General features: G+C 43.0%; 3 protein-coding genes and 1 long non-coding RNA gene across 7 annotated transcripts in view; 3 read left to right on the top strand and 1 right to left on the bottom strand.

Annotated features, from left to right (window-relative positions):
• The first annotated feature begins 3,470 nt into the window (after positions 1–3,470).
• On the top strand, positions 3,471–8,788 carry tsen54 (TSEN54 tRNA splicing endonuclease subunit). 3 transcript variants are annotated; one of them, XM_021625433.2, is made up of 11 exons: positions 3,471–3,713; positions 4,110–4,268; positions 4,483–4,546; positions 4,722–4,805; positions 5,020–5,118; positions 5,203–5,255; positions 5,375–5,476; positions 5,609–6,234; positions 6,431–6,491; positions 7,343–7,456; positions 7,635–8,788. In XM_021625433.2, the coding sequence occupies exons 1-11, from the start codon at positions 3,658–3,660 to the stop codon at positions 7,783–7,785; spliced, it is 1,569 nt and encodes a 522-aa protein (XP_021481108.2). In that variant the 5' UTR covers positions 3,471–3,657; the 3' UTR covers positions 7,786–8,788. The 3 variants fall into 3 exon arrangements, with proteins under 3 accessions (XP_021481108.2, XP_036794529.1, XP_021481110.2); XM_036938634.1 differs by lacking the exon at positions 3,471–3,713 and having other exon boundaries at positions 4,218–4,268; positions 4,719–4,805; XM_021625435.2 differs by lacking the exon at positions 3,471–3,713 and having other exon boundaries at positions 4,238–4,331.
• A 15,189-nt stretch (positions 8,789–23,977) lies between these two features.
• Positions 23,978–26,778, top strand: LOC118937897. The gene is made up of 3 exons (XR_005035306.1): positions 23,978–24,180; positions 25,970–26,128; positions 26,273–26,778. It is a non-coding gene; the product is annotated as an uncharacterized LOC118937897 (long non-coding RNA).
• Positions 26,779–44,671: 17,893 nt separating this feature from the next.
• LOC110538549 (transmembrane protein 104) lies at positions 44,672–120,473 on the top strand. Its single transcript, XM_036938635.1, has 10 exons — positions 44,672–44,865; positions 45,415–45,487; positions 56,039–56,160; positions 56,853–56,934; positions 58,148–58,235; positions 59,768–59,854; positions 65,152–65,251; positions 66,961–67,057; positions 97,684–97,777; positions 116,485–120,473. Exons 2-10 carry the CDS (start codon positions 45,443–45,445, stop codon positions 117,246–117,248), a joined length of 1,479 nt encoding a protein of 492 aa, XP_036794530.1. The 5' UTR covers positions 44,672–44,865; positions 45,415–45,442; the 3' UTR covers positions 117,249–120,473.
• Positions 120,474–175,751: 55,278 nt separating this feature from the next.
• Positions 175,752–223,152, bottom strand: part of LOC110538550 (glutamate receptor ionotropic, NMDA 2C) — a 79,255-nt gene continuing 31,854 nt past the window's right edge. The window contains exons 3-13 of one of the 2 annotated variants that reach the window (XM_036938636.1): positions 215,108–215,706; positions 212,363–212,477; positions 208,014–208,225; positions 186,446–186,614; positions 183,417–183,570; positions 182,766–182,966; positions 182,405–182,634; positions 180,164–180,324; positions 179,799–179,986; positions 179,142–179,374; positions 175,752–178,105 (exon numbers count right to left, since the gene is read on the bottom strand). In XM_036938636.1, coding sequence (XP_036794531.1) covers positions 176,477–178,105; positions 179,142–179,374; positions 179,799–179,986; positions 180,164–180,324; positions 182,405–182,634; positions 182,766–182,966; positions 183,417–183,570; positions 186,446–186,614; positions 208,014–208,225; positions 212,363–212,477; positions 215,108–215,706 — 3,891 coding nt within the window. In that variant the 3' untranslated portion in view covers positions 175,752–176,476. The remainder of the gene's footprint in view (positions 178,106–179,141; positions 179,375–179,798; positions 179,987–180,163; positions 180,325–182,404; positions 182,635–182,765; positions 182,967–183,416; positions 183,571–186,445; positions 186,615–208,013; positions 208,226–212,362; positions 212,478–215,107; positions 215,707–223,152) is intronic. The other variant, XM_036938637.1, reaches the window with a different exon arrangement.

Here is a 223,152-nt window from a genome sequence, read left to right on the forward strand (position 1 = left end):
TGCTTGGCTCAGCCAGAGCTTTCTCTCAGCACCCCTCCACGGCTCTGTCCCTCCATTCATTGGTGTTGCCTCTCACCCCCAGCAAAGAGCACAGCGGTTTGCATCGGGTGCATCCACTAAATGATTTGATCGGAGGAGACGTGGGATGGAGTGAAACAGAGACCTCCCAGGTCATTTCCCACACCACATTACAGCCCCCAGTGTGAATGTCTGGGTCTCCCTTTCCCGTTTCATCTGTCTCTCTCTCTCCCCCCCTTCCATCTGTCTCTCACTTTCTACCTCTCCGTTTTCCTCTCTCTCCATTCTCCTCTCTCTGTCTAGGGGTGAAGGTAGATGTAATTTCTTACCAAAATACATCAAAGGGCTCCTTTACTAGGCTACCCGCGCACGTTCATCCACTCGCAACATATTTCCAGCCTCCAAACAGTTGTGAATGGAAAGAGACATCTGTTCCACAAAACACCACAAAGTGTAATGACATTTTGGTGGTCATTAGGCCAGAATTTATGCATCCACTGCTGTCCTTGCATGTTTCAGTGTCGGCCATTCATCTCTGCCTCTCTCTCTCTCCTCATCTCTGCCATCACTCATTTGTAGTGTGGTGGTGTTAATGGGACTAGGTTGATTTGTGTGTGACGATGGGAATGCTTTATTACCTTTCCGGTCAGAGCTTGTCAGGTTTTCACATTATTTTTTGTGCAGAATTATAGGATGTGTGTGTACTGTTCAAAACAGGTCAGAGGATACAAAATGAAGCATAACATAGGCCTACGTTTACTTTTAACTGCTGGCTTTAAGGTCATTAGTCAGTTGACAAACGGTAGCTGGCTTGATGTATCAGCTGTGTAAAGGAGTTGATCAAGCATTCAAACTGTGTGTGTTTGCGTGTGTGTGTCAGAATGCCGTTGCTACACCTGACTGGCTGTGGTAAATCGGATCTGGCCAGCCACCTCTTGCTGCTGTCTTTACAGTTTGGCCATGGGAGGGGCCAGGGTGTTTGCGTGGGTGATCTTTAGCCTCCTGTCAGGGATCAGACAAACACTTATTAACTGAGAGGAATGCAAACAAGCGAGAGCTAGAGCTGGAACACAGGACAAGACAGGGATGGAGGAGTAGGAGGGGTGCCCCCATCTTGTAAACTCCCCACATATGGATTCATCCAGAACATTCTAGAACAATGGAGTCCACTGGGGGAGTAGGTCCTAGGACACTGTGACCTTTTATATGTTACAGAATACAACATATTACACAGCATGTTGCTCTTACATAGTTTTAGTAAGTTGCATTTGTACTCTTTTCTGTTACTCAGGTTAAAAGCATCTAATAATTGAATTCATGTTTCATATGTTATCACATGACACAACTTAATTTATAAGGCCACAAAGGTACTGTTCTCTTGTTGCAAGGTACCCTGTAGACTGTTGTGAGAGGTGTGAGGCAGAATTACGACCTGTTTTGTCTCTACATCCCTATAGTCACCATGTTATAATTTGTGAAAGTGGCTTGGGACTAGAGCAAGGAGGAAGGGCCATGGGTCATCCCCTTGTCACATTGAGAGGGTGCCAATGTAAGTGCACTGAGACTGAAGACAAATGACAACAGATTTAACAGATTAGTGCCAGAGGACCCACAGCACTTGGATGAGACTGAGCGTAATGTTGAGGATATGAGGTGTTAGACCCTCTGTGGTGTGCCTTTGTTTGATAATGGTTGAGAACTAGGCAGTCAGTTTTACCACTGCCCTCAATATCTGTTTGCAAACAATACTGATTCCTGGATATGTGTAGCCTATAAACAGACATCCTGAACTTTTCTTTAGTTTGAATGTGAACGTATGTTTTAGTGGACGGTAGTGAGGTTGGTACATTTGGTTTAGTATTTCATTGCAGGGGGCTGGATTATTTCCTACATTTTACTCGTTACATCTCCACAATTTTATTTGACTGGTAACTCAAGTAAATTAAATGTAAAAGGCCCAATGTACCATACCATAGTAAATACTGGATGTTGACTTTGTGTAAATTCCTCTGTCTGTGTTTTGTCGTTACATTTGTCTATTGCTGGCAGCACCACATCACTAAGTCAAATTCTGGGTATGTTTAAATGGACTTGGTGAATAGAAGTGATTCTGATCCTAAAGAATTGTAATCTTCAATCTAAACTTCTACTTCTCTACATTGAGCACTATAACTTTGCAAGCAAAAAGGATGACTTTTTAGTGTGACCTCTGGCAGTCAGCCCCTCAGTGTTACAGTTACTGGGATCCTTAGGGCGTGTTTTGCAAGTCAGCAAACCACACAAAGCAGGAATACCCTGCTCTGGCCGATTGAGAATGCAAAGGCCCAATTCAGTGTGTTAAACAGCAGATTAAAGAGTCAGGCCAACTGAAAGGCCACAGCGCAACCCCAGACCCAGGAGTTAAGGACCCATGAATAACATGTGGAGACTCACACACAAAGGTACTGTGTCACTCACACCAGAGACGGAATGTTGACCTCATGTCTCGCACAGGAATACGTCAAGGTGTAAAACATGCTATGCCACGGTTGACTGAAACGTTTTATTACATGTTTGAAGTATGTCCACAAATATCTATATATGCAGCTCATTGTTGAGGATTTTTTATTTTACTCCAGACTACAGATGTGATAGCAGCATTACGGAGCTTTAATAATCTGATACATATTGTTATATCAGAAGTCTTTCCGCATGGGTGGTCTAGTTAGGCTAGAAGACACAGCATTGTCAGCTTTGGTAGTGGTCACCATGGAGATGGGCTAGACTTGGGGAGCTATCCGGCTTACTGGAAACGTGGTTTATTGTTGACTTTCAGGGAAGGGGAGGGGGCCTGCTTGTGAGGGGTGGGAGGGGAGCATGGTCTCTTACTTCCTGGTAGTATTTTCTCAGCGGGGCATTCTCTCATTGTCCATGCATCTAAATGCATCTCTCTCACCTCTCACGTCAGGTGTGATGACTCGTGGCCAGGCCTGTCAAAGGGCAAGTCGTAAGAAGGTTGCACATATAATACATGCACCCTTCCAAGAGCCCTTTCATTCACAACATTGGTAAACTATTTATATTACAAAGTGAGAAAATCTAAATATGATATGATAAAAATGCAGAGAAGGCATTTATCAATATTAATCAAAAATAATTCAATAATAATTCACATATGAATGACATACCAGTGGTACTATGGCGCAATAAGATTGTGTTTAACACTTGTCTATTTAGAGAATTGCAGAGACTGTTTTCCCTGTGGCCTTATCACAGCAGATAAAAAGCCTTATTTCCCAGACTTCATTAGCATCAGTAATATACGAGTGTATTGTGAAATAAAAATGTAAAATGTTGTGCTTTGCTGCCCTCTTGTGAACTGTATGAGAACTTCTTTCAAAAATGTACAATGGCGTGCACTAGGACCCGGTCGTCACTAGTTACCACAGCCACAATTATGGCTAACCCCCGTCTATTTCTACAATGTATCTTGTTATAATCAGATTTTGAACCTAACCTCATGCCTAACGCTAACATTATATTAAGACCCCAAAAAATAATGTTAGTTTAAATAATTTTTTTTAAGATACAGACAATTTTGTCTTTGCGGCTGTCTATTGGAAACCCTAGGAAGATTTGACAGCCGTCTACCTATCAAACATGGCTGACCAAAACAAAACATCAGCTGAAGTAGAATTCGGCAATGAATTACTAAAGTAAGTGTACAGTTTAAACGCCGTGTCTTTGAATAGGCACCGGGTGAATCGTTTCTTACATAATAGTTTTTGTCACATAAGTTAGCTAATTTAGTACAGTTTTGTTGTGATATTCGAGCTGTTATAAACGTGTTAGCAGCTAGCTAGCTAACCCATTCATAGACGCTAACTGCTACGGACAACGCTAGCTAGGCAATCTGAATGTGGTTGTCCTGTCTTTATCAGCGCGGTTAAATATTTTAATGTTTTTCTAACCGAGCTCATTAAATGGAAGACCGGCATTTTTGGGGGGTGATTTCTTACCATATATAGTGCAAAAGACGTGTAGCCAGTGCTGACACCAATTGTAGACAGAGTCAGTCCTTGTAACTTGTTTTGCTTCTGGTTCAATGACAGCCCATCTGAGCTGTTCGAAGCCCGCACGCGCAGCCACAAGATCCCGGTGCGCGGGCAGAAGGATTTCATTCCCACTGGGTCGGATCAGCAAAGGGATAGGCTTCAGCAGAGTTTGGACGAGCACTGGAATCTAGTATCTGAGGAGCGAGTGGAGAGGTTGTGAGTAATGGATGGTGGAACCAAGGACGACTAGAGTGACGGCTCCTAGTAGAATTAGATACTGTATGTGTCATCAACTTTAGACTGTTGGTGTGGTTAGATGATTATACCTAGTCCATATGTATTTGCAGCTAAACAAACATGTCAATTCATTGGTATTACTGTGCTTTACAGCTGGTGGCGTGACTGACTCCTTGTATGTTTTTGTGCCCAGGGGGAACCTGGTGAAGGCAGTGTGGATTCCCAGTGACATGATAGTGGAGCTACAGTCACCAGCAGTGAGTAATGGTCCATCAGAGAGAGCGAAGGACCTTGTCATGACAAGCTCTCTGCCTCTGCTGATGTCTATTCGAACTCACCAAGAGCTCACCTCTCATTAACATTTAGTATAGGCTAATGTCTAAAGCTTTCACATGAAAACTGACATTACATTCATTCTCTGTTCTGCTGTAGGGGAAGTTTTGGCAGACTATGGGGTTTTCTGCCCATGGTAAGCAATGTCTACATCCAGAAGAGGCTCTCTATCTAATGGAGTGTGTAAGTGCATGGGCTCCGCGTTGCCAATAAACATGTTAATCGGGGAATTGTTACCAGCTCACACCATTCAGGTTATAATTATCCCTGGTCGGATTGTTGTTCACCTAATAAAGACATTTCCATTAGTTTGATACATGTGGATCCAAATAAGACAAACACAGTTTGTCATTTTTATCTTAGAATTGTTACCCCTTGTGATCCTCAAAATGAATAGGGAAACCTGCAAGTGTTCTACCAAGACCTGCCACTGTCCATCCAAGAGGGCTATGAGAGATTTCTATACTCGAAGACAATGAGTGTACAGCATTACCAGGTATGAGAAAAGACAATATAATACAATTCCAGCAAGTCTAAACTTATGATTTGACGTAACGGGATGATTTTATTTCCTCTAAAGGTTTTTGGCCATTTGAAACGACTTGGCTATGTGGTGAACAGATTTGATCCCAGGTAATTGTCTCCCTCATGGACATGACCTAGTCTAGATTCTAAGGCCATTCCTTTCCTTTTCCTTAGTTGCATGCAAGCGACTGTATTTATGATCTGAGGATTGGTGTTGTTCCCTGTAGTTCTGTGCCATCGCAGTATGAGAGGCAGTTGAACCTGCCCCAGTCCCGAGACAGATCAGGAAGACTTCCGAAGAGGAAACGCAGCCACAGCCCCACCTCCAGGTGAGTGAGCAGACACAGACACACCCAGTTTATATTTAGACATGGTTTAATCACTCAGTCAACCCACACGCCTCAAAGCGATTACTGTCCAATGGGAAACCCTGCCTTTCTGCCTCTTCTAATGCGCTCCAGGCACACAGGAACACAGGAGGGCCCCACTTCTAAGAGAATGGAGGAGGAGAAAGACTGCAACAGAGAGGAAGAGGACAAGAATCCTGACTCTCTTCCAGATCTTTCAGCCCCAGACATTGACGAAATCCAAACAGCATCACACGTTGACCCCACCACTTCAACCGAGGGTGGCCAGGGCAGGAGCTGGTGGTCAAAGGAAGGCTCCCCAGACCCTGACTCTGAGCTGCCAGGTCAGCCCCAGAGCTCCCCTCGCTGGGACTTTAGCTCCATCCCCTTCCCAGACCTGGGCTCCAGAAGCTGGCTCCCCAGCAGTCTGACCTCCCCAGACCCCTGCCTGCTGCCCGGCGCTGTGGGGTCAGTGGGGGCCTGCGATGTGGCCCCCTGGCTGCAGAGGCTCAACCTGCGGGAGGTGAGGATGTCCCGGCGTGAGTGTGAGAGGGAGCGGGACAGGGACCGGTACCGGAGGGACATCAACCAGGACAGAGAGGTACGACGTTGCAGGAACTGGGCGGAGTACCAGGAGCTACAGGGGAGAAGGATTCAACGGAACCGCAGAGATAGGCCAACACACCTGTGGGAGGGGCCGGTCACACCCCTACATGACCCTGCACAGGTCACTTCAACTGGTAAAACTAATCTGGACTTCATTGCTGTCAATGACAAGTTCCTATAAGTTCCATTATCTGTTTACTCTCTGATTCATCGTTACATGAACCCATTATCCCATGTGGTTTATCGAAGTTGAATTACATTTTTCATAAGCAGCATCTTGAATGGTTAAATGTCTAAATGGTTTTGATGTTTATTCCTTCTTGGACGCAGGTGAGCTGCTGGACAAAATCAGTGTGATCAAATCCACACGGCTGCTGGAGGGAGCATCCAGGTATTCCTCTTTAGTATCTTATCACGAACCCTGAAGTGAATTTAGTAGGAAATGCTAGCTGAGTGTTCCATCCCGGTTCGTGGTAATTGTATCTCCCTGCTCATTCATAATAACATCTATTAAGATGAGTGAAATTACAGTTAACAAAAATGTACGCTTAATCCAGTATAAACTAATGTATAGGATTTATTATACAGGAGACAAAATTCACTAATTCTACAGCTCACTGGCAGTCATGTCTTAAGTGTAAAACTAATAATGACTCAATAATCCATGCTTTCTGGGAATGCTGTAAAGTTGTGGGCAGAGCTAGAAAGTTGACCTTCAGAAGTATTACAATATAAATGTACTTTTAATCTGTCTGTCTTCATATTTCAAGACCATTGCATATGGGGGTGTAGTAAGATATCCAATGGGTTGGACAATTCTCATCTTGAAAAAATCAGGGAAATCAATCCATCCGCCATAATTAACACAATGGAAAAATCTAAGGATTTATTATGTAAATATTTAAATAGTATGGGCAACAGAGAAAAACAAATTGATACAATTTCAGGCCAAGTGGCAATCAATAATACAGGCACTAAGGATGGGGGTGTGAGCATGCTGGTCTGGGCAGATGAGATGTAGTCACTGTTTGTGTGCATCTGTACATTTTTGTTCATTTTGTATATGGAGTGGAAAAATGTATAAATAATAAGACGAGTGAAACCCTATACTGTGGGTTTGTTAAATATGATTAACATTATGTCCTAGGATGATATATACAATATGACGTAGAGGTGCATTTTATATATTACATCTATTTCTATGCTGCCTGCCTTGTTTGACTTTGGGCTTTGTCTTCTCAGTTTGAAAGGTTCAGAGGAGTGGAGAATCTGTTTCAACATTTACCAACCCGACACGGTCGCTGAATTCAAGAAGAGCGCTCCTGGAAAACCCTATTCCCGCATGTGTGTGTGCAGGTAAACATCCCAAAACTGGCAGGGTTTTTTTGCATACTTTATAATCAGTAAAAATAATACATTAAAAAATAATACAATTTTCAAAAGAGATGTCACAAGACCACCTGCCATCGAAATCCTAAATGCACTATTATCAAATGCTACTGCATGCTGAATATTGTCTGCTGTCTTCTCCCAGTTTCGATGGTCCAGTGCCTGACTTGTGGACACTGAAATTGCTGGCTTTCCAGAGTGGGGACGTCCCGGTCACCTATGCAGTGGTGGACCACGGGGACATCTCCTTCTACTCCTTCAAGGACTTCCAGATACCCACAGACACGTCCTTCTGAGGGCCTGACCACAGTAAACAGTCACACAGCCCTGGTTTAACTACTGCACCATGCCAGGGCTGCCTGCGGTGGATCTGAAACTCTGCAACTGGAACTAATGCCAAAGAAATGAACAAAACGTAATTCTCTTAGTGAATTGATGGACTGCAGTCCTCACACTGTTTGATGCTGTAGTATGCCTTCCTCTTGTGTTGCAGACTTCTTTTAGTGGCATATGATCATCTGCATCTGAAGGCAACCTACATTGTCACCTCTCCAAACAATGTCATCATGTCTTATACCAAGCATGGTTTTGTAAAGCCTCTGAAGATTTTGAACCGAATTGGCTCGGTTTTCTTCTGCCTTTATCTCATCACCACCATTAGTTTTCTGGTATTCATATACTGTATCACGAGTGGCTTCACTATGTATGCACTTAGTATAGATGTGCTATGTGTACATCATGCGTATATCTCAGCCCTTTATTTTTGTCTATCTGCCCATATTTTAGATCCAATCAGCTTTACTGACTGGCCTTTTGTTGTTGTAACCTCACATGTTTAAGTTACCTAACTCCCGATCTCTTGTTTTTTTGTTTCAAATTGCTTGTAAATGATTGCCTTTATCTTCACATTATGTCTTTGTGGTTGAGTTATTGGTGCATTGTTCTCATTGTCCTTCCTAACAAAACCAATCCCCCCAAACCCAAGTAGTGCCTACCATACACTTCTGCCCATTACATAAAGAAAACAACCTTTATTCTACTTTTATGACATTCTGTCTGAAATCTATGGGACTAGTAAGCCTGTGTAATAACATTTTCTTTCCATTTCCTTTGTGTGGCCTAATCTGAAGATGTAAAGCACATACTCTTCTCTCTTATATCAGTCCACAAACTCAGTGGTGTTAAAACATTGAGATGAGGTTACTGACCACAACCTGCTCCTCTCAGCTCTAGCTTACCAGCAACCTTGTCCATCAGTCCTTCTGTGATGTGCAGTACAATAAATACACTGGATTTCCACCCTTCAGGATCACATTGTCTCTAAGTCAATAGGTTAGGAGGAGATTTGATCCATCATTTTTTCACCTTTATTTAACCAGGTAGGGAAGTTGAGAACAAGTTCTTATTTACAATTGCGACCAGGCCAAGATAAAGCAAAGCAGTTTGACACAAAACAACACAGAGTTACACATGGAGTAAAACAAACATACAGTCAATAATACAGTAGAAAAATAAGTCTATATACGATGTGAGCAAATGAGGTGAGATAAGGGAGGTAAAGGCAAAAAAAAAAGGCCATGGTGGCAAAGTAAATACAATATAGCAAGTAAAACACTGGAATGTTAGATTTGCAGTAGAAGAATGTGCAAAGTAGAACTATAAATAATGGGGTGCAAAGGAGCAAAATAAATACATTCAGTAGGCGAAGTGAGCTGCTCTGACAGCTGGTGCTTAAAGCTAGTGAGGGAGATGTGTTTCCAGTTTCAGAGATTTTTGTAGTTTGTTCCAGTCATTGGCAGCAGAGAACTGGAAGGAGAGGCGGCCAAAGGAAGAATTGGTTTTGGGGGTGACCAGAGAGATATATATACCTGCTGGAGCGTGTGCTACAGGTGGGTGCTGCTATGGTGACCAGCGAACTGAGATAAGGGGGACTTTACCTGGCAGGGTCTTGTAGATGACCTGGAGCCAGTGGGTTTGGCGACGAGTATGAAGCGAGGGCCAGTCAACGAGAGCGTACAGGTCGCAGTGGTGGGTAGTATATGGATTCTAGATTTTACTTTGGATTGGAGATGTTTGATGTGAGTCTGGAAGGAGAGTTTACAGTCTAACCAGACACCCAGGTATTTGTAGTTGTCCACATATTCTAAGTTAGAACCGTCCAGAGTAGTGATGCTGGATGGGAGGGCAGGTGCAGGCAGCGATCGGTTGAAGAGCATGCATTTATTTAGTTTTACTTACATTTAAGAGCAATTGGAGGCCACGGAACGAGAGTTGTATGGCATTGAAGCTCGTCTGGAGGGTTGTTAACACAGTGTCCAAAGAAGTGCCAGAAGTATACATAATGGTGTCGTCTGCGTAGAGGTGGGTCAGAGACTCACCAGCAGCAAGAGCGACATCATTGATGTATACAGAGAAGAGAGTCGGCCCAATAATTGAACCCTATGGCACCCCCATAGAGACTGCCAGAGGCCCGGACAACAGGCCCTCCGATTTGACACACTGAACTCTATCAGAGAAGTAGTTGGTGAACCAGGCGAAGCAATCATTTGAGAAACCAAGGCTGTTAGGCTTGATTACCAACAACGACGAGACGGCCTACAGGGAGGAGGTGAGGGCCCTCGGAGTGTGGTGTCAGGAAAATAACCTCACACTCAACGTCAACAAAACAAAGGAGATGATTGTGGACTTCAGGAAACAGCAGAGGGAACACCCCCCTATCCACATCGATGGAACAGTAGTGGAGAGGGTAGTAAGTTTTAAGTTCCTCGGTGTACACATCACAGACAAACTGAATTGGTCCACTCACACAGACAGCATCGTGAAGAAGGCGCAGCAGCGCCTCTTCAACCTCAGAAGGCTGAAGAAATTCGGCTTGTCACCAAAAGCACTCACAAACTTCTACAGATGCACAATCGAGAGCATCCTGTCGGGCTGTATCACCGCCTGGTACGGCAACTGCTCCGCCCACAACCGTAAGGCTCTCCAGAGGGTAGTGAGGTCTGCACAACGCATCACCGGGGGCAAACTACCTGCCCTCCAGGACACCTACACCACCCAATGTCACAGGAAGGTCAACCCGGTTATGTGAACTGAACTCTCATTTTTAATATGGTGAAACTATTCCTTTTTAAATATTTTTCAAAAGAAACACATGAACATATAATAGTCAAATCAAAGCAGGTTAGCTGGTTCTACTCTTTTTTTTTCTTTTTTTTTTTGCTGTTTTCTGGTGTTTTGTGGTGGAAAACTGAAAATTTCATTTTTATGAAGGTTGAAATAAATTGCTACTCCCTGTTTCACCCAACAAGCTTCCATTCCCGTCACAAGGGTATTTATGGCTGATTTAAAATACAGTGCCTTGCGAAAGTATCCGGCCCCCTTGAACTTTGCGACCTTTTGCCACATTTCAGGCTTCAAACATAAAGATATAAAACTGTATTTTTTTGTGAAGAATCAACAACAAGTGGGACACAATCATGAAGTGGAACGACATTTATTGGATATTTCAAACTTTTTTAACAAATCAAAAACTGAAAAATTGGCCGTGCAAAATTATTCAGCCCCTTTACTTTCAGTGCAGCAAACTCTCTCCAGAAGTTCAGTGAGGATCTCTGAATGATCCAATGTTGACCTAAATGACTAATGATGATAAATACAATCTACCTGTGTGTAATCAAGTCTCCGTATAAATGCACCTGCACTGTGATAGTCTCAGGTCCGTTAAAAGCGCAGAGAGCATCATGAAGAACAAGGAACACACCAGGCAGGTCCGAGATACTGTTGTGAAGAAGTTTAAAGCCGGATTTGAATACAAAAATATTTCCCAAGCTTTAAACATCCCAAGGAGCACTGTGCAAGCGATAATATTGAAATGGAAGGAGTATCAGACCACTGCAAATCTACCAAGACCTGGCCGTCCCTCTAAACTTTCAGCTCATACAAGGAGAAGACTGATCAGAGATGCAGCCAAGAGGCCCATGATCACTCTGGATGAACTGCAGAGATCTACAGCTGAGGTGGGAGACTCTGTCCATAGGACAACAATCAGTCGTATATTGCACAAATCTGGCCTTTATGGAAGAGTGGCAAGAAGACAGCCATTTCTTAAAGATATCCATAAAAAGTGTAGTTTAAAGTTTGCCACAAGCCACCTGGGAGACACACCAAACATGTGGAAGAAGGTGCTCTGGTCAGATGAAACCAAAATTGAACTTTTTGGCAATAATGCAAAACGTTATGTTTGGCGTAAAAGCAACACAGCTGAACACACCATCCCCACAACCTGATGGAGTCTGCAAAAGACCTGAGACTGGGAAGGAGATTTGTCTTCCAACAAGACAATGATCCAAAACATAAAGCAAAATCTACAATGGAATGGTTCAAAAATAAACATATCCAGGTGTTAGAATGGCCAAGTCAAAATCCAGATCTGAATCCAATCGAGAATCTGTGGAAAGAACTGAAAACTGCTGTTCACAAATGCTCTCCATTCAACCTCACTGAGCTCGAGCTGTTTTGCAAGGAGGAATGGGAAAAAATGTCAGTCTCTCGATGTGCAAAACTGATAGAGACATACCCCAAGCGACTTACAGCTGTAATCGCAGCAAAAAGGTGGCGCTACAAATTATTAACTTAAGGGGGCTGAATAATTTTGCACGCCCAATTTTTCAGTTTTTGATTTGTTAAAAAAGTTTGAAATATCCAATAAATGTCGTTCCACTTCATGATTGTGTCCCACTTGTTGTTGATTCTTCACAAAAAAATACAGTTTTATATCTTTATGTTTGAAGCCTGAAATGTGGCAAAAGGTCGCAAAGTTCAAGGGGGCCGAATACTTTCGCAAGGCACTGTACATATTAAACCCTGTTACAGTTCACTTTGTTACTTTATTTAGCCCTTAATAAGCACTTACTCTAGTAATTTATTTAACTTCTTTAGATGAGAAAATACTTTTTATGAAGTTGAACATGTGCTCTTTATGACAGATTGTTAAAATGAGGTGAAATCAACAAAATCATTTGACTAAGTTACACTTCTCAAATAGCAATGAATTTGTGGAATGACCCAGAAGGTTTTGGCTTGAACACTCTGTACCTCTGACAATGGCCCTGAGTAAAGTCGACTAGCCATGTGATTGGGCCACACTCACATAATATTCTCACACACATATAAAACACAGCCCTCTCCCACTTGGACACCATTCGGCTGGACCTGTGAGCCTAAACATACAGCAATGAGCACTCTGTGGCTTCTGTGTTCACTCGCTCTAATGGGTGAGTTCTCATTTTTGATTTCTCTCAGCTCCTCTTTCTCCTTGTTTGTCTTTGGCTTCTAAGAAAATAATACATTTTTTGACACAATATTGAAAATGGAACTTGCATATGAGTCCCATATTCTACCACGTACGGATAACCCATCCACTGTGCCACTATTTGTATCAGTTGTGATCCATGTCTTCTGTAATCTAAGGTAGGGTCTACTCTCCTAAGCAGGTGGTGTCTCCACTATGGAGGACTGTTCCTATCATCGTCTTCAGGATCACTTGGGTCTGTCACAGATAAATGAAAGTACAACAGGTCTGCGGCCTGTGGTGCACTGGACCAATTCTACACTAGTTATGGTAGACATGATTCTGTTTGGTATTATGGATTTGGTAAGTGTTTGTCTTTAAACCATCTGCCAACATTTTGTTGGGTGAGCTCTGCCCTGAAACTTTTATATATATATATATATATATATATATATATATATATATATATATATATATATATATATATATGTACAGTGAGTAAACAGTATACAAATATATGATATGTTGATATCAATATTATAGTATATCAACAATTAATATAAAGTATAATAATAATAATGATAATATAATATATCAATATAAATAATGATATCAATCTGATACCCAACTGTGCAGTTCATAACATGGCATACAACCGTTGGTTGATGCAATATAGTTGGACTGGAACGAGACCTGTTTGATGCAACACTTGGAGGATCATCCATACAAGTTGTCTTACAGGAGACACATGCTGTGTGTATAAGGACAGAAGTATTTCAATATTTTTTTTTATGACTACGTAATCTATACAGTGCCTTCAGAAAGTATTCGCACCCCTTGACTTTTTCTACATTTTTTTGTGTTACAAAGTAGGATTAAAAGGGATTTAATTGTCATTTTTTTGTCAACAATCTACAGAAAATACTGTCAGTGGAAGAACAATTCTAACATTTGTAAAAACTTTATGAGAAAGAAAACAGTAATATATCTTGGTTAGATACATATTCAACCCCCTGGGTGATACATGTTTAGAATCACCTTTGGCAGCGATTACAGCTGTGAGTCTTTCTTGGTAAGTCTAAGAGGTTTCCACATCTGGATTGTGCAACATTAGCCCATTTATTATTTAAAAAATCTTTCAAGCTCTGTCAAATTAGTTGTTGACCATTGCTAGACAACAATTTTCAGGTGTTGCCATAGATCTTCATGTGGATTTCAGTCAAAACTGAAACTCAGCCACTTAGGAACATTCAGTGTCTTCTTGGTAAGCAACTCCAGTGTAGATTTTGCCTTGTGTTTTAGGTTATTGTCCTGCTGAAAGGTGAATTAATCTCCCTGTGTCTGGTGGAAAGCAGACTGAACCAGATTTTCCTCCAGGATTTCGCTTGTGCTTTTTTTATCCTGAAAAACTTCCCAGTCTTTAACGATTACAAGTTTACCCATAACATGATGCAGCCACCGCTATGCTTGAAAATATGGAGAGTGGTACTCAGTAATATATTGGATTTGCCCCAAACATAACGATTTGTATTCAGGACAAAAAGTGAATTGCTTGGCCACATGGTTTGTAGTTTTATTTTAGTGCTTTGTTACAAACAGGATGCATGTTTAGGAATATTTGTATTCTGTACAGGCTTCCTTTTTTTCACTCTGTTAATTAGGTTAGTATTGTGGAGAAACTACAATGTTGTTGATCCATCCTCAGTTTTCTCCTATCACAGCCATTAATCTTTGTAACTGTTTTAAAGTCACTATTGACCTCATGGTGAAATTCCAGAGCGGTTTCCTTGCTCTTCGGCAACTGAGTTAGGAAGGACGCCTGTATCTTTGTCGTGACTGGGTGTATTGATACACCATCCAAACTTGAATTATTAACCTCACCATGCTCATAGGATATCCAATCTCTGCTTTTGATTTTTTTAAATGTACCAATCTACCAATAGGTGCCCTTCTTTGGGAGGCGTTTGAAAACCTCCCTGGTCTTTGTGGTTGAATCTGTGTTTGAAATTCACTGCTAGACAGATAATTATATGTGTGGGGTTCAGAGGTGAGGTAGTTATTCTAAAATCATGCTAAACACTAGTATTGCACACAGAGTGAGTTCATGCTTATGTGACTGGTTGAGCACATTTTTATTCTTTAACTTATTTGGGCTTGCCATAACAAAGGGGTTGAATACTTAATGACTTAAGACATTTCAGCTTTTCATTTGTAAAAAATCGAAAAACATAATTCCACTTTGACATTATGGGGTGTTGTGTGTAGGCTAATCTGAAGTTAAGTCAATACTTGCTTTGAACAAATATTACAAATAAATAGCAAAAAAACGTATTTTCAACAAATTACATTTTAGGCTGGGGGTACAAAAGATTATGATTGGATTATCATTTGTAAGCCCCAAACCTCAAAAAACAAGAGCTAAAACATGTTTTGGATGAAAAACAAAAAGGCATGCAGTATATGGTACTGTAGTGTTTATAGCTTAATGTGGTTATTTCAATAATGTCAGCAGTTTGTTAGGAAGTGTGCAATTGCATTTCTGTTAGTACAGTGCCTTGCGAAAGTATTCGGCCTCCTTGAACCTTGCGACCTTTTGCCACATTTCAGGCTTCAAACATAAAGATATAAAACTGTATTATTTTGTGAAGAATCAACAACAAGTGGGACACAATCATGAAGTGGAACGACATTTATTGGATATTTCAAACTTTTTTAACAAATCAAAAACGGAAAAATTGGGCGTGCAAAATTATTCAGCCCCTTTACTTTCAGTGCAGCAAACTCTCTCCAGAAGTTCAGTGAGGATCTCTGAATGATCCAATGTTGACCTAAATGACTAATGATGATAAATACAATCCACCTGTGTGTAATTAAGTATCCGTATAAATGCACCTCCCCATAGGATAACCCTTTGAAGAACCCTTTTTGGTTCCATGTAGAGCCCTTTCCACAGAGGGTTCTACCTGGAACCAAAAAGGGTTATCCTATGGAGACAGCCAAAGAATCCCTTTGGAACCCTTTTTTCTAAGAGTGTATGTACTACTACCACCACTTATGAGTAACTGCCAAAATAATGGAAACACTTGAGTAAATGAGGAATACAAAATATTTTGAAAGCAGGTGCTTTCACACAGGTGTGGTTCCTGAGTTAATTAAGCAATTAATATCCCATCACGCTTAGGGTCATGAATAAAAATACAGAGCAGGCCATTATTTTGGCTACAATGGCTATGCCCCAATAGGATGACAATGGACATTAGTGGTCACTGAATGGTTTGATGAGCATGAAAACTATGTAAACCATATGCCATGCCAAGCCATCTCAGTCACCAGATCTCAACCCAATTGAACACATTTGTGAGATTCTGAAGCGGCGCCTGAGACAGCATTTTACACCACCGTCAACAATACACCAAATTATATTTATTGTGGAAGAATGGTGTTGCATCCCTCCAATAGAGTTCCAGACACTTATAGAATCTATTCCAAGATGCATTTAATCTGTTCTGGCACCCTAATAAGACACTTTATGTTGGTGTTTCCTTTATTTTGGCAGTTACCTGTACATCAATTTGAAATTATTCATTTATGATTGTCTGCAGAATGAGAAGTCCTCAACTTTCACCAGCTACGTCTTAATCTCAACAGTAAGTACAGATGCTGTTGATATTTATTCACTGATATTTATTTCCCTTACAGTCTGTTGTAATAATAATTGATTTTCATGTACATTTACTTCTTAACCCCTGTATTATGTACAGGCCTGGGTGAATTACTTCATAGCTTGGGAACCAAAGGAATTTTGTGGAATTTCAAAAATGACTGTTCCGCGAGAACGGGTCTGGATACCAGATATAGGTATCCAAGAAGAGTGAGTACCATTCATATGTCTCAGCAATATTTCAGCAGTCAACACATTTTCACTATGGATATTTTTTCCCTCCTTCTGTTTCCTTAAAATGAAATGCATTTGAATAGCTTTGTAATTATACTATAACATGATAACAAAAGTGATCCTTCTCTACTTCATCGTTAGCCTTTATGTACAGTCCATCACAATGAAATACCTTTTATCAAAGAGTTTCCACAATTTGTATGTTTGATAAGGGGTCAAATAACACTAAAAGTGGGCCTCCTGGGTGGCGCAGTGGTCTAGGGCACTGCATCGCAGTGGTCTAGGGCACTGCATCGCAGTGCTAGCTGTGCCACCAGAGACTCTGGGTTCGCGCCCAGGCTCTGTCGCAGCCGGCCGTGACCGGGAGGTGACGCATGATTGGCCTAGCGTCGTTTAGGGAGGGTTTGGCCTGTAGGGCCTCCTTGTTTCACCGCGCACTAGCAACTACACTGGCGGGCCGGGCGCAGTGCACGCTAACCAGGTCGCCAGGTGCACAGTATTTCCTCCGACACATTGGTGCGGCTGGCTTCCGGGTTGGATGCGCGCTGTGTTAAGAAGCAGTGCGGCTTGGTTGGGTTGTGTTTCGGAGGACTAATGGCTTTCGGAGGACACACCTTTGTCTCTCCCGAGCCCGTACGGGAGTTGTAGCAATGAGACAAGATAGTAACTACTAACAACCACGAAATTGGGGAGAAAAAAAACAATAATAATAATTTAAACTTAAAAAATAACACTAAAAGTGCTTGTCTCAACTCTATATACTACATAAATAAAACACCTGTCGTTGCTGTAAATTTCATTGCTGCCGTCCAACAACGACGAGACAGCCTACAGGGAGGAGGTGAGAGCCCTGGTGGAGCGGTGCAAGGAAAATTAACCTTAACCAACAAAACGAAGGAGCTGATCGTGGAGATGGCCGAGAGAGATTGCACCCATCCACATCAGCGTGGATATCACTGAGGACCTGAAATGGTCCCTCCACACCGACACTGTGGTGAAGGTGCAACAGTGCCTCTTCAACCTCATGAAGCTGAAGAAATTTGGCTTGTCCCCTAAGACCCTAAGAACTTCTACAGATGCACCATTGAGAGCACTGTCGGGCTGTATCACTGCCTAGTATGGCAACTGCACCACCCACAACTGCAGGGCTCTCCAGAGAGTGGTGCGGATAGCCCAACACTTCACTGAGGGCACACTGCCTACCCTCCAGGACATCTACAACACCTGGTGTCATAGGAAGTAGTCAGAGATAGATGAGCCCACAGCTAAATGGATATCAAAATAATGTGTATTAGAAATGTGTTTTTTTTGTTTACATTTTTTGATGTTTTGAATATATCTTAGGACCTCAGCCACCTGAGCCACAACCTAGTCACCCGCTACCATCTAGCAGGCGGAGAAAGAACAGGTGCATCAAAGCTGGGGCCGAGAGACTAAAAAGCAGCTTCTTTCTCCAGGCCATCAGACTGCTAAACAGTTATCACTAGATGGTCTCCGCCCAGTACCTTGTTCTGCACCTAGCCGGCTACCACAGGGTACTACCCTGCACCTTAGAGACTGCTTCCCTATAAGTACATAGTCATTGAACACTGGTCACTTAAATTATGTTTCATAATGTGTATTGGTCAAAAATTGTTTGTGGTTAGAAACAGATAAGATTAACACTCCTGCAACATTATTCTGTTAATTTTATCTGAGAAATTAAGTTATCTCACTTTAAGTACTGAATTATCAACATAGCTCATTCATTTAACTACTGTTGTACATCAATTTGTCCTACATATATTGTTCATACTGTCTACACACTAGGTATTTATATTCCGGACTCTGACATTTCCCTTTTCGATATTGCTTGATCTGGTATCTTAATTTCTTGTTTCTTTTTGTGTATTAGTTTTGTCCTGCTAGATATTTACTGCATTGCTGGAGCTAGAAACACAAGCATTTTGCTGCACCTGCTTTAACGTCCTGTTCTGGAGACGCAGGTGCAGTTCGTGAGTTTGCTATAAACGAACATGGCGCGATACAAAACAAGCGACGCGTCTGACATGAAAACAGAAACAATACTGCCTGGTGAGAAAAACTACAGATTGACAGATATAGGGGAAGTAATCAGGGTAGTGTTGAAGTCCAAGTGTGCCTAATGATGAGGCGCAGGTGTGCATAATAATGGTTGTCAGGTGTGCATAATGATGGGTTGCCAGGACCGGTGGTTAGTAAACTGGCAACCTCGAGCGCCGGAGCGGGAGTAGACGTTACACGACCGCTAATCTGTGTACGGGACAAATACACTTTGATTGGATTATTTGTAGTTGATTGTCAACCATAGAAACCATGACGATATACTGATAAAAAGGTATCTTTCAGATAGCCTTTGTAGGGAACAAACAATGGGCATTGGAGCTGAATACGAGAACCCTATGTCTCTGTGTGTTTAATGCGTTGTTTCAGGGGAAAAATACAAAGCTGCTTTTATGAAAAGTCTGTTTGGTGTCCTTTGAAACCGGATCTCAGTCTGGGATAAGATGAACAACATTTTTTGCCTTTGCACTGTCCCACTAAACTATACTTCTGAACTTGACTTCCTTTACCAATTTCCCCATTAGATGTTTTATATAATGTTGTAACTTTGTAAATCTTTTAATTTTTTTTCATAGTAGCTGAAGAGGTCCATCAGCCACTCCTTGGGCTACAATACCTATTTTGATAATTGGCCTGGACCCCTTTTACTGTCGATACAAAAGCCTGCCGATCCCTCACGACTGGTCTACCGACATAATCCGCTCGAGGGGGTCTTCAACAGAAATGTCGTCACGACGTCCCCCTAAGGCCCTTCTGCTATCCCCGGATCGCCGTGTCTCCAGCCTGCCTAGCTACTCCCTAGACTCAATGATCACTCGGCTACGCATGCCTCTCCCTAATGTCAATATGCCTTGTCCATCGCTGTTTTGGTTAGTGATTATTGTCTTATTTTACTGTAGAGCCTCCAGCTCAATATGCCTTAGTTAACCCTTTTGTTCCACCTCCCACACATGCAGTGACCTCACCTGGTTTAAATGGTGTCTCTAGAGACAATACCTCTCTCATCGTCACTCAATGCCTAGGTTTACCTTCACTGTATTCACATCCTACCGTACCCTTGTCTGTACATTATGCCTTGATTCTATTCTTCCGTGCCCAGAAACCTGCTCCTTTTACTCTCTGTTCCGAACGCACTAGACAACCAGTTCTGATAGCCTTTAGCCGTACCCTTATCCTACTCCTCCTCTGGGGATGTAGAGGTTAATCCAGGCCCTGCAGTGCCTAGCCCCACTCCCATTCCCCAGGCACTCTCATTTGTTGACTTCTGTAACCGTAAAAGCCTGGGTTTCATGCATGTTCACATTAAAGCCTCCTCCCTAAGTTTGTTTCATTCACTGCTTTAGTACACTCTGCCAACCCGGATGTCCTAGCCGTGTCTGCATCCTGGCTTAGGAAGGCCACCAAAAACCCTGGAATTTCCATCCCTAACTACAACATTTTCAGACAAGATAGAACTGCCAAAGGGGGCAGAGCTGCAATCTACTGCCATACTATCCAGGTCTGTGCCCAAACAATTTGAGCTTCGACTTTTAAAAATACACCTTTCCAGAAACAAGTCTCTCACCGCTGCCGCTTGCTATAGACCACCTTCTGCCCTTAGCTGTACCCTGGACACCATATGTGAATTGATTGCCCCCCCCATCTATCTTCAGAGCTCGTGCTGTTAGGTGACCGAAACTGGGACATACTTAACACCCTAGCCGTCCTACAATCTAAGATAGATGCCCTCAATCTCACACAAATGATCAATGAACCTACCAGGTACAACCCCAAATTCGTAAACACGAGCACCCTCATAGATATCATCCTAACCAACCTGCCCTCCAAAAACACCTCTGCTGTCTTCAACCAGGATCTCAGCGATCACTGCCTCATTGCCTGCGTCCGTCATGGGTCTGCGGTCAAACGACCACCCCTCATCACTGTCAAACGCTCCCTAAAACACTTCAACAAGCAGGCCTTTCTAATCAACCTGGTCCGGGTATCCTGGAAGAATACTGACCTCATTCCGTCAGTAGAGGATGCCTGGTTATTCTTTAAAAGTGCTTTCCTCACAATCTTAAATAAGCATGCCCGGTTCAAAAAATGTAGAACCAGGAACAGATATTTCCCTTGGTTCACTCCAGACCTGACTACCCTTGACCAGCACAAAAACATCCTGTGGTGTACTGCATTAGCATCAAATAGCCCCCGCGATATGCAACTTTTCAGGGAAATTAGGAACCAATATACACAGGCAGTTAGGAAAGCAAAGGCTAGCTTTTTCAAACAGAAATTTGCATCCTGTAGCACAAACTCCAAAACATTCTGGGACACTGTAAAGTCCATGGAGAATAAGAGCACCTCCTCCCAGCTGCCCACTGCACTGAGGCTAAGAAACACTGTCACCACCGATAAATCCACGATAATTGAGAATTTCAACAAGCATTTTTCTACGGCTGGCCATGCTTTCCACCTGACTACCCCTACCCCGGTCAACAGCCCTGCACCTCCCAAAGCAACTTGCCCAAGCCTCCCCCATTTCTCCTTCACCCAAATCCAGATAGTCGATGTTCTGAAAGAGCTGCAAAATCTGGACCTCTACAAATCAGCCAGGCTAGACAATCTGGACCCTCTCTTTCTAAAATTAATCGCCGCAATTGTTGCAACCCCTATAACTAGCCTGTTCAACCTCTTTCATATCGTCTGAGATCCCCAAAGATTGAAAATCTGCCGCGGTCATCCCCCTCTTCAAAGGGGGAGACACTCTAGACCCAAACTGTTACAGACCTATATCTATCCTACCCTGCCTTTCTAAGGTCTTCAAAGGCCAAGTTAACAAACAGATTACCGACCATTTTGAATCCCGCCGTACCTTCTCTACTATGCAATCTGCCTGTGTATATTGGTTTCTGAGCTGGTCATGGGTGCACCTCAGCCATGCTCAAGGTCCTAAACGATATCATAACCGCCATCGATAAGAGACAATACTGTGCAGCTGTATTCATTGACCTGGCAAAGGCTTTCGACTCTGTCAATCACCACATTCTTATCGGCAGACTCAACAGTCTTGGTTTCTCAAATGACTGCCTCGCCTGGTTCACCAACTACTTCTCAGACAGAGTTCAGTGTGTCAAATCGGAGGGCCTGTTGTCCGGACCTCTGGCAGTCTCTATGGGGGTGCCACAGGGTTAATTTCTCGGGCCGATTATGTCGCTCTTGCTACTGAGGATTCTCTGATCCACCTCTACGCAGATGACCCCATTCTGTATACTTCTGGCCCTTCTCTGGACACTGTGTTAACTAATCTCCAGACGAGCTTCAATGCCATACAACTCTCCTTCCGTGGCCTCCAACTGCTCTTAAATACAAGTAAAACTAAATGCATGCTCTTCAACCAATCGCTGCCTGCACCTGCCTGCCCGTCCAGCATCACTACTCTGGACGGTTCTAACTTAGAATATGTGGACAACTACAAATACCTAGGTGTCTGGTTAGACTGTAAACTCTCCTTCTAGACTCACATTAAGCATCTCCAATCCAAAATTAAATCTAGAATCGGCTTCCTATTTCTCGCAACAAAGCATCCTTCACTCATGCTGCCAAACATACCCTCGTAAATCTGACTATCCTACCGATCCTTGTCTTCGGCGATGTCATTTACAAAATAGCCTCCAACACTCTACTCAGCAAATTGGATGCAGTCTATCACAGGGCCATCTGTTTTGTCACCAAAGCCCCATATACTACCCACCACTGCGACCTGTATGCTCTCGTTGGCTGGCTCTTGCTTCATATTCGTCGCCAAACCCACTGACTCAAAGTCATCTATAAGTCTTTGCTAGGTAAAGCCCCACCTTATCTCAGCTAACTGGTAACCATAGCATCTCCCACCCATAGCACGCACTCCAGCAGGTATATTTCACTGGTCACCCCCAATGCCAATTTCTCTTTTGGCTGCCTTTCCTTCCAGTTCTCTGCTGCCAATGACATGAACAAATTGCAATAATCACTGAAGCTGGAGACTTATATCTCCCTCTCTAACTTTAAGCACCAGCTGTCAGAGCAGCTCACAGATCACTGCACCTGTACATAGCTCATCTGTAAATAGCCCATCCAACTACCTCATCCCCATACTTTTTTTTCTTCTCCTTTGCACCCCAGTATCTCTACTTGCACATTAATCTTCTGCATGTCTATCACTACAGTGTTTAATTGCTAAATTTGAATTATTTCACCACTATGGCCTATTTATTGCCTTACCTCCCTTATCTTACCGCATTTGCACACACTGTATATATACTTTTCTATTATGTTATTGACTGTAAGTTTGTTTATTCCACGTGTGTTGTTGTTTGTGTTGCACTGCCTTGCTTTATCTTGGCCAGGTCGCAGTTATAAATGAGAACTTGTTCTCAACTGGCCTACCTGGTTAAATAAAGGTGAAATATATAAAACAAAAAACAAGCTTTAATGTTATTCAGAAGTAACATATCATTGTCTTCCTTGGTAAAGAAAGTACATTCTTACAGTGGCCAAAAACTGATATATCTTTGTCTGCACTTTCAGCATCTCTGATACAAGTAGTACCATATTGAGCCCATATGTCCAGGTGCATCATAATTGGTTAGCTCAAGTGATTGACCAGCGCCGGCTAACCACTTCCTGCAAGATGGATCTTTATAGGTTCCCCCTTGACACCCAGAGCTGCAGCATCACCTTTAAGTCCATGATACACAGAGGTAACCCCAACCTCACACACATGTCTTTGTACCTTAGCCTCTTTCATCAACTCCTTTTTCTCAGCTCCTTTTCAGAGGGCTGTACTATAAAAACATGTAACATCAACAAAATATTTTATCTGTTCAGCATCAGAAATAAAATTGCGGGCATTCGCCAGCGACACTGCAGTGAACCACATAACTAGGGAGAGCATGACTACACTGGATGAATGGGACTTCCTGGGCATTGCTATGACTGAGGAAGAACTAAATTATGGTGGTGATGAAAAATGGCATCAGCTAATATACAAGGTATTAATTGAGGCAAATGACAGCATGATCTTTAAATAGAATGACTGTTGTTATGTTAGGATTATTTCATAATTTGTAAGAGACTACTACAAACTGAAGGGATCACACTTGTCCCTTTCATAATTATAATGAGTATTTCGACAAGTATTTTTTGTCTATTGTGCATTCTAATTTATATGATCCTTTTCCCCTTCCATACAGATCACCTTACGAAGGAGGCCACTATTATATATAATCAACCTTGTGGTACCAATTGCCTTTTTTCTTGTGTTGGATTTGGCCTCCTTTTTTGTCAGTGAGGCCAAAGGGGAAAAGCTAGGCTTCAAAGTGACCATACTCTTGTCCATCTCTGTCCTATTGTTGATTCTCAATGACATCCTGCCCTCCACAGCAAATAACCTGCCAGTGATAGGTGAGAAGTTACCACATTATAGGTTTACAGCATGGTAAATACAAGAACACCCCTCCAAATTGTATTTAGCCTCATGTCATTTGCACAGTCTTATTCTCATCTTTATTCTGAATATTTCCCCATAATTTCCTAAGTGTTTTCATTTTACAGTTAAGGTCGGAGGTTTACATACACCTTAGCCAAATACATTTAAACTCAGTTTTTCACAATTCCTGACATTTAATCCTAGTAAAAATTCCCCTGTCTTAGGTCAATTAGGATCACCACTTTATTTTAAGAATGTGAAATGTCAGAATAATAGTAGAGAGAATTATTTATTTCAGCTTTTATTTCTTTCATCACATTGCCCATGGGTCAGAAGTTTACATACACTCAATTAGTATTTGGTAGCATTGCCTTTAAAATGTTTAACTTGGGTCAAACGTGTCGGGTAGCCTTCCACAAGCTTCCCACAATAAGTTGGAAGAATTTTGGCCCATTCCTCCTGACAGAGCTGGTGTAACTGAGTCAGGTGTGTAGGCCTCCTTGCTCGCACACGCTTTTTCAGTTCTGCCCACACATTTTCTATGGGATTGAGGTTAGGGCTTTGTGATGGCCACTCCAATACCTTGACTTTGTTGTCCTTAAGCCATTTTCCCACATCTTTGAAAGTATGCTTGGGGTCATTGTCCATTTGGAAGACCCATTTGCGACCAAGCTTCAACTTCCTGACTGATGTCTTGAGATATTGCTTCAATATATCCACCTAATTTTCTATCCTCATGATTCCATCTATTTGTGAAGTGCACCAGTCCCTCTGCAGCAAAGCACCCCCACAACATGATGCTGCCACCCCTGTGCTCATGGTTGGGATGATGTTCTTTGGCTTGCAAGCATCCCCCTTTTTCCTCCAAACATAATGATGGTCATTATGGCCAACCAGTTCTATTTTTGTTTCATCAGACCAGAGGACATTTCTCCAAAAAGTACGATCTTTCTCCCCATGTGCAGTTGCAAACTGTAATCTGGCTTTGTTATGGCGGTTTTGGAGCAATGGCTTCTTCCTTGCTGAGCGGCCTTTCAGGTTATGTCGATATAGGACTTGTTTTGCTGTGGATATAGGTACTTTAGTACCTGTTTCCTTCAACATCTTCACAAGGTCCTTTGCTGTTGTTCTGGGATTGATTTGCACTTTTTGCACCAAAGTATGTTAATCTCTAGGAGACAGAACGAGTCTCCTTCCTGAGCGGTATAATGGCTGCATGGTCCCATGGTGTTTATACTTGCGTACTATTGTTTGTACAGATGAACGTGTTACCTTCAGGCGTTTGGAAATTGCTCCCAAGGATGGCTGATTTATTTTGGTCTTGGCTGATTTCTTTTGAATTTCCCTTGATGTCAAACAAATAGGCACTGCGTTTGAAGGTAGGCCTTGAAATACATCCACAGGTACAATTCCAATTGACTCAAATTATGTCAATTAGCCTATCAGAAGCTTCTAAAGCCATGGCATCATTTTCAGTTATTTTCCAAGCTATTTAAAAGCACAGTCAACTTAGTGTATGTAAACTTCTGACCCACTGGAATTGTGATACAGTGAATTATAAGTGAAATAATCTGCCTGTAAACAATTGTTGGAAAAATGACTTGTGTCATGGACAAAGTAGATGTCCTAACCAAGTTGCCAAAACTATAGTTTGTTAACCATAAATATGTGGAGTGGTTGAAAAACGAGTTTTAATTACTCCAACCTAAGTGTATGTAAACTTCTGACTTCAACTGTATATCATTGACATCTCCCGTTCTCCAGCTATTTACTGCATCGTAATCTTTGCCCTTACGGGCCTCAGCCTCCTGGAGACCATGCTAATGAGCTTCCTGATTGATATGGACAGCAGGGTTGATCAGGACGTCCAGACCTCTGCTAAGACCTGCGAAGAGACTCAAGAAGAGACTGAATGCCGAAGAGGTGAAATCTGTTATTTTGTCATTTTCATAAGAGATTGATAATGATCCAGGACATTACTGAGGCCATAGATGTAGAATATAATACCCCCAACACAATTGATTAGACTTCAGAAACTGCAAGAAAACCTTCCAATTTTCTTCTTAGAGCCTGAGAGAGATGTTGAGAGCAGCCTGGAGAAGGTGGACACCTTTATCAAGAAGGACCTCGATGGAAACTGGCTGAACAACCCCTACCTGCTGCAGCTGATCCTAAAGGAGGTGCAGAACGTGCGGCAGGAATGGTTCTCTGTTAATGTGAGATGTGGCAAGAAGAAGCCGGGGTACTGGGAGAAAGTGGCCAGACGCATTGACCAGGCTTACTTTTGCCTTTATCTCATTACCACCATTAGTTTTCTGATATTCATAAGTTTCATGTGGCTTCATTAACTGTGCACAGTGCATTTACAATATATGAGGATTTTTAGGCTCTTTGGGTTACTTATATGCATAATATTGGTACTTAATGGTAAATAATACTGGTAAATTCCAATAAATTATTCTTTATAAATAGCTGTTTCCCCGCAAGACCTGTAGACTAAAGCTTTTAATATATTTTACATTATCTTCATTACCTAACCTGACTTAGGTTCACTTAGCTACTGCTTCTGTTGTTAAGGCTATTGTTCATGTCTGTGATTGAGCTAACTGAAATAAATCAATTACTATTTGCAACATATTCATTAAGTTGTTTCCAGTGGTGCATGGGAAACATCCATGGGCAAGCCTCCCCAAAAAATAATATTACAACCTGTGTTGTGATAATTGCGTTGTTTGCTCTATAGCCTGTTAGTTCATGTGCCTTGCCACCGTGATATACAGTGCATTTGGGAAGTATTCAGACCCCTTGATTTTTTACAGCTTTATTCTAAAATGTAAAAAAACAAAAAAAATCTCAATCTACACACAATACCCCATAACGACAAAGTGATAACAAGTTGAGAAATGTTTGCAAATTTATTACAAATTAAAAACTGAAATACCCTATTGACATTAGTATTCAGACCCTTTCCTTTGAGGCTCGAAATTTAGCTCAGGTACATCCTGTTTCCATTGATTCTTCAGATGTTTCTACAACTTGATTGGAGTCCAGCTGTGGTAAATTCAATGAATTGGACATGATACGGAAAGGCACACACCTGCCTATATAAGGTCCCACAGTTGACCGTGCATGTCAGAGCAAAAACCAATCCATGAGGTTGAAAGAATTGTCCGTAGAGCTCCGAGACAGGACTGAATCAAGGTACAGATCTGGGGAAGGGTACCAAAACATTTCTGCAGCATTGAAGGTCACCAAGAACACAGTGGCCTCCATTATTCTAACATGTAAGAAGTTTGGAACCAGCAATACTCTTTCTAGAGCTGGGCCCGGCCAAACTGAGCAATCTGGGGAGAAGGGCATTAGTCAGTGGGGTGACCACGAACCCAGTGGTCACTCTTACAGAGCTCCAGAGTTCCTCTATGGAGATGGGAGAACCTTCCAGAAGGACAACCATCTCTGCAGCACTCCACCAATCAGGCCTTTATGGTAGAGTGGCCAGACGGAAGCCACTCCTCAGTAAAAGGCACATGTCAGACTGCTTGTAGTTTGCCAAAAGGCACCTAAACACTCTCAGACCATGAGAAACAAGATTATCTGGTCTGATGAAACCAAGATTGGACTCTTTCGCCTGAATGCCAAGCGTCAAGTCTGGAGGAAACCTGGCACCATCCCTACGGTGAAGCATAGGGACTGGGAGACTAGTCAGGATGAAGGCAAAGATGAACGGAGAAAAGTACAGAGTGATCCTTGATGAAAACCTTCTCCAGAGAGCTCAGTTCACCTTCCAACAGGACAATGACCCTAAGCACAAGGCCAAGACATTGCAGGATTGGCTTCAGGACAAGTCTCTGAATGTCCTTGAGGTGCCCCGCCAGAGCCTGGATTTGAACCTAATCAAACATCTCTGGAGAGACCTGAGAATCCCAGAACAACAGCAAAGGGCCCTGGGAAGATGCTGGAGGAAACAAGTATCTATATCCACAGTAAAACGAGTCCTACAGTGGGGCAAAAAAGTATTTAGTCAGCCACCAAATGTGCAAGTTCTCCCACTAAAAAAGATGAGAGAGGCCTGTAATTTTCATCATAGGTACACTTCAACTATGACAGACAAAATGAGGGGAAAAAAATCAAGAAAATCACATTGTAGGATTTTTTATGAATTTATTTGCAAATTATGGTGGAAAATAAGTACAGTGCCTTGCGAAAGTATTCGGCCCCCTTGAACTTTGCGACCTTTTGCCACATTTCAGGCTTCAAACATAAAGATATAAAACTGTATTTTTTTGTGAAGAATCAACAACAAGTGGGACACAATCATGAAGTGGAATGACATTTATTGGATATTTCAAACTTTTTTAACAAATCAAAAACGGAAAAATTGGGCGTGCAAAATTATTCAGCCCCCTTAAGTTAATACTTTGTAGCGCTACCTTTTGCTGCGATTACAGCTGTAAGTCGCTTGGGGTATGTCTCTATCAGTTTTGCACATCGAGAGACTGAATTTTTTTCCCATTCCTCCTTGCAAAACAGCTCGAGCTCAGTGAGGTTGGATGGAGAGCATTTGTGAACAGCAGTTTTCAGTTCTTTCCACATATTCTCAATTGGATTCAGGTCTGGACTTTGACTTGGCCATTCTAACACCTGGATATGTTTATTTTTGAACCATTCCATTGTAGATTTTGCTTTATGTTTTGGATCATTGTCTTGTTGGAAGACAAATCTCCGTCCCAGTCTCAAGTCTTTTGCAGACTCCATCAGGTTTTCTTCCAGAATGGTCCTGTATTTGGCTCCATCCATCTTCCCATCAATTTTAACCATCTTCCCTGTCCCTGCTGAAGAAAAGCGGGCCCAAACCATGATGCTACCACCACCATGTTTGACAGTGGGGATGGTGTGTTCAGCTGTGTTGCTTTTACGCCAAACATAACGTTTTGCATTGTTGCCAAAAAGTTCAATTTTGGTTTCATCTGACCAGAGCACCGTCTTCCACATGTTTGGTGTGTCTCCCAGGTGACTTGTGGCAAACTTTAAACAACACTTTTATGGATATTTTTAAGAAATGGCTTTCTTCTTGCCACTCTTCCATAAAGGCCAGATTTGTGCAATATACGACTGATTGTTGTCCTATGGACAGAGTCTCCCACCTCAGCTGTAGATCTCTGCAGTTCATCCAGAGTGATCATGGGCCTCTTGGCTGCATCTCTGATCAGTCTTCTCCTTGTATGAGCTGAAAGTTTAGAGGGACGGCCAGGTCTTGGTAGATTTGCAGTGGTCTGATACTCCTTCCATTTCAATATTATCGCTTGCACAGTGCTCCTTGGGATGTTTAAAGCTTGGGAAATCTTTGTATCCAAATCCGGCTTTAAACTTCTTCACAACAGTATCTCGGACCTGCCTGGTGTGTTCCTTGTTCTTCATGATGCTCTCTGTGCTTTTAACGGACCTCTGAGACTATCACAGTGCAGGTGCATTTATACGGAGACTTGATTACACACAGGTGGATTGTATTTATCATCATTAGTCATTTAGGTCAACATTGGATCATTCAGAGATCCTCACTGAACTTCTGGAGAGAGTTTGCTGCACTGAAAGTAAAGGGGCTGAATAATTTTGCACGCCCAATTTTTCCGTTTTTGATTTGTTAAAAAAGTTTGAAATATCCAATAAATGTCGTTCCACTTCATGATTGTGTCCCACTTGTTGTTGATTCTTCACAAAAAAATACAGTTTTATATCTTTATGTTTGAAGCCTGAAATGTGGCAAAAGGTCGCAAAGTTCAAGGGGGCCGAATACTTTCGCAAGGCACTGTATATGGTCACCTACAAACAAGCAAGATTTCTGGCTCTCACAGACCTGTAACTTCTTCTTTAAGAGGCTCCTCTGTCCTCCACTCGTTACCTGTATTACTGGCACCTGTTTGAACTTGTTATCAGTATAAAAGACACCTGTCCACAACCTCAAACAGTCACACTCCAAACTCCACTATGGCCAAGACCAAAGAGCTGTCAAAGGACACCAGAAACAAAATTGTAGACCTGCACGAGGCTGGGAAGACTGAATCTGCAATAGGTGAGCAGCTTGGTTTGAAGAAATCAACTGTGGGAGCAATTATTAAGAAATGGAAGACATACAAGACCACTGATAATCTCCCTCGATCTGGGGCTCCACGCAAGATCTCACCCCGTGGGTTCAAAATGATCACAAGAACGGTGAGCAAAAATCCCAGAACCACATGGGGACCTAGTGAATGACCTGCAGAGAGCTGGGACCAAAGTAACAAAGCCTACCATCAGTAACACACTACGCCGCCAGGGACTCAAATCCTGCAGTGCCAGACGTGTCCCCCTGCTTAAGCCAGTACATGTCCAGGCCCGTCTGAAGTTTGCTAGAGAGCATTTGGATGATGCAGAAGAAGATTGGGAGAATGTCATATAGTCAGATGAAACCAAAATATAACTTTTTGGTAAAAACTCAACTCGTCGTGTTTGGGGGACAAAGAATGCTGAGTTGCATCCAAAGAACACCATACCTACTGTGAAGCATGGGGTGGAAACATCATGCTTTGGGGCTGTTTTTCTGCAAAGGGACCAGGACGACTGATCCGTGTAAAGGAAATAATGAATGGGGCCATGTATCGTGAGATTTTGAGTGAAAACCTCCTTCCATCAGCAAGGGCATTGAAGATGAAATGTGGCTGGGTCTTTCAGCAAGACAATGATCCCAAACACACCACCCGGGCAACGAAGGAGTGGCTTCGTAAGAAGCATTTCAAGGTCCTGGAGTGGCCTAGCCAGTCTCCAGATCTCAACCCCATAGAAAATCTTTGGAGGGAGTTGAAAGACCGTGTTGCCCAGCAACCGCCCCAAAACATCACTGCTCTAGAGGAGATCTGCATGGAGGAATGGGCCAAAATACCAGCAACAGTGTGTGAAAACCTTGTGAAGACTTACAGAAAACGTTTGACCTCTGTCATTGCCAACAAAGGGTATATAACAAAGTATTGAGATAAACTTTTGTTATTGACCAAATACTTATTTTCCACCATAATTTGCAAATAAATTAATTAAAAATCCTACAATGTGATTTTCTGTTTTTTTTCTCATTTTGTCTGTCATAGTTGAAGTGTACCTATGATGAAAAGTACAGGCCTCATCTTTTTAAGTGGGAGAACTTGCACAATTGGTGGCTGACTAAATACTTTTTTGCCCCACTGTATATCGACATCACCTAAAAGGCCGCTCAGCAAGGAAGAAGCCACTGTTCCAAAACCGCCATAAAAAAGACAGACTACGGTTTGCAACTGCACATGGGGACAAAGATCGTACTTTTTGGAGAAATGTCCTCTGGTCTGATGAAGAGCATCATGTTGTGGGGGTGCTTTGCTGCAGGAGGGACTGGTGCACTTCACAAAATAGATGGCATCATGAGGATAGAAAATTAGGTGGATATATTGAAGCAATATCTCAAGACATCAGTCAGGAAGTTGAAGCTTGGTCGCAAATGGGTCTTCCAAATGGACAATGACCCCAAGCATACTTTCAAAGTTGTGGCAAAATGGCTTAAGGACAACAAAGTCAAGGTATTGGAGTGGCCATCACAAAGCCCTGACCTCAATCCTATAGAAAATTTGTGGGCAGAACTGAAAAAGTGTGTGCGAGCAAGGAGGCCTACAAACCTGACTCAGTTACACCAGCTCTGTCAGGAGGAATGGGCCAAAATTCACCCAACTTATTTTGGGAAGCTTGTGGAAGGCTACCCGACACGTTTGACCCAAGTTAAACATTTTAAAGGCAATGCTACCAAATACTAATTGAGTGTATGTAAACTTCTGACCCACGGGGAATGTGATGAAATAAATTAAAGCTCAAATAAATCATTCTCTCTAATATTATTCTGACATTTCACATTCTTAAAATAAGTTGGTGATCCTAACTGACCTAAGACAGGGGAATTTTTACTAGGATTAAATGTCAGGAAATGTGAAAAACAGAGTTTAAATGTATTTGGCTAAGGTGCATGTAAACTTCCGACTTCAACTGTATGCCACTGCGTGTTATCTGTCTTCCCTTGATTAACCTAGCTAGCTAGCATGTAGATTATAGCTATAGCCAACCTAGGCTAGGTTTCCTGCTCTCCCATCTCTCAAAACAAAATAATCCCCAACAGAAAGTATGAATAAGTGAAATAAGTGAGCTCATGACTGCCAATTTTGATGTCAGCTTTAGAAATACCACAGACTGTATCATAATAAAAAATAACTAGCTAGGAGTAGGAGCTGGACAAACATCAGGGCACTACATTGGATCTCCTATGCAGAGGCAATCAAGAGAATTGGGAAAGAATGTGATGCTAGTGTTGAACATATGGTCATGGATGCATCACAGCCATTAATGAACATTTGTCAATCAAGAGAATCGGACACACTGTGTGTGATAAAAGGGGATTTTGTGGCGTTCATTGCAACTGTTATAAATGGTAAGGCTCAAGTGTTAAAGAAGTCAAAGAAATTGGACATCATTGTGGCTGCAGCAGAAAAGTTTCTAGGCCTGAAAGTATTCACAATGGAAGACCTAAGGGGTAAGGACGACGGAAGAAGAAACACCCTCCCAGACTCGTGAGACTGGATTAGGGTCAGATTTGACTTTGTGATTTTAATAGAAGATGCAGCGTTATTTTGTATATATTTTTTTGTTAGTATGAATTTTTTCATCCAAAACATCTTTCGCTTTTTGAGGATATTTTGTTGTCATCCTGCACAGTCGGTGGCAGTAATACACCTTTTCTTGGTTGTAGTCCATCAGTAAATCCCAAAGAAGAAGAAGAAGGATCAGTCTCTGGGGGCCTTTTCTCCATTAGATTTGTTCAACTCCATCCTCTCTCCTCCATCCTCTCTGGCCTCCTTTTGAAAAAGGTCAAAGGTAATCGAGGAGAGGCGGTGAGGAGAGGGAAAGTGGACGATAATGCGCTTCTATGACAAGAGACTCTCCTTCTCTGATCACGCATCATCAGGCAAATTATGTTTACATGGTGGAATCCCAAAATAAATGTATAAAGTGATTAAAAAATAATAATTGAGCTAATTGAGAAAGACATTTATAGATAAAAAAATAAGTAGCATATTGTTTTTTAAATGTTAGCATGCTTTTCTCCTTTGAGAAAACAATAGCTGATTCGAAGGGGGTGTGGCAGAATTAAAACCTCTTCTGCAAAAGACTCAGCAAGGATACACCTGTGCTTCCTCACCCAAAGGAGGCTGTCGGGGAGGGGAGAACCATCTTCTGTTAACCTTTCTGACAAATTGACACACACCTCAACCTTTTTCTCACGGCGGAAAGAGGACGGAGGAGAGAGGATGGAGGACAGACTTTTGTCCATATGAGAAAAGGCCTGGGACAAGTTTTGGTCCTTAATATCCGTGATCCTTGGGACCCCATAGAGGTCGTCAGGTTGTATTCCTAAAAAACTGAAAATAGTTACCTCTGTTTATTATTGGGGGGGGGGGGGGGGGGGGGGGAATTGTGTTTTGGGATAAATGCTCAAAATCAGGTCTCAGGTTAACACGAGTTTAGGAGATGTTATACGTTTTGTTCTATGAGATAATATGAGTCAGTTAACATGACCTTTGAATTATGAAGCATTTGTGTGCTTTATGTGCTTGTTTTGATTACATAAACGCTTCAAAATTCACAAAAATCTGGACCCTTTCTTTCTAAAAATGATCTGCCGAAATTTTTGCAACCCCCATTACTAGCCTGTTCAACCTCTCTTTCGTGTCATCTGAGATTCCCAAAGATTGGAAAGCAGCTGCGGTCATCCCCCTCTTCAAAGGGGGGAACACTCTTGACTCAAACTGCTACAGACCTATATCTATCCTACCCTGCCTTTCTAAGGTCTTCGAAAGCCAAGTCAACAAACAGATTACCGACCATTTTGAATCCCACCGTACCTTCTCTGCTATGCAATCTGGATTTCTGAGCTGGTCATGGGTGCACCTCAGCCACGCTCAAGGTCCTAAACGATATCTTAACCGCCATCGATAAGAAACAATACTGTGCAGCCATATTCATTGACCTGGCCAAGGCTTTAGACTGTCAATCACCACATCCTCTTCGGCAGACCCGACAGCCTTGGTTTCTCAAATGATTGCCTTGCCTGGTTCACCAACTACTTCTCTGATAGAGTTTAGTGTGTCAAATCGGAGGGCCTGTTGTCCGGGCCTCTGGCAGTCTTTATGGGGGTGCCACAGGGTTCAATTCTTGGTCCGAATCTCTGCTCTGTATACATGATGTTGCTCTTGCTGCTGGTGAGTCTCTGATCCACCTCTACGCAGACGACACCATTCTGTATACTTCTGGCCCTTCTTTGGAAACTGAAAAAAGCATCCTTCACTCATGCTGCCAAACATACCCTCGTAAAACTGAGATCCTACCGATCCTCGACTTCAGCGATGTCATTTGCAAAATAGCCTCCAATACCCTACTCAATAAATTGGATGCAGTCTATCACAGTGCCATCCGCTTTGTCACCAAAGCCCCATATACTACCCACCACTGCGACCTGTACGATCTCATTGGCTGGCCCTCGCTTCATACTCGTCACCAAACCCACTGGCTCCAGGTCATCTACAAGACCCTGCTAGGTAAAGTCCCCCCTTATCTCAGCTCGCTGGTCACTATAGCAGCACCCACCTGTAGCACGCGCTCCAGCAGGAATATCTCTCTGGTCACCCCCAAAACCAATTCTTACTTTGACCGCCTCTCCTTCCAGTTCTCTGCTGCCAATGACTGGAACGAACTACAAAAATCTCTGAAACTGGAAACACTTATCTCCCTCACTAGCTTTAAGCACCAACTGTCAGAGCAGCTCACAGATTACTGCACCTGTACATAGCCCATCTATAATTTAGCCCAAACAACTACCTCTTCCCCTACTGTCTTTATTTATATATTTATTTAGCTCCTTTGCACCCCATTATTTATATTTCTACTTTGCACATTCTTCCACTGCAAATCTACCATTCCAGTGTTTTACTTGCTATATTGTATTTACTTCGCCACCATGGCCTTTTTTTTGCCTTTACCTCCCTTATCTCACCTCATTTGCTCACATCGTATATAGACTTGTTTATACTGTATTATTGACTGTATGTTTGTTTTACTCCATGTGTAACTCTGTGTCGTTTTACGTGTCGAACTGCTTTGCTTTATCTTGGCCAGGTCACAATTGTAAATGAGAACTTGTTCTCAACTTGCCTACCTGGTTAAATAAAGGTGAAATAAATAAATAAGTAAAAACATTTAAAAAGTGACATTAGCTGATGATGATCTCATTGATCAAAAAGTATAAGATCTCCTTAGCCTGTGTTTACCACAGACCTTATTTTTGCCATTTTCCAAAATCACTCCTTTTCCAATAGGCTTTGGCCAACATGCCATGGTGGAGTTCGTGGCTGTGTTCCTCTGCCCAGGCGTTGTTGACGCATGCCAGATCTTATAATGTCTGGATAGGTATTTTACATATCAGCTAACCACATCATGGGTGCCTTCCCCTGCTCAAATGTTGCATGCCACATCATCGACTGTGTCATCGATTGACAGATTGCTATAATATATGATGTGGTTAGTTGATATGTAAAATGCCTATCCAGGTGTTGTAAGATCTGCAAGGAGTCAGCAATGCCTGGGCAGAGGAACGCACACAATATGTTATAGCAATCTGGTGCCTAATCTCAAGTAACCATTGGTTGATGCATGCAACGTCTGAGCAGGGGAACGCGTCCAGTGCCTACAAAAAGATGCCATTACTATAGCCAAAGACAGTACAGTATGAAGATAGATATCCCTTTCCATGCTTGATCAGACTTGTAGGCGATGTCATGGCGACATTAGCTGACTAATGCCCAGAAACAAGTCATCAGGTCTAACCAATAATCTATATGAATCTTTATCTATATAAAGATTGATGATGCTATGTATTGGCCATTGAGAGGCTTTGAAGCCACCTGTCAGCCATATTGGCACTCCCCAATAGGAGCAGTCCTCCATAAGAAGGAATGGAATTCTACAGTATTTACATTAAATGTTTCAAGGACAACATTTTTTGTTGTAGTGGGGACATTAACATGATTCATCTCTAAAAATGACACAATTGGGACATTTATATACAGTACCAATCAAAATTTCAGACACCTGCTCCTTCCATTAAAAAAAAAAAACGATTTTCTAAATTGTAGAATAATAGTGAAGACATCAACACTATGGAATAATACATGGAATCATGTAGTAACCAAAAAAGTGTTAAACAAATCAAAATATATTTTATATTTGAGATTCTTCAAAGTAGCCACACTTTGCCTTGATGATGTTGTGGAAATATACAGTCAATCATATTTCTCAAAAACCGGAGCCTGTGAGTTCAAATAGACTTTTATTACAGTATAATAAAAGTCGAGCTCGTTCATGAATACAACTACTTTCCAGTCTTGGCTCATACTTCTTATACATTTTTCCTCCTTACGTCACACCCATAGTTGCTCCTCTTAATGACTCATCCCCTCTGGCATTTAGCCACCGTTATCTTGCACTAAGTTTAGTTTGGTTTCATATTAGGGAATGGAAACTGTAGAGCCATACCAATAGTTCAAAAATACAGACACATACTCGCCTTAAGACAGGTAGGACCATAGCAACAGTCCTTGGCACTTTACAGAAATAACCAGACATGTCATCCTGCTAACTCCTCTGAAAGGGACACCCATGTTCTGGAAAAGACCCAAGAGTTGTAACCATAGCAACAGCACATATTAGGCCATAACACAGTTACAGGAATAACCAGTCGTTTTCACACTCCAGACATGTGCATGTCTAATGGTGTCTAATGATCCAGAGCACATATAGAGTGCTCCCATCTTACTAGCTCTCCTGCAATTAATAATCAACACACATGGTCTGGAAAATGCTCAATAATGACAGCTTTGCACGCTTGGCATTCTCTCAACCAGCTTCACCTAGAATGCTTTTCCAACCATCTTGAAGGAGTTCCCACATATGCTGAGCACTTGTTGGCTGCATCTCAGTGCTAGAGGCGTCACAACAGACCCTGGTTCGATTCCGGGCTGTATCACAACCGACCGTGATTGGGAGTCCCATAGGGTGGTGCACAATTGGCACAGCGTCGTCCGGGTTAGGTTTTGGCCGAGGTAGACAGTCATTGTAAATAAGAATTTGTTCTTAACTGATTTGTAATTTGAGTCTGATAATTATCTGTACAAAACAGTTAATATGATAATACTTGTGGAATATAAAAATATTTGCTTGATATATGTTTTCCAGTTTCTTGAAATACTTTGCAAATGCAATTTATTTCTATCTTTTTCAATTTTAGTAGGCATTCTTATCCTGGGCAACTTACAGTGGTGAGTGCTGTCACGATTGTTATAAGGAGTGGACCAAGATGCAGCGTGGTACACTTCCATCCTTTTCTTTAGAAGAAAACTTAAAAGCACAAAAACAATAACGCAAATAAATTAAACGTGACGTGACGCTACATGCAGTACAGAAAGCAACTCCACACCGCCCACCGTCTCAGGAGGTTCCGGACCGCGGACCGTCGTAGGAGGTTCCGGACCGCGGACCGTCTCAGGAGGTTCCGGACCGCGGACCGTCTCAGGAGGTTCCGGACCGCGGACCGTCTCAGGAGGTTTCGGACCGCGGACCGTCTCAGGAGGTTTCGGACAGTGGACCGTCGTAGGAGGTTCATGACCGTAGACCGTCACCGGAGGTTCCGGACCGCGGACCGTCGCCAGTGGCTCTGGACCAGGAACCATCGCCGGAAGCTCCGGACTGGGAACTGTCGCCGGAAGCTCCGGACTGGGAACTGTCGCCGGAGGAGGCGCACTGGAGGCCTGATGCGTGGGACCGGTACAGGTGGCACCGGCTGATGACACGCACCTCAGGGCGAGTGCCGGGAGGAGGCACAGGACGTACTGGACTGTGGAGGCGCACTGGAGGCCTGATGCGTGGGACTGGTACAGGTGGCACCGGGCTGATGACACGCACCTCAGGGCGAGTGCCGGGAGGAGGCACAGGACGTACTGGACTGTGGAGGCGCACTGGAGGCCTGATGCGTGGGACTGGTACAGGTGGCAACGGGCTGATGACACGCACCTCAGGGCGAGTGCGGGGAGGAGGCACAGGACGTACTGGACTGTGGAGGCGCACTGGAGGCCTGATGCGTGGGACTGGTACAGGTGGCAACGGGCTGATGACACGCACCTCAGGGCGAGTGCGGGGAGGAGGCACAGGACGCACTGGGCTGTAAAGGCACACTGGAGACACAGCACGCATGGCCGGCGCAGGACATACTGGGCCGTGGAGGCGCAGTGGAGGACTGGAGCATAGAGCTGGAACAACGCGTCCTGGCTGGATGCTCACTTTAGCCCGGCAAGTGCGAGGTGCTGGCACAGAACGCACCAGGCTGTGGATACGCACTGGAGACACATTGTGTACTGTATCTCCGCAAAACATAATGCTGGTCCCACGCTCCTCACGGCGACTGTCTTGCTCCAGACACCAAACCATCCACTCTACCTCATCACTCCCCTCCACTATCTCACAACACTCCTCGCTCAGTCTATCCCAATATTCCTCTTCGCTCTCAAACTCGCCCCTCGGCTTCGCCGACCAACCCGTGTTCCCCCCAAAATTTGCCTCTCGGGCTTCCGTCGTGTTCTTGAACTTCGGAGTTGCCATTGATCCTCCTGTGTCTGCTTCCATGGAAGGCTTTCGTCTCCTGCCATTATCTCCTCCCAAGTCCAGGATGTCTTCTCCTCCTGGCCACGCTGCTTGGTCCGTTTGTGGTGGGGCCTTCTGTCACGATTGTTATAAGGAGTGGACCAAGATGCTGCGTGGTATGTTTCCATCCTTTTATTTAGAAGAAAAACTTAAAGCACAATAACAATAAAGTGAATAAACGAAACGTGACGCTACATGCAGTGCAGAAAGCAACTCCACACAAACAGAGTCAAGATCCCACAAATACAATGGGGAAATGGCTACCTAAATATGATCCCCATTCAGAGACAACGATAAACATCTGCCTCTGATTGGGAACCATATCAGGCCAACATAGATATACAATTCCCCTAGATAACCCACCCTTAATCACACCCTGACCCAACCAACATAGAGAATAAACAGCTCTCTATGGTCAGGGCGTGACAAGTCCATACATTTTCATACTTTTCCCCCGTGGGTATCGAACCCACAAACCTAGCATTGTAAGTGCCATGCTCTACCAACTGACCCACATCATCACATCAAACGACTTGATGTCTCAATGTACTCAATTACTGTATTGTGCATTGTTTTTCTTCATGATGATGGAAAGTCTTCAATTACAAACCTAGATGACCAGCCGTACAATTCAGTAATGCACATTTACATTATGGTTTGTAAGGATGGTAAATTACTACTGCACAAAAAGTGGATGTTTCTATATTTACAGAAGGCCTTTGACACTGTAGGCCATACGTTTTTTCTCCACAAAATTTAGAGATTTCTTTATTAACTCAATCAGAACCTATACAATGGAAGTAATAGCTCTCTAAAACTTGTCAATGGCACATCACCTACATTTGAAGTCAACAAAAGAGTGAGGCCAGGTTGCCCAATAGTCCATTCCTCTACCTCTTGATAGCTCCATTTTTACAGTTGAAGTTTACAAGTTTACATACGCCAAATACAATTAAACTCAGTTTTTCACAATTCCTGACATTTAATCCTAGTAAAAATTCCCCTGTCTTATGTCAATTAGGATCACCACTTAATTTTAAGAATGTGAAATGTCAGAATAATATTAGAGAGAATGATTTATTTCAGATTTTATTTCTTTCATCACGTTCCCCGTGGGTCAGAAGTTTACATAAACTCAATTAGTATTTGGTAGCATTGCCTTTAAATTGTTTAACTTGGGTCAAACGTGTCGGGTAGCCTTCCACAAGCTTCCCACAATAATTTGGAAGAATTTTGGCCCATTCCTCCTGACAGAGCTGGTGTAACTGAGTCAGGTGTGTAGGCCTCCTTGCTCGCACACGCTTTTTCAGTTCTGCCCACAAATTTTCTATGGGATTGATGTCAGAGCTTTGTGATGGCCTCTCCAATACCTTGACTTTGTTGTCCTTAAGCCATTTTCCCGCAACTTTGGAAGTTTGCTTGGGGTCATTGTCCATGTTGCTTCAACATACCCACATTATTTTCCACCCTCATGATGCCATCTATTTTGTGAAGTGCACCAGTCCCTCCTGCAGCAAAGCACCCCCACAACATGATGCTGCCACCCCTGTGCTCACGGTTGGGATAGTGTTCTTCGGCTTGCAAGCATCCCCATTTTTCCTCCAAACATAATGATGGTCATTATGGCCAAACAGTTATATTTTTGTTTCATTAGACCAGAGGACATTTCTCCAAAAAGTACAATCTTTGTCCCCATGTGCAGTTGCAAACCGTAGTCCTGCTTTTTTATGCGGTTTTGGAACAGTGGCTTCTTCTTTGCTGAGCGGCCTTTCAGGTTATGTCGATATAGAACTTGTTTTTACTGTGGATATAGATACTTTAGTACCCGTTTTCTCCAGCATCTTTACAAGGTCCTTTGCTGTTGTTCTGGGATGGATTTGCACTTTTCACACCAAAGTACGTTCATCTCTAGGAGACAGAACGCGTCTCCTTCCTGAGCAGTATGACGGCTGCGTGGTGCTATGGTGTTTATACTTGCGTACTATTGTTTGTATAGATGAACGTGGTACCTTCAGGTGTTTGGAAATTGCTCCCAAGGATGACTTGTGGAGGTCTACAAAAAAAACAGTGAATTATAAGTGAAATAATCTGTCCGTAAACAATTGTTGGAAAAATGACTTGTGTCATGCACAAAGTAGATGTCCTAACTGACTTGCCAAAACTATAGTTTGTTAACAAGAAATTTGTGGCGTGGTTGAGAAACTAGTTTTAATGACTCCAACCTAAGTGGATGTAAACTTTCGACTTCAACTGTATTAAGATAGATAGATAGATGAAAGAGAAATTAAGATATTCCAATTGGCAGATGATACCACAATTTTTTTTTCAACCATTTGGAAGTTCCTCTAGTCCTTGATGTAATTATGACTTTTTCAAAGATCTCAGGTTTAAATCTGAATTTCAAAAAGTGTGACATTTTAGCATTGAAAGGTACTGATATCACTGAAGCTTGCAGTATTCCAATCAAAGACACTAACTCATTTAGGGATAAAAAATTACAAAAGAAAAGGAGAGAAGAACCTTCATCTTTGCCCAGTTGTCTCAGCTATAAAAAAACATGTTTAACTCATGGTTAGGCAGAGATTTGTCCATTCGAGGAAGAGTTTTGCTGACTAAGGCTTGTCTAGAGCCTCTTATGCCTTCTCTTGTCCTGATAGTCCCAAATCTATTTGCTCCCAATTAGATGGAAAAAATAAACCTCACAAAGGGAGAAATATGTTCTTACAAACAGTGTGTGAGGGCGTAACATGTTGGACTTTACTACTTTTAACCAAGTCTTAAAAATGTATTGGATAAAGCATTACTTTAAAGACCCAAACAGTTTTTGGTTTACAATACCGAATCTTATTTTCAATACATTTGGTGGTTTAAGTTTCCTTTTGCAGTGTCCTTATGCGGTTGAAAAACGTCCTGTTAAACTGGCTGATTTCCACAAACAAATGCTTAATTGTTGGTCCCTTCTAATCAAACATCATTTCCCCCCTCATAAGTATGTTATATGGAGTAGTCTTGTCATAAAATATAAAAACAAGTCACTGTTTTTGGAACATTTGTTTAGGAAGGACATTTTACTTGTGGGCCAGCTGCTCAACTCCAATGGACATCTGTATATGTACAATCACTTTTTGAGAATGTATCAGCTCCCTGTCTCACCAAAGGAAAATGAAATGGTGTGAAAAGCAATACCAGATGGTGATCTAACACTTGAAACAAACTAGGGTCAATACAGATCCATCACTTGTAAATTCAACCATAGTAATTAACTGTTTCTCAATTATTGATAAAAATGTTGATAATGAATTCATTTTTGAAGCTTTTTACGACAGTGATGTTCCAATAGCAAAATGTTGGTGGGACTTGCAATGTGTTGTAAATTGGTCAAAATAGCTCATATATATTACCCCTCAATGAAAGTATTTGTAAATATATTATACATGTTGATGAGAAATGTCAATCTGGGACAGAATCACTTGGGCGTTTGTATTCCAATGTGTGTGTGTGACTATGTTCTGGGTGGATCTTCAGCTGGACTTGGTAGGGATGTCCATCTGCAAGTGATTGTCTTTTTGATTTTGATAGTCCAAGATTCTCCACTAGAAGTATGTGATGCATTTGATTATAATTCTTGCTAAATATTACATCCATAAAATGCATTTTTTAAAGAACAAAACATCCTAGATTAAATAATTACTTTGCCACATTGAATACTATGCTCTGTAAGAATAGGAAGGTAATGAAATAAATTGATACTCGTTTAAGCTTTTCAAATTGATTTGTCTGTAAAAACCCTCTATTTGTTTCTGTTTTTGTGTTTATCTGTTTGTTTGTGATGTTTTCTGTTACCATTTTTAAGAAGGATGTATGGATTTTTGTAACACATTTGAATTTGTATCCTTCAAAATTTATGGAATTTCAAAAAAATTATAATAAAAAATACTGAGGTACTTACTGTAAGTCACTTGAAAAGAGTCTTTCCACAGAGTGCCATGAAAAGAGACTTTCCACAGAGTTTCTAAACCCAGAAGCGCAACATCGCGAGACTTCCGGGAACGCTTGCGAAACAGACCAGCCCAAGGTTTGGGGTTTGAGAAGTCATTGAGAGAAGTGCATTTTTCAAAATTTTCTCGAAATCTAAAGGCACAACTTACATTCGAGGCAATGTACTAAGTAGTTGAACTTATTACTCCAAACTCATGAGAGTGACAAACTGATACGTTTTCATTTTCGTCAAAAACAACTTTATATACAAGGTTATATAAAAAAGGTTGCTAGATCGAATTCCCGAGCTGACAAGGTAAAAATCTGTCGTTCTGCCCCTGAACAAGCTAGTTGACCCACTGTTCATAGGCCGTTATTGTAAATAAGAATGTTCTTAACTGACTTGCCTAGTTAAATAAAGGTTAAATAAAATAAAAAATGATACATGATACATCATACATGATATGATACATGATTTGACGGCTTGAACATGCGTAGTAGTATGGCGCGAGACGACCGTTAGACCCGATGACGTGTTTCTACGCATGATCTTAGCTACCCAACTTCGCCATGACATCGCCTACAGGTGTGACCGGGAATTTCAGTGTTAGCCTATCTTCATACTGTAATATCTTAGGTGTTCGTCATAATAAGAACGTGACATCTTTGACCGGGTTCTGAAGCATCCGGTATGTATAATATGACCAGAGAGGAAGCTTAGAGGCAAATCTGTCTCCCTCCAGTAGGTGGCGTTTTTTTGCCCACCAATGAGTGTCGAATTTGGCCAACCTAAAAATGAATGGCTTCGTGGATCCATAAGGTTTATTTGACCAAATAGAAGTTTCGTAATGCTTAAGTTGTTACGAGTGTATTGATTGATATAAGTAACATGACATCGCGGCAACTTTAAAAAATCACTTTATATAGGCGTTGTCTCGAAATAGCTATGCATATTCATAGCATGACGAATCTAGTTTATGCCGCATTCAAAGCAACTGGGAACTCGGAAAATACGAGGTCAAATCAAGACGTCAGTGATCTTCAGGTCGGAGCTCAAAAAAGCGGCCCGAGTTCAAATTCAGAGTTGGATGACCGTTTCCCAGTCGTAATTCGTTATTTTTTTTTGATAAATTGCAAGTTATTTTGAACGCACGGAAGTCAGAGATTTACGAGTTCCCAGTTGTTTTGAATGCGGCAGTTGCATATCTCTCCATTTAATACAGGCTTTTGACGTCAACTACAGTCATCGAATATTAAAAATATGATTACAATAATCACATGTATCCACCAATGCAAAGAAAATAGGCCGCTAGACATCCCACATTGCCGCTTTATGGACATCGACTCAATCGTTAGGGCGGAGAGACCTGTATATCTTGTTAGTATATCCAGAATCTTTGATATGACTCACGGTGGCGTTCCGAATTTTTTCGTCTCGTGACCTAGTAAATACTAGATAAAGTCATAAACCCCTAAAATTGTTATTTTAAAAATGTTACTTGAATCTTAACCACAATGCTAACCATGTAACTTTAAATTAAGACCAAAAACACATATTTTGTTTTCATACATTTTTACGATATATTCATTACGACAATTCTGTTGCAAAACATTTCTTTAACGGAAGCAAACGGAACGAAACGGGGGAGGGACCTACCTTGATTTGTCCAATAGAAACTCTCGTTTTGCAACTGTTTGGCTAATGATTACACCCCTGTTGTGCACACAGTCATTGAATGTGCATGAGATAGAAGAATGCACATATAAAGTTTATTGGCGGAGGATGTTTATTTTCTGCCCGAGTTATTTATTATTGCCATTCGTTGTCTTGTTGGCTTGAAATTGAGCTTTCTGGTTTAATTACCCTGAAAAAGATTCACTGAACGCAGGTGCGTGTTGTTTACATCTTACTTTGACTTTGCAAGTGCTTGAAAACAATGTCTAGAGATGATAAACGGAACTAGATGACCAGTTCAACGTTCATACTAAATCTAGTTACAGTGCACATTATGGTACTAGCTACAGTAACGTTAACGTTAGACAGGGGAATGTGTCTAGACAGTGCTAGCTACTTACTGCTGTAGCTCAGTTAGGGCATGTTGTTTAGCTAGCTATCGTTAGGTAACTAACGTTAGCTAGCGTAGTTAACGTTATCTAGTGAGTGCAATACATTTATGCCACATAGCAGCAGATATAAGGGCCTTAGCCAACTACTCAAGACTGCATCACTAGTGTGATGGCATGGAATAGTTATCAGTGCTAGCTAGCTATCTGCTTTCTCACAAGGTGTTCTGCATTTTTCCTGACGGCTGTCAGGAAGCTACAGTCAACTAGATTTGTATAAAAGCGGTATCTATGAAAGTGAAACATTATGTGATTGGTAGGACACAGTTTTGTGAATAATTTGATTTAGGATTTGCCATTACTTTATCTCCCAGGTTGTGATCTCCAGTATTGTTGCCCATTATGGCAGGAGGCATCACCGAGACCGGGGAGCTCTACTCCCCGTATGTGAGTATCACTATTAGACCCTGCAGTGTTATGCTCATTCTCCTAACTGTTTCATGTCAGGTATTTGGTGTGCATTACTTTTTATTTTACAATATTTTTGTAAAATGTCACTCCAAAAGAATGTCACTCCATATACGATCTTATACATACGAACAACAACTTCCAGACACACACTAAAAACGACTACATCTCATCTGCCCAGACCCGCATGCTCACACCCCCATCCTTAGTGCCTGTGTTATTGTTTGCCATAGTGCCTGTATTATTGTTTGCCACTTGGCCTGAAATTGTATCAATTTGTTTTTCTCTGTTGCCCATGCCTTTTCAATATTGACATAAATAATTAGATTTAAAAAAAGTGTTGATTTGATTTCCAAGTCTTCAGAGAACGTTTTTTTGAAGCTGAGTGATGAGAAGAGAATTGTCCAGCCCATTGGGTGTCTCACTACATCCCCCTATGTCATGTCTTGAAATATGCAGACAGAAGGATAAAAATAAAGTTTACATTGTCATACTTATGACAATCAACTTTCTAGCTCCGCCCACAACTTCCAGACTTTATATAATTCCCAGAAAGCATGGATTATTGAGTCATTATTAGTTTTACACTTAAGACATGACTCTGCCATTGTGCTGTAGAATTTGTGAATTTAGTCTTGTGTATATAATACACTGCTCAAAAAAACAAAGGGAACACTTAAACAACACAATGTAACTCCAAGTCAATCACACTTCTCTGAAATCAAACTGTCCACTTAGGAAGCAACACTGATTGACAATAGATTTCACATGCTGTTGTGCAAATGGGATAGACAACAGGTGGAAATTATAGGCAATTAGCAAGACACCCCCAATAAAGGAGTGGTTCTGCAGGTGGTGACCACAGACCACTTCTCAGTTCCTATGCTTCCTGGCTGATGTTTTGGTCACTTTTGAATGCTGGCAGGATGTTTGGCATTTGCCAGAGAACACCAAGATTGGCAAATTCGCCACTGGCGCCCTGTGCTCTTCACAGATGAAAGCAGGTTCACACTGAGCACATGTGACAGAGTCTGGAGATGCCGTGGAGAACGTTCTGCTGCCTGCAACATCCTCCAGCATGACCGGTTTGGCGGTGGGTCAGTCATGGTGTGGGGTGGCATTTCTTTGGGGGGCAGCCCTCCATGTGCTCGCCAGAGGTAGCCTGACTGCCATTAGGTACCGAGATGAGATCCTCAGACCCCTTGTGAGACCATATGCTGGTGCGGTTGGCCCTGGGTTCCTCCTAATGCAAGACCATGCTAGACCTCATGTGGCTGGAGTGTGTCAGCAGTTCCTGCAAGAGGAAGGCGTTGATGCTATGGACTGTCCCGCCCGTTCCCCAGACCTGAATCCAATTGAGCACATCTGGGACATCATGTCTCGCTCGGATGCTTTAGTCCAGGTCTGGGAGGAGATCCCTCAGGAGACCATCCGCCACCTCATCAGGAGCATGCCCAGGCGTTGTAGGGAGGTCATACAGGCACGTGGAGGCCACACACACTACTGAGCCTAATTTTGACTTGTTTTAAGGACATTACATTAAAGTTGGATCAGCCTGTAGTGTGGTTTTCCACTTTAACTTTGAGTGTGAATCCAAATCCAGACCTCCATGGGTTGATACATTTGATTTCCATTGATAATTTGTGTGATTTTGTTGTCAGCACATTCAACTATGTAAAGAAATAAGTATTTAATAAGAATAGTTTGTTCATTCAGATCTAGGATGTGTTATTTTAGTGTTCCCTTTATTTTTTTGAGCAGTGTATATTCTATATATTAGTTTATACAGGATTAAGTGTAAATGTTAGTTAATTGTAATGTCGTTAGTTATACTCCAACTTTCCCTCCATCTTGTTCCAACATCAGTTATTTTTTTACATCTTTGTTCCAATAGTTTTTTTCCCGAAGAGATTGTCAGTTGGATGTGGTCTATGCCAGGTTTTTATATCTTCCCTATCATATGAACATAATTTTCTTACTCAAATAAGATTCCCTCAAGGTTGCTCTGATGTCAAAGATTTCAAATCAACATTTTGTGATGTGTAACTTTTAAGTGTGCTGTAAATTCCGAAGAGAGGTTGACAAATGTATAATGGATAGCAAATGCTGAAAAATGATCTAGGCTAAATTAGTTCAAGTTACCTGCATGAATTCAAAGTCCACACAATATGTGAAAATTATTTAAAATAGTGATGTGCACCTACTCTCGAATAGATTACATTTTGATCCCTAAAATGTTAATGAATTCTGCCGCTTGTACAATCGGACCCATAGCACTTTCAGATTACGCCTCTGTCCGCCCCCGCTTTGACCTCTGTAAAAACATCCCGAGATCAAAGAGCTGGAAATTCAACACCTCCATGTTATCAAATGAAGCATTCCATACATTGGTCACTACATGGATAGACAACTACACACAAGACAAAGACTCTCCTGTTTCTCCGGCCAAATGTGAGACGCTGCCGAAGCCACCCTAAGAGGTCATCTGATTGTATATGATTCCTCAGAGAAAAAACAATGGAAGTACACAGGTTAGAGCTTGAGACGTAACTGGAAGTACACAAACAATCTCCAGACAGCGCCTCCTGGATTCAACTTAAAGCAGCTAAAGCAAAACTAAACTTGGACTATACTCTGAGAGAAATTGCATACTAGAGGTCGACCGATTAATTAGGGCCGATTTCAAGTTTTCATAATTATCAGAAATCTGTATTTTTGGACACCGATTTTGCCAATTGTTTTTATTTTTTATTTGTACATTTATTTTAATTTTTTTACACCTTTATTTAATCTTTATTTAACTAGGCAAGTCAGTTAAGAATACATTCTTATTTTCAATGACCGCCTAGGAACGGTGGGTTAACTGCCTCGTTCAGGGGCAGAATGACAGAGTTTCACCTTGTCAGCTCGGGGGATCCAATCTTGCAACCTTACAGTTAACTAGTCCAACGCTATAACCACCTGCCTCTCGTTGCACTCCACAAGGAGACTGCCTGTTACGCGAATGCAGTAAGCCAAGGTAAGTTGCTAGCTAACATTAAACTTATCTTATAAAAAAACAATCAATCAATCAATCATAATCACTAGTTAACTACACATGGTTGACATTACTAGTTTATCTAGCGTGTCCTGTGTTGCATATAATCTGACTGAGCATAGAAGCATACAAGTATACAAGCATTCATTCAAACAGCACTTTTGTGCGTTTTGCCAGCAGTTCTTCGTTGTGCGTCAAGCATTGCGCTGTTTATGACTTCAAGCCTATCAACTCCCGAGATGAGGCTGGTATAACCGATGTGAAATGGCTAGCTAGTTAGCGGGGTGCGCGCTAATAGCGTTTCAAACATCACTCGCTCTGAGACTTGGGAGTGGTTGTTCCCCTTGCTCTGCATGGGTAACGCTGCTTCGAGGGTGGCTGTTGTCATTGTGTTCCTGGTTCGAGCCCAGGGAGGAGCGAGGAGAGGGATGGAAGCTACACTGTTACACTGGCAATACTAAAGGGCCTATAAGAACATCCAATAGTCAAAGGTTAATGAAATACAAATGGTATAGAGGGAAATAGTCCTATAATTCCTATAGTAACTACAACCTAAAACTTCTTACCTGGGAATATTGAAGACTCATGTTAAAAGGAACCACCAGCTTTCATATGTTCTCATGTTCTGAGCAAGGAACTTAAACTTTAGCTTTCTTACATGGCACATATTGCACTTTTACTTTCTTCTCCAACACTTTGTTTTTGCATTATTTAAACCAAATTGAACATGTTTCATTATTTATTTGAGGCTAAATTGATTTTATTGATGTATTATATTAAGTTAGAATAAGTGTTCATTCAGTATTGTTATAATTGTCATTATTACAAATGAATTTAAAAAAAAATCATCAGCCGATTAATTGGTATCTGCTTTTTTTTTATAGGTCCTCCAATAATCGGTATCGGCGTTGAAAAATCATAATCGGTCGACCTCTATTGCATACCAATTAAAAAAGATCATTCAATCATGGCCATCCGAACAGAAGATGACGGAGGTCACATATGATCCAAATAAGATACATTTAACTTTTCATAATTTTTACTGCAAATTTATATGCTTCTGAAAGAGCACATACAGATGCAGAACTCCATTCCTTCCTAGAGGGAATCTCGCTACCAAAACTATCAGAGACCAACCAAGAAGATCTCAACTCCCCTTTCGCTCCCGAGGAGGTCTTAGCGGCAATTATCTCCATGCCACCTAACAAATCCCCAGGCCCAAACAGATTTCCCAGAGTTCCACAAAGCTTTTTGGCCACTACAAAATAATTACCATACTGCTCGACGAGACTAAACACTCTTCTTCCCAAAATAATAAAAGTGTACCAAAATTGATTTATTAGAGACAGGTACTCTTCTGATAACATTCTGCATTTTTTTGATATTATAGATCAAGGAAACGCACGGAAGATCCTTGTTCTGCTGGATTCACTGGATGCTGAGAAAGCATCCAGTGGGTTCTCGAGTGGCACAGCGGTCTAAGGCACTGCATCTAAGTGCTAGAAGCACCACTACAGACCCTGGTTAGATTCCATTGTAAATTAGAATTTGTTCTTAACTGACTTGCCTAGTTAAAGAAAAGGTCAAATAAAAATAAAATAAAAAAACGTTTTACAGGATGGAGTGAAGCTTTCTGTTTTCAGTCTTAGAAAAGTTCAATATGGGCCCAAACTTTATCAAATGGATTAAGTCCCTATATTCTCATCCAAATGCCATGGTGTCTACTAATGGTCTAAACTCTGAGAGATTCTCTTTGGGATATGGCACAAGACAATGATGCTCGCTGTTTTCCCTTCTCTCTAAGCGGATGATATCTTACGCTACATATCCAACCCTGAGAAATTCCTCCCTTCCGTTTCAGACAATTTCTCAGTACGGCAAGTTTTCAGGATATATGATCAATTTGAATAAATCCATTGTTTGCCCTCTCAATCTTACCAGCTCTATGAAGACACTCAGCCCATTACAATGGAAGACACAGGTGTTCAATACCTTGGAATCTTTGTAACACCAGATCTGAATTGCCTTTTCAACTACCACTCCTGGATCGAATCAAGAATGACCTCCGAACCTTGATCTCCCTCCCAATTAGCTTAGTCAGAAGAATTAATGTTATCCATATCAACATACTCCGTGGATTGAACTCTTTATTTCAGATGCTTCCATGCTATCTCCTAGTTTCATTTTCTGAAACAACCAACCAACGCATCACTATTGTTCAAAAGTTTGAAAGACGAGCACTTTTTTGTCCATTAAAATAACATGAAATTGATCAGAAATACCTTGTAGACATTGTTAATGTTGTAAATAACTACTGTAGCTGGAAATGGCAGATTTTTAGTGGAATATCTACATAGGCGTACAGAGGCCCATTTATCAGCAACAATCATTACTGTGTTCCAATGGCACGTTGTTAGCTAATCCAAGTTATAATTTTAAAGGCTAGTTAATCATTAGAAAACCATACTCAACTAGTCAAAAGAAGACCAGTTTTATTTGTTCTTTAAATCAGGACAACGGTTTTCAGCTGTGCTACTGTTAGCACAGCTGAAAACCGCTGTCCTGATTTAAAGAACAAATAAAACTGGTCTTCTTTTGACTAGTTGAGTATCTGGAGCATCAGCATTTGTGTGTTTGATTCAATCTCAAAATGGCTCTAACCAGAATATAAAGAGGAGGGTGAGGCCCCGGTGCACAACTGAGCAAGCGGACAAGTACATTAGTGTGTCTAGTTTGAGAAACAGACGCCTCACAAGTCCTCAACTGGCAGCTTTATTAAATGGTACCAACAAAACACCAGTCTCAACGTCAACAGTGAAGAGGCGACTCCGGGATGCTGGCCTTCTAGGCAGAAAAAAACAGGTGCAGAGTAGATGTGCAGGAGACTTATGGCTTCGGGGTAGAAGCTGTTTAGAAGCCTCTTGGACCTAGACTTGGCACTCCGGTACCACTTGCTGTTCGGGAGCAGAGAAAACAGTCTATGACTAGGGTGGCTGGAGTCTTTGACAATTTTTAGGGCCTTCCTCTGACACCACCTGGTATAGAGGTCCTAGATAGCAGGAAGCTTGGCCCCAGTGATGTACTGGGCCGTGAGCACTACCATCTGTAGTGCCTTGCAGTCGGAGGCTGAGCAGTTGCCATACCAGGCAGTGATGCAACCAGTCAGGATGCTCTCAATGGTGCAGCTGTAGAACTTTTTGAGGTTCTGAGGACTCGTGCCAAATCTTTTCAGTCTCCTGAGGGTAGTGGTTTTGTCATGCCCTCTTCACGACTGTCTTGGTGTGCTTGGACCATGTTAGTTTGTTGGTGATGTGGATGCAAGGAACTTGAAGCTCTCAACCTGCTCCACTACAGCCCCGTTGATGAGAAGGTTGGTGTGCTCGGTCCTCCTTTTCCTGTAGTCCACAATCATCTCCTTTGTCTTGATCACATTGAGGGAGAGGTTGTTGTCCTTACGTTACACGGTCAGGTCTCTGACCTCCTCCCTATAGGCTGTCTCATCTTTGTCGGTGATCAGGCCTACCACTGGTGTGTCATCGGCAACTTAATGATGGAGTCGTGCCTGGCTGTGCAGTCATGAGTGAACAGGGACAGGAGGGGACTGAGCACGCACCCCTGAGGGGCCCCCGTGTTGAGGATCAGCATGGCGGATGTGTTGTTACCTAATTTTACCACCTATGGGCGGCCCGTCAGGAAGTCCAGGATCCAGTTGCAGAGGGTGGTGTTTAGTCCCAGGGTCCTTAACTTCGTGATGAGCTTTGAGGGCACTATGGTGTTGAACGCTGAGCTGTAGTCAATGAATAGCATTCTCACATAAGTGTTCCTTTTGTCCAGGGCACAGGGACTATGGTAGTCTGCTTGAAACATGTTGGTATTACAGACTCAGACAGGGAGAGGTTGAAAATGTCAGTGAAGACACTTGTCAGCGCATGCTCGGAGTACACATCCTGGTAATCCGTATGGCCCTGCGGCCTTGTGAATGTTGACCTTTTTAAAGGTCTTTCTCGCATCGGCTGTGAAGAGCGTGATCACACAGTCGTCCGGAACAGCTGATGCTCTCATGCATATTTCAGTTACTTGCCTCGAAGTGAGCATGGAAGTAATTTAGCTCGTCTGGTAGGTTCATGTCACTGGGCAGCTCGGCTGTGCTTCACATTTTAGTCTGTAATAGTTTGCAAGCCCAGCCACATCTGATAAGCGTCGGAGCCGGTGTAGTACGATTTGATCTTAGTCCTGTATTGATGCTTTGCCTGTTTGATGGTTCGTCGGGGGGCATAGTGGGATTTCTTATAAGCTTCCAGGTTAGAGTCCCGCTCCTTGAAAGCAGAAGCTCTTACCCGTAGCTCAGTGCGGATGTTGCCTGTAGTAATCCATGGCTTCTGGTTGGGGTATGTATGTACAGTCACTGTGGGGACGATGTCATCGATACACTTATTGATAAAGCCAGTGACTGATGTGGTGTACTCCTCAATCTCATCGGAAGAATCCCAAAACATATTCCAGTCTGTGCTAGCAAAACAGTCCTGTAGTTTAGCATGTACTTCATCTGACCACTTTTTTATAGACTGAGTCACTGGTGCTTCCTGCTTTTATTTTTGCTTGTAAGCAGGAATCAGGAGGATAGAATTATGGTCAGATTTGCCAAATGAAGGGCAAGGGAGAGCTTTGTACGTGTATCTGTGTGTGGATTAAAGGTGGCCTAGAGTTTTTCTTCTCTCTGGTTTCACATTTAACATGCTGGTAGAAATTAAGTAAAGCTGATTTAAGTTTATCTGCATTCATTTCACCGGCTACTAGGAGTGCCACCTCTGGGTGAGCATTTTCCTGTTTGCTTATTGCGGTATACAGCTCATTGAGTGCTGTCTTAGTGCCAGCATCGGTCTGTGGTGGTATGTAGACAGCTACAAAAAAATACAGATAGTGTGGTCTACAGCTTATCATGAGATACTCTACCTCAGGCAATCAAAACCTAGAGACTTCCTTAGATATCGTGCTCCAGCTTTTGTTTACAAATATACATAGACTGTCACCCCTTGTCTTACCAGAGGCTTCTGTTCTATCCTGACGATACAGTGTATAACCCACCAGCTGAATGTTATTCATGTCATCGTTTGTCCACGACTCGGTGAAACATAAGATATTCATTTTTAATGTCCCGTTAGTAGGATATACGTGCTTTTAGTTCATCCAACTAATTATCCAGCAATTGTATGTTGGCCAATAGGAGGCAGATTAGCCACTATTCGGCAGATCCTCACAAGGCACCCCGATCTCCTTCCGTGATACCTCTTCCGTCTCTTTCTCCTGCAAATGACGGGGATGAGGGCCTGTTCGGGTGTCTGTAGTAAATCCCTCTCGTCCGACTCATTAAAGAAAAATTAGTCATCCAATTCAAGGTGAGTAATCACTGTTCTGATGTCCAGAAGCTCTTTTTTGATCATACGAGACAGTAGCAGCAACATTATGTACAATTGTACTACTGGTCTGCCCAAATCAGCAACATGTTAACATGGATCACAAACAGACAAGACTCAATGTGGATTCAGATAGAGGCCCAATCCTGTGGTTAATTTCCCCTAAGCTCAATTATATTCATTAATGACTTTAGTGATGTGGGGAACATACCCAAAACCTTTGATTTACAATACCTTGGCATTTCCTCTCAGATATGCTCTCACTTGCCTATAGTAAACAACCCAGACTCGCCAAAAGCCCAGAGTGATGCCAACTTTCATCTTTGGCATACTCTCAGGATCAGGACCTATTCAGACCTGTTTTATCAGAACGCAACTACACTGAAATCCTTTCAAGAGCTCTGCAGGGAATTCGATGTGCACATGTTTTGTTGTTGATATCTTCAAATTAGACACTTCATTTCCTCATTCACTTCCAAGGGGAGGTTTAGAGCTCTTCTCAATTAAGTTGAGACCCTTCTTGCTACAGCACAATCCATCAAAGGCAAAATCTCAAATATCTAAAAATTCCTATACAAGAGTGTGGGTTCCTCCTTACTCTTAAAATAATCTGGGAAAATGACCTTTGTCTGATTATCAGTGATGAGTTGTGAGCGGAGGTTTGCGACAGGATATGCTGCTCCTCTACTAATACAAAAATGAAAGTATATAATTACACATTTTTGTTCAAATTGTATTACACCCCAGTGAGACTCCATAGAATGAGTACAGACAGTTTTCCTTATTGTAAAATATGTACCTCTGAAAGTAGAACTTATATGCATGTATTTTGGAGTTGTAGAGAGATCTGGTCATCTATACATGTACAGTTTGATATGACCTCGTGTCTCTGTCTTCTTAATGTTCAGCAGGACTTTGTTCTTGATCCAGACAGAGAGAATTTGTTTAAGACTATCACATACTTTGCTATAAAATGTGTTCTCCTGCTGGGGGATTCTAATTCCTCCACCTGCATTTTAAAATGTGGCCTGACCAGATTGTTGACTTTCTTCCTCTTGAAAAGCTCACTTACGACCTCTGCAAGAGACATCCCAGGTATGATAAACTCTGGTCTCCACTACTCAACTACATTTCAAACTGGACAGAGTGAATGGGGTGATTTAAGGAAATGTGTGTGTGGAAATACAGGAAGTGTAAGTTGCTCTAAAGCTAATTCTTTACTTGTTGTCTCCGTGAAAGGTGGACATGTCTAACACGATTACTGATAGTGCTGCTGCAAATTTGTTTGTTTGTTATTTTATTTTATTCTATCATTTGTCTGCCACATCTGTGAATATGGAATGTGTTTTGTTTGTTGATTTGAAAAACAAGAACTTAATACATCTTTAAATGATACAATTGTGATGTAGAGCAGAAATGTTGCGGGGAGCACGTGCGGTGGTTACTCATCTAGTCAGGACACTGAAAAGAGGAAGAAGGAATGCTTAGGCACTGAAAAAGGCTACCACTGATGAACTTTGATGACCCAAACCATAAATTCTGTTTAGAAAGCATTATTGTGAGGCCTGTCTAGGTATGTCACAAGTTTCTGCAGGGACTGGTATCAGCATGGCTGTGTCTGCTTCAGCTGTTTTAAGGCTAGTTGTCTTGTGGTTAAAGTGCCCTTTCTAGATGAAATATTAACGGACTGAAGGAAATGGATAGGGATAAGGGCTTTGTAGTGATCTGACCTTCTGTTCACTGGTCTACCTATATGTCACGGTGTCAGCCCGACGTCTTTACTGCTAGATGGGACTGTAATAGTCCACAGCTGAGGACAGTGTTTGAATAAGATCAAGATAATGTCTTCAGTTGACCAGTGCGTTGCAACTTGGCAATGTGAGGTCAACATGTTTTTCTTTACACCGGTGCTAAACTGTCGCATGATTTCCAGGGTTCAAACTTCACTCCCTTGACCAGAGTGTGGTGTTACGTTAAGTGAAGGGAGGATAATGTCCAGTAAACAGGAGCGTCCAGACGTACTGGCCTCTTGTGGACCCCCAAGACAACGACACCCTCTAATATTCTGTGTCTTTGCAGGTGGGCTTGGTGTACATGTTTAATCTGATCGTGGGCACGGGGGCACTGACGATGCCCAAGGCCTTTGCCCAAGCAGGTTGGGCGGTCAGCCTAGCGCTCATCTCCTTCCTGGCGTTTATGAGGCGAGTTCCTCGTAGGCTCACTGCCTTTCCATTCATTTCCACAACTGTTGCCTTACATCCACTTCCCCAGCTCTCACTTTAGTTTAAGCACACCATAGCACAAGAGGAAATTACCATATTTAATCCTTATCTTCCACACCTAAGGTCCTCCCAGCCTCCTAAGTGGAGAGTTATTGCCCTCCCTATCAAATGGGATTCCACTGATGAGGCGTGTCAGTAATCTAGCAGGGAACAACCAGAGCAGGAGGAGTTGCAGATGAGTTGATGCAGCGTGTCAGTCAGCAGGAGGAAGTTGATGATGCAGGATGTGTTTCATTAGGGTAGTATGTGAGGAAAAAGGGGAGACAGTGGACACACAGAGATGCAGATCAGAGGCCAGTACTTTAGCTTTGTGATGTGGATTTAAACATACACTGTGCCTTTTAACAGTTTCATCTTTTTATATTGCTTTGTTTTTAGATAGTTGAGATCTAGAGATCCTATTTTGTCACCAAGGATAGTGTGCAGTTAGGCAAGGTCACAGACTACAACAAATACAACACAATGATATTCTTTGACAGTTGTTGACAATGGGTCATAAAATTCAACGTTTGTATACATTTTTTATTCTCGGTATATAATATGACTCTTCAGGGCTAGTTTTTGTCATCTGAATATATTTTTCTGAACCCACTTTGTTTAATTTTCATCAGTTACATGACCACTACGTTTGTGATCGAGGCCATGGCAGCGGCCAACGCTCAGCTGCGCTGGAAGAGGAGGGAGCAGGAAGAGGTGAGTTAGCACATATAAATAACCAACGGGTGGAAGTAATGAAGAAAGAGTGATAGTTGACACTCATACATACTGTCTTTTCCAGTGATCCCTACTCATCAAGTGAAGGCCCAGATTCGCTAGTTCACTACCCCTTAAACCTCAACACCTTTACGGGAAGAATAACCTCAAGGCGCTCAATAGACCATTAAAGAATAATATGGGGAATGGAGCGCTTGCCACTCCCACAAATGTGTGATTAAACAAGCCTTGTAGTGTCCTCTACTGACTCACTGGGGGGGCAGTTTAGTTTTTAATCATTGTTACTTTAGTCATTTTAAATAGTAAGGGAAAGTAATCTCGTGCAGAGATTGATGGAGCTGGTGGAGTTCATTTTCTTTTTTTTACAGAAAAGCAGCAAGTCATTTTGCCTAATGCGCAAGGTTTCCGCTGGAGGAGTTATGAGCGTTAAGGACAATGGGTCTGGCTTTGACAGAGCCCCAAACCCCATGGCCTTGATTCATGGATCACTTAGTCTTCCTCCAACATTTCCTCCCACATAATGGGAAGAAGGGAGGCACAGAGTGGGAATGTTTACCCTTGAACATTCTTTATTTCTTTCTGCTCGAATGAAGCACATAAAAAAAAATGAAGCTGTTCCTTTAAAGTGATATACTGGCCGACATTTTCTGAGAAAGTCCCATAAAAGTGTATTAGTTTGAATTTGGGGGGGGGGACTGACTCTGCATCTCTCGGATGTGATGGAGAAATAGGATAGATCTGCTCTTTTGACTCAGCCAAGGCCACATCTGTCACTTTGATGTTAGATGCTTTGTTTCTGTTGCTGGCATATTCTCTTCCAGTGAGCCACCCACTTCTTAGTCTCTCCCACACCCTGCCCAACCAGCTGTAGCTGCTCTTTTTAATTCAACTGATAATGACATCCTCAATGTCGATTGTAATTGAGCATTAATTAATATGAATCTGTAGTGAATTTGGTAGATGAAGAGTTATGGGAGGGCTCCCTCATCCTCCCCAGCATATCCCAGCTGTTCCAGACAATTTCCAGATGCTGCTCCCCTCCATGTTACATGTCCAGCAAATAAAACACAGTGTTAATAGGTTGTAAACTGACTGTTGTTGGCACTGAGCATTAGGACTTGTAGATTAGGAGTGAAGTTAGTGTTGGGTGGAGGCCGGCTGGTTATCCTCTTTCCATCACCCTCATCTTCAGGTCCAAGACAACGACTCCATTTCTGATTATTCGGATGATGATGTCCGGGGACGATCAGAGCCAGAGACGAGGCCCATTTTGTCCGTCCGTGAGTATAGTGTTCCCCTCATCCCTCCTGAAGACTAGACACACTGCTAAGGTCGTGTTAAGAATGTGTTGAAAATAAGGTACACTACATGGTCAAAAGTATGTGGACATCTGCTCGTCGAACATCTCATTCCAAAATCATGGGCATTAATATGGGTTTGGTCCCCCCTTTGCTGCTATAATACCCTCCACTCTTTTGGGAAGGCTTTACACTAGATGTTGGAACATTGTTACAGGGACTTGCTTCCATTCAGCCATGAGCATTAGTGAGGTCGGGCACGGATGTTGGGAGATTAGGCCTGACTCAGTCATTCCAATTAATCTCAAAGTTGTTTGATGGGGTTGAGGTCAGGGCTCTGTGCAGACCAGTCAAGTTCTTCCACGCCGATCTCGACAAACCATTTCTGTATGGACCTTGCTTTGTGCATTTGGGGGCATTGTCCTGCTGAAACAGGATTGGGCCTTCCCCAAACTGTTGCCGCAAAGTTGAAAGCACAGAATCGTCTAGAATTTTATTGTATGCTGTAGCGTTAATATTTCCCTTCACTGGAACTAAGGGGCCTAGACTACTGAACCATGAAAAACATCCCCAGACCATTATTTCTCATCCACCAAACTTTACAGTTGGCACTATGCTTTCGGGCAGGTAGCGGTCTCCTGGCATCCGCCAAACCCAGATTTGTCTGTTTGACTGCCAGATGGTGAAGTGTGATTGATTCATCACTCCAGAGAACGCGTTTCCACTGCTCCAGAATACAATGTCGGCAAGCTTTACACCACTCCAGCCGACGCTTGGCATTGCGCATGGTGATGTTAGGCGTGTATGCGGCTGCTCGACCATGGAAACCCATTTCATGAAGCTCTCAACGAACAGTTCTTGTGCTGACGTTGCTTCCAGAAGCAGTTTGGAACTCCGAAGTGAGTGTTGCCACCAAGGAGGTCCCGTTCTGTGATCTTGTGCGACCTACCACTTCGTGGCTGAGCCATTGTTGCTCCTAGACGTTTCCACTTCACAATAACAGCACTTGCAGTTGACCGGTGCAGCCCTAGAAAGGCAGAAATTTGACAAACTGACATGTTGGAAAGGTGGCATCCTATGACGGCGTCATGTTAAAATGGACACCCTTCAAATTAGTGGATTTGACACAAAGCTCGATTTTAGAAGAGCTCAGTATGAGCCATTCTAGTGCCAATGTTTGTCTATGGCGATTGCATGAATTTGTGCTCAATTTTAGACACCTGTTAGCATGGCTGAAATAGCCAAATCCGCTAATTTGATGGGTGTCCACATACGTCTGGCCATGTAGTGTATATGTGAAAAGTCTTGTGGAGAATTCGGAATTCTCTTTTTTGTCATCCCTCCTTTTGAAGGTCTCAATGCTTAAGCATATGTTGATTATGACATAATCAGATCAATCATAAATTGTATGTATCCTCCATGTCATTGGTTAATGTCAATGTTTTATAGAAGGAAGGAATGACTCGGATTGGAATGACTCACCACTGCGTTCTCATGTCTATGCATTATCACAGAGCGAACAGGAGGAGGACACGTTGATCACTTTGACATTGTGGAGAGGGTAGAGATGGGTCAAATGGCCTCCATGTTCTTCAACAAAGGTAAGAGCCTATCCTCATTCAGTACTTTGAGGGGATATGATGAATCCACACTCTGTTATTGAATGAAGTGCTGCTGATGCCGTTATGTGCAGGGCATGGTAAAACCTGTCCTCCTTGTCTAACAGCTATGGAGGAGTCTTGACAGTTGTGTGGGATAATTTGGGGACAGTTTCTTAACCTTTAAATGGGAATCATTGTTAGATTCCAAATGTGAGGCTGTTAGCTCTCTAATGGGGTGTAATTTTACACTTGAGTGTACAAAACATTAAGAACACCTTCCTAATAGTGAGTTGCAACCCTTTTTGCCCTACAAGGTGTGGAAAGCATTCCACAGGGATACTGGCCCATGTTGACTCCAATGCTTCCCACAGTTGTGTCCAGTTGGCTGGTAGTAGATCTCTACTAGTAGCATCGGTCCATCTCATCCCACAGATGCTGAATTGGATTGAGATCTGGTGACTGGGTAGGCCACTGCAGTAAGCTGAATTCACTGTCATGTTCGTGGAACTATTCCTGGACAATCCTTACCTTGTGCCATTGGGTATTATCCTGATAATAAAAAATACAATTGCAGATGGATACACTGCTGCCATGAAGGGATGCACCTGACTGGCAATAATGTTCAGATATCTTGTGGCATTCAAATGTTCCTCCATTTTTATCAAGGGGCCCAATGTATCCCATGAAAACACACCCCACACCATTATACTACCACAACCACCACCAGCCTGCAGTGTTGACACACAGCATGATGGATGCATGTACTCGTGGTTTTCTCCATTCCCTAGTCCTCCCATCACCAAGAACCGGGGTTCTTCAGATCAGGCAATGTTTTTCCAATTTTCCAGTTTCCATTGTTTTTGCTCCTTAACCCACTGCAATCACAGTTTCTTGTTTTTTTGCTGAAAGAAGTGGAACTCTGTAAGGTGGTTGGCTGCCATACCCCATTTGTGTCAAGGTACGACTAGTTGTGCATTCTTTTATGGGACTTTGGGCACCAATGTTGTACTGGACTATCAGTTGACTTAACTGTAGCCCGTCTGTTGCGCTGCCTCCTTTGTCCTCTTTCACCAATGACCCGTTTTCGACCACTGGCTGGATGTTGTTTGGGTGGTGGATCATTCTTGATTCACACAGGAATCTGTTGAGCGTGAAAAACCCAGCAGCGTTGCAGTTCTTGATACATACCTGCTGCGCCTGGCCCCTACTACCAAACCCCATTCAAAGGCACTTCAATATTTTGTCTTGCCCATTCACCCTCTGAATGGCACGCATACACAATCCATGTCTCAAATGTCTCAAGGCTTAAAAATCCTTCTTTAACCTGTCTCCTCCCCTTCATCTACACTGGTTGAAGTGGATTTACAGGTGACATCAATAAGGGATCATAGCTTTCAACTGGTCAGTCAATGTCAGGGAAACAGCAGGTGTTCCTAATGTTTGGTACTCTCGGTGTATATGGCTAAATGGTTGTATTTCCCAGGCCATCACACTGCTGCTGTTTTAGTCTCCCCAGCTGTGTGTGTGGGGGCCTCCTGCAGGCTGCACCAGCGGCTGTGAACATGTTAAAGCCTCGGCAGCCTGAGTGTTGAGCTAATTGAAAGCAGAATCATGTTCACCTTGAACCAGAAACAGAACAACCTTGCTGATTTACATTACTCACCTACGTCAGAGTAGACACTCCTCGGTGTGCTGGGCCCGCTCACTACCCCCTCCCCACCCTCTCCTCCTCTGCTGGCAGGTCGGCCTGTTTCTCAAGTAGTATTAACCAGGTAGGTGACTCAACAGTCTGCAGCATACGTACCTGCAGCGCCAATACTTCAACAGCATCGCTTTTGTCATCTCTGATAAAAATGTCAAACCGTTCTGCTCCACTCTGACAATGTCATCTGTGTGCAGATCTCTTCCTGTGTTGTGATCCGGCTCTGGCCACTAGGTGGTGCACTTGGCACACTCGCACACAAAAGGATTCAGTGACTCACACAAAGCCAGGCAGGCATGCAACATGCTGTTAGAGAAGCAGCGTGTTGTTCCCTTGTGGAACACTCCGGCTGCAGTCTCTTCTTTCTCTCAGCCCTATTAAAGTTGATTTGTTAAAACACTCTTTGGTGATGACCTCTCCCTGTGTGTGTCTGGTGTGGTGTTGTCCTCGGCTGCAGGTAAGGGTGAGGCGCCACGGGGAAGTATTGATCGGTGGCAGAGATAAGAGTCCCCTCTATCTCTCTGTGTGATGTGGGAGTGCTGCCCAGTGACTCTAATCAGAAATGAATTAGATGGGCGCTGGGCCCAGCGCGCATGAGAGAGGAGTGAGAGATGCAGCTCTTTGTCTCAGCTCAATGGCGCTCCAGCATAATGGAAGTCTCGTTTATCTCTCTACCCAGATCTCCGCTGATATGAACTCTTCTTTGTTTTAATTAGTGCTGGGAGGTAATATAAGATTAGTGGTATGTCTGATCAGGGAGTTTTACTGGTGTGGTAAAGCTGTCAGGCATTAAAACCAAATCGCTTGTTTTTTTGTTGAGGGATTGGATAGTGGAGTGTTTTTGAATATGTTGTTGGAGTTAATGGACTGGCTGAGGCCTGCGGTGGGGAAGGGCAGCTCACAGCCAATCAGCTGGCTTCTTGAATCCTTACTACCTCGGTCAGGTTCTGGTTATTGATGGGACTGTTCGACCACACTGGGCACCACTGGCAGCAGAGCAAGCTTGGAATAAGGCCATAGGTATCGGCCCTGCCGGTACTGACAGGAATTTTGATGGGGGCTGGTTTATCAGCGGAGCAGCGAGGAGAGTGCCTGTAGTGTTACTGTAACTTTCCTCATCCACAATTTGCAAGTTGATTAGAAGATGACTTTGGCTAATATCACAAAGGGGGGTGAACAACAGAGGCTGGTCTGTGTGCTCCTGCTCCCATCTCAGCCCACCGTCCCTCTAGGTAGAAAAGGCAGTAGAAGTGATGTATGGGGATATGGATGGTGTGCAAACAGAGGGAGAAAGTACAGGCTCTATACCCTTGACTTATAGAGACCATGGAGAGGAATACTAATCCAGTCTATTTTATGACAGACCCCAGCTTTAATGAGTACCTAACACCGATGCATACATTTTCTATACTTGAATGACTTTTCTTAAATGTCATACTTGTACGCTATGAGGGGCACTGACAAAAGGAAAATGGGCAGCAGCGCTGCCACTAAGAAGATAAATGGACATGTTTATGTCAGCCATCCCCCCCTCCCACCACCCCAATTACATAAGCCTCAACTAAAATAGTTTTCAAGTCTCTATTGTATATGAACATAAAGGATGCGCTTTCCTTTTCAGAGGGCCTGCTGCTATTACTGCTCAACTCTATGATTACCCCAAGATCCAGATCAATATCCCAAGTTTTAGCACAAAGAATACATCTCACTCAATAAAAGCCCATTGGGGTTTCAAAATCAAACCTAAGGAAAGTAATTTCTGTTGCATCCAACAAACCGCCTTTAGTTGTCAGGCTCTCACATTCACATTCCTGCCTGATGAAGCTCCACGATAGCAGAGCGGAGCCCAGTACAGCTGTGGCTTCCAGCGTGGTTGGCATTCAACAAAATGGCTGTGGATGTTGGAAGGAAGCAACTTCCTAACATACCTCTTCTAGGATCCACTCCCTCCTCCTCCAGACCCAGCTAGAGAGGCTATCAGAGCCTCTGTCAGTCTGCAACAGTGGGGTGATGGATAGTGACGTGTGTCCGTGCCGCTAGGGGACTGAGTGGAGCTCCTAGGTGAAGAGTCATTTGCAGCAGCAGCGTGTGAGCCTCTAACCGTGGGTAATGGGGAGGTATTAGTGACAGAGCCTGGCAGGGCAGCATCCTCTTGGTCATGCTGGGTCCTCACCTAGCTATCGCTCACTGACAGGGGCAGCCCTGATTCCCCCTATCTGAGGCAAAAGCTCTAACAGGCTTCCTTACCATAGGGCCAGATGGAGACATGCAGGAATGGTAGAGAGTACTGTACAGTGCTAACCTCTGAAAGTGGGGTTGTCGGAGAGGAGGTGAAAATGGAATGTGTAGAATTGATGCAGAGAGAATCGAGTCCCCCCCCACCAACCTGTGAGATACTTTCATACTGTAATCAGTGTGCAGATCAATACTGATAGGTACAGTATAGTGTAATCACACACACTGGCGTCTTCTTGAGTTATCAGTGTTTATTTTCCCCAGCCTGTGTTTTATGACCTCAGTGCACCACTGCACAATGATGTGATCAGATGGTCCTGGAAGAGAATAAACACAACTTTGCTACCAAAGTGCCCTTTGGTTCCCTCTCCCACAGTACTTTAGCACCACATTGTCCTCAATGGCGGTAAGATGGGTGGTGGTGCTAGCTAGGTAAATGTTTGCGGTCATCGCCCTTTCCCACAGAATTTACCTGCTGTTAGACTCTCCATCTAACTCAAACAGGGCTGCAGAAACTTACTGTAGCAACTGTAATATAGCTTCATATCATAATGCAGTCTACTGTAAGTGTCCATCAATCCCTGCCATAAGACAGGTGATGACTGTTTTACAACTACATGGGCTTATCTGGCTGTTGGACCAGCTAGTCCTCTTCCATATCCCTTTTCTTGTTTACCTCAGCTCGGCTGTGTGATGGGCAGCAGAAGGTTGCCATTCGTCCCTTTACTCTCAGATCAGATGAATCAATTTAGCCCTGTAAAACTATAAACCCCTCACTTTTTATTGATTTTTAATGGACTCCACACTCTAATTTCCCTGTCAGTAATGAATTGGCTGCCAGGACCAGTAGGACACAGGAGCCTCCCACACGAGAACTCCAGTGTATGATGGATGCCTGGCACAACATGGCTATCGGTCTCCCGTTGTTGAAAGCTCTCAATCTCCCCTCGTTGTGCCAGCTTGGATGGGCCAGTAGTGTGTGGGGGATGTAATGAGGAGAATTTTCATCATGAAGTGATTACTTTCTTAATTAGTGTGATTAATATTCTTCCGGAGGATGGGAGAAATGTGCTGCTGCAGTTGTGGCTGCCATCCCGGAGGGAGAAGCAGGGGATTGATGGAGGAGTGGAGGTGTAGAGACGGAGGAGATTGCCTCTGATGGAGACTGCACGTTTAGCGGTTGAAGTTTGACACAAGTTGCATTGACCATGTTTCATAATCAGGCATCTGACGGCTGTTAGGCAGATTCTCTCGGAGTTATGATGAATTGATAACACTAGAAATATATAATGTATGACATTGTATGTATAGCTCCAGGTATAATCTGCTCATGTCTTAACCCTTTGGTTTTGTCTTTCAGTTGGTGTCAACATGTTCTACATCTGCATGGTAGTCTACCTGTATGGAGACCTGGCCATCTATGCTGCTGCTGTGCCCATATCACTAATGGAAGTAGCCTGGTAAGACCAGCCAGCCAGCTTGCTGCTGATTCATTACATTCATGGGTTTCTTATTTGGGGGTATTATTTCAAGCAACTTTATGACTAATGTGGGTGCAGCTGACTTTCCCAAGTACTTGGAGCATTTACTTTTGGCAGGACAAAGCATATCCCTTTCTCTCAGTTCTGTTTTTATCTCTGCACTTTGGCTGTTCCCTGACCTTCTGCCTCAGTAAAACTTTCTGATGAGGGGGCCTTTAGCCTTCCTGACCTCCCACCAGTGCTCTTGGCATTTACTTTTGTTGACTGGCTCCCAGACAGGTTTTTATTACAAGTTTCCTCCACTGGTGGGCTGGGTGACATCACATATTCCATATTGTTCCAGTCTCAGACAGTATGACTTAGCCTGCAGATCTAAGGGAGGCTCTTCTCTAGAGAAACTATTGTTCTGGTGAGACCACCTTAACCTTCAGGATCACAATTCAATTTGGTGTAGCTTTATGACAGAAAGATGATTGACTTTCTCATGGTGTACCAAAAGTACAATTTCAAAAAAGGACCCCCGCTCCAAAAACTATAGCGCTCTCCCATTTTGCCCAAATGACGTTAGATTATCAGTGACTTTTTAAGGGTTCAGTGAGCCCTGGGAGTGCCATATAGGGGTATCTTATGAACATAATGTGGTGAGGATGAGATCCTTAAAAATGTATATAGATACTTCGTTTTCAAAGGTGAAGGTGAGTGAATATATTTCAATTCAAGATTACAATTGAACCACTTACCACATCAGAGGAAGTTATATTAACAAATCAATCTAGTAGCATAAAAAATATACGTTTGTCCCTCTGACTCAGCGGGGTCGAAAAGCCCCGTGGTAACATTCTTGCCAAAATGTGAGGCGGAACAGACACTTAAAAAGGAATTACCCTATGGCACAGACCGGAGCTCCCCGCTCGACTGGCTCTGCCACTGAGGAGAGCCAGGCGATTGAGATCGTAGAGCAGTATCTCTTTGTAAAGCCTTGCCGCAGCAGACTTCTCGGTGGCAGAGGCAGATTCTAATGATTATGTCCCATAATTGATGCTCAGTCTGCCGCACCTTGTTGGCAGCACTGAAAGGGTTTTGTGATTGCCTCAGAATGACAATGTGTAATTTTCCACCAGGAAGACTGGATCATCACTTTAACTCAGGAAAGTCTTGTGCAGTGATATAACTTTTACTGATACTTTTTTTTTTACTGATAATCTAACCGCTCAGAGGTAGTAGGACCTGGCCTCACTGATAATCTAACCGCTCCGAGGTAGTAGGACCTGGCCTCACTGATAATCTAACCGCTCAGAGGTAGTAGGACCTGGCCTCACTGATAATCTAACCGCTCAGAGGTAGTAGGACCTGGCCTCACTGATAATCTAACCGCTCAGAGGTAGTAGGACCTGGCCTCACTGATAATCTAACCGCTCAGAGGTAGTAGGAACTGGCCTCACTGATAATCTAACCGCTCCGAGGTAGAAGGAACTGACCTCACTGATAATCGAACCGCTCCGAGGTAGTAGGAACTGACAAGTCTGCAAAGTTTTAGTAATTCTGTCATATTTAATATTTTATCATTGTTTCATGTTCTTTTGCAACATTGTAAACTAGTCTTTCCTGTCGTATGTTATTCTTGGACTGACTTGATCTGATCATGAAGGGATCTGTAATGATCACCAGTCTGTCTGTTCTCTCTGTAGTGGTAACCACTCATGCAGTGCTGGCAGTGTGAAATACGACGACACCGACTTGTGCTGGGGGCCTGTCACCAGGAAAGACGCCTACAAGGTGTTTCTGGTGAGTACATACTGCACCCCTGTTTCTCACCCCTGTCCTTCTACCCTCTTCCCAAAGGCCCCTGGAGGACACATGGTGTACCACACCTCTCTCTGTCAGCCCCTGCCATCGTGACTGAGCCCCAATGTGCCAACCCCTGTCTGTGTTAGTGTCAGAGAGCCCCTTCCAGTTCGGTCTCCCTCTCACGCCTCCCATCCCGCAGCCCTGAGCAAGTGTGTGTGCCCTTGAAGTCTTAAGAGAGCGAAACTCCTGCGATTTCCACTTTTGCTTTAACTTTGCCGGCCGACAGTGATAGATGTGCTGATCTCCTCCTGTATTATTTCCCCCCTCCACTGTTCTCCCTCCACCCTCACTCCTCCCTCCACCCTCACTCATTTTCAACAGAACGAGCATACCCAAACAATTCTCCAATAAATGCATTGTTGTTTTTTATCTCGTCTGGATAAGCCTCTTACATCATGTCAACGAATTGAAATTATGCTGATTTATAATCTCCTCCTGTATGTTTTGTTTACCTTGCAGTTTCACAAAGTTTCCTTTTAGGGAAAGGGACATTTCCACCTCTGTGTTAATTAATCTAACTTATTGCTTCTTATTATAGTAGATGTTGAGGAGATGTCTGCTTGGTAATATGTTTTAAGAAATTGACCGTATTTGACACAAAGTCAACTGTTCTCTGGTGTTTCTTGAAGAAGTTGTCTCCTGTTATTAGTTTTGGTCTCTCCTGCGTACAGGCATTTGGACTTCTAGGGGCTTAGTTGTATTTTCTCCCATTTCCATGAAACCTTATTAGATTTCTTCCCATGGTGGACTCGTCCTTAAATAAATAATTGGGCTTTGATAAAACATTCATCAGCTTCTGTTAGCACACAGGGAGTGGAGTGTCTTCCTGCTCCTCAGCCCCCCTTTGTCTTTGACGTGCCTGGGTCAAACGATCTGGGCCCTTAGCCACTGCCCACCACTCCCCATGATCACTTTAAATAATTGATTGACTATTCCTTTTAAGCCCAGCCGCTCTCCATACACCGCTCTGTCCTGCCCAATGGAAATACCTCTCCTCTCCCACCTACGCTATGCCTGCTTATGCCCTCTGACATGTCTCTGCCCCACCCCAAAGACCAAGGTGCCCTTCGTCTTAATGATGGGTCTATCTAGGCACAATGTCCACAACATCTAGAGTCTTTGCCATCTGGAGTCATTATGCAGCCCAGTATTTTCCCTTTTCTTTACAACGTCCATATCATTTCACTGGAAGGCTTCAAGCTCCGAACTAAGTGACCTGCTTTATCACCCTACTGCCAGTCTCTTTATGAACTGAGTGAGTCAGAGGGTGCTTTAGTATTGACTCCTATTATAATATGCTTAATCAGACTTTGGAAAACATTGGAACAGTTGTCAGAAAGGCTGACAATACGGCATTGGGAAATGCTTAATTATTTTGTTTTGGTTTAGCTAAAGAATTCAAATGAGCCTATTCATATTATGCCGTCCCATTCTGTGTTTGTGTTTGAAAAGGGCATTACAAAAAGAACCATAATTACAATTCCTAATTACTTTTTTTGTTTTGGTTATGCAATTAGTTTGGCTTAGTTTTGAGGCTCTAAGAGGGTGTAGGCATTAGCAAACACACTGCGTTCAATATGTTAGCATTAGTTGCTGCTCAGTTGTTGTATACCAATGGAATTGCTCAAAGCTGGTCTTTGAACTATGTTCAGGAGGTTCTCTGTCGTCATTACATTCTATCTGTTAATGGCCCTTCTCTCCTGTCCTCATCAACCACATTTCTCTCCTCACCATCACATCTTCTCAACCTCAAAATCTTGTAGTCTCTCCTGGCAACAGATCGTCAGTTAATCCTCCATTTGTACCTTGACCAGGCATTTGTAGCTCCCAGTTCTATAGGTGTCATTGATAAGGGGCTTTAATCCCTTGAATGGTATTATCCGTTTCCTTAAGGGATTTTACTGTGGTAACTGCTCTGTGTACCATACTTATTCATCTTAAATAATCAATAGTGTGTGTAATGTGTATGTTGTGGTTTTGTGCTAAGCACTAACACAACCTGAACTTCCTCAGTTGGGTGCGTATTTAGTCTGCCTGGGCTGCCGTACTGTGTAGGGCACCACTGGCTAACACAGGGGGAGTGGGATTGATGTCGGACACATTAGTCCAGCCACAGCGTTATTAGGGTTTAGAAAAGGAAGCAAGGAAAGATTAAAGGGCAGCCCGCATTACAGCATAACGGTGCACAGCTGTAATCCCCGTGTGGGTGGCTGTTTGAGAGAGAAGGAAAGAGAGACTGATAGAGTGAAAGAGAAGAAGAGAGCATGATGTAGAGAACTCAGGCTGTCACAGACAGAAGTAGGGTTGATGGAGTGGTTCCTCCAGGGGGCTTTCTACCCTCTGCACCCTTGTCCATACAGACAGGCTTAAGAGCTTTTTTTCACCTGCCCTGTACTGTGTTGGTCTGAAAGTCACAACCCTGGGCGTTGCGTGTTTCAGACCACCGGCCTCATCATCAGACCAGGTTTTTATAGATGCCACCCACATATCAGTGGTCTGCCTGGCCAGACTGCTCTAATCGTCATCAACTGAGCCACAAGCTAGTCTTATTCTAGATCTCGTTGGTCGATTTGAATGTCCTAGTCCCTTTATCAGAACAAGATGCAAGACACATTTCAGTTGAAGGCATTCAGTTTTACAACTGACTAGGTATCCCCCTTTCCCTTACATGACCAAAACTGTGGACACCTGCTCGTCGAACATCTCATTCCAAAATCATGGTCTGCGCACTTCTGCACTCGGCGGTCCCGTTCTGTGAGCTTGTGTGGCCTACCACTTTGCGGCTGAGTCATTGTTGCTCCTAGACGTTTCCACTTCACAATAATATAACTTACAGTTGACCAGGGCAGCACTAACAGGGCAGAATTTTGACGTACTGATTTGTTGGAAAGGTGGCATCCAATGACGGCGCCACGTTGAAAGTCACTGAACTCTTCAGTACGGGCCATTTTACTGCCAATGTTTGTCCGTGGATGTTGCATGGTTGTGTGCTCAATTTTATACACCTGTCAGCAACAGGTATGGTTGAAATAGCCGAATCTACTAATTGTCCACATACGTGTGTGTGTGTGTGTGTGTGTGTGTGTGTGTGTGTATATATATAGTGTACCTCACATTATGCTTGTAGATCTCTCATTTCATTTGTAATTTTTCCTCAGACAGTTGGTGGTTGCAGCAGGGTTTGTTGTGCTTGGACAACAGATTGTAGGTTATTTTTAGTATGTGACAGAACAGCTGTCCCAGTTCAGAAAAGTAGTTCTGCTCTAATAGCAGACCCACAAGGCTCTGGGGATCAGCACAGAGAAGGGGAGAGAGGTGAGAAAAACACTGACCAAATCAAGGATCCTTTATTATATAGGAGGGACTATTTTGATAACCGCTGTCAATAGATTTCTTCAGCTTATCTGAACAATTGTGAAGAAGCTACTGTCTTCACAGCCTGTCTAGGGCTGGGAATTTCCACGGACCTCAAGATGTTATCACGATACTTAGGTGCCAATATGATATGTATTGTGATTCTATGTGTATTTAAATTCGATAATGCTGCAGAGAGACGAGAGCATGAGAAAATGTGTTTTGATCAGTCATGGAAATAAGTGCTGAAAACATGTTGGCTCACTATTTAAAAAGATGGAGAACAAGCTGTAGGATGAAAAATACCAGGGGGTTGGACTCGGGTACAGCCGACTTGCTCTAGCTAATGCTACCAAGCAACAAAAAAAGTGTGTGTATGTATGTATGTATGTATCACACAGTTGAAGTCGGAAGTTTACATACACCTTAGCCAAATACATTTAAACTGTTTCATAATTCCTGACATTTAATCTTCGTAAAAATTCCCTGTCTTAGGTCAGTTAGGATCACAACTTTATTTTAAGAATGTGAAATGTCAGAATAATAGTAGAGTGATTTATTTCAGCTTTTATTTTTTTCATCACATTCCCAGTGGGTCAGAAGTTTGCATACACTCAGTTAGTATTTGATAGCATTGCCTTTAAACTTGGGTCAAATGTGTCGGGTAGCCTTCCACAAGCTTCCCACGATAAGTTGGAAGAATTTTGGCCCATTTCTCCTGACAGAACTGAGTCAGGTTTGTTGGTCGCCTTGCTCGCACACGCTTTTTCAGTTTTGCCCACAAATTATCTATGGGATTGAGGTCAGGGCTTTGTGATGGCCACTCCAATACCTTGACTTTGTTTGTTTGTCCTTAAGCCACTTTGCCACATCTTTGGAAGTATGGTTGGGGTCATTGTCCATTTGGAAGACCCATTTGCGACCAAGCTTTAACTTCCTGACTGATGTCTTGGGATGTTGCTTCACTATATCCACATAATTTTCCTACCTCATGATGCCATCTATTTTGTGAAGTGCACCAGTCCCTCCTGCAGCAAAGCACCCCCACAACATGGCGCTGCCACACCCTTGCTTCACGGTTGGGATGGTGTGCTTGGGCTTGCAAGCCTCCCTCTTTTCCCTCCAAACGTAACGATGGTCATTATGGCCAAACAGTTCTGTTTTTGTTTCATCAAACCAGAGGACATTTCTCCAAAAAGTACGATCTTTCAGGTTATGTCGATATAGGACTCATTTTACTGTGGATATAGATACTTTTGTACCTGTTTCCTCCATCATCTTCACAAGATCCTTTGCTGTTGTTCTGGGATGGATTTGCACTTTTCACACCAAAGTATGTTCATCTCTAGGAGACAGAACGCGTCTCCTTCCTGAGCGTTACTGCGTCCTGAGCGTTATTTCCAACCAAAGAGAGGTGTCACAAAAAGCAGAAATATAGATACAATTAATCACTAACATTTGACGATCATCAGATGACACTCCCAGGACTAAATGTTACACAATACATGTATGTTTAGTTCGATCAAGTTCATATTTATATCCAAAAACCTCAGTTTACATTGGTGCCATGTTCAGAAATGCCTCCAAAACATCCGGAGAAATTGCAGAGAGCCACATCAAATAACAGAAATACTCAACATAAACTTTGATGAAAGGTACATGTTTTACATAGAATTAAAGATGAACTTGTTCTTATTGCAATCTCTGTGTCAGATTTCAAAAAAGCTATACGGCAAAAGCACAATATTCAATAATCTGAGAACAGGGTCAGCCACAAAAGCAAGCCATACAGTTACCCAAATTGTGGAGTCAACAAAGTCATAAATAGCATTATAAATCTTTACTTACCTTTGCTGATCTTCGTCGGAATGCACTCCCAGGAGACATGTTTGTTTTGTTAGACTACGTCCATATTTATGTCCAAATACCTCCGTTTTGTATGCACGTTTAGTTCACTATTCCAGTTGTAGAAACATGTCAATCGATGTTTACAATCAATCCTTAGGGTCTTTTTATAACACATCTTCAATAATATTCCAACCGGACAATAGCGTATTCATTACAGAGGAAAAAGAAGGAACGGCGTGACCGCGCAGTAAACAACTGATTGGCCTAGTCCACTTGTTGAAACAGCTCTTATTCGACACCATTCCACAATAGAAGCCGCAAACAACTTTCTAAAGACTGTTGACATCTGCTGGAAGCCTTGGGAAGTGCAATCTGGCCCCATAGACACAGCATATTGGATAGGCAATCACTTAAATGAAACTACAAACCTCAGATTTCCCATTTCCTGGTTGAATTTGTCTCAGGTTTTCGCCTGCCATGTGAGTTCTGTTATACTCACAGACATCATTCAAACAGTTTTAGAAACTTCAGAGTGTTTTCTATCCAATACTACTAATAATATGCATATATTTGCATATGGGATAGAGTAGCAGGCAGTTTACTCTGGGCACCTTATTCATCCAAGCTACTCAATACTACCCCCCTGTCACCAAGAAGTTAAAGCCATGACATTTTCTGTAATTTTCCAAGCTGTTTAAAGGCACAGTCAACTTAGTGTATGTAAACCTCTGACCCACTGGAATTGTGATACAGTGAATTATAAGTGAAATAATCTGTCTGTAAACATTTGTTGGAAAAATGACTTGTGTCATGCACAAAGTAGATGTCCGACTTGCCAAAACTATAGTTTGTAACCAGAAATTTGTGGAGTGGTTGAAAAAATAGTTTTAATGAGTCCAACATAAGTGTCTGTGAACTTCTGACTTCAACTGTATGTGTATGTATATTTATGTATACATAAAAAAAAAAAAAATGTTTACAAATCGATACTTGAAGTCAAAGTATCAATATAATATTGTCCAAAAATAATGTCCCGATATGTAACTGTATCGATTTCCCCCCTCCCCGTCACTAAGCCTGCCAAACCACTCTCTCTAGAATTGAGAGGTAGTGCCTACAGATAGTATGAACGTTGCACCTCATACATACATGCATGCAGAGGACATGAGTGAAACTCAATAACAATATTCACTGGATTGAATTCACAATTCGGAATGGAATTCACAATTCTGGAGGTTAGCCTCACACCTTACGTGTCTGGACTATTTGTCAGGTTGACTTATCATCAATGGCCAGCTCTGCAAGTTATTTTGAAACTAAAAGTCATATCAGTTCATTCAGTGACTTTGTGATATAGAAATGTGAAGTGCACATTTGTACTCAATTGTATGACATATTACAAAACAAACGTCATCTTCTAAAATATATAATCCTCTTAATTTTAATGGGTGTTTGTGTAAGTAACTGCAACTACTTGTCACACTCAAGTTCAGAACAGCGGTCAGTCAAACCCTTACAGTGACGTGAAGCGCAGAGCTCTGACGTCATGAATAGCATGTTACTATTCAGCCACTGCGTTCTAATTTAGGCATTTATCCGTGCCCAAATCTGCCATTTTCAACCTGTACACGGTACGAGTGTAAAGGGATACGAATATGAGTTGGGTGAGATTTGACATTATCTTTAGACAATAAGAGAAATCTTACATCTTACCCGCTCACTTAGATTGGGCTTTTCCTACGCATATCCAAGCGTAGGGTTGTAGGTCATTGTGTGCTTGACCACTCCTAGCCATTGACCTGCCCTTTACATTGGACCGCAGTTTTATTTGTAAGGATTATGTTTCGGCTTGAAAGTGTAACAATGGGGTCTTTCTGGGGACTGGCTTAACCCCAGCAGAGAGATTTCCTGAGACCTTACATCTCTTTTTCCGTTGTTGCTCCCTGGCGAGGTTTACCTTTTGATTTTCAATTGCAATTAGCAACACCATTGGGAATTTACTACATAAAAAAGGCCCTAGCTGTCCACTGGTTCCATAATGCATACATATACTTTTGGATAACCTAACTGTGATTTAAATGGCTGATTTTATATTGAGAATCTTTTTCTTGTGGTTGAGAAAATGATGGAAATCAATTCTGTATATCAGCTCAAAATTAGGCTTTGCTGACACTGTGTTCTTTCCCTGTTTGTCTTTTTGTCTTTCCCTGTTTGTCTTTATGCATATGAGCGTATTAAAAGCTGTGTCTATTAGACCACTCAAAGTTAGTGGATGCCCAGTGAATTGAAATATTCTCTCAGCGGGCGCCACCCACCATGAAACGAGGCCACCTTTGTGTCAACCATCTGTTTAGATCCACTCCATTGAACGAGTCAGATTCACTCACACACTCGGGGACCCACAGAGAGAACAGACGCAGATAAGCCCAGATAATACACACAGATACTGTATTTTACCCCAGGGTTTCTTTTCTTGCCTGTCTGTATGGTGAAAAGTGAGTGATACTTTCTTCAGATGTGTGTGTGTGTGTTTCACTTTGGAGGAGAGGGAGCGAGGGTGCTGTAGTGTAGCTGCAGCTCTGTTGTGGTGGAGCCATCCCAGAGCTGCAGGGAGATGACAGTGCAGATGGTTTAATAGAGATTACCTCAGCAGGGGGAAGTGTTTTGAGTTGGGAACCACACAAGGGGAGTCCACTCCGCACCACCACGAGGCAGAACCCAATCAGAGCTGCAGATCAGGACACTGCAGAGGAACACAGCCATACTTGGAGAGGACTGGAGGGACTGTTGGCTAGGGGGGCTTAGAGGTAATGCAGGAGAGAGGATACAGGCTCTCTGAGTCAGAGAACAATAATGTAGGCTGAGGATCCAACTGATCATCCAGTCAAATACTTTTGAAAGACTTGAACCTATACTTACTCTGTTTAGGAAGAGTTTGTCCCATATGTGTTTGCTAACTACAGCATATTGCTTCCACTCCAGCAGATTGAGCAGTTGTTAACCCTTTTTTTTGTGTGAGTTGTGCTGGTGCTGCTATCACATTACCATAAAGACTGTCAGTTAGCCACACGAGACAAACTGCTAACGCCATCAAATGTGCTTAAGGATCTTTTTGGCAGCTGTCACTACAGAACTCAATGTGGCTTGTGTGCCTGTGATTTGTAACCAAGGTACTACATGGTTTAATTATTGCCTTCAGCTTGTCCATTTAACTCAGTTTTTCCTCTGTCTTTCTGCTTATAGACTCTGCAGACGATCATCATTTGAGAAGTTATTTCACTCATTGGTTTTAAGAAAACAAAACAAGGGAGTAGTGTAGCCCATTGCTTTCTATTACTTTTAATGTCATTGTCTGTGTCAATTGTTTATTCTTTCCTTTTCTCAGGGGAGTAAGATAAAATAGACGTATTTAAAGTCCGTGCCTCGTGTTTAAGGAGAAAATCTACATGCTGAGTACAATATTGTTTTCTGTTTTGAAAAGCTGGTTATCTGGTATAAGGACGTTGCAGAATGATGTAAAGGTCTTGCTCGGTGGGTGGCTGAAAGCTAACAAACGTGATTCTCATGAAATTAATCTGACGCTTAAACGGAACACATGCTCCCATTTTAAAAGGGACAGGTTTCAAGAGACTTTTACATTCTGTCGTGTCTTTACTATCATTAAATTGAAGACTTAGTTTTATCAAAGATTCTCTGTAATTAGTATTACGCGATTAGACTGATTAATCATGTAACCGTAATTAACTAGGAAGTCGGGGCACCAAGGAAAATATTCCGATTACAAGGTTATAATTTCCCAATATAACCTTTCAGATATTTTCATATCTGATCCATTGTCTTCTGATTAATGAATGATTTACTTTACCTCACGGCTTGGTGGACAAAATGGGGAGTGGGGGTCAGCTGAGAAGTCACTACAGAGTTGATAATTATAACAATTGAAATGCTAATCCTTTGCACATGAACGCTCACTCATTCGGGAACAATTGCAATCAATATATATATATTTACGCTCAGTGTGTCGTCTTGATCACTGGTGAAAAGTCTTTATTTTGTAGAATTGTCCGTCTCTCTCCCTCTCTCTCTCCCTCTCTCGGTTCGTTATAGAATGGATGTTTCGGCGGATGTCATTCTTCGCGTTCAATGATACCGAATTCCTAGCTGCAGACTAGTAATTAATATCAAAGACTTGTTCTTATTCTGTCGGTATCGATAGTCTAAGTGCCCCTGACCCTAACTGGGCTCAGGGGCGGTCCTCTGATTTATTTCAAATCAAAGGGGAATTGGATTTTCCTTCATTAAACAGTCCAAAGTCATGTTACACAATTTTACAAACAGTATCATACTCACTCATTCATCGTATACAACAATTAGATGTAAACCTCATATCTGAGGCTATTATATAAACAGCATTATGGTAATGTGGCCACACCGTCTCCCATGAGCTTCCCCAAGTTGTAACAAACGGACCAGTTCGTAGCTGGATTCTTCACCGATCTTTTATACTTTCTCCGGAACATGAAATTGTTTCGTACCTCAAGTTCTGTGAGGTGGAAGAAATTCCTTTGTTCTCTATGAAAATGTACTCTGCCTCTTATACTGTGTGCCCATGAGGCAGGGTCTTCTCCTCAGGAATTTACAACCTCTCTCTGACCACAGCAGCCTAGTTGAAGGAGGCAGGGAGAGGGGGCTGGGGCTTGCTATACCCAAAGAGGGCAACATCATGACAATTCAGACCCTGTGACCTTGGGCTGATTGCTTGTATGGCTGTGTGTTGGTGTAGTTGTCTGGGCCTGCTGGTTAGGCTGACCAGACCAAGCCTCCTATTGAAAGAATGACCCAACCGTTTGCACCCTTCTCCAAAGCCAGGAAATAAAAATGGACAGTTTCCTTCCTCATATAGAGCTTTTTCAATTACACCGTGACATGGAGCATATTCATGACAAGGCCCCTTAGTTGATGTATTATTTAATTTATTCTTCATAGGGTCCATCGTCATAATTTAATGAGATCTTGTTCTCTGTGCGATATGGCACCCCCTTCTCCCCATCCCCTACTAAAAGTTATAACGATCGGGAGAGTGAAATAGCCGAGGTCCTATTAAACCACAGGCAAATTATAGTTTTGAATTTCCTTCCAGATGTGTCCCTTGCCTGTCATAAATCTTCCCTATGCGGTGTTGCTCGTTATTTTTACCTAGGTGTATAATGGTATCTTTTGAGGAGCCAGAGATTTTAATTAGATAAACCAACTGGAAGGCAACTGCACCCCAGGTCCCCATATGAAGTGATAATGGTTCAGTGTAGCAAATGAATGCTATGCTCATCATTGTTTACTTTCCCAATTTACTGTGGCTACCCAAATAGAGGCTGCTGGCACAAATGTATCAGCAACAGATTTTCGGGAGGTCTGGTTAAGCTAAACCCATACTTCTGGGAAGTTGTGAATGAGAAAGTAGGGAATAGTTTTAAATGTTGCCTAAGAGTTTAGCTCATGTCTTATCCTTGGTATCCTCTCATCTCTCCAGAGAGAAGTGAATTTGGAGATCCAGTGTAAAGGCAGAGCTGTAGATCAGCCCCTCAATTGCTCTGTTGAACTAAGAATGACCTTTACAGGTCACACCCACGTTCAGTATTTGTTTACGCTGATGTTATGTCTGTTCAGTGATTGTTGTATGCCATAACATTCTCTGATCGACTTCAAAGGCTTGAAACTCTGAACATCAGAGGGGTTTTGAAGCTAGGATAAATTGAGTAATCCAGTCTTATATGTACAGTATAGAGTTGATCATCCTCATCATTTCCTCTCCTCATTGCTTCACAGTCTCTTTCTGTTTCAGTAATGGCTTGGGGATATCCCTGAAGTTACTGACTCATATCTATTAAATCTAACTTTATTTGTCATGTGCTGAATACAAGTGTAGACCTTACCGTGAAATGCTTACTTACAAACCCTTAACCAACAGTGCAGTTCAAGAAGAGTTAAGAAAATAATTACCAAATAAACAAAAGTTTTAAAAAGTTTATAAAAAATCAATCAAAAGTTACACAATAACGTAACAGAAACGAGGCTATATGCAAGGAGTACCGGTACCGATTCATTGTTCAGCAGTCTTATGGCTTGTGGGTAGAAGCTGTAAAGGAGCCTTTTGGTCCTAGACTTGGTGTTCCGGTACCGCTTGCTGTGCGGTAGCAGAGAAAACAGTCTATGATTTGGGTGACTGGAGTCTGACAATTTTTTATGGGCTTTCCTCTGACACTGCCTATTATATAGGTCCTGGATGGCAGGCAACTTGGCCCCAGTGATCTACTGGGCCGTACACACTACCCTCTGTAGCGCCTTGTGGTCAGATACTGAGCAGTTGCCATACCAGGCAGTGATGGAACTGGTCAGGATGATCTCAATGATGCAGCTGTAGAACTTTTTGAGGAACTGGGGACCCATGCCAAATATTTTCAGTCTCCTGAGGGGGAAAAGGTTTTGTTGTGCCCTCTGGCACCACACTGCCAGTTCTCTGACCTCCTCCCTCTAGGCTGTCATTGTTGTCGGTGATCAGGGCTACCACTGCTGTGTCGTCAGCAAACTTAATGATAGTGTTGGAGTTGTTTGGCTACGCAGTCGTGGGTGAAAAGGTAGTACAGAAGGGGACTAAGTAAACACCCCTGAGGGGCCCCAGTGTTGAGGATCAGTGTGGTAGACGTGTTGGTGCCTACCCTTACCACCTGGGATGGCCCGTCAGGAAGTCCAGGATCCAGTTGCAGTAGTTCTAGGGTATCTGGGAGGATGCTGTTGATGTGAGCCATGACCAGCCTTTCAAAGCACTTCGTGGCTACCGACGTAAGTGCTACGGGGCGGTAATCATTTAGGCAGGTTACCATCTCTTCCTTGGGCACAGGGACTATGGTGGTCTGCTTGAAGCATGTAGGTATTACAGGCTCAGTCAGGGAGAGGTTGAACATGTCAGTGAAGGCACTTGCCAGTTGATTCAATCTTAATCCTGTATTGACAATAATCCTGTATTGGCTTGTTTGATGGTTTCTCTGAGGGCATAGCGGGATATTTTATAAGTGTCCGGATTAGTGTTCCACTCCTTGAAAGCAGCAGCTCTAGCCTTTAACTTGATACGGATGTTGCCTGTAATCCATGACTTCTGGTTGGGATATGTACGCACTGTCACTGTGGGGATGACGTCGTCGATGCATTTATTGATGAAGCCGATGACTGAGGTGGTATACTCCTTAATGCCATTGGATGAATCCCGGAACATATTCCAGTCTGGGCTAGCAAAACAGTCCTGTAACATAGCATCCCCGTCATCTGACCACTTCCATATTGAGCGAGTCACTGGTACTTCCAGCTTTAGTTTTTGCTTGTAAGCAGGAATCAGGAGGATAGAATTATGGTCAGATTTGCCAAATGTAGAGCGGGAGAGAGCTTTGTATGCATTTCTGTGTGTGGAGTAAAGGTGGTCTAGAGTTTTTATTTTATTTTTTCCTTTGGTTGTAAATGTGACATGCTGGTTAAAATTTGGTAAAACTGATTTACGTTTGCCTGCAGTAAAGTCCCTAGGCCACTAGGAGCGCCATTTCTGGATGTGCATTTTCTTGTTTGCTTATGGCCTTATAGAGTTGGTTGAGTGCGGACTTAGTGCCAGCATCGGTCTGTGGTGGTAAATAGACGGCTACGAATAATATAGATATGAACTCACTTGGTAAACAGTGTGGTCTACAGCTTATCATAAGGTACTCTACCTCAGGCGAGCAATACCTCAAGAGTTCTTTAATTGGTCCAGCTCCTTTTGGAGGATAAAGTGCCATTAGTAATCTTCCTCTTGATTTCTAATGTTTAAAGTTGGTCCACTGTAAATGCGACAGAAAAAAATTGCACAATAATGCTTTTTAGCCTTAATTGATGGAAATACCAGTTGATGGAAAAACATTTGACTGGTCATGCTTATCAGTCAATAGGTTCATTTGCATAATTTAGTGGAATTAATTTGGCTCGTGTATTCGTTATGTATCTTATCATACATATATAGATACAGAGCCTTTGAGTGAAAGATCTGTCAGACAGCACAAGAGCTCCCGAGTGGCGTAGCATCTCAGTGCTAGAGACGTCACTGCAGACACCCTGGTTCGATTCCAGGCAGTATCACAACCGGCCGTGATTGGGAGTCCCATAGGGTGGTGCACAATTGGTCCAGCGTCGTCCGGGTTTGGCCGGTGTAGGCCGTCATTGTAAATAAGAATTTGTTCTTAACTGACATGTCTAGTTAAATAAAAACAAGAAAATAATAATAATAAACAGAAACAGTTTCTATCTCCTTTTACTTCACTATACTCATTCAGAGGAGTGAACACTTTCGTATTTGCCGTACTGTCACAATGTACACAGTGGCCACACTTGTTATTGCCATTGGGTGGGCCTGGTAGCCAAGTGTCATGCTTCTTAGGTAGCTTTATGCTGTGCGTCATGGAATCGGCTATATTCTGGCATGGCCCCCTAAAAAATGTGAGGGGGTAATATGGTGGACACTCATAGATTGGGATTACTTTTGTTCCAGTGTTTTAATACATTGGATTTGACGCGACCGGCACATGTGCTGTACTCCGTGGAAAAACACAAACATGGGGGAGTTTTGTATTTTGATTTATTTTTTATTTCACCTTTATTTAACCAGGTAGACTAGTTGAGAACAAGTTCTCATTTACAACTGCAACCTGTTCAAGATAAAGCAAAGCAGTGCGACACAAACAACAACACAGAGTTAGACATGGGATAAACAAGAGTACAGTCAATAACACAATAGAAAAGTCTATGTATGCAAATGAGGTAAGATTAGGGAGGTAAGGCAATAAATAGGCCGTAATGGCAAAATAATTACAATTTAGAAATTAAACACTGGAGTGATAGATGTGCAGAAGATGAATGTGCAAGTAGAGATACTGGGGTGCAAAGGAGAAAAAAATAAATAAATAACAGTATGGGGATGCAGTAGCTGGATGGGCTATGTACAGGTGCAATGATCTATCTGTAAGCTGTTCTGATAGCTGATGCTTAAAGTTGGTTTTTATTTGATTTATTTCACCTTTATTTAACCAGGTAGGCAAGTTGAGAACAAGTTCTCATTTACAATTGTGACCTGGCCAAGATAAAGCAAAGCAGTTCGACACATACAACGACACAGAGTTACACATGGAGTAAAACAAACATACAGTCAATAATACAGTATAAACAAGTCTATATACGATGTGAGCAAATTAGGTGAGATAAGGGAGGTAAAGGCAAAAAAAGGCCATGGTGGCAAAGTAAATACAATATAGCAAGTGAGGGAGATATGAGTCTCCGGCTTCAGTGATTTTTGCAATTCGTTCTAGTCATTGGCAGCAGAGAACTGGAAGGAAAGGCGGCCAAAGGAGGAATTGGCTTTGGAGGTGACCAGTGAATTATACCTGCTGGAGCTATAGGTGGGTGCTATAGGTGGGTGCTGCTATGGTCACCAGTGAGCTGAGATAGGCAGGGCTTTACCTAGCAGAGACTTGTGGATGACTTGGAGCCAGTGAGTTTGGCGACGAATATGAAGCGAGGGCCAGCCAACGAGAGCATAGTGTTGGAGGCTATTTTGTAAATGACATCGCTGAAGTCAAGGATCGGTAGGATAGTCAAGTTTGGCAGCGTGAGTGAAGGATGCTTTGTTGCGAAATAGGAAGCCGATTCTAGATTTAATTTTGGATTGGAGATGCTTAATATGAGTCTGGTGCAAGTGCGGGCAGCGATCGGTTGAAGAGCATGCATTTAGTTTTACTTGCATTTAAGGGCAGTTGGAGGCCAGGGAAGGAGAAATGTATTGCATTGAAGCTCATCTGGAGGTTAGTTAACACAGTGTCCAAAGAAGGGCCAGAAGTATACAGAATGGTGTTGTCTGCATAGAGGTGGATCAGAGAATTACCACTATTAGTGCCAGTGAGTAGGCTTTGACGTTCAGTCTCTCTAGCACGGGTATAGGTCTGTTCAATAACTCCCTTATCATACCCACATTGTAGGAACCTAGTGTGCATACGATTAGCTTTGCGCTCAAAATCTGTCTGTGCTACAGTTACTTCGGAGTCTTAGGAATTGAGCTACCAGTATGTTCTGCTTATGGTGTACGGGGTGGTTACTGTCTGTGCGGCTTGCAGAAGATAGTAGACTCCAAGTCTGTTTTCTTCTCTTCTCTCTGTTGTGAATTTGAGATTGGTTTCAGATAAATTATAAGAAATTAACTCAGAGAGGAGACCTTCAGTACCGTTCCATACCAGTAGGATGTCGTCTGTATCTTTTCCAAAGGGTGATATTCTGGAAATATGTTTTTTTCTGGACATCATAAATGAAGGTCTCCTCCCAGTGTCCCATGAATACATTTGCATTGTTAGGAGCGAAGTCAGTTCCCATTGCTGTACTCTGAATCTGTTGGTAGAAACTGCCCGCATATTGGAAGTCATTTGATGTGAGGGCTTTTTTAGTGAGAGACAGAATAAAGTTAGACGGGGGTAAGAGACCCTCGGGTCTAGTGTTGGGATAGCGTGAGAGCGCTTGTAGGCTTGTGTCATGCGGGCTATTAGTGTAGAGAGACTGAACGTCAAGTGTAACCAAGATGCTTTCACTGTCGCATTTATAGTTATTGATGATCTTAAGCACATTGTGGTATCCTAAAAAGGCTGGCAATGCTGGCACAAATGTTAACATGAATAAATCATCATATTGAGATAGGTGTTCAACAGGGCTACTGTTACCTGACACTATGGGACGTAAAGGAGGTTCATCCATACTTTTATGTATTTTCGGTAAGCCATCATAAACTGGACAGGCTGGATTAAAGTGAGCAATAAGAAATCGATCTCTGCCTTTTTTGTTGTTGCGTGCCCTAACTTAATTTGACCTCAAATGAGTCCTTTTGGAAGTTTTTCTTGGTAAGCCCTTCTTGTAGTTATTCTAACATGTTCAAAGTGCACATCAGAAGTCTGTAAGAAGGACCATATATCGTTGCATCCTCGACATGCATGTTCTTCTGAATGCGATTACTCTGAGCACGGTGTGTAGATGCCCTAATCAGGTTACGCACCCAATGCATATGGGTCCGGTAAATTTAAAATGTTGCTGGTCAAATGTCCGGCACAGCCATTTCCTAATGGTAACCCTCATGTGACATTGTTATTCAAACAAAGCGGCAGTGTGTGAGAGCATACATTTGAGAGCTCAGTGGTCCTCACCATTTAGTCTCAAATAGACTCACACAAGTGGAACCCTGCAATCACTTGCTTAATCATGCTGTAAATGGTTCTTAATAGTTGAGCATTTGCCTTTTAAAAGGTTTAGGCCTACACATGGATTCTCTGTCAGACTGTCCTGAGACCGTATGCTGACCTAGGAATGCTGGAGGATTGTCAAACTCTTTGCCTAACAAATACTAGTTGGCCATGACAAGCCCAGCCAGTGTGATTTATTAGTACTGCAGTGAAATAAATAAAGATGCATCTATATGCATGCTTTAGTCTTCATGTGGGCTAGCCCTACAGAGGTGTGTACATTTGAAATACCACAGGTCAAACTCATTTGATTTTACTGACGTCTGCTTCAACTTCCTTCATTAGTGTTCTGTCATCTCCTACTGAGACAGAGTGAAGAGGAATTGGGCTCAACTGCATTACTGTAGTGTTGAGCAATTCTGATGTGTTAAATAGTCACAGGCAGGTGGCAAAATATCCCATCTACACTTACCCTCACCTACACTTACCTCCTCCATGTCCTTACCCATCCCATCTACACTTACCCCCCCCTCACCTTCACTTACCTCCTCCATGTCCTGTCCCATCCCATCTACACTGAACCCCCCCCCCCCCCCCACCTACACTTACCTCCTCCATGTCCTGTCCCATCCCATCTACACTTACCCCCCCCTCACCTATACTTACCACCTCCATGTCCTGTCCCATCCCATCTACACTGACCCCCCCCCCCCCACCTACACTTACCTCCTTCATGTCCTGTCCCATCCCATCTACACTTGCCCCCCCTCACCTACATTTACCTCCTCCATGTCCTGTCCCATCCCATCTACACTTACCCCCCCCCCCCCACCTACACTTACCTCCTCCATGTCCTGTCCCATCCCATCTACACTTACCCTCACCTACACTTACCTCCTCCATGTCCTGTCCCATCCCATCTACACTGAACATCCCCCTCACCTACACTTACCTCCTCCATGTCTCATCCCATCTACACTGAACATCCCCCTCACCTACACTTACCTCCTCCATGTCCTGTCCCATCCTATCTAAACTTAACCCCCCCTCACCTACACTTACCTCCTCCATGTCCTGTCCCATCCCATCTACACTGAACATCCCCCTCACCTACACTTACCTCCTCCATGTCCCATCCCATCTACACTGAACATCCCCCTCACCTACACTTACCTCCTCCATGTCCTGTCCCATCCCATCTACACTGAACATCCCCCTCACCTACACTTACCTCCTCCATGTCCCATCCCATCTACACTGAACATTCCCCTCACCTACACTTACCTCCTCCATGTCCTGTCCCATCCCATCTACACTGAACATCCCCCTCACCTACACTTACCTCCTCCATGTCCTGTCCCATCCCATCTACACTTACCCCCCCCTCACCTACACTTACCTCCTCCATGTCCTGTCCCATCCCATCTACACTTAACCCCCCTCCCCCCCACCTACACTTACCTCCTCCATGTCCTGTCCCATCCCATCTACATTTACCCCCCTCCCCCTCACCTACACTTACCTCCTCCATGTCCTGTCCCATCCCATCTACACTGAACCCCCCCCACCCCCCACCTACACTTACCTCCTCCATGTCCTGTCCCGTCCCATCCACACTTACCCCCCCACCTATACTTACCACCTCCATGTCCTGTCCCATCCCATCCTCTGGCTGCTGTCATCCTTCCTCTCATTACAGTCATCTTTAATTGCGTAGAGACTAGATGGTTGTCTCCTGGGTCATCTACTTAATTAACAATAAAAGTGTCTGTGTTGAGTATATCCCACTTCCACTGAGAGCGAGCTGTGTATGAGAAAGATGAGTGTTGAGGTGGTTTTTATTATTTTCACACATCTCACAGTGATGGTAGCCATGAGCTAACCATTAGGCTCATACATCTGGACATCAGCTTGCCCTTGGTGAGTGAAGCTAATGGAATCAAGATAAAATGTGTTCCTTGTAGCCTTGTCAAAGTTGCAATTTTCTAATTTAGCAATGTACGGTCATATTTTAGACAGTTATTGAAGCAAGCTCAGTTTTGGGTAGAGTCTGTGTGTACCTGGTGTGTCATTGAGTGTTGTGGGACAGCTGTAACACGTGGAGGTCCAGTGGGAACCCTGTATGTCAGGCTACTTGGGTCCACACACACCTCCTGTATAAAGATCCTGTCAGAGACACTGACCCATTCTATCTGACAGGTTTCCAACCCGTTCATAGTCTCAGTCTGGCTCACTGGCTTCCTGAAGCCTCCTCCATAGGTGGACTTTCACACACAAGCCATGTCCACGGAGAGAGACAGTGTTATTTATTCATCTCTGGTGGTTTTATATCCCTTATTTTGGAAGTGTTCAGTTTCCGCTTGCCTGATAGTGACCTCTGGGCCTGCAGGGCCGGTGATGCATCCACAGTTGATGCAGAGGAGATCTGACATTGATGAGTCTATGGCCGTTCGTCACACAGGGGGATGGCAAGGCTGCTGCTACCACAAGATAAGCTCTCCTTTATACCCAATAAAGCCTCTGTCTCTGTGTGTCTCTCCTACACTCACTGAGGGGAAAATAATGAATGACCCCAGGCCTAACATCCCTTCAAGTCATTTATGTATTTTGTGTTTGTACAGCAGAATTGCTTTTTGGGGGGGATCAAAACAAGTTGTTCGATGCAGTTCTAGTAATGTAATTCTTCTGAAGACTGCAGGAGTTGGGGCTCACACACATCGCACCGACTGTAGATCTAGCGTTCGTCTGCAGATCATTCAGCACGCTGTGTTTTAGGGACCACCGCTGTAGATGTCGGCCTGCCTACATTTTTCATGCGATTCTATTTATAATAACATCTTCAACATATCTCAATCATTGTCATGTGGTTTATCAAAATTCTATCTACATAAAAATTATACAACCCTAAAAAAGTCACTTGTATTGCCATTTCTAACTATGCAAAAATTGCCTATATAAAGCCACAAATAAAAACATTGCAGCCTGCAAGTAGAAATATCCAGATAAAAAATATATATATATTTATATCCTTTAAATCACATTTGCTACACATGGCCTGTCTGCAACAAACTTTAAACATGGTATCAACTATTAACTTGGTTCTGGCCCAAAGCTTGCGCTAGTGAACTTGCAACATTGTATAAAATATTCTGGGCCCTCAGTTTCCTGCGCCAGTGAGCTCGGTACAGACACAGCTGTAGGCTAAGAAGCAGTGCTCGACTTGGGCTGGAGCTCACTGGAGCTGAGAGCTGTTCCTCTTATAGAATATTAGCTCAAAATGATTGTGGAGCTCCTGCACCTAAATATAAACCATACCGGAACCTAAGTCCAGCACTGATAAGAAGTCTATTTTATGACTTTTCCACTGGATCAGGGCATGACATTTTTCCCCACGCTGAGTGGTTATCGAAAGGGAGAGAGCTGGAAATATTTCTCAAATGCATTGAGGAACTATTGTAATTATCAATGGATGTAAAAACAGACTTTGTTTGCTTGCTGTTTGAGGTGAAGAAAACATCACTTTGAGAAGCTCCACAGGTCATTCATTAGTGGTGGTGTGTTAAGCCAATCAGGAATACTAGCAGATCCCCAAATTGGCATATTTATATGCCTACATTTGTGCGCAGGCCAGGTAGCCAATAAGCCTACTTCTATGCGTGTGCATCCTTACTCAACATTGACAGGAGCGCTCCAAACAAAATACAATGACTAAATTGACAGAACCCGTAAATGGAATTAAACAAACCAAGAGTAGTATAGGTTGTGCACTCTGCAAACAATGTGTTCACTTCGACAATGAGAACAGGAAGACTGGAATAATATGAAATGCATTAAATTAAATGACCGTAACAAAAGTAACAAACATTGTAGATGAAAAATTATAGGAATTTACCTTAAATGTACTACTAGTAATATACAGTTAATTCAGAAACTATTCAGACCCCTTCCCCTTTTCCACATTTTATTACGTTACAGCCTTATTCTGTGGTAAATGTAATTGTTTGGACATGATTTGGAAAGGCACACACCTGTCTATACAAGGTCCCACAGTTGACAGTGACAAAGCAAAAACTAAGCTATGAGGTTGAAGGATTTGGCCGTAGAGCTCCGAGACAGGATTGTGTCGAGGTACAGATCTGGGGAAGAGTACCAAAACATTTCTGCAGCATTGAAGGTCCCCAAGAACACAGTGGCCTCCGTCATTCTTAAATGGAAGAAGTTTGGAACCACCAAGAAGCCACTCATGACAGCCCGCTTGGAGTTTGCCAAAAGGCACATAAAGGACTCTGACCATGAGAAACAAGATTCTCTGGTCTGATGAAACCAAGATTGAACTCTTTAGCCTGAATGCCAAGCTTCACGTCTAGAGGAAACCTAGCAGCATCCCTATGGTGAAGCATGTTGGTGGCAGCATCATACTGTGGGGATGTTTTTCAGTGGCAGGGACTGGGGGACTAGTCAGGATTGAGGGAAAGATGAACAGAGCAAAGTACAGAGAGATCCTTTAATGAAAACCTTCTCAAGAGCACTCAGGACCTAACTGGGGCGAAGGTTCACCTTCCAAAAGGACAATGACCCTAAGCACACAGCCAAGACAATGCAGGAGTGGCTTCGGGACCTGTAGTGGCCCAGCCAGAGCCCAGACTTGAACCCGATCTAACATCTCTGGAGAGACCTGAAAATAGCTGTGCAGCGACGCTCCCCATCCCAACCTGACAGAGCTTGAGAGGAACTGCAGAGAGGAATGGGAGAAACTTCCCAAATACAGGTGTGTCAAGCTTGTAGCGTCATACCCATGAACACTCAAGGCTGTAATTGCTGCCAAAGGTGCTTCAACAAAGTACTGAGTAAAGGGTCTGAATACTTATATAACTGATATTTCAGGTTTTTATTTTTAATAAATTTGCCAAAAATGCCAAAATGATTTTTGCTTTGTCATTATGGGGTATTGTGTGTAGATTGATGAGGGTGAAAAAACGATTTTATCCACTTTAGAATTAGGCTGTAACGTAACAAAGTGGGAAAAGTCTAGGGGTCTGAATACTTTCTGAATGTACTGTATGTAATGGGGAATTGATGTACACTGACAATCAAACGTAAACAATTCGCACAAAATTCTGAATCAATTAATGTGCACAAATTGGCAGGAGAGAGAGCACATTCTGGAGAGGGAAGTGCATTGTGCATCTGGGCGCATGATCAATCAGTCGTCAGCGTTGGCCATGAAGCATTAACGGTGATATGGTCTCAGCAGAAGTCAGGGAATTCATACTTCTTGCCCTTCACGGAGCAGTGCAGAGCTGTTGTCAAGGAAGTGAGTTTGTTTTTATATAGGATGTACCGCCCCCACCTACCATCAACCAATCATGTCAATGCGGAGCTGTACAGAGCCCTCTGCATTGTTAAACAATTTGGGAGGCGCATGGTGAAGGGGTATGGTGTTTATGATTTATGCCTCTTAACACTGAATTGAGCCCCCTTGGTCCATGCAGTAGAAACATCCCAATCCTCCTACACTGTGTTAGTACCCTACTACCCTTGTTGAATATGTGATCATGGATGAGCTTGATACACTTTCGTGACAGTCTGTAGTGTTCCTATGCACACAGATTAAAATGGAGAGGCCTAATGTTTGTATCCCTAAATCAGTTAATTCAATTTGTCTCAATAAATTGACTGAGGCAAAATATAGCCTTGTTTCTTAATTGCTTTCCTTTTTTTCATTAGAGCAAGGACTGGGTGTTGGTTGTTTAGGAAATTCGGCAAGGCAATCTTTTCTATTTAAGCATCAATTTATTTGATAATTAATTTAGTTTTTTAATTATGGCTGCTTGATAATAATGCATTTTGGTGATTAATGATGCAGGAGGTAGTCTCTCTTTCATCCTGACATACACAAAGCTTCAGAACGTTTGAGAGTACATGGTGCTACTGCCCCGTAGGCCCTCCTCTTTCCTTCTCATATGTGTTGCCCCTCCTTTTAATCTCACTCTCTTCTGCTTTCTCCTCTCATTTCTCTCCTTGTTCCCCTTGCTCTCACCATGTTCAATGAATCAATTGACTTGTTATCACCATCAGCTTGGGTTTATACATCCCTCATGGGCTTTTATGGCCTATTGTATGTACAGTTGAAGTCGGAAGTTTACATACCTTAGCCAACTGCATTTAAACTCAGTTTTTCACAATTCCTGACATTTAATCCTGGTAAAAATTCCCCTGTTTTAGGTCAGTTAGGATCACCACTTTATTTTAACTTCTTGGTGACAGGGGGGCAGTATTGAGTAGCTTGGATGAATAAGTTGCCCGGAGTAAACTGCCTGCTACTCTGTCCCAGATGCTAATATATGCATATTATTAGTAGTATTGGATATAAAACACTCTGAAGTTTCTAAAACTGGTTGAATGATGTCTGTGAGTATAACAGAACTCATATGGCAGGTGAAAACCTGAGAAAAATCCAGCCAGGAAGTGGGTCATCTGAGGTTTGTAGTTTTTCAACTCTTTGCCATTCCAATATACAGTGTAAATGGGGTCATATTGCACTCCCTAAGATGCAAACTGCAATCTGGCTTTTTTTATGGCAGTTTTGGAGCAGTGGCTTTTTCCTTGCTGAGTGGCCTTTCAGGTTATGTCGATATATGACTTGTTTTACTATGGATATAGATACTTTAGTACCTGTTTCCTCCAGCATCTTCACAAGGTCCTTTGCTGTTGTTCTGGGATGGATTTGTACTTTTTGCACCAAAGTACTTTCATCGCTAGGAGACAGAACACGTCTCCTTCCTGAGCGGTATGATGGCTGCGTGGTGCCATGGTGTTTATACTTGCGTACTCTTGTTTGTACAGATGAACTTGGTACCTGCAGGTGTTTGGAAATTGCTCCCAAGGATGACTTGTGGAGGTCTACATTTTTTGTCTGAGGTCTTGGCTGATTTCTTTTGATTTTCCCATGATGTCAAGCAAAGAGGCACTGAGTTTGAAAGTAGGCCTTGTACATCCACATGTGCACCTCCAATTGACTCAAATGATGTCAATTAGCCTATCAGAAGCTTCTAAAGCCATTACATACTTTTGGGGAATTTTCTAAGCTGTTTAAAGGCACAGTCAACTACAAACAGTCAACATCTGTTTGTAAACAATTGTTGGAAAAATGACTTGTGTCATGCACAAAGTAGATGTCCTAACCGACTTGCCAAAACTATAGTTTGTTAACAAGAAATTTGTGTAGTGTTTTGAAAAACGGGTTTTAATGACTCCAACCTAAGTGTATGTAAACTTCCGACTTCAACTGTGTACAATTTATAGGCTATCCACCAAAACCCTCATTGTACCAGCCAAACCATTGTCCACGTTTGATCCATGTTTTGGGCCTGTTTTGTGCTCAGTCCCTGCCCATGTCGAATTCCTCTGTTCTCCATTCCTCAGCTAATGTCATTGAGCATTAATGTGAGGAACTCCAGATTGTGTCTGATCCGCACCGCAGACGATCAATAGATGCATTTTTGGCCTTATCTAATTTTGAGTCAAATACAATTGTATTTTATTTGTCACATGCACCGAATACAACAGTGAAATGCTTACTTACAAGCCCTTAACCAACAATGCAGTTTTAAGAAAATACCCCCCAAAAAGTAAGAGATAAGAGTAACAAATTATTATTTATTTTTTTTCTTTCGAAGGAAGTTGAAAGGAAACCGGTGACCTCAGTTGAATTGTTATTTAATGTATTTTATCATTTATCCTCATTAGTCAGAAATGAGCCGGAATGGAATCCTATCTCCCCAATCCCCACCCATGTAGGTTTTTCCATGTGAAATCTGTCCGGAATGAAGATTAACATCTGAAACAAATGGCTGGGGATCTTGGGACTGTGGGGATTGGGAATAGTAATCTTTTGTTCTGCTGTTTTGATGGTGGGTGGATTACAGTGTTCCAGGCTGCATGACCACATGGCATTCTCATGACCATGACCGTAGAGAATTCACCATGAGTGGTCTCTGGCTTCCGGGTTTTCATCCATTAACCCCCTCCGCCTCCACCCAAACACCAGAAATAACACAATGGCCAGAATACTAAGCAATATAAAAGCAAGATGCCAAACAGCTTTGTAGCAGTCAAGTGATGCAGATTTGAATCCAATCCCTGTAACCAACCTATCCTAGAGCACCAAGACAGCTGTGTGGTGGTTAGTATCTGGCTGACCCCTCCAGAATGAGGTAACCAATATGGTGATTAATTATTCAAATGGGTGCATGGATCAGAGATGTGTTATGTGGGCCAACTGTAATGGCCGAAGTGCCCACGTGAAATACTCATATATGCTGTGATTAACCAGACCAACGGATTGACTCAAAGATGACGCAAGCCAAAGCTAATCAACGGCTGTTGCATACACATGATTCCCTTACACACAAATCTTTCACATAAAATAGTGATTACTTGTTGACATTTATTGTCAGCCACTTTTTCCACCATGATCTTTGGAGAGATTATGGACACCGGCAGATTAAACAAACCAATGATTTGGGTTTTTAAGTTTGATTGATATCAATGAATGTGTAGTTCCCATAACACTACTAGTATATTCCATGATCACACACCATCTCTCAGCTCTATAACCAAACTGAGAAGGCATTTTCAACAAAAGCACCAAACCCAGAAAGTCTTCTTCTCCAGCACTTTGGTGACTCTAGTCCCATGGTGATTGAACTGACAGGTGAGTCATTCCCAGCACTCCAGTGAATGAGCTCACCTCCCCACCATGCACAGGAGGTGGCCTGCTTGGCTGGGGAGCTCATTACTGTAGCCACATGGCTGTCTGGAGTGGGATGGCCTGCTGGAGATACCTACTGTGTGAAGAGGAAGAGAGAGAGAGATGGAAAAGAGAGATGGAGAATGTGAGAGAGGAGGTGGCAGGAGATCTCCAGGCCCTCTGGTCCTGACAGTGGGACATGATGAGAAACGGATGGTGTCCTTTGAGCCTTCTCTTTTTCTGGGTCACCATCAATGTTCCATCATTTCTTTCGGCACTGAGCAAATTTGAGGTCTGCTGAGTACAAACTTGAACCTTGTAGAAATTCTGTGCAACTTCTGGCGCTTTTACTGTGAACATTGGCTGTACCCGCCTTTTAAGTTTTAACAGTGGCAAAGTAGACGACTGTGGCTATTTGATCATAATGCAGGCCCTACAAGAGTGGCCTACCATCAAAAACAATGGAGAAATGCATCCCATAACATTTTAACATGGAAATAGCTATTGAAAGCTGTTCTATGATACAGCCTACAATAGCAGCCATTGCGGTGTTCATTGTAAGCCTACATTCCATGAGGCTTTTGAAAACATGCAGGACCTGACATTAACCTGTTTAGCCACTTGTCCTTCAGACATTGAGGTAACTGAAAATGTAGTTGTAATGTGCTTAATGCAAGAAACCACTTTACAAAATAAAATGTATTATTATCCTCATACATTATTAGAACGAATAATCATATAAAACTGTATGCTACCCTCACTATTGGCTTCTTAGCTTGTACAAGCCTGTCTTAAAATAAAACACTGCCCCTTCAAGACGTAAACAGCTCTTTGCCTGACTCGCTTTCCTAAATGGCCAGAAATGTACACGTTTGGGGCAAACAAACTAGTAAAGATGAGTGAAGTTCACCTTTGTGCGTCTCTGTGCAGGCTGGCAATTGTGGGCGGCAGCCCTGGGGAGCTGCGTGTAGGAACATTGGTCACAATCTAAATTAAGGGTCTGTGTGTAGTGCCAGAATTGTGGTTAAACACTATTTTACTGTGTGTCCACCTGGCAACAAACCGCATATTGACTAATTATTATGGCAAAAACAGAACTACTACATGTTCTCCTGTCATTGTTATCAGATAGGATATTGTCCTTGGGGGTCTGTTCGCTTGTCTCTTGCTTCCAGAAGTGCTCTAATGGTCTGTGGAGAGAGTGTGTACCCTTTCTGCCAGGGTAATAGAATAAATCAGTGTTTTGTATCCGTTGTCAGCCTGGTCACTTTTGCAGTTTTCATCTCTGACTTATTGTTTATTGCATTTCACTCAAGTGTGTGATTGTGGCAGGTTTGGTGTTGCTCATCGTTGTCTGATATTGAGGCAAGAAATGGCTGATGCTTAAGAATGTCATTGTCGTCAAAAATGAAACACTCCTAGTCATGGTTGAGGGTGTCACTCTGCCGGAACAAAATCATCAGCACACCGCGAAGAGAGGGAAGGAAAATAATGTTTTCTCCATGACAGGGTTTGTTCTCACTATGGATACTTTTATTGCATAAGTTTGAAACGTAAGCACTCTGGGTCAGGAAAGAACATGCATAGACAAAAATCAATTTCAGTGCAGCGCAGGGAAGAGTGAGATGAACAAATCAGTAGAGCGTCTTGAATGTAGAATTAAATGCATCGAAACCAAGTGCCAGTCAATCTTCCTAAGACATTGAACTCTACCTATATTGTCTATGTTTTTCCCTCTTGCATACTTGGCAGGGAGTGCTTTGCTTCCTGTGTCTCCTTGATAGTCCTAAATAAGTCCACCTGAGTGCTTGGCTGGCCCGTGGGCACTGACTCCGTCTGCACCAAACCTTATTAATAGCAGAACCGCCTTTCAAATGAAAGATCACTGAACACAGATGGCGCTGAGGGCAAGGGATTTGAAAGGACATGTTTTCACTGTCATTGGTTCTGAGGATGATAATAGCTGGCCCAAAATGGACTTGAATTGAATCACAGTCCCAACCGCTTTATTAGTGATGTTGTCCTCAAGTCTCAGTCAGAAGCCATGAATGAGCCAGCCTTTGATTAGTGAAGACTGATATTATCCCCATGCCATTATAATTGTTCCTGTCACATCGTGTGTGTATACACACACACAGTTGAAGTCGGAAGTTTACATACATACACCTTAGCCACATGCATTTAAACTCAGTTTTTCACAATTCCTGACATTTAATCCTAGTAAAAATTCCCTGTCTTAGGTCAGTTTGGATCACCACTTTTATTTTAAGAATGTGAAATGTCAGAATAATAGTAGAGAATGATTTATTTCAGCTTTTATTTCTTTCATCACATTCCCAGTGGGTCAGACGTTTACATACACTCAATTAGTATTTGGTAGCATTGCCTTTAAATTGTTTAACTTGGGTCAAATGTTTTTCTGGTAGCCTTCCACAAGCTTGCCACAATAAGTTGGATGAATCTTGGCCCATTCCTCTTGACAGAGCTGGTGTAACTGAGTCAGGTTTGTAGGCCTCCTTGCTCTAAAAACGTCCGTCTACGGCTCTGAATTTGCAGCTTTTATTTTAATGAGGTTTCTTTTGGCCTTTTCACTTCCTTGTCCCTGTCTCTAGGCTCCTTCTCCGTCCTATAGTAAGATGGTGCAGAGTGTGTAGTTATAGGTTCTGAAGAGAGTTACTGGGAAAGTGTTATCTCCTGCAGCAGTGCCTCTGGTCGCTCTGTTCCTCTGTCTCTCTCTCTCTCTCTGCGCCCCCCCTGTGCCCTCCTGCTCCTAAGGCCCTGCCAACACTGGGTCTGAGTCACCCTACAGCACATGGCACCTGATGCCCTCTCCCCTTGCCCACACTCCCTCTGTTCCTCTCCTCCCCATACTGTACACAAGCCATGCCTCTCTTGCCTCCAGCCCTGCCCCTCTGCCAGCCTTCCCTTCCGGTCCTGGCTTTGGCATTGCTTGCCAGTGTGATGCCATCCCATTCCCCATCCTATTTGTCATTACCATCACAAAACCTTGTTGGCAAAATGGTTTCTTTCTTCTCTGCTCTCCCTGTCAGAGATGAAAGGCTCTCTCCAACTTTCTGTAAGTCAATGCTGGCCTTCACCGACAAAGCCTTATCAAGATACAGCACAGAGCTGTTTTTGCTGTTCGTATTCTTTATCCATTTGAATTGTTTTGTGTTGCTTCCTCTGGCTGTTGTGCTGTGGTTAAGTGTAGTCCAGTGTCCTGAGGTCTTATTGTCTGGCTGTGGTGGGAGGTTGTAATTGGTTAGAGGAGGTGTCTTGATTCATGTGTGGTGCTAACTGCACAAGAAGGGTGAAATTCATCGGCCACCCCACAGACACTATGCCTCCCCACTCGTATTATTATTTTTTTATAAACAAGATCCGTTTGAAAATTATAACTTTGTTTCTTTTCTCTTTCATGAGATAGACAGAAGTTTGCATCATCTTTTGTTTTCTTACTTTTTTGTTTGCTTTAAAAGACATCTTTCTTTCATAGCAGACCCACTCAGCTCTCCCCTCCAGCCACATGCGCACTACTGCCTTAACACCAGGCCAACACCAGAGTCTCATCCACAGAACTATCTCCTCTTCTGTAGAGACCATATGTTGCCTCCAGCTATGGCAGTGAAAAGGTCCCGTTCAAACATGCTCTTCACGTTGATGGAGAATCTCTGTTTATATGGGTCTTTGTCCGGTCCAGTAGACTCTCTCTCTCTCCAATGTAAAGCCTTGAGGGCCCTTTTTATTTTCCCTTTATTTAACTCGGCAAGTCAGTTAAGAACACATTCTTATTTTCAATGACGGCCTAGGAACAGTGGGTTTACTGCCTTGTTCAGGGGCAGAACGGCAGATTTTTACCTTGTCAGCTCAGGGATTCGATCTTGCATCCTTTCGGTTACTAGTCCAACGATCTTACCACTAGGCTACCTGCCTCCCTATTCTTGAAAAGCACATATTCCCCACCTCTGAGATGGCATATACCATGTCTTCTCAGGCCAAGAGTGGTAGCAGTCCATCACTTGCTGGCAGATGGATGGGAGGTATCATCAGGCCTGTGATGGACTGTTGTCTGGCTGGAGGATGAAGTATGGCACGTTAGACTGTCTCATACCACAGGTACAGAGACAGACCCAGACACCACTGACCATTCAGCGCTGAAATATGTCTCACTGTCACTCAACCGTTAACGACTTAACCTTCTTTAGGACACTCCACACTTTCCATAATGCCTCCTCCATTACACATTAATGACTATTGCAAATTAATGTCCGTCGCTCCAAGATGTAGTACATTTTCGGGAATTCTGCACTGATTTGTAGCAGTCACCCGTAGCTGGTATTAAGTGCTATTCAGCACTTTCATCTCCTGACACCTGGGATTCACAATTCTCCTCCATAATTCTGGAAATAATAAAGTTTTAAATGAGTCTGGTCCCACCTATCCCACCCTTCCCTGTCGGCTGGTCCTTGGTATTAGCATTCAGCCAGCACTGTACCCTTCCCTGTCCCCAGTGGATGGCCTCCTTGTGCAGGTAGAGGCTGTCTACATTCTCTGTCCTGTCTCACACTTATTTCACCAACATTGATCTCTTTGTCCTGCCCTCACAACCCATGGGCCCACCCTGTAAATACAGCACAGAGGGAAGGGAGAGCTGAGGGTGGAGTTAGGGAGGTTCATGGGAGGGGTCAGAGGTCCTGGCGATGGAGAGTGACTGGAGCAGATCGGTTTTCTGAGTGGAACATTTCTCCATCTGTATCTTTCTGTCTTTCTGTCCCCACTTTGGTGTCCTGATTGAGCTCTCACCCCCAGGCCCTGTTAGAGATTATTGTGTCTGACTGTGTGAGTTCTATCCTGCAGGCTCCTCTTCAGATGACATGCCACTGAAGTGACTGGCCTTGAGATCACACGTCACTCAACCTCCACTATCATACATGGGATTGTCAGAGAGAATGGGATAGATGGGGAATAGAGAGAGGGGGCTGATGCCACTGATGATTGCAACTCTCGATAAGACCTATCTTTGTTATGAGGCAATCGGTACTACGATGGCCTCATAGGATTTCAACTTACATTTTTTATTTTGGGGTTTGGTGTATATTGGGTGGAAAGGGAATAAATAGCCTCATGTTCTCATGAAAACAGAGTTTTATCTCTTTTCATCTTGGAAAAATCCAATTGTATTATTTGTCATTTATTTCCCATGCTGTGGACCTAGAAAAGCATAAATGTGGAAGTATAAACACAACCCAAACACACACTGGTTTGTGAATATGTTGTATAAAGTGATTCCAATGTGTTTTAAGATGATCACTCCCTCTCTACAGAGCATCTTCACCTTGATGTTGGGCCCTTTCGTCTTCTTCGATGCTCAGAAGACTAAATACCTCCAGATCCTCACCTCACTCATGCGCTGGATCGGTAAGAGTAACCTATCTTACCTTAAGGTATACAAACACCATAGGCTGATAAAGGTTGCTCTGGACAGACTCAAGGCACGCATCTTCAAATAATCACATTAAATGTGGATCTCAATTTGTTTTGTAGGTAGAGCAATTCAAGCTGTGAAATTCCCAGGAACTTTATCGAAATGGTAAATCTGTCATGGGTATTTATTTAGGAAGTGCTTTAATGTGCATTATCTCCAAGTTTGTTTGCATGATGGAGGGTGTGTCATTCCTTCGATTAAATATCACACTCCATTATCCCTGGGTCACGGTCTCACGCCTTCTCCCAGATTGCTCTTTGTCACTGTTGCAAATGTTTAGGAAAAAAACACTTTATTCCACCTGGCTGACGTTCTGAACCTTGGTGGGAGCAGTCCTCCTCTTCATCTTCCTCTTTCATTCCTCTCCCCTCTCCTCTCCGTGGCTCCTGTGCCTGGGTCCGTCGATCATACGGCAGTCCCGCTCCGTGTCCTGATTCCCATCTCCTCTCATCCCTCAGCCTGACAGGCCTGACAGCCCATCCCAGGCCTGATTGGACCGTCACTCACAGGGCGACGGACAAAAATAAACCGCCCGTCCTGGACCTGCTGTTAAAATCACAACACTACTGAATCATGGCTCTGCCGCCACCCTCGTGTGGGCATACTACTGGCACCCATAACAACACACAGGGCAGACACACACACACAGACGCGCATGCGCACACACACACACACACACACACACACACACAGTTGCGTGCACATAAACAACACACACTGTCCATTATCTGGCTATCGACAAAGCACCCTGGGATTCTGGCTACACCCCTCCCACTCCCTTTAATATCCCCGCCCTCCCCTGGCTCTACCTTTGATTGATTGGCTGTGTCACCTCTACAGGCCTCTCTACAGCACCAGCTAATGATTCAAAATGGCCGTAGTGGCAGCTCTTTGTTTCCTTACTGCACCGGTGCCACAGAGCATGGGGATAGATGGCCTGCCGTCAAAGTATAGGGCACTGAAAGCTGAGGTGTTTATGCAGCCATCAAACACAGGGTTGGAGACCATTTTAAATCCTATAAGACAAACATTATGGGCCCGAAGTTTAGGAGGTACAGACGGCTGAAGAAAAATGAATGGGCTAGACAGCATGCTTGAGTCCTAAATCTCTAGTGTCAACAATTTTGTATTTTTTTTTAGTTTAGGTACATTTCTAATGTTTAGCTCATCTCAGAGGAATTAACAGGAGACCTAACCTAATTGATCAATTTATCATGCCAGGTAGTCCTGACGCATGGTCCTAGGGCTCAGGTCCTCCGAGAGAGAGAATTAGAGAGAGCATACTTAAATTCACAGGACACCGGATAAGACAGAAGAAGTACTCCAGATATAACAAACTGACCCTAGCCCCCCGACACATAAACTACTGCAGCATAAATACTAGAGGCTGAGACAGGAGGGGTCAGGAGACACTGTGGCCCCATCCGATGAGACCCCCGGACAGGGCCAAACAAGAAGGATATAACATCACCCACTTTGCCAAAGCTCTACACAATATTGTTCTGCTGAGGTATAATAAATATATATACAGTGGGTCAAAAAAGTATTTAGTCAGCCACCAATTGTGCAAGTTCTCCCACTTAAAAAGATGAGAGAGGCCTGTAATTTTCATCATAGGTACACTTCAACTATGACAGGAGAAAAAATCCAGAAAATGACATTGTAGGATTTTTAATGAATTTATTTGCAAATTATGGTGGAAAATAAGTATTTGGTCACCTACAAACAAGCAAGATTTCTGGCTCTCACAGACCTGTAACATCTTCTTTAAGAGGCTCCTCTGTCCTCCACTCGTTACCTGTATTAATGGCACCTGTTTGAACTTGTTATCAGTATAAAAGACACCTGCCCACAACCTCAAACAGTCACACTCCAAACTCCACTATGGCCAAGACCAAAGAGCTGTCAAAGGACACCAGAAACAAAATTGTAGACCTGCACCAGGCTGGGAAGACTGAATCTGCAATAGGTAAGCAGCTTGGTTTGAATGGATGATCCAGAAGAAGATTGGGAGAATGTCATATGGTCAGATGAAACCAAAATATAACTTTTTGGTAAAAACTCAACTCGTCGTGTTTGGAGGACAAAGAATGCTGAGTTGCATCCAAAGAACACCATACCTACTGTGAAGCATGGGGGTGGAAACATCATGCTTTGGGGTTGTTTTTCTGCAAAGGGACCAGGATGACTGATCCGTGTAAAGGAAGGAAAGAATGAATGGGGCCATGTATCGTGAGATTTTGAGTGAAAACCTCCTTCCATTAGCAAGGGCATTGAAGATGAAACGTGGCTGGGTCTTTCAGCATGACAATGATCCCAAACACACCGCCCGGGCAAAGAAGGAGTGGCTTCGTAAGAAGAACTTCAAGGTCCTGGAGTGGCCTAGCCAGTCTCCAGATCTCAACCCCATAGAAAATCTTTGGAGGGAGTTGAAAGTCCGTGTTGCCCAGCAACAGCCCCAAAACATCACTACTCTAGAGGAGATCTGCATGGAGGAATGGGCCAAAATACCAGAAACAGTGTGTGAAAACCTTGTGAAGACTTACAGAAAACGTTTGACCTCTGTCATTGCCAACAAAGGGTATATAACAAAGTATTGAGAAACTTTTGTTATTGACCAAATACTTATTTTCCACCATAATTTGCAAATAAATTCATTAAAAATCCTACAATGTGATTTTCTGGATTTTTTTTCTCATTTTGTCTGTCATAGTTGAAGTGTACCTATGATGAAAATTACAGGCCTCTAACAAATTTTTAAGTGGGAGAACTTGCACAATTGGTGGCTGACTCAATACTTTTTTGCCCCACTGTTTATATGGAGTACAGGGAACATAAGGTTGAATATATTATTATAGATCTACTGTCTCTTTTATATTATGACATTTCAGCTAGATCTACTGTCTCTATTATATTATGACAGACCAGCTAGATCTACTGTCTTTATTATATTACAACAGACCAGCTGTATCTACTGTCTCCATTTCACTTTGGCCATTGTTGTGGGCCTGCCCTCCCCTCAACAGCCTCAAATAGGCTATTTCATGTGGGTTGGGGTGGGGCGGCAGACACATTTCATCACTTTTCATTACATTTCATTACATCATTTCATCACATTACATTTTTATATATTGCTTCTAAAATTTAAAAAAATCACAAATAATATTTTATATTATTAATTTCAAACAAGGGCATTAGCATGAAAATAATTTACCAGTCCAAAACGGTGACATTGTTCCTCTTCTGCAGGCACGTTACAGATTATACACAGTGGCTACAACGGTGTCCTCTCCGTTCAAAAAAATATTCCTCCACTTGGGAATCGCTAAATGAATCGTCCTACAACAATCTCTGTCTCACTTTTCCGATCAATTTCTTCTAATATTGTGCGTACATCTGTATATCTAGACTTAGATTTAGCTTTCCCTGACTTAGTCGCCATACTGTTTGATATATTATCAGCTGAATCTGCGCATTTACCAAAACAACGCTGTGCGTAAAATGCGTAGCTCCTTCCGAAATAAAACTTCAATAGCGAATGACTCTCTTTACGCCGGAGTTTACGACATAGGTTGGTCTTCCAACACACAACCATTGCATATTGTCATTTACCTCAGCTCATTGGCTATCTACCCAGCTAGATTTCAAGACGATCAGTGGTCATTGGGTTAAAATACAGTCAATCAACGAAACCGTGGTCATATCATTGGTGCACAGTGATGTCATTACTTGTTGTCTTCAAATCGGTTTATTTCAGTCAATACGTCCCGCGAAATGGCCCATCAGGTTTGGTTGTGTTACAAACAAACCAGTTGATTGCAATGAAACCAAACATGACTGGAAAAGTCACGTTTTGTGTGGGTTATTTACCTGGAATGTGTCGTCAAATGAAATGAGACGGAATTCACGACACAAGCGGTTCACAAAATGTTTCGTGTTTTAAACGGATTTTATCAAACAAAAGATCATTCATTGTGTAACAATGAGCATTGGGATTGCAAACAGACGAAGATCGTCAAAGGTAAACAATTTATTTTAATGCAGTTTGTGATTATGTTATGCCTGTGCTGGTTGAAATTGTTTTTTTTATGGGGCTCTATGCTCAGATAATCGCATCGTATTCTTTCGCAGTAAATCCAGTTGGATTAGCAAGATTCTAGGCTTTCGATACATTTGAGACACTTGTATTTTCATGAATGTTTAATATGACCATTTATGTAGCGATCACCGTATGTTGTGGAATTTCAGCCTGCTACCATGTTCCGTGCTCAGAGAGGTTAAGTACTGCTTTTATTTTTTTATTTTTTCATGAAAGGCAAGTGGCTGTCTGAAGACGTATTCAATTGATTTTGCCCTCTGAAATTCGTGTTGAAGAATTTTCTGGCAATTTATGTGGTGCCGTTATCAGGACTGGGGCAGCATAGCCTGTCTGACCTCTCCACCCTGTCTCTACAGTTTTTCTAGTCTCATTTTGACACAGAAACAGCATCTGTCTGTACTAGATTTGCTACTAAACTGTTAGGGATTGTTTGTCTGGCTATACCAGCCTATCCAACTCTGAAAGAGAGAGCTCACTGACAATGGTCTCAAGAGTAATTGGATGCGCAATAAAAAATAGAACCGGAAAATGGATAAATGTTACTCCATTCGGTAACGCATAAATACACTGAACAAAAATATAAACGCATCATGCAACAATTTCAAAGATTTCACTTAGTGACAGTTTAAGGAAATCAGTCAATTGATATCAATTCATTAGGCCCTAATCTATGGACTTCACATGACACAGACTACAGCTGTGCATTTGTTGGTCACAGATACCTTAAAAAAAAGGTAGTGGAGTTGTCAGAAAACCAGTCAGTATCTGGTGTGACCACCATTTGCCTCATGCAGCACGACACATTTTTTTTTTGCATAGAGTTGATCAGATTGTTGATTGTGGCCTGTGGAATGTTGTTCCACTGTGTGAAGTTGCTGGATATTGGCGGGAACTGGAACATGCTGTCGTACACGTCGTATCCAGAGCATCCCAAACATGTTCAATGGGTGACATGTCTGGTGAGTATGCAGGCCATGGAAGAACTGGGACATTTTCAGCTTCCAAGAATTGTGTAGAAATCCTTGTGACATGGGGCTGTGCATTATGCTGAAACATGAGGTGATGGCGGCAGATGAATGGCATGACAAAGGGCATCAGGATCTCGTCACGGTATCTCAGTGCATTCAAAATGTGATTGTGTTTGTTGTCTGTAGCTTATGCCTGCTCCTACCATAACCCCACCGCCACCACGGGGCACTCTGTTCACAATGTTGACATCAGCAAACCGCTCGCCCACACATCTGCCCGGTACAGTTAAAATCGGGTTTCATCCGGTCTCAGAAGATCTGCAGGTGAAGAAGCCAGCTGTGGAAGTCCTGGGCTAGCATGATTACAGGCCAGTTGGACGTACTGTCAAATTCTGTACACTGATGGCTTATGGTAGAGAAATTAACATTCAATTAATCTGGCAACAGATCTGGAGGATTTACTGTGGTCAGCATGCCAATTTATGCTCCCTCAACTTGAGACATCTGTGGCATTGTGACAAAACTGCACATTTTAGTGGTCTTTAATTGTCCCCAGGGATGTAAACAAATTTGTACACAACATTTTACTGAAATACGCTATTTGTGCATATGGGACATTTTTGGGATCTTTTATTTCTGCTCATGAAACATGGGAAGCACTTTACATGTTGCGTATATATTTTTGTTCAGTGTATATATTCGTTTTTTATGGCATGATGCTCTGGCCATAAACTTAAAGCGAGCGAGTGGGTTCAGCACAAAGGGTACCACTTCAAGGCAAATTATTGATTACCGAGCCAATGCATCATCAGCCAGAATGTATTCTTCTTCTTTTTCTCCATGACTGTTATTAAGTAATTTATACAATCTTTAGCTGTCCTTCATAGGTAACCTATGTTTTCCAATTCTTCAAACGTTTCCCATTTAAAAGCGATTTTGATTATGTATGTGGTCATTTCGAGGGCCTTGTCTGCTGTTCCCACATGCTTCAAGAGGGCCACCATTGTTCCTGTTCCCAAGAAAGCTAAGGTAACTGAGCTAAACGACTACCGCCCCGTAGCACTCACTTCCGTCATCATGAAGTGCTTTGAGAGACTAGTCAAGGACCATATCACCTCCACCCTACCCGACACCCTAGACCCACTCCAATTTGCTTACCGCCCAAATAGGTCCACAGACGATGCAATCTCAACCACACTGCACACTGCCCTAACCCATCTGGACAAGAGGAATACCTATTTGAGAATGCTGTTCATCGACTACAGCTCGGCATTCAACACCATAGTACCCTCCAAGCTCGTCATCAAGCTCGAGACCCTGGGTCTCGACCCCGCCCTGTGCAACTGGGTACTGGACTTCCTGACGGGCCGCCCCCAGGTGGTGAGGGTAGGCAACAACATCTCCACCCCGCTGATCCTCAACACTGGGGCCCCACAAGGGTGCGTTCTGAGCCCTCTCCTGTACTCCCTGTTCACCCACGACTGCGTGGCCACGCACGCCTCCAACTCAATCATCAAGTTTGCGGACGACACAACAGTGGTAGGCTTGATTACCAACAACGACGAGACGGCCTACAGGGAGGAGGTGAGGGCCCTCGGAGTGTGGTGTCAGGAAAATAACCTCACACTCAACGTCAACAAAACTAAGGAGATGATTGTGGACTTCAGGAAACAGCAGAGGGAACACCCCCCTATCCACATCGATGGAACAGTAGTGGAGAGGGTAGCAAGTTTTAAGTTCCTCGGCATACACATCACAGACAAACTGAATTGGTCCACTCACACAGACAGCATTGTGAAGAAGGCGCAGCAGCGCCTCTTCAACCTCAGGAGGCTGAAGAAATTTGGTTTGTCACCAAAAGCACTCACAAACTTCTACAGATGCACAATCGAGAGCATCCTGGCGGGCTGTATCACCGCCTGGTACGGCAACTGCTCCGCCCACAACCGTAAGGCTCTCCAGAGGGTAGTGAGGTTTGCACAACGCATCACCGGGGGCAAACTACCTGCCCTCCAGGACACCTACACCACCCGATGTTACAGGAAGGCCATAAAGATCATCAAGGACATCAACCACCCGAGCCACTGCCTGTTCACCCCGCTATCATCCAGAAGGCGAGGTCAGTACAGGTGCATCAAAGCTGGGACCGAGAGACTGAAAAACAGCTTCTATCTCAAGGCCATCAGACTGTTAAACAGCCACCACTAACATTGAGTGGCTGCTGCCAACACACTGACACTGACTCAACTCCAGCCACTTTAATAATGGGAATTGATGGGAAATTATGTAAATATATCACTAGCCACTTTAAACAATGCTACCTTATATAATGTTACTTACCCTACATTATTCATCTCATATGCATACGTATATACTGTACTCTATATCATCGACTGCATCCTTATGTAATACATGTATCACTAGCCACTTTAACTCTGCCACTTTGTTTACATACTCACCTCATGTATATACTGTACTCGATACCATCTACTGTATCCTGCCTATGCTGCTCTGTACCATCACTCATTCATATATCCTTATGTACATATTCTTTATCCCCTTACACTGTGTATAAGACAGTAGTTTTGGAATTGTTAGTTAGATTACTTGTTGGTTATTACTGCATTGTCGGAACTAGAAGCACAAGCATTTCGCTACACTCGCATTAACATCTGCTAACCATGTGTATGTGACAAATAAAATTTGATTTGATTTGATTTAAAAAGGATGTGTTATGCTCTCAAGGCATTAATTGTCTGTCCTGTTAAAGATACTGTGCTTTATCGTTGCCCTGCAGCAAGAAAATGGGACTCTGGAGTTATTCATTTCACCTGTTATCCATTTTATCACGTGTCCTCTGACTCATCTCCTCACTCTGATTTAGCTCCACTCTTTTCACCCACTGAAGCTGCTGAATTGGACACGTTGTTGGACCTGAATGCATACGCGTGTACTGTAGCATAGCTTATGTCTTGGCGAAGGTTGTGACTTAACAAAGCTTTGGTCTCAAGGGAGGAATTTAATACCAACTTAACGATATAATGAAACTAATAGTAAACCTCTTATTTCTGTCACGATGATGGGATTCATGATTGTTTTAAGATGTCATTAGTATGCACTGTGAATACGTCTCTGGATTAGGCCCATGGTTTTACACCTTCAGGTACCAGGTATCTTCGAATCATCCTGTGACTCCTTCTCCGCACCTTAAAGCCCCCAACAGATCCTCATTAATGTTAATGAAGAGTTACTAACAAAACAAAACCCTCAAGTGTAAGAATATTTCTTTTTTTATGAGACAGCTTATGAGGAGACTGAGAATGTCTTAAGACGTGTTTGAAACTCGTAACAAGTCCTCCAGGTTTTTTTGTTTTCAGTCAAATGATTTCCATAATGACACTTGATGTTGTACAGTATGATACATTTTTAGACAGCAATTATATTAATGTTCTTGTCACTCTGAAACCATATCACAACATCGAACCACATTATTCACATTTTTCACAGGATTCTCACCTATTGACAACTCATATATTTTAATAAGCAATTAGAACTACTGAGTTTTTCCTTTTTTTGCCAACCAGTATGCAGTTATCCTTAAAATATAACTGCATTATAGCAAACTGTCTTACAAAACTGACAGTGCATGTTAGTCACCTTTTTCTTCATTTTTACATTAACCTGCATTTGCTGGATTTAATTACTTTCCACCACTATTTGTCTTCCCCATTTGCTGGATTTAATTACTTTCCACCACTATTTGTCTTCCCCATTTGCTGGATTGAATGACTTTCCACCACTATTTGTCTTCCCCATTTGCTGGATTTAATGACTTTCCACCACTATTTGTCTTCCCCATTTGCTGGATTTAATTACTTTCCACCACTATTTGTCTTCCCCATTTGCTGGATTGAATGACTTTCCACCACTATTTGTCTTCCCCATTTGCTGGATTGAATGACTTTCCACCACTAATTGTCTTCCCCATTTGCTGGATTTAATTACTTTCCACCACTATTTGCCTTCCACATTTGCTGGATTGAATGACTTTCCACCACTATTTGTCTTCCCCATTTGCTGGATTGAATGACTTTCCACCACTATTTGTCTTCCCCATTTGCTGGATTGATTGACTTTCCACCACTATTTGTCTTCCCCATTTGCTGGATTTAATTACTTTCCACCACTATTTGTCTTCCACATTTGCTGGATTTAATGACTTTCCACCACTATTTGTCTTCCCCCACTGAGGACATGACTTACATAGTAGTCCATATGTGTAGTCCTCTTGTAACTCCATCTCCTGTCCCGGTTGTGATCCCATCACTCAGCTTGTAGCTGCTTCTGTCCATGGTCCCACTTGGTCCCACTTCGCTGGAGCCATTAGAAACTATTTGTGTAGCCCTGTTTCCATACCCATTTGTGTTTCCCCTTTGTGTTCCTGTTTATTATTCCTCCTACTCTACACTCGGTTCCCCTGACCCATCTTTTAATGTCACAGTTCTGTTGCCTGATGACCTCATAGGTTCTTAGTTGAATGACTATATCGCTCACATACTGCACCCAGTCTCTATGAACTCCCATAGGTGCTCACACGCTCGTTTGTTGAAACCCATCTCCATTGGGTGAGTTATGTGAATAGATAAAGCTTGCTGCCTTGTTACCTTGTCCCCATCCTCTCTAGCAGCACACTGTGAAGAGAAAGAGGGGGATCATTATCTGCACTCGACAGCAGACCGGGAGAAGGGTTAAGAGCCGGCACTTTAATTGATATTGAGTGGAGAGGAATAGATGGAAAGGCACCTAGCTCGGTAAACGAGCATTCATCACCCCTCTTCTGTCTCCACAGGGATGGATGGATGGATAGGTGAAGAGCCTCCGAGGCGCTATTTATTACCCTTACAGCCGTGGAATATAGATCCTACTGTATGGTGGGAATGGAGAAATCATGCATTCTGAGAATACTGTCCTCCCACTGTCACATTTGTTTTTCTAGACATGGTGAGCTACACCACCCCAGCCAAGCTTTGTGTGGAGTAACCTCCGGCTCAATAGGAAAAGAGGCTGTGAAATGAACTAGGGCTGTTACTCTCTCTGGAGAAATGAATAGCTGAAACCACAGGCCCCAGCCCACAGTGATCTGTGGATCCCTATCCAGTCCATCCCACTGTCTTGGTTTAGGGAGTAACCAGGGAGCGTGACAGCTATCTATTCCCATTTCAAGCAGAGAGAGAGGGTAGTATTTGTTTTTGAAGGTCAGGGAGGGACCTCTACTAGTGGCTGATTGAGCGGAACCTAAGAGTTTGCCCAGAGAGGCTAATGCAGAGTGCGTCTCACAGGGAATGTTGAAGTATGGCTGGGCGTTCATTAACTTTCCAACATCAGCACAGTTCAGAAGTCCTGAAAATTGCATTAAAGGAAAACTCCAGATTCGAATGCATCATTCCTTTTCTTATCACAACGGACATTACTTCTATACCACGGAGTTGTTCAGATAGAAAATAGGTCTTCAATCAAATGTATTTATAAAGCCCTTTTGACATCAGCCGATGTCACAAAGTGCTGTACAGAAACCCAGCCATTAAACCCCAAACAGCAATGCAGGTGTAGAAGTCTTAGTTTGACACTTCTCTTTCAGAAACAAAACATAAACAGAGCTCAGATCCTAGGTCCGCTTTACTCACATCTCTGGTGACTTTTGATATATAGAGAAATACATGTGGGCAGCGTTTTTCCCTATTTTGTTTTTGGGCACCTCTCCTTGATCCTGTTTAGCATTGGTGTTTGGTGTTTCATTTTGTAATGAAGAGAACTTAGTTTTGATAGTGAACACAGTTAATAGGAGGTGATTAGGGGAAAACTTGTAGGATGTCTTCTGCTGTGGTGTTGCCTGGGGTCAGTTGTAGCTCAATACCCTGACAACTAAGCCCTTAATCATGACTGTTGACCCGCTCACCTCACCGTGTTGACGTCGTCGCCTCCATTTCCTTGTCTGGGAGGGAGGTGAGGGAGGACTGAGAATGTAAGACACAGTGCTTCTAGAATGTAGTTTTAACCGCAGTCTGGTGTTGTAGTTTATGCTCTTTCTCAGGGTTTCGTCATTGATCTGCAGGAATACTAGAGGTCAAATGCACAACTTGCTTTGAACATTTTACGTTTGTCTCATTTGAAAAAAAATGTCAGGTCTGAACAGGATTTGATATTGAAGACAGAAGCAGACGAGAATTTGCTTTATTCTTATCTTGTCTGCCTTGTACGTCCATTGCATCATGAACCAAGCTTTCTATGCTCAATAAATTATTTGAAATGGTCAGAAGAAAAAATACATTTATATTCTGCCCTCACTGAATGTTTAATTACTGTTGGATGGGTAATTAAACATTTGACTTCTATTAGTTTGTTATGCCATTTTTTTAAAAATGTCACCAGTAGCACAGAAGAGGTTGTTGGTTTTAAACGTTTGCGGTTGAGAAGTTAAGGGGGGGGACCTGACCTCAAGGCAGCCTCAAGCGGATGTGTTTTCGAGATCCCAGTGTTTGGAGCGTGGCTTAGCTCAGTCTTATGGTAAAGAAGGTAGGTGCATTTTGTTTCTTGTCTTTGGCCTAATGTGCAATTTGCAGCGGCATGGCTGAGTGATTGGACTAATTGATGTTTTCGTGAACACTGTAGATAACGTCATGGAGTTGAACTCTGCTCTGCCCGGTGGAGTTGAGCTGCTGTATGGGGTGTTAAATGGTAGCCCTGCTGCGGTACTGCACACCCTGATCGCGGGGCTTGTCTCGAAGTAGCCAGGCTAGCAGGCCATTATCACCAGCTATCACACACGCCGTGGCTGTCCTGTCCCCCTGCTTCTGAACCAAGACTATGCCATTATAGGACATCACCAAAAAACATCTGCAGTAAAAAATTCTGCAAACCTAGAAGTCGGGGAAACTGCCAGAGCTGCTCATTACCACTGAGACTCAACCAAGTGGTCTCATCATGCAGCACCTCGTTTAAAGGGCAACTTCACCACTTCAAACTCATTTTCATTATCTCCAGCACAATACGAGTGTCTACATATGTGAAAACTGTGCATTTCTATGTTTTATAGAAATAAAGAACATTAAAATGTTTTAAACACTATGAGATCCGTGGTGACGTGGGGAGCAAGAAAATACCCTCACTCTGGCTAGACACTTGTTGCAGGTTTTGAAAATCAGTTTTTTAATATTTTTACTTTTAATCCTATCCTGTGATGAGAGAATGTCCTTTCTTGTTGTTTTAACCTGTCTAGGACTGGCGGAACCCCCCGCAACAGCCGGTGAAAGTGTAGGGCGCCAAATTCAAAACAACAAAATCTCATAATTAAAATTCCTCAAGCATACAAGTATTTTACACCATTTTAAAGATACAATTCTTGTTAATCCAGCCACAGTGTCTGATTTCAAAAAGGATTTACAGCGAAAGCACCACAAACGATTATGTTAGGTCACCACCAAGCCACAGAAAAACACAGCCATTTTTCCAGCCAAAGAGAGGAGTCACAAAAAGCTGAAATAGAGATAAAATTAATCACTAACCTTTGATGATCTTCATCAGATGACACTCATAGGACTTCCTGTTACACAATACATGTATGTTTTGTTTGATAAAGTTCATATTGGTATAAAAAAATCTGAGTTTACATTGGCACGTTACGTTCAGTAGTTACAAAACATGCTGTGATTGTGCAGAGAGCCACATCAATTTACAGAAATACTCATAATAAACATTGATAAAGATACGACTATTATACATGGAACTTTAGATAAACCTCTCCTTAATGCAACCGCTGTGTCAGATTTAAAAAAAACTTTACGGAGAAAGCAAACCATGCAATAATCTGAGTACAGCCTTTATACAACAAAGCAGCCAAAAAGATACCCATAGCGCGCCAGACCGAGGCTGTGGCTCTCTGCCAGACCACTCACTCAAAGAGCCCTTATGGGCCCCTCGTTTAGAGTAGAATCCTCAAAACAGGTTCTAAATACTGTTGACATCTAGTGGAAGCCTTGGGAAGTGAAACATAACTAATATCACCCTGTATCTTCAATGTGGGCTGAGTTGAAAAACTACAAACCTCAGATTTCGCACTTCCTGGTTGGATTTCTTCTCAGGTTGTTGCCTGCCATATGAATTCTGTTATACTCACAGACATCATTCAAACAGTTTTAGACACTTCAGAGTGTTTTCTATCCAATACTAAAAATTATATGCATATATTAGCATCTGGGACAGAGTAGGAGGCAGTTCCCTCTGGGCACGCTATTCATCCAAAAGTGAAAATGCTGCCCTCTATCCCAAAAAGGCTAACCACAGATCATAGAAATACTGTTTTCACAAATTATGTAAATACTGGTTTGGTGCTGGAGGTAATGAATGGGAGGTTGAAAAGAGGTGGAATTGCCCTTTAATTAATGATGGGATGATTGCTGCAAAGGAGTGCTGCTGGAGTTGGACTTGGATTTTAATCTATTAAGCAATGGAAGTAGCAAGAGGCCAGTTTGTATACCAGTAGAGATTAATGTTCCTATCTACTGTCAAAGCCTTTGCTAGAATAATATCCCATATGTCTTTTAATGTCAGAAAGATGAAAGTACATGAAAAGCCCTTGACCTGTCAACTGTTATTATAGACTCTTCTTACCACATCAAGCGCAAAAGCATTGCTACAGAGAGTGTACTACTCACAAAATCAGAACAGTGGTGTGCTTCAAAGCTCCTCACCTGAAGTCATTTTGTGCTCCTTAATGGAGTCAAGGAAACCCGTCCCAGGGCAGCGGCTGAAGAGGAGTCCCTCTTCCACAGATACTGTATTCTACATCTACTTGGGGGGTTGAGAGTGCCGGCCAACCTTGGCTTAACCACAAACGCTTTGTTTGCTACCACTGGAGATACAACTGTAAGGGCCTCCTCTGGGGGGCGTTTAAATTGAAACATTCCCCACAAGGTCATTGCCATCCCCATTGAAGTGCTATATATCACCGATGGCAGTTATGTGGATGTGATATGTGACTGTTTGACACCTACACAATGCACTCCATTCCTCCCCGATGCCGTGTGACGAGTGTAACAGACAGACAGGCGTGAAGAGCAGAGAGTGTTAATGTAAAAGTCCAGGTAATCACCATATCATCAGAGATATCTCTGCAAAGAAAATGTCTCATCCCATCTGAATTAATTAGTTTTTCACCTGAGTGTCCATCGATGGAGAGGCAAGAAGGAGTTTCCATTGTTAATTGAGAATTACCAGGAGGATGAAACGAGTGCTTCAGATTAGAATCCCATCAGGAAGTCAATGACACTGCCCTTTAGAGAGAGGAGAGCAATATGGCCGCAATAAGGAATGTAAAATGTATATATTTGTTGATGCAATAACTTATTTAATACTGGCTCTATGCTATCAGCAATGGCTGTTAATCCTGTAATCTGACTAACTGCGTTGGATTTTCTCTCCTGACATACTGTCCCCGTGCCTCTAAAGCCCTCCTAGTGATCAAAGATTTCCTCCTATTCTTTGCCGTTAGACAGATAAAACCAGTGAGATTCATAGCTAAGGCTGCACCAAGTACTATAAAACCCACACATGGTTGCCCTAACTCATGTAGCATGATCCAATTGCAAAGGAATGATGAATGAGTACATTATCAAAATGTACTTTGTTCTACTTAGTGTTCAGTTCTTTCATCTGATCGACTTTCAATCTCTTTCAAAGATAAGAGGAGTTAGTTCAGTGCCTTAAGTAAGACAAATGAGGCCTTGTCTTTAATGAGCACTAAAGCATGATAGTTGGGATCAGAGCCATAGATAAATTCTCTGTCACTCCAACTTCTCTGCCACTCCAACTTTAGGGGACAGAACTACAGTAGAAGGGTCGACTATGCTTTTTTACAGAACACTGTTTACCTTTGAACCTCACTTGTTCTCTATCACAGATGTGTGTTTGTCAAGCAGCTGCCAAAGTAATTATTCAAGTTGTGACCTGGCTATGGCTTCCCGATCTATAACCCAGAAGGTAGCACCAGTTATTTGGGTGGGTTCCATTCAGCCGCTCCAGTATACCTGCTCAAAATGGAGCCGTGTCAAAGATTGCTACCAATGTCATTCCATTCTAATACCATGTGATGCATCCTGACCTGAAAGTCATGGTTAAAAAAAGATCTTTCCCCCAAACTCTCCCTGCCCTTCACACGGTCTGATCAGCCTGTGTTGATACCCGCGGAGCCGCTATGCCTTTTTGCCATTCACTATCAATTTGAGGCGCGATGCCGAGCCTCCTTGTCCCGACCTTAGCCTGTGCCGCCGTATGGTGGGAAAAGAGCAAAGTTCTCTATCAGCTTTTTAAAGCGTGGCCCTTCCCTCATAAAATAGCCAGTCACCGACCGTGTCACCAGGGGTTTTACAGTTCAAACCCTGCCGAGAGGAGTGCGCTGGGCTCCGGCATCAGAGGCAGATACATCAAGATGAAGAAGACTGTAACATAAATACCAGTGCCATTTTCCTCCAGGCTTCCATGGGCCTCACCGAGGGGATAAGAGGGGAGTGTGATGAATCACTGTGCTTGTTGTACCACGACAACCTAACATTTCAGCCTTGCTGGCAGAGAAAAGACCTGTTGCTCTGGTGAAGGTTAAGCATCTGTACACTAGCCGTGCATGGCGTCCCGTCCTATAAGACTCTTAATTAAACGCCCTCCGCCCATGTTCCTTCCTGTATAGCCTGTTACCGTTAATGTCAGGGAATAGAGGAGAAGCGTCTCCCGCTGTCCGTCCTCTGTCATGACCAGCGGGACGGCTCCTTTTGATGGCTGTTTCACACACAGCGGATGTACATTACTTCTCGGGGAGAGAGAGGGAGAGTACAGCAGGCAGACTGTCATACAGCACATTGTGTTCCATGCCTGAAGTGAGAGGGACAGCTGATAACTATCCCCACCTACAGTCTCTCATGTCCAGTCGGATGAAGATACAAAGACAACGTCACTACAATACATACTGTGTTCTCAGAGTCCCAATGTGGCTCATGTTAGCACATTGAGTGTTGACCTCATCTGCATAGTTTTTCCATATGTTTTGACGTGATGTCTTTGGGGATTATACTTGTTGTGAAGGTGTTATTTGCTCTTATTTGCCGATGTCCTTGAGTGCTGGTCCACTGCCCACTGTCCCATTCTCTACATGTGTTAAAACTGGATTTTGCTCTGGCTGCTTCTCCTGTCCTGAGCCAATGTTGACAATGGATTCAGGCCAGGTATCCATTAAATCTTGACTATCCGAGCTGTAATCCTCAACAGGTCTGGGGCTTTGGCCACTGCTGGGCATCTTTATCTCAGTGTCCACCCCAAACTAAGTCCACACAAAGCACAAGGGAAAACTTGTTTTTAAGAGTATCTTGTCCTATTTTAAGATGAGTAAGTAATCACATTAGTAAAATTAAGATGTTTGCATTTAGCCTGTTAGTTAACAACTCGTCTTATTTCTGCTTGTTCTCTCCGAAGGCATAATCCCACTACTTGTTAGCTATCCTACTACCTCTGTCATTGGTCGTTTTTCCCCCATCCCCTCGGAACATTTTGTCCTTGTAATTGGAGTGAATCATTTCATCCCCCTGACATACATTAAAGTGCCACGGCAGAAGCACACAGTACCTGATTAATAGGGGCAGATTAAAACTCCACGTTCCCAGCCCCTTTCCCCCCTTGCTAGCTCTGGAATATTTCACCTGTGGATCAGAGGACTCCACTCCTGTCCCGACCTCACCTGATGCTAGTGAGAGACCTTGAAGGAGGATGAGGCTGCTGGTGGCACCCCTCTCCCCCGTCTCCTCCCTATACCCCCTCCCACCGCCCCAGTAGCTGCAGATGAATTGATAATCCGCTGGCCCCTCACTCAGGCCCTATCTAAAGAGCCAATCCATCCTCCCCCCTGACACTGATGGGTTGCCTCTCCTGACAATTGGGCCCAGATGGATGTTGAGATATTGCCGGCAAGTACAAGAGCGCTTTGGCTCTACTCTAACCTGCATAGCTACACAGGGCTGTGTGGGTGTGTTTTGAAGTGGGATCCTAGTGGGATGGTGTAGTGGGGTGAGTAGTGAAGCAATGTGCGTTCTGAACGTCACCCCGTGTGAGTGTGATGAAAGCTGAGGAGTGGGCCGTGGAGTGCGTCTGTGACTGATTCCCAGTTTAATGGCCTGATTGGGTTTGGGAAGGTGAGGAGATTGGGGGGGGGGGGGGGGGGGGGGGGCAGGCAGGACTCTTGAGCCTTTAACAAGACTGGCATGCTTAAAGCTCTGATTTAGTAACGCCCAGCCCAACAGCCACAGAGGCAGTCGCACCAATCGATTTGGGGATGGCCTTTGCACAAACAGTATGAGGTGGAGACGCTGACGCCTTTTGTACCACCCAGCCTTCAACCTCTGCTGACTTTGGGTTGGATGAACTGAGAGTCAGAGAGCCTTCACATACTGTATATAATCCATAGCATTCCTATAGGCTGTAGTCTTTGCCTGCGGGATAGTTTCTGGATCAGGCAGCTGGAAGGCAATATCTTACTAAGTGGTTTCAGTATTATCCTCATGAGGCATAAAGCTTCCTGCCCTTTGATGGGGGGGGAGTTTAGTTCATAACTAGATGGACTGCATATTGTTTCTGCAGTCAGCTGACGGATGCACGCTTGTGTTTCTACCTGGATGGCCATGCTCAGGCATTAGCAGCATGGAGGACAGAGGAGGAAGCTGAGTTATGTGTCCGTCCTGGCCAGCTCAGCACTCTCCCACAGCCCATTAGGGCCTAAACAATCTTGCCTTGTCAACATTAATCGCTTTCAGATTAGCAATGGTAAAAGGCTTGCCCTTTAAAAGGTATTTTTAAAAACAGTGGTGCTATAATGAAAGGTAGGGGTGGATTAGGGGAGGGCTACATAAAGGGATCATTCCAGAGGTTTGGCCCTAATCTGACCTCTGGGATGTTGCAATATCTGGACCCATCAAAAGCATTCAGGGATTAAGCAGTGTGTAGCTTTGCCTAGTTGGCATGCACCGGATCACAATTTGGCATCAGAAATATACAATAATGTGAACCGGGTGACCCGAAGTCGAATGTCATAAAAATTTATATTTATTATCGGTATCCTTAAATGCCTCCATTTCATTTCTTTACTTGGCCAATCCTATTACTGTTGTCATGAGATGATGTCGGTTTATTATAGATTTGGTCAATATTTAGCTTACAATTTAATTCACTTTTTACATTAAATATTATACTTTACTCTTGAGGATTTTTGTGTTTTAGTTTGCATGCAACCAAGTAAAATATGGGTTTGATTTGGTCTAAATAGTCAAATGAAAGGAAATTTGAGCTTTATTTTACCGTAACAGCTTCCCTTTCAACTCTCCTAGTAGATAGCCTCAAGGGAGCCTTGATTTAAACTGCATGAGGCTATAACAGTCCCTCTGTGGGAGCTGAACTTTTTGAAATGTCGTACACACACACGGTTTTGGTGTCGTCACATCACTTAACTCCAGTACCTGCTGTTTTTCTGTGTGTCTTTCAGCGTTCACCATGATGATTATCCTGGCTCTGATCCGTATTGGTAAAGGCCGGGGCGAAGGCCACCCCCGTATTGCCCAGATCTCTGGGGTGCCAAACCTGTTTGGAGTGTGTGTCTACTCCTTCATGTGCCAGCACTCCCTGCCCTCCCTGGTGACGCCCATCTCTGATAAGAGGCGTGTGGGTACCCTGGTGGTGTGTGACTATGTCCTCATCCTTGGCTTCTACGGCCTGCTCTCCTTCACAGCCATCTTCTGCTTCGACAGCTCGCTACTACACGACATGTACACCCTCAACTTCACTGACAACTGTGACGTGTTGGACATCCCCGCTTTGCGCTACTTCCTGGGCCTCTTCCCCGTCTTCACCATCAGCACCAACTTTCCCATCATCGCAGTCACGCTGCGCAACAACTGGAAGACCCTCTTCCACCGCGACGGGGGCACCTACCCCTGGGTGGTTGACCGCATCGTCTTCCCCCTCATCACCCTGGTTCCGCCCATCATCGTGGCCTTCTGCACCCACAACCTGGAGTCCCTGGTGGGCATCACGGGCGCCTACGCTGGCACGGGCATCCAGTACGTCATCCCCGCCCTGCTGGTGTACTTTGGCCGACGCCACCTGGTGCCTATGCTGGGCACGGACGAGGTCAACAAGCACCAGTCCCCGTTCCGCCACACCTTCTGGGTGTGGTTTGTAGTGGTGTGGGCTACCTTCTGCCTCATGTTTGTCACAGCCAACATCATCCTGGAGGACACCAAGAAATGAGGACACGGACTGATTGTGAAAGACCGGTTTCTCTGTGTGGGTGTCTTGTATTTCTACATTTTCTCTACCTGAGGCCTTCCAGAACATGGTACAGGTCGGACGGTGTGCCTTTTTATGCTGCTCTTGTAGCATGGGAACCCTTTTAATTACAGCGGTAATCAGCAGTTGAAACCATTATAAAGTGTCCTCCCCACCCCGGTTTCAGTAAAAAGGATGGGACTGGAGAAATGTAACCATTATAAAGTGTCCTCCCCACCCCTGTTTCAGTAAAAAGGATGGGACTGGAGAAATGTAACCATTATAAAGTGTCTTCCCCACCCCTGTTTCAGTAAAAAGGATGGGACTGGAGAAATGTAACCATTATAAAGTGTCCTCCCCACCCCTGTTTCAGTAAAAAAGAATGGGACTGGAGAAATGTAACCATTATAAAGTGTCCTCCCCACCCCTGTGTCAGTAAAAAGGATGGGACTGGAGAAATGTAACCATTTGTCAAATTCATGGACTAGCCATCCATGATATCAAAAGGATATTTTTAACAATGTTTTAAAGCGATATAGTGTTTATTTACATTTACTTTGTTTACAAACAGTCCCTGTTTCGGTAAAAAGCTTGAGGTTGAGGCTGGAGATGTAAATCATTATCAAATTCATAGATCAAGCTATGCATGCAAGGACTAACCTTCCATGATATCACAATTATAATTTTAACCATGTTTTGAGGCTATAGAGTGTTTATTTACATTTACTTTGTTTACAACATTGGAGTACAACAAGCTTATATTATAGGTACTGATCAGTTGTGAGAGTTGAACTAAGCGGATGAGGCATTTACAAGTTATATTCTTCAATAATCAATGGGCACATACATTTATTATTATATCAACTGCAGATCACCCCTTTTAAGAGTAATCTATACCATTTGTGGGAAGAGACCAAATATCTCGTGATTGTATGAAAGCTGCTACCGTATGTAGGAACACAAGGAAGAGGACCTTGTTCACTCTGTTCCAGTGTCCCTCTGTAGAAAAATACAAGCTGAGCAATCAGACTGTATTAGCAAGGCATTGCACTTCACAACAGCACTGTTTTTAAGCATATACAAAGAGCTGGTCAACTTGTTTCCAAATGCTTCATTTTAAATCCAAAATAACTGAAGGAAGGATAGAGCAGGGAGGTGTCAGTGTTCCTCTAGACCTTCAGAAACAGTGTTGTGGCTAAAGACAGAATATGCTGAAACTATGGATAGAGCTCAGTGGAGGAAAAATAGAACCTGACAACTAACTCAACGCTCCTGTTCCTAATGGCAATGCAGAGAGACTTTAATGTGGCTTTAAAATGAACTTGGGATGGTGAAGAAAGCAAGCTAAATGAATCTGTTATAATCAGTTTATTATGGCTGGCATTTCTACATTCCTCACTGGTGGCTCTGCCTCAGTTCTCCTTGTCTTCCCTGTGAACAATGAACCTTTGTCCATGACAGATCCCTGACTGATGGGCCTGATGACAGAGCTCCGTCTCTGGTCATCAGGAGACCGATCTTGAGTTCAAACTCTGTACACAAACCACCCTCATGTTTTACTGTTCACCACCAAATCATCAGCCTTTCATCAACTCCATGTCAGCACCCGACTGCTCTCTGTTGAACTTTGACCCCAGAAAGTTATCAATGGACACAGGAAGGTTTATGTTGGCTACATCACCAGGAGCCAGCTGGTACAGTGCCTACTGTGCCACACAAAGATGCCTCTACAGTAGTCCCAGTATATCTCTTTTTGCAATCACTGGTTTTCTCATACCATGAACTGCACTGCCGGTTAAGGTCTTGTAAGTAAGCATTTCACGGTAAAGTCTACACTTGTTGTATTCGGCGCATGTGGCAAATAATGTTTGATTTGATTTTAACCATCTGTCTCGTGCTCGCTCGTAACGAGAATTTCTCAGCTTGAGGTTTTAATACAGTTTCCTGGTAGCTCAGTTTGATCGACTAATTAGATTTTACTACCAGACGTGGGTACAGCCTCTTCGCCCTGAGCTCAGCTCATGCTAATGTCCACGTTATACGCTTCTGTCTCCTCATTGTCATATCCTCCGGTTCTATATATCTATTTATATCTCTGCTCTATAGAATATATATTATGTCCCATTATTGTCATCAAGTTTGGAGCCCAACTACAGGAGTCATACCTTTGTGAAACAGTATTGTTGTTGGGGAATGTAAATCATGTTTTGTGGTGTAGGGTTCCATATTACATGGTCACATTTAGAATAGTGGTTTTCTTTTACTATGTAAGTGCTAAAGTAATAGCTAAAGTGTATCGTTAGCTGGCTGTCATGAGCACACTCCTGTTCAAAAAGGGAAATACTTATTGCCATTCATGGTTTGCACCTGCAACATTGCACAAGTTTGCACATAATTGCCTTGGGTTTGACCTTTTGTGTGTTTTACATAAGACTTTTGCAAATGGTTTATCATCAAGATGTTTGTAAGGGTTGATAACTATGGTATTTATCTAACAGTCTTCAATGGTATTCTTAACCCATCAACATATACAGCTTGACACTATTTAAAATGCATTAGACTAATAGTCATGCATTGTAGCATATTGATGGCAGTACAGGATTGTTGGTGACTATTGAATGAGAGACCTCTGCATGTTGTTGGTATTGTGTGTGTTAGGACAGAAAAAGACTGCTGACTATTTCTGTAACACTGCTTCTCTCAATCTTGGGTTCCTTCTCTTCAATCTTGTGTTCCTTCTGGTAATTATTGTTAACAGTACATTTCTGCATACAGCTCCTTCCAAAATTCAGTAGTCAGTTGTTCCTTTAAGGCTTCCAGATTGTGGTGGATAGTTACTCCTCTTCTTATTTTTCCTCATCTTCTTTTCAATACAAATGTGCAATATGTTTTGAACTGGGTTGGGGAAGTAAGATTTCAAGCGAATATTGACTGTTTCTGAGAGTGTTTGTCTGTGTGTGTATTCTTCTGTGTCAGTGTATGTGTCACTTTGAAAATATTTTAAATGCGTATGTCTGACTCTTATTTGGAGTTGTGAAATGTGCCTTTTTCCCGGGGTTATTGTTTCCATTCATTTGTTGACTGTTGTTTTTCCTGGCACGTCTTTGTTTTAAGCAGCCTGTCAGTTAAGATCTGCATGTAAGCCAGTTAAATTAACTGACAACCAATGTCTCCTCAAAATAAACTGGGATATCCTTGTCTTCCAAAGTGTGGGTTCGCCTCGTCTTTGTGACTTTGAGACAGTTTTGTGAGTATTAAAGAGATATATGTAATATTAACATTGTAATTTCGGAACCTTTCCTTAATATATCAACGTTTTAATGGTGGAATGATAGTTTTTCACAATATTTTTTCCAAAATGTTTTTTTGGGCCCACACAAAATGTGCATTCTAATGGTGCAACCTTATTGGCCAACAAAAGATGGGCTGGCTCTTGTCAAAATAGTGTTTTTTATTTTATTTTTGGGGTTGGTTAGGTTTTGCAAATTTTTAAAACAAATGCACTATGCATTATGTGGGTTGAATGCTGTAACACAGAATAAAACGATGAATTAAAGTCCCATGACGGTAGACTGCCCCTTACTACATATAATATTTTAACCATCATTTATTCACATTACTTTAATAAAATATTTCCGTCGTGTATATTACATTAGCTCTATTTGATGACTTTATTTCATTCCAAGTCATCTCATCTATATGGAGCTGCTATCTGACATAATAATAATATTTTTTTGTAATTCTTCAAAGTAAATAAGGCACTTTTAGGGCTCACGAGTGGCGCAGCGATCTAAGGCACTGCATCTCAGTGCTGGAGGCGTCATTACAGACCCTGGTTCAATTTCAGGCTGTATCACAACCGGCCTTGATTGGGAGTCCCATAGGGCGGCACACAATTGGCACAGCGTTGTTAGGGTTTGGCCGGGGTAGGCTGTCATTGTAAATAAGAATTTGTTCTTAACTGACTTGCCTAGTTAAAAACATTTTATGATTGCTGATACCAATACAAATTTTGTCATGTGCCGAATACAACCGGTGTAGACCTTACAGTGAAATGCTTACTTACAAGGCCTTAACCAACCAGTTTTAAGAAAAATACCTAAAAAAATAAGAAATAAAAGTAACAAATAATTAAAGAACAGCAGTAAAACAACAATAGCAAGGCTATACACAGGGGATGCCATTTAGTCGAGGTAATTGAGGTAATATATTCATGTGGGCAGAGTTATTAAAGTGACATGCATAATAACAGAGTAGCAGCTTCACTTAGATCATGTATTTTCAGGTAGAGATACCTCACGCAACTGCTCTATCATGCGTTTTTCTGTCTCTTCTCTTCTCTCCCTCTGTGTATGCCCCACACAGACCAGACAAGTAGGCATGCAATGGATTATGGTCACTGTAGTTGATTACCACGTTTTCTGCACTAAACGATGTAGAATATTGGCCTGTTGGAAACTACAACTTCCTACTGAGCTCACAGAAAAAACTAAATGGAATTCAAATAATTGAACCAAGGTCAGCCAATAAGTTGTTTAAAAACTGAAAGTTAATTGAAATGTTGGCTAATTGACTGAGGCAAGCAAATCTCTTGTCAATTCAACCACAGACCAGTCAATTTGACAATAAGATTTGCTGTCTCCAGTCAATTTGACAATAAGATTTGCTGTCTCCAGTCAATTTGACAGTAAGATTTGCTGTCTCCAGTCAATTTGACAATAAGATTTGCTGTCTCCAGTCAATTTGACAATAAGATTTGCTGTCTCCAGTCAATTTGACAATAAGATTTGCTGTCTCCAGTCAATTTGACAAATAGATTTGCTGTCTCCAGTCAATTTGACAATAAGATTTGCTGTCTCCAGTCAATTTCACAATAAGATTTGCTGTCTCCAGTCAATTTGACAATAAGATTTGCTGGCCGCAGTCAATTTGACAATAAGATTTGCTGGCCGCAGTCAATTTGACAATAAGATTTGCTGGCTCCAGTCAATTTGACAATAAGATTTGCTGTCTCCAGTCAATTTGACAATGAGATTTGCTGGCCCCAGTCAATTTGACAATAAGATTTGCTGGCCCCAGTCAATTTGACAATAAGATTTGCTGTCTCCAGTCAATTTGACAACGAGATTTGCTGTCTCCAGTCAATTTGACAACGAGATTTGCTGTCTCCAGTCAATTTGACAACGAGATTTGCTGTCTCCAGTCAATTTGACAACGAGATTTGCTGTCTCCAGTCAATTTGACAATAAGATTTGCTGTCTCCAGTCAATTTGACAACGAGATTTGCTGTCTCCAGTCAATTTGACAACGAGATTTGCTGTCTCCAGTCAATTTGACAACGAGATTTGCTGTCTCCAGTCAATTTGACAACGAGATTTGCTGTCTCCAGTCAATTTGACAACGAGATTTGCTGTCTCCAGTCAATTTGACAACGAGATTTGCTGTCTCCAGTCAATTTGACAACGAGATTTGCTAGCTCCAGTCAATTTGACAAGAGACGGTTCGTTGTTGAGTTGTTACATGTAGTACCTTTAATTCACTGTGTTGCATAAGTTCAACTGTTGTTCTTTTTACAATGGTTTTCATAATGGTTTTCAATGATTTTGCCTGTATGTGAATTCAATCAATGCTCATTCTAAATGTTTCAATTGTATGATTCCTATGTTTCTGTTTCGAAAAGGAAATAAAAGCATTTTGTTTGTCTGGACCTTTTGAACCTTAATTAAAGAACAGATGTTTGAAATTAACTCTATGGTGAAGTTCTGTTCTCATTTAACATTCACTTGTACTTACATTTCACTTCCTGTTTCAAAAGACCAATAATGTTCCGTTAGAAACCCTTTGATGATGAGGGTTTGAAACATTTCCAATTGGAACGGCCTGGTTTGGACAAAATACAACTGTCAAACTATCCCTCACAATACTATTAAGCACCTAATCCGTTTACTTTTTCATATTCAGATGACTGTTTAGAATGCATGAATCACTAGTTAAATGTTAATTTTCTGTAACTTGTGTCATTTCTATCGCTGTCATCTATCTCCTGTCATCATGTGGCGGAGTTTGGGAAGAAAGTGTCATTGGAGGGTGTGTGTGGTCTCCTGGCATCACTTCATGTTTTTCCACTCTCTGTGTCACGTTAAGATCCTCCATAGTCTTTTGTCAATGACAACAGATCCCTCTTTTTATGGTCATAATAAACCTTCCTGCTGAATTTCAATCTTGACAGGGCTGCGACACAGTCATTTAATTCACCCTCTGGCCATTCATGTACAATACCTTCAGAAAGTATTCACACCCCTTGACTTCTTCCACATATTGTTGTGTTACAACCGGAATTTAAAATGGATTACATTGAGATGTTTTGTCACTGGTCTACACACAATACCACATAATGTAAAAATGATGTTAATTTTTATAAATGAAAGCTCAAATGTCTTGAGTCAGTATTCAGCCCCTTTGTTATGGCAAGCCTAAATAACTTCAGGAGGAAATATTGCTTAACAAGTCACATTAGTTGCAAAAATTGTGTTTAGTAGTGTTTAATATGATTTTTGAATGACTACCTCATCTCTGTACCCCACACGCAATTGTCTGTAAGGTCCCTCAGTCGAGCGGTGAATTTCAAACGCGGATTCAACCACAAAGACCATGGAGCTTTTCCAATGCCTCACATTAAAAAAGCAGACATTTATTATACCTTTGAGCGTAGTGAAGTTATTAATTACACTTTGGATGGTGTCTCAATACACCCAGTCACTACAAAGATACAGACGTCCTTCTTAACTCAGAAAAACGCTCAGGGATTTCACCATGAGGCCAATGGTGACTTTAAAACAGTTTAATGGCTGTTATAAGAGAAAACTGAGGATGGATCAACAACATTGTAGTTACACTGCTATACTAACCTAATTGACAAAGTGAAAAGAAGGAAGACTATAACAGAATAAAAAATATTCCAAAACAAGGCACTAAAGTAATACTGCAAAAAATGTTTTTGTCCTGAATATAAGGCTTTATGTTTGGGGCAAATCCAGTACAACATGTTACTGAGTACCTCTCTCCATATATACATTTTCAAGCATAGTGGTGGCTGCATAATGTGGGTATGCTTGTAAAATCCTAGAGGGAAAACCTGGTTCAGTCTACTTTCCACCAAACACTGGGTGATGAATTCACCTTTTCAGCAGGAGAAAAACCTAAAACACAAGGCCAGATCTACACTGGAGTTGCTTACCAAGAAGACAGTGAATGTTTGTCTAGCAATGGTTGTCTAGCAATGATCAACAACCAATTTGACATTTTGAAAAGAACACAATCCAGGTGTGGAGATCTCTTAAAGACTTACCCAGAAAGACTCAACGCTGCCAAAGGTGATTGTAGCATGTATTGACTCAGGGGGTCAAATTCTTATCTAATGAAGATATATTTGTCTTTTATTTTTCATATATTTATTTTTTTACAAATGTAAGAATCTTCCACTTTGGCATTACAGAGTATTTTGTGTAGATCTTTGAAAAAAAATACAATTATATCCATTTTAATCCCACTTTGTAACACAACAACATTTTTGAAAAATCAAGGGGTGTGAATACTTTCTGAAGGCACTGTATATGGGTGTGTGTGTTTGAGGGTGGAGCTGTAATTGGAAATTAAAACTTTGCTTGGCTTAATTTATTCACAGCTTATTTAATGTCTTTATGATTTATACCATGTTTGGATGGAGAGGGGAAGAGGGGAAGGAAGAGGGGTGTTACTGAATTTGACTGCACTGCTTTAATTGGATCAAATTAGTATTTTTCGCTGACCTGGTTGGCCTCATCAGTACTCCCCCAGCACAGGGCCAGTGACACGTGGTTAGTTAGAAAGTAGACCCTTCCCAAACCTTCGCTGGCTCAGTTAACAATATAATGACTCATCCTCAGACACATGCAATAGGCCTGCAGAAGAGTTGTCTGTATTTTCCACTACTCATTATGTGATCTGCATTAATGATTGTTCAACTGGCTGGCTCAAACTGATCCATGCTGATCGACCATGTCTATTCCGCTGTGCTGACCATACCAGCCTTTGCTGTGCACTGATTCCACAGTGTTTTCACCCACAACACAATCTTCATCACTGAACTTCATTTTGTGCTGTAGTCTTTGATCATGATGTTATTGATGTGGGAGAGGAGCCTATTGATCATGTATCTGCTGTCTTAACCAGCATTGATAGAGAGCAGCAGGCAGGTGTATGATTCTGGGTGCCAGGTAGGTAGAACAGGGAAGCATGAGGCAGGGCTCTCTGCTACTGGAACTGCTGCAGCCTTGAGTCACAGAGGAGGGTACCACCTGCTCCTTATCAGTGGACACCTTCTGTCCTCCCTCCACTCTCCTTCGTTCTCTCTCCTCCACACCCTGGGGGAAGAGAGGATGTGATCAACCTGGCAATGCCAGGCTAGAGAGGCTTATTCTAGGTGTTATATTAGGAGAGGTGCCCAAACCGACATATCAGAGGAAGTCATTAAAGAGAAAGCAGTAGTAGCAGTTGGATAGAAGATCCCCTTATTCTAACAAGAGGGTGCTGGAGGCTAGAAGATCCGCTTATTCTAACAAGAGGGTGCTGGAGGCTAGAAGATCCCCTTATTCTAACAAGAGGGTGCTGGAGGCTAGAAGATCCCCTTATTCTAACAAGAGGGTGCTGGAGGCTAGAAGATCCCCTTATTCTAACAAGAGGGTGCTGGAGGCTAGAAGATCCCCTTATTCTAACAAGAGGGTGCTGGAGGCTAGAAGATCCCCTTATTCTAACAAGAGGGTGCTGGAGGCTTGAAGATCCCCTTATTCTAACAAGAGGGTGCTGAAGGTATTGATGGTGAACGTAAAGGCACTGGCGCAACGAACCGCCCTTGCTGTCTCTGCCTGGCCGGTTCCCCTCTTTCCACCGGGATTCTCTGCCTCCAACCCTATTACGGGGGCTGAGTCACTGGCTTACTGGTGCTCTTCCATGCCGTCCCTAGGAGGGGTTCGTCACTTGAGTGAGTTGAGTCACTGACGTGATCTTCCTGTCCGGGTTTGGGGGCCCCCTCGGGTTCGTGCCGTGGGGGAGATCTTCGTGGGCTATACTCAGCCTTTCTCAGGGTAGTAAGTTGGTGATTTGAAGATTTCCCTCTAGTGGTGTGGGGGCTGTGCTTTGGAAAAGTGGGTGGGGTTATATCCTGCCTGGTTGGCTCTGTCCGGGGGTATCGACGGACGGGTTCCTTCGTGTCTCCTGACCCCTCCTGTCTCAGTCTCCAGTATTTATGCTGCAGTAGTTTATGTGTCAGGGGGCTAGGGTCAGTCTGTTAAGTCTGGAGTATTTCTCCTGGCTTATTCGGTGTCCTGTGTGAATTTAAGTATGCTCTCTCTGATTCTGAGCACTAGGACCATGCCTCAGGATTACCTGGCCTGATGACCTCTTGCTGTCCCCAGTCCACCTGGCCGTGCTGCTGCTCCAGTTTCAACTGTTCTGCCTGGGGCTATGGAACCCTGACCTGTTCACTGGACGTGCTACCTTGTCCCGGACCTGCTGTTTTCGACTCTCTCTCTCTACCGCACCTGCTGTCTCTAACTCTGAATGCTCGGCTATGAAAGCCAACTGACACTTACTAGTGAGGTGCTGACCTGTTGCAGATGTTTATACATCAGCATTGCTTGCTGTTTGGAGTTTTAGGCTGGGCTTCTGTATAGCACTTTGTGACATCAGCTGATGTAAAAAGTGCTTAGAAATGAATTTGATTTGATTTGAAGGCTAGAAGATCCCCTTATTCAAACCAGAGGGTGCTGGAGGCTAGAAGATCCCCTTATTCCAACATAGGGTGCTGGAGGCTGGAAGGTTCCCTTATTCTCGAAATGCTACACTCTTGTTATTCTGGCCATAGATTATCAGGTATGAGAACCTGTTCCGGTGTCGACCCAGCCTATTTTTATTTTTTACATTTTATTTCACCTTTATTTAACTAGGCAAGTCAGTTAAGAACAAATTCTTATTTTCAATGACGGCCTAGGAACAGTGGGTTAACTGCCTGCTAAAACTTCTTACCTGGGAATATTGAAGACTCATGTTAAAAGGAACCACCAGCTTTCATATGTTCTCATGTTCTGAGCAAGGAACTTAAACGTTAGCTTTCTTACATGGCACATATTGCACTTTTACTTTCTTCTCCAACACTTTGTTTTTGCATTATTTAAACCAAATTGAACATGTTTCATTATTTATTTGAGGCTAAATTGATTTTATTGATTTATTATATTAAGTTAAAATAAGTGTTCATTCAGTATTGTTGTAATTGTCATTATTACAAATAAATAAATAAAAAATCGGCCAATTAATCGGTTTTGGCTTTTTTGGTCCTCCAATAATCGGTATCGGTATCGGCGTTGAAAAATCATAATCGGTCGACCTCTAGTCCAGATTGTCTAGCCCGGCTGATTTGTAGGGGTCCAGATTTTGCAGCTCTTTCAGAACATCAGCTGACTGGATTTGGGAGAAGGAGAAATGGGGAAGGCTTGGGCGAGTTGCTGTGGGGGGTGCAGTGCTGTTGACCGAGGTAGGGGTAGCCAGGTGGAAAGCATGGCCAGCCGTAGAAAAATGCTTATTGAAATTCTCAATTATAGTGGATTTATCGGTGGTGAGTTTCCTATCCTCAGTGCAGTGGGCAGTTGGGAGGAGATGCTCTTATTCTCCATGGACTTTACAGTGTCCCAGAACTTTTTGGAGTTTGTGTTGCAGGAAGCAAATTTCTGCTTGAAAAAGCTAGCCTTGGCTTTTTTAACTGCCTGTGTATATTGGTTTCTAACTTCCCTGAAGAGTTGCACATCACGGGGGCTGTTCGATGCTAATGCAGAACGCCACAGGATGTTTTTGTGTTGGTTAAGGGCAGTCAGGTCTGGAGAGAACCAAGGGCTATATCTGTTCCTGGTTCTACATTTCTTGAATGGGGCATGCTTATTTAAGATGGTGAGGAAGGCATTTAAAAAATATATATACTATATGATAGTCCAGTTTTGAATAGAGACAGTTTAATTGCTAAAGTGGATATTTATTAGTAGAGTAATATATTTTTCACGGCATGCAGAATGTATCATGTATTTGAGCCTCCTTAGCAGTCGGTGGGTTTAGTGGAAGTTTAATGGGAGAGATTCAGGTCACATTGGAAGAAGTGTTTTAGGGACGATGGCCAAGCCCTGCGTGTTGAAAAAGCTCTTAGCATTCTTATTGGCTAGCATCGGGAAGGGAATAGACAGGCATCGATAGTAGGGATAATAGGTTCCAACTAAATTACCCCTCCTCTCCAGTTACCTGTCTTAAATAGTTTTTAAATTGCTCTCCCTTTTTCTCTCTCCATCGATAGGTAGGAAGCCAGCACTGGTTGAATATTCTAGAGGAGCCACTGTCTGGAAAACATTTCAGTGGTTGATTTATGACCATTACAGGACTCGCAGTGGAACACAAATACAATTGACTTAAGTTTATATTGTTTACGTTTTAGGGATGTTAAGGAGACTGTGTGATCTGCCTTACCCTTCAGCTGTTCATCATCAATCAACTTTATCAGCCTACTGTCACAATACTCAATATTCATTCGGTCTGCACTGGTTCCTCAAAAGCAGCATCGTAACAGACTATAGATGGAATACCAAAATGTGTGAATAGCTTATCTCATGCTGGGCTGTAGAGAGTTCAAATTGATGTTTAATCCATGCCTGGAATACTGCATATACATGTAGAGGAATATCTGATGTTTGGAAAAGGTGATAGTAGAAAGCGTGTTCTGTATAAGTGACAGACAGACCACATGATGGTATCTTTATGTACTATTACAGCTGTTCAGGATTCAGGACACAGGTAGCTAGAACAGGTTAATCCTATCTGCTGTCTCCTATCTCACTGCTGTCTACGGGGGAGGACTTGACACCTGTCTGGTTAACACACTCTCAATGGCATGAAATTGCCTGTGACATGGCATGGGTTTCACCAGTCCGTACACACCTCTTACCCTTTCTCCGCCCCTACAGTACAACACTGACAGTGTCCACTCAGGGGTGTCCTAGTAGAAGATGATCTGTCTGGTTAGCTATCAGTCACCTGGCGGTCAGTGTTTAGGGGGGTAGCACTAGGAAAGGTCCCAGTCAGGATGCAGACATGCACTCATACTGTAGGCCTGCTACACGGAGCCTTACTCTCTGTCTTGTTGCGTGTTTGCATAGCTCCATGACAGTATGGCGGCCCAGCCTCAGACCGGACCGGGCTCTCAATTTGCCGTATTTACCCAGGATTCACAAGGGTTTCTCACTGAGGACCACAGTGAGTGAGCAAACACCATGGGCGGGGTTGTCTCGCTGGCTGGCTGCTGTTTACTCTCGCTACAGTGTCAGGAGTTTCCTTGGGACAGTGTGCAAACAGTCAGTTACCAATCCGCAGATGCTGGCAAACCCATATTATTTCAACATAATTCTCTCATGTCCCGGATTTACCCTAATGTGTGTTTTTGATGTTTTTAAAATGTTTTTAAATCGGTTTATCTTGGCGAGCCCATGTGACAACGTAATGCTTAGTCAAGATGATTTATATGGGAGTCTTAGTTACTGTCTGATTGCATCAATATTTTCTTTAGAATAAAGGTTTGTCTTAAACCCCTATTCCCTCACTCTTAAGCCATTGCTGACCACAAACTGCTGTGGTTTTGGTTTAGACATTTGACCAATCGACTGGCTCCTTTGGAGTGCGGTCCTCTCCCTCTCCAAAAAAACTGATAATAGATTTTAGATGATAGGAGGGGAGGAGGAGGAGGGGGTGCTGTTAAGAGGGGGTGGAGGTGTGTGAATTTGATCTGGGCGATAAGGCTCTCTCTCTCTATCAGTGCCCAGAGCTGTTTGAGCCCTGCCTCGCCATCCATCACTGGCCTGGGGAGCCGCCACCGCCACAATCGCACCGCCGCAATGTGTGCTGCATAGCAGATGGGGCAGAGTGCAGCAGTCCACCCCCCCCCCCCCCCCCCCCCCACACACACACACACAGCCCAGACTCATTGCAGCATAGGTCCTGAGCCTGGTTTCTTATGTTTCTCAAATGTCATGTTAGTTACAGTCCCTATACACGTTTTGGCTCAACATCAGCGCAGCACAGGGACTGGAACATTCACTGCCTCTGACACACCTGTAGGCAAACCCTTGGCAATCATGCATTCTCTCAATACCTTGCTCTCTCATTATTTATAAGCTACCTTTCCCATGTAGGTAATCAGTATGGGGGAAGGTATAGGGATATTTCACACTGGGCCTGAACATTTAAATGGGCCATCACTCAACTTCTGGACAGCACTGAGTCTATGTGATCACATTCCCCAGATATGGAGAAGGTCATGGGTGGTAATATGACAGGCATGCTACATCTGTGTGTATGCTGGGTGGGTAATTGGCATGAATGAGTGATCTGAGACTAGCAGTCCAAAGCTTCTCAGACAGGATGCAGTCCATGAACTTCCCATGGGCAAGCTAGCTCGTCTGACAAAAACAGTGAGAATTTAAGCTCTGTGTGTATGTGTGATTGTGTCAGTATGTGAGTGTGTGGATGTGATTGAGTTAAGTGTGTGTACCCACCCGTCGACCATCCTGCCCCCTTCCCCAAGGGCTCTGACCGCCGGCAGGAGGAAGGAGGCAGGCTAGCGTGCGCCTGGCAGGAGAGGATTAAGAGACAAAGTTTGGATTGATGCGGTCCGACAGTGTCAGACAGTCAGCTCCACGCCTCTCATTAGGATACGCCGGCGGAATGTAAAATGTCTGCCGCTGATGGCAGCTTAAGCCCCGTAGAGTGATGATGCTGAAACAGCCGCAGAGGGACTTGAGCACCTCTCCTGTCCCTGTCAGTATCAATGTCTTCGTACTGTATCTGTCCCTGTTTCTGTCTCTGTCCCCCTCCCTGTCCCCATCCATCTCTGTCCCTGTCTCTGTCCCTGTCCCTGTCACTTTGAGACTGACAATTTATCGGTTTGTCAACTAGAGTGTGTATCAACTAGAATGTGTTTCAACTAGAGTGTTTCAACTAGTGTGTGTATCAACTAGAATGTGTATCAACTAGAGTGTGTATCAACTAGTGTGTATCAACTAGAGTGTGTATCAACTAGTGTGTATCAACTAGAGTGTGTTTCAACTAGTGTGTGTATCAACTAGAATGTGTTTCAACTGGAGTGTGTATCAACTAGAATGTGTTTCAACTAGAGTGTTTCAACTAGTGGGAATCAACTAGAGTGTGTTTCAACTAGTGTGTGTATCAACTAGAATGTGTATCAACTAGAGTGTGTATCAACTAGTGTGTATCAACTAGAGTGTGTATCAACTAGTGTGTATCAACTAGAGTGTGTTTCAACTAGTGTGTGTATCAACTAGAATGTGTTTCAACTGGAGTGTGTATCAACTAGAATGTGTATCAACTAGAGTGTGTATCAACTAGTGTGTGTGTATCAACTAGAGTGTGTATCAACTAGAATGTGTTTCAACTAGAGTGTTTCAACTAGTGTGTGTATCAACTAGAATGTGTTTCAACTGGAGTGTGTATCAACTAGAGTGTGTATCAACTAGAGTGTGTATCAACTAGTGTGCATCAACTAGAGTGTGTATCAACTAGTGTGCCTCAACTAGAGTGTGTTTCAACTAGTGTGTATCAACTAAAATGTGTTTCAACTAGTGTGTGTATGAACTAGAATGTGTATCAACTAGAGTGTGTATCAACTAGTGTGTATCAACTAGAGTGTGTATCAACTGGAGTGTGTATCAACTAGAATGTGTTTCAACTAGAGTGTGTTTCAACTAGTGTGTGTATCAACTAGAATGTGTTTCAACTGGAGTGTGTATCAACTAGAGTGTGTATCAACTAGTGTGTGTGTATCAACTAGAGTGTGTATCAACTAGAATGTGTTTCAACTAGAGTGTGTTTCAACTAGTGGGAATCAACTAGAGTGTGTTTCAACTAGTGTGTGTGTATCAACTAGAGTGTGTATCAACTAGTGTGTATCAACTGGAGTGTGTATCAACTAGAGTGTGTATCAACTAGTGTGTGTGTATCAACTAGAGTGTGTATCAACTAGTGTGTATCAACTAGAGTGTGTATCAACTAGTGTGTATCAACTAGAGTGTGTTTCAACTAGTGTGTGTATCAACTAGAATGTGTTTCAACTGGAGTGTGTATCAACTAGAATGTGTATCAACTAGAGTGTGTATCAACTAGAATGTGTTTCAACTAGAGTGTGTTTCAACTAGTGGGAATCAACTAGAGTGTGTTTCAACTAGTGTGTGTATCAACTAGAATGTGTATCAACTAGAGTGTGTATCAACTAGTGTGTATCAACTAGAATGTGTATCAACTAGTGTGTGTATCAACTAGAATGTGTTTCAACTAGAGTGTGTATCAACTAGTGTGTATCAACTAGAGTGTGTATCAACTAGTGTGTATCAACTAGAGTGTGTTTCAACTAGTGTGTGTATCAACTAGAATGTGTTTCAACTGGAGTGTGTATCAACTAGAATGTGTTTCAACTAGAGTGTTTCAACTAGTGGGAATCAACTAGAGTGTGTTTCAACTAGTGTGTGTATCAACTAGAATGTGTATCAACTAGAGTGTGTATCAACTAGTGTGTATCAACTAGAGTGTTATCAACTAGTGTGTATCAACTAGAGTGTGTTTCAACTAGTGTGTGTATCAACTAGAATGTGTTTCAACTGGAGTGTGTATCAACTAGAATGTGTATCAACTAGAGTGTGTATCAACTAGTGTGTGTGTATCAACTAGAGTGTGTATCAACTAGAATGTGTTTCAACTAGAGTGTGTTTCAACTAGTGTGTGTATCAACTAGAATGTGTTTCAACTGGAGTGTGTATCAACTAGAGTGTGTATCAACTAGAGTGTGTATCAACTAGTGTGTATCAACTAGAGTGTGTATCAACTAGTGTGCATCAACTAGAGTGTGTTTCAAATAGTGTGTATCAACTAAAATGTGTTTCAACTAGTGTGTGTATCAACTAGAATGTGTATCAACTAGAGTGTGTATCAACTAGTGTGTATCAACTAGAGTGTGTATCAACTGGAGTGTGTATCAACTAGAATGTGTATCAACTAGAGTGTGTATCAACTAGAATGTGTTTCAACTAGAGTGTGTTTCAATTAGTGTGTGTATCAACTAGAATGTGTTTCAACTGGAGTGTGTATCAACTAGAGTGTGTATCAACTAGAGTGTGTTTCAACTAGTGTGTGTATCAACTAGAATGTGTTTCAACTAGAGTGTTTCAACTAGTGGGAATCAACTAGAGTGTGTTTCAACTAGTGTGTGTATCAACTAGAATGTGTATCAACTAGAGTGTGTATCAACTAGAATGTGTTTCAACTAGAGTGTTTCAACTAGTGGGAATCAACTAGAGTGTGTTTCAACTAGTGTGTGTATCAACTAGAATGTGTATCAACTAGAGTGTGTATCAACTAGTGTGTATCAACTAGAGTGTGTATCAACTAGTGTGTATCAACTAGAGTGTGTTTCAACTAGTGTGTGTGTATCAACTAGAGTGTGTATCAACTAGAATGTGTTTCAACTAGAGTGTGTTTCAACTAGTGGGAATCAACTAGAGTGTGTTTCAACTAGTGTGTGTATCAACTAGAATGTGTATCAACTAGAGTGTGTATCAACTAGTGTGTATCAACTAGAGTGTGTATCAACTAGTGTGTATCAACTAGAGTGTGTTTCAACTAGTGTGTGTATCAACTAGAATGTGTTTCAACTGGAGTGTGTATCAACTAGAATGTGTATCAACTAGAGTGTGTATCAACTAGAATGTGTTTCAACTAGAGTGTGTTTCAACTAGTGGGAATCAACTAGAGTGTGTTTCAACTAGTGTGTGTATCAACTAGAATGTGTATCAACTAGAGTGTGTATCAACTAGTGTGTATCAACTAGAGTGTGTATCAACTAGTGTGTATCAACTAGAGTGTGTTTCAACTAGTGTGTGTATCAACTAGAATGTGTTTCAACTGGAGTGTGTATCAACTAGAATGTGTATCAACTAGAGTGTGTATCAACTAGAATGTGTTTCAACTAGAGTGTGTTTCAACTAGTGGGAATCAACTAGAGTGTGTTTCAACTAGTGTGTGTATCAACTAGAATGTGTATCAACTAGAGTGTGTATCAACTAGTGTGTATCAACTAGAGTGTGTATCAACTAGTGTGTATCAACTAGAGTGTGTTTCAACTAGTGTGTGTATCAACTAGAATGTGTTTCAACTAGAGTGTGTTTCAACTAGTGTGTGTATCAACTAGAATGTGTTTCAACTGGAGTGTGTATCAACTAGAGTGTGTATCAACTAGTGTGTGTGTATTAACTAGAGTGTGTATCAACTAGAATGTGTTTCAACTAGAGTGTGTTTCAACTAGTGTGTGTATCAACTAGAATGTGTTTCAACTGGAGTGTGTATCAGCTAGTGTGTATCAACTAGAGTGTGTATCAACTAGAGTGTGTATCAAGTAGAATGTGTATGACCTCATCTAAAATGTGTATCAACTAGTGTGTATCAACTAGAGTGTGTTTCATCTAGAATGTGAATCAACTACAGGGTGTTTCAACCAGAGTGTTTCAACTAGAGTGAGTAGGAGACAGAGAGTTCAATGCTGCGCGTCTTTTAATCGCACCAACGCACCACAGGGTGCTCACAAAAAAGTTATGTTCCCAAAACACAGGGAATCAAAATGTACAATGGGGAAACAATCCCGACCGGGCACTAACACGTGCCTATACCACAGAGCCGAAGGTTACATAGAAATAATCCCGCACAACAACCAGGCGGGCCGGCTGTCTAATAAAGACAAACTAATTAAACATCCACAGGTGCTACCACTCAACATACAAGGAGGGGGAGGAAAAACAATCAGTGGCAGCTAATAGGCCGGTGACGACGACCGCCGAGCGCCACCTGCCCGGGAAAGGGAAACACCCTCGGTCGGACTCGTGACAAAGTCATTGAACCGACGTCAGTCAATTAGTTCTTCGAGATCGGTGTCCCTACCACGGGATGGTTGAGCTAACGTAGGCTAATGAGATTAGCATGAGGTTGTAAGTAACAAGAACATTTCCAAGGAAATATCTGATATTGTCAGAAACCTTAAATTCTTGTTAATCTAACTGCACTGTCCAATTTACAGTAGCTATTACAGTGAAATAATACCATGCTATTGTTTGAGGAGAGTGCACAGTTTTGAACATGAAAAGTTATTAATAACCCCCCCAAAATTAAACTGACATTTTGGTGAATCGTTCATTACTATTATGTTATCTCAGCCCTATATGATTAAATTAGGTAAGATTTGTACCTCCTCACTCCCAATTAAACCCTAATTTCAGGATTTCCATACACGCTCAGGGTTCAATCTGTTCCTTCGCCTTTGAAATTTTATGGAGGCACCAGTTGGGATTTGGGTTCCATTGCAAATGAATTGACGGCATACTGTACTGCTGCCCATTCCTCTGAAGCCATCTGTCCCTGTCCCGTATCAGCCCTGTCCCTCCTCCTCTTCCTCCTCCTCCTTCTCGACTACCAAGCTGGAGGTATGGCCAGCTGGGCAGATGTGCAGTGACACTATCACTCTGCAGTCACACAGTGTTCTGCAGCCAGGGCGGTGCAGAGCAAAAAGCTCACAAAGAACTTCTCGCTCGCCACTTCATCACCCTGTCATTAAGCCAGAGAGAGAGAAGAGGCAGAGTGGGGAGTGGGGTACGGGTCAAGGTCATTCTTTATCCTCTTATCGAGGAGCAGAGGAGGCATCAACAGCCCTCATTGAAATACACTTCACAGAACATATATAACATGTTTTAAAGTGTTGGATCCTGTATTTTACGTTATAGCCATTAGATATATATGATTAAATATTATCTGATGTTGGTTGTGTGAGGTGTCTGCATTTGTGCACTGGAGCATCATTATGAGATTAAACAACGGCTTGCTACTTGCCTGTTTGTGTGTGACAAGAACTGAGTAACATGGTGTGACCTGCATGTTGCAAAACGGTAGATAACAGCCCAGCAGATGCTTTGTCCTTGTGTTTGTATGTAACAATATTGAGCACATGGTGTGACTTGCTGTATCTTACAAAGTTGTGATAGGTCATCACGAGGTTTAACTGAGATGGAAAAATACTGAACAACACAATAGCAGGAACTGAGCAACTGTTCTAACTAGGCTGCGATACCAGAACAGTAAGGATCTATACATCGACAGTAAGGATCTATACATCGACGGAGGGAGGACTCCAAGAAGCGCCAAGAGGCGGCGACCCGCCTGAGCGCCTGCAATAGGCTGAGCAAGTTTAAACCACGCCCAGCCTCTATTGTGATAGGCCAACAGACGGGTTGGAACTATGTCTATCACAGTATAAAGAATACTGTTTACATACATCTTGTCAGTTCTCTGTTCTGCCCTGTGTGGTATTACAGTGAGCCCGTATATACGAAAGTTGCATTTGCCATTTATTTATATTATATTTATTTATATTTAGCTAATAAAAAATACATAGTACAAAATCGGTGACTCATTGTTATATTTATCCTGATACCAGATTCGAATTTACGCAACTCTAACAAAAGGTCTAATCTTTTCTCCAAAAAGCGGTTTTATACACCGAAAATGGGCATTCAAATGTTAGGATTTACTACTGAATGTTGGGGTTTATTACTCTATATAGTGAGACAGGCACAGTGAAATACCATCCACATTCCTCAATCGGTAGAGGTATATTGCTGTCTTACTACCTTCTTTACAGGGAGGAGAGGTGTGGATTAGGGAGGAGGGGGTTCAGTGATGAGAGGGTCTTAATTGCATTCCACTGGGGACATCGCCTTCCCATTGTTAGGCAGAGTAAATGGCTGAAAGTCTAAATTCATTGTGAAGCTGTCGCCACAGTGATATCTGCCTGTGACCAATCGCAGGAACCCTCTTCATTTACATTCCCCCAAAGCACTTCCCTGTGATGTCCTGTTGAAATGTGAGAGCATTGGTGATGCGGAGGCCCCATAAAACAGGCCAGGGTTCAATTTAAGTCAACCCACTACATTATATAATGGCCAGCCTTAATTGCATTCAGCAAGGTGTTGTTAAAGGAGAAGTTTGCTTTTTTTCAACCAAATCTCTATTTTTGATTGTTTTTGAAAAACTTACCCCAACCATCAATTCACTTCCTCATCCTCGTTGTGCAGTACGTTGTGCAGTACTCTGAAAAAGCATGAGCATACGCTCCAAAAACACCCAAATACATCCTTTTAGAATCTGAAACTCCTTCAGTATAGTGATGTAGGTCTTTAGATGTTGTCGTTAAACTATCATTAAACTGAAGACTTCGTTTTTATCAAAGATTCTCTGAAATTAGTTACTCGATTAAACTGAATAATCATGTAACTGTAATTAACTAGGAAGTTGGGGCCCCAAGGAAAGTATTCAGATTACAAAGTTATAATTTCCTAATAGAACCTTTCAGATATTTTCATATCTGATCAAATAGTCTTCTGATTAATGATTTATTTATTTTACCTCACGTTAGTCTCATTCCAAACGTTGTAAATTGTTGGTTATCTGCACGAACCCAGTCTTCACTATGAGTCATCCATACATCAATTGTCTTAAATACTTTATTTATTACTAACTAAGTAATTCACAGAAATGCATAAACAAACCGTAAATATGGTTACATGAAATGATAGAATGTGCCCTAGTGGGCTGAACCGGCATGGCGGCTTGTTTGACAAAAGGGGAGTGGGGGTCGACTAAGAAGTCACTACAGAGTTAATAATTATAACAATTGAAATGCTAATCCTTTACACATGAAAACTCACCCATTCGGGAACAATTGCAATCAATATATATATTTACGCTCAGTGTGTCGCCTTGATCGCTGGTGGAAAGTCTTTATTTTGTAGAATTGTCTGTTTCTCTCCCTCTCTCTCTCTATGTCTTGGTTAAAGGGGATAGTTCAAAGTGACATTCGTTATAGAAAGGATGTTTCGGCGGTTGTCGTTCTTCACGTTCAATGATACCGAATTCATAGCTTTGGACTAGTAATTAGTATCAAAGACTTGTTCTTATTCTGTCGGTATCGATAGTCTAAGAGTTTAACCACGTGGTATGGTTAAAAGATTCTACAACCTTTAGCCATCTCGTAATTGAGGTAAGCTTGGTCTGACGATAATTTCTCAAAATTGGGTTTTATTCGGAATGGCAGAAAAGGGCTGTCCCAGGATGTCTGACCCTAACTGGGCTCAGGGGCGGTCCTCTGATTTAGTTCAAATCAAAATTGAATTGTATTTTTCTTCATTAAACAGTCCACAATCATATTACACCATTATACAAACAGTATCATACTCACTCATTCATCTTATACAACAATTAGATGTAAACCTCATATCTGAGGCTATTATATAAACAGCGTTATGGTAATGTGGCCACACCGTCTCTCTTGAGCTTCCCAAGTTGTGACAAACGGACCAGTTCGTAGCTGGATTCTTCACCGATCTTTTACACTTTCTCTGGAACATGAAATTTGTTCGTACCTCAAGTTCTGTGAGGTGGAAGGATTTCCTTTGTACTCTGTGAAAGTTTACCCTATCTCTAATACTGTGTGGCCTTGAGGCAGGGTCTTCTGAGGAATTTATGACCTCTGACCATCGCAGTCTGGTTGTAGAAGCAGAGAGCGGGGGATGGTGCTCGCTGTACTCAAAGAGGGCAACGTCATGACAATGTTGTACACATTAAATTGTGTCATCCCGAACTTTATTCGCAATGTTATATTCCGTTTTGTGCACTCGAGCTGTTTCCCTTATCCAGCTGTTCCATTCTCAGTGTAGCCTGCTGCTAGAATGGATGGAGAGGTATCACTATTTTATTTATTTTTATTTTTATTTCACCTTTATTTAACCAGGTAGGCAAGTTGAGAACAAGTTCTCATTTACAATTGCGACCTGGCCAAGATAAAGCAAAGCAGTTCGACAGATACAACGACACATGGAGTAAAACAAACATACAGTCAATAATACAGTATAAACAAGTCTATATACAATGTGAGCAAATGAGGTGGGAAGGGAGGTAAAGGCAAAAAAGGCCATGGTGGCAAGGTAAATACAATATAGCAAGTAAAACACTGGAATGGTAGTTTTGCAATGGAAGAATGTGCAAAGTAGAAATAAAAATAATGGGGTGCAAAGGAGCAAAATAAATAAATTAATTAAATACAGTTGGGAAAGAGGTAGTTGTTTGGGCTAAATTATAGGTGGGCTATGTACAGGTGCAGTAATCTGTGAGCTGCTCTGACAGTTGGTGCTTAAAGCTAGTGAGGGAGATAAGTGTTTCCAGTTTCAGAGATTTTTGTAGTTCGTTCCAGTCATTGGCAGCAGAGAACTGGAAAGAGAGGCGGCCAAAGAAAGAATTGGTTTTGGGGGTGACTAGAGAGACATACCTGCTGGAGCATGTGCTACAGGTGGGAGATGCTATGGTGACCAGCGAGCTGAGATAAGGGGGGACTTTACTTAGCAGGGTCTTGTAGATGACATGGAGCCAGTGGGTTTGGCGACGAGTATGAAGCGAGGGCCAGCCAACGAGAGCGTACAGGTCGCAATGGTGGGTAGTATATGGGGCTTTGGTGACAAAACGGATTGCACTGTGATAGACTGCATCCAATTTGTTGAGTAGGGTATTGTAGGCTATTTTGTAAATGACATCGCCAAAGTCGAGGATTGGTAGGATGGTCAGTTTTACAAGGGTATGTTTGGCAGCATGAGTGAAGGATGCTTTGTTGCGAAATAGGAAGCCAATTCTAGATTTAACTTTGGATTGGAGATGTTTGATATGGGTCTGGAAGGAGAGTTTACAGTCTAACCAGATACCTAAGTATTTGTAGTTGTCCACGTATTCTAAGTCAGAGCCGTCCAGAGTAGTGATGTTGGACAGGCGGGTAGGTGCAGGTAGCGATCGGTTGAAGAGCATGCATTTAGTTTCACTTGTATTTAAGAGCAATTGGAGGCCACGGAAGGAGAGTTGTATGGCATTGAAGCTTGCCTGGAGGGTTGTTAAAACCTGTTATGGATGATGCGAATTTTCCCAGCTTTTTGTTAAAAATCGCGCAACATTTCAAAGTCCTGCTACTCATGCCAGGAATATAGTATATGCATATGATAAGTATGTGTGGATAGAAAACACTCTGAAGTTTCTAAAACTGGTTAAATCGGGTCTGTGGCTATAACAGAATGTGTTTAGGAGTAAAAATCCCTGGTAAAACTGTTTACCAAAAACAAAACAAAAATATTCGTCCGCCATTCAATGTATTGTTAAAGGCGACCTAAAATAAATGAGGATCCTCTGTAAACGCCTACAGCTTCCACACGATGTCGCCATTGCTGTCATTTTCATATTAATTTATCCTTGGTTACAACACGAATAGACCCCTCCTTTCTTGAGGCGCACCACAGTATGTTGTGAAACTGAAAAAATGGACGATGATTTCCAGACTTGCTGCTATCGAATACAGATCGCCCCGTGATCAATTTGATTCATCATTAACGTTTATTAATACCTAAAGGTGGTTTAGAAAAGTCGTTTGAAGTGATTTGTAAAAGTTTATAGGCGACTTTTGTAATTTTAAAAAGTGACGTTGCGTCTTGTAAATGGACTTTTCTCAGCATCAGACTGGTCTTCAGCAAATGACATTTTGGGTATACAATGACGGATTTAATCGGGAAAAAGACCCAATTGTGATGTTTATGGGACATATAGGAGTGCCAACAAAGAAGCTCGTCCAAGGTAATGAATGTTTTATATTTTATTTCTGCGTTTTGGGTAGCGCCGGCTACCGCAAAATCTGTTGTTTACGTGTCGTGCTGGTATTTTGGGGGGTGCATGCTATCAGATAATAGCTTCTCATGCTTTCGCCGAAAAGCATTTTACAAATCTGACTTGGTGGCTAGATTCACAACGAGTGTAGCTTTAATTCAGTACCTTGCATGTGTATTTTTATGAAAGTTTGAGTTTTATCGAGTACTTTACTCAAGTACTATAGGTGGCGCTCTGAAATTTCCGCTGAGCTATCCCTGTGCAGGGACCACCTCCATAAGAAGTGTTAACACAGTGTCCAAAGAAGGGCCGGAAGTATACAGAATGGTGTCGTCTGCGTAGAGGTGGATCAGAGACTCACCAGCAGCAAGAGCGACATCATTGATGTATACAGAGAAGAGAGTCGGTCCAAGAATTGAACCCTGTGGCACCCCCATAGAGACTGCCAGAGGTCCGGACAACAGACCCTCCGATTTGACACACTGAACTCTATCAGAGAAGTAGTTGGTGAACCAGGCGAGGCAATCATTTGAGAAACCAAGGCTGTTGAGTCTGCCGATGAGGATGTGGTGATTGACAGAGTCGAAAGCCTTGGCCAGATCAATGAATACGGCTGCACAGTAATGTTTCTTATCGATGGCGGTTAAGATATCGTTTAGGACCTTGAGCGTGGCTGAGGTGCACCCACTAGAGTCGCAACCAAATGGAATATAACTCATCTTGAAAAAACGTATACTAAAAACTTGGATATCAATCCGCCATCATTAATACAATGGGAAAATCAAATGTTTTATGATGTAAATATTGAAATAGCATGGGCGACCGAGAAAAACAAATTGATACAATTTCAGGCAAACAATAATGCAGACACTAGAGATGGGGTTGTGAGTATGCAGGTCTGGGCAGATAATAGTAGTCATTGTTTGTGTGCGTCTGTAAATTGTTTTTCTTATGTATAAATGTGTATCTGGTGTGGGGGAAAAAATGGAAGAAAATGAAAATGTTGCGGATAAAGTTCCAAATGACACAATTTCATGTGTACAACTTCTAAAGACCTGCGTCACTATACTGAGAGCTTAGTTGGGTGTTTTTGGAGCCATTGTTCTTGTTATTTCAGAGCCCCGTACTGCACAAAAAGGATGAGGAAGTGAATCGCTGCTTGGGGTACGTTTTTCAAAATCAAGTGAAATCGCAAAAGAAAGTGTCTGGACCCTTCCATAACATGCCATTTACATCAAAAATAGAGATTTGGAAAATTCTCCTTTAAGGCCTACTCTGTCTAAGTCATCCTACATATATCTTTCAAGCATACAGTAATAGATGGTCAATGTCAACAAGGTGTATGTTTTTTTTTTCTCCTACCTTGCCCTTCCTCTAGGTCAGTCTGTGTGTGGTATGTGGGGTATAAATTGATAGCAGGCTTTGGATGTCATATCTAATTAGTCTCAGTGTACCCCATCCTCTCCCCCACCCCATCCTCTCCCCCACCCCATCCTCTCTCCCCCACCCCATCCTCTCTACCCCACCCCATCCTCTCCCCATCCTCTCTCCCCTCACCCCATCCTCTCTCCCCACAGCCCATCCTCTCTTCCCCACACCCCATCCTCTCTCCCCCACCCCATCCTCTCTCCCCACACCCCATCCTCTTTCCCCACACCCCATCCTCTCTCTCCCTCCACCTCATCCTCTCTCCCCACACCTTATTCTCTCCCCCACCTCATCCTTTCTCCTCACACCTCATCCTTTCTCCCCACACCTCATCCCCTCTCTCCCCACACCCCATCCTCTCTCTCCCCACACCCCATCCTCTCTCTCCCATCACACCATAATTCTCTCTCTCCCCCACCTCATCCTCTCTCTCCCCACAGCCCATCCTCTCTCTCCAAACACCCCATCCCCTCTCTTCCCACACCTCATCCTCTCTCTCCCCACACCCCATCCTCTCTCTCCCCACACCCCATCCACTCTCTCCCCACACCCCATCCACTCTCTCCCCACACCCCATCCTCTCTCTCCCCACACCCCATCCCCTCTCTCCCCACACACCATCCTCTCTCTCCCCACACCCCATCCTCTCTCTTCCCACACCTCATCCTCTCTCTCTGTCACCCCACCCGTTCTCTTTCTCCATGACTTTGTTTTATTAATGTCAGCCTGAAACTCCAATTTGTTTTCACCCAAATTACTTGTCAATAGGCCTGCTTAAGCATGCCGCATTTGGCCGCCAAGTATAAGGAATCAGCCAATCGGTCACATCTGCAGTTCCTGGAGTTCGTCCACTCACGACTCTGCCTACTGAAGGTGAGGAGCTTTGGAGAGAAGCTTCAGTGTCATTTTCAGACGTAATTCAGCAGAAGTTTTATTCATCGATTTAACGATTGAAGTCACGGTCTGGTGACCCCTGCCTCTCCATCTTTCTCTCTCTCTTCTTTTGTCTCTGCAGCTGTCAACTTCATGAAAGCTTCAAATGGAAGTGTAACGATCTTCTTCATCTGATGAGGAGTATGAAAGATCGGACCAAAACGCAGCATGGTAAGTGTCCATTTTAAGGAAATATTAAAGGTGCGGACTCCGGACGCAAAACCTAAACCCATAGGGAAGGGTCTGGGTGGGCATCTGTCCGCGATGGCGGCTCTGGCGCGGGACGTGGACCCCACCCCACCTTAGTCTTGGCCCACTTAGATGGTGCCTTAGGAGCAGCGACCCTCGCCGCCGACCTCGGACTGGGGACCCTTGCAGCGGGCCCCGAATAGACGAGAGACTCCGGCAGCACCGGAAAGGCGGGAGACTCCGGCAGCGCCAGAGTGAAGGGCGACTCTGGCAGCGCCGGAGTGAAGGGCGGCTCTGGTAGCTGATGGGCGGCTCTGGCTGCGCCGGAGTGAAGGGCGGCTCTGGCAGCTCCTGACTGATGGGCGGCTCTGGCAGCGCCAGGGTGAAGGGCGACTCTGGCAGCGTCGGAGTGAAGGGTGGCTCTGGCAGCTCCTGACTGAAGGGCGGCTCTGGCAGCTCCTGACTGACGGGCGGCTCTGGCAGCTCTGGACAGGAAGGAGAACCTGGAGGGAGGAGACGGAGAGACCGCTTGGTGCTTGGAGCTGCCACAGGGCCCACCAGGCCTCATGTAGCTCTCCCCAGCCTGGTGGGCCCTGTGGCCTGTTCACCCTCCTGTCTGGAGCTGCCACTTTAGCCCGGACCCTCCAGAGTGCAGGCACAGGTTGAACCGGGCGGTGGGTGAGCACTGGAGATCTGGTGCATACCACTCGCACCTCTCCCTTAGACTCAATGCCCACATTCGGCATAGGGCGCATTGCACCCTCCCAGTGCCCTGGAGACACAGCATGCAGCGCCGGCGCAGGATACCCTGGGCCAAAACGGCGTACCGGAGACCAAACATGCTGAGCCCGGCACAATACGCCCTGGCTGGATGCCCACTCTCGCATGGCACTTGCGGGGGGCTGGCCTATAGCGCACCGGGCTATGAGCGCGTACTGGCGACACCGTGCGCTTGACCGCATAACACGGTGCCTGACCAGTACTGCGCTTCTTCCGGTAAGCACAGGGAGTTGGCTCAGGTCTATCTCCTGACTCCGCCAATCTCCCCGTGTGCCCCTCCCAAAAATGTTTTGGGGCTGCCTCTCGTGCCTGTTGCGCCGCCTTACCTCATATTGCCGCCGCTCAGCTTTAGCTGCCTCCAGTTCTCCTTTGGGGCGACGATATTCCCCAGCCTGTGCCCAGGGTCCCTTGCCGTCCAATATCTCCTCCCAAGTCCAGGAGTCCAGAACCCTCTGCTCCTGGTTACCACGCTGCTTGGTCCATTTGTGGTGGAGTAGGAAAGATCAGACCAAAACGCAGCGTGGTAAGTGTCCATTTTAATGAAATATAACAGAACACTGAATACAAAATAACCAAAGTGAAACAATGAAAATCAAATGAGTTCTGTATGGTGAAACACAGACACAGAAAACAACTACCCACAAATCATAGTGGGAAAACAGGCTGCCTGGCCTCCCGGGTGGCGCAGTGGTTAAGGGCGCTGTACTGCAGCGCCAGCTGTGCCATCAGAGTCCCTGGGTTCGCGCCCAGGCTCTGTCTTAACCGGCCGCGACCGGGAGGTCCGTGGGGCGACGCACAATTGGCCTAGCGTCGTCCGGGTTAGGGAGGGCTTGGTCGGTAGGGATGTCCTTGTCTCATCGCGCACCAGCGACTCCTGTGGCGGGCCGGGCGCAGTGCGCGCTAACCAAGGTTGCCAGGTGCACAGTGTAGCCTCCGACACATTGGTGCGGCTGGCTTCCGGGTTGAATGCGCGCTGTGTTAAGAAGCAGTGCGGCTGGTTGGGTTGTGTATCGGAGGACGCATGACTTTCAACCTTCGTCAGAGACAACGATAAACAGCTGCCTCTGATTGGGAACCATACCAGGCCAAACACAGAAATACAAAAAACAACACATAGAATGCCCACCCCAACTCACCAAACTAAAACTAAACTAAAATAGGGACATAAAAAAGGAACTAAGGTCAGGACGTGACAGGAAGACAATATAACACCTTCATAAATGTCCTTTACAAGCTCCTATTTAGCTCCAAATCGCCTTCCAACAGACAGAAGCACTTACCTTTGAAAGGGCTCGTTTTATAAGAGGATGGCAGTGGACTTATAACACACACATTCTGGAAAAGGAATAGGTTCAATGACTCTGCAAAGTTGTAAATATCAGTATGGGCTACATATTGTTGTCATTTCCTACCTTGCTTTCAATTGCCTCATGTGGTAAACACACCAGAGATGCAAGTTGATACACATGGACACATGGTGCCCTTGTTGCCTCAGTATTCTGGGTTGATTTGCTGAGAGCTCTTGGAGGTCCTGTTTTTACAGTCACTATTTATGGTGTCGATGCGTAATGTTTGTCTGCTTCTTTGCTGCTTCTTCCCCCTGAAATGCTGTGGAGATTTACACTAGTCCTTCTCACCGCCTTTCTCCTCGCCCTCTCTTTTCCCAGGAGCCCTTGCACTCTGTTTCCCTCCCCAGGGACACAGTGCACACCACAGCTAAATCACTACTAATGTGCCTTGGCACGTGCCAGACACAGGTCGTTTTGTGGACCTGGGAATGGTACTATTTCACCCAGCAGGGCTTTGGTTTAGGCGTCCTTCTGACTGCCTGTGAGCCTCCCTAAAGCCTCTGGTCCTCGTTGTCTCTTAATTCGTGTTAGATTCCCACCACCTTTGTTCCACTTAGAATTAGAAGCAGCCAATTAGAATGGGAGACAGCAGAGTAAATCTGGGTGGCTGGAGATTTGTGGGATGGTTTCCCAGTAGTATCAAACAGTGTTTGCTTCACATCTAATGTCTATCAACAGAATGTAACTGAGTTTACATTGCTGAAGAGAAAGGGCTTAGTTGGTGAAATGGCAACAACATGTCCAATTGGTAGTTCCAGTCTTGGCCCATCGCTGCAACTCCCGTACAGACTCGGGAGAGGCGAAGGTCGAGAGCCGTGCGTCCTCCAAAACACAACCCCGCCAAGCCGCACTGCTTCTTGACACAATACACGCTTAACCAGCCGCACCAATGTGTCGGAGGAAACACCGTACACCTGGCGACCGTGTCAGCGTGTATACGCCCGGCCCGCCCCAGGAGTTGCTAGAGAGTCCCCTAACCTGGACAACGCTGGGCCAATTGTGCGTCACCTCATGGTCGCGACCAGCTGCGACACAGCCCGGTATCAAACCAGGATCTGTAGTAACGCAGCTAGCACTGCGATGCAGTGCCTTAGACCGCGATGCAGTGCCTTAGACCGCTGCGCCACTCGGGATTTGTCTTTCTCCCAAATCCCCTCCCCCCTTTCCTCTGACCCCCTCCTTTCTTCCCGGAATCCCTCCTGCCCCTGCTCTTTCCATCCCTACCTGTGGATAATGTTAATCCATAACATTATCCATAACATGTCTTTTACAGCAACTCTGACACACACACCGACACCCATAAATCCACAGGCTTGTTCCTGTAGTAGCTTGGGGAAGCAAGTCATTAGGGCACAGTGCAATGGCTCATCACTTTGCTAAGTGACCAAAGTCATTTGAAAATCAAACTATTTCCCCATTTACGTTTTCTTAAATCCCAACTGAGAAAACCTCCCAATGGGTTGTATATACCTCAAACAATTACTTTCTGAAAATGACTTTTAAAGCACTTTCAAGGTCTGCTTATGGCCAGTAGTTTGTCGTTGTGGTTCTGTGGAACTAGGAATATAAAGAATTTGCCACATCCACAGCCCCTAAATTGGTTCATGGTAATTGCTGATGTACAAGAAAGCATAGCTTTTGCATCATATGGGGACAGATGTGTTAATTCACAACTAAACTAATCACTCTCATGCAAACTAGCCAGTCAAGCTAAATGGGTTTTATTATGCCAGGGATTTGTCGGCTCAGGTGGTTCAACCAGGTGCATTGTGCTGTAATGATCAATGCTAATGTATCTGTGGACTCTAATGTGTTCTGTAATTATGGGATATTCGCCCAGCAAGTTATGGATGAGCACATTATTGCTCCTCTTACCAGTGCTTCCCCCATTCAATCTCAATCCTGTATGCATTAACTCATGGTTAGACCAATGACCTCAGCACTTTGGTTATGGCTTAAGAGACAACTATAACACTGTCAGAAGCCCACATATCCCTCCAACAAGCTGTTCAGCTTCAAACAAATCCCAAACAAATTGAACATGACATTGAATCAGGAGCAACCTTGATGTCAGCGTGTCTGTCTCTCTACAAGTTGCACAAATTAGAATGCTGATTTAGCCTCGTAGTTAGCATAGACACAGTCGAGTAGACGCTGGGGTACTGAAGGATCACCTGAGGCTCTGCTACTGATTAGTGGAGCAATCTGAACGCTGCTGCTCCACTTATCAGGGAGACCTCTCTGTGGACCGATGCCCTCTGAAGGTCACTCCTGGTGAAGGTCGCTCTCTTCCTCACGCTGATCTGACGTCAGCCATTAGCTTCTCGTTCCACTCCCTCCGAGTCCAAAGCCTGACACAATTAAGATGAATTCACGTGAACACAACCCTAGATGTCTCTCAGACAGCCTAGAGAGCAAAGTAGAGAGAGAGAGAGGAGGGAGATTGAGTTTATTGGAAAGTTTAAAATGGAGAGAATGCAATAAAAACACACCACACTGTGACTTTCAGCCTGGAGGGTAAGCTTGTTAGAGTGTATTGCTACTTTATAGGGTGGAAAATTGCACTGTGACATCCTGACCCAGGTCAGGTGGCAGCAGCAGGCAGTGAGTATGAGGAGTACTGGACATTAGGGTGGGAGGACGGCCTGTGTGGAGAAACAAACGGGTCCAGTTGGTTCCAGCTGAAATGCATAATGGACTTTATAGAAATATTGACCGCTGCATCCTAATTCTCCTTCAAAAAAGTAAATGCGTTAGGTTTTAAAATCTTTGTAGCGCTGTATAATAGCATCCTGTCCGGTGACCTCCTTTCCATTGCCACAACACATACCCGTTGTATAGTACCAACCATTCCCTCCAGTTGCAGACAGTCAACCAGCAGAGCGTACCTGAATCTTCTAATAGCTTTTCTAATGCGTCCAAAATATCCAGTTACCACAGCTGCTAATAACAGTCCACACTGTCTGTAATACCAGAGCCTGATGTTCATTGAGACATGCTCTATGTGGTCTTAGAGAGCCTGGATCCTGGTAACCATGGCACTCACCTCACCCTGTCAGCAATGTTCATTTAAAACTAAACAGGTGGCTTCACCACACGCACACGCACACGCACACGCACACGCACACGCACACACACACACACACACACACACACACACACACACACACACACACACACACACACACACACACACACACACTGTGCAGGGGTTTAATTTCTAGGTGGGCTATATAATAACCCTTCCCTTTTATTCATTTAATAAAAGTTAAGTGTTATTTTCTAATTAATTTTGTGTTAAGAAATTACCCAACTTCTCTTTGGGCTGTCAAGGTAAAAAGAAAAAAGTGATCATACATTTGAGTTATGACAGGGATGTTGCATATTTAAAAAAAAATAATAATAATGAAACTATGGGATGTACTTCCAAGCTTCACTGTGCTATGTTAGAGTTATTGAATGTTTTTGAGTTGGGATTTTTGGCACCTAAATATTCACATTCTTTACTCACAACGGTCCACAATTTTGGTAGAAACAAGTGACTAGAAGCAACCTTCCATAACACAGTATATGGTGCTGATCTGAGGGGACTGGGAGACTGAGTGGAGAAGGGGCAGAAGGCAGCTCTGTGCTGGTCTGGTTGGGCAACTCCAGGGACTTTGGCACTAATTGACTGAGGGAAGAGGATGGGTGTTGGCTAAAGGAAGGATCTGTTTGTTAACCCATCGACCCTCATTATTTCAGACAGGGAATTTATCCATTCATTGTCTGCCAGTTGATTGTTGTTGTTCTGAGTCCCTGGAGGCTATACAGTGGTTCTATGCATCTCAAAATGACTATCGGCTTAAAATTAAGCTCACTGTAAAAACATTATTTTAGTCTTTGTCATTGCTAAAAAAATCATGACTCCTGTACAAACAGGTGTTTGCCTATTGGGAGGTGGGAGATGAGAAAGAACTCTTATTCGCTGACAGTAAATGCATTCAGTGACTGAGTTAGTGTTTTGTTGTGAATGAGAACAACATTCATCAGTGTCGAGTATACAGTAGTTGCTGCCATGATATTTAAGTTGTTGCCAAGTGCACCTGTATCAAAACCCCTAACAACTATGGAAATGGATGACAAACAACATCAATGTAATGTGCCCTAGTGAAATTAAAATAGGAAATAACCTCTCAAGAAAATAAATGACTGCATGTGTCCCGTTCAAACGTGTTTCTCTCTACGGTGGGAATATGTTCATGCGTTTTTGGATAGCAAATGCAATGTTTAATTGTACAGAAATGACTTTCAATGTATGAGATTTCATCACTGTTAGCTTGATAAATAGTGTTTGAGATAGATGACTCCTTCTATGATAGAGAGGAGCCTATTGGAAACAGCACCAAGATGAGTCTTAAAACTTGGCCTCAGTTCTGCCACGTTCCTATCATGTCCATCAAGTTCACAGGCAATAGTGTGGGATGGTTGTTCAGACCAACTTATCTCACTTTTGGTATTAAGCCATGGCCTGAGGTATAAGTCAGGGTAATTCAACAAATGAAGGTCTTTTTTTTCATTTAACCCGGTAAGGTGACTGGGAACACATTCTCATTTACAGCAACAACCTGGGGAATAGTTACAGGGGAGTGGAAGGGGGATGAATGAGCCAATTGTAAGCTGGGGATGATTAGGTGACCATGATGGTACGAAGGCCAGATTAGGAATTTAGCCAGGACACCAGGGTTAACACCCCTACTCTTTCAATAAGTGCCATGGGATCTATAGTGACCACAGAGAGTCAGGACACCTGTTTAACATTCCTGCCGAAAGACAACACCCTACACAGGGCAATGTCCCCAATCACTGGAAAGGGTGCCTCCTACTGGCCCTCCTATCCAGGGACTGACCAGGACCAACCCTGCTTAGCTTCAGAAGCAAGCTAGCAGTGGGATGCAGGGTGGTATTCCCCTGCCCGTATTTAATATAGATAGATGTTAGGAAGGATGATGAAACAAACTGGCCTGACCCTGAGCCTGACCCTGACCCTGACCCTAACCCTGACATGCAGTCACCAGCACTAGACTCCCAGACTCCACCCAGTAACACCTCCTCGCCCGCCCAGTATCACCTCTGTCTTAGTGTCCAGCCATCTCCTGGTAAATCATGAAGGACCCCATAGGAGAGAGGCCTGCTGGAATTGGAATCTGAAGAAGTGTGTAAATCTGATCTATAGGGCAAGTTGAGTCCTTTGTGAATGACAAACGTGCTGCCACAGGTCTGTGAGGACGGCAGTAGCAGGCGTATCAGGAGCAGAAGTGACGGGAGTCTTTTAAGGTGAGAGACAAGACTCATTTCCGACTGATGAAATAGCCATTGCCTCCCTTTCCCATTTCAGCTGTCCTATTTATTGCATCACCTAAAATGCTGGAAACATTTTCCTCCCTTCACCTAACCCCTCCCTCCCTCCATCCCTGCCTCCCTCCATCCCTGCCTCCCTCCCTCCCTCCATCCCTGCCTCCCTCCATCCTTCCCCCTCCCTCCCTCCATCCCTCCCTCCCTCCCTCCATCCCTCCATCCCTGCCTCCCTCCCTTCCCCCTCCCTCCATCCCTTTGCTCAAAGTTGTTCTAGGAATTACATTGGATCAATATAATGTTATTTGTCTGTCCATGTTCCTCAAGGTGTGAAATGAAACCTATCAGTAAGCAGGTTTCGATCCAGTCATTTCAGGCGAATGAATTACTTGATGCATAAAAAACACCTGGCCTTATGGAAATAGCTAATTTGTTGGTGAAATGTCCCAATGTCGACAAAACAAAATACACAAGACAAGGTGCGATTTTTTGGGGTCTGTGAAATAGATATTAAAAAAATTCCAGTGGAAATGTATTTATGGACAAATATTGATATTAAAAGCATATTTTCGCAGTAAACTTGGAGTCACACGATAATATGTTTAGATTGAGGGTAGGCTATCATTTGAATGGTGCTTGGCTGCAATTATCAAATACAAATGATCTGGCTTTTATCCATGTCTCATCATATAACCTACCCTGTCCAATTTATCAGCAAACTGTCTATAGAGTATGCACCAAAACTAGATTGGGCAAGTTTGCAATATTATCGCAATAGGTTTTGTGACAAAACCACTGGTAGAGTTGAAAATGCCATGGAAACCCATTTAACTTATATTCTTTATTCGGTACATGGAAACTTAACCACAAGTGTTTTTTTATGTGCACTACGTCGTCATGCACAGCCTTTTATAACAAGTCAGTTTGATGGAAACACTCCTCTGATGGTAATGTGCATATTGTTTTTAATGCAGATTTTAGAATGTTTGCATGAAAATCTGTCGCCAATTGGATGGAAACCTAGCTACTCCTGCCTTTTACACAACAGGAAGACAGCTGTCTCTGTTTGGACTTTAATGGCTTCATTTAAGTCAATAATATGAGCCCAGTACCCATGCATTATTTCCACGTTCTTTACGATAGAGGAGTTCCTTTGAAAAGAGACATAGTAAATACAACACATTCATCAAACAATCAGTTTGTAATTGCTATAGCACATGCAACAATGTATGTAATCCCAGTGGTATTTGTATATACTGTAGAAGAGGTAACATTGGATGTGTTTCTAAAGTGGTTGATTCTTTATACGACTTGAAGGTAATATTGTCTTCTTTAATAGCAATGCATCCCTACACTTTACCGTACATTTATATCTCATGTGGTACAATACAGCAATTACATGTTTCAATGTGCTCCAAACTCTTCTCAACCTGTGACTTATCTTCATTGTGTTTCATACATTAATGCTTCTCTCAGACAGACCACTTTTTCATAATGACACACACACACACACACACACACACACAAATGATTCATATTATTGCGTCCTTAATCATATTCATGTTTTATTATTCTTCATATAAGGAACTATTATCTGAATACCCAGCCTGTAATGAATCTGTAGCACAGTGCATTGATAATGTAATTCAGGATAGAAAATATCAATATTTATTCATCACCGTAATTACACTATGAGGAGCATTTAGTGCCCAAAAAATGGTGTAATTGATTGATGCAGTACATTGAGCTTCTATGTCCAGAAACGTAATGTAGCACTCCATTTCCATTCTTAATTGGATCAACATACACTGCATGCACAATTATTAGGCAAATTGTATTCCTCAGGATTAATTGTATTGTTGAACAAACACAATGCTTTCAGTCAATCCAAAATGTTATTGTATCTCAAACCTGAATGTTTAACAAAGGAAAAGTGAGTGTTGTCTTTCTCAGGGGAATATATACAGTTGAAGTCAGAAGTTTACATACACTTAGGTTGGAGTCATTAAAACTCTTTTTTCAACCACTACAAATTTCTGGTTAACAAACTATTGTTTTGGCAAGTCGGTTAGAACATCTACTTCGTGCATGACACAAGTAATTTTTCCAACAATTGTTTACGGACGGATTATTTCACTTATAATTCACTGTATCACAATTCCAGTGGGTCAGAAGTTTACATACACTAAGTTGACTGTGCCTTTACAGCTTGGAAAATTCCAGAAAAATATGTCATGGCTTTAGAAGCTTCTGATAGGCTATTTGACATAATTTGAGTCAATTGAAAGTGTACCTGCGGATGTAGTTGAAGGCCTACCTTCAAACTCAGTGCCTCTTTGCTTGACATGGGAAAATCAAAATAAATCAGCCGTGACCTCAGAAAAAAATGGTAGACCACAAGTCTAGTTCTTCCCTGTGAGCAATTTCCAAACACCTGAAGGTACCACATTCATCTGTACAAACAATAGTATGCAAGTATAAACACCCTGGGACCACGCAGCCGTCATACCGCTCAGGAAGGAGACGTGTTCTGTCTCCTAGAGATGAACGTAATTTGGTGCGAAAAGTGCAAATCAATCCCAGAATAACAGCAAAGGACCTTGTGAAGATGCTGGAGGAAACAGGTACAAAAAGTTCTATATCCACAGTAAAACGAGTCCTATATCAACATAACCTGAAAGGCCGCTCAGCAAGGAAGAAGCCACTGCTCCAAAGCCGCCATAAAAAAAGCCAGACTACGGTTTGCAACTGCACATGGGGACAAAGATCGTACTTTTTGGAGAAATATCCTCTTGTCTGATGAAACAAAAATAGAACTGTTTGGCCATAATGACCATCGTTATGTTTGGAGGAAAAAAGATGAGGCTTTAAGCCAAAGAACACCATCCCAAACGTGAAGCACAGCATCATGTTGTGGTGGTGCTTTGCTGCAGGAGGGACTGGTGCACCTCACAAAAAGATGGCATCATGAGTCAGGAAAATTATGTGGATATATTGAAGCAACATCTCAAAACATCAGTCAGGAAGTTAAAGCTTGGTCGCAAATGGGTCTTCCAAATGGACAATGGCCCCAAGCATACTTCCAAAGTTGTTGCAAAATGGCTTAAGTACAACAAAGACCAGGTATTGGAGTGGCCATCACAAAGCCCTGACCTCAATCCTATAGAAAATGTGTGGGCAGAACTGAAAAAGCATGTGCGAGCAAGGAGGCCTACAAACCTGATTCAATTACACCAGCTCTGTTAGGAGGAATGGGCCAAAATTCACCCAACTTATTGTGGGAAGCTTGTGGAAGGCTACCCGGAACGTTTGACCCAAGTTAAACATTTTAAAGGCAATGCTACCAAATACTAATTGAGTGTATGTAAACGTCTGACCCACTGGGAACGTGTTGAAAGAAATAAAATATGAAATAAATAATCCTCTCTACTATTATTCTGACATTTCACATTCTTAAAATAAGGTGGTGATCCTAACTGACCTAAGACAGTGGATTGTTTCTAGGATTAAATGTCAGGAATTGTGAAAAACTGAGTTTAAATGTATTTGGCTAAGGTGTATGTAAACTTCCGACTTCAACTGTAAGTGTGCAGAATTATTAGTAAACAACATGACAAATATAATTTCTCCCGACTTACTTTCTTATTCTCAATGTTTTGTGTAAGTGTAACAATTAAGTTACACAAAATGACAATTAAATAACATTTTTGGCCTTTCAAAAATATTCAGTGACCAATACAGCCCCCTTCTTTTCAAATACTGCCATGAGCCTTCATCCATGGAGTTTCTTGATCTGTTCACGATCAACTTTCGCTGAAGCAGCAACCACAGCCTCCCAAATGCTGTTCAAAGAGGTGTATTGTCTTCCTTCACTGTAAATCCTTTGAGAAGAGCCCACAAGTTCTCAATAGGATTTAAGTCAGGTGAGGAAGAGGGCCAGGTCATTATTCTGGCATTTGAGGCCCTTGCTGGCTAGCCAAGCAGTGGAGTATTTGGATACACGTGATGGAGCATTGTCCTGCATAAAGATAATGTCCTCCTTGAATGCTGAGGACTCCTTCCTGTACCACTGCTTGAAGAATGTATCTTCCAGTTTCAGTCCATCTTCAACCTGAAAAGGTCCAACTACCTCATCCTTAATGATAGCAGCCCATACCAGTACCCCTCCTCCACCTTGCTGGCACCTGAATCGAGGTGGTGCCGTGTCCATTACTGATCCAGCCACGGGCCCATCCATCTGTTCCATGAAGAGTCACTCTCATTTCATCTGTCCATAAAACCATCGAAAAATCTGTCTTCAGCTATTTCTTTGCCCAATCTTGACGCTTCAACTTGTGAATCTTATTCAGTGGTGGTGGTGTTTCAGCCTTCTTGACCTTGGCCATGTCTCTGAGCACTTGACACCTTGTACTTCTGGACTCTCCAGGTAGGTAGCAGCTCTGGAATATGGTGGCACTGGAGGATAATGGGTTCCTGGTAGCTTGATGTTTAATTCTTCTCAAGTCTGGAATATGGTGGCACTGGAGGATAATGGGTTCCTGGTAGCTTGATGTTTAATTCTTCTCAAGTCTGAAATATGATGGCACTGGAGGATAATGGGTTCCTGGTAGCTTGATGTTTAATTCTTCTCAGTTCAGGAATATGGTGGCACTGGAGGATAATGGGTTCCTGGTAGCTTGGTGTTTAATTCTTCTCAAGTCTGGAATATGGTGGCACTGGAGGATAATGGGTTCCTGGTAGCTTGATGTTTAATTCTTCTCAGTTCTGGAATATGGTGGCACTGGAGGATAATGGGTTCCTGGTAGCTTGATGTTTAATTCTTCTCAGCTCTGGAATATGGTGGCACTGGAGGATAATGGGTTCCTGGTAGCTTGATGTTTAATTCTTCTCAGTTCTGGAATATGGTGGCACTGGAGGATCATGGGTTCCTGGTAGCTTGATGTTTAATTCTTCTCAGTTCTGGAATATGGTGGCACTGGAGGATCATGGGTTCCTGGTAGCTTGATGTTTAATTCTTCTCAGCTCTGGAATATGGTGGCACTGGAGGATAATGGGTTCCTGGTAGCTTGATGTTTAATTCTTCTCAAGTCTGGAATATGGTGGCACTGGAGGATAATGGGTTCCTGGTAGCTTGATGTTTAATTCTTCTCAAGTCTGGAATATGGTGGCACTGGAGGATAATGGGTTCCTGGTAGCTTGATGTTTAATTCTTCTCAGTTCTGGAATATGGTGGCACTGGAGGATAATGGGTTCCTGGTAGCTTGATGTTTAATTCTTCTCAGTTCTGGAATATGGTGGCACTGGAGGATAATGGGTTCCTGGTAGCTTGATGTTTAATTCTTCTCAGTTCTGGAATATGGTGGCACTGGAGGATCATGGGTTCCTGGTAGCTTGATGTTTAATTCTTCTCAGTTCTGGAATATGGTGGCACTGGAGGATCATGGGTTCCTGGTAGCTTGATGTTTAATTCTTCTCAAGTCTGGAATATGGTGGCACTGGAGGATAATGGGTTCCTGGTAGCTTGATGTTTAATTCTTCTCAAGTCTGGAATATGGTGGCACTGGAGGATAATGGGTTCCTGGTAGCTTGATGTTTAATTCTTCTCAGTTCTGGAATATGGTGGCACTGGAGTATAATGGGTTCCTGGTAGCTTGATGTTTAATTCTTCTCAGCTCTGGAATATGGTGGCTCTGAAGGATAATGGGTTCCTGGTAGCTTGATGTTTAATTCTTCTCAAGTCTGGAATATGGTGGCACTGGAGGATAATGGGTTCCTGGTAGCTTGATGTTTAATTCTTCTCAGTTCTGGAATATAGTGGCACTGGAGGATAATGGGTTCCTGGTAGCTTGACGTTTAATTCTTCTCAAGTCTGGAATATTGTGGCACTGGAGGATAATGGGTTCCTGGTAGCTTGATGTTTAATTCTTCTCAGTTCTGGAATATGGTGACACTGGAGGATAATGGGTTCCTGGTAGCTTGATGTTTAATTATTCTCAAGTCTTTTGCAGTTCATTTGTGCCTTTTCTTCTCCATGCGTTTTTTGCGCCCCAGTTGACTATTCACAACAAAACGTTTGATTGTCCGGTGGTCACGCCTCAATAGTTTAGCTATTTCAAGAGTGTTGCATCCGTCTGAAAGGCGTTTGACAATTTGTGACTTTTCAGTGTCAGTTAAATCTCCTTTTTTGGCCCATTTTACCTGAGGTAATGAAGCTGCCTAATAATTATGCACACATTGACATAAGGTGTTATTCACTTTCGCCACACCCTCCCTCATCACACAAATACATATCACCTGAAAATTATTCCATCCAAAAAGCATTCAAGTTTATATGTTTTGGAGTTGAAAAATGTGTATAGATAAGATCAGAAAACTCGCCTAATAATTGTGCGCACGGTGCAGAAACAAATTGAAAGCATAAATGTTGACTCATTGGGATGTAAGCTTTATGCACTGTACTTGTTTTGGGAGATTGTTAATACATGCACTTTGACATTTTCATTAGTGTACCTCTTGGGCACGTGGATTTTCATTGGGTGGTGTTTGATGATTTCAAACCCAGAGGTCACGGGCAGTCCAGTAAGTTGAATCAATGTGTTGTCCCAGGTAAAACACGTAGGAGGAAGGAACTTGTCAAACCTTGTTAGAGCTTCTTTCCACTGAGATAATTAGACAGCCAGGACTGAGTCGAGTTTGTTTGCAACGGTGCATGAAGATGCAATTGTGTGATGGCAGGAGAAACAAGAGAACAATTTCCTGTCTGAGAGACTCTTAGTTGCTCCCTCTTAGACTGAATACTTCAGCCGCTGTGAGTTATCAAATTAATAAGTGCCTATAACAGTAACAGGAGAGAGAGAGAGAGAGAGAGAGAGAGAGAGAGAGAGAGAGAGAGAGAGACCTACTTGTTGTTGAGCACGTCCTGTGCACCAATAACATGTATTTAGTTCCACATCTGATATGAACATACCCGCAATTAATGATCAAACTAACATGAAATGACCTGTCACTCATTCCATCTCTAGCAGCTGTCCTAATTTAACTGCCTTTGGGATGCCTGTGATGTGTTCGTGTTACTGGGACAGAGAATAAGTCACATAATCAGGTCTCTGAGTCTGGACAGTCTGCCCTGACCCCCTTCGTTCCCTCTGACCAGCCCTGCTAGCCCCCCATCTCCTCTAGTCAGGCTTCCAGTCACGTTGGCCCAAGGAGCCCCAGTCAGAGAGGCCCCATCACAGGCTCTCATCAGGGACAAGATAGCGGCCTGTGTTCTCCTCATAATCAAAGCAACAGATGCCATTAGTCTGTGGTGGGTTGGCACAGTTTGGCCTACCCCTGGGTAATCAATTTGCAATGGCAGATGCTCACAGGGGTACAAATTTCCATGCCTCACAGCAGCTGTTCCCAAATAAATATCAAGGATCGTTCTTTTTCTGTCTCCCCCTCACTTCCAATCTACTTTTATCTCCCTGAACTATGTTACTTGGTATGCCAGCAGTAATCCCAACGCATGTTTGTATCTGTATTGAAAATGTTTGATCATATGCTTTTGTTTCTTTATCTTGTGCAAACAAGTCCGTCTGCAAATCACCCCCTCCTTTTTCTCTCTATTCTCCTGTCTCTTCAGTCCACTCTTTCCCTCTCTCAGGGATGCGTGGTGCACCTGAGATCGATATCTCTCTCTGAGCTGCCAGCAGAGGATGGGTGGAGACAGATGTGACAACTTTGGCAGCCGCTCAAAAAAGTTTCCTCCAACATCAACACTGATTAATGGCAATTAAAACATCAGCAGGTCAATGGTTGAATGTATGAACCCACCAGTGGAGCAAAGTGGCAAAGCAAAGGCACTCATAAGACAAACTCAAGTAATTTATGTAAAGTCCGGGTTTGTTCAGCACAACTATGTTAAATGTTACATCAACATCAGCATGCCTACCTGTCTTTACCTCCATGACTCTGCAGAACACTGGATTCATCAAGCCCCCCCTGTATAGCGTACAGCCCCAATCTGGCAACCATGATGGTGGGCTATTCTCTGAACCTTACGTCTAGTCTAACTTCAATGACTCTAAATGTCTCGTTATTGTGACGAAAAGGCAATTATTTCCATTGTGCTTGTCACACACCTGAGGAGTTTTGACAGATGGTGGTGTGCCGCCTGGCAGCCGTGTCCATCCATTCTAATGAAGTGGTTGTGTTGGTGTGGTACCGGCACAGCGGGGAGCAGGCCGCAAGGAGAGGGCTGGGGGAGTGGTGGGTCAGGGACTGGGGAGGGGTGGTCAGGAGAACAGCGCCACCAAACAGGAGGTGCCAATCCTGGCATTCCAGCTGGTACACTGGCTGTGGTGAGACCTACTGTACACAAACCACCCAGAGTAGAATTACTGAAGGTCTGGCTAGGATGGGACGTCTGCTCAACCTTTCTGGTGAAACATTCGTTAACTTTGTTAAACATGATTGGAACACCTCCAATATCCTTTGAGTGCAGAGTGAGAGAGGGACCATGACAAACAGACAAGGTCGTTGCATGATCCCTGCCCTTTTCTGCTCACTGCAGAAACTCTGGTGTCAGGGGGCCAACCAAGGAGTGGGCAAATTTGTGTTGTCCTTGACTCATTGACTCCAGGAGTCAAGACCTGTGGGAATTGAGACACACAACACAGGGCTAAAAGTGGCTGAGAGAAAGGAACACGCTCAGTTCTTGTTACTGTCACAGAGCAGCAAATACTGGTGCAAGTTCTTCACCTAGTTCCCCTCTCTCTTTCTCTTCTTCTCTCGTCTCTCACACTCTTTCAAATTAGTGATCTGTTAAAGTGTGATTAAATGGAGATTAAATGGCCTTTCTTCTGTTGTTGATAAAGAGGGCCTTACTACCAATCTCTTTCTTTCTCTCTCTCTCTCTCTCTCTCTCTCTCTCTCTCTCTCTCTCTCTCTCTTTCTCTCTCTCGCTCTCTCTCTCTCTCTCTTTCTCTCTCAAGCTCTAACCTCTGTGAGTAGGAAAATATAGAAGGTAGTGCTGAAGGGTTTGCTCATTGAGCTGTCTGGACTGTTTTGCCTTATCTCTGTGTGAATTGCACTCTGAGGAAATTGGAATGGTGTCCCTGGTCTCACCGGGCGTGTCTTCCCTTCCTCACCAGACTCAGTGTTGTAGCTTGTGGAGTCACACAGACCCATTACTGCTGTCTCAGTGGGCGCTGTGGACTAACTGTCAAAGCACTCTCACACCTGGGGCTTCTCTCTTGCTGCCGCCTCACACTACACTAGTAGAGGTTTACTGCTGTTTGGTGGTTACTGAAGTCTGAAGTCATTGACACAAGAAATATCTGCTGTGTTTTTTGGGAGAAAATACATTAAACACATTTGTAGCAGAACCCTGATCTGTTTCCTTGAGTCTATCTATATCATTGTGTTAAGACGACATTGATGTAGTCATTCATGACAATATGTTGCATCTCATTCTCTGGTGGTTACAGTATATTTCCACTCTTCATCTCAGACAGAAATACGCTGATAGGAGATCAGAAATAGAGGGGTGTTGCGTAACAACCACGTGGGGCAAAGAGTAGCTCTTAGCCCCAGGGTCAAGGTCGATGTGGCCCTGCTTCCAGAGATGTGGGGCTCGTATGGGATGGTTTCCCAGTGATAAGGAGGACCGAACACATAAATGAATTTGGCTTCCCAGCTGATTTCCTCTGGGGAAACTTCCGTCCTCCACTCCAAAAAGCAGCATCCAGGGCACTGTAAACCTACCATGTAATCTTTCTCTCTCTCTCTCTCTCCCCCCCTCTCTCTCTCTCTATCTCTCTCTCTCTCTTTCTCTTTCTCTCTCTCTCTCTCTCTCCCCATCTCTCTCTCTCTCTCTCTCTCTTTCTCTTTCTCTTTCTCTTTCTCTTTCTCTTTCTCTTTCTCTTTCTCTTTCTCTTTCTCTTTCTCTCTCTCTCTCTCTCTCTCTCTCTCTCCCCCTCTCTCTCTCTCTATCTCTCTCTCTCTCTTTCTCTTTCTCTCTCTCTCTCTCTCTCCCCATCTCTCTCTCTCTCTTTCTCTTTCTCTTTCTCTTTCTCTTTCTCTTTCTCTTTCTCTTTCTCTTTCTCTTTCTCTCTCTCTCTCTCCCCCCCCCCCTCTCTCTCTCTCCCCCCCTCTCTCTCCCCCCCCCCTCTCTCTCTCTCTCTCTCTCTCTCTCTCTCTCTCTCTCTCTCTCTCTCTCACCTTCCTCCTCCTCCCTTTCATCCCACGGTGTCTCCACTCTCCTGCTTTTTATTAGCTCATGTTCAGTCTCCAAATGAACGGGTGAAGAGCAGTACAGAGAAAAAAGAGTTGATCCTACAACGCAAACAATGAGATTGCCCTCCCTCTCTCCTTCCTTCTCCTCTATCTGGGAGTGGAGAGGAGATTAATGAGACTCAAGCACTTCCTAATTAGACAGCCATTTGTTTCCAAGCGCTCCCCAGTAGGGTTGTGAAGTAGTGCCTCGCTCCTCAACGGGACCCTGCAGTGCTATGCCCTGGGGTTGGGTAATTCACTACTTACAAAGAGCCAAGCCTACCGCTGGGGCCCTGTACCCCACACAGGACAGGGAGAGGAGCTGGAAGGGAGACAGAGGTGGAGTTTAGGCTGCTCGCTAGCTTGCCTTATCAGCAGACTGGTGTCAGTCAGAGTGAGGTGGTGAGGCGCTAGCTAAAGCTGCTGCAGAGTCATTGACAGAGGTTGAGTTGGACTGGCCTCCATCCATGTCCTTCAACCTCTACTTAATGTATACTGCAGTGACAATTACATTAGGGGTGGCGAACAACAATACATGGCTGTTTGATGATGATGCTAGGGGGTTTTAAGCAGAGGAGGCTGCTTAAAGCCACGGTGTTGAGTACGTATAAAGCCACAAAACCTTCCTACTGCATAGGAAACTTCACCGGGCTCAATAAAGCGTGTTTGGCACTGAACACATCGTTTGAGAGAGAGAGAGAGTTAACTTTGTGGAGTGGAACCTCCACTGTGCTGTACGTATCACAGTAGATTAATGTGGTAATTTCTCCCGAGGTGTCACAGGCCACATTTGGCCTTGTGAGGAAAATCAATAACAAAAATGATCAGGAGTCAACCATCTGGAATGTGTTTGATAGTGAAATCCATAGGAGCGTATGAGGATGAGTCGATTTCCTGTAGCCAGACTACAGGCTCATTGACTGCAGGGCAGAAAACAATAAATGTATCAACCAGCGCTGATGGATCGTGCTGCCTATAGAGAGAAAGGGAACTTGGAATGTGTTCTCGATGACACGGCTAACTGCATTTCCCTCTTTGCGGAAGGGATTTGAGATTTGAAAGCCAGTGTTGGGATGGGAAATATGGACATTTATGGATCAACAGTTGTTAATTGAAGATTGATAATTCAGGGCTGCTGTTCATCATGTCACAATAAAAATTTTTCATCTAGACTAGTCTGCCACAATTGTGAATAGTAAGGTTGTGGTGAATCCATATTCCAAGAGGAAATTAATATTGATTATTTCCTAAGTTGTCTCTTTTCTTTGTCAGACCAGATTGATTGACATGTTGAGAAGTGAGACATTCATCCACTGGTAGGGATCATTCAGATGCCATTGGTTCCACTTTGATCTCTTTGACTTGGTATTACCAACACAATCATTAGCCTTGTAAATAGGATGCCAAATTCATTATATTAGTAATACACTTTTACCATAGGCAATGGTTGGCCCCAGGTAGTATCAGGATAATCGAATTACATCTTCCAATTACTGCGACAGCAGATAGGCTGCTACGGTGTGTGTTGCCCTCCACTGTGGTGTCTGGGCTGTGATGAGAAATGAGGAGGAACACAAAGCAGTAACCAAGTGTTGCCAACTTTATTACTATGCCCTGTTGGCATAAGCAATGGCCCTGATTAGATTTAGAGCAGTCCTCCACACAGAGGCCTTTCAATGCCCCATGAATCATTAGCCCATTACAACCCAGGCTACGGTCTGAGGAGGACCCTGTCGTTTTAATGCATTTGTTTACTGTGTGATGGATTAGTATTTCATCAAATATTGGTGAAATGTTACAATTTGATCGACTTTAAGATAATTTACTATTCAGTCTGAATAGTAAAATATTTTGTGGATGAAAAATATTTCTCACTACTTGATTGCTACTTCACTGGATGATATTGTAATTTTTATTGTATTTTTTTTATTTCACCTTTATTTAACCAGGTAGGCTAGTTGAGAACAAGTTCTCCTTTACAACTGCGACCTGGCCAAGATAAAGCATAGCAGTGTGAACAGACAACAACACAGTGGAGTAAACAATAACAAGTCAATAACACAGTAGGAAAAAAAAAAAAAAAAGAGTCTATATACCTTGTGTGCAAAAGGCATGAGGAGGTAGGCGAATAATTACAATTTAGGAGATTAACACTGGAGTGATAAATGATCAGATGGTCATGTGCAGGTAGAGATACTGGTGTGCAAACGAGCAGAAAAGTAAATAAATAAAAACAGTATGGTGATGAGGTAGGTAAATTGGGTGGGCTATTTACCGATGGACTATGTATAGCTGGAGCGATCGGTTAGCTGCTCAGATAGCAGATGTTTAAAGTTGGTGAGGGAGATAAAAGTCTCCAACTTCAATGATTTTTGCAATTCGTTCCAGTCACAGGCAGCAGTGAACTGGAAGGAATGGCGGCCAAATGAGGTGTTGGCTTTAGGGATGATCAGTGAGATACACCTGTTGGAGCGCGTGCTACGGGTGGGTGTTGCCATCGTGACCAGTGAACTAAGATAAGGCGGAGCTTTACCTAGCATGGACTTGTAGATGACCTGGAGCCAGTGGGTCTGGCGACGAATATGTAGCGGGGGCCAGCCGACTAGAGCATACAGGTCGCAGTGGTGGGTGGTATAAGGTGCTTTAGTAACAAAACGGATGGCACTGTGATAAACTGCATCCAGTTTGCTGAGTAGAGTATTGGAAGCTAAGTCGAGGATCGGTAGGATAGTCAGTTTTACTAGGGTAAGTTTGGCGGCGTGAGTGAAGGAGGCTTTGTTGCGAAATAGAAAGCCGATTCTATATTTTATTTTGGATTGGAGATGTTTGATATGAGTCTGGAAGGAGAGTTTACAGTCTAGCCAGACACCTAGGTACTTATAGATGTCCACATATTCTAGGTCGGAACCATCCAGGGTGGTGATGCTAGTCGGGCGTGCGGTTGAAAAGCATCCATTTGGTTTTACTAGCTTTTAAGAGCAGTTGGAGGCCACGGAAGGAGTGTTGTATCTGCTCGTTTGGAGGTTAGATAGCACAGTGTCCAAGGAAGGGCCAGAAGTATACAGAATGTTGTCGTCTGCGTAGAGGTGGATCAGGGAATCGCCCTGATCAGCCTAGAGGATATTTTCTATAGCCTACACAGACAGACACAAATCTACTGTGCCCTTGCCATTAGAGGAGTTATACAGAAGTCTATGGCTATTTTATTAAAATGCTCCACTACAAACATAGAGAAAGAAAGATTTATTCTGTAGCGTCCTGTTGTATATATTTGAGGGAAAAGTGCAGATTAAGTTACAGTGTTTACAAAGTTTATGTGTGTGTATTTTTCATTTGCAAACATTTTGACAGCCATTTTCAGCTGCTCATGTTAGCTGGACTCTCGCTATGCCCCCCCGCCACCACAACTGATAGGATCCCAAGCACTATTCTCAAGGTGACTTAGTGTCTGGGAAAATGTATGGAGTGCGAGGTACTGTAATTAATTCAAAGCACGGATGTACCGAGAATGCCGTTACTCAGCCCTTCTGTAGATGGCGCAGGACTCAGCCTGGAGTGTGGAAACGTATTAGCCAGCAGTGTGTGTGTGTGTGTGTGTGTGTGTGTGTGTGTGTGTGTGTGTGTGTGTGTGTGTGTGTGTGTGTGTGTGTGTGTGTGTGTGTGTGTATGTGTGTGTGTGTGTGTGTGTGTGTGTGTGTGTGTGTGTGTGTGTGTGTGTGTGTGTGTGTGTGTGTGTGTGTGTGTGTGTGTGTGTGTGTTAGTGTGTTAGTATACATGTTCACAGCTCACTGATCCACATCAGAGATAAGTAACATGACATGAGCATGGTGAGAGGGGGAAGGGAGCAGAGCAGAAGAGTAATACAATGAAATGTATTTTGAAACAGTCTGACTGCCATACGGATTAGAGGTTGACCGATTAATCGGAATGGCCGATTAATTAGGGCCGATTTCAAGTTTTCATAACAATCAGTGATCGGCATTTTTGGACACCGATTATGGCCGATTACATTGCACTCTGTCTACCTGTTATGCGAGTGCAGCAAGGAGCCAAAGTAAGGTGCTAGCTAGCATTAAACATATCTTATGAAAAACAATCATTCTTAACATAATCACTAGTTAACTACACATGGTTGATGATATTAGTAGTTTATCTAGCTTGTCCTGTGTTGCATATAATCGATGCGGTGCCTGTTAATTTATCATTGAATCACAGCCTACTTCGCCAAACGGGTGATTTAACAAGCGCTTTCGCAAAAAAAGCACTGTTGTTGCACCAATGTGTGCCTAACCATAAACATCAACGCCTTTCTTAAAATCAATACACAACTATATATTTTTAAACCTGCATATTTAGTTAATATTGCCTGCTAACATGAATTTCTTTTAACTAGGGAAATTGTCTCCTGTGTCTCCTGTGTTCTGTGCAACAGAGTCAGGGTATATGCAGCAGTTCGGCCGCCTGGCTCGTTGCGAACTGTGTGAAGACCATTTCTTCCTAACAAAGACAGCCAACTTCACCAAACACGGGATGATTTAACAAAAGCGCATTTGCAAAAAAGGCACAATCGTTGCACGAATGTCCCTAACCATAAACATCAATGCCTTTCTTAAAATCAATACACAGAAGTATATATTTTTAAACCTGCATATTTAGTTAAAATAAATGAATGTTAGCAGGAAATATTAACAAGGCAAATTGTGTCACTTCTCTTGCTTTCATTGCATGCAGAGTCAGGGTATATGCAACAGTTTGGGCTCGTTCCGAACTAATTGGCGAGAATTTTACATAATTATGACATAACATTGAAGGTTGTGCAATGTAACAGCAATATTTAGACTTATGGATGCCACCCATTAGATAAAATGCGGAACGGTTCTGTATTTCACTGAAATAATACATGTTTTGTTTTCAAAATGATAGTTTCCGGATTTGACCACATTAATGACCTAAGGCTCGTATTTCTGTGTGTTATTATATTATAATTAAGTCTATGATTTGATAGCGCAGTCTGACTGAGCGGTGGTAGGCAGCAGCAGGCTCGTAAGCATTCATTCAAACAGAACTTTCCTGCGTTTGCCAGCAGCTCTTCGTAATGCTTCAAGCGTTGCGCTGTTTATGACTTCAAGCCTATCAACTCCCGAGATTAGGCTGGCAATACTAAAGTACCTATTAGAACATCCAATAGTCAAAGGTATATGAAATACAAATGGTATAGAGAGAAATAGTCCTATAATAACTACAACCTCAAACTTCTTACCTGGGAATATTCAAGACTCATGTTAAAAGGAACCACCAGGTTTCATATGTTCTCATGTTCTGAGCAAGGAACTTACATCGCACATATTGCACTTTTACTTTTTTTCTCCAACACTTTGTTTTTGCATTATTTTAACCTAATTGAACATGTTTCATTATTTATTTGAATTTTATATTAGGTTAAAATAAAATTGTTCATTGTTTATTCAGTATTGTTGTAATTGTCATGATTACAAATATACAGTGCCTTGCGGAAGTATTCGGCCCCCTTGAACTTTGCGACCTTTTGCCACATTTCAGGCTTCAAACATATAGATATAAAACTGTATTTTTTTGTGAAGAATCAACAACAAGTGGGACACAATCATGAAGTGGAACGACATTTATTGGATATTTCAAACTTTTTTAACAAATCAAAAACTGAAAAATTGGGCGTGCAAAATTATTCAGCCCCCTTAAGTTAATACTTTGTAGCGCCACCTTTTGCTGCGAATACAGCTGTAAGTCGCTTGGGGTATGTCTCTATCAGTTTTGCACATCGAGAGACTGAAATGTTTTCCCATTCCTCCTTGCAAAACAGCTCGAGCTCAGTGAGGTTGGATGGAGAGCATTTGTGAACAGCAGTTTTCAGTTCTTTCCACAGATTTTCGATTGGATTCAGGTCTGGACTTTGACTTGGCCATTCTAACACCTGGATATGTTTATTTTTGAACCATTCCATTGTAGATTTTGCTTTATGTTTTGGATCATTGTCTTGTTGGAAGACAAATCTCCGTCCCAGTCTCAGGTCTTTTGCAGACTCCATCAGGTTTTCTTCCAGAATGGTCCTGTATTTGGCTCCATCCATCTTCCCATCAATTTTAACCATCTTCCCTGTCCCTGCTGAAGAAAAGCAGGCCCAAACCATGATGCTGCCACCACCATGTTTGACAGTGGGGATGGTGTGTTCAGCTGTGTTGCTTTTACGCCAAACATAACGTTTTGCATTGTTGCCAAAAAGTTCAATTTTGGTTTCATCTGACCAGAGCACCTTCTTCCACATGTTTGGTGTGTCTCCCAGGTGGCTTGTGGCAAACTTTAAACGACACTTTTTATGGATATCTTTAAGAAATGGCTTTCTTCTTGCCACTCTTCCATAAAGGCCAGATTTGTGCAATATACGACTGATTGTTGTCCTATGGACAGAGTCTCCCACCTCAGCTGTAGATCTCTGCAGTTCATCCAGAGTGATCATGGGCCTCTTGGCTGCATCTCTGATCAGTCTTCTCCTTGTATGAGCTGAAAGTTTAGAGGGACGGCCAGGTCTTGGTAGATTTGCAGTGGTCTGATACTCCTTCCATTTCAATATTATCGCTTGCACAGTGCTCCTTGGGATGTTTAAAGCTTGGGACATCTTTTTGTATCCAAATCCGGCTTTAAACTTCTTCACAACAGTATCTTGGACCTGCCTGGTGTGTTCCTTGTTCTTCATGATGCTCTCTGCGCTTTTAACGGACCTCTGAGACTATCACAGTGCAGGTGCATTTATACGGAGACTTGATTACACACAGGTGGATTGTATTTATCATCATTAGTCATTTAGGTCAACATTGGATCATTCAGAGATCCTCACTGAACATCTGGAGAGAGTTTGCTGCACTGAAAGTAAAGGGGCTGAATCATTTTGCACGCCCAAGTTTTCAGTTTTTGATTTGTTAAAAAAGTTTGAAATATCCAATAAATGTCGTTCCACTTCATGATTGTGTCCCACTTGTTGTTGATTCTTCACAAAAAAATACAGTTTTATATCTTTATGTTTGAAGCCTGAAATGTGGCAAAAGGTCGCAAAGTTCAAGGGGGCCGAATACTTTCGCAAGGCACTATATATAAAAATCGACCGATTAATCGATTAATTGGTCCTCCAATAATCGGTATCGGTATCAGCGTTGAAAAATCATATTCGGTCGACCTCTAATACGGATTAATGGGTGAAACTGGTAGTTAATTGATGGCATGCCACTGGAGAATAAATAGCCATGGAGTCACAGGGCCAATAAGTCAACCTGACTTTGCCTTAGGAAATAATATGCAAGTATCATCCTCATCATTATCACCATTATCATCACCATTCTTCTTCTTCTTCTCATTCTTCCCATACTCATGTTGTGTCCTTTCCTGTGTGTCCCTTTGGCTGTTGTCCTCAGTAAGTGGTTCCACTTACGCCCCTGTGGGAGTAGAGGGACCCATCTGCAAGGCCTGGGTAATGAATGATCACAATCAGCCTCCATCAGGACCCTCAATCTGCTACAGGGAAGACTGCATGCCACCAGCACCAGCACACCACCAGCACCAGCACACCCTGATGGACTCGCACTAACCCTGGGCCCAGACGTCAGGGCATCTGCCCCTCACAAACCCAGAGTAATGCTCATACCCTGGGGGACCAGCTCAATGTGGACAGCCTGGACTGGGGGCTTGATCATGAGAGGCCACTGGCCGGCTGGTCGGCCCAGAGATGGGGTTATGGGTCAGCAGTACAAGAGAGGCTAATATGTGCTCACTACAGTATGTGTTCAATCCAGACTCCTTTCAACTTGGGCAAGAGATTGAGACATGATGAGATGGACCATGATGGACCATCACATTTCATTATAAGGAAGAGTACAATCTGTTTTGGTTAGTATCTGTCTCCTCAAGGGCAACTGTCCAATAGACGTCATAAAATCTTCAGTGTCAATTTCAAAGTCGATTTGAATCATCAAGGTTTTTTTTTACCACGCCTCACTAATCTACAGGTGTCCTCTGTATGTTGTGCCACCCATACTCAACAAGATCGGGCTAACACTGGCAGCATCTCAGATCTCATCACCCTGAAAGCCTTTTAATTTCCACTAAAGCCTGGTAATACCCCATAATACCTGATTCCCTTCTGGCCCTGGCCCTGCCATTCAACTGCAACTCAACACTGGCACCTCCTATCAAAGTTTGCCTCTGGGACTGTGAGCCAAGAATCAACAGTTTCAGTATGTGTTGTGGGTGCAACAAGTATCAGTCTCTCACGTGGATGTATGCCTTCTATATTTAATAAATGTCCATGTTATGCCCACTTGTCAGAAATGCATTAGCCAACCGAGCTAAGCAATAATTTTATATCTGTATACTGTAGATATTTTGTATTGATATTTTCTCCACAGAACAGTTCCATTCACACATTACTTTAAACCTGAGGTATGATGAACAGGGGCTGATTTGGTGGTTAAAATCATATCCGTTCCCTTTCCCAACATCTTTTCCCCCTTTGTGATTCTTGACCTTCAACCCCTTCATCCTCCCTGCACCTCCCCAGCATTATGTTTCTACTAGAGCCCTGTATAGAGCCAGGTGAAATAGATCCATCCATCAACAGCCAGTTGACATGGTGTCCTCTACACCACCACACTTAGTCATGTAACTCTTTATCCCTTCACTTAGCCTCGCCTGTCATTACCACATGATTTATGTTGCATGAAAGATACATTCCATCATGAGAATACAATTTTGATGATAATTGTTGGAGCAAAATAGAAAATAAAGGGTAGGGGTATTCACATGGGATCTAGATTGCTTTCCCCCCACTATGATGATATTTATAGAAGTAGCAGTAGTTGTAGTAGTAGGAGCAGTAGCGGTAGTAGAAGTAGCAGGAGCAGTAGCGGTAGTAGAAGTAGCAGGAGCAGTAGCGGTAGTAGAAGTAGCAGTAGTAGTAGCGGTAGTAGTAGCAGTAGTAGCAGTAGTAGAAGCAGTAGCAGTAGTAGTAGCGGTAGTAGTAGCAGTAGTAGAAGCAGGAGCAGTAGCGGTAGTAGAAGTAGCGGTAGTAGTAGTAGTAGCAGTAGTAGTAGCAGTAGCAGTAGTAGCAGTAGTAGAAGCAGTAGTAGTAGTAGCAGTAGTAGTAGTAGTATCAGTAGTAGTAGTAGCAGTAGTAGTAGTAGCAGTAGCGGTAGTAGAAGTAGCAGTAGTATTAGTTGCAGTAGTGGTAGTGGTAGCAGTAGTAGTAGTTGTAGCGGTAGTAGAAGTAGCAGTAGTATTAGTTGCAGTAGTGGTAGTGGTAGCAGTAGTAGTAGTTGTAGTAGTAGGAGAAGTAGCAGTAGAAGTAGCGGTAGTAGCAGTAGCAGCAGTAGCAGTAGTAGTAGTAGCAGGAGCAGTAGCAGTAGCGGTAGCAGAAGTAGCAGTAGTAGTAGTTGTAGTAGTAGGAGCAGTAGCGGTAGTAGAAGTAGCAGGAGCAGTAGTTGTAGTAGCAGTAGCGGTAGTAGAAGTAGCAGTAGTAGTAGCGGTAGTAGTAGCACTAGTAGCAGTAGTATAAGCAGTAGTAGTAGTAGCAGGAGCAATAGCAGTAGTGGTAGTAGAAGTAGCGGTAGTAGCAGTAGTAGCAGTTGTTGCAGAAGTAGCGGTAGTAGCAGTAGTAATAGCAGTAACAGTAGTAGCAGTAGCAGTAGCAGTAGTAGTAGTAGCAGTAGTAGTAGTAGCAGTAGCAGTAGTAGCAGTTGTAGCAGCAGGAGTAGTAGTAGTAGTAGTAGTTGTAGTAGCAGTAGTAGTAGCAGTTGTAGCAGTAGTAGTAGCAGTTGTAGTGTAACCAATGTGAAATGGCTAGCTAGTTAGCGGTGGTGCGCGCTGATAGCGTTTCAATCTGTGACGTCTCTCGCTCTGAGACCTTGAAGTAGTTGTTTGTGGCTAGGTGGGTAAAGATGCATCATGGGTGTCAGTTGTTGATGTGTGCAGAGGGTCCCAGGTTCAAACCTAGGTAGGGGTGAGGTGAGGGACAGAAGCAAAACTGTTGCAGTGTGTAGCATGAAAAACTATTATCTTTCCCACCAATCCATGTACATGTATATGTAGCTAGCTATCATCAGTGTGGTGGAAGGGTTCAATGATTCGTTAGACAAACTTCCAGCAGGGCCTGGTTTTGGTCTCCATGGTGACCTGCCCTGTTGGTTAGCTTGGGTTCATACATCATGGCTGTGCAATTGAGGGAGGGCTGCATAGGTCCGAACATGTTGATTAAACATACCACTAACCCTGTCCCAGGGTTTCCTGGGATGTCTGGTGTCCCAGAAGTTTTCATCCAGCCATACCTCATTGAGCCCTGTCTTCTCTGATCCCTGCTCTGGGCCTGCCTTGGTGGGATTATACAATTGGGGCTGACCAACCTGTATGTTTTGTACACTCCAGCCCAGCACACATAGGGCCAACAGAACCAGAACCATGGAGGAAGCAGCAGTCTGTGTGGCTGGGATAGAATGGGGTGAGGGGTAGTACTAAGGCAGAATCAAACCTATTTGCCACAGGATAAAGGGGTTAAGGTTTGCTGCAACTCTCACAGAATGAAAATCCTGTTTTGAATGCCCTCTAAAGTAACTGTGCATGAAGAACAGATAGATACAGTATATAGACCTCGGGTTTCTCTGACTACAGCTGTACATCAGGAGGGCTTCAGGCATCATCTTTCTTGTGTGATCTGGGCCTGAATGAACAGTAAAATATGTAGTACCATGCTGAGGGAATCAAGAGTGAAATTCTATTCATAAAATATTCCCTCAGGTTGGATATAATCTTGTCCTATATTTATGTGGTAATTCTGAGAAATGAATTGGGGGGCATTGACCGACTTTGTAGGCATACCCCTCGTGAATTTCAACATTTCAAGAAGGAGGGCGAGAGGGAGCACATTTGTCACATTACAAAGCACACAGATAACAGAATTAGTCATTAATTACTGTGTGAAATGAAAAAGATTGTTCTGAGCAGTGAGCATGCTGAAAGAGTGCCTATATTGCTTTGAAAAGGTTCATTTTGGGGAACTTGAAAGGGTTTTATTCAGCCGCGATGCGTTTCTCACACTTATTAAGTGCTGAAGGCATTAATCTCTCTTTGTTGAATTAGAAATCACGTTTCAATGATATTTGGCCTAGCTGAGAGGCACTCATCGCTCAGTGATATCAGTGAAGGGATCCCAAGAGCTGGAGCATAAGCGCATAAGATGTTCAACTGAAGACCTTCAGAAATACTACCTCAATAGCACATCTTGATTTCCCTCTTTGTATTGTACTGTATACAGTGCAATCTTTCATACAGTATCTTGAATACATAATACCTATTGTTGAATAATTTTGTTTTTTACTAGATAAGTGGCATTCACTGTCACGTATTATAAAAACACCTATGACTTAGTTGAACTAGCAGAGAAATTATCATCTTTCCAGAGTGTACAAAGCTGTCATCAAGGCAAAGGGTGGCTACTTTGAAGAATCTAAAATATAAAATAGATGTTATTTGTTTAACACTTTTTTGGTTAATACATGATTCCATATGTGTTATTTCATAGTTTTGATGTCTTCACTATTATTCTACAATGTAGAAAATAGTAAAATAAAGGGAAACCCTTTTGATTGATACTATATAAACTCAGCAAAAAAAGAAACGTCCTCTCACTGTCAACTGTGTTTATTTTCAAACAAACTTAGTATGTAAATATTTGTATGAACATAACACAATTCAACAACTGAGACATAAACTGAACAAGTTCCACAGACATGTGACTAACAGAAATGGAATAATGTGTCCCTGAACAAAGGGGGTCCAACAGGTCCAACAGGTCAATTGAGATCCGAACTCTTCACTGACCATGACAGAACACACAGGTGTGCTGACATTCCTGTCTTGCAGGAAATCACGCACAGAACGAGCAGTACGGCTGATGGTATTGTCATGCTGGAGGGTCATGTCAGGATGAGTCTGCAAGAAGGGTACCACATGAGGGAGGAGGATTTCTTCCCTGTAACGCACAGCGTTGAGATTGCCTGCAATAACAAGCTCAGTCCGATGCTGCTGTGGAACACTGCCCCAGACCATGATGGACCGTCCACCTCCAAATTCTCATAGGCCTCGGTGTAACGCTCATTCCTTCAATGATAAACGCGAATCCGACCATCACCCCTGGTGAGACAAAACCATAACTCGTCAGCGAAGAGCACTTTTTGCCAGTCCTGTCTGGTCCAGTGACGGTGGGTTTGTGCCCATAGGCGATGTTGTTGCCGGTGATGTCTGGTGAGGACCTGCCTTACAACAGGCCTACAAGCCCTCAGTCTAGCCTCTCAGCCTATTGCAGACAGTCTGAGCACTGATGGAGGGATTGTGCGTTTCTTGGTGTAACTCAGGCAGTTGTTGTTGCCATCCTGTACCTGTCCCACAGGTGTGCTGTTCGGATGTACTGATCCTGTTCAGGTGTTGTTACACGTGGTGTGCCACTGCGAGGACGATCAGCTGTCTATCCTGTCGTGCTTAGGAGTCTCATAGTACAGACATTGCAATTTATTGTCCTGGCCACATCTGCAGTCCTCATGCCTCCTTGCAGCATGCCTAAGGCACATTCACGCAGATGAGCAGGGACCCTGGGCATCTTTCTTTTGGTGTTTTTCAGAGTCAGTAGAAAGGCCTCTTTAGTGTCCTATATTTTCATAACTGTGAACCTAACTTGTTTTTAACCTTTATATAACTTGGCAAGTCAGTTAAGAACAATGATGGCCTAGAAACAGTGGGTTAACTGCCTTGTTCAGGGGTAGAACGACAGACCTTGTCAGCTTGGGGATTCGATCTTGCAACCTTTCGGTTAAAAGTCCAACAATGTAACAGCAAGGCTACCTGCCACTCCCAATTGCCTACCGTCTGTAAGCTGTTAGTGTCTTAACCACAGGTTCATTAATTGTTTATGGTTCATTGAACAAGCATGGGAAAAAGTGTTTAAACCCTTTACAATGAAGATCTGTGAAGTTATTTGGATTTTTACGAATTGTCTTTGAAAGACAGGGTCCTGAAAAAGGGACGTTTAATTTTTTGCTGAGTTTATATGGGTGGGAAATCAGTCGGGGTCTCAACTCAATGTTGAGGGCAAAAATGTTATATACACTGAGTGTGCAAAACATTAACAACACACTTTCGATGGTGTAGACTGACCAGGTGAATCCAGGTGAAAGCTATGATCTCTTATTGATGTCACTTGTTAAATCCACTTCAAAATGTGTAAATTAATGGGCAAGACAAAGGATTGAAGTGCCTTTGAACAGGGTATTATAGTAGGTTCCAGGCGCACCGGTTTGAGTGTGTCAAGAACTGCAATGCTTCTTGGTTTTTCACACTCAACAGTTTCCAGTGTGTATCAAGAATAGTCCACCACCCAAAGGACATCCAGCCAACTTGACACAACTGTGGGAAGCATTAGTCAACATGGGCCAGCATCCCTGTGGAACTCTTTCGACATCTTGTAGACTCCATGCCCCGACAAATTCAGGCTGTTCTGAGGGAAACTCAATATTAGGAAGGTGTTCTTAATGTTTTTCACACTCAGTATATTTTTTGGAAGTTTATCCGGGGGCCAGTTGCCCATCCCTGCCTTAGTCTGTTTTAAGGTAAGGCCCAGTGTGGACAATGATGGATGTGGTGTGCCAAAGCTCCCCCTAGTCATTGGTGAGTGAGTAAAGTGAGGTGTTGATGAACACCACCCTTTGAAGCCAGTGTGAAAGTGTGTGTGTGTGTGAATGTCTGTGTGTGTGTGCGTCTTGGCAGAATCACTGATAGGCTAATGTCATAGGAATCCCATGATGAGCCCTGAGGGAAGATTTACTGTCACAGGTATCACTGCTCAGACAATAGCATGGCCATCCTGGTCATATAGACAATTCAAAGCCTCTGTTTGGATTTGTTACCTAACTGAACATGTTTCTATTCCATCTTTTTTAAATGTATTTATGATGTTCAGCAGAATACTCATACAGTGATTAGATAAATTGATGACATATCACAGTTTCTGAACAGATTATGTGGGGTGTTAGTAAAATACAAATGTGTTCTTGTCTTTTAAGGAGCTGACTTGTCTGCCCTATTGTTGGCATGTGAACTGAACACAGCGCTGTCCAATGGATCTGATATCCAATGACCTTTCTGGATGAGTCAACAGAGGTGGCCCACTTAATGAACTGAAGCAGACACCAACATCTAGAGTCCTGGGACCTGACCTGCTATTCCATTCTGCTGGCATTACAGATCATATGTGGAGTTTCACTCAGAATAGGAAAATATAGACATTTCCAAAAGGGCCTTGAAGTGGCCTTGTCATTTATTAAAGAGTAGAGTAACAATGGAAATACAGATGCTAATTAAAAATGTTCCCTTTTAAAATCCAAGTCAAATTACATCAGTGACCACCGGAGCCAAAAAGCCTTAGACAGCTTTCCCTAGAGCTCTTAGACTTACAAAAGTCGTGGAAGACATTTCTGTGGTTTGATAACAAAATTATTATTCTCTTTTTATATGTGTCTAAATTTAAATGGAAGGATACCAAAATGATTGAAGAGAAAAGTTAAATGTGTCTAAACTGAATGAGCGGCTACAGTGTATTGTCATCCAGGTCTCTCTCTCTCTCTCTCTCTCTCTCTCTCTCTCTCTCTCTCTCTCTCTCTCTCTCTCTCTCTCTCTCTCTCTCTCACTCTCTCTCTCTCTCTCTCTCACAGCAAGACAGCATTTAAAAATATTTTAAATAACAATCAACAGGTTAAATTTGAAGGTATTAAATACTATTCAACATTGTCTTTTCTTTTCTTATCGCTTAATGTTTACTTGACAATGTCCCAGCAGTAACAGCCTTTCAATGTCCTCTACTTCCTTCCATCAGCCAAGGATATTATTGGTAGCTAATTCATTAATTTTTGCCTAAACCAAAGGCTGAGGGGGAGGCCCCAGGTAGGCTTTCCCCTCCCCAGTGGGAGGGATAGTCCATCAGCCTGAAGGTATGGAGGGGCTTGGAGCTCAGACCTCAGACTCCAGACTGGATACCCTGCCCCAGGTCTTTGGCACATAGGGACTGTTGACTCTTCTGGCCACCAGGACCTCCCTCCGATCCCTGCTCCCAGACCCGGGCAGGGGGGGCTCCTCTCGCGACCGCCCCACCGCGCCCTCGTAGCCCCCAAACATATTGTTCTGGTACACCACCTGCCGGTCCCCCATACGGGGCACCAGGGCATTGTTGTTAGGGCAGTGGCTTGCACAGGGGAACAAGTGGCACATGTCCTTGTCGTAGAACTGCCCGGGCTCCTGGGGCAGCGGCCCCACGTATACAGGCAGGTCTGTGTAGGAGTTCAGGTAGGTGGAGTAGTGTCTGTGCACCACAGTGGAGGAGGAGCGCCGCAAGGCGGCTGCGTTCTGCAGGATAGCCTCCCTGTAGGATGGTAGCCGGGTGGACTGGGAGCACTTGAGCTTATGCTGCTTGTAGGGGTAGGAACGCATATGAGCCGGGTCTAGGTAGGCAGGCTCAGCGGCCAGGGGGTAGCACAGGTTGTTCCCCTGGCTGCCATACAGCTTGTGGGGCTTGGGGTTGGCCACCACTACGCGGGGGAACAGGTCAGGCATAGTGGAGGTGGAGGGCTTCTCGCCCAGCTGGCGGATCCTGTCACTGCTCCAGGTGGTCTTGAGAAAAGAGGCCCGGCGGTTGACCTTGTCCTTCCCCAGCAAGGGCACATCCTCCATTTCAGGCTCCAGGTAGGGCTTCATGCAGGAGTTGCAGCTGGCGCTACCGCTGGGGTAGTGGCCCCCCATGCAGGCCATGGTTGATGCAGAAGGGGCGTGGTTGTTCAGGAGGTGGTTGGCCCTCAGCTCAGCCAGACAGGAGGTTGGCTCATCATAGTCGTTCCTCCCCCTGGTGTCTTGGGCCTCGGAAAACACGTAGCTGTGGGACCTCTTCTTCCTGCCCATGTGGTCAGGGGGGTAGCTGAACTTCCGTCCCAGGGGCCCCTTGTGGTGTTCCACATAGATGTCAGGCACCTGGAACTCTCTGTAAGGGACAAACGGGGAGGTAGGGTGCCGGGGCTGGGTCTCAACATACAGCCTGCTGCTGTGGTGGGGGTGTGGGTTGTGACTGGAGGTGCTAGGGGGAGCAGGGTCCCTCATGGCGATGTGGGGGCTGCTAAGGCTGGAGATGGGTAGGGTCCTCTCGTAGAAGTGGTGGCTGCCACGGGCTGGAAGGGTGTAGCGGAGTGGGGTAGGCCGCGTCACCACCCTGGATTTGTCCAGCAAGGGCTGGGTGGTGCTGTCCGAGTAGTGGATGGGGAATGTGGAAGCGAGCGCCCTCTGGGGGTAGGGCGAGTGGTTGTCCGTGATGCTGGAGATATAGGGCAGGCGGCTGTGGCCCATGTCTATAGTGGTTGCCACACGAGGCGGCAGGCCAACCCGCACATTGTCGGCTCCTCGCCGGCTCCAGTTCTCTATGGTCTTGGTGGCATTGTCCAGGGAGTTCTCCACTCTGGTCGAGGTCACGATGTCCTTGGCTGTCTGCAGCATCTTCAGCATGTTGGCCTGGGTGTAGTTGGTGGTGACGTCAGGGTTCTGCAGGTTTCCGTTGCGGTCAGAGTCCTCCACGCCGTTGAAGCAGCTGTAGATTCCCTGCAGAGATAGCGAAGGAGGAGGAGATTAGCATCCATCAAAAAGCCTTGTCAGGTTTTGGAACAGATCTACATTTCTCACCCTACACAAAGTTTGACAAGATTAAATCCCACAGGTGTTAATTATCTTTGGCCATTGTTTCTAATCATGACTTTAGAAAACAATATTGCTTGTGTTGATAACATTCACTTTGAGCAAATACAATTTCTATCAACCTGTCTGACCAATGAAGTGAAGAGAAGTGTGAAAGCCAAATTAGATTCAGGATTGTCCAAAATAGTTTATAGACTATTTGTGCTGTTTTGAAAGCTTGTATGCATTCAGGTTGATGTTAAACACACAAAAAATTGCGCAAGACAGTAACTGAAAAAGCAGCAGCTGACCATGCACTTGCTGAATTAGTTTTCCAATTTTTATTCGGCCGGCTTTATTTTACTTTCAAATTGGGTCTCAGTCTAGAATGCTTAATCTCACCTCACCACTGTCAACACTGAGATGGATTGTTAATGGGCCTATTTAAATTCCATTTCAGATGGATCAGGACCGTAACAGTATTGCACGGTCTCCATAAAGTCATTTTATGTATTTTTACTCATTTTATTTTTGCATAATTTTTATTTTAGTGCCCTTGAAATATCCTGATCGTGTACATCTTTGACTTAGTGCATTAAAAATATTTCCCAAGTGTTACTGTGAGGCAAAAATCTAAGAAAGACAGAACTTTATGGTCAGGAAGTCCAAAAAATTGTTCTGCTGTGTTTGTGAAAACACATTTTATGGTTTCTTAGACTGCAAAATTATGCCGTTGTTGCTGCTTTCATTGAATTGTTGCTTACATTTTATGTCATTTCTTTATGGAATTCGGTTTTGTGTCTTAGATTAACAGATCAACTTTCCCATGGTGATTGGACCACATTCTCTCTGCAGAACCCAAGGCCTTTGCAATCTAAGACATGCCTCAGTGTGTATCTCTATAGATTAGGCCTATGTACCCTTTCCACCCCTGTCCCTCGGAAGAAGGGTCAGCCACACCTACCCTGCTGATGGCGAGCAGGAAGTCGAGGCGTTCAGACTTGCGTACTGAGTGTCTCAGCTTCCAGTAGAGCAGATGTTCCCAGCTGAACACCAGGAGACTGAGCCCCATGGCCACCAGCAGCATGTAGAAGACGCCCGCCATGTTATCTATGTCCAGCTTACTGCTCATCACCTCCTTCTTCTCATTACGACAGATCCCTGTGAGCCACACCGTCTGCAGCTTCTGCGTGTCACCTGCAGCGAGCAGGAAGAACAGAACACAGAGAGGCTTGAAGGTGTTCATTAAAACACTCTTGCGCCAGTTGTTGCCATTGTGTGTCAATGCCAATCTCACACCCTCATCACTCCCCTCGACAAACCCTGACTCAGCATTTTACACTTGTTGTTCCCTGGATCACAGTCAAAACTCTGTTACAGTACCTCTGAGTGGTCCATGGTGCAATGTACGCCAGTATTTTCATTAAAGTTGAGTTTTTTCTAATCTCGAGGCTCTTCGGGTCTATACTAGCTTACTTTTGTGAGTTACGCTTTTTTACCATTAATGTGCAGTTTGCCAGTTTAGCAAACTTGGGAGTATTTGGGACCTAAAAGGATAAGTACAGCTAAGATTTACAGTTGGCCGCCCATCCCACTCCACACGGGGTTAATTGTAATTTACCATCCGCTAGGAACTGGAGCAGGGCCAGGTCTATAGGACGTTTCCATCGGGACTCCTTCTGCAAGGCGATGCCGTAGCCAGTGGTGGCAAAGACCTTCCCACTGCCGATGGTCACCAGCTTACAGCCCTCGTCTTTACCTGCCATGTAGTTCAGCACAGCAGCGTCATAGATGAAGGCATCCAGTTTCCTATAGATAATAACAATAGGGATTTATCTTGTGGGAAAATGCAATGATAGACAATTGTATTTTTAATTACTATTTAATTACCATTTAATAACTTATCTAATGAATTATAATTTCATCAAACATAAAATATTTGCTTAGGCATTTTAGAATGTGAGTGAGAATGTGAATGAGTGTTACCCTGATTTGAGGCTGTTGAGGGCGTCCTCCACACCCTTCTGGTTGTATTTGACCATGTGGGCATGCATCTCAGGGTAGTTGCTCCGGATGTTCCTCTCTGTGCTTCCATTTGGGACCGTACCAAAGCGAAACGGTGGATACTGCTCCTGTGGCTTCTGGAACTGTTTGGGAAATGTAGAAGTTTGAATTATAAATGCACAAACAAGAAACATTTTGAACAGGATACCCGACATGTCTAGGAAGAATACATGCACTATTCATTAAATCCATAAAAATAAATAAAATAAAATACATTGACATACTTGAATATTAATTAATAACATTTAATATGTTTTTCTTCCACCCTCTCCTAAGATCTGATGTCTCAACCCTTTTAGGTTCTAGATAGCACTTTATTTCTAAGAGTATATGATATGCCAGGCAAACCCAGAGGCATGAATATAAACCTCAAAGAAACTAACACAATGACACTGATCACCTTGTCCTTGACTACACTAGACCACTGTTTCTTTGATATCTGCCTGTACCCTCAAGTGCTGTTCACTCAATTAAGTGGTCAGCTAAGGTTACCCTCTATAATTCCTCTCTCAATTCGACGATTAGAGGGCACAATGAACAGAAATTAAGTCCAGGCCATACTTTCCAGAGAATTAGAAAATGACTTCTTCCCCCTTGACTGTAATAAAAACTCCTAATTTCTCTTTATTTTGCCATGCCCCTTTGACGCAGAGTGGACCATGTTCATTTAAATACCCTGACTGTGCAATATACTGGAAATAAATTGTACTTGTTCATTAATGCAAATACTTCCATGAGCGATAATTCCTAGCAACCTTGTCTTGTCAGAATGAGAGAAATGTCCTCTGAGACATTTCACATGAATTAATGAGACCTTTGGTGCCAGTCTTATGCATCCCACATCTCACTGCTCTCTGGTGGGGTAGCTGGAGAGATGACAGAGTGTTGTCCTCGTTCCCATTTGTCCTGTATCCTATACACTGGCTGCATTAGGATACTCAGCCTGTGTTCCTCATCTCACCCAACAGACCAAGGTTACTCCGCTGCTATGTGAATGAGGGAATGCTGTAGCAGTGTGATAGTGCCCCCAGACACAGGATGTCATACAATGCTCTGTGTTGTAAATGCCTGTTGGGAAGCAATGAAAACCCTGACTAAAAGCATGGATGATGGTTGACCCATAGAGCTTGAGTCTAGCTGGCCAAAGTTAAGTGTATAGGATTCTTACAAACATCTGTTAACATCTGACAGCTTGTACAGAAAGGAGAGACTAGCACAGACAGGGTCTAAAGAGGGAGGTGCCTGTCTGTACATGATGTCACTCTGAGGAAATGGCAAGGTCTTGTCCATGCATGACTCCATGCCTCTGAAGTGAACAGTCCCAGGAGGAGAAACAATCATCTGTCACTACATAAACACCAGTTACTGTCCTTTAACCAGTTTGTATTCCTCACAAGCCTCTTGTTTGAAACTCTTTCGGAGAACGTTCCTTTTTAGAGATCATACAGCTCAATTTAAATGTCCCACCTGCAGTGTCCAGTCTGTCTATTCTCTCTAAGCTTCTGTGGATTCTGCCCTGGTTGATCTGTAGACTCACTATCAAAAGACACTTCATGGGTTCTCTTCTTTTTTTCACAAAGTAGAGCTAATGGATTATGTGGGAAGAATATTAAATGAGTTCCCGGAATTCTAATGAGCAGTGGACAGCTTGGTCTTTTCCCTCAAATGCCTCTCTAATCCCTCAGTGCCTTAAAGCAGAGAGTCCACAAATCATTTCTAGCACTGAAGTTTTAACATGGATTTCCTTGTCAATACTGGTGTAGAGCACCTCCACAGGCCACACAAATATGCATAAATTACTACTAGAATATATAATCACTGGCAGCTTGGCAAATCCACTGGTGTAATACAATTCAGGGGATTTTCACAGACATCATACCTAAAGACTTCAGGGATCTAATTTAATTTCACCACAGACGCTGGGAATCCTATTATGTTGTTAGTATGAGTGTAAAAAGTCACAGTCATGACATTGAGACTCTGCCCATGGTTATTTGTATTCTCTCAAACCGTTCGCAGCCAGGCACTGTTTGCTCATCAGAAATAGGCCACTCTATATTTTGCCTAAGCCTAACATCAAACACTACAATATGTCCATAATTCTTTCCCCCTTTCAAAGACTGAACACAGACAGAATTACCAATGACTGATGAATCCTCCTACCTTTTTGTCACTCAGTCCAGAGACTGTGTCAGTGTATTGCTCCTGGATCATGAAGGCTGCCAGGTTGGCAGTGTAGGAGGCCAGGAAGATGACAGCGAAGAAGGCCCATACCAGGACCATGACCTTGCTGGTGGTGCCCTTGGGGTTCTCAATTGGAACAGAGTTGTTGAAGACGATGCCCCACAGCAGCCACACAGACTTCCCAATAGTGAAGGTGGGGCCTCCGGGATCTGGAGAAGGCAGGATGGTGGTTGTGGTAAAGACAGAAGGGATTCAGAGAGGGCGTATATAACATGCGTTTGCATTCCATTTCAATGTAATTTAATATTTTCTGTGATATAATATAGTTCTTTAAACCTACTTTTCCGTGACTTTCTACCTTTGCTGATACGGGAGGGTAGAGGTAGAGGGAAAGGTGGTCGGAGCTGACACTCACCCTTGGCGCTCACCAGACTCCGGTTGTACCCCACAGGGCTGCAGTACTCAAAGATAAACACTGTGACAGCTACCACCGTTAAGCACATCACAAACATCATCACCCACACCGCCGGACTGTAGGGCTCTATAGAGGAGGAGGGAGAGAGGAATCAGAACACCTATAGAAGAATCAGAACATCTTTCTGGCAAATGTTGAAACCATGTGCTCTGACAGCTGCTTGCTAGATAATGGCAAGGACAACGTGGTATTGTATTACCATAGTAGCACACTGTCAGCAGCTTCTGAAAGGGATGCTCTTTATGAAGTATTAAAGTAAGTAGCGTAGTCTTGAACGAGCCTTGCCTTTTGCGAATCGACCCACTCATACTAGAAGAAGCCTTTCTCCTGTTTCTGTAGCGTGAGGCACCTTGTTGTACGATATATTCAGTTGTGAGTTCTAAACTCTGTCCAGAGAAAGTACTATTTGCCATCTCTGTTTTCAGATGGTAAAACAAGCTTTTTTAAGCCAAGTCATTTGTTATCTCTGTAGAGAAACGTTTTGTTTGTTTACATGAGCAGGTTAAACATGCTCACCAAGAAAGGCAGAGGGTGAGACGGTCCCATTGCTCCTGGCGACCATCACACTGATCCCCGTCTCCACAAACGGCACGGAGAAGTCGATAATTTCTGAGCGCTCTTCGTTTATGGTCAGCGAGCCAATGGCCATGTCCGCCCGCTTGTATACCACCTAGGGAGAACGGAAGAGGACATTTTTATGACATAGAAAGTCTACAGTCTATATGTATAATATATATGTATAATAAATCGAACACTGTAGTAGGTGGGATTAGTGATGCCCCCTATTGACCTGTTTGATTCATTTTATCTATTGATATGCAAGACTTAAATCCCTGTAGGTGATATACAGTGTGTACAGTATTGTCCCTGATACACTACACAACCCATCCAGACAGATGCAGATAACAGCCCATGGTATCTACCCACCCATTCATGCAATGTCATCCATCATGCAATATCAATCCTAATTCCTAATCCATTAGATATTGCTGCATATAGCATAGACCTAATACCTGTTACGTAAGTCCCTGGCCCCGGCTGACAAAGTGTTACCAGCAGCAATTGGGCATTGTAAACACTGGCATACCAGACACCCCCGCAAGGCAGGGGGCCCACGAGCCATGGGGGCCCCACGAGCTCTGGGGGTCCATGCGCCTGTCATTGATGTCATCATTTTGACAGTAACCTTCCAAAAAGTAATTCATAAACCTTTTACATTTTTCAGGAATGTGACTGAAAAAGTGAAAAAAATAAAATAAACGGTTAAAGGTATAAAGTGATTTCAGTGAACAAATGTTGGGGTCAAGGCTACGACGGCACCATTGCAACGAGTGGCACTTACTCAGGCGTTCAAAAGCACATATCAGACCGAGAGCCTAATGCTTGTTAGGTCGTTCAGCATGAGTTTTAGTTCATAAAAAACAATCTCTCTGCAGAAGCAACAGTTACAGAGATGGTAAAAACAGCTTGATTGCTATAGCAACATCAAGGGAAAGGAAGCTGGGCAGAAGGGAGTTGTGCCAGTTCTGTAACATCTTTAACTTTAACAGTCTCAGGAAAGACTGTCTGGGTTGGCAATACTCAGTACAGAAAAACAGTCGTGCCCCAAACCTGGACCTACAGGCTGTGGTGAAAACATTTACAGACAAAAAAGGAGGACTTCAGAACACCAGGTTCAGGACAGAATTAAGGTACATTTAATTGATTTTGTGTAGGCTATTAGCCAGACAAAACCCGCTGAGTTCAACAATAAAGAGTGACTGAATTTATCCTCAAGCCGACAACTTTTGTCCCATTGTTAGGCTATTTGATGTGTCATTTTTAAAACGTTTATAAATAGCAGCTAAAGACGGTATATAGCTATGGATAGTACACTGCATAATGAAACAATCCCTAGTAAGCTTAGTAAGTGTTTTCAGGGAGGACAGACAGTATTGTTTGGCATTAATAGTCTGGTTTCATGCACAACTTTCTATCCAATCTGGGAGAGAGCGCGAGGACGTCTCATGTCATGCAGGTTAAGGTAACCTATACAAGACAGGTGTATATTTAAAAATAAATCTATTGCTAGCTGATTAGTATGCTGTTGCATCTAATATTTATTTTACAATCTGCAATGGTTGAATTTCCAACTTTAATTTCTGTAAATACATTATTGCCACGAGCCAGCAGTATAAATATTACAGCATTGCGACTCTGTGTGTAGCTTTGTGAAATGTTAAGCTTAACATGAGAAAATGATGAAAAAATAGGCCTACCAATAAACATTTATCCATTAGCTAATGCAAAGCTAAACCCTGGCACCAGAGAAAGCCTATCATTGATTTGATAGGCATGCAGCTGCATAGACCTTGCGGAGATCCAGAGAAACTGCGTCATGCCAGTGGTTGTGAAGCTGATAACCCTATATAAAGGTTGTTGCTAGTCTAGTCAGTCCTGTTGTTCTACCCCTGGCAGATCCTCCCTCCCTTCCCTGCAGTATGATATCTCCTCTTAATAACCTCTACTGACGTTTTCCCCTACACAACTGTAATGTTTAACATGCTGATGGACTCGCCAGTGGGTTTACAGTCCAGGCACTCTGCCTGGCATTGTGTCAGCTGTTACCGGTGCTACTGCCAATGCCTCAGTAAGAACAATAGCTTCCCTGAAAACTAATGTTGTAACCTCAAACTCTTCCCGAACACGGTCAGCAAGGAGAATTAACTTCCAACAACTTCCTTCCTGGAAAACTTCCCTGGTTTTCCAGAAAGTATGGTTGGATTCCAGATCTCCTGCTTTTGCCCACCAATGGGATTTCGGGAAAACCAGGGAATTTATTGAAATGTTGCAACCCTACACTCTAGTTTCCCTTTATTTGGATTTAGACCATAATACCTATTTGTTTTTATTAAGGGCAATTAATTAATCGTTATTCATTACTTTTTCTTTTTAATATTTATCTGAACTCAGTGCCAACATTGTCACACCCTGATCTGTTTCACCTGTCTTTGTGCTTGTCTCCACCCCCTCCAGGTGTCGCCCATTTGCCCAATTATGTGTATTTATACCTGTGTTCTGTGTTTGTCTGTTGCCAGTTTGTCTTGTCTGGTCAAGCCTACCAGCGTTTTCTCGTACTTCTGTTTTCTCTCTAGTCCCTGTTTTCTTGTTTTCCCGGTTTTGACCATTCTGCCTGCCCTGACCCTGAGCCTGAGCCTGCCTGCCGTTCTGTACCTTTCGGACTCTGCTCTAGATTACTGACCTCTGCCTGCCCTTGACCCATCATTTGCCTGCCCCCTGTTTTTACAATAAACTTTTGTTATTTCGAACTGTCTGCATCTGGGTTTTATCATGAGGTCTGATAAACATAAACCTAAATCACCAATGTCAAGAATTGAAACACAACCAATTTGAATGGTGTCTCTGAGCTCAGAGGAGGCAGAAAATGCTCTGTCATCAGCTATATGAAATGGGGCTAAATTGATCACATTTAATGTATTTAATATGCTAACTTTTAGGCAGGTGACTAATTATAATGCTTGTTAGAATAACCATCATCTCCTTACCTCTCCGATCATGCCATTCCAACTGCCTCTGACCAGCTTGCCGTGCTTCCCGTTGGTGACCAGGTAGAGGTCGTATGAGAATTTGGTGGTGCGGGACAGCTTCTTCAGGATGTCTATGCAGAAACCCTTACAGCACAGTTTGGTGTAGGGCTCAGTATGACCTACAATACTGGGGAGACAGAGGACAATATAGTACACTAGAATAGTAAAGATTTCCAAATACTTCAACACTGTGACCTGGGTTAGTTAACACTATAGGAGCTAACCCAGCAAACCAAAATTGGTTCTGTGAAAGTTACCAGAACATTAGGTCACGGCAAATGTTCTCATAAGACAAAAACTGTCCAGTCGTGCTGATGATTCAAGAATGTTTGTATAAAACATTTGCCTGATGTTGCAAGAACATTCCTAGAACGCATTTAATCTCTTCTTTAAAGGTTCTCAGAATTTTTTAGGTTGTGGGAACAATTTGGTGAGAACATTGTGGGGCCATAAGAAAATACATGTTCCCAAACCACAAAATCTGTCCAGTTGTGCAGGTAATTCTGTTTTTTAGGGTAAAAAAAATACAAAGTATGCTCAGTTGTGATAACATGCATACAATGTTTAAGTTAGGTTGCACAGCACATTCCTATAATGTTGTAAGAATGTTGACAGAACACCTGGTCTAAGTTCTTTAAAGGTTCCCAGAACATTTAATTAAGTTATGGGAGTTGTCTGGGATGTTGCAAGAATATTCTTGTGATATTCACACAGGATGCAAAAAACATTCCCACAGTGTTGCACAATTTCCAAATAAGTCCGTTTTTATGACGTTCATAGCATATTTATTTTAGGTTTAACGTACTATTCCATTGAGGTTCACACAATATACATTTGACCTTGTCTGAAGGAAATGTTCAAGAAATGTTCCAAAATGTTATATTTAAGTTTGACCTAATATTACCACAACATTCTCAGCACGGGAATATGTAGCTCCTTAAAGCATGATAAAGCAGATTGGAATACATCCCCATTGTGTTTCTCTTCTGATTTAATTACAATTTGCATTTGAAGGTGATCTAGAGACACATGGCATTTTAATTTCTTTCAAAGGACATTTGAACATTTACACATTATTTAATTCAGTCGCACACGACTCCAACACCATCATTAAGTTTGCATATGGTCATGGTCGTGTGACGATGAGACAGCCACAGGTAGGAAGTCAGAGACCTGACAGTGTGGTGCTAGCACTACAACTTCTCCCTCAACGTCAGCAAGACAAAAGAGCTGATCGTGGACTACAGGAAACAAAGAGCCGAGCACACCCCCATTCACATCGACGGGGCTGTAGTGGACCGGGTCGAGAGCTTCAAGTTCCTCGGTGTCCACATCACTAAGAACCTATCATGGTCCAAACACACCAACCCCCTTGGGTTGTGCCGTGGCGGAGATCTTTGTGGGCTATACTCGGCCTTGTCTCAGGATGGTAAGTTGGTGGTTGACGATGTGGTGTGGGGGCTGCTTTGGCAAAGTGGGTGGGGTTATATCCTTCCTGTTTGGCCCTGTCCGGGGGTGTCATCGGATGGGGCCACAGTGTCTCCTGACCCCTCCTGTCTCAGCCTCCAGTATTTATGCTGCAGTAGTTTATGTGTCGGGGGCTAGGGTCAGTTTGTTATATCTGGAGTACTTCTCCTGTCCTATCCGGTGTCCTGTGTGAATTTTAGTATGCTCTCTCTAATTCTCTCTCTCTTTCTCTCATTCTTTCTCTCTCTCGGAGGACCTGAGCCCTAGGACCATGCCCCAGGACTACCTGACATGATGACTCCTTGCTGTCCCCAGTCCACCTGGCCGTGCTGCTGCTCCAGTTTCAACTGTTCTGCCTGTGATTATTATTATTTGACCATGCTGGTCATTTATGAACATTTGAACATCTTGGCCGTGTTCTGTTATAATCTCCACCCGGCACAGCCAGAAGAGGACTGGCCACCCCACATAGCCCGGTTCCTCTCTAGGTTTCTTCCTAGGTTTTTCCTAGCCACCGTGCTTCTACACCTGCATTGCTTGCTGTTTGTGGTTTTAGGCTGGGTTTCTGTACAGCACTTTGAGATATCAACTGGTGTACGAAGGGCTATATAAATACATTTGATTTGATTTGATTTGAACACAGTTGTGAAGAGGGCACGACAACGCCTCTTCCCCCTCAGGAGGCTGAAAAGATTTGGCATGGGCCCTCAGATCCTCAAAAAGTTATACAGCTGCACCATTGAGAGCATTTGACTGCCTGATCACCGCTTGGTATGGCAACTGTTTGGCATCCGACCGCAAGGCGCTACAGAGTATAGTGCGTATGGCCCAGTACCTCACTGGGGCCGAGCTCCCTGCCATCCAGGACTTCTATACCAGGCGGTGTCAGAGGAAGTTGTCAAAGACTCCAGCCACCCAAATCATAGACGGTAAGTAAGCATTTCACAGTAAAGTCTACACCTGTTTTATTCAGTGCATGTGACAAGTACAATTTTAATTTGATCATAGGACATTTCATATGTTGACAATCTGCATATGTGGGTTATGAATCTGCAATGTTCGGTTCTCAAGCCAGGTCTTTTATCCTCTGCAACACCAGGAAAGCTCTCTTACATTTTCCTTTTTCAGCATATAGCCATGGCAGTGTGGTCAGTCAGGAATTCCATTCTTCCTTTTTAGTCTTCTTAGACGTGACTAAGCCAGGGACATACTGGTGGCTGCGTTATACACCATCACATCACCCATAAGGGACACCTGGAGGGTGTGGAGACAATCACAAGGACACGTGAAACAGATCAGGGCGTGATAGTATTGTAGGCCCACTACAAGGTAATACATGGCATTTTAATTGATTCATAGGACATTTAAACAGTGTTTATCATACAAAGACAACCATATTTTTTACACTTCATATGCTGCGTACTTGGGGGCCCAAATTTACAAAGTATCCAAGACTATGAGTGCTGATATAGGATCAGATGATATTCAGATCGTGAAAAATAGGGCAGGGGGACCATGGGAAGCGTCTCAAAATAGGAATTATATCGGATGTGTTTTTGAAAAGTTGAACAGTCAATTTTTACACAACGTTACATTTTTTACGTTAGTCTAAATTCTGCATTCCTGTTGGATTTATACATTTGAAATAAAGACAACATCTTTTAGTAGATTATATCTGAGCCTCAATTTCAACATTGTTTTTTAAAGAAACATGGTTTAAAGAAAATTGTGGGATTGAACCTCAATCCTGCAGCCAAATCATTAACCATGTGCCACCAGGAGATAGCTGTGGCATTGTGGGGGTTTTCAGTCTAATATGGTCAATCAGGACACAGAACACAATTTCTGAGTTATTAAAAATGTTCCCATCCTCTTCATAGTACTTGTAAAATATGGTTGTATTTGTATGATTAAATGTTGTTCAAATTAAATAATGTGCATTTTGTCAACATATGAAGTGTAAGAAATATGGTTTTTGTATGATAAACACTGTTTAAATGTCCTATGAATCAATTAAAATGCCATGTATTACCTTGTAGTGGGCCTACAATACTATCACGCCCTGATCTGTTTCACCTGTCCTTGTGATTGTCTCCACACCCTCCAGGTGTCCCTTATTTTCCCCAGTGTTTTTAGTCTCTCTGTGCCAGTTCGTCTTGTATGTTTCCAAGTCAACCAGCGCTTTCCCATTCTCCTGCTTTTTGCATTCTCCTTTTTATAGTCCTTCCGGTTTTGACTCTTGCCTGTTTCTGGACTGTACCCGCCTGCCTGACCATTCTGCCTGCCTTGACCACGAGCCTGTCTGCCACTCTATACTTCCTGGATTCTGATCTGGTTTTGACTTTTTTGCCTGGCCACGACCATTCTCTTGCCTACCCCTTTGGATTAACACAATTTGTAAGACTCCAACCATCTGGCTCCTGTGTCTGCATTTGGGTCTCGCCTTGTGCCTTGATAAATACAGTCTCAAATTTGGACTCATCAGACCAAAGGACAGATTTCAACTGGTCTAATGTCCATTGCTTGTGTTTCTTGGCCCAAGCAAGTCTCTTCTTATTATTGGTGTCCTTTAGTAGTGTTCTTTAGTAGTGTTATCTTTGCAGCAATTCGACCTTGAAGACCTGATTCACACAGTCTCCTCTGAACAGTTGATATAGAGATGTCTCTGTTACTTGAACTCTGTAACTCTGGGTCTTCCTTTCCTGTGGCGGTCCTCATGAGAGCTAGTTTCATCACAGCGCTTGATGGTTTTTGCGACTGCACTTGAAGAAACGTTCTTGAAATGTTCCGGATTGACTGACCTTCATGTCTTAAAGTAATGATGGATGGTCGTTTCTCTTTGCTTCTTTGAGCTGTTCTTGCCATAATATGGACTTGGTATTTTACCAAATAGGGCTATCTTTTGAATACCACCCCTACTTTGTCACAACACAACTGATTGGCTCAAATACATTAAGAAGGAAAGAAATTCCACAAATTAACTTTTAACAAGGCACACCTTTCCAGGTGACTACCTCATGAAACTGGATGGGAGAATGCCAAGAGTGTGCAAAGCTGTCTTCAAGGCAAAGGGTGGCTACTTTGAAGAATCTCAACTATAAAATATATTTGGATTTGTTTAACACTCTTTTGGTTACTACATGATTCCATATGTGCTATTTCATAGTTTTGATGTGTTCAATATTATTCTACAATGTAGAAATAAAGATAAACCCTTGAATGAGTTGGTGTGTCAACTTTTGACTGGTACAGTATATATTTTGCGTGAACATAACTTACTTATTTGAAAATCGTGGACCATTATGCAACATTGTGGAAATGTTCCGTGAAACCTTCATGAATATATCACAAACATTTTCTTGCAACATTAAGTGAATTTCCTGTGAAACCTAACTTAAACATTGTATGAATGTCATCACAACTGAGCATATTTTGTGTTTTGGGAACCTGTTTCTTGTAATGTATCCCACACTGTTCCAACAACTGAATTCAATGTTATGGTAACCTTTAAAGAGCTCAGAAAGGCTATTCTGTCGACATTGTTGCAACATCAAAGGAATGTTTTGTGCACCCGGATACAAACATTATCTGAATGTGGCACAACTGGGCAGTTTTAGTGTTTTGGGAACCTATCTCTTGTCATATCCCCACAATGTTACCACCAACCTAATGGAACATACATTGGAACCTTTAAAGAACAGCCAAAATGTTTTCTGGGAATATTCAAGCAACATCAGGTGAATCTTTTATACTGTCATGACGTTGGCCCCCATTTCTCTCTCTCTACTCTATAGAGTTGACTCTGGAAAAGCCCTTTTTTAACACAGAGATTCTGGGGACATCAAAAGGTGGGAAACAGAACCATATTTCGGTAATCCAACCAGTTGAAAATATGTCAGTTCAGCTGGCGTCTGAGACATACTTACTGATGATAGGACGACATAAACTGTATCTTGGAAAGTTGACACATTCTAGTTATCAGATTCACATGGAATTGTTGTGCAATTTAAATGTTTAAATATGAAACTATTTGTGAAAAGATTAAATGTAATTTTAGCTTCTTAATGAGAGAACGGTTTGTCACACCACTCTGCTCACTCAGAGGCCCCGCCCAAGTGAACAGACATGAAATTGTAAACTATGAAACACGCCCTTCTTTCACCACTATATAAGCCCTGTTACGAAAATGTAATTTCCTGTTCCAAGGACGTGAGGACTTGCGGTCCCCACTTTGAAAGGACAAAGACCACCTACAGAACTAAGCCAACCTCAGCAAGAACCTAACGAAATTAGCATCGAATTTCAATGTAAAGGTGACAACCTACACGCCGGAAGGATGAATTTCGACTATACCAGCCAGAATATAGCATGAGTTTAAAGTATGGCAACTTGGTATGAACTTTGAACTCTTATTTACTAAAGAAGTGATACCTACTAGCCGTTGCGTTAGTGCAATGTGGGCTAGGAGAGGACGGACAGAGTATCTGTTCTACCACACGACAACGGTACTACCAAGAAACCGTTCTACCACCAGACATTCTTCAAAGGACAACCCGGCCTTCCATCTACGACCAACCGATCGAAGCGCAGCTCAGAGTAAATATTTGTGGCATTTTCCTTTTCCAAATTGGAGGTTATTTAGAATGCATAAGATTCTGTATTTACGATAGCATAGCTGCCTACGGCCCGATAGAGACACAGTCTTTTTGTTCCTCAGTCTTCAAAACCCAACCCCCTTTCTTTGTGTAACCAGCCGTCATATCTGTTCCGTCCGCTAGGGACGTTTTCCTTTATGACATAATTTGTAATGATCCATTCTGTGTAGATGTAATTCTGTGTGATTATTTAGGTATTTCGTAAATAAATAATTAAACCAAATGTTGTATTGCTGATTCAACTTGTTAGCCAGGGTTCGTAAAGATAACCAAGAATTTACAACTTTCAGATGAGACTAGATAAGGTGACGATTAAATATTGACTGCTACTGATCTAAAGGATTAGTAGGTCTTTAAGAGCTTTATAAACATTCCTTCGTGGTGCCCCGACTTTCATTTACCTGATTAGCTTAACTTCCGGCGCCGACAGAGATGGCCGCCTCGCTTCGCGTTCCTAGGAAACTATGCAGTTTTTTGTTTTTTTACGTGTTATTTCTTACATTAGTACCCCAGGTCATCTTAGGTTTCATTACATACAGTCGAGAAGAACTACTGAATATAAGATCAGCGTCAACTCACCATCAGTACGACCAAGAATATGTTTTTCGCGACACGGATCCTGTGTTCTGCCTTACAAACAGGACAACGGAGTGGATCCCATGCGAGGCGGTCTTCTGGTCAGACTCCGGAGACGGGCACACCGTGCACCACTCCCTAGCATTCTTCTTGCCAATGTCCAGTCTCTTGACAACAAGGTTGATGAAATCCGAGCAAGGGTATCATTCCAGAGGGACATCAGAGACTGTAACGTTCTTTGCTTCACGGAAACGTGGCTCACTGGAGAGACGCTATCCGAGGCGGTGCAGCCAACGGGTTTCTCCACGCATCGCGCAGACAGAAACAAACAACTTTCTGGTAAGAAGAGGGGCGGGGGCGTATGCCTTATGGCTAACGTGACATGGTGTGATGAAAGAAACATACAGGAACTCAAATCCTTCTGTTCACCTGATTTAGAATTCCTCACAATCAAATGTAGACCGCATTATCTACCAAGAGAATTCTCTTCGATTATAATCACAGCCATATATATCCCCCCCCCAAGCAGACACATCGATGGCTCTGAACGAACTTTATTTAACTCTTTGCAAACTGGAAACCATTTATCCGGAGGCTGCATTCATTGTAGCTGGGGATTTTAACAAGGCTAATCTGAAAACAAGACTCCCTAACTTTTATCAGCATATCGATTGCGCAACCAGGGGTGGAAAGACCTTGGATCATTGTTACTCTAACTTCCGCGATGCATATAAGGCCCTGCCCCGCCCCCCTTTCGGAAAAGCTGACCACGACTCCATTTTGTTGATCCCTGCCTACAGACAGAAACTAAAACAAGAGGCTCCCACGCTGAGGTCTGTCCAACGCTGGTCCGACCAAGCTGACTCCACACTCCAAGACTGCTTCCATCACGTGGACTGGGACATGTTTCATATTGCGTCAGATAACAATATTGACGAATACGCTGATTCGGTGTGCGAGTTCATTAGAACGTGCGTTGAAGATGTCGTTCCCATAGCAACAATTAAAACATTCCCTAACCAGAAACCGTGGATTGATGGCAGGATTCGCGTGAAACTGAAAGCGCGAACCACTGCTTTTAATCAGGGCAAGGTGTCTGGTAACATGACCGAATACAAACAGTGCAGCTATTCCCTCCGCAAGGCTATCAAACAAGCTAAGCGTCAGTACAGAGACAAAGTAGAATCTCAATTCAACGGCTCAGACGCAAGAGGCGTGTGGCAGGGTCTACAGTCAATCACGGACTACAGGAAGAAATCCAGCCCAGTCACGGACCAGGATGTCTTGCTCCCAGGCAGACTAAATAACTTTTTTGCCCGCTTTGAGGACAATACAGTGCCACTGACACGGCCTGCAACGAAAACATGCGGTCTCTCCTTCACTGCAGCCGAGGTGAGTAAGACATTTAAACGTGTTAACCCTCGCAAGGCTGCAGGCCCAGACGGCATCCCCAGCCGCGTCCTCAGAGCATGCGCAGACCAGCTGGCCGATGTGTTTACGGACATATTCAATCAATCCCTATACCAGTCTGCTGTTCCCACATGCTTCAAGAGGGCCACCATTGTTCCTGTTCCCAAGAAAGCTAAGGTAACTGAGCTAAACGACTACCGCCCCGTAGCACTCACTTCCGTCATCATGAAGTGCTTTGAGAGACTAGTCAAGGACCATATCACCTCCACCCTACCTGACACCCTAGACCCACTCCAATTTGCTTACCGCCCAAATAGGTCCACAGACGATGCAATCTCAACCACACTGCACACTGCCCTAACCCATCTGGACAAGAGGAATAAGTATGTGAGAATGCTGTTCATTGACTACAGCTCGGCATTCAACACCATAGTACCCTCCAAGCTCGTCATCAAGCTCGAGACCCTGGGTCTCGACCCCGCCCTGTACAACTGGGTACTGGACTTCCTGATGGGCCGCCCCCAGGTGGTGAGGGTAGGCAACAACATCTCCTCCCCGCTGATCCTCAACACTGGGGCCCCACAAGGGTGCGTTCTGAGCCCTCTCCTGTACTCCCTGTTCACCCACGACTGCGTGGCCACGCACGCCTCCAACTCAATCATCAAGTTTGCGGACGACACAACAGTGGTAGGCTTGATTACCAACAACGACGAGACGGCCTACAGGGAGGAGGTGAGGGCCCTCGGAGTGTGGTGTCAGGAAAATAACCTCACACTCAACGTCAACAAAACTAAGGAGATGATTGTGGACTTCAAGAAACAGCAGAGGGAACATCCCCCTATCCACATCGATGGAACAGTAGTGGAGAGGGTAGCAAGTTTTAAGTTCCTTGACATACATATCACAGACAAACTGAATTGGTCCACTCACACAGACAGCATTGTGAAGAAGGCGCAGCAGCGCCTCTTCAACCTCAGGAGGCAGAAGAAATTCGGCTTGTCACCAAAAGCACTCACAAACTTCTACAGATGCACAATCGATAGCATCCTGGCGGGCTGTATCACCGCCTGGTACGGCAACTGCTCCGCCCTCAACCGTAAGGCTCTCCAGAGGGTAGTGAGGTCTGCACAACGCATCACTGGGGGCAAACTACCTGCCCTCCAGGACACCTACACCACCCGATGTTACAGAAAGGCTATAAAGATCATCAAGGACATCAACCACCCGAGCCACTGCCTGTTCACCCCGCTATCATCCAGAAGGCGAGGTCAGTACAGGTGCATCAAAGCTGGGACCGAGAGACTGAAAAACAGCTTCTATCTCAAGGCCATCAGACTGTTAAACAGCCACCACTAACATTGAGTGGCTGCTGCCAACACACTGACACTGACTCAACTCCAGCCACTTTAATAATGGTAATTGATGGGAAATGATGTAAATATATCACTAGCCACTTTAAACAATGCTACCTTATATAATGTTACTTACCCTACATTATTCATCTCATATGCATACGTATATACTGTACTCTATATCATCGACTGTATCCTTATGTAATACATGTATCACTAGCCACTTTAACTATGCCACTTTGTTTACATACTCATCTCATATGTATATACTGTACTCGATACCATCTACTGTATCTTGCCTATGCTGCTCTGTACCATCACTCATTCATATATCCTTATGTACATATTCTTTATCCCCTTACACTGTGTACAAGACAGTAGTTTTGGAATTGTTAGTTAGATTACTTGTTGGTTATTACTGCATTGTCGGAACTAGAAGCACAAGCATTTCGCTACACTCGCATTAACATCTGCTAACCATGTGTATGTGACAAATACAATTTGATTTGATTTGATTTGATAACCGTAACCTAGCAAATATTCTGGGTAATTTCAACGAACCAATTTTGGTTTGCTGGGAAAACATTACTGGTACATTGTGTTATTACATTACCTGGAAATGTAATGAGAACTTTTGGGGAATGTCCTGTGGTGGTTGTTCACAACATTTTTGTGAATGTTAGGAGAACATTACAAGGATATTTAATTTAAAACATAAAATTGTATAAATATAAAAAAAACATTAATTCAATTATTTTTTGAATGTTATCAAACATAACTGGAACTTAAAGGAAATCCTCGCTAATGTTCTGGAAATGTTCCCCGTTTGCTTGGAAGTGAGTCATTTTGACTCAATATGAATTTAAAATTGAAATATCTTATCATTTTTGAAGTTATCCCCCACTCCGTACTTGACCTTAAGAGTTACATGCAGGTAAAAAGTTAAGCGTTTGGAGACATGAGCTCTATTTCAAAATATCACTTTTTCCAAGAATAACCACTGTTCCAGGAGCTCCACACTTGAGCATGAGGCAACAGATATCCTACAGTGTCATGTACTTTTTAAGGATCGGACCAAGGTGCAGCGTGGTATGCGTACATTCTTCTTTTATTAAAAGAATGAACACTGAACAAACTAACAAAACAACAAAACGAACTAAACGTGAAGCTAATACTGATAGTGCAGACAGGCAACTAAACATAGAATAAGAACCCACAAACACCAAAGGGGAAATGGATACCTAAATATGATCCCCAATCAGAGACAACGATAAACAGCTGCCTCTGATTGGGAACCATATCAGGCCACCATAAACATACAAACACCTAGACCTACAAAATCCTAGACATACAAAAACCCTAGACAATACAAAAACCCTAGACAATACAAAAACTAGCGTATCCACCCTAGTCACACCCTGACCTAACCAAAATATAAAGAAAACAGAGATGTCTCAGGTCAGGGCATGACATACAGTAACATAAACTAATGAAAATTATATACTTTTTTCTTTGAAATAATACTTTTTTCATCATCCAAGGCCTTCATCCAAATATTTTTTTCCCGATAGCATATATGAAATGTATGATCATATCTCCCTCAATATGATCAAGACAAAGGAGATGATTGTGGACTACAGGAAAAGGAGGACCAAGCACGCCCCCCATTCTCATCTGTAGTGGATGAGATCTTCATGTTCCTTGATGTCCACATCACCAACAAACTATTATGGTCCAAACACACCAAGACAGTTGTGAAGAGGGTACAACAAATTCCCCCTCAGGAGACTGAACAGATTTGGCATGGGTCCTCAGAAAAAGTTCAATAAGCTCGAAAAGTTCTACAGCTGCACTGCCTGGTACAGCAACTGCTCAGCCGCTGACCGCAAGGCACTACAGAGGCAAGGCACTACCGCAAGGCACTACACCCGCAAGGCACCACACCCTAGTCATAGATTGTTCTCTCTGCTACTGCACGGCAAGTGGTACCGGAGCACAAAGTCTAGGTCCTACCCCCAAGCCATAAGACTCCTGAACAGCTAATCAAATGGCTCCACAGACTATTTGTATTTTATCCTGCTGCTACTCTCTGTTAATTACAGTGCCTTGCGAAAGTATTCGGCCCCCTTGAACTTTGCGACCTTTTGCCACATTTCAGGCTTCAAACATAAAGATATAAAACTGTATTTTTTTGTGAAGAATCAACAACAAGTGGGACACAATCATGAAGTGGAACGACATTTATTGGATATTTCAAACTTTTTTAACAAATCAAAAACTGAAAAATTGGGTGTGCAAAATTATTCAGCCCCCTTAAGTTAATACTTTGTAGCGCCACCTTTTGCTGCGATTACAGCTGTAAGTCGCTTGGGGTATGTCTCTATCAGTTTTGCACATCGAGAGACTGACATTTTTTCCCATTCCTTCTTGCAAAACAGCTCAAGCGCAGTGAGGTTGGATGGAGAGCATTTGTGAACAGCAGTTTTCAGTTCTTTCCACAGATTCTCGATTGGATTCAGGTCTGGACTTTGACTTGGCCATTCTAACACCTGGATATGTTTATTTTTGAACCATTCCATTGTAGATTTTGCTTTATGTTTTGGATCATTGTCTTGTTGGAAGACAAATCTCCGTCCCAGTCTCAGGTCTTTTGCAGACTCCATCAGGTTTTCTTCCAGAATGGTCCTGTATTTGGCTCCATCCATCTTCCCATCAATTTTAACCATCTTCCCTGTCCCTGCTGAAGAAAAGCAGGCCCAAACCATGATGCTGCCACCACCATGTTTGACAGTGGGGATGGTGTGTTCAGCTGTGTTGCTTTTACGCCAAACATAACGTTTTGCATTGTTGCCAAAAAGTTCAATTTTGGTTTCATCTGACCAGAGCACCTTCTTCCACATGTTTGGTATGTCTCCCAGGTGGCTTGTGGCAAACTTTAAACAACACTTTTTATGGATATCTTTAAGAAATGGCTTTCTTTTTGCCACTCTTCCATAAAGGCCAGATTTGTGCAATATACGACTGATTGTTGTCCTATGGACAGAGTCTCCCACCTCAGCTGTAGATCTCTGCAGAGAGCATCTCTTTTCAGTTTTTGATTTGTTAAAAAAGTTTGAAATATCCAATAAATGTCGTTCCACTTCATGATTGTGTCCAACTTGTTGTTGATTCTTCACAAAAAAATACAGTTTTATATCTTTATGTTTGAAGCCTGAAATGTGGCAAAAGGTCGCAAAGTTCAAGGGGGCCGAATACTTTCGCAAGGCACTGTATCTACTTGCGAAAGTATTCGGCCCCCTTGAACTTTGCGACCTTTTGCCACACTCTCTCCAGAAGTTCAGTGAGGATCTCTGAATGATCCAATGTTGACCTAAATTGCTAATGATGATAAATACAATCCACCTGTGTGTAATCAAGTCTCCGTATAAATGCACCTGCACTGTGATAGTCTCAGAGGTCCGTTAAAAGCGCAGAGAGCATCATGAAGAACAAGGAACACACCAGGCAGGTCCGAGATACTGTTGTGAAGAAGTTTAAAGCTGGATTTGGATACAAAAAGATTTCCCAAGCTTTAAACATCCCAAGGAGCACTGTGCAAGCAATAATATTGAAATGGAAGGAGTATCAGACCACTGCAAATCTACCAAGACCTGGCCGTCCCTCTAAACTTTCAGCTCATACAAGGAGAAGACTGATCAGAGATGCAGCCAAGAGGCCCATGATCACTCTGGATGAACTGCAGAGATCTACAGCTGAGGTGGGAGACTCTGTCCATAGGACAACAATCAGTCGTATATTGCACAAATGTGGCCTTTATGGAAGAGTGGCAAGAAGAAAGCCATTTTTTAAAGATATCCATAAAAAGTGTTGTTTAAAGTTTGCCACAAGCCACTTGGGAGACACACCAAACATGTGGAAGAAGGTGCTCTGGTCAGATGAAACCAAAATTGAACTTTTTGGCAACAATGCAAAACGTTATGTTTGGCGTAAAAGCAACACAGCTGAACACACCATCCCCACTGTCAAACATGGTGGTGGCAGCATCATGGTTTGGGCCTGCTTTTCTTCAGCAGGGACAGGGAAGATGGTTAAAATTGATGGGAAGATGGATGGAGCCAAATACAGGACCATTCTGGAAGAGAACCTGATGGAGTCTGCAAAAGACCTGAGACTGGGACGGAGATTTGTCTTCCAACAAGACAATGATCCAAAACATAAAGCAAAATCTACAATTGAATGGTTCAAAAATAAACATATCCAGGTGTTAGAATGGCCAAGTCAAAGTCCAGACCTGAATCCAATCGAGAATCTGTGGAAAGAACTGAAAACTGCTGTTCACAAATGCTCTCCATCCAACCTCACTGCGCTCGAGCTGTTTTGCAAGGAGGAATGGGAAAAAATGTCAGTCTCTCGATGTGCAAAACTGATAGAGACATACCCCAAGCGACTTACTGCTGTAATCGCAGCAAAAGGTGGCGCTACAAAGTATTAACTTAAGGGGGCTGAATAATTTTGCACGCCCAATTTTTCAGTTTTTGACTTGTTAAAAAAGTTTGAAATATCCAATAAATGTCGTTCCACTTCATGATTGTGTCCCACTTGTTGTTGATTCTTCACAAAAAAATACAGTTTTATATCTTTATGTTTGAAGCCTGAAATGTGGCAAAAGGTCGCAAAGTTCAAGGGGGCCGAATACTTTCGCAAGGCACTGTATGCATAGTCACTTTAACTCTACCTACATCTACCACATTACCTCAATTACCTTAACTAACCTGTGCCCCAGCACATTGATTCTGTACTGGTACCCCCTGTATATAGCCTCGCTACTGTTATTTTACTGTTGCTCTTTAATTATTTGTTATTTTTATTTTTTACTTATCTATTTTTTACTTCAACTCTCTTAAGGATCCGCCCCTTTTTAAATTTTTTAGCCGAAAATGACGTACCCAAATCTAACTGCCTGACCTTGCCCTGAAGCAAGGATATGCATATTCTTGGTACCATTTCAAAGGAAACACTTTGAAGTTTGTGGAAATGTGAAAGGAATGTAGGAGAATATAACACAATAGATCTGGTAAAAGAAAAAAACAACCGTTATTTTGTAAAAAAAAAACATCATCTTTGAAATGCAAGAGAAAGGCCATAATGTAATATTCCAGCCCAGGTGCAATTTAGATTTTGGTCACTAGATGGCAACAGTGTATGTGCACAGTTTTAGACTGATCCAATGAACCATGGCATTTCTGTTAAAAAATTTGTATCAAGACTGCCCAAATGTGCTTAATTTGTTTATTAATACGTTTTCATGTTCAAAATTGTGCACTTTTCTCAAACAATAGCATGGTATTCTTTCACTGTAAATGCTACTGTAAATTGGACAGAGCAGTTAGATTAACAGGAATTTAAGCTTTCTGTCTGGGAAATGTTGTTGTTACTTACAACCTCATGCTAATCACATTAGCCAACGTTAGCTCAACCGTCCCGTGGACGGGACACCGATCCCAAAGAGGTTTTTAACACTTATTTTTCTTAAAACTGCATTGTTGGTTAAGGGCTTGTAAGTCAGCATTTCATTGTAAGGTCTACAATTTGTTATATAGTGTACTGTTAGAATGTTGGAGTCAAAATGACTAGGTTTGGCTTGAAGGGGTTCCCTCCAGGCCAGGGTTTCTAGTGTTAAGGCCAATACAAAGGCAGTCCAATTATTTCCTAGATCTGAAAGGAACAGCTATGCTTAAATCAAGAATGCAGACAACAAAAATATTGTTGTGAAATGTAATTAATCTGCTCACAGCTATCGGTTTTCTGTATATGAATATTGGTTTGTTTGTTACCATTGCAGCTTGTTATTGATTGAGACAGACAGGTGTGAGTTGATTAATATAAAGGTGGCCATTTGTCGCTCATCCAGGGTTATAAATGTTATTGGCTGAGAGTTTTTGGGGATATTCACAAGTCTTCACCTGATTCATGTTCTTATTGAATGACGACTACTGCTCCTGTACATGGATTGGATGTGAATGGAAGAGATGAGTGACCAATGGCATGTCGTAATGTTTCGATAATACATGGGGATGAATTAGGAACTCAGCTAATGTGGCTATTTTCAATCAAGAGAGTCGATGCACCAATTCCACCCATCAGGTTACAAACAGTAATAACATTGTTGTAAAGACATCTATTAGAGCAAGAGGCTTCATCTTATATGGCAAACATCTCATTAGCATGATTTCCTAAAGGAGATGTAGCAGGAAGAAACATACCAGAAGAAGGTGGAGGAGGGAGAGTGACAGAGAGAAACAGAATGGTATAAAAAGACCTCCTTGATGTGTGCCCAGGAGCTGACGTCAGGAGTGGGGTTGCAGGGAGAACTGGAGGGACTGGGCGGCTCCACAGGCCTGCGCACTATGTCATGGCTGCGACAGATGGACGGACAGCTGGGGCTGACCAAAACAAATCTGACACAAATTAATCACAAACAAACAAAGGCAGGAGTGAAACACAATGCTGGATTATTTGCTGCCTGGCTAATGGCGGACTCGTCCACGGCAGATAACCAGCCTACATACTCAATCCTGTAGACCTTGCCCCATTACCAATGTCTTTGGGGCTTAAAGCAATACTTCCTCTTCAGGCATTGCTCTGTCTCTTTATTTCGACCCCCCCCCCCCCCGTTCCCTACCCTGGGCGAAATGATTTGACCTAAACCTCAATGCAATACACACATCCTTATGCTAAGCCATGGTAACGAAGTGTACACCAGCATGGGGCCCACTACATGTGGAGAGGCTGGACTGACCCTGACAAAGTGAGCTTTACCTGTATACACAACCACTGAACTGATCTACAGAGAGAGAGAGAGAGAGAGAGAGAGAGAGAGAGAGAGAGAGAGAGAGACAGACAGACAGACAGAGACAGAGACAGACAGAGAGAGAGAGAGAGAGAGAGAGAGAGAGGGGGAATCCAGGGGAACTAAATGGACAGCACTAGCTGTGCATATCAAGTGGAGGAAGTTGACGCTCGTATAATCCATTCCTCTAAATTATCAACAGGATTACCAGGAACGTGATCAGGAAAATGTCCTCCAGTTTCACACTAACTGGATTATGGGAGCGTCGTTGGAATATGTGGGTGGAAAACATAGTGACGTCATTAACAGTGTGTTGGAGACTTGAACAGGGTTCAAATTAAACATTGACTCTTGGGGGTCCCCAGCGTCTCTTAGGGGCACACAATGTCTCTTGGAGGCGCACAACGTTGACATATTTGACTTTTTTCAAGGGACCACATTGATGTTGCAGCAGTTCGAGGATGTTAGAAACCTCTAATATAGAGCGAAGGAGAAAACAGACAGTCAGAGAGGGGAGGGGCTCATTCCATAGCTCACCGACAGTGGCACCTAGGGAGGGGCGGTGTGGGGGACCAAGTGAACCATGATGAGATGCAGAGAGCACTAATGACACATCACCCTTAACCTCCCTCAGACCTTCAGACTAATGGAGTGTGCCCTCAGCCCTCAGACACAGGGAAGAGGAGGAGGGCGAGGGGCAATGAGACGCGCAGACAGCCGATGGAGGCGCAGAGCTGCAGCCGCAACAAAAGGAAACAACTGAAGTGTTTGGAGGAAACGAGCGGGTGGTGTGAGACATCGCAGAGTAAACAGACAGGTCCCAACATCCCCTGTCTCACCAGCTGCCAGGGATCACTGCTGGGAGGTTAAGTGGTCTTCTGATTGCATCCAAACAGGTTTGGGAATATAAGAGAATATGTGTGTGTTTGTGTGTCTGTTTGTGGTGTGTGGTGTGTGTTTGTGTGCTTGTGGTGTGTGTGTGCACATGTGTGTTCACGTGTTTGTGTGTTTGCTACAAATGTGTGTGTGTTGTTGTCACCACAAAAACAATTATTTGTGTAAATGGGTATCTGCTTGTTGTCTGAAGGAAATCCAAAGGCACAGTTGTTTTGGGTCCCTATATCCAGCAGCAATCCCTTGAAACATTCACCTTTGAAACAAACTTAATTGGACCACGGTGCTGTCCATTGTTCCTGCCAATGTGTGGCTCGGGGGGGCTCACCCACTGCTGAACCCAGTCTCAGTTTTAATCAAATCAACCTATTATCATCTCGCTCTCATTAGGCAAAATTGTTATATGATGACATCATCGTCTAACGTCAACGCTACTTTTCACCTAGGGATCACCAGCAATGGCAAGAGGCTAATGCGCTGACGTGTGGTCACTGTAAGGGTCCGTAACAAGCTAGTGAAGTGAAAAACGTTACAAAGAGCTTTACAGAAGAATAGGACTTGTCTCTCTGGACAACCTGACACATAAGTTTTATCAGTCTGACCACATTGGAGCAGAGTGAACAGAGTGACTGTTTGTTTTGTCTCTTCAAGGAGGAATAAGCGTGTCTCCATGCGAAGCCGCACAGATGGTCCAGGTGCAGGCTTCCTCGTTTCTCTCGTCTGCTGAGGGCTTGAGGGATTGGAACAGAGGGCCCAGAAATACTCCCGCCTGACGGATGGCTCGTGGTGCTGGCACCCAGCTCGGACGAGTCGTGTAGGTGTGAGTTATGGGCGATACGGGCCTCGGCGGGAGTCTTGGGGCATGAAAGCGGTTTCTGAGAGAGGTCGCTGATGGCCCTTAATAAATGAGAATGCCAGGTCCTCTAGCTCCCTGTTCTGCCGGCCAGGAAATATGACTGGCGGCCAGGATAAAAAAAACACCACAGCCCTGGGGTCCATTATTATCATCAGCCCCCAGGGCTGGTCTTTTTGGGCCTCTATCTCAACCCACTAACTGCATCATTTAGTTGCTTACTTGGTTTAGCCAATTTCTCCCATATGAACTCAAGAAAAAAAAATCCTTGTTCAACATGGCAAACTGCACTCTAAGTCAAGACAAAACACACTACAACTATGCAGATTATAATAATGGGGTGTTTTGGTCAGTGCAAGCTAAAAAAAGATCTGGTCTGCTTCCCAAGCAGATTTTCACTGAATTGAGCTCATCCCCTCTTCTCATTAACAACCATTGTCAGTAATGGATAATGTTTCCTTTCCCCATATCCATTCACTAATGAACATCACTATCAGTCTCTAGGTGTCCAGGATTGATGAGGCGGCCTAATCAGCCCATCTAATTGATATCCCAGCAAGCAGCACATATATTTCCCTTATTGGGTCACACTGTGATTACTGTGATGTCTCACTCTGGCTGTCTGCTTTAATGAAGATCTCACCCCATTGTATGATAAGGACTCATGGCTGGGCTAACGGTAGGGGAAGAGACTGTTCATCCTATTCACACCTAATGGCACTCTCCAAGTTACAGTCCAAATGAATCAACCACAGCATGTTCTACATGTTGGAGCTGTCATTAATATGGTGTCTGTGGTAGTTCTTAGCTCAGTTTACGTTTAACAAGTAGTGGCAACCCGTCATTCAGGGAAGGTGGGGGAGAGCCACACCTGATTTGAGCCCCACCTATTCAGCTAAATAATGTGTTGCCTGTTTTGCATGTTATTTTGGGATTAATATGTGTCAATTATCAGTTTGCAAACAATAAAAATCAAAACAAATTGTTAATAAAGATGCTTACAAACATGGTCTCTTTTTTTATTTCTTTAGTAAGGCAGCTCCAAAATGCAGGTGTTTCAGCCTAGCTCAGTGCTTTATGTGGTGGTGGGGCAGCCAGTGGAAAATACGGAGAGTTGTTGATGTTCTTTAGTTGCGCTGTGATTGGCTCAGTGTTCTGTCACTCATGGGGACACTACGTTACCGCAACATCTACAGGGAGAGCTCAAAAATTCAAACCTCACTGGGTGCTACAATATAGTTACATTAGAAGGGCCCATCCAAGAAGGCTCAATGTCATTGGCCACAGATAAAATGATGTCAAATCACATTATATCTACCATAGCTTGATCATGTCAACATCATACTTTCAAAATCTTAGCTAGCAAGCTAGACAAGCAGTCATCATCGTGAATTATGTCAACAGTCTACTGGCAAATTATTTTCAATCCTTGTCATATGAAGAAAAATTATAGATAAAATGTATTGGTGCTCATCGGCCATTGGACATAAACATTACACAACAATTTGGTAATCACAAATTCAACAATGAGGGGTTTGGAAGAAATCAGTGGATAACTGCAAGCATTGCAAAGCAATCACGAGCCTGCTATTCAGTGGAGTGGGTGTGTGGTCCAAGTCTGGGTTTAAGGGTCTCTTTTCCAAGCTTAAAAGGATAAACACTCACATGCCATGAGCCAGAAAAGGTTGAATACATTGGTCATGCTGGGAACTCTGAAGCAACTGGGAACTGGGAAAAAAATGAGCTCTGACTGGGAAAATACGTTTTGAACGGTCATCCAACTCGGAACTCCGGACTCTTTCTAGAGCTCTGACCTGAAGATCATTGACTTCATGATTCAACCTTGTTTATTTCAGAGTTCCCAATTGTCTTGAAAGGACCATAAATCCAGAGAATGCCTGACTTTGATGACAAAGTTGGATTACAAACTTTGCCCACAAAGATTGCAGCTTCACCTCGCTTGTTAAAGTGAGCACAGCACAAGAAGTTGAGTCCAAAATGTATTGTATGCTGCTGCATAAGTGATGTAATATGCCAGGGAGATATGTATACTGTAGCTAAGAAAGTACTACTAGTCTATGTTGTGAAGAAATCTGTTAGTAGCCCATGTGCCTCACCATAATAATTTGGTCCCTTTCCCCACATAATTTAGCCTACTGTTCTGACTTGGTGATGCACATGTAGCCTATAGTGTTTTAGAGAAATATAATACTTGAATTTTGTAAGAGCTTTCATTGTCTGTTTATATGCCCCCTTTATTTATCCTATGGTTCTGACTTGGTATACAGGGAGAATACTGTAAGAACGACCCATATTCTGAATTCTGTCACTGTACATTTCAAAAGTGGTGAACAAATAGTTATATTGACTATGTCCATCCTAGATCGCTCATTATTCTCTTAATCGAAATTATGGATTGCCTCTTATCCACTTGTTGTCCGCTTATGCCATAGTTCGTACATCTCAATTGTCAGTAGAACCACATTTTTGTTTTAAGCAAGTCAGCCATATCAGCTATGTTTTTTTTTAAGGCAGTAAACGAGGCTGAATTAACTGTTTCGCTGCCAGACAAAGCTCCGCTGAAAGCCAGGTGTAGCAGTGTTAAGGATTCACTCAATGGTGCTGAACAGGTCCATGTAGGCCTCAATGCCACTCTAAATAATGGCACTTTAATAATGTCTACATATCTTACATTACTCATATCATGTGTATATACTGTATTGAGACCCAATCACTGGACACTTTAATAAATGGATCACTAGTCACTTTAAATAATGCAACTAATAATGTTTACATATCTTACATTACTCATATCACATGTATATACTGTATTTTATTCCATCTACTGCTACTTGCCTATGCCGCTCGGCCATCGCTCATCCATATACTTACATGTACATATTCTCATTCACCCCTTTAGATTTGTGTGTATTAGGTAGTTGTTGGGGAATTGTTAGATTACTTGTTAGATATTACTGCACTGTTGGAACTCGCACAAGCATTTTGCTACCCTCACATTAACATCTGCTAACCATCTGTATGTGACCAATAAAATTTGATTTGATTTGAACAGTTTGTGGGCACTGTTTGTCACCGTTATAGTGCAATTCATGTATTATTTAGTGTTGTTTTGTGTTGTGTAGTGGCTTTGCTGGCATGCATCTAAAAATGTTTTGGGGAGTTTGCCCCACCAAGATATACTGTACATGCTTAAATCACCCCTGACAACAGGTAATGGTGAAACAGGATAATGGATGTACATGCTTAAATCACCCCTGACAACAGGTAATGGTGAAACAGGATAATGGATGTACATGCTTAAATCACCCCTGACAACAGGTAATGGTGAAACAGGATAATGGATGTACATCACCATAGTAGTACGCTACACTTTTATGCTCTGTTTCATTCTTCTCATCAGAAAAAGTTTGCCATCATTAATATCAGAGAGGAATACTGTTCCACTCACGTCTCTGTCTTGTTGGACTGGCGGCGGCAGGGCACGGTGTTGCTGACACAGGTCCCAGTCATGGGGTCGACAGCCTCCACTATGACAAAGGGACGTTCCTCCAGTGTGGCCACAGTCAAGTGTCTGTTATCTGATACGGGCTCCAGATAGGTGCCGTAGCGAGGCCACACCGGGTATCTCATCTGCAGGATCCCCATCTCATAGTTCCCCACCTGGAAGAGGAGAGAGAGAAGGGAAAATAACAGGCATGAGTCATACTTTAGCTTATCGGTATTCAAACCTGCAATACAATCACATCTCAAACTACTCCTCAGAGATTTCCATGCAGCCGTGTGGGAAATGCCAGGATAGATTAAGTCGAGGAAATGTTATTTCCAGGTCTGCATTTTTTGTTATAGATTTTCCTGTGTATTCTATTATAGAAAAAAAGGAAATACATTTTACTGTTGAATGCTAAGTGATGGATTCTCTCATTTCCACAAGGAAAACATACAGTCAATCAAATATATATCAGGATGCAGAAAGACAAGATCTTTGCCCATTTTAAATAGACCTCAACAATCCCGAGGCACACACTGTGTAGTTGCACCACCTGTGACCTGTGACCCACCTGTCTCCTTGCACTAAGTTAGAGTCTTGTCTCACTCTGAACATCTGTACTTAAGTTGTGAGGATCAGCCGGTCACAGAGGACCAAACTCTTTATCTGTTCTTTCCTCCATTACCAAACACAGTTGGTGAGGAAGTAGTTCAGTATGCTGAACAGCACTTCTCTGCTTCATTGCAGAGAAGTGATCACACACAGTAATTAAACTGTGGCTTTCACAGAGCCCAAAGCAGTAACACTTCTATTATTGTTCTCTATGGTTTTATGTGTTGAGAATGAGGTTGTAAACTTTTACATAGTGATGATGATTTAACCGTTCTTAATGGCACACATATTGTGCTTTTAATCAGTGAAGTTCCATAATTAAGAGTTGTTTAAGGTTAAACAAAGAGTTTAATAAGTATTCTCTCCAGAATGTTTTTGTGTTCATTGTTTTTTATGCCTCCTAATTATTACGGAGCAACATTAAAATGGATCGTGAACTGTGTTGATAATTGTATTCATTGTTACTGTGTTGATAATTGTATTCATTGTTACTGTGTTGATAATTGTATTCATTGTTACTGTGTTGATAATTGTATTCATTGTTACTGTGTTGATAATTGTATTCATTGTTACTGTGTTTGCACATAGAGCATATTGACCAACTTTTATGTTTCTGTCAATATATTGGCGGATTGTCACACGTATCAGCAACAAAAGACTGCAGGGTAAAACCATTTCATTGTTCACATTAACAACATTTAACAACATGTTTGTGTTCAATCAACTACCTATACAATGGCAGAATACTGGTCAATACCTTTTTAGAATGTATGGATTGCACTGCCATCTTTAATTCATGTCAGGGGTCACTAAAATGATGCTTGGCCAACTCCGAGGCATCTAAGATGCAATAAAGTGAGCATTGAAAGTTACAACCTTACAATAACAATAATAATATTTGACATATCCCGGCTGCCGAGTGGGGCAGCGGTCTAAGGCACTACATCTCAGTGTTAGAGGGGTCACTACAGACACCCTGGTTCAAATCCAGGCTGTATCACAGCGGTCTAAGGCACTGCATATCAGTGTTAGAGGAGTCACTACAGACACCCTGGTTCAAATCCAGGCTGTATCACAGAGGTCTAAGACACTGCATCTCAGTGTTAGAGGGGTCACTACAGACACCCTGGTTCGAATCCAGGCTGTATCACAGCGGTCTAAGGCACTGCATGTCAGTGCTAGAGGCTTCACTACAGACACCCTGGTTCAAATCCAAGCTGTATCACAACCGGCTGTGCTTGGGAGTCCCACAGGGCAGCGTACAATTGGCCCAGCATTGTCCAGATTTGGCCGGTGTAGGCCAACATTGAAAATAAGAATTTGTTCTTAACTGAATTGCCTAGTTAAATAAAGGTTACATGTAATAAAAAATACATTATTTTACAGCAGTCAAAGACTGCATAATTCTGCTTACTTTGGATTGGCTGTTCTAAACGTTTTATCAGGGGCCAACCCTGACAAATGCCTTTGCATCATAATAATCTCTCCTACTAATACTGAAAGTTATCTGATTATTGCAGTCATTATTGTCAGATGTCACAAAGGACAACAAAATACAACTATTAGAATATCCTCTGTTTTACTGGTATGCTTAGTTATTCCTGTCTCTCCTGCCGGACTATTGATTAATCCTCTTGTCTTCCTTTCCCCTAGTTTATGGGCCTTGTCAATGGATCACAATGGTAAAAGAGAGCATAAGAGTGTCCCCTCACTCTTTTTAATGGCTTTACAGAGCCAAACCTCTTTGTTTGTGTCAAAGAACAGACTTGTCAGTTTGCCTTTGTAACATGTTGGAGATGAGAGAGGAAGCCAAGATCTCAAATACCTATAGCCTGCCTGGATCCTCAGACTTCTTCTGCTTGTCTTCTTCTCCTTCTTCTTATCCTTATCCTCTTCTTCTCCTCTTGTTCTACTTCTTCTCTTCTTCTCCTCTTCTTCTCCTTCTCCTCTTCTTCTTCTCTTCTTCTCCTCTTGCTCTCCTTCTCTTCTTCTCCTCCTCTTTTTCTCATTCTCTTCTCCTTCACTTCTTCTTCTTCTTCTCTTCTCCTCCTCTTCTCCTTCTTATTCTTCTCTTCATCTCCCACTCTTCTTCTTCTCCTTCTCTTTTTCTTCTTCTCCTCTTCTTCTTCTTCTATACTTCTTCTCTTCTCCTCCTCTTCTTCTCTTTCTCTTCTTCTTCTTCTCTTCTTCTCCTTCTTTTCTTCCCCTTCTCTTCTCCTTCTCTTCTTCTTCTTCTCTTCTTCTTCTCCTTCTCTTCTTCTCCTCTTCTTCTTCTCCTCCTCTTCTCCTCATCTTCTTCTCTTCTCCTTATCTTCCTCTTCTCTTCTTTTCTTATTCTCCTCCTCTTCTCCTTCTCTTCTCCTCTTCTTCTCCCCTCTTTCTTCTCATTTTCTTCTTCTTCTTCTTCTTCTTCTTCTTCTTCCTCTTCTTCTTCTCTTCTCTACTTCTCCTTCTCTTCTTCTTTGAGCCTCAATTCGTTGGGGCATGGACTTTACTAGGTGTCGGAAGCGTTCCATAGGAATTCTGGCCCTTGTTGACTCTGATGCTTAGTTAGCTGGATGTCCTTTGGGTGGTGGATCATCCTGATATACATGGGAAACTGTTGAGTGTGAAAAACCCAGCAGTGTTGCAGTTCTTGCCACACTCAAACCAGTGCGCCTGGCACCTACTACCATACCCTGTTCAAAGGCACATGCAATATTTTGTCTTGCCCATTCACCCTTGTGAATGGCACACATACACAATCCATGTCTCAATTGTCTCAAGGGTAAAAAAGTATTCTTTAACCTGTCTCCTCCCCTTCATCTACACTGATTGAAGTGACATCAATAAGGGATCATAGCTTTCACCCGGATTCACCTGGTCAGTCTATGTCATGGAAAGAGTAGTGTTCCTAATGTCTTGTGCACTCAGTGTAAGTTCTTGTTATTCTTTTGAAGTATCACTTCAGGTAATGTTTTGAGTAGCTCAGAAATGTCCAGTAACAGAGTTTAAAGATGAGCCTTTTAGATTACGTCCAGCAGTAAGCTTGTTGAATTCTCATCCTCAAAGTGGACTCACTACACTGCAGCAGCAACAGCGCATTCATTTTCTGTTGTATTTTTAACTGCAACCTTTCCATTGGCACAAGCTGTCAATAGACTACTACTCTCCCTCTCTCTCTGACCAACCACACTACTCCCTACTGGGCATTACAGGTAGAGGGAAGGTGTGTTGTGAAGGTGGGATGAATATGTGAGACACGGTTCTGTTCGCTAAGAGTCGGTGGCTCTGAGGTAGTGGAATGCAAGGCAGGCTCATTTGAATCGCTGGTGTTTATAGGGAGATTGTCAGACGTGTAATCACACTAGGCCTGTGGTATGGAGAGACACCGGGTGGCCGGTTAGGACACTGTGATTGGTAGGAGGCAGTTAGAGCAAAATGCTAGCCTATATAGTGGACAGTCTGTATTTTGTAACAGGTGATACAAAGGAACTGTAACAGCCCACAATATGCCCAAGTCAATGCCTGTCAGTGATAGTTCATGAAAATACACAGTGAATGAGGCAGTAATTCATGTGTTGTTAAAAACACTTTTTGGAGTTTTTCCTTTTCGTAATGAGCAGGTTATATAGCCTTATTAACTTGTAGTCAGATAACACAAAGACTAACCCTAGTTTTACTGATTGGGAGGAATATAATGAAGTGTAATGTCTCACTTTATCCCACTGTCTCTCTCGATCTAAGGTGATGATGACCATAGCCGGGTTGATCAGGTACCCTTCAGGGTTGAACGAGAAGTCGTTGTGTTCCCATGTTACGTTTAACATGTGCCTGAAAACAAGGGAAATCAATCAAAGAGTTAAATACTCATTACAACATTATACTAATACTTGTTAATGTCCATTAATGCAATCTTCCAATGGTTTCATCCTATTTCTAAAGCACTACCTGCTGATTGTTTTGCACATAGCTATCGACATGTTGTGAACTCCCTGTCATCACGCACTGTGAGGCTGCTCTCTCACCTCTCCTCCCTCTCTCTCTCAGTCCAGCAGAGGTGATGAAAGCATGCTGGGTAATGAACGGGCCCTCTGTCTAGTCCATGTGAAAGGCTTGTTTAATCTGGTAATCTGTGATAATCTTATTAACAGGCGGAGTGATTTATAATCAAAAGCTCATTAAACAGAGACCTAATTAAATGAGGTGTTGAGTCTATTGACCGCTGAGGAGCGAGCGAGGCACTGCTCCCTTTGAATAGGGAGGTCTGAGAGAAAGAACAATATTGTGCCAGGGAGGGAAATAAAAGAGTGGAGAGCAGACGGAGAGTGCTATACCAGGCTTTTTTCTGCCTGCAGGACCCTCATATTACCAACTTTGGTCATTGCTATTCCACTCAGGATTGTTTTTGTCTTTAAAGTGGAAAATCGTAGGGGTTGGAAACAGCAGCATGACTCAAATCAAAGGCTGAAATGCAGCTTCCCAGACGGTTCTCCTTTTTCATGAAGGATTTCGATTTACAAAAATAGAAGTTATCTTTCCCTCATGCTAGTCACTTTCAGAAAAGAGACAATTACTTCTGAGGAGAAAGTGATGTTTTAATACCACTGAACTGTGTCAGATTTCATATTACGATCCTGGTCCACAAAAATGTATAAAGAATACCACCCTGTACCCTGCCTGGAAACTCTCCAATCCTCCCAGTCCAGTCTCAATGACCTTGGCTAGTGCCAAATGCTGACGCTAAATCTGTTGTCCCTAAAGAAGCCGAGCATCCCTTTGGCTGATTAAAAATGTTCTGGAACCAAATAGGATTTGCTCCATGTTCCCTGGCACAGATGGCGCAAGATTGCTCTTTTGGGCTGGGCTGGGCAGGTATGACAGGCCACATCATCTCTCTGTGATGCCAGTGCTTCCAACAGTGAGGTGATGGGACAGAGGTAGGATGGATGAGTTGGCAGGCAGGGGTTAAGAGAGTGACAGGGAGAGTACCATGTTGCCCCCCACCACAACATTAAGCTGATGAAAAGCCACAGCTAAATGACTGTTGAGCAACTGTTGACTGATGTTGTCAAGTCAGTCCTTCTCAATCTGCTAGAGTTACAGTTGATGTCGAAAGTTTATATACACTTGGGTTGGAGTCATTCAATATTTCAAATTCAGTGCCTCTTTGCAAGACTTCATGGGAAAATCAAAAGAAATCAGCCAAGACCTCAGAAAAAAAATTGTAGACCTCCACAAGTCTGGTTCATCCTTGGGAGCAATTTCCAAATGCCTGAAGGTACCACGTTCATCTGTACAAACAATAGTACGCAAGTATAAACACCATGGGACCACGCAGCCGTCATACCGCTCAGGAGGGAGACGCGTTCTGTCTCCTAGAGATTAACGTACTTTGGTGCAAAAAGTGCAAATGAATCCCAGAATAACAGCAAAGGACCTTGTGAAGATGCTGGAGGAAACGGGTACAAAAGTATCTGTGTCCACAGTAAAACGAGTCCTATACCGACATAACCTGAAAGGCCGCTCAGCAAGGAAGAAGCCACTGCTTCAAAACCACCATAAAAAAGTCAGACAACGGTTTGCAACTGCACTTGGGGACAAAGATCGTACTTTTTGGAGAAATATCCTCTTGTCTGATGAAACAAAAATAGGACTGTTTGGCCATAATGACCATCGTTATGTTTGGAGGAAAAAGGGGGAGGCTTGCAAGCCGAAGAACACCATCCCAACTGTGAAGCACAGGGGTGGCAGCATAATGTTGTGGGGGTGCTTTGCTGCAGGAGGGACTGGTGCATTTCACAAAATAGATGGCATCATGAGAACGGAAAATTATGTGGATATATAGAAGCAACATTTGAAGACAGCCAAATGGACAATGACCCCACGCATACTTCCAAAGTTGTGGCAAAATGGCTTAAGTACAACAAAGTCAAGGTATTGGAGTGGGCAGAACTGAAAAAGTGTGTGTGAGCAAGGAGGCCTACAAACCTGACTCAGTTACAACAGCTCTGTCAGGAGGAATGGGCCAAAATTCACCCAACTTATTGTGGGAAGTTTGTGGAAGGCTACCCGATACGTTTGAACCAAGTTAAACAATTTAAAGGCACCGCTACCAAATACTAATTGAGTGTATGTAAATGTCTGACCCACTGGGAATGTGATGAAAGAAATAAAAGCTGAAATAAATAATTCTCTCTACTATTATTCTGACATTTCACATTCTTAATTAAAATAAGGTGGTGATCCTAACTGACCTAAGACAGACACTTTTTTACTAGGATTAAATGTCAGGAATTGTGAAAAACTGAGTTTAAATGTACTTGGCTAAGTTGTATGTAATCTTCTGACTTCAACTGTAACTCTAATCGCTCCAATTTGGTTGGCTTCTTTTATTGCAATGAACAATCTCCAACCTACAGTATGTCAGTATGCCCCCCTTCCATCCCTCCACCTCCACTCACCTGAACAGTGTATCATTAGAAGATGCCCTAACAGGGCTGTGGCAGTCGTTGTGGCCCTCGGGGATGAAGCCCCTCTGTTTGTGGAAGCTCTGCACCCCTTTGACCACGATGGCCACCCCATCCCGCACCCTTTTCCTCAGGCTCATCCGCCAGCGGTCGGTGATGATGCTGATGAGGCCCACAGGGAAGCTGTTTGGTGGGGGCATGTCTGGGTTCCCCACGGCAAGGCTGGGGAGGATCCAGATGTAGCCAGGCCCCAGCAGGCCAACCTCTCCGGCCATTCTGAACAGGTACTGGGCCTCCTCGTGGGAGCAGTATACCAGCAGTACCTGGGCGTCGATCTGCTGCAGCAGGCGCCGTGCCCGGATGTCGTTCATGCCGTCGGCGGACATGTCGAAGGTCAGCACGTCCTGCAGTTCCCACATGAAGTAGCTGGTGTCAGTGAAGGTCTTGACATAGTCCACGTAGACCTCGTAGCCCGGGTACAGGCTGGTGATGACCACGAAGCTGTCCCAGTTGTACTCCTCCATCACCTTGAACATGCCGTTTATCTGCTGCTCGATGGAGGAGCCCAGCTGGAGGAACGTGGAGCCGTCGCCCTGCAGAGAGACACAGACAGCAGAGTGAGAACAAATAACAGCCCTTTTTGGATAGTTAATTTAAGCTCAATCAATTTGCTCAATTTATCTAACAAGCACAATTAAAACCTAATGATCTAATGCAATGACTTTCTTAATAGCCTGCTTAGTGGCAATTATATGATTGTGTTTTATGTAATTCAGCCAGTCATATGAAAAAAATAAAACAATAATCAAGAAATGACAGTAGAATCCTGAGGGTAGCTTGACAGTGTGTCTGTGTGCTCCGTCCACACCATCCAGCTCCTGACCACCAGCCAGCCCACCCAGAAGCGGTGTGTAGTCTCTGGGCTGAGAGGCAGTACTCTGCAGTAAGTGATTCTGTTTGGTGTTGCTCTCCCTGTAGCCCAGGCACCATTCATCACTTTAACCCATGTGTCTCCCACTTGCCACAGCAACATTGGGCCTCATATATACTTGGCACTATCACTGAGCTCACTGTCACTGAGCCCAGCCCCTGTTTTCTCTTTTTATCTCACTTTTCTCAAGATGTCTCTCCTCTTTGACCTTGGAGAAAGGAGTATGAAAATGCTGTGTTGTGTTAACTAAAGTGATCCAGGAATTTTCTGGAAGATCAGAGCGGTTTCTTGTCTGTGTGTGTTTGTCAGAGCGTTTATCTTGTTTTAGTATGTTCAGGGAACAGAATAATATATGTTTTTTTCCATCAATCTTGTTGAAATATTTATTTCAGTAATGGTCTTGGCATAACATGTTTCTGCATCCTGGGAAGGCTATGGGCTGACACAGGGCAGGGTTTTATTTTTGTGTTTCATACTAGAAAATAACAGAATCATTGTTTTTAAAACTGCTTATGACCCATACAGTACATTTTCGGGTTGGATGCCATTGATGTGTCTTGACTCTAAGAGAAGGTAATGATTGTTTATTGGTTTTGAATTAAGCACGCTGCTCATAGAAATCATTGCACCATAATTGCTTTGTAAAACAAATAGCATCGTTAATCATGTGCAACCCCAGTGAATTGTAATGATAAACAAAGTGTAATAAAAAGTTACATCAATTACAGAGATTTGACTGTTTCACTGGTTGCATATCTGGGTTGATCATTAAGACTTTCACCTTTTAAATGACGTTGTATAAAAGGCAACTTTATAATAAATAAAAAGTGTATAATTTTCTTTATCACTCCAAATAAATCTATAAAGTAGATTTGCTGATAAAAAAAATGTACTTCTAAGTGAGAATGATTTTGGTGAGGCTCAGTTTCTTGCTATTATGCCATTTACACATGCAGTTCCTTCAGAAAGTGTTCACACCGTTTGACTTGTTCCACATTTTATTATGTTGGAGCCTGAATTTAAAATGGATTCCATTGAGTTTTTTTGGTCACTGATGTACTGTATACACAATACCCCATAATGTCAAAGTGGAATTATGTTTTTTGAAATGTTTACAAATGAATAAAACATGTCAATTATTCAACCCCTTTGTTATGGCTAGCCTAAATAAGTTCAGGAGTAAAAATGTGCTTAACAAGTCACATAATAAGTTTCATGGATTCACTCTGTGTGCAAAATAGTGTTTAACATGACTTTTGAATGACTACCTCATCTCTGTACCCCACACATACAATTATCTTTAAGGTTCCTCAGTCGAGCAGTGAATTTCAAACACAGATTCAACCACAAAGACCAGGGAGGATTTCCAATGCCTCGCAATGAAGGGCACCTTTTGGTAAATGGGTAAAGGAGGGGGAGGGGGAGGAGGATGATTATTTAAGATCTGTTTGAAGAGGTAGGGTTTCAGATGTTTTTGGAAGATGGGCAGGGACTCAGGGGGAAGCTGGTTCCTCCATTGGGGTGTCAGGACAGAGAAGAGCTTGGACTGGGCAGGGGTGGGGTGGGAGGGCCAAGAGACCTGGGGTGGCAGAACGGAGTGCTCGGGTTGGGGTGTAGGGTTTGAGCATAGCCTGACGGTAGGGAGTTGCAGTTCCCCTTGCTGTTCCGTTGGAAAGCACCATGGTCTTGTAGTGGATGAAAGCTTCAACTGGAAGCCAGTGGAGTGTGCGGAGGAGCGGGGTGACATGGGAGAACTTGGGAAGGTTGAAAACCAGGCGAGCTGCAGCGTTCTGGATAAGTTGCAGTGGTTTGATGGCACAAGCGGGGAGCCCAGCCAATAGCGAGTTGCCATGTGCCTGGATTAGGACCTGCAGCGCTTTCTGCGTGAGGTAAGGTCGTACTCTACGGATGTTGTAGACCTGCAGCGCTTCCTGCATGAGGTAGGGTCGTACTCTACAGATGTTGTAGACCTGCAGCGCTTCCTGCATGAGGTAGGGTCGTACTCTACGGATGTTGTAGACCTGCAGCGCTTCCTGCTTTAGGTAGGGTCGTACTCTACGGATGTTGTAGACCTGCAGCGCTTCCTGCGTGAGGTAGGGTCGGACTCTACGGATGTTGTAGACCTGCAGCGCTTCCTGCGTGAGTTAGGGTCGTACTCTATGGATGTTGTAGACCTGCAGCGCTTCCTGCGTGAGGTAGGGTCGTACTCTACGGATGTTGTAGACCTCAAGAGTGAGTCGCTGCTTTGATGTTTGCAGAGAACGACAGGGTGTTGTCCAGGGTCACACCAAGGTTCGTTGCGCTCTGGGAGGGCAACACTAGAGTTGTCAACTGTGATGGAGAGGTCTTTGAGTGGCAGGCCTTCCCCGAAAGGAAGAGCAGCTCCCTCTTGTCGAGGTTAAGCTTGAGGTGGTGGGCCGATGTTCAGATATCTGCCAGGCACGCAGAGATGCGCGTCGCCACCTGGGTGTCAGAAGGGGGGAAGGAGAAAAGTAGTTGAATGTCATCCGCATAGCAATGATAGGAGATGATATGTGATGATATGATGGAGCCGAGTGACTTGGTGTATAGAGAGAAGAGGAGAGGGCCTAAAACCAAGCCCTATGGGACACCAGTGGTGAGAGTAAGTTGTGCAGACAGATCCTCTCTATGTCACCTGGTAGGAGCAGCCTGCCAGGAAGGATGCAATCCAAGAAAATGCAGAACTTGAGACGCCCAGCCCTGAGAGGGTGGAGTGGAGGATCTGATGGTTCAAGGTGTCAAAGACAGCGTATAGATCTAGGAGGATGAGAACAGAGGAGAGAGAGTCAGCTTTGGCAGTGCGAAGAGTCTCCGTGACGCAGAAAAGAGCAGTCTCGGTTGAGGGACCCATCTTGACGCCTGACTGATTAGGGTCTGGAAAATAATTTTGATAGAGATAACGAGAAAGTTATCAAGTGTTTTGGAAAGAAAAGAAGGAAGGAAAGAAAAGAAAAACATTTACAGAGTTTAATGGCTGTGATAGGAGAAAACTTTCAGTATTAGTAATTTTAGTTACTCCATAATACTAACCTAATTGACAGAGTGAAAAAAGTAAGCCTTTACCGAATAAAAATATTCCAAAACATGCATCTTGTTTGCAACAAGGCACTAAAATAATACTTCAAGAAAATGTGGCAAAGCAATTAACTTTTGTCCTGAATACAAAGTGTTATGTTTGGGGAAAATCCAATATAACACATTACTGAGTACCACTCTCCATATGGGGAGTTTTTCAGGATAAGCTGAATGGAGCTAAGCACAGGCAAAATCCTATAGGAAGTCATGGTGCAGTCTGCTTTCCACCAGACACTGGGAGATTAATTCACCATTCAGCAGGACAATAACCTTACACATAAGGCAAAAAAAAATACACTGGAGTTGCTAACCAAGAAGGCGTGAATGTTCCGAGTTACAGTTTTGACTTAAATCTACTTGAACATTTATGACAAGACCTGAAAATGGTTGTCTAGCAATGATCAACCACCAACTTGACAGAACTTGAATAATTTTGAAAAGAATAATGGAAAATGTTGCACAATCCAGGAGTGGAACACTTTTAGAGACTTTTAGAAACTCACAGCTGTAATCGCTGTCAAAGGTGATTCTAACATACATATTTATATATATGTTTTTTTGTGTAGATTGTTGACAAACAAATTACAGTTAAATCCATTTTAATCCCACTTTGTAACACAACAAAATATGGAAGAAAGTCAAGAGGTGTGAATACTTTCTGAAGGCACAGTGTGCCATTTTTCCTTGATGCTATCAGAGAAGTACCCAGAAGTCACTGCTTCACTCAAGCTGGACCTTACCTGTCCCTTTCCTTCTCTAGGGGACTGTGCCCTGTCTATGTCATGGTCATGAAGCTTGTTGAGGTTTGGGGTTGCAGAAAGCCAGGTATCCAGAGACCAGGACTACTCTGTTCTCTTGTTCTGCTGTTTCATTCTGTCTCCTTGTTGTCCTTCAGAGAAGTCTAAAGTAGGTTAGAACCATCTGTGTGTCTCCTGATGTCAGACATCATACTGGTCTATTCCAGTGTCTCCACTGACCGTTCTCATTGCTCTGAATATCACATCCTCTCTGTTTCTATTTAGCAATCTGTTTACATTTAGCAATTTGTGTTCTACCCTTTTCCATATACAAAATACCTCCTCCTATATTACCTTGGAGGTACTGTAGATGTGATACAGTAGAAGGGACAATAAAACATCTTGCAACATTAGCTTAGCAAGAGCAAGGGTGTTATGCAGATTAGTAGAGGAGCAGGTTGCCAATAAATCTACAAATGTTCTAACTCCTCTCAGTGTCCCACAGGAAATCTGTTAAAGTCACTGCCTTCTTTCTGTGCGTGCAGCCTTTTTCCACCACTTGTATGCCACGAGAATTCATCTGGCAGAGCGTAAAATCAATTTGCTCCAGGCCATGTGTGTGTGTTTGTGTGTATATGTGCCTGTGTGTAGTATGTGTACACGATCACACTGTGACTCTCAGCCAAAAACACTTTAAGGTTCTATCTAGAGAAGTGTGGTAGCAACCACTCAATTAGAACTGTACTGTAGTCCAAATGAGCCCTGAGCATGGACAGCGGATACAGCCATACCCAGCATACCCAGCATGCCTAAGCTCGTTTTATTCATATAACTAGGCAAGTCAGTTAAGAACAAATTCTTATTTACAATGACAGCCTACCCCGGACAACACTGGGCCAATTGTGCACCTCCCTATGGGACTCCCAATCACAGCCAGTTGTGATACAGCCTGGAATCAAACCAGGGTCTGTAGTGACACCTCGAGCACTGATATACAGTGCCTTAGACTGCTGTGCCACTTGGGAGCACTTAACCATGATGCATCAGGACACAACCCATATCTGATGATACATTCTGTTAGATAATACTGTCCGAATCACATGGCTTGGGGGGATTTAAGATCTTCTGGTTGGAAACAGGTGTCCATTACCAATACTACGTTCTCCTATAGGTGTAGGGACAGATGTTTGCCAGATGTTTGTTTCTTTATGTTGATGGTGATTCGTATATGGTGTTGTTGTTTCCATGAAAGGGTTGTGACTATAGACTGATGTCCCATTGTGCCTCTGTTCTGTAAGTGTGTACATTTCATAAAGAATATTAAAAGGCATCTAGTTAACAGCTTAGCTTCCACTGGCACTGTGAGAATTTAGGACTACAAGGTTCTATCTGCAAAAATATGATTCTGAGATAACTGGCTTTAAAGTTCAATCCCCTTATTGGTTTGAATGGTGTCAGCAATTTATTTATAGTATTCTTTTGAACTGAACACCATGATTTGGGGTATTTAGAGTACTATCTGCAGAAATGCAGATAGAACCTTAGTCCCAAACTATGGAGTCTGGTCAGTGGTCAGTTGTCTTCTGTAATCTGCTTACAAACAACAAGATAGAGTGATGTGTCTTTGTATACTGTAACAAAAACACATATCTCATGTCTTCTCCCTAATTGTATGTTTTATATTAGCCAACTGGCTCTTTGCTTGAGTGCTTTGTGAGTTACAGACTAGCAGCTGAATGGTTTACAAAGGGGTTGAATCGGGGTCAGATCAAATCAAAACAAATCAAATTTTATTTGTCACATACACATGGTTAGCAGATGTTAATGCGAGTGTAGCGAAATGCTTGTGCTTCTAGTTCCGACCATGCAGTAATATCTAACAAGTAATCTAACCTACCAATTTCACAACTACCTTATTAACACAAGTGTAAAGGAATGAATAAGAATATGTACATACAATTATATGAATGAGTGATGGCCGAACGGCATAGGCAAGACGCAGTAGATGGTATAGAGTACAGTATATACATATGAGATGAGTAATGTAGGGTATGTAAACATTATATAAAGTTGCATTGTTTAAAGTGGCTAGTGATACATTTATTACATCAAGATGGCAAGATGCAGTAGATGGTATAGAGTACAGTATATACATATGAGATGAGTAATGTAGGGTTTGTAAATATTATATAAAGTGGCATTGTTTAAAGTGGCTAGTGATACATTTATTACATCAATTTTTCAATTATTAAAGTGGCTAGAGTTGAGTCAGGATGTTGGCAGCAGCCACTCAATGTTAGTGATGGCTGTTTAACAGTCTGATGGCCTTGAGATAAAAGCTATTTTTCAGTCTCTCGGTCCCCGCTTTGATGCACCTGTACTGACCTCGCCTTCTGGATGATAGCGGGGTGAACAGGCAGTGGCTCTGGTGGTTGTTGTCCTTGATGATCTTTTTGGCCTTCCTGTGACATCGGGTGGTGTAGGTGTCCTGGGGGGCAAGTAGTTTGCCCCCGGTGATGCGTTGTGCAGACCTCACTAACCTCTGGAGCGCCTTACTGTTATGGGTGGAGCAGTTGCCGTACCAGGCGGTGATACCGCCCGACAGGATGCTCTCGATTGTGCATCTGTAAAAGTATGTGAGTGTTTTTGGTGACAAGCCAAATTTCTTCAGCCTCCCGAGGTTGAAGAGGTGCAGTTGCGCCTTCTTCACCATGCTGTCTGTGTGGGTGGACCATTTCAGTTTGTCCGTAATGTGTACACCGAGGAACTTAAAACTTTCCACCCTCTCCACTACTGTCTTGTCGATGTGGATAGCGGGCTGCTCCCTCTGCTGTTTCCTGAAGTCCACGATCATCTCCTTTGTTTTGTTGACATTGAGTGTGAGGTTATTTTCCTGACACCACACTCTGAGGGCCCTCACCTCCTCCCAGTAGGCCGTCTCATCATTGTTGGTAATCAAGCCTACCACTGTAGTGTCGTCTGCAAACTTGATGATTGAGTTAGTGGCGTGCATGGCCACGCAGTTATGAACAGGGAGTACAGGAGAACGCTGAGAACGCAACCTTGTGGGGCCCCAGTGTTGAGGATCAGCGGGGTGGATATGTTGTTACCTACCCTCACCTCCTGGGGGCAGCCCGTCAGGAGGTCCAGGACCCGGTTGCACAGGGCGGGGTTAAGACCCAGGGTCTCTAGCTTAATGGCGGGTTTGGTGGGTACTATGGTGTTAAATGCTGAGCTGTAGTCGATGAACAGCATTCTTACATAGGTATTCCTCT

The sequence above is a fragment of the Oncorhynchus mykiss genome, chromosome 12, assembly GCF_013265735.2.
Source record: "Oncorhynchus mykiss isolate Arlee chromosome 12, USDA_OmykA_1.1, whole genome shotgun sequence".
Taxonomy (NCBI): domain Eukaryota; kingdom Metazoa; phylum Chordata; class Actinopteri; order Salmoniformes; family Salmonidae; genus Oncorhynchus; species Oncorhynchus mykiss.

Bases quoted from the DNA above. Each gene is read 5' to 3' on its own strand.
- tsen54 (XM_021625433.2), top strand. From the start codon at position 3,658: ATGGCTGACCAAAACAAAACATCAGCTGAAGTAGAATTCGGCAATGAA. The intron at 3,714-4,109 runs GTAAGTGTACAG...GTTCAATGACAG, and splicing joins TTCGGCAATGAATTACTAAA to CCCATCTGAGCTGTTCGAAG. The intron at 7,457-7,634 runs GTAAACATCCCA...GTCTTCTCCCAG, and splicing joins TCCCGCATGTGTGTGTGCAG to TTTCGATGGTCCAGTGCCTG.
- LOC110538549 (XM_036938635.1), top strand. From the start codon at position 45,443: ATGGCAGGAGGCATCACCGAGACCGGGGAGCTCTACTCCCCGTAT. The intron at 56,935-58,147 runs GTGAGTTAGCAC...CCTCATCTTCAG, and splicing joins AGAGGAGGGAGCAGGAAGAG to GTCCAAGACAACGACTCCAT. The intron at 97,778-116,484 runs GTAAGAGTAACC...TGTGTCTTTCAG, and splicing joins CTCACTCATGCGCTGGATCG to CGTTCACCATGATGATTATC.